At 52.1% G+C, this 285,373-nt stretch overlaps 4 protein-coding genes and 1 pseudogene across 9 annotated transcripts; 2 read left to right on the forward strand and 3 right to left on the reverse strand.

Moving 5' to 3' along the window:
• Positions 1–4,466: 4,466 nt before the first annotated feature.
• Positions 4,467–31,278, reverse strand: LOC140392801 (proproteinase E-like). Its single transcript, XM_072478449.1, has 8 exons — positions 31,204–31,278; positions 22,318–22,406; positions 18,866–18,963; positions 18,355–18,483; positions 15,487–15,623; positions 10,949–11,091; positions 7,970–8,122; positions 4,467–4,552 (listed from the first exon to the last, which is right to left on the reverse strand). The coding sequence occupies exons 1-8, from the start codon at positions 31,238–31,240 to the stop codon at positions 4,535–4,537; spliced, it is 804 nt and encodes a 267-aa protein (XP_072334550.1). The 5' UTR covers positions 31,241–31,278; the 3' UTR covers positions 4,467–4,534.
• Positions 31,279–55,472: 24,194 nt separating this feature from the next.
• Positions 55,473–75,540, reverse strand: LOC140392802 (proproteinase E-like). 2 transcript variants are annotated; one of them, XM_072478451.1, is made up of 8 exons: positions 75,428–75,540; positions 72,793–72,881; positions 69,836–69,933; positions 69,594–69,722; positions 64,153–64,289; positions 62,136–62,278; positions 58,206–58,358; positions 55,473–55,560 (listed from the first exon to the last, which is right to left on the reverse strand). In XM_072478451.1, exons 1-8 carry the CDS (start codon positions 75,465–75,467, stop codon positions 55,543–55,545), a joined length of 807 nt encoding a protein of 268 aa, XP_072334552.1. In that variant the 5' UTR covers positions 75,468–75,540; the 3' UTR covers positions 55,473–55,542. The 2 variants fall into 2 exon arrangements, with proteins under 2 accessions (XP_072334552.1, XP_072334551.1); XM_072478450.1 differs by having other exon boundaries at positions 58,206–58,391.
• Positions 75,541–86,374: 10,834 nt separating this feature from the next.
• Positions 86,375–86,611, forward strand: LOC140393414 (U2 spliceosomal RNA; annotated as a pseudogene).
• A 4,088-nt stretch (positions 86,612–90,699) lies between these two features.
• LOC140392803 (F-box only protein 6-like) lies at positions 90,700–114,129 on the forward strand. Of its 3 annotated transcripts, none has more exons than XM_072478453.1 (6): positions 90,700–91,099; positions 101,925–102,208; positions 105,756–105,882; positions 107,154–107,249; positions 108,842–108,977; positions 111,636–114,129. In XM_072478453.1, the coding sequence occupies exons 2-6, from the start codon at positions 101,950–101,952 to the stop codon at positions 111,768–111,770; spliced, it is 753 nt and encodes a 250-aa protein (XP_072334554.1). In that variant the 5' UTR covers positions 90,700–91,099; positions 101,925–101,949; the 3' UTR covers positions 111,771–114,129. The 3 variants fall into 3 exon arrangements, with proteins under 3 accessions (XP_072334554.1, XP_072334555.1, XP_072334553.1); XM_072478454.1 differs by having other exon boundaries at positions 90,700–91,095; XM_072478452.1 differs by lacking the exon at positions 90,700–91,099 and adding an exon at positions 97,112–100,772.
• Positions 114,130–122,590: 8,461 nt separating this feature from the next.
• Positions 122,591–188,827, reverse strand: LOC140392805 (F-box only protein 2-like). Of its 3 annotated transcripts, none has more exons than XM_072478455.1 (6): positions 188,669–188,827; positions 138,005–138,290; positions 135,971–136,097; positions 126,666–126,761; positions 124,556–124,691; positions 122,591–123,912 (listed from the first exon to the last, which is right to left on the reverse strand). In XM_072478455.1, exons 2-6 carry the CDS (start codon positions 138,252–138,254, stop codon positions 123,778–123,780), a joined length of 744 nt encoding a protein of 247 aa, XP_072334556.1. In that variant the 5' UTR covers positions 138,255–138,290; positions 188,669–188,827; the 3' UTR covers positions 122,591–123,777. The 3 variants fall into 3 exon arrangements, with proteins under 3 accessions (XP_072334556.1, XP_072334558.1, XP_072334557.1); XM_072478457.1 differs by lacking the exon at positions 188,669–188,827 and adding an exon at positions 187,995–188,123; XM_072478456.1 differs by lacking the exon at positions 188,669–188,827 and adding an exon at positions 187,958–188,123.
• Positions 188,828–285,373: the final 96,546 nt, after the last annotated feature.

Here is a 285,373-nt window from a genome sequence, read left to right on the forward strand (position 1 = left end):
TAACTCTGATGCACTCTCAATTACAACGAGACGAGAGTAGAGAGTAATCGAGGCTTTATTACGCAGAGATGTGTAGCCTCCTACTTCTGCTGCCGAAATGGCTGCAGCTCGGTGAGCACACACATTTATACTCCGCCTACTGGGCGGAGCCAGCAGGCAGGGATCTACCACCGTACCTGTAGTACAGGAGCCTTACCGTATTACTTCTCATATGTGTAATATATACAACAGTGGTGACTACCACATTCACCCCCTGTTAAAAAAGAGTCCAGCGGGGGTGGTGGAAAATTATTTACACGTATGCGAGCATTTTTAAAGTGTACAGTTCGGGAAAAGTTCACAAATTTAGCTGGTCGGGTGCCTTGATCCTCCGTTGTGAGCGCCGCAGTCCCGGTGGCGATGCAGGTGCCGGCTTGGTCGCCGGTGACTCCGGGAGCGTATAGTCCTCATCTTCATCCCCGGGTGGAACCAATGGGAGGACGGATCGTCCTGGAGCAGGGGCTGTGGTGAGGTGCGCTGGGGGGGGGGGGGGGGACCCAGCTGGTGCTAGGTCCCTGAGGGAGACTGTGTCTTGGCGGCCATCGGGGTATGCCACGTAGGCGTACTGCGGGTTTGCATGGAGTAGCTGTACCCTCTCGACCAACGGGTCCGCCTTGTGGAGCCGCACGTGCTTGCAGAGTAGAACGGGTCCTGGAGCTGCCAGCCACATTGGGAGCGAAACCCCGGAGGTGGACTTCCTAGGGAAGGCAAGGAGACGTTCATGGGGGGTTGCATTAGTCGCAGTGCAAAGTAGCGATCGAATGGAGTGGAGGGCATCGGGGAGGACCTCCTGCCAGTGGGAGACCGGGAGATTTTTAGACCGTAGGGCCAGCAGGACGGCCTTCCAGACCGTCCCGTTCTCCCTCTCCACCTGCCCGTTTCCCCGGGGGTTGTAGCTGGTCATCCTGCTCGAGGCAATGCCCTTGCTGAGCAGGAATTGACGCAGCTCATCACTCATAAAGGAGGATCCCCGGTCCTTGTGGACGTAAGCGGGGAAATCGAACAGAGTGAAGATGCTATTGAGGGCTTTGATGACCGTGGCGGAGGTCATATCGGGGCATGGAATGGCGAAGGGGAATCTGGAGTATTCGTCGACCATGTTAAAGAAGTAAGTGTTTCGGTCGGAGGAGGGGAGGAGCCCTTTGAAGTCCATGCTGAGGCGTTCAAATGGGCGGGAGGCCTTCACCAGGTGCGCCCAGTCTGGCCGGTAGAAGTGCGGTTTGCACTCCGTGCAGACCTGACAGTCTCTGGTGACAGCCCTGACCTCCGCAATGGAGTAAGGGAGGTTGCGGGCCTTTATGAAGTGAAAGAACCGGGTGGCCCCTGGGTGACAGAGACCAGCGAGTACATAGAACATAGAAAATACAGCACAGAACAGGCCCTTCGGCCCACGATGTTGTGCCGAACCTTTGTCCTAGATTAATCATAGATTATCATTGAATTTACAGTGCAGAAGGAGGCCATTCGGCCCTTTGAGTCTGCACCGGCTCTTGGAAAGAGCACCCTACCCAGTCGGGCCCGGAGTCGGTCCACTTGTGCGTTGCACACGTACCTCAGGATTGGGCATCGGGGGGTTCATTGAGCTTACCGGGGCGATACAAAATCTCGTAATTGTAGGTGGAGAGCTCGATCCTACCCTCAAGATTTTATCATTTTTGATCTTGCCCCGCTGCGTATTGTTAAACATGAAGGCAACCGACCATTGGTCAGGTGAGGAGAGTGAATCTCCTGCCGGCCAGGTAATGCCTCCAATGCCGCACAGCCTCAACGATGGCTTGGGCCTCCTTTTCGATGGACGAGTGCTGAATTTCGGAGGCATGGAGTGTGCGGGAAAAGAATGCCACGGGTCTGCCTGCCTGGTTGAGGGTGGCGGCCAGAGCGACGTCTGATGCATCGCATAGGTAGGGACCCACTGGGCATTGTATGGGAAGAACCCCAGGCATCGTTTGAGGGTCTTTGGGCAGTGGGGGAGGGGGAGAGGGGCGCCTGCGGTCGGGGTCGGGCCCTAGAGCTCCATTTTGCACCACATAGCCGATGGCTAAGCGGTTGGTGCTGAACACGCACTTCTCCTTGTTATACGTTAGGTTGAGGAGTTTGGCGGTGTGGAGAAATTTAAAAAGGTTAGTGTCGTGGTCCTGCTGGTTGTGGCCGCAGATGGTGACGTTATCCAGGTACGGGAAGGTGGCCCGCAGTCCGTACCGGTCAACCATTCGGTCCATCTCCCGTTGGAAGACCGAGACCCCATTAGTGACGCTGAAGGGAACCCTAAGGAAATGGTAAAGGCAGCCGTCTGCTTCGAACGCAGAGTATTGGCTGTCCGCCTTTTGGATGGGGAGCTGGTGGTAGGCAGATTTCAGGTCCACTGTAGAGAAGACCCGGTACTGCGCAATCTGATTGACCATATCAGATATGCGTGGGAGGGGGTACGCGTCGAGCTGCGTGTACCGATTGATGGTCTGACTGTCGTCAATGACCATCCTGTGTTTCTCCCCAGTCTTTACAACTACCACTTGGGCTCTCCACGGACTGTTGCTCGCCTCGATCATGCCTTCCCGCAGTAGTCGCTGGACCTCCGACCTGATGAAGGTCCTGTCCTGAGCACTGTACCATCTGCTCCTGGTGGCGATGAGTTTGAAATCTGGGGTGAGGTTTGCAAACATGGAAGGTGGGTCGACCTTAAGGGTCGTGAGGCCGCATACAGTAAGGGGTGGTAGGGGCCTGCCAAATTTCAGAGTTATGCTCTGGAGGTTGCACTGGAAGTCCAGGCCGAGTAGCAGGGCTGCGCAGAGTTTGGGGAGGATGTAGAGCCGAAAGTTGCTGAACTCTACACCCTGGATGTTGAGGGTGGCGGTGCAGTACCCCCGGATCTCCACGGAGTGGGATCCGGAGGCCAGGGAGATTCGTTGGGTAATGGGGTGTACCGGGTGGGAGCATCGCCTTACCGTATCAGGGTGGATGAAGCTCTCCGTGTTCCCGGAGTCAAGAAGGCCATCGACTTTCACCGTCGTTGTCGCGGTTGCGAGGTTGTGTGGCCGGGACTAGTCGAGCGTGATGGAGGTCCCCGGGCTGGTCGGCGACGGTTGCGGGCGATGAGTGGCCCGATGAGGTGCTCGACAAGCAGGGGTCCTGAGGCGCCGTCCGAAATGGCGCCAAAGTTGGCGGCGCCCAGAGGGCGCACGTGGCGGGTGGCGTTAAAGATGGCAGCACCCACGGGCCAAACGAGGTCTGATGGGGGGGGGGAGATGGCGTCGCCCACGGGCCACACGTGGGTTGCGGGGATGAAAATGGCGGCACCCACGGGTCGCACGTGGGGGGGGTGCAGGAACAAAGGGGCTGGTTACAGCGGCGATCGACCGGGCCTGGCACATCGCAGTGAAATGTCCTTTCTTCCCGCAGGTCTTGCAGAGTGTGCTCCACGCCGGGCAGCGCTGCCGGGGGTGCTTTTTCTGCCCGCAGAAATAGCACTTGGGCCCCCCGGGGTTGGCGGGGGGCGGTTGCTGGTGGAGTCCACGATCTCCAGGAGGGGTTCGCCGTGCAGTCGGGGGCGTACGCTTGTACATTACGGGAGGCTACCGTTAGCGAGGGCACAAGTTTCTTGATCGCCGCGAGGTCGAGCGTGCCCCCTTCTAAAAGGCGCTGGCGGATGTACGCCAACCCTATGCCCGTAACGAGGGCTTCCTTGATTTGGAGTTTGGAATGTTCAATGGCCGAAACTGCCTGGCAATCGCAGTTCCTCGCCAGGACGTGCAGGGCACGCCAGAAATCCTCCAATGACTCACCGGGGAGTTGTTGCCGCATGGACAGGAGGTGCCTGGCGTAGAGTTTGTTGATCGGCCGTGTGTAGTTCTCTTTCAGAAGCACCATGGCCTCAGTGTAGTTGGGATAAGGGGAAAAATATCGGAGCTCAACCGTGTGTACAGGATCTGTAGTTTCTGTGCTTCGGAGGGTTGTTCTGTCGCTGATCCGATGTAGGCTTCAAAGCAAGCTAGCCAGTGTTCGAAGGCCGACGTGGCGTTGCCTGCTTGAGGCTGTGGGCGCCGGCTTGGTTGCCAGTGACTCCGGGAGCGTGTAGTCCTCATCTTCATCCCCGGGTGGAAGGCGATCCGGCTTGATGCGTAGGTCCATCACTGTAAAATCTCTGCGTAATAAATTGATGCATTATCAATTACGACAAGACGAGAGTAGAGAGTTTATTACGCAGAGCTGTGTTGCCTCCTACAGCTGCTGCCGAAATGGCTGCAGCTCGGTGAGCACACACATTTTTACTCCGCCTACTGGGCGGAGCCAGCAGGCAGGGATTTACCCCCATACCTGTAGTACAGGAGCCTTACCGTATTACTTCTCATATGTGTAATATATGTTGAACGTGATTGATGCAGATGTAAAGAGGTATTTTCCAGGGATTAAATAACCACAGTGATCAAGCCTTTAGTTCTCCTCATTCAGTTTATTCAGTTCTAAATGCATGGTTGTTGAAATGCTGTTGTTCCACCTTTCAATTACTAGCCATTGTCTGAAAATAAAAAGATTCAGGAAGGGGTATTAATACAATGATGAAAGAAAGAGACATGCTCGGACTAACATATTCTGTCTTTATCACTATTTAAGTTAAATTATAAAGCAACTGAGGCTGAGAATAGACATGTAACCAGTGATGGGAACCTTTCTCCTAATCCCTCCTAGCATTGGTGGTGAAAGCTTTCAGCCTCTGCTCAGCAGCTCTCCACAGCGGTAAAGCCGGGATTGGGAATGTGACAGAGTGGATGATGCAACCCCCCTGTTCTGTCATTCGGTAACACTGTGCATTGTGATCCTCTACATAATGAAATAATCCACTGATGAGGACCAAACATAAAGCACGGCCATTTGGAATGGAGCCAACTGAAACGCTAAGCATGATTCTATGTTTTCAGGAGCAAATGAGAGAAAAGCACAGAAAACTAGAGAGAAATCCACAACTGAAAACTTTGCACCTTAGCGACTAGAATCGTCGAATCCATACAGTGCCGGGGGAGCCCATACGGCCCATCGAGTCTGCACTGATCCTCTGAAAGAGCACCCTACCTGCACCCACTCGGCCGCCCTATCCCCGTAACACCAACCAACCTGCACATCTTTGGACACTAAGGGGAAATTTAGCGTGGCCAATCCACCTAACCTGCACATCTTGGAACTGTGAGAGGAAACCGGAGCACCCGGAGGAAGCTCATGCAGAAATGGGGAGAAAGTGCAAACTCCACACACAGTCACCCAAGGCTGGAATTGGACCCGGCCCCTGGCCCTGTGAGGCAGCAGTGCTAACCACTGTGCCACCATGGTGCCCTTCGGTGGCTTACACGGTGTGGTAGTATGTATTGGGGGGTCATGTGGGACTGGAAGCCCTAATGTCATTGGCTGACAGACCCCGGGTCCTGGTTGGCCGTTGACCTCAAGCTCCGCCCTGAAGGCAGAGTATAAGAAGCCGGAGTCTTCCCCCGCAGGCCAGTTTACTATCGAGCTGTGGGGGAACAGACACGCTTAATAAAGCCTCATCGACTTCACTCTATTCGTCTCACGGAGTCTTTGTGCGCTACACACAGCTAATTCTACATCCCGATGGAAGTGTTGGTGCCTCTTTCTGGATCTTCCTATCTTTGTCAGGTTGAGTTTTTAATCTCTCATATTCTTGATCACTTGTCTTGGTGAGCTGCCCTCAAAGGTTTCCTTCACTAACATTGATAAATAGATACATTTATGATGTTATACCAAAGATAGTGAATACAATAATTATTCTGTGTTTTAGCAATCGGAATTATCCACGCCACTACAGGATCTCTCTCCCATCTTTGACAAGAGTATGACACTATCAAATTTCATTTTGGGTTTAATTAATGAAATGAATTTGTTTAATAGAGGTGAACAGGTGAATAAATAAGTGATATATAATAAATATTCCATATGGGACAGTATGGTGGCACAGTGGTTAGCACTGCTTCCTCACAGCGCCAAGGACCCGGGTTCAATCCGGGCCCCGGGTCACTGTCCATGTGGAGCTTGCACATTCTCCCTGTGTCTGGGTGGGTCTCACCCCAACAAACCGAAAGATATGCAGTTGGTGGATTGGCCATGCTAAATTGCCCCTTAATTGGAAAAAAAAGAATTGGGTAGTTTAAATAAATAAATATACCTGGGCCGGTTTCTCCGTCCCGCCGTCGGGTTTCTCTGTTTCTGGCCAATGGGGTTTCCCATTGCGGGGCAGCCCCACGCCGTTGGGCAACACCCGGGCTGCCGGCAAAATGGAGCATCCCGACGATTCTCAGCACGGTGGCACAGTGGTTAGTACTGCTGCCTTACAGCGAAAGGGACCTGGTTCAATTCCGGCCTTGGGTAACTGTCTATGTGGGGTTTACATGTCCTCCCTGTGTGTGCGTGGGTTTCCTCCGGGTACTCCGGTTTACTCCCACAGTCTGAAGATGTGCAGGTTAGGTGGATTGGTCATGCTAAAATTGCCCCTTAGTGTCCAAAGATGTGTTGGTTAGGTTGTAGGGATAGGGCGGGGGAGTGGGTCTGGGTGGGGTGCTCTTTCGGAGGGTTGGTGCAGACTCGATTGGCTGAATGGCCTCCTTCTGCACTGTACAGATTATATGATTCTGTAAAACTCAATAATTTGAGATTAGTTTTTTCGGCCAAGTGTCAACTTTTACATGGCTAATGTTTTCAACGAAATTGTTGCTAGAATTGGCAGCTGAAAGTTCTAAGCATCCCTGAGTCTGCCTTTCTTTACATGAACGGACTGGAGTAATTAATACTCATAACATGATTTTCATTCAGAATCTGATCACTTTAATAATTTGAATAACTGAAAACAAAACTTAAATGTAGAAATGTTTGAAGTATTTATTTGGCTCACTTATTTTTATGAGTATTTATGCATTTATAATGAAATTGAATCATTAACATCTCCAGGATTAAACTTTATTTCTGCAATTCCTGGTCCTTGATCCCTGAAAATCTAAAGTTGGCTTTTACATGAGGCACATGAAAAATTGTGCTTTTATAGGCCAAACGTCTTGGGGCCGACTTTTACGAGAGATCAATGTGTCCACAAATATATACTGTACGTTTTTACAGTAAACCCAGCTGTTTAAAAGGAAAACAATAAAAGTATCTCAGTATTAAACATATTTTTTTCTTAGCTTTTCTTGTTCAAGGGTGGCACGGAGGCACAGTGGGTAGCACTGGTGCCTCACAACGCCAGGGACCCGGGTTCAATTCTGACCTTGGGTGACTGTGTGAAGTTTGTACATTCCCCCCACCCTCCCTCCTCAATGACTGTGAAGGTCTCCTCCGGGTGCTCGAGTTTCCTCCCACAGTCAAAAGATGTTCAGGTTAGGTGGATTGACCAGGTTAAATTGCCCCTTAGTGTCCAATGGTTAGGTAGGATTATGGGGTGGGGGAGTGGGGTGGGGTGGTCTTTCAGATGGTCGGTGCAGACTTGATGGGCTGAATGGCCTCCTTCTGCACAGTAGGGATTCTATAATTTCTTGCCAACTCGTATTTCACTGTGGGAGTCACGCTTCTCTGAACCATAGCTCTTGGATGTTCCAACCCTAAGGTTTTAATCACCCAGTTTTTTAAATATCGTTAAACATAGTTATCTGGACTCTGACTAGCTGTCGAGCCCACTTGGAAATAACTGGCTAACCAACCCATAACTAAAAAAAGCCACGCAGGGAGCATTTGTTCAAAAGTATCTCGACTCCTCCCCCAAGCTTTGCAGACAACCATTTGACCACACAACATTTCCACTGAATGAAGATTGGGGCCGATCCTAACTGCAGCGAGGTTATGTTTAAACTCCCTTTGAATAGTGACTGAATTAAAGGAGCCTCCACAAATCCCAACAAGCCAGAATTGTACCATTTTTGTCACCGTTTAATATTCTGCTCACCGAATCTATCCAGGAATTGAAGGCAGATACTCGGGTGAAGACCGTGGGTTTCTGCAGAGTGTTGCAACCCCAACCTGACCCGAAGCTGACTACGCCATAAGCGTACCACAATCCATCAGCACCTTGGCAGTTCAAAGGACCACCGGAGTCCCCCTGAATTAAAAGAAGAATAAAGCAGGTTAACCAGCAGCAACATCATCTATGAATGTCATTATTAAACCCTTTCTAAAATGTAATCCCAACCTAGACTTAATAAGACCATACAAGTACAATACAGTTCTACCCTTTCAACTCTTCGCCCATATTTGTAATTTTTAAAATGAATTTATTCATTTATTTAGCGTGGCCAATCCACCTACCCTGCACATTTTTGGGTTGTGGGGGTGAGAAGCACGTAGACACAGGGAGAATGGGCAAACGCCACACGGACAGTGACCTGAGGCAGGGACCAAACCTGGATCCTCAGTGCCGTGAGGCAGCAGTGCTAACCACTGCGCCACCGTGCCGCCCAACCATATTTGTCATTTCAAAGATAGGGAATACTCTCCGTATCATTAGTCCAGATCCTGTGGGTGCGATTCAATGGAAAATAAATCTATGCCCGGATTTGGGTGCGTTTCGCGTGATGTTTCTCAAAGGCTACAGTGCTGAGAAACACATCGCTATTCAACTGCACTTTGCTGTTTGTTTTGGCCACGGGGATGTGACATTATACAAAATGTATAACATGTGAAGAGTTAATGTTATGCTAAACCTAGCCACTAGAGGGAGCTAAGGAACAGTACAATAAATTGCACTGGCTCTTAAACTAAGGGGAGGAGTTTAGGCTGGAGCTGAAGATAATGGGCGGGATTCTCCCAACGGGAGTCTAAGTGCCGACGCCGGAGTAAAAACCGGAGTGTTTTACTCCGGCGTCGCCGCCTGTTCCCAGACCCCTATACTCCGCCCTCCGTGGGGCTAGCAGGGACGTTGCGCGATTTACGGCGGCGGGGTCTCGGCGTGGCGTCAGAGACCTGGCGGCGCGTAAAAGACACGGCGCCTTGGGTCCCGCGCATGCGCAGTTGGGCCGGCGCCAACTAGCACTTGTGCAGTGGCGCCGATGCCAACCGACGCATGCGCCGTAACCTCGCGGAGCGCTCCGGCCCCTCACCAACATGGTGCCGTGGTTCTGGGGCCGGTCACGCCCCAGAAGTAGGCCCGGGGGGTGGGGGGAAGAGGCCAGCCCACCGATAGGTGAGCCCCGATCGCGGGCCAGACCCCATCGGAGGCCCCCCCCCCCCGGGAACGGAGCCCCCCCCCCCCCCCCACAGGCCGCCCCCCAAGCCTTTGCGATGAGTACCCACCGGCAGCGACCAGGTGTGGCCGGCGCTGGCGGGACTAGGCTGCTTACGCGCGGCCGCTCGGCCCATCTAGGCCGGAGAATCGTCGCTCGCCGTTTGCGGCGATTCTCCAAGCGGCCTGGCGCAATTCGCGTGGCGCTGGTTTCGTGGGGGGGGGGGGGGAGAATCCCGCCCAATAGTCAGTGTATTACGGAGTTAGTTAAGATATAATAGTTATAGTTAGTAGATAGAGATAGTGTTAGTGAGTGTAGTTTAATTCTTGCATGTATGTTTGCTATTCAGAATAAGTGTCAAACTCAAATTTAGTAGTGTTAGTAAAATTAGTTTAGCTCTTCAAAAGAGCTTTGTGTATCTTTTGATCACGACACCTTCCATCCTGGAAACCCCTCACAAAGATCACCACAGGGGACTGTCTCTCTGCGGAGGGTGCACTTGAGTCATTTCCTGCTGGTGAGCCCAGCAGGGAAGGCTCCTCGTGAACTGGGGCACTATTTTGTCTGGCTGCACCAATCTTTTTCCCACACCCCCTTTCATTCCCCCCTCCATTTGTGACCCCCCCCCCCCCCCCGTCAACCTCGGGAGGCCTCCGGAAACACCCCTTCACATCCCTTCCACCTGGTAAGGCCAGGGCCTAATCCCTGGCAGTGCAAACCTAGTACCTGGGCAACCTAGCACTGCCAGGATGGCATTGCCAAGGTGCCCAGGTGCTAGAAGGAGTGTCAGGGAGCCATCCTGCCTTGTCCTCGACTACTCGGGGGTGTCTAATGGGCTGGGAGACCCCCCCCCCACCCCCATTATGACTGGTCGACGTTTGTGTGGTCGAGTGCTAAATGGTGCCCTGGTGCGATCTCCCAGGTGCGGACGTTCGGTCCAGAACGCCAGGAGAATTCCACAATGAGGACGCCCAGTAAGGGTAAGATCGAGATTGCAATATCTCATGAGATTCAACGGCCTCGTCCCGTCACGAAGTGGGGCACAACAAGACCACTAAATCGCGCCCTGTGTCTGTTCGCACATGCACACAGTATATATATCTATTCATACAAGAGAGATAGATAGATGGATAAACAGATGGACGGAGGGACAGACAGACAGGCAGGTGGTTGGACGAATGTCAGGAGCTTTACAGTCCGCCCTTCAGCTCCTGGGTCTGGGCTCAGATCCAGTCGCGATGCTTGCAGAAATAGAGTGGCAGACTGTGACCCGAGTCCTAGCTCCAAAACAGTGAAGATGCAGACAGAAGAAAAATTATGTGGGATAGGAACTTAGAGGCAAAAAGAGAAATGAGTTGAGAGGAGCAATAGCCATGGTAGTAATCAGAAAATAGAGAAAAGTAGAAAAGGTTTGCATGAAAAAGAGGTTTGCTGCTGGCGCTGAGAGAGGGTTTACTTATCAAAGAACACAAAACAAAACAGTTTTAGAGGACCCCCAGTACGAAACTGGAAGATTAAGCTATACTTTCTGCATAGGTGTTTGTAGTGGGATTGCAAGCCAAGACCTTCTGATTCGGAGGCAAAAGTGCTGCCCACTGATCCACATCTTAAAAAGGTGATAGGCTTCTCAGAACTATTAGCCTTTCTTCACTCAAACCACAATTCCACACAAAGCATTTTGAACTGAATTATGTAGAAATACGTACATTACACCCAGACTTCTCATACCCTCCAGCGCATACCATGGTTGTCTTCACATTATTACCCCACCAGTCAAATTGCTGGCAGGTCTGATGGTCAACGACTGGCAGAAGTGCCTGTTGCAGCTTTGTGGCGAGTGGCCCACCAGCTGCGGAATTCCAGATAGAAATATTCATTCATTAGGAAAAATGAAACCTGCAACAAATAATGATGTGCGCAACACAGTGGTCAGAGGAATGTAATATTTACAGCCGGGTATGGGGAAAAGATTGAGATCCATGCACAGACTCACACACTCCTGATGGCGCTGCATCCTTGCATTAATTACATTCCAGTATCTCACAATAAGATTGTGTTTGCTGTCTAATATGAAAGTAGCAATCACAACGCATCAGTGATTATACTTTAGGTTTTAGTAAGAATATGGTGTTAGCATGAAGGTTACAAAGAAAACAAAGAACATTATTCTTGTGATATTATACAAATGTACATCATGTGAAGAGTTTAAAAAATTTTTTAAAAAATGTTTATTAAAGTTTTTACAAAATATCAACAGCAAAATGTAAAAGGAACCCAATAGAATTAAATACAAAACAAAACAAAACAACCCAGTGCCCCCCTCCCCCCCCATACATAAATAATATATTAACACCCGCCGAAACACATAGCAAACATATACACCCCCTCAGATCCCCCAGTATAGACAAACAAAAATAAAATAGAACCCCCCCTCTTCCCCCCGGGTTGCTGCTGCTGCTGACCCACTGCACTCCCACAAGTCAGCTGACTCCTGCTGGTCCTCCCTCTCCTTTGACTCCTCCCATTGTGGGACTTCCCCTCCCCCTCTATTACCCACCAGCAGCCTCTCCGCCTCCCCCTTCCATCCCAAGCGCGGGGAAAAACCGGCACTTCCCGGCCCAGGCCCCGCTCCCTCCAGCCTTCAGAGTGTGAAAAAGCCCACGCTTTCCACCTGCTCGGTCCCGCCTCCTCTGTCGCAGCTCCTTTTACAGGCCCAGTCCCCTCACCCCCGCGGGGGGCCCCCATCCCACGCGGGGGGCCCCCATCCCCCCTACCGGCCATTCACCCCCTGCTCCGTTTACTTGCCCCCCTCCAAAAGCCCACCCAACAGACCCAACCAAAACAGTGCCCAACCCACCCTAACCACCCACACTGAACAAGAACAAAGAACCCCCTCTCAAAATGTAACACAACAACAGCAATCCCCGACCACCCCCACGCCCGATCCCCCATCCCGACCCTCAGTTTGTGTCCAGCTTCCCGGCCTGAACAAAGGCCCACACCTCCTCCGGGGACTCAAAATAATGGTGCCAGTCCTTGTAGATGACCCACAGATGCGCCGGCTGCAGCATGCCAAACTTCACCCCCTTCCTTTGCAGCACCGCCTTCGCCCGTTTGTACCCAGCCCTCTTCTTCGCCACCTCCCCGCTCCAGTCCTGATATACTCGAACCTCCGCATTCTCCCACCTGCTGCTCCTCTCTTTCTTGGCCCACCTGAGTACGCACTCCCGATAGGCGAACCGATGAAACCGCACCAACACCACCCGTGGCGGCTCGTTAGCTTTGGGCCTCCTCGCCAGCACTCTATGAGCCCCTTCCAGCTCCAGGGGCCCCTGGAAGGACCCCGCTCCCATCAGCTAGTTTAACATGGTGACCACATATGCCCCCATGTCCGACCCCTCCAGCCCGTCCGGGAGGCCCAGGATCCGCAGATTCTTCCGTCTCGACCGATTCGCCATCTCCTCGAACCGTTCCTGCCATTTCTTTTGGAGCGCCTCGTGTGCCTCCACCTATACCGCTAGGCCCTAGATCTCGTCCTCGTTATCGGAGATCTTTTGTCGGACCTCGCCACCCCCTGGGCCATCTGGGTCTCCAGCAGCTTATCAATAGAAGCCTTCATCGGCTCCAGCAGGTCCGCTTTGAGCTCCCTGAAGCAGCGCTGGATAACCTCCTGCTGCTCCTGCGCCCACTGCATCAACGCTGCCTGGTCCCCGCCCGCCGCCATCTTGCTCTTCTTCCCTCGCACTTTCTTTGGCTTCACCACCACTTTTCTAGTCGCCCTGTTCCTGGTCCAAGACATACACCGTCGGGGGAATGTTGCAGTCTTCTTCCCACACCGTGAAATGTCGAAAAAATTCCGTTGGGGGCCCTGAAAAGAGCCCAAAAGTCCGTTCCAAGTGGGAGCTGCCGAACGTGCGACTTAGCTCTGCATAGCTGCAACCGGAAGCCTCTCATGTGAAGAGTTCATGTTATGTTAAGCCGAGCTACTAGAGGGAGCTAAGTGACAGTGGTATAAATTGCACTGGCTCTTGGGCGAGGAGATTAGATTGGAACTGAAGAAGACAAGATTCATAGTGTATTGCAGAGCTAGTTAAGATATAATAGTTATAGTTAGTAGATAGAGATAATGTTAATGAGTGTAGTTTAATTATTGCATGTTTTCTATTTAGAATAAGTGTCAAACTCAAATTTAGTAGTGAAAATAAAATGATTTTAATTCTACAAAAGTGCTTTGTGTGTCTTTGTGATCACTAAGTCTTCCATCCTGGAAACACCTCATTAAGATCACCACAATTCTGACATGATCAAGAACATAAGATCATAAGTGACAGAAGCAGAAGTAGCTATTCAGTCTTTCCAACTGGCTGCAATAAAACCATGGCTAATTTCTGCCTCAATTCCAACTTTCTGCACTATCCCAATATCCCCTAATTTCCCAAATGTCCAAAAATCTATCAATTTCTGTTTTGAATATGTTCAGTGACTGAGCACCCCCAGTTCCCTGGGGTAAAGAATGCCAAAGATTCGCAGCCCTCTGAATGATGAAAACTCTCTTTTCCTCAGATCATAATGGCCAACACCTTATACTGTGTTTGTGACACTTAGTTCTATCCTATGGAGACAAGGGAAATATTCCCCTATCAGCTACCCTGCCAAAACCTTTAGAATTTAAAATGTTTCAATGAGATCACCTCTCTTTCTGCCAACAGCCTCCTCTGCTTGAAGGAAACCTACCCTCTGTTGTTAGAGTTGTTAAAGACATGTGGGTTTTCATCAGGCATCTCTAAATTGACTTTATAGCCTGCTCTTCAATTCTTTCTTCAGCTCTAAAGATGCTGGCTCTGGGATATGGTTTCAGAGTATTGGGGCAACATACTGTAACTGAGCCAACTGACCACGTGGACTGCGATCATATCAGGAAGAAAGAAAAATATAACTTCTATTTGTAGAAGTTCTTCTAATTATCAAATAAAACTTCTATTTATGTACGCACACCACACAGACTACAGTGGTTCAAGATGGCAGATCAACTCCGCCTTCTCAAGGGCAGCTAGGGATGGGTAATAAATGCTGGCCGAGCCAGCAACACCCACATCCTGAAATGAATTTTAAAAAGGCATTTGATCAGCCCTCAGCACCTTCCCAAGCTCTTCACACCCTGTGGATCACTGTTGAACTTTTCACGTTTGTGAAATGTGAAACCAAGAGGCCCGAATAGCGGAACTCAATCCTGACCTTAAGCTTTCATCCACATACATTTGTTTTCTGACATGCGTCACCAATGGGAACCATACATGATTTTAATCCTTCCTGAACCCAAACACACTGAAGCCAGTGCATCTTTACACTACCCCAAATTAACACAGCACAGACCGAGTTTCAAACCGGGGCTTTCTTGATCTATGTAGTTCAATGGGAAGTGGCTTAACCACTAAATCATTGTGTGGTTTATGAATATTGCAGTCAGCTAAGAATTTCCTCATTTGAAGGTAAAGGAGTATCCTTTCTATAAAGCATAGACTCCTGCACCTTCAAAATATCATCCCGTGTGCACAGAAAGATCCCGCTATTATCAATGACATCATTAGATTTGACATACAACATATTTCAAAAAGAAAGTTCCTAGAATGCCATTGCTGGAGGCAAATCTTGATGCTGGACTCTCAACTAATGTGTCAAAGGAACGTTAGCCTTGACATTCATTCACATTTCTCATCACTGATTGCATTTTTTGTTTATGTGGTGTTCTCATCCTCCAAGATGTATGATATCATTGTGGGACAGGGCAAGGGAGGCAGGCAACAAGAAGTGCCTCAGCCAGTGCAGGAACTGAGCCTTTACTTTTGGTATTATCCTGCGTCACACTCTGGCCAACTAGCCGACTGAACTAACCAACCCTTGTAGTTGCTTTGGAGTTCTCAGACTAATCCGTAAGGGAGTACGAGCTGGAGAGCAGGTTGTTTAATCCCAATTGGAGGAAAACCTATTAGAAGGGGTCTGCTCTGTAGAAAGGTTCTTCCTGATGTTTGAGTGGACGGTCTCTTACCCTGAACCAGTGAATTTCAGGGCATTGGGTGAATCAGTGAGAAGACATTAATAGATAAAGGCAACCACAAAAAAAATACTCAGTGGAACCAAGTAATTCTCAGGTAAATGCGGCATCGTCATCAATTTGATTTGATGTTTACTTTCTTCCTGTTTGGATAGCACCTCAAAGATTGGAAAAGAAATGGAAGCTACTTACTATACAACCTGCCCCATCCAGTCACGTAGCAGGGATAATCATTTGCAAAGATGTCACCAGATGGAGGAATGCAGGCAGGCTTGACTTTGTCATTCAAGGTTGCAGGTTTGGAAAGTTTGATTAAAGCAATGTCATTCCTAAAATGAGAATGTTTCAGGGAGTGGTTAGGCCATCAGACTTGTTCCATATGGGCTGCTCTTAATTTAAAGAACAGTTGAATGCAGCTAATACAGCATTTGTTAATTCTTAAAATATATATTATTGGGTGGAGGGCAAGGGAAGCATTTATTGTTCATCCCAAATCTTCCTTAAAAAAGGTGGTGATGAGTATCTCCTTGAGCCACTGCAATCCATGTGGTGTAAGTAGTGCTTCGGTCTGTAGGGTTTGCTAGTCCATTTCAAAGGCCAGACAAGAGTCAATGACATTGGTGTGGATCTGGCCATGCATAGATCAGGCCAAATAAGGATCAAAGAATCCCCTTCTGAAGGGTGTTAGTGAGCGAGTGAGCTTCATGATCATTATTAATAAGACTAGTATTTAAATTCTAGATTAAATACCTGTGTGATGGGATTTGAACTCATGTCTCTGGCACATCAATCCAGTTTGCTAACCTGGTAACATTACCATCATGCTACCATCCCCATCGCTTACGTGCTCTTGAGCAAGGACTTGCAAATCAGCAGGCCGGTGATTTACAGGCCTGGAGAAGATACCAAACAAGTGGAAGAGGCTGAGGTCCTCCTGGAATCCAAGAAAGCGACAACAATATATCACCGTCCCTTCCCTGTCGCTGGGTCAAAAGCCTGGAACTCCCATCCTAACCGCTCTTCCTAACATCAGGTGGACTCCAAGCGGTTCAAGAAGGTGACTCACACCACCTTCTCAAGAACAGTTAGGGATCAGCAATCAATACTGGCTGAGCCAGCAATGCCCACATCCCAGAAAATAATAATAAAAACATTGAGTAAGGCAGGCTGCAGCTGAGGGGGTTGTGAGTGTAGTGGGGGATCAGCTGGGAAGATTAAGCAGGAAATGATTTGAGTATTGCTGAAAATAAGATTTGACAGCACATCTCTTCATCTTGCATTCATCAAGACAGATTTGCAAATCTGACCTGATGTGTGTAAGCTGAAAAGCTTTGACAGGATGCCTCTTTTTTCAATCAATACTCAAACTCTGTACTACCAAACGACTATAAGATAAAAGACTTGACTCAACTTTTGAAATAACTCAGGACTCGTTATCGATTCTTCTGCAAGTCCTTAGAACATTTCACTTTGTTAAAGGTGTTAAAGAAATGCAAGTTGTTATTTTCTGGACTTGCTGTGGCCATTGAAGTGGAAAATTGTAATCATGGCTAAAAACAGAGGTGAAAATGCTCTCCTGGTTAGGATTTATTTTCCCCTCTAAATTGGTTAATGGTCTCTTCTGTGAAAAATAACCAGTTTAGAAAGCTTGGACATTAGCCTACAATCAAACGGTCATCATAAACACACATACACACACAAAAAAGACAGATATGCAGAAAAATGGATCACAGTCACACAGAGTATTTAATCATCGCTGTCCATTTCTAATCCCCTTAATCTTCAATCTCATCCTAGTCAGCTATTTTTATTCTTTGAAAGAATGATCAAAACTGCCATTGCTGGGAGTCTATGACATATGAGAAATATCTCCAGCTTAACGTAGAAAGGGAAAGATTTAAGTCAAAACATGTTATTATAACCTTGTAAAAATGATGGTGGTGGGAATGGGGGAACACTGGGAGAATCAGGCAAGGGTATCATATTTGATTCCTGCAATCAGGAAAACTATTCTCAATTAAGTTGGGGGTGGGAAGGGTCGGGTGCAGGAATCCTGCGGGATGTCAATTAGGATCATTAATGAGCCACTGGAGAGTAATTATCCCTGAGCTCAAGGATTTAATGGGACTTGCAAGTGTCTCTTGTGCCTCCTGAAGGCTGCCCAGCAAACTCTGTCAAACTTGCCAGAGACCTTGTAAGAGCACTGAGTATCCAATCAATGGTCCTGGTATCGGAAAGTGGGTGGGGGGGGGGGGGGGGGGGGGAAGAGTTACTGAAAGCTAGCCCCTGCCCTTGCCTCCAAACCCCTTGCTCACCGTCTCTGACTAACATGACCCCCATCCCCCCTGCCACTCAGCTCCTCGGGCTAGGCCTTGACACAATTGTGTTTACCGTTAACCATCCAAAATGATGCCTCATCTCCCCCAAAGGTGTCTCGGACCAGAACCAAAAGGATACCGTCGCTATCGAAACAAATCCCCCAAGTTCAGACCAGCTCTTACCTGGTCTAATCTGCACACCCGGGTTTCACACTCCAGGCTTACCACTTCAGCGGAGGCAGCTGGCAATGTGAATGGTCAACTGCCTCTGCGAACCGCACACACGTGAACCCCGACCCTACCCCACTCCCACCATCATGAAAACAGAACATGTCGGTGTTCAGGGCAGGACTTAAGAATTTCTGGCCGTATGTGGGATTTCCACCATGATGGAGCATCTCTCTGTTGTGGCGAAAATCTGGGTCATAGTGGGAAATTGACAACCTTAACCTGTAACCTCCCATTCAAAGCTCCCCTCGTGGGAGAAAGATGATTTTCCTCAAACTTTACTCCCTGATGAGTGAGTCATCTTTGATCACCTGACCTAATATCTCCTTATGTGGCTTGTTCTATGCTTTGTTTCATAAGGGTCCTGTGAAGTGCCTTGTGATAGCTCATTACGTTAAAGATGCTGTATAAAAGATAGGTTGTTTTTGATTCACGGATTCACCCCATCACTTAAAACTGCAAGTCAGTTTGACACGAGCGTAGACAGACTGAAAGATCAAGCAGGCCATCTTACCCACAGCTCAGGCAACTGGGATTCCACTGGGGGTGAACGAAGATCTTGGCAGCAGCTATAGTCTCTTCCCCACCTTCAAGCGCAGCCCTGTCATACTCTCCGAGCACCACACGGTAGGACCTTCCTGACCTTTGAGGAGAAGATGCAATATTGGAACAGTGGAGAGAAACTCGGTGCAATGATATAACATTTCATTTTCATCTTTAGATCTCTTTGATGTAGAGCACCAGCTGTATGGTGCTGGTCACGGCCAAATTCCCAATATACCAGGAGAGTGAAAGATAAAAAATACCCTCGTAGGCTTAGAATGTAATGTTGATGATCACAGTTGCCAAACACAGAGCAATTTTATGATAATTTGCTGTTTGTACTTTTAAAAGGAAGAATTCTTCTGGGTGAATGTCTCCTGTAAAATAGTGGAGAGAAGACTGTTGCACAAATCCAGATAGCCTTCGTTGGTCTACATTGGGAATAGTACTCGGAAAGGTTTATTTTCAGACAAGGCACTCACTGGATGCAATGCCCCGCTGTTACAACCCAGTCTCTGCCAATCAGGCTTCCTCCGCAGGTATGGGAATAATACGATCCTCGACCCACTTCTAAGGAGATCTAGCAATAAATCATAACAGTAAATAATAAATATCAACAGGTCTACCATTGTCAAACAGCCAGATTCGTCGAAGATCACACCCTCAAACAGCGGCGCGAGTTCTGTTCGGTACCTGCCACCTCCTGTTTTCTCCCCACATCCTAATATGGTACATGCAAAGATTAAAGGTCAAGTGAAGTTAGGTGGATTGGCCATGATAAATTGCCCTTGATCAAAAAAGGTTAGGAGGGGTTATTGGGTTACGGGGATAGGGTGGAAGTGAGGGCTTGAGTGGGTCGGTGCAGACTCGATGGGCCGAATGACCTCCTTCTGCACTGTATTTTCTATGTTCTATGTTCTATGAACCCTATTCAGATTCAAACCCTGGGCTTCCTGAGCCAGGGTCCGGTGCTCTTTTTTAAAAATATAAATTTAGAGTACCCAATTCGTTTTTTTCCAATTTATGGGTAACTTAGCGTGGCCAATTCACCTACCCTGCTCATCTTTTGGGTTGTTGTGGGGAGACCCACACAAACATGGGAAGGCAGGGTTCGAAGCTCAACTAACTGAATTTCTCAAAAGCGTTTTGCAACCTAGAGAGAATTTTTCTTTGATTTCCTCTATCTCCACCTCCCCTCTCCTGATGAAGCTGTTTTTTTCTGGGGTCCATGGGCTGAGTAGCATAGTGGTTAGCATTGTTGCTTCACAGCGCCAGGGTCCCAGGTTCAATTCCCGGCTTGGGTCACTGTCTGCGCGGAGTCTGCTCGTTCTCCCAGAGTCTGCGTGGGTTTCCTCCGGGTGCTCCGGTTTCTTCCCACAAGTCCCGAAATACGTGCTGTTAGGTAATTTGGACATTCTGAATTCTCCCTCCGTGTACCCGAACAGGCGCCGGAATGTGGCAACTAGGGGCTTTTCACAGTAACTTCATTGCAGTGTTAATGTAAGCCTACTGGTGACAATAAAGATTATGGTATATTAAGCCGCTCTTTGACACTTCACCCAAGGATTCATTTTCTGTGGTGAACTTACATCGTGATCCTTGGAGGCTGCTTTGACTGTGGAAAGAACAAAGAACAAAGAAAAGTACAGCACAGGAACAGGCCCTTCGGCCCTCCAAGCTCGTGCCGACCATGTTGCCCGACTAAACTACAATCTCCTACACTTCCTGGGTCCGTATCCCTCTATTCCCATCCTATTCATGTATTTGTCAAGATGCCCCTTAAATGTCACTATCGTCCCTGCTTCCACCGCCTCCTCCGGTAGCGAGTTCCAGGCACCCACTACCCTCTGCGTAAAAAACTTGCCTCGTACATGTACTCTAAACCTTGCCCCTCGCACGTTAAACCTATGCCCGCTAGTAATTGACCCCTCTACCCTGGGAAAAAGCCTCTGACTATCCACTCTGTCTATGCCCCTCATAATTTTGTAGACCTCTATCAGGTCACCCCTCAACCTCCGTCGTTCCAGTGAGAACAAACCGAGTTTATTCAACTGCTCCTCATAGCTAATGCCCTCCATACCAGGCAACATTCCGGTAAATCTCTTCTGCACACTCTCTAAAGCCTCCACATCCTTCTGGTAGTGTGGCGACCAGAATTGAACACTATACTCCAAGTGTGGCCTAACTAAGGTTCTATAGCTGCAACATGACTTGCCAATTCTTATACTCAATGCCCCGGCCAATGAAGGCAAGCATGCCGTATGCCTTCTTGACTACCTTCTCCACCCGTGTTGCCCCTTTCAGTGACTGGTGGACCTGTACACCGAGATCGCGCTGACTTTCAATACTCGAGGGTTCTACCATTCACTGTATATTCCCTACCTGCATTAGACCTTCCAAAATGCATGACCTCACATTTGTCCGGATTAAACTCCATCTGCCATCTCTCCGCCCAAGTCTCCAAACAATCTAAATCCTGCTGTATCCTCTGACAGTCCTCATCACTATCCGCAATTCCACCAACCTTTGTGTCGTCTGCAAACTTACTAATCAGACCAGTTACATTTTCCTCCAAATCATTTGTATATACAAACAGCAAAGGTCCCAGCACTGATCCCTGCGGAACACCACTAGTTACAGCCCTCCAATTAGATAAACATCCTTCCATTGCTACTCTCTGCCTTCTATGACCTAGCCAGTTCTGTATCCACCTTGCCAGCTCACTCCTGATCCCGTGTGACTTCACCTTTTGTACTAGTCTACCATGAGGGACCTTGTCAAAGGCCTTACTGAAGTCCATATGGACAACATCCACTGCCCTACCTGCATCAATCATCTTTGTGACCTCCTCGAAAAACTCTATCAAGTTAGTGAGACACGACCTCCCCTTCACAAAACCATGCTGCCTCTCACTAATACGTCCATTTGCTTCCAAATGGGAGTAGATCCTGTCTCGAAGAATTCTCTCCAGTAATTTCCCTACCACTGACGTAAGGCTCATGGGCCTGTAGTTCCCTGGATTATACTTGCTACCCGTCTTAAACAAAGGAACAACATTGGCTATTCTCCAGTCCTTCGGGAAGTCACCTGAAGACAGTGAGGGTCCAAATATTTCTGTCAAGGCCTCAGCAATTTCCTCTCTAGCCTCCTTCAGTAATCTGGGGTAGATCCCATCAGGCCCTCGGGACTTATCGACCTTAATATTTTTCAAAACGCCCAACACCTCATCTTTTTGGATCTCAATGTGACCCAGGCTATCTACACACCCTTCTCCAGACTCAACATCTACCAATTCCTTCTCTTTGGTAAATACTGATGCAAAGTATTCATTTAGTACCTTGCCTCATCATCAACAACTCCAACTCACATTAGTATAGTGCCGGTCTATTTTCCCAAGGCTTCGCAGGGGTATTATCGAACATATTTTGACAACCAGCCACATAAAGGAGAACAGGAATAATGAACCTGGATCAGGAGAGGCAGCCAAAACAAGCCCATGAATGAAGACAGGACAAAGCTGCCAACCCAGGAGCCATCTTGAATTTCACCATCAACCCAAAACCTTATTGACTGTAGGATGTTTTCTGGACCCCCTGTGGTTGTGAATTATCTTTTATAAATGCTTTGAATTCTTTATTTCAATCCTTTAAACCTTTGCTCACCCAAAACACACTTGCCAGGAGTGGTTAATAGATAACTATCAACAGTGGCAACTCCAGCCGATTCTTACTCCCTTCCCTACTTTGGTGCATTATGGTCAATTGTGGCACTTTTGCTGATGTCCAGCTGAGATCAATCTATCCATCAGAGGCGTCGAATTGAACTCAATACCTTGTGGAACAATACCACACTGCGCAGCATATTTACCAACGAGGAATGAGAAAGCTAAGACCATTCCTTTTCTGTCAGCGATGGCGTTCCATCTGTAACTCACCTGCCACGGCCAGCTGTAGGGCTTAGCATCGACTCCATTGACTACTCTTGTACTAAAAGGTGGGTAGCTGGGATTTCCACAGGCATTCACTGAAAAGACAAATGTTCCGGTTCACATCAAGATCAGTAACTTGGGGCATTTTATCTTGCAGGTTGGTAATTAGACCTTAAGATCGATTAGCAGTTTAGAGAAGGTAAAATTGGAGCATTACTTCAAAAGTAGAGCAGAGCTGCAGGATAAGGGGTGCAGGTTCAGTTTGGTTGAAAGGGAAATTTCGGAGTGATGTTGGGTATGATCTCTTTACACAAAAAGTGTATTCAGTACTGGGAATAGACCATTGCGGAGGGTGGTGTGTAATAACCAGCACGGGTCATGTGCTGTGGGGATGATTGTTTTCCCCATGCTCCTTGAGGAGTCCTCAACATTGACTCTGGACCCCACAAAGTCTCATGGCTTCAGGTTAAACATGGGCAAGGAAACCTCCTGCTGATTATCAGGTACCGGCCACCCCATCAGCTGATGAATCAGTACTTCTTCATGTTGAACATCACTTAGGGGAAGCACTGGGGGCGGCAAGAGTGCAGGATATGCTCTGGGTTGGGGACTCCAATGTCCATCATGAAGAGTGGCACGATAGTACCACCGTAGACAGAGCTGGCATTGCTGCTAGACTGGGACTGCAGCAGGTGGTGAGGGAACCAACAAGAGGGAAAAACATACTTGACCTCATCCTCACCAACCTGCCTGTTACAGATGCATCTGTCCATGACCGTATTGGTAGAAGTGACAACCGCACAGTCCTTGTGGAGACAAAGTCCCATCCTCACATTGAGGATGCCCTCCATCGTGTTGTGTGGCACTACCACTGTGCTAAATGAGACAGGCTTCCAACAGATCTAGCAACTCAAGACTGGGCATCCATGAGGTGCTGTGGGTCATCATCAGCAGCAGAATTGTACTCAACCACAATCTGCAACCTCATGGCCCGGCATATCCCCCACTCTACCATTACCACCAAGCCAGGGGATCAACCCTCGTTCATTGAAGAGTGCAGGAGAGCATGCCAGGAGCAACATCAGACATACCGGAAAATGAGGTGTCAACCTGGTGAAGTTCAACACAGGACTACTTGTGCGCCAGACAACATAAGCAGCAAGTAAAAGACAGAGCTAAGTGATTCCACAACGAACACATCAGGTCTAAGCTTTGCAGTCCTGCCACATTCACATCCATGGTGGTGGGGCAAAATCCTGGAACTCCCTCCCTAACAGCACAGTGGGCTGCTTCATCAATGACCTCCCTTCCATCATAAGATCAGAAGTGGGAATGTTTGCGGATGACTGCACAATGTTCAGCACCATTCGCGACTCCTCAGATAATGAAGCAGTCCATGTAGCACAGTACGGTAGCACAGTGGTTAGCACGGTTGCTTCACAGCTCCAGGGTCCCAGGTTCGATTCCCGGCTTGGGTCACTGTGCGGAGTCTGCATGTTCTGCAGGAGTCTACGTAGGTTTCATCTGGATGCTCCGGTTTCCTCCCACAGTCTAAAGATGTGCAGGTTAGGTGGATTGGCCATGATTTAAAATTGCCCTTAGTGTCCAAAAAGGTTAGGTGGGATTACTGGGTTATGGGGATAGGATGGAGGTGTGGGCATAAGTGGGTGCTCTTTCCAAGAGCTGGTGCAGACCCAATGGGCCGAATGGGCTCCTTCTGCACTGTAAATTCTATGTCCAAATGCAGCAATACCTGGACAATATCCAGGCTTGGGATGACAAGTGGCAAGTTACATTTACACCACACAAGTGCTAGGCAATGACCATCTCTTACAAGAGAGGATCTAACCATCACCTCTTGATATTCAATGGCATTACCATCACTGAATCCCCCACAATCAACATCCTGGGGGTTACCATTGAAATGGATGAGCCATATTAATACTGTGGTTACCTGGGCAGGTCAAAGGCTAGGAATCCCACGGTGAGAAACTGACCCCCAAAGCCTGTCCACCATCTACAAGGCACAAGTCAGGAGTGTAATGGAATACTCTCCAATTGCCTGGATGAGTGCAGCTCCAACAAAACTCAAGAAGCTTGAGAACATCCAGGACAAAGCAGCCCGCTTGATTGCTCCTCCTCCCACAAACAATCAAAACCCTCCACCACCGACGAACAGTGACAGCCGTGTGTACCATGTACAAGGTGTACTGCAGTAACTCACCAAGATTCCTGAGACAGCACCTTCCAAACCCACGACCACTACCATCTAGAAGGACAAGAGCAGCAGATACCTGGGAACCCCAACCCCTGGAGGTTGCCCTCCAAGTCACTCAACACCCCGATTTGGAAATATATCACCGTTCCTTCACTGTCGCTGGGGCAAAATCCTGGAACTCCCTCCCTAACAGCACAGTGGGTGAGCCTACACCTCAAGGACTGCAGCGGTTCAAGAAGGCAACTCACCACCACCTTCTGAAGGGCAACTAGGGATAGGCAATAAATGCTGACCTAACCAGCGATGCCCACTTCCCATTATATGAATTTAAAAATATATATTTCATATTTTCCCATTCCTGCGCACACAGGGTCCTCCCAGATAAAATGTACAACAATTCGATGCAGAATGAAACTTCCTCTGTTCTGCTGCAAAGGTGACTTTTTTTTTAAAGAATATTTTATTGAAAATTTTTGGTCAACCATCTCAGTACATTGTGTATCCTTTACACAATAATATAACAGTATAAATAACAATGACCTGTTTTATAAACAAAGAATAAATAATATATAACAAAAACGAAAACTAAAACTAAATATCAACTGCCTTGTCTCAGATAAACACTCTCCAAAAATATGGTTTAACAATCCAATATACAATTATTTATATCAACGACCTATACATATTATACATATATATTAATAACCCTGAGACTCCTTCTGGTTCCTCCCCCCCTCCCCCCTGGGCTGCTGCTGCTGCCTTCTTCTTTTCCATTCCCTCTATCTTTCTGCGAGGTATTCGACGAACGGTTGCCACCGCCTGGTGAACCCTTGAGCCGATCCCCTTAGGACGAACTTAATCCGTTCCAGCTTTATAAACCCTGCCATGTCATTTATCCAGGTCTCCACCCCCGGGGGCTTGGCTTCCTTCCACATCAACAGTATCCTGCGCCGGGCTACTAGGGACGCAAAGGCCAAAACATCGGCCTCTCTCGCCTCCTGCACTCCCGGCTCTTGTGCAACTCCAAATATAGCCAACCCCCAGCTTGGTTCGACCTGGACCCCCACTACTTTCGAAAGCACCTTTGTCACCCCCACCCAGAACCCCTGTAGTGCCGGACATGACCAGAACATGTGGGTGTGATTCGCTGGGCTTCTCGGGCATCTCGCACACCTATCCTCTACCCCCAAAAATTTACTGAGCCGTGCTCCAGTCATATGCGCCCTGTGTAACACCTTAAATTGAATCAGGCTTAGCCTGGCACACGAGGACGATGAGTTTACCCTACTTAGGGCATCCGCCCACAGCCCCTCCTCAATCTCCTCCCCCAGCTCTTCTTCCCATTTCCCTTTCAGCTCGTCCACCATAATCTCCCCCTCGTCCCTCATTTCCCTATATATATCTGACACCTTACCGTCCCCCACCCATGTCTTTGAGATTACTCTGTCCTGCACCTCATGCGTCGGGAGCTGCGGGAATTCTCTCACCTGCTGCCTCGCAAAAGCCCTCAGTTGCATATACCGGAATGCATTCCCTTGGGGCAACCCATATTTCTCGGTCAGCGCTCCCAGACTTGCGAACTTCCCATCCACAAACAGATCTTTCAGTTGCGTTACTCCTGCTCTTTGCCATATTCCAAATCCCCCATCCATTCTCCCCGGGGCAAACCTATGGTTGTTTCTTATCGGGGACCCCACCAAGGCTCTCGTCTTTCCCCTATGCCGTCTCCACTGTCCCCAAATTTTCAAAGTCGCCACCACCACCGGGCTTGTGGTGTATTTCTTCGGTGAGAACGGCAATGGGGCCGTCACCATAGCTTGTAGGCTAGTCCCCCTACAGGATGCCCTCTCCAATCTCTTCCACGCCGCTCCCTCCTCTTCCCCCATCCACTTACTCACCATTGAGATATTGGCGGCCCAGTAGTACTCACTTAGGCTCAGTAGTGCCAGCCCCCCCCCTTGTCCCTACTACGCTGCAAGAATCCCCGCCTCACTCTTCCCAGTCTTCCCAGCCCACACAAAACTCATAATGCTCTTCTCAATTCTTTTGAAAAAAGCCTTCGTGATCACCACCGGGAGGCACTGAAACACAGAGGAATCTCGGGAGGACTACCATTTTAACTGCCTGCACCCTCCCTGCCAGTGACAGGGATACCATGTCCCATCTCTTGAAGTCCTCCTCCATTTGTCCCACCAATCGCGTTAAATTTAACCTATGCAATGTACCCCAATTCTTGGCTATCTGGATCCCCAAGTAACGAAAGTCCCTTGTTACCTTCCTCAGCGGAAAGTCCTCTATTTCTCTGCTCTGCTCCCCTGGATGCACCACAAACACTCACTTTTCCCCCATGTTCAGTTTATATCCTGAGAATTCTCCAAACTCCCGAAGTGTCCGCATTATCTCTGGCATCCCCTCCGCCGGGTCCGCTACATATAACAACAAATCATCCGCATACAGAGATACCCGGTGTTCTTCTCCTCCTCCAAGTACTCCCCTCCACTTCTTGGCACCCCTCAATGCTATTGCCAGGGGCTCAATCGCCAGTGCAAACAGTAATGGGGACAGAGGGCATCCCTGCCTTGTCCCTCTATGGAGCCGAAAGTATGCAGATCCCCGTCCATTCGTGACCACACTCGCCACTGGGGCCCTATACAACAGCTGCACCCATCCAACATACTTATCTCCAAAACCAAATCTCCTCAGCACCTCCCACAAATAATCCCACTCCACTCTATCAAATGCTTTCTCGGCATCCATCGCCACCACTATCTCCGCTTCCCCCTCTGGTGGGGGCATCATCATTACCCCTAGCAGCCTCCGTATATTCGTATTCAGCTGTCTCCCCTTCACAAACCCAGTTTGGTCCTCATGGACCACCCTCGGGACACAATCCTCTATCCTCATTGCCATTACCTTGGCCAGAACCTTAGCGTCTACATTTAGGAGGGAAATAGGTCTATAGGACCCGCATTGCAGCGGGTCCTTTTCCTTCTTTAGGAGAAGCGATATCGTTGCCTCAGACATAGTCGGGGGCAGCTGTCCCCTTTCCTTTGCCTCATTAAAGGTCCTCATCAGTAGCGGGGCGAGCAAGTCCACATATTTCCTGTAAAATTCAACTGGGAATCCATCCGGTCCCGGAGCCTTCCCCGCCTGCATGCTCCTAATTCCTTTCACTACTTCCTCTATTTCAATCTGTGCTCCCAGTCCCACCCTTTCCTGCTCCTCCACCTTGGGAAATTCCAGCCGGTCCAGAAAGCCCATCATTCTCTCCCTCCCACCCGGGGGTTGAGCTTCGTATAATTTTTTATAAAATGCCTTGAACACTCCATTCACTCTCTCCGCTCCCCGCTCCATCTCTCCTTCCTCATCCCTCACTCCCCCTATTTCCCTCGCTGCTCCCCTTTTCCTCAATTGGTGGGCCAGCAACCTGCTCGCCTTCTCCCCATATTCGTACTGTACACCCTGTGCCTTCCTCCACTGTGCCTCTGCAGTACCCGTTGTCAGCAAGTCAAATTCTACGTGTAGCCTTTGCCTTTCCCTGTACAGTCCCTCCTCCGGTGCCTCCACATATTGCCTGTCCACCCTCAGAAGTTCTTGCAGCAACCGCTCCCGTTCCCTACTCTCCTGCTTTCCTTTATGTGCCCTTATTGATATCAGCTCCCCTCTAACCACTGCCTTCAGCACCTCCCAGACCACTCCCACCTGGACCTCCCCATTGTCATTGAGTTCCAAGTACTTTTCAATGCACCCCCTCACCCTTAGACACACCCCCTCATCTGCCATTAGTCCCATGTCCATTCTCCAGGGTGGGCGCCCTTCTGTTTCCTCCCCTATCTCTAAGTCCACCCAATGTGGAGCGTGATCCGAAATGGCTATAGCCGTATACTCCGTTCCCCTCACCTTCGGGATCAACGCCCTTCCCAAAACAAAAAAGTCTATTCGCGAATAGACTTTGTGGACATAGGAGAAAAACGAAAACTCCTTACTCCTAGGTCTGCTAAATCTCCACGGGTCTACTCCTCCCATCTGCTCCATAAAATCTTTAAGCACCTTGGCTGCTGCCGACCTCCTTCCAGTCCTGGACCTCGACCTGTCCAGCCCTGGTTCCAACACCGTATTGAAATCTCCCCCCATTACCAACATTCCCACCTCTAGGTCCGGGATGCGTCCTAGCATACGCCTCATAAAATTGGCATCATCCCAGTTCGGGGCATATACGTTTACCAAAACCACCGTCTCCCCCTGTAGTTTGCCACTCACCATCACGTATCTGCCCCCGCTATCCGCCACTATAGTCTTTGCCTCAAACATTACCCGCTTCTCCACTAATATAGCCACCCCCCTGTTTTTCGCATCTAGCCCCGAATGGAACGCCTGCCCCACCCAACCTTTGCGTAGTCTCACCTGGTCTATCAGTTTCAAGTGCGTTTCCTGTAACATAACCACGTCTGCCTTAAGTTTCTTAAGGTGTGCGAGTACCCGTGCCCTCTTTATCGGCCCGTTCAGCCCTCTCACGTTCCACGTGATCAGCCGGGTTGGGGGGCTTTTTAACCCCCCCCCCTTGTCGATTAGCCATCCCCTTTTTCCAGCTCCTCACCCGGTTCCCACGCAGCTGTGTCCCCCCCAGGCGGTGCCCCACCGCCCATCCCACCCCATACCAGCTCCCCCCTCTCCCCAACAGCAGCAGCAGCCCAATAATTCCCCCCTCCCACCCCCCCCGCTAGATCCCCCACTAGCGTAGTTACACCCCCCATGTTGCTCCCAGAAGTCAGCAAACACTGGCCGACCTCGGCTTCCCCCCGTGACATCGGCTCGCACCGTGCGATGCCCCCTCCTTCCTGCTTCCCTATTCCCGCCATGATTATCATAGCGCGGGAACCGAGCCCGCGCTTCCCCCTTGGCCCCGCCCCCAATGGCCAATGCCCCATCTCTTCCACCTCCTTTCCTCCCCACACCACCTCCTGTGGAAGAGAGAAAAGTTACCACATCGCAGGATTAATAACATAAAACTCCTCTTTCCCCCCTTCTTCGCCCCCCATACTCGCCCCACCACTTTGTTTCAAACGTTCTTTTTTTTAATAACCCGCTCATTCCAATTTTCCTTCCACGATAAAAGTCCACGCCTCATCCGCCGTCTCAAAGTAGTGGTGCCTCCCTTGATATGTGACCCACAGTCTTGCCGGTTGCAGCATTTGAATTTTATCTTCTTTTTGTGAAGCACCGCCTTGGCCCGATTAAAGCTCGCCCTCCTTCTCGCCACCTCCGCACTCCAGTCTTGGTATACGCGGATCACCGCGTTCTCCCACTTACTGCTCCGAGTTTTCTTTGCCCATCTAAGGACCATCTCTCTGTCCTTAAACGGAGGAATCTCACCACTATGGCTCTAGGAATTTCTCCTGCTCTCGGTCCTCGCGCCATCACTCGGTATGCTCCCTCCACCTCCAGCGGACCCGCCGGGGCCTCCGCTCCCATTAACGAGTGCAGCATCGTGCTCACATATGCCCCGACGTCCGCTCCCTCCGCACCTTCAGGAAGGCCAAGAATCCTTAGGTTGTTCCTCCTCGCGTTGTTCTCCAGCGCCTCCAGCCTTTCCACACATAGTTTATGGTGTGCCTCGTGCATCTCCGTCTTCACCACCAGGCCCTGTATGTCGTCCTCATTCCTCGGCAGCCTTTGCCTTCACGACCCGAAGCTCCCGCTCCTGGGTCTTTTGCTCCTCCTTTAGCCCTTCGATCGCCTGTAATATCGGGGCCAACAGCTCCTTCTTCATTTCCTTTTTGAGTTCTTCCACGCAGCGTTTCAAAAACTCGTGTTGTTCAGGGCCCCATATTAAACTGCCACCTTCCGACGCCATCTTGGTTTTTGCTTGCCTTCCTTGCCGCTGCTCTAAAGGATCCACCGCAATCCGGCCACCTTCCTCTCCTTTTTCCATCCGTATCCAGGGGGGATTCCCTTCTGGTTCACCGCACAGTACTTTTAGCCATTAAAATTGCCGTTGGGGCTCTTATCAAGAGCCCAAAAGTCCGTTACACCGGGAGCTGCCGAAACGTGCGACTCAGCTGGTCATCGCCGCACCCGGAAGCCGCAAAGATGACTTAAAGCTTGAGGTATAGCAAAGAAACACAACCTGAAGAGAGCACCCACTGCCAGTGTGAATTTTCCCAATCCCTCAATCATTATCCCAGCTAGGAGCAAGATTTGCTGTTTGTCAGCTAGGAAATCTAACACCTGACATGGGTTGAGACTGAGGAGAATTTCTGCAATTGTCTTCAAATTACAGTTAGAATATCCATGAATTGGGCCCAACGGCATTGGTGGTATGGTGGCACAGTGGTTAGCACTGCTGCCTCACAGCGCCAGGGTCCCAGGTTCGATTCAGACCTCAGGTGACTGTCCGTGTGGAGTTTGCTCTTTCTCTCCGTGTCTGCTTGAGTTTCCTCCGGGTGCTCAGATTTCTTCCCACAGTCCAAAGAGCAGGTTAGGTGGATTGGCCATGATAAATTGCCCCAAACTATCCAACGGTTAGGTGGGGTTACGGGGATGAGTTGGGGGTTTGGGCCTAGAGAGGGTGCCCTGTTGGAGGTAGGGTGCTCTTTTGGAGGTTTAAAGGGCCGAATAGCGCCTTCTGCACTGTAGCGATTCTATGATTCTATATCAAAGAACGGTCAACTTACCACTGGCCACCAGCAGAAGAATGAGCAGGGCTTTCATTGTGGCATCGATGAAATAAATGATCAGCGTGCATTTTATATCACCTCACACAACAGAAGGTCAATCATTACCTTTCCTGAATATTAACATATACTTTTAAAATATTGAAGCACACTTTATCATACTGGATGCTGATACTCTCTCTGCAGACATGTGTCAAGGTTACACTATTCTTGTTTACTCTACGTAAACAACATGTTCGCTATCTTGTGGATGGGTTACTATAAGTCTCTAACTGAGCAACCAAGAACTGAGCTGGATGTTGGCAGCAAAAAAAGAAACTTTGTTCAAAATGGCCTAATGATTATCTTAAAAGTCACCTTTTTAAGTTTGAAAAAAGTCAGAGTGAAGACAGCTGTGACTTTTTCTTTGCATATTTCGGTGTCACTCTTTTATTGTGGACATTGCTTCGGCTTGCCATGGGGGTGGGGGTGGGGGGGGGGGGGGGAGAACCGCATACGACACCGCTATGCCAACCCCTGGATCGTTTACCCGTTCCGGGGGCAACCCTTATCTCTACCCGTCTGCCCCACCGACCGCCCATAACCCCCACCGACTGCCAAGACCTCTGGCCGTGCGGCTGAAGGCTATTGCTATTCAGGAATTGGCAATTATGGTTAAGTGAGCACTTCACACAACCCAAGTGGACTCCTGTGGGTGGGTGGACCATGTAGCTTGTGGTAGTCTAACCCTAACCCTAAAATCCCAATCATGGCTTGATGCCTGGACACTGTGCCTGAACACTGCGGGAGGCAACACCACACATGCAGCAGCCAACATCCGATCACCCAGAGAATGGGACACAGCTCCGGGGACATGTCCACAGCCGGAGGGTGGGTGCGTGCCACGTGGAGAGGGAGATGCCTGGAGAGATGGGCCAAGGGATCGGAGGTCAACCCAAATTGCGGAAGAAAGTTATAGAATGTTGTGCACAAAGGTGTTTAATGTGTTTTACAATCCCTCATTCTCCTGATGGTGCAGCCCCCCTCCAACCCCCACCCATTACCCACCCCACCTCCCCTGGTGCCCTCAGTGATCCTCAACACGTTTGGCCCTCCTAGCTCTATCGCTAGGTCCAGGTGTCCCCCCAAGATGCATATCTGAGGTGGAGGCAGCCCGCTGGCTACCTCGTCCCGTGGCCTTCAATGCCCTTGGCGGGCGTCCTCAAGGGGCTCTGATGCCGGATGGCCCCAGCTTGCTTGCCGGTGGCACATGCACAGCTATGCCACCCTATCATGTGTGCTGAGTTCAAGACGCGGCCTCATCAGAGAGGTGGAACTCTGGGGAGCTGGTGGCCACCATTGCCACTCCATGGGATGGACCCAGGTTGGCACCCAGCACCCCCTTCTCCCGGTGGATGCCCATAGGGCCCTGGGGTTCACCATGGGTTGGAGGGGCAGCTGGTTCGAGTCCTGGCTGCCCTTGCACCATCTGGCTCTGCCAGCCCTGACGGTTCCCCAATGTCTGCACTATCGTGTCGACACCCTCAGTGATGCTCTTCAGTGACTGGGACATGCTCCTCACCTCGGTCATGCCCATGTCCCGCAGAACCTCATCAAAGTCAGCCTGGTACTGGGTGAAATCCCCCAGCAAGTCGGACATTCTGCCGAAACCCTCAGCCATGGCCGTCACCAACTGCGCGACGCCTTGGACACCTTCACTCATGGTGCCGACGTGATGCATCACGCTTTCCACTGCAGTCTCCAACCTAGCAATGTTGACCTCGGTGCCATGCATTGCTGGCGACACCTCCTGCACCCGTAGCTTCTGGGACTACTAATAGGCTATGGATCTGCTGGAGTGACGCTGACATCTCCGTCTGAATGTGATGGTTTCACCCTATTGTCTCAATCAGCTCCGGGTACCTCTGGAACACATGCTCAGCATCAGACCGGGATCCAGATGGGTCCTGGGATCCAGCAGCCCTCCAATTGCTGTTACGCCCGAGGGTTCCTGCCTCCATCTGATGTGCATTATCAGCAGTGTGGTGCTCACCAGATGGTACCCCTGAAGCTCGTCCACTGACATGTCCCACCGAGATGTTGTACCTGCGCTGGCTGAGAGTGGGGATGACAGCTGTGCCGCGACTATAATGGTTGCATCCTCAGAGCTCTCCTCTGAGGTGTTCTACTGGGAGTCAGGAGAGGGCGCTGCCCGGAATGGGCCAAGCCGTCGGCTGGAGGACCTGCGGGAGAATGGACATGTGGTCAGTGGGAGGGATGGGTCAGTCAGTAAGGCAATCACTGCTCACATTTGTCAGGTCCACCTGGTGGAGTCCAGTGGTTCCCTCTGACCTTCTCCTTTTGAAGGTTGTATAATGCTCAACTGGAAGAAAGTGACTCTTATCTAAAGTATACAAGGAAATCAAATAAACATTCAGAAATGGCCCAATGTTCTCACAGCGAAAGAAAAATGTGGGATGGAAAGTAATAGGAAACATCTGTGTTCATGTAATTTATCCAAAAGAAGCAACAGCAGTTGCCAGCTACTTCCATTTATCTGAATTAAATACTTTGGATTGACCACTGACAGAGAGGAGTATTGGCAATCATAGATGTGTCAATAAATCTGTTTGATTCACATGAGCTTTCAGGGAAGATCATGGCCATTCAGTGGATTTAAGGATTCCATGACTGGGCCAGCCATGCTTGGGCTGTGGAGTGGATGAACGTGATAGGCCAAATGGCTTTTCTCAAACCCCACCGTATGTTAACATTGCATTCACATGCTTGAAATTTAAAACCAGAAGGAAAATAATGGGGGAGGGTTTAAACATCTCAGAGTCCATGCATGTCTTTATAGGCACAGCTGGAGGGACTAATCGTCGCAAAAATGTCTGGAAGGGCGCTTCAACGCACGAATGTAATTTGGTTTTGCGGCCTCATGTGTGCTAACCCGTCTGGAGAGGTTGGTTTGTGATCTGAATATATAAATCCCTGAATGGTATTGATATTTCCATAGCACCATTGAAAGGTTACGGTGCAGAAAGAGGCGATTCAGCCTATGATGACTGCGCTGGCCAAAAAGAGAAAAAAGAAACTGGTCGCTCATTTTAATCCCACTTTCCAGCACCTAGTCCATAGCCATGCAGTTACAGCACTCCAGATACCTTCTAAATGAGTTGAGCGTTTTAGCCTCAATCATCTGGGCAGTGAATTCCAGACGTCCACCACCCTCTGGGTGAAGACATCTTTCCTCATATTTCCTCCAATCCTTCTACAAATCACCTTAAATCTGTGGCCGCAGTAACTGATCCCTCAGCTCAGGGAAACAGGTCTATCCTGTCCACCTTATCTAGGCCCCTCATAATTTTGCACACCTGACCTCTTACCCACCTTTGTTCGAAGGCAAACCACCCTATGCCTATCCACTCTGCTCATAGCTGCAATTTTCAAGCCCTGGCAACATTCTTGTAAATCTCCTCTGCACTCTCTCCAGAGCAATTAAATCCTTCCTGTAATGGAGTGACCAGAACTGTCACAAAATCCCATCTATGGCCTAACCAGCATTTTATGCAGTTCCTGCTTTTCTATTTAATATCTCACCCTACAAAGGACAGCATTCCATATGCTTTCTTGACCACCTTGTCCCCCTGTCCTGCCATCTCGAAGGACCTGTGGACATGCACTACAATGTATTTCACTTCCTCAATCCCTCTCAATATCTTCCCATTTACTGAGTATTCCCTTGCTTTGTATGCCCTCCCCAAATGCATTACCTCACACTTTTCCAGATTGAATTCCATTTGCCACTTCTGTGCACACTCAACCAAAACCTTGACATCATTCTGGAGTTGCCTGCTATCCTCTTCACTTTCAACCATGTGGCCAATTTTTGTGTCATCTGCAAATTTCCCAATCATGCCTCCCACATTTAAGTCTAAAACATTAATATATACAACAAACAGCAAGGGCCCCAAGACTGAGCTGTGTGGAACACCACTGGAAACCATTTTCCATTCGCAAAATATTTACCGACCGTTACCCTTTGTTTCCTATCACAGAGCCACTTTTGCATCCAACCTGTCACCTTCCTCCATATCCCACGAGCTCCCGCTTTTCTGACCAGGCTGACATGTGGAACTTTGTCAAATGCCTTACTGAAATCCATGCAGACAACATCCACTGCAGTACCCTCATCAATCCTCCTTGTTATTTCCTCAAAATTTTTTATTAAGTTAACACACAATATTCCCCTAACAAAACCATTCTGACCCCCCATGCCTTTCTAAGTGACACATTATCCTGCCTCTCAGAATTATTTCCAATAATTTGCCCACCACCGAAGTCAGACTGACTGGCCTCTAGTTTTCTAGTCCATTCCTTGCTCTGCTCTCTTTTTAAATAATGGTGCAACATTTCAATTGGCATCTGAACTTACTGGTACTTGTCCATGTTTTCCAGGATTCCTGAAGCTTGCCATCAAAACCAAGCCAAGGTAAGAATGTCAATTCATGCGGCTCATTCAAAGCCAGGCAGACAAGAGCAATAACTATTCAGCCCTTGTAGCTATTTTCTTACCTCACACTGGGAGTACTTGTGAGGAGAGAATGATTCCTGCATTTTCGGAGGTACTAGCACGCGAGATCACGAAGGGTGCCCCATGGCTGCCATGGATCGAAATCTAGGAGTTGTTGTATCTGTCCAATTCAGATACTTCAACCAACTCCTTAATCAAAGTTTACCCAGGTGTCTTTATTTAAGAGGAGAACAAAGTACAGACACAGATATAATGCAACCCACTTTATTAAGTATAGTTAACCCATAAATTACCCACTACATATACAAGACACACCCAGGATTTGACTATATTACCCGCAAAGGTGGGCTGGTATGCTGTAGATCTGATGCCTGGGTCCCTCTGATTCCTCTTTGCAAAGGTAATTCTCGCTGGCTGTTTCTTCCTTGCTTGCTTTCTTCCTTCCTTCTGGTCTGGTCAAGGTCACCTCACACACCGTGTCTTTGCTTCGAGTCAATCTTCGGCCAATCGAGTCTCCGGAGGCACGGTCTCAGCACCCAATGATCTGGCTGATGACTTGTTGACAGGGCACCTGAGTCCGCCTTGGGAGGAATGATGATTGCTTGATGGCTTATCAGGAACTGTGGACATTAGGCCAAAGCATCTTAAGTAGGAGCTATAATCACTTGATGGGGTATCAGGAACTGTGGACAATAGGCCAATGCATCTCAAGTAGGAGCGATAATTACTAGATAGGTTATCAGGGGCTGCTCCAGCCATGCCCTGGCAGCTGCGTTCTGTCTATTTAGATATTCGGATTCTGCAGGCTTCTTGCTGGAGCGGCCTGTTGTTTTAATTTAAAGTGCCCAATTCTTTAAATTAGATCCAATTTAATCGACCTTAAAACTAGGGCCTGATTATATTACCACAGAACAAACAAGAGCAAAGTGAGAATCAGCAATAAAAACAGTCAGTGATGGAAAGCCATGCAGCCAGTCAGCAGAGAGGAGTGCAATAGTGGACATGAAGACAACAGAAGGGTCAAGGTTGCAGGAGACACTATGTTACAGGCAGAGTTGCAGCTTCATTGAGCTCTTGGAAGAGCAGTGCACCCAGAGATTGAGATCAGGTGGTGACAGATACCATGTCCCTTCATGAAGACGACCTGCTCCCTGATGGGTGAAAATGCTTTTGCTGCTGATTCTTTCAGGTCTCTGCCAGCGATGTATCTAGGATCTCGTAGTCAGCTGCACGGGAATGCATGAGGCAGGTCACTAATGGCAATTATGTGAATCCTGCCTTTGCTGACCCCAGTCAGAATGAATGACGCATAGGTGTGTTGGCATTCCTGGCTGACTTCCCACAGGGGGCAGAGCATCATCAACTGCATCCACACAGGAATCCATGCATTGGTATTGGTAAACTGTGAGGAGTTGCATTCCATCAAGTACTTGGTGCGCATTCATTAACAAAAGATTTATAGAGATGTTCATCAGATTCTCAGGGAGCTGCCATGATGCTTTCATCCTCCCCATACCCTGTAGACTGGAGGCAGCTTGATGGGGTGGCTACGAGGAGACAAGGGATAGCCACCTGAAATTTGGCTGATGATTCGGAAGCCCAACCAATAAAACCCATGGGTGAATAATGAAAGCCATATGACATTCAGATGTGTCATTGGGTGAGCCATCGGCAGGCTTATGCTGTCCTTGAGGTACCTGGACAGATTTGGGGTTTTCCTTCAGTACACAGCAGCCTGCATCTCAAGGTTGATCAGGTAGTGTTGCCCTCTGCACAACAATGAGCAAGAGCGAGGATTGAAGCTGCAAGAGGAATAAAGTGCTGAGCATGCAAGGTCTGTGGATGAATCCGGAAAGGAGAAGGAAAAGGCAAAGGAAGAGGAGGAGGAAGATGACGATCCATTGCTGCATCGGCCAATCACATTGCTGCCTGAAACTCCAGAGATACCCTGCTAGCTGTAACGTTCAGTTAGTTACCACCATTGGACCAACATAACAATCACATCCCACTGACACAAAGCAAATTATCACCATCCGACCAACCATTGCACAATCCCACCCCCATTCGTCTCAGTCGATTCATGACATGGTGAATTGCCACCCAGCAATAAAGAATGGACAACAAGGGAATGTGGTGTAACATCTTTAACAATGGAAACTTTACAGCACGTTTTCTCATCCTCTCATTCTGAGACTGCCATGATGAAATACAATGGGTGGAAGTTTTCATTCCGGGACTAAGTCTCATGGGGGGGGGGGGGGGGTAGGAACCAGGAGCGTTTTCCGCCATGGGGGCCAATGGGAATTTGCACCATATCAGGCAACACTGGTCTCTTCAATCATGCAGTGGAGGGGGAGGGGGGGGGGGGGGAGTTTGCATGGCAGAGCGGCCTGGATGGTGCCCCCCCCCCCTCCCCACCGTCATATCCCGGCTCCGTATTCAAAAAATCCCTGGCCATCAACTTGCCCACTATTCAAGATGGAGATAGTCCACAGATCAGAGGGAGCTCCAGCCCCCACATTCAGTGACGTCCCCCTGGGAGTCTTGCTGAAAGACGTGGAGGCCAGGAGGAGCACCCTCCAGGATGAATGGAGGAGACTGAGCTGACAGACTAACCCAGCAAGGGAGGAAGTCTGCAATGCTGAAACAAATGAATGACCTCGTCCACTCCACCAGGGTAAGTGAACCCTCAACTGCACACACTCACCTCACTGAATGGTGGAGGCCCTGAGTGGCAAGATGATAAGGTGATAGCCCTGTTGTCCCACTGCAATCCATCTGGTCTGTCGGTGGAGAGGCCCCTGTGGGTCCCTGACCCCCTCCACACACACAGCTCATATGCTGACTGGGAGGGATCAAAAGGTGGTGAGGCATTGGGGGCACCAGCAGCACATGCCTCTGACGGCCTTATCTACCTCTGTGTATGGGCTCACAGCTCTGGAGGATGCTGCCCCAGAACCTTTTGGATAACCTGCAGTGCATCAATCACATGGCACATAATCCAGTGAGTAATTTGTAAGACTGGAAACATGAGGAAGATACATGAAATCCAACTGCTCTCAATCCCAGGAAAGGTTAAGACACAACAGGAGAGAGAAGAGGAGGGCGGGGGGGGGCTAATCTGAATTCAAGAAACTCACATCATCGAGGAGCGGGCAGTCCAGCCGATAGGGTAGGAACTGGATCATGGCTGTGCGGAGGGAGTGGTCGGTGGGTGGTCTCCATCCAGTAAGGATCCATCCATGTCACATTGAAACCTGAGGGTCACGTGTTCCTCCATGCTGGAGGCAGATCCTCGCGCTCTCCTCTCTCACTGATAAGTTCCAGCAGGAAGAGGACAAAGGAAGAAGAGGAGATCCTGTGCAGCAGTGCCTCCAGCCCACAGAGGACTGAGGGCAGTGGGGAGGAGGAAGAAAGCGTACCTGTAGAGGTGTGACAGCAGCCACCTGTATCATCCACCATTGCAGTGGCACACACCTCGGTGGGTACTAGTTGTATTTCAGGCAGCGGCTCAAATTCTGGTGGTCACTGCACGGACAAATGCCCGCAGGAGGAGGCAGGGTCAGCCAAGCTCACTGGCACTTGGAAGACTGCTGGGGAAGTGGCATCTGCGACGTCCAGGTCCAATGACAAACCTCTGGGATCATCCATTCACAAGATGGTGGAGAATCAGCAAGAGGTAAGGGAATATCAGGCAGAAGTGACGGAGGCCCTCAACAGAGTGGCACGTGGATGGAGGAGTCTGTTTGTCTGCTCTCTGATTAAATGTTCCTGACACGTGCATGCATGATGGCCACCATGGGGAGTGTGATGGATGCAGATTCTATGGGAGATGCATGCAGACATCAACTCCATCGCTGTAGCCATGGGTGAACCTATGCAGTGGCTATGCGAGAGGGGAACGGGGCACCTCAAACTTCCTCCAGGTGCCCCTTCCCCTCAAGGTGTCAGGCAGGGGTCCTTGGACACTCAGAGGGAGGTGCGGCTCTTGGATACCCATGGAACCTCCAGTCAGGTCTTTCTGATGGTGTCCGGCCCTTTGGAATTCCCCTTGCCTGTGATCCCTTCAGATTTGTCCTGTGTGACCGGAGAGGGAGCAGCTGCCCCACAGCAGGGTAGCCAAAATAAACCAGAGCCCTTTGGTGTGTTGGGTGTTCTGGATCACAAACAGGTCACCAACACTTGAAGTGGTGCAACTCTATTTTGTTGAAAGGTTAACTATTTAAACATACTTGAACTGTGGGTAAATACGATACCAGCTTTAACTAAAGACCTCTGCCTAGTCCTAACCAGTTGATGCACTCAGCACATGGTGAATGTCTGTGTTGCAGGCTGCGAGCTCTGTGCTCCTTGCTGGCTGCTACCCCCAAGAGCGGGAACTCTGATGTCCCCTGTCTTTATGGTGCGTGTGCTCTCACAGATGATTGACTGCGGTGTTGTGTATGTTGATTGGTCCCACTGTGTGTCCATCAGTGTGTGTCTGCACCATGATATACTGGTGTATATTATGACACCCTTCAGACCTTGAGTCTTCAGAGTATGGCCGCCCATGCCATCCTAGACAACAGGGCAAACTGATCAGCTGGCTGCCTCCACCCCTACTGCAGGTGTCAGGCGGGGCACCTTGAAGAACTAGTAGGGAATGAAAAATTAAGAAGTTTTGATTTCACATGTGGTTGCATGGGTGCAGTATGATTGTTAATCTTACAACACTTTTGTAAATATAGTACACCTGCACTTTAATGAGGTCTGATGTGGTTTATTTGCGATCGTCCTTACGCCTGTGTACACCTAACTCCCCCATTTCACATGGACTCCCTCCAACACATCTTCTTCCGAGGGATACCCCTGGATGGGGCTAGGTCTTCAACAATCATGCATGCACAGGGAAGCAAAGGTATTAGTCAGGGCCCTTATGAGCCATGGGCAAGAGATCTCCCACACACGCTGAGCCTTTGCCCTTCACACACTCAGGTCCCAGTGCCCTGGCATTGTAACTGCTCCATGCTGCGGTTCCCCTCAGTTGAGCTGACCTGCATCTCCGCCACACCAGATGACCCAACTCCCAAGCAACAGCTGGAGATCGCCACCACAAGGCTCTGCATGGTTGCTTGCAGTCATGGTTGTCGTTATCTTCAAATAGCTTTTCCCCTCTCTTCCCCCCCCCCCCCATAACCCACACCCTCCCTCTACAATCATTAACACCCCCTCCCCGCAGGTATCACCTTTGACCCCCCCCCCCCCCCCACAGTTGCCCTTCAACCCTCTCTCTTCACCCATTTAAAATGACTCCTCGTCGTTTCACATTGGTGGGAAACCAATTTTCCAGCTCCCGCCACATTGTTCCGCCAGTTATTAAACCCATCACGGGGGGTGGGGGCTGGAACATTCCGTCCAAAGCTTTTATACCGTTCCTCCAGAGGGCAATCATCGCTTCAGCATAGATAGAGCCAGGCTGCTCAAAGTTGGGCTTTGACATCTGAGATTCAATTGGTCAATGGACTCTGTGCTCTGTGTTGAAGCCCCTGGGGGGGGGGTCCCACCGAATTGGCCTTTGGAAACATGACGTTACAATGCCCTGCGACATGTGGGTCACCTCCACTCTCGCTGCACCCATGGGCAGTGTGCATCCTGCTGCTCTACTGTGTCCATCTGGGCAGAGCTTGGAGAGGGCTGTGCCCCCACCCTCCCCCACTACCCTCGGCTGTTGCTGCCACTAGCGTAAACTGGGAGGTACCAGGTGAAATCCGTCCGACTGCCTCTCTGGAGCCACCAAAGTGGGAGTAACTGCACTGGTGTGTGGTAAGCATGAGGCCTGTTCTGGTACACTCCTGGAAAGAACCAGCTCCTCTGAGGATTCACTGCCCGGGAACTCCACCCACAGCTGCTGTACATGTGAAGGTCTTCATGCAGAGAAAGTGCATATGAATGAAGGCTGACAGGGTAGGAAGTTTGCAACATAGCGTCAGGAAAATGACCATATTTCACATGCCATTGAGATCAAGTCATAGAATCATAGAATTTACAGTGCAGAAGGAGGCCATTCGGCCCATTGAGTTTGCACCGGCCCTTGGAAAGAGCATCCTACTTCAGCCCACACCTCCACCCCAACCCCACCCAAACGTTTTGTACACTAAGGGCAATTTAGTATGGCTAATCCACCTAACCTGAACATCTTCGGACTGTGGGAGGAAACCGGAGCACCCGGAGGAAACCCGCGCAGACACGGGGAGAATGTGAAGACTCCGTACAGGCAGTGACCCAAGCTGGGAATCGAACCTGGGACCCTGGAGCTGTGAAGCAACTGTGCTAACCACTGTGCTACCGGGCCTCCCTAGTCAACATGGAGGTGCTGATACTTGATTCTGGGAGGTCCCCACCTCCCCATCTTAGTTAGGGTTGTTGATCTTCCGTGTTAACACTTCTGGAGTGTGATATCCATGATGGACCACTTCTGGTTCTCTCCCTCTCTCTAATGTTTTGCACTCTGCCTCCTGCAGTGGCAGAATGAGTAACTGCAATGACGCATTGAGGTGATGGGTACAGTGCATTTGGTTAGGGAGAAGATCAAATTCCATAACGATCAGTGTGATTAACAATGGCAGAGGGATAGCTGGCCATCTGTGGAAGTGCGCAGAAAGTAAACCATTGGAGCATTTGTAAGGTAAGTGAAGAATGATGTGGTAGACTAGGCAGGGACTAGAGTGAGGGCTTTGGGGGAAATGTTGATATAAACAACAGGATGTGCAACAGCATTACTCATTCGGAGAGCCTGTGCAAATACAAGCCTCCCTCTGTTCTGTAATTCTGTGCACTGCACTCACCCTTCCTGACCTGCCTACGTCATTGGAGCACTTCGCATACTGCATTCTTGAGAATGGCACTATACTCCCCCTGCTGACCTCCATGGAACACATCCAGACATGCCATTGTTCTGTCAGTGGCAACTTTCTTCCTGATGTTTGTCGGATGCTCTGTCTCCAGGTCTTCACTGCCAGTACATCAACTGGGGCAGTGCCCTGGGTCCACCTTCCCTGGGCAAAATTTTGAAACTCCTTCAACTTTCATCTTTCAATTGCCGCTTTAAATACTCCAGTTAAGACTGCACCATGCTGGCGAGTGCCATTCCCACTTCCACACACTGGGTGGCAAACCCGGCGGAATATTTGGCTATGGTAAAATGCCACAGGTGGAAGCACTGAACGTGCTTCTGGATTCCCCATCTCAACTCCAAATTTGCCTCCAAATTTTTCTGGGCCAATATATCATTGCCTAAAGATTTGAAATGAAAACAATAGTCTTTAAACGTTTGACTGCCCATTTATCGGCAGGCAGAATCTAAATGCACATTTCAGGTCAAAAGAGCACCATCATATGAGTGAAGGTGGTAGTGTTGGTGGTTAGGAGCGTCTGGAGGAATAATTATTTAGTATTAGGGTCCTGCACACTTATAGATTCCGCTTTCCTTATTCGATTAACCCCAGCACTTCCCTTGCTATGTTCTGAACAGGAGTACTCATCAATGATATTGAGAAAGTACACGTTGCGGTCAGTGGAGGGGAGGGGCCCTTTGAAGTCCATGCTGAGGTGCTCAAAGAGGCGGGAGGCCTTCACCAGGTGTGCTCTGTACGGCCGGTAGAAGTGCGGTTTGCACTCTGCGCAGACTTGGCAGTCCCTGGTCACAGTTCTGACCTCCTCGATGGAGTAGGGCAGGTTGCGGGCCTTGATAACATGGAAGAACCGGGTGACCCCTGGGTGGCAGAGGTCATTGAGGAGAGCCCGGAGTCGATCCACTTGTGCACTGGCACATGTAACACGGGATAGGGCATCTGGGGGCTCATTGGGCTTCCCCGGGCGATACAAGATCTCATAGTTATAGGTGGAGAGCTCAATCCTCCACCTCAAGATCTTGTCGTTCTTGATTTTGCCCCGCTGTGTGTTACTAAACATGAAGGCAACCGACCGTTGGTCAGTGAGGAGAGTGAATCTCCTGCCGGCCAGGTAATGCCGCCAATGTCGCACAGCTTCCACAATGGCTTGGGCCTCCTTTTTTGACAGAGGAGTGCCGAATATCGGAGGCATGGAGGGTGCGGGAAAACAAAGCCACGGGTCTGCCCGCCTGGTTGAGGGTGGCGGCCAGAGCCACGTCCGATGCATCGCTCTCCACCTGAAAGGGGAGGGACTCGTCGACTGCGTGCATCGTAGCTTTGGCGATGTCCGCCTTGATGTGGTTGAAGGCCCGGCGGGCCTCGGCCGTTAGGGGAAAAACTGTGGACTTGATGAGTGGGCGGGCTTTGTCCGCATAATTAGGGACCCACTAGGCGTAATATGAGAAGAACCCCAGGCATCGTTTTTGGGCCTTGGGAGAGTTTCAGGAGGGGGCGCAGGCGGTCGGGGTCGGGCCCTAGGACTGCATTTTCCATAACTTAGCCAAGAATGGCTGAGCGGGTAGTGCGGAAAATGCATTTCTCCTTATTGTAGGTGAGGTTAAGGAGTTTGGCGGTGTGGAGGAAATTCTGGAGGTTCGCGTCGTGGTCCTGCTGGTCATGAACGCAGATGGTGACATTATCCAGGTACGGGAATGTGGCCCGTAGCCCGTACTGGTCAACCATTCGGTCCATCTCTCACTGGAAGACCGAGACCCCATTGGTGACGCCGAAGGGAACTCCAAGGAAGTGATAGAGGTGGCCATCTGCTTCGAATGCAGTGTATTGGTGGTCCCTCCAGGCGGATTCGGAGCTGGTGATAGGCGGACTTCAAGTTGACTGTGGAGAAGACTCGATACTGCGCAATCTGATTGACCATGTCAGATATGCGTGGGAGGGAGTACGCATCGCGCTGCGTGTACCGGTTGATGGTCTGACTGTAGTCGATGACCATCCGGTGTTTCTTCCCAGTCTTAACTACCACCACTTGAGCTCTCCAGGGGCTGTTACTGGCCTCAATGACCCCCTCCCACAGAAGCCGTTGGACTTCCAACCTGATAAAGGTCCTGTCCTGTGCATTGTACCGTCTGCTCCTCATGGCGATGGGCTTACAGTCCGAGGTGAGGTTTGCGAAAAGTGAGGGCGGATCGACCTTAAGGGTCGTGAGGCCACAGACAGTGAAGGGCGGTAGGGGTCCGCCGAACTTCAGAGTAAGGCTCTCGAGGTGGCACTGAAAATCGAGACCTAGTAACAGGGCAGTGCAGAGGTGGGGGAGGACGTAGCGTCTGAAGTTGCTGTACTCCACGCCCTGTACGGAGAGGGTCGCGACGCAGTACCCCCGGATTTGTACGGAATGGGATCCGGAGGCCAGGGAGATTTTCTGGGTGACGGGGAAGACCGGGAGGGAGCAGCGCCTTACCGTAGCAGGGTGGATGAAACTCTCCGTGCTGCCGGAGTCAAAGAGGCAGATCGTCTCGTGCCCATTGATCCGTACAGTCGTCGTAACGGTCGCGAGGTTGCGGGGCCGAGACTGATCGAGGATGATGGAGGCGAGCTGCGGAAGATGTTGGGAGTCGTTGGGCTGATCGGCGGTGGCGGAGGTATCGGCGACCCGCGAACGGCCAGGCGTGCAAAGGTCCTGAGGCGTGGTCCAAGATGGCGCCGAAGATGGCGGCGCCCACGGGGCACACATGGCGGACGACATCCAAGATGGCGGCGCCCAGGGGCCGCATGTGGCAGGCGGCGGCGAAGATGGCGGCGCCCCTGGATCGCACGTGGGGGGTGCAGCGATGCTGGGCCTGGAAACGGCGGCGACTGATCGGGCCTGGCAAACGTAGACGAAGTGCCCTTCTTGCCACACCCGTTGCAGGTCGTGCTCCGCGCTGGGCAGCGTTGTCTGGGGTGCTTGTTCTGCCCACAAAAATAGCATTTGGGGCCTCCGGAATTAGCTGGCTGCCGCGCGGCGCAGACTTGCGGCGTACCCGGGTCAGACGATGGTGGGGCCCATGATGCCCACGAGGGTGCCGCGCGGTCGGAGGTGTAGGACTCTAGATTGCGGGAGGCCACTTCTAGGGAATTAGCGAGCTGTACAGTCTCTGTAAGGCCGAGCGTACCCCCTTCCAATAGTCGCTGGCGAACGTAATTGAACTTAATGTCCGTGACACAGGCGTCTCTGATCAGCAGTTCTGTGTGTTGGACTGTCGATACTGCCTGGCAATTACAGTTCCTACCACGTATCCGCAAAGCACGCAAGAAATTGTCCTGAGACTCTCCCGTGAGTTGCCGTCTCGTGGCCAGAAGGTGCCTGGCGAACACTTGATTCACAGTCTTGATGTACATGTCCATTTAGTGCTGACATCGCTTCCGTGCGAGTGGGCGCGTCCCGAATGAAGGGGAAAACTTGTGGGCTCATCCATGCGTAGAGGATCTGGAGCTTCTGCGGGTGAGAGGGCTTCTGTGGATGCTCCGAGGTATCCTTCAAAGCAGGCTAGCCAGTGCTCGAAGGTGGCTGTGGCTCCAGGCGATCCGGCTTGATTAAGACGTTCATCTCTAAAATTCTAGTGCAATAAATTGATGTACCATCAATGACCACGAGACGAAAATGGTGAAACTATTGAGGCTTTATTGCACTGGATGTTCAGCCTCCTGCAGCTGGAACCAGAATGGAGGCTGCGCAGGAGAGTATACACTTTTATACAGCGCCTGCTGGGAGGAGCCAGCACGCTGGGATTTACTGTATTAACTGTAGTACAGAGGCAGTACCGTAATATACGTAGTGTGTGACCAGTGGTGTTTACCACAAACAGAAAGCACACACGCAGGTACGGCAAGCAATTAGGAAGGCAAATGGTATGTTGGCTTTTATTGCAAGGAATGTGGCGTATCGGTATAAGGAAGTCCTGCTACAGTTATATAGGGCTTTGGTGAGACCACACCTATAATACCGTGTGCCGTTTTGGCCTCCACTTTTAAGGAAGGATATACTTGCACCGGTACAACAAGGAGAATAGTTGCTGGCATGAGGAGATTGTCCTGCGCTGTACAGCTCAGTAAATTGGGCCTGTGGGCCTATACACCCTGGAATTTAAAAGAATGCGAGGTGATCCCATTGAAACAAATAGAATTCTGACAGATGGCAAGGTGTCATTCCAAAGATGTTGAGCAGGATTTTCCAGCCTTTCCTTTCGGCAGGATCTTCGGCCCCACAAAGGTGACCGTGGGAGTCCCGGCGGTGGGTCGGGCGAGCCACACAAAATGCAGCGGACATTGGTGGAACCGCAAGATCCTGCTGGCAGCCAAAGGCAAGGCCCTCCACTGATAGAAACACACTGCAGTGGAGGAGGGGCAAAAAATCCCACCTCTCAACTTTTCACTGAGTGAACGGCGCTGGAGTGTAATAAATGGCATGGTTACCTATCCCATTGTGGTGAATGTATTCACCATAATATAAGCTGTCTGTATAGTACTGTGGCCCAATGGTAATATGATCTCCTTCTAGGTATTGTACTGGAACCTTGGTGGGCTCCGCCTCTGGCTCTGCCCCTCTCAGACGGTATATAGACCAGCCACCTGGGGGCGGCGCTCATTTGTACAGCAGTCACAGGCAGGCAAGTTCTTGGATAATAAAGCCTATGTTCGCTCGCTCTCATCGTTTTGTAGTGAATTGATGGTACATCACCCATTTATAGAAATAACTCCTTTGCCAGGATTAGGGATGGGTTCAATGCCAGGTCAGACTGGACAGCCAAGGCAGCAACAAGGTTTCTGGGGCTTTCCTGACCAGGATTTTCAATTTTGCCTCCCCTACTTTGTCTCCCATTATTCTATCTCCAAAATACTGTCCTCCTTTCTGTGGATCGTTTATCTTCGTCAAATCCTTTTAGGCTTTGCGGAAGGAGAGTGAAAGTTTTCAGTCAGAATGTTCCAGCCATCATGGGGCTATATTTACAACCCCTCACCAGGTGTGTTTGTTGGGGGAGAGGCATGAGAATTTTTTTAAAATAAATGTTTTTTATTGGGTTTTTGAACAAAGTATATTTACCGTTATGTACACAGGATAAGAAACATATATATATATATATATATATACACACACACATATATAGAAGAGAAGGGTGCACCCAAAAATACCAAAGAAGGGAAAATAAAAAATAATAAAAGATAAATAAATAAATAAAATAGAATAACTGGTAGGGTACTGTGCCCCAGCTCAACAGCAGCAACTCTGTACACCTGGCAAAATTATTTACAACACATAGGTAGGCGACTTTTTGGGGGGGGGGGGGGATGGAGACTGGAGAGGTAAATATACATTCGGGTGCTGGAGAAACAATTACAGTGGGCAATACTCGAATGGGTTTGGTGTTGTTGTCGCTTCTCCTGGACGGATCTCGCTGCCGTCTCGCGCTCACCTCCGCTTCTGCCGTTCCTCCTGTCTTTCGTCTTTATTCTCCTCGTTCCCTGCTCCTGGAGATGCCAAGTTCGTTATTGTATCCCGTGCCTTCCTTCTGGCTCTCATTTCCCTGCCTCCCCCCCCGCCCCCCCCCCCCCGCCCCCCCCCCCCCCCCCCCACCTGCCTGGTTCTCCTATCTTGTTCCCTGTCCCTTCCCTCTCCCCCCACGTCCCCCCCTCCTGTGGTTCGTCTTTCTTTCCTCTTCGGTTTAGCTGTCCCACCCCCCGCACCCCCCCTCCCGACCTATCTCTCCCTCTCACGCTTTGGCTACTTTTCCCTGATTCGTGGCTACCTGGCTATTCTTCTGCTTGTTTGTTGGCCACAAATAGGTCCCAGAACAATTGGGTGAATGGCTCCCACGTTCTGGGGAAGCCGTCGTCTGACCCTCGGATGGAGAATTTGATTTTCTCCATTTGGAGAGATTCCGAGAGGTCGGACAGCCAGTCTGCAGCTTTGGGTGGTGCTGCTGACCGCCAGCCGAACAGGATTCTACGGCGGGCGAACAGGGAGGCAAAGGCAAGGACGTCCGCCCTCCTCCCCAGGAATACGTCTGGCTGGTCTGAAATCCCGAAGACCGCCACTTTCGGGCATGGCTCCACACTCACCCCCACGGACATTGCCTCGAAGAAGGCTGTCCAGTACCCCGCAAGTCTGGGGCAAGACCAGAACATGTGGGTGTGGTTAGCCGGGCCTCCTTGGCACCGTTCACATCTATCCTCCACCTCCGGGAAGAACCTACTCATACGGGTTCTTGTTAAGTGGGCTCTATGTACCACTTTTAGCTGCGTCAGGCTGAGCCTTGCGCATGTGGAGGTGGAGTTGACCCTGTGCAGTGCTTCGCTCCAGAGTCCCCACCCTATCTCAATCCCCAGGTCCTCCTCCCATTTCTTTCTTGTTGCGTCCAGTAAGGTGTTGGCCCCTTCTACCAGTCGGTCATACATGTCGCTACAGTTTCCTTTATCTAGTATGCTTGCGTCCAGTAACTCTTCCAGTAATGTCTGTCGTGGCGGTTGTGGGTACGTCCTTGTCTCCTTTCGTAGGAAGTTTTTGAGCTGAAGATACCTTAGCTCGTTCCCCCGGCTAGCTGGAATTTCTCTGTCAGTTCGCCCAGTGTTGCGATCCTGCCGTCCGTGTATAGGTCCCTGACTGTCAGTGTCCCTCCGTCCTGCCCCCACCTTTTGAAGGTAGTGTCAGTCAGCGCTGGTGCGAACCTATGGTTGTTGCAGATGCGAGCTTTGTCCGACATTTTGGTCAGGCCAAATTGCTGCCGTAGTTGGTTCCAGGACTGGAGGGTGGCTATTACCACCGGGCTGCTGGGGTTTTTTGGGTGGGGATAGGAGTGCCGCCGTGGCGAGGGCCCGGAGGGAGGTCCCCATGCAGGAGGCCTCTTCCGCGCGCACCCACTCGGCTTCTGGCTCCTTGATCCATCCCCTTATTCGCTCGGCCGTCGCCGCCCAGTGGTAGAATTGTTGGTTTGGGAGGGCTAGCATTTTGTTTTTTGTAGGACCTTCTTTGGGATCCTAGTATTTTTCCCCCCATACGAACGCCATGATTAGTTTGCCCAGCGCTTTGAAAAAGGCCTTGGGGATGTAGATCGGAATGGATACCTGGGCAGTACGTTAATTTTGATCGTCTGGGCTCTCCCCGCGAAGGAGAGTGGGAGTGTGTTCATCTTTGCAGGTCCTTTTTTACTTCCTCCGTCAGACTGGTGAGGTTCCATTTGTGGATCCCTTTCCAGTCATGGGCTATTTGGATCCCCAGGTAGCGGAATTTGTGTTGGGCTTGTTTAAGCGGCAGTCCCGTTAGGGCTGCCCCACCTACTTGTGGGTGTACCGGGAAGATCTCGCTTTTGCTCATGTTGAGTTTGTAGCCCGAGAAGATGCCAAACTCTTTCAGGAGCGTGATGATTCCGTCCATGCTGCGCTGTGGATCCGAAATGTAGAGGAGCAGGTCATCTGCATGGAGTGAGACTCTGTGCTCTCTGCCTCCCCTTCGGATCCCCCTCCAGCTTTTTGCTGCTCTGAGCGCGATTGCTAGTGGTTCGATCGCTAGAGCGAACAGCAGCGGGGACAGTGGGCATCCTTGTCTGGTGTCCCTGTGCAGCTGGAAGTATCGGGAGTTGGTGTTGTTGGTCCGTACGCTCTCCATGGAAGCGTTGTATAGGAGCTTTACCCAGGAGGTGAACCCTGTTCCAAGCCCGAACCGCTCCAGTACCTCTATGAGGTATTTCCATTCAACTCTGTCGAAGGCCTTTTCTGCGTCTAGGGAGACAATCACCTCTGGTGTTCTCTCCCCAGAGGGGGTCATTATCACGTTCAGCAGGCGCCTGATGTTCGAGGTAAGCTGTCTACCTTTGACAAAGCCCGTCTGGTCCTCTGCGACAACCTCAGGTACACAGTCTTCGAACCTTTTGGCTAGGATTTTGGCCAGTATTTTGGCATCCGCGTTCAGCAGTGAGAGGGGTCTGTATGACCCACATTCCGTTGGGTCTTTGTCTTCCTTAGGTATCAGCGAGATTGAGGCCTGTGCTAGCGTGGACGGCAGTGTGTCCCTCGCTAGCGAGTCTGTGAACATCTCCCGCAGGTGCGGGGCCAGTGCTGTCACAAATTTTTTGTAGAAGTCCGCCGGGAACTCATCTGGTCCCGACGCCTTCTCCGCCTGCATTGGCTAATGCTGTCCATGATCTCTCCTAGTGCTAGTGGTGCTTCCAGGCCCCATTTTCTGCCCTCCCCCACGACTGGAACGGCCAGTCCACCAAGGAACTGTTTCATCCCGGACTCCCCCATTGGGGTATCTGAGGTGTACAGCCCTTGGTAGAAGGCCTTGAAGGTTTTGTTGATCTTTTCTTGTTCTGTTTCTAACGTGCCTCTGGTATCCCTGATTTGTGAAATTTCTCTGGTGGCTACCTGCTTTCTCAGCTGGTGTGCCAACAGGTGGCTGGCTTTGTCTCCCTTTCGTATAGGGTCCCACATGCCTGGCGGAGTTGGTGCACTGCTTTTCTGGTGAAGAGCAGATCAAAGTTCCTTTGTAGCTCTTTCCTCTCCGCCAGGAGCTCTACGGTTGGGGCCTCGGAGTATTTACGGTCTACCTCCAGTATGGAGTCAACCAGCTGCTGCCTAGCCACCCTTTCCTCCCTATCTCTTTGCACTTTGAAAGCGATGATTTCCCCTATTAGCACGGCCTTTAGCGCTTCCCAGAACGTGGAGGGTGAGACCTCCCCATTCTGGTTGTTCTCTGTGTACTCTGCTATGGCCCGTGATAACCTTTCGTTGAAGGCCTTTTCAGCCAGTAGGGCAATGTCCAACCTCCATGTGGGGCGTTGGGCCCTGCCCGTCTCCAGCCTCACGTCCATGTAGTGTGGAGCGTGGTCTGATATCACAATTGTGGAGTATTCCACTTTGTCTATCCCCGGAAGCACTGTTTTCCCCACCACAAAGAAGTCAATTCTGGTGTACACATTGTGTACTGGGGGGAAGGAGAATTCCTTCTCCCCTGGGTGGGCGAACCTCCAGGGGCCCACCGCTCCCATCTGCGCCATAAAGTGACCGGGTTTCCTTGCCATGCTTGAGGTTTTCCTCATTTTGGGGTTTGATCTGTCTGTCTTTGGGTCCTGTACACAGTTGAAGTCCACCCCCCATGATTAGTCGATGCGTCGCTATGTCAGGGATTTCTGCCACAATCTTCTTGATGAAGCTCGTGTCGTCCCAGTTGGGTGCGTACATGTTAACTAGTACTACCGGTGCCCCATCCAGGGCCCCGCTGACCATGACGTACCGTCCCCCTGGGTCCGTAACCGTCTTTGTCGCCCTAAACATCGTCCTCTTGCCGATCAGTATTACCACCCCCCCTGGCCCTCATCCCATAGCAGGAATGGTAGGTTTGTCCCACCCAGCCCTTTCTTACCCACAGTCGGTCCTGCTCTCTCAGGTGTGTCTCTTGGAGGAAGACTATGTCGGCCCTCATATTTCTTAGGTGGGTGAGGACTGGGCCGTTGAGTCCCCTTACGTTCCAGGTGACTATCCTGGTGGGGGGCTACTGCCCCCTCGCTCCTGTGGGATTGACCATACTTACCTGGTGGACGCGCCCCTGCCCTCCGGGGTTTCCCTTTGTTAGGGGGCCGTCCAGGATGGCCACTGTCACTGCTCTCTCCATGTGGTCGGGTCCCTGCGCTCCGGGGTTTCCCTTTGTCCCGGGGGCTCCCGACATGGCCGCCCACTGTGCGTCCGCCGTGGGTAGTCCCCTGCACTCTGGGGTCTCCCTTCGCCCAGAGACCGTACTGGGTGGGTGCTTGCAGCGATTCCTTGTTTCGAGCCCTTGGTTGTGGCACTTTGTAGCCCTATTCCTTTTCCAGCCTTGTTTGTCCCTCCTTCCCTGTGTCCCCCCCATCCCCGGTCTCTCCCTCCCTGTGTCTTCTCCCCCCCCCGGTCTCTCCTTTTCCCCCCCTCTCCCGTATACCCCTCCTTTGTCCCTCTTTCCCCTGTATAAATATGCGTGTCCTCCATTCAGCAGCCATTTCGCCAGCTGCTGTGGGAGGCCACACATCTTAGAGCAATAACGCCTCAGTTGTTTCCAACTCTAGTCTTTGTTCAATCGTGCATCAATTTAGTGCTCTAAGATTTTCTAAAAGATGGACCTCCGAATCAAGCCAGATCGCCTGCAGCTGGATCCGCAATCAAGCGATGCCAAAAAGGACTTTAATCACTGGCTAGCTTGCTACGAGGCGTATATCAACTCAGCGACCGCCCCTGTTCCGGAGGCTCAGAAGATACAGATCCTGTACTCAAGGTTGAGCTCCAACGTGTTTCCGCTGATCCAGGACGTCCCGAACTATGCCGACGCCATGGCGCTTCTCAAAGAAAACTACGCACAGAAGGCGAACACGCTCTTTGCCAGGCACGTACTCGCCACTCGCTCTCAACGTCCTGGTGAGTCCATAGAAGACTTCTGGTGGCCCTAATCCCACTCGTCCGGGACTGTGACTGCCAGGCCGTTACGGCCACTGAACATTTGAACCTCCTTATGCGGGACGCATTTGTTACGGGGATTGGGTCGGACCTCATACGCCAAAGACTGTTAGAAGGGGCCACGCTCGATCTAGCTGAGACAAAGAAGCTAGCGCTCTCTATGACGGTTGCCTTGTGCAACATTCAGGCCTACCCTCCCAGCCGCGCGGCCCACCCCTCCTACGCATCGTGGACCCCACAGATGGCCACCCCAGCAGGGCCCTTACCCAGCCAGTACTCCTGTGCCACGCGCCAGCCCGCGCAGCCCGGGGGTCCCCACTGTTACTTCTGCGGCCAACAGTAACACCCTCGCCAACGCTGTCCGGCCCGCGCGGCCCTTTGCAAGGCTTGCGGCAAAAAGGGTCTCTGGGCGAAGGGAGACCCCAGAGTGCAGGTGACTACCCGCGTTGCAGACGCACAGTGGGCGGCCATGTCGGGTGCCCCCGGTACAAAGGGAAACCCCGGAGCGCAGGGACCCGACCGCATGGAGAGAGCAGTGACAGCGGCCTTCCTGGACGGCCCCCTAACAAAAGAAAACCCCAGAGGGCAGGGGCGCGTCCACCAGGTAAGTATGGTCAATCCCTCCGTCAGGGCCTTGGCCATTGCTGCCTGCACTGCGGCCTCTATGTCTGCCCTAGCCTCTGCCTTGTTTACCTGCTGATATTCCCTCAGCGCCTCGGCAAAGGCTGCCTTCCAGTTCTAGTTCCCCCCTGGCCCAGGGGGTGAACGCACCTGTCTGCCTCGTTCTTTTTGATGCGGCGATACTTCTGTTCCGCTGCTTTGTGCGCTGAATAGCTCGTCTGAACTGGCTCGCCCATTGCCCCATCTGCCTTTGGTGCCCCATCTCCCTCTGCTTTGGCTCCCTTCTGGCATTTGTTTTCTCTCTCCCCTTCCCTTTCTTTTTTTCTTCCTTTTTTTCCCCCTTTCTGTTTTTTGTTTCTTCCCTTTTTCTTTTCCCCTCCCTTCTCTCCTTTACCACTTTATTTTTCCTCTTTTATAAAATTCATTTCAGGAGAATTTGTTTTGGGTGAGAAAAAAAAAAATCTCCCCCCCCCCCCACTCTTCAAAAGTTTTCTTTTCAGAGTTTTGTTTTTGCAAAAGTTCTTTTTTTCCTTCCTTTTCCCTCACTCACCCAGGGTCGAGAGAGAGAGAGAGAGGCTTCTGGTCGGGAGCCCCTCTTTGTTCCTGCCTCGTGGTGGTCGCCGCCTGGGGGCGGGGGGGGGTGGGGGGGGGGAGGTTGTGGACCTGTGGGAGCCTCTTTGCTGTGACCACTCCACTCACGAACGCCACCGGAAGTCAGAGGCATGAGAAATATGAGGGGTGTCAAATCCACCACCTACCCGTCCACCCTGACGTGTCCCCCTTCCAAAATTGGCAGCCAGCTCACCATTTTCAAGAAATAATTACGGCTACCTTGAGCCTGTTATCGAGCTAATTGACCTGGATAACACAATAATAGGACTGGCGTGGGCAGGCTTGCAGAGGTGGGCAAGATCTCTCTTCGGTAACTAGCCGTGGGACTGCTTACAGTCATGGCAGTGCGCATCACACAGTTTTGGTGCAGCCGGGACTGCTAGAGCTGCCAGCCAATTGGATTGGCTGGCACCTCTTGGCGGAAGGGCTTCCTTCTACCGAGCGGTGGAAGCGCCATTCCCACCTTGGTCATGCCACCTGCGGCGTGCTGCCCATCAAGGACTTGGTCATCCTTTGTATTCAGAGTAGTCAGTCGGCACAGGAGCGGCACATCAAAAGTGTCCAGACGGAGCAGGAAGGTGGCACAGTGGTTGGCACTGCTGCCTCACAGCGCCGAAGACGCAGGTTCGATCCCGGCTCACTGTCCGTGTGGGGTTTGCACATTCTCCCCGTGTCTGCGTGAGTTTCGCCCCCACAACCCAAAGATGCGCAGGGTAGGTGGATTGGCCACGCTAAATTCCCCCTTAACTGGAAAAAAAAAATTATTGGGTACTCTAAATTTATAAAACAAACTATCATCCATTTATTGTTGGTTGGGAGCCCTTAGTGTGCACAAAATGGTGCCCTTGCCTCCATGACAACAGTGTGAATTAGAACTGCCCCTTGTAAGAGAAGCACTGAGTCAGTTCTGAGGAGTGTGATACGGTGTAATGGATATTCAAGAATTCTTTATATCTTCATTCTGTTTTCCCCACTTTTCTTGCTTTTTTTGTTCCTGTCTTCCTTGCCTTCTTCAACCCTAGTTGTATCAGGCACTGAACCCTTCAGCTAGGTTTCTCAATGAGAAAAGCAGCCTTTGAACAGAGTTTGGAACTCTCCAAAGCAACATTGCCAGTCCAACGGGGACCAAAAATTTACCAGATTTTACAACAGTGACTCAGAAAAACGACTCTGACATGTTTCACTTCATTATTTACTTTATTGTTCATCACAGGACAATAATTCGATGAATGTCAGTCATTCCCTCCTTTAGTTGTAAGTCATGGTCTGGAATAGAGGAGTTAAAGAGTAGTTACAACATGTTCCTCTCAAAGAATGCATAAGTATATGTGAAGAGTCTTTAAGGTGAGACATCCTCAATCTGACCGTTCGATATTATATGATGTACTCAACATTTGTAGATGCCGTCACAGTCCCCGAGGACCTTAGGCTTCTCTGCACTTTGAGAGCTGACTGGTGGTGATTTAACCTGAGGGTCGCCATTCCTCAGGCGAGGGGCGAGGTTGAGAAGTCGGGGCCTTCATGAATAACCTCAGCTGGTTTGTGAAGTGGAGCGATGCCAATAGAACATGGAACATACAGTGCAGAAGGAGGCCATTCAGCCCATAGTGTGGGTTCAATTCCTGAATCAGCTGAGGCTATCCATGAAGGCCCCACCTTCTCAACTGGCCCCTTGCCTGAGGTGTGGTGGCCCTCAGGTATAATCACCATCAGTCAGTTCTTAAAGAGAAGAGCAGCCAATGGTCCTTGAGGACTGTGGTGATATTTACTCAACCTTTCTAGATTTTGTTTGTATAGTTCCAATATTACCGTGGTTCTCCCTGCAGCCTCACTGCCTTCAAATCAATACCTATTGAACCCTTTCTCCCCCTCAAGAAATATCCCTGCCACTTGACCTGATGCCTAAAGTGCCAGGTCCGATCTTTCAGCATTGCTGGTGCAGCATGAGTGCACCACTTCCTTGAAGGAATGCTGCAACGAGGATGGTGCCATGTACTGGCACGGGGTGTGCGGTGTTTTACCATCTATGTGACAAACTCCCGCAGCACCACCCCGATTACTGCAGTTATTAAATGTTTGCCCAAAATGTGCGTTTTCGTTGGCTTCAATTTTGCTTGTATCCTCTTGGTCTCCCACCTTTCCAACTTTGGTCAATGGATTGAGATGCCTTTTGCAGCTCTCCAAAGGCTTTCAGAATGTCTGTCACCCTATTCTGGCACTCCCACTTAATTGGCCTCGTCCCTTTAAGTTTCGCTGAGAAGTCATTCTCAGCTCCTACCAAGAGTCTCCTCCCTACAAAAGAATCAAATTAGCTCTTGGTGCCAACTGAGCTTGGCAAACTGGGTGTGCAGGGCACAAACCAATTTTGTGCTATCTAATAGCCATCAATGGAACTTTTGGTAGATTGCATCAGTGAATTCGAGCTACCCTTTTGCCAGTGTGAAGTGGATTTCTCACAACGTTCTTACAAGATGAAAAATCCATGTTAATATTGCACTTTTTCTAAGGTTATGCGATTATTCAGATCAGCTGGTTTCTCACTGCTATACACAGATTGCAGTATAACTGATGGAAAAGTCAACTCTCTTTTACTTTAAAGAAGAGTTGGAGAATGGATGGCTGTGCTCTTGCTGAACATTCATTTTAATACAGAAGTGCATATCCTTGATTTGCTTCATTTAAGCTCAGGACATGTGGGTAACATAGCTTCTTGGCAGTAGTACCACAGTACAATTAAAGAGGCCCTCTTCCCCTCTTCGGCTTTTGTGGGTATGAAGAAAAGTCCACATTTTCCAATTGCTAAACCTAAATTGTTTGCAGCAAGTCATTGAGGCTCTGTTTCCAAGATTGTATTAACAATTACTCATTGTCGGAATTCATTGCAGATACAGACTCCTGAACAGTGGATTGAAGACTTAGGGCTATCGAGCTATAATCCCATTTCAACCTATCCTTTCATCTAGCGCTAGGAGCAAAGCTTTGCCCCCTAACAATCTTGTAGGCTCTCTCTTCTACCATTGTATCTAATACCCAATAGACTCTAGAATGCACTGTCTGGAAGTGTGGCGGAGGCAGGCCCAATCGAGGCATTCAAGAGGGCATGAGCAACAATGTGCAGGGGAATGGTATTAAACCACAACGCTCGCTTGGAGACCCGCTGCACACACAATGGAGTCAAACGGCTTCCTTCTGCGATGTAACAATTCTGCGACTCTGTGATAAAGAGGGCAAAACGTGATTCTATGTTAACCGTATTGAACAGTCTGCTCAGAGGTAATGTGGTGATTTTCCCTTTAAGGGCAACCCTGGTAAGAAACAATTGAGAAATATGCACAAGATCATTGGTTAGACCACAACTGTGATGTTTTCTACAGCTTTGAGCAGCCAATTATAGAAAGGACTGTGGAGACAAGAAAAAGGCACTTGAAATGATACCAGGGATCGGAGGATAGAGTCACAATGAGAGTCTCGAAAAAACTAGTGCTGTATTCTCGACAGCAGAGAATGTTGAAGGGATCTAATAGAAGCATTTAGAAATAGGAAAGGGTTTGAGGGGATAAGCAACAAAAGATTATTTTGACTGGTGTGAAATTGGCACGAAGCGGCATAAATATAAGATTAATTGAGAAGCATAAAAGGATGATTTACTATAACTTAGCTTGTCAGGAGAATTTTTAGCACATGAAATGTATTACAAGCGACTATTGAAGAAGGAATTGGAAAAACAATTCCACATGAAACACATTAAAGGGGAAGGAAATTAGATCAGATTGGTCCTTTAGGTAACAAATGCTGGCATGGGTATAATCAATTGAGTGGCCTCTTATTGTATTCATTTTTTGGTTCTATAATTTTGAGTTTGGTGATAAAAAGAGAGATGGATTTGCGTTCTTCACTACTAGGATATTTACCTGGATAATCCAGTCATTGAAGGCGGATACCCGAGTCCAGACGGTAGGTTTCTTTACGGTGTTGCATCCCCAGGAAGACACAAAGCTGGTGACGCCATGGACATACCACAACCCATTAGAATCCTGGCAGTTCAAAGGTCCACCAGAGTCTCCCTGCAAAGAAAATGGCAAATTGTTTCCAGGAATCTGCCGAATTTGAAATGAAATGAAATGAAATGAAAATCGCTTATTGTCGCAAGTAGGCTCCAAATGAAGTTACTGTGAAAAGCCCCTAGTCGCCACATTCCGGCGCCTGGTATGGGACTTGAACCGTGCTGCTGGTCTGCCTTGGTCTGCTTTAAAAGCCAGCTACTTAGCCCTGTGCTAAACCGAATTTCATTCTTTTGTTTAATTTCCTCCTCTCCAGAAGGGGATGATGGTGTAATTGTATTGTCACTGGGCTAGTAATCCAGTGACCCAGGGTAATGATCTTGGGACTGGGTTTGAATCCCACCTAGGCAGATGGATCCCCTTTAGAACACCTAATCTGGAAGATGCACTCCCGACACACTTAAAAAAAAAGACATGTTAACATTGTCGTAAAAATCTATCTGACTAACTTATGTCTTTGAGGGAAGGAAATCTCTCGTCCTTACCTGGTCTGGCCTACGCGTGACTCCAGACCTACATCAATGCCCTCTTAAATGCTTCCGAAATTGGCTTGAAAGCAACTCAGTTCAGGGGCAATTAGGGATGGGCAATAAATTCTGGCCCAACCTGCGATGCCCACATCCAATGAACAAAAATAAACTCACATTACAGTATGGTCTACAGGGGCTGGAAGTCCTCCAAACTACCTTACTGAAATGACATCCAGTGAATGTTGGCAGGCTAATATGTCTGACAAAATAAGTATTTTGGTTTAAGATTTCATTTGATTTTGACTTTTCCAGTTGTGCAATATTACGCAACGCATCAAAAATTCAGTTTGATTCACAGCAGTCATGTCCCAATTTAATTTGTTGTAACTGTTGGATATTTTTCTTTGGATTGTGACTGTCTGGTGCCCAAAAAGAGGGGTAACATATTCAATTCAAATACAAACATCATATGGATAGAACTTGTTTCAGCGTGTGTCTGATTGACAATATTAAACATTGTTTACTGCGCTTTACTGGTTCCAGGCACATGTCAGAAGTCATTAATTAATACATCTTGTTGAAGTTGAAGAGTCTTTTTTGAATCCTTCAAATGGCTGGGCCAGATGCTGAGGTGGAAAGACAAACCATTACTAATGGTTGATTGCAGAAGTCACAAATTGTTTGTCAGTTTGCACCAACAGAAGCTTGCTAAGTTTTGTAACTATTTTTGAAAACTGCACACGACTTCTCGTTATCTCTTCTTTTCTTTTAATCCGGTTCCTTGTCATTTAAATATCTGAATGAAAGTCAGTGTAGTGTTATTCTGTTCCCTTCTGAATACGATGAGGATTACATGGGATCAGACGATAACATCAGTTGCAGAAATATACTGACAAGACCTCTCTGTTATTCCCTGAGGATTCTAAGAATCCAGCTGGATATCTGGGGACATGAAAGCATTTCTTTGCTGCCAGAAGGAGTTAGGACCCAACTATGAGAAACATAAGCTAAGAACATGTCTGGCAGCATCTGTGGAGAGAGAAACAGAGTTAACATTTCGAGTCATTTGAATCGTCATAAGGGCTCGAAATGTCCGGCGGAATCCTCCCAAGCTCCGGCCGGTGGGGTTTATAGTGGGTGTGGGAGGAGAAAATGGCGGCCTCGAAATTGGTCGAAATTTTCAGTCTCTTTCCACCAGTGGGATCTTCCTGCCCCGCTGATGGTGACCATTTCCCCAGTGCCCAAAGCACATTCCCTGGTGGCGGAGGGTGCGGGGCATGCAAATCCCCGTAGACATCAGCGAGACCAGAAGATCCTGCCACCGGTCGATGGCGGGCTGCCTCTGCTGCCGGCAAATACGCTGCGGGGGAGGGGCGGAACGTCCCGCCATTGTTTTCACGCCGGAGTGAATTTACATCGGGATCTGCTGCTGCTGCCCATCGTGGTGGGTTGAAAAATCTGCCAGAGGTTGGTGCGAACCTTATTTGCATCCCATTAATGGAATGCAGATGAAGTCCTGATCCTGACCCTGCCCCCGCCATGCCAGCTTCTCCGCCATGCCAGCGGGAAAACATGCCGCCGTGAAACGCGTTTGGAACAACGTGGCGTGCAGATGTCGGCAATCACCTGAACAATTCCAGGGGCTGCCTCCAGAGTTCAGGATGGAAGCCGCCGGCAACCCTGGACCCTGGAACACCAGAGCAGTGGGTGGGGAGGGCACCTTCAGATTCAGTGTTCTGAAGGGGCTCCTTCTTTCAGCCTCAGAATGTTCCAGAGAATCCACCCTCTTTCTCAGGACGACCATCCCCCAGTCTCAGAGTGCTCCCAAAGATCCACCTTCATTTTTCAGGTGATCCACCTCCTTTCTTCAATGGTGGGTCAGTGATTTTGGGAGCCTTTTCAACATGGCACCCGGACACAATGACTGACGAAGGGCCACCAAAGCCTGCTCCACCACTGAATACAGCGTGAAACACCCAGGTGCTAATTGATGAGGCCGGGCCTGGAAGGTGTGGTGTGTTTTCCTGCCAGCCTCCATAGCGGGAAACACTCCACTTTCCCGCACCCACTATGGCACTTAGTCACAACATGGGAGAATTGTGTCTGTTCGTTCTGTTTGTCTCTCCACAGATACCGCCAGACCTATTGGGTTTTTCCAACATTTTCCGTTTTTGGTTCAGATTTCCAGAGTCCGCAGTATTTTGATTTTATATCAGCTAAAACCTCCTTCTGTAAACAAAGCCCGCAAACGCGAGAGGTCCTTTTGATTAACCTAATGAACTGCCTATAGTCATCACAAGTGGCTCATTGATCTCCCCCGCCATCTTGGTCAGCTAACTGAGTCCGGGCCATGGGTTGAAGCTGGAACTTTTTGGTGTGGATAGGTCTGGACCACACTGCATCGTGGGGTTGAAATTCCTGATCATTGGGTGGCACGGTAGCGCAGTGGTTAGCACTGCTGCCTCGCAGCATCAAGGGCCCGGGTTCAATCCCAGAGTGGGCCACTGTACATGTGGAATTTGCACATTCTCCCCGTGTCTGCGTGGGTTTCACCCCTGCAACCCAAAGATGTGCCGGGTAGGTGTATTGGCCACGCTAAATTGCCCTTAATTGGAAAAAAAATGAATTGGGTCTTCTAAATTTATTTTAAAAAAGGAATTCCTCATCAGTTTCACCTGACTGCGGGCACAACTCCAGCAGGAGTTTGATGGAACTGTTTGGAAACATTTAGGGAGCTGAATATGCCAGGCTGGGAAATTCCAGATGGTCCTGGCTTTGGGATCTGCCTATTTCCGGGGATTCTTATGCTCTGAGGGCTTGTTGTGAGACTGGGAGGCAAAATACCCACAGTAGGTGAGGTTCACTGGCCTCCAGAGATTCATAATGGGTCCCACTGTGTCTCAGCTGCTGAATATGGGAAATATTGTTCTTGGAAAATTGGCCCCCAGGGGTAGAAATTCTGAGGGCTCCAGAGAGGAAGTGGATCTGACCACCCACTTGGCAGCCAGACACTAGAATACCCAGCAAGGCATCCAAGTTGTGCCCAAAGGGGGCCCGCGTAGACGAATTGCCCTTCAACGGTTCCTGCAAACTTTGAAAGGGTCAGTGTTGGAAGGATTACTGAGATGACAGCCCATGATCTTCAGATCTTGTGCTTTTTGGTCAATGGGCCTTTACAGCTTGCCTATTGGCCCTTCCCATTACATGTTAGGTTGTGGGTTGGCGTTGCTGGTGACCCAAATAATCAAATAGTTCCTGGCTCAATCCCGTACTTGGTGGACACACATTAATGCCTAGCGTTATTACTCACATTACATCCGGCCTTTTCAGCACCTCCGGCACAAACCATAGTCGTTTTCACAGTGCTACCCCACCAGTCTCTTTGGCTGCAGTGTTCATAGTCAATGACGGGTATGTAAGCTTGCTGCAGCTTTCCTGGAAGTGGGCCATTAGCTGTAAAGGTCACGACAGAAGGTTTTCAGTCAACCTGATAGTCAAATATTTTTAATCACCCGTAAAGATGAAATTATAAGTAAGACCCTGTAAGAAAGCTAATCTGATGTTACCGCGGGTGGGGTTATCAGGGCTTGCCCACCCCCAGTTAGTCCTGACAAAAGTCAACGATGGCTGGGCAATGCATCCTCCACGGCGGGTCCCATCACAGCGGGGGGGAAAAATCCTGGCGCATGGTGTTTTGTGGCTGTGAGATGATCGCCACCACTCCCTGTGTGGATAACATCCATCTCATCTACACTAACTGGCTTAGATATTTTCGCTTAGGGAGAAAGTGAATACTGGAGAATGAAGAAGGCTGAATTTTCCGGCCCCTCCTGTCGATGTGATCGTGCGGTCCCGCTGAAGGTGACATCCTGCAGCGAACTCCCCGGCATTGGGACAGGCGAGCCATGCAGAACACCATGGACATCGACGGGACTGGAAGATTATGGCGGCGGCCAATGGCGAGCCACCTCCGGCACTGGAAAACACGCCAAAATCCACGGCTTTACAAGCTGGGTAGAAGGCACCATCGGATGCAACAGGAAACAGGCTGTCGGTCTATCTACTCTCATCCATGCCTTGTAACCTCCAAATCTATAAACTTCAATCATCCAAACTTGGCTGCCCATACCAGGCCTTGCTCACCCTTCACTTTGTGCTCTATGACTACTTTGGCTCATGTCCCCCACCCCTTTTAATTCCATTCATGGCTTCATCACTCTCTGTCTGCGTAACCTCTATCACACTGCTACTCCCACCACCTCCACCTGCACCCAAATCTCCATTTCTTTGACTGCGGCCTATTATGCAATTCCCCTCCTACCTTTACCCCACCATTAGCTACCATATCTTCAGCACCCTGGGCCCTATAGTCTGGAAATGCCTCCCTAAACCTCTTTGCTGGTCATCCTTTAAGACCCTCTTAAAACCTAAAGCTTTCACCACACCTTTGTTTCTTCTTTGGTTTGGCCTCCATTTTCTTCTGATTGGTCCTCTCTGGTACACCATGAAGCATGTTGCGAGGTCAGAGGTGCTGTATTATTACAGATTACTGTTGTTGGATTTTTAAATGTCTGGGTTTTTTTTAGTGGGAACATCCATAAATTGCTAAAGTGGGAACCAGGGACCAGTGCAGAAGTCTATTTTGACCCTACTTATGATGTGGGCGACATTGGCTCTTGAGATTTCCCAGGAACCTCCAGCGAAACTTGAACTCTGACCTCACCCTTGCCCCAGCCATTTCATGATCGTGTTCTACTATATTTTATGGGGAGAGGGTGATGTTGTGGAAGTGTCACTGGACTAGTAATCCAGAGGCCCAGACGAATGCTCTGGAGAAAGAGGTTCAAATCATACCGTGGCAGCTGGTGGAATTTAAGTTTGATTAATTAATCAATCTGCAATTAAAAACTAGTGATGGTGACCATCATTGATTCTTGTAAAAAAACAAATCTGGTTCACTAATGCCTCTTTAGAGGGATACGGACCCCAGAAGCGTAGAAGATTTTAGTTTAGACGGGCAGCACGGTCGGCGCAGGCTTGGAGGGCCGAAGGGCCTGTTCTTGTGCTGTACTTTTCTTTGTTCTTTGTTCTTTAGGGAGAGAATCTGCCATCTCTACCTGGTCTGGTCTACATGTGACTTCAGACCCCACAGTAATGAGGTTGCCCTCAGAGCAATTAGGGATGGGGCAACAAATGTTGGCCTTGCCAGTGACACCCGTTGCCCATGAAAGAATTAAAAGAAGTTGGAACTTTCATATTCAGTCATCAACTTGGGGGAAATAATCTGCCAAGGGGCAAAAAAGTCTTCAAAGTGCACACTGACTTACTGTAGAGGCGCCCCCACCCAGTAATGTAGCAGTAAAAGTTATTGGGAAGAAGGTACCCAGCAGGGGGAATACAGGCAACTTGAACTTTATCATTCAGGAATGCAGGTGTTGAGAGCTTGATCAAAGCAATATCATTCCTGTAAGAGAGCAAAAACTCTTAATGTTTTATCACCAAATCATTTTTAAAGTCTGTTTTCCTGTTACTTAATTTTCTTTTAGCAAAGCAGTGTTAAAGGGATAGATTTTTTGCACATTTTCTGTACATTTGCTGGCATCTCTCATATTCACTCATTAAAACTTGTCAACAGGCCTGTCAAAGTCGACTGTCAAAATTGTCAAAAGCATCTGTCAGATGGACCTGTCAAAAATGTCGAGGAACTGTCAAAAGCACCTGTACATGGGAACTGTCAGGCCGTCAAGGCACTTAAAATCCCTGCCCTTTAATTTTTCTTTAAGAAAATGCCTGAAGTGTTTTTTAAAAGATCATTGCTTGCTTTTTCACTCTGTCTGTTGGCATAAGCCTGAGGGCTTCAGTTACTGGATTACTGCTGCACGACTGACTTTAGAAACATCCATTATCACAGCACCGACCATTCGAAAGAGCACTCTATCCCCGCCCCCAAACGGACATACCTTTGGACACCTGGGGAAATTTAGAATGGTCAATTCACCTAACTGGTGCATCTTTGGACTGTGGGAGGAAACCAGAGGTACCTGGAGGAAATTCAAGGGGAGAACGTGCAAACTCCACACAGGCAATCACCCAAGGTCGGAATCGAACCGGGGACCTTTGCTCTGTGAGGCAGCAGTGCTAACCACTGTACCATCATGCTACCCACTTGGGAGAATAAAAGAAAATCGTGCCTCCGATATTACTGTGCTATGCCATCAATCAAGACGGAGAACGCAGAGTGAATTAACTACGGCTTTAATTGACTTACAACAGAACTGGCAGTGTGACCCAGAATGAGGCAGTGTGAAAGGTCGGCAGCATATATACCCAGGCCCTAAGGGGAGGAGCCACAGGCAGAGCCAAAACCGTACAACACGTAATACTGTGGCAGCACAATACAGCACAGTGGTTTCACCACATTCACCCCCTGTTTAAAAAAAAGTCCAGCGGGGGTGAAGTGAACAAGTTGCGTCAGAGATTGAGCCTGACGGGGGCTTTGATTGTCTGCCGTCACAGCCTCAGTTCCGGCAGTGGTGTGGGTATTGTAGTCGGTTGAAGCGTTGAGGCCAGCGTGTCCGGGAGCAAGACAGCTTCTGTGTTCCCAGAAGGGTGGCTAGCAATGAGGGAAGGGGGTATAGGGTCGGGTCGAGTAGTAGTAGAGAGGGAGGAATAGGGTCGGGAGCGCCGGTGACAGTCGCTGGGGAACCTACGGGTGCCAAATCTCGAAGGACGGGTCGGGTAGTAGGAGAGAGGGAGGAATAGGCTCGGGAGCGCCAGTGACAGTCGCTGGGGAACCTGCGGGTGCCAAATCTCGAAGGGAGACTGTGTCCTCCCGCCCGTCATGGTGAGCCACATAGGTGTTCTGGGGATTCGCATGGAGAAGAAGAACCCTTTCGACCAGAGGATTTGAATTATGAGTCCTCACATGTCGTCGGAGGAGGACGGGCCCTGGAACCGTCAGCCAGGTCGGGAGTGAGACCCCCGAGGTGGACCTTCTGGGGAAGGCAAACATCCTCTTGTGGGGGGTCACATTAGTAGCGGTACAGAGAAGCGACCGGATGGATTGGAGTGCCTCGGGAAGGTCCTCCTGCCAGCGGGAGACTGGGAGACCTCTAGACCGTGGGGCAAGAAAGACGGCCTTCCAGACTGTCGCGTTCTCCCTCTTCACCTGTCCATTCACCCAGGGATTGTAGCTGGTAGTCCTGCTTGAGGCGATGCCCTTGCTAAGCAGGAACTGACGCAGCTCCGATCGCTATGGATGTAAGTGGGGAAACCGAACAAGGTGAAGACACTGCTCAGGGTCTTGATGACTGTGGCAGAGGTCATGTCAGGGCATGGGATGGCGAAAGGGAAGCGTGAGTACTCGTCAAGGATGTTGAGGAAGTACACGTTACGGTTAGTGGAGGGGAGGGGCCCTTTGAGATCCATGCTGAGGCATTCAAAGGGGCGTGAGGCTCTTACCTAACGTGCTCTGTCTGGCCGATAGAAGTGCGGTTTGTACTCCGCGCAGACCTGGCAGTCCCTGGTCATGGTTCTGACCTCCTCGATGGAGTAAGGCAGGTTGCGGGCCTTGATATAATGGAAAAGCCGGGTGACCCCCGGGTGAAAGAGGCCATTGTGGAGGACCCGTAGTCGGTCTACTTGTGCGTTGTCACAAGTACCGCGGGAAAGGGAATCTGGGGGCTCATTAAGCTTCCCAGGATGATACTGGATATCATAGCTGTAGGTTGAGAGTTCGATCCTCCACCTCAGTATCTTATCGTTTTTGATTTTTCCCCGTTGTGCGTTGTCAAACATAAAGGCTATCGACCGTTGGTCGGTGACGAGGGTGAACCTCCTACCAGCTAGATAGTGCCTCCAATGCCGCACAGCTTCCACGATGGCTTGTGCTTCCTTCTCGACAGAGGAGTGTCGAATCTCAGAAGCATTGAGGGTTCTGGGGAAGAAGGCTACTGGGCTGCCCGCCTGGTTGAGGGTAGCAGCCAGGGCAATGTCTGATGCATCACTCTCGACCTGGAAGGGGATGGATGGCGGCCTTAGTGATATCGGCCTTGATGCGGCCGAAGGCTGAGCGGGCCTCAGCCGTCAGGGGAAATATAGTGGTTTTAATAAGTGGGCGGGCTTTGTCCGCATAGTTGGGGACCCACTGGGCATAGTAGGAGAAAAGCCCCAGGCATCGTTTGAGGACCTTGAGCTGTGGGGAAGGGGAAGTTCTGTGAGGGGGAGCATGCGGTCGGGTCGGGCCCTAGGACTCCATTTTCCACAACATAGCCGAGGATGGCTAGCCGGGTTGTGCGGAAAACGCACTTCTCCTTGTTGTAGGTCAGGTTAAGGAGCTGGGCAGTGTGGAGGAATTTCTTGAGGTTAGCGTCGTGGTCCTGCTGATCATGGCCGCAGATGGTGACATTATCTAAGTACGGGTGTGTAGCCCGCAGCCCATACTGGTTCACCATTCGGTCTATCGCTCGCTGGAAGACCAAGACCGCATTGGTGACGCCGAAGGGAACCCAGAGAATGTGGTAGAAGTGGCCAGCTGCCTCAAAGGCAGTGTACTGGCAGTCCTCCGGGCGGATAGGGAGCGGACTTCAGGTCCACGGTGGAGAAGACCCAGTACTGCACAATCTGATTGACAATGTCAGATATGCAGGGAAGGGGTTACGCATCGAGCTGTGTGTACCAGTTGATGGTCTGACTGTAGTCGATGATCATCCGTTGCTTCTCCCCAGTCTTGACGACCACCACCTGTGCTCTCCAGGGGCTGTTACTGGCCTCTATGATCCCTTCTCTCAGGAGTCGCTGAACATCCGTCTTGATGAAGGTCATGTCCCAAGCACTGTATCGTCTGCTCTTCGTGGCGACGGGCTTACAGTCTGGGGCGAGGTTTGCGAAGAGCGAGGGAGGGGTGACCCTAAGGGTCGAGAGGCTACAGATGGTGAGAGGGAGCAGGGGTCCATCGAACTTCAGGGTGATACTCTGGAGGTTGCACTGGAAGTCAAGACCCAGAAGAATTGCCGCGCAGAGGTGTGGGAGGACAGAGCTTAAAATTTTTGAAAGATACGCCCCTAGAATACCGTGAGGGTCACGACACAGTACCCATGGATCTGCACTGTATGCAGCCCAGAGGCCAGGCAGATTTTCTGGGCTGCGGGTAAAACAGGAAGGGAGTAGCGCCGTACCGTGTCCGGGTGTATGAAGCTGTCTGGGCTCCCGGGGTCAAACAGGCAGGCTGTCTCGTGGCCATTGATCCAGACCGCCATCATAGATTTAGCAAGGCCGCGAGGCCGAGACTGGTCTAGGGTGATGGAGGCGGCCACCGGACGGCGGGCTGGCTTCGGACGGCCGGCGGGCTTCGGACAGCGGGCGGGCCGGTCAAGAGTAGCAGAGGCCAGCTGACGGACGGGTGAGCCAGAGTTCCGGGAGGCGGCGGTGGACTTCAAAAATGGCGTCGGAGTTGCAGCAATGGACTTCAAAAATGGCCTCAGAGATGGCGGCCCCCGCGGGTCGCACGTGGCGGTTTGCATCAAAGATGGAGGTGCCTGCGGGTCGCACATGGCGGGTGGCGTCGAAGATGGCGGCCCCCGCGTCCCCAAGAGTGCCGCGTGGTCGCAGGCACAGGCACCCATGTCACGGAAGGCCACCTACAGCGATTCAGCAAGCTGCATCGGTTCCCGGAGATCGAGTGTCTCCCTCCCTAGCAGGTGCTGGCGAACGCAGCGTGAGTCAATGCCGGCAACATAAGCGTCCCGGATCAGGAGTTCGGTGTGCTTAGCAGCTGACACCGCCTCGCAGTTGCAGGCCCCGCCGAGCACCCGCAAAACGCGCAGAAATTCTGCCAACGGCTCTCCAGGGCGCTGACGCCGCGTGGCAAGGAGGTGCCTGACGAACAGAGCATTAACCCGCCTCACATACTGTCCTTTCAAGAGAGTAATGGCTTCATCAAACGAGGCCCCGTCCCGGAAGATGAGAAGAGTTTGCGGGCTCACCCGGGAGATGAGGACTCGCAGCTTGTGCACCTCGGTGACGGCGATGGCGGCAGAATTGATGAAGGATTCTAGACAGCGTAGCCAGTGTGCGAAGAAGACATCGGCATCGGCTGATTGGGGGTCGACCTGCAGGAGGTCCGGTTTGAGACCCGGATCGATATTAAACAGCTCTTTGATTTAATGTAAGTCAATTAAATTGATATGCCCTAGGGGGAGGAGCCACAGGCAGAGCCAAAACCGTACAACACGTAATATAGTGGCAATACTGTACATCACGTAATACTGTGGCAGCACAATACAACACAGTGATTGCACCACATACTGCTTCGGGAAATTCTTCTGATTCTAATGGAAGATCATTGTCTTGAAACCTCAACCCGCTTTGTCTCTCCTCATGGCCTACCTGACCTGCTGATGGTTTCCAGCATTCATTTTTGAAAGTTGAAATCAGCACCTATGGCCAGTAGGAACACAACTGCAGCTTTGTTGCAGATTAGAGCCTTAAGATGTGAAAACAAAACTTGCTCTCTCGTTCAGGTTTAGCTGGTTATGGACGTTTTAAAAATACTCTATCGGTGTTCCTCCCTGAAGTTGCAATATCAGTTTTTGTTTTGAGTAATATTTCACAATTCTTATAACCTTCCAGCATTAAATTGTGTAGACTACATGGTGCACTAAAACAGGCAAGTACACATTAAAATGTTGCAGCAATAATAAGACCATAAGACATAGGAGCAGAATTAGGCCATTCGGCCCATGGTTGTTTTCGGGCCTACGGGACTCACCCACATGCAACACAGTTCATACTCCATCCTGGATGAACGACAAATTTGGAGGGACTTATAACCTGCTCTCCACCTTCATTAACATCCCTGTCGTACTCTCCCAGCACTACACGGTAAGATCGTCCCGCACTATGGACAAAGTACAGAATCAAATTTTAAATCACATTTACTTCAGGTACATAAACAATCATGGGGGAGGAGGAGGGCAGACGAAAAGGCTTGGATAGTGCCGTCGTACTCACGAGATACAGTGGCCCGCAGTCATGACCCAATCCGGGGATATGAGAGTTCCACCGCAAGTGTGAGAAAATGAACTGCCACGATTGACTTGCAGAGAAATCTAACAGTAAACAAAATTACAGGAGAGGGTTTTACTTCTCTGGAAAACATTGCCAAGTGCATTCTTCTATTACCTGATGGACAATTCTTATTGCTATACTTCCCTCACCTGTAGCTTCTAACCTCTCTCTCATAATCTTTCTTGACACTTTTCCATTCATATCGAACCAAATTTTGGCTGGAGAATGACCTGTGATAGTGTGTTTTTCTGCTCCCGTACCATTACTTTTGGGCCTGGATCCCCCCCCCCCCCCATCCCCTCCTCCCTCCCTCCTCACCGCGTGTTTTCCAATGGCCAAGGCAGCCAGCCATTTGTTGCCGGCTGGATCTTCTGGTCCTGTTGAAATCAAAGACTACTTGCGCCTCTCTCCAGCTGCGCCGTCGGGGACCCGCTGAGGGGGTTGCCTTTGGAGGGACTGGAAGATCCTGCCGGCGAGATGGGCCGGATAATCCTGGCCTTGATGTCCCACCGAGCATCTATTATTGGTCTCCTCCTACTTTCCATCTACATGTTGCCTCTCAGCACCACCATCTGAAAAACTATCAGATTTCTTATCAAATTTTTCTTCTTCTTCCGCGGGATGTGGGTGTCATTGGCGAGGCCAGCATTTGCTTAGGCCCCCACCCCAAGCTCTGATCCCTAGCCACCAACTCCACCCCTCCATGAAACTGTCTGACTCAGACCATTTGCAACCTCGGTGTCATATTTGAACCAGAAATGAGCTTCCAACCACAGTGCCATCACTTCCACCCCCTTAACATCCCCCAACTCTGCCCTACTTCAGCTCATCTGCTGCTACAAAACCTTCCCCTATGCCTTTGGAAGCTTCCCTGGATGCTCTCCCAGTCTCCACCTTTCAGGAAGCTGAGCTGATGCATAATTCTGTTGCCCTGACCCCAACTTTCACCAAGTACCATTTACCCATCTTCCTCATGCTCACAGACCTCCTGTTCTCCCATGGGACACCTCCATTGTAAAATTCTAATCCTTGTAGTCAAATCACGCTACATCCTGGCCCCTTCTCTATCTCTGCAAACTGCTCCAGTCCTACCACATAACCAGGTCCTTGTACTCATCCAATTCTATCCCCTGGTGTGTCCCTGATTTGAATCACTCCGCCATTGGTGGCCATTCAAGCTTCAGCTTTCAAGGCCCTAAGCTCTGGAATTTCCTCCTTAAACCACTCCGCAATTCTTACCTCCCTTTCTTCCTTAGGAAACTCCTTAAAACCCATCTCTTTGACCAAGCTTTTGGTGACCTTTGGTGTCTTTGGTGGTGTAAGGTAATACTACGAGGCAGAGTTACCAAACTGGCAGCTATGTGCACATACAACACAGGTCTAGTCCCACCAACTCCAGGGTTTAGTCTGAAGGTTCCTCTCTAACCTGGGTCCACCCACTAGCACCCTATAAGCCTTGGTTCACGTGTGCTGCTCCCATAGGTCCTGGGTGGGTAACGTGGCACATGAAGGATTGCCCCCCCCCTTAAAGGGGCCACATTACCACATTCATCCCCACTTGAGGTCTCTTACAATTACACAAAAAAAACTTTTATATATTCATAGTCAACAGAATTAACAGTAAGGGAACCGATGGGCGAAGTTCATAAAGTCAGTCTATCAGTGGATTTCCGGACTCTTGTGGAGCGCTGGGACTCTGCAACTGGTTCCTCCATACGTGAAGCATCAGAGTCCAAACAGTGGCAGGGCAAATTTACAGATTCCGAAGATGAGCCAGTGCCAACACCCTCCTCTGTTCCTCCTGCAGACATACAAGATTCCCCTGGGGATACCCTTGGTCCTACCACTGCTGTGTCTGTGGCTGGCACACTTGTAGTTACTACTGGGTCCATCTGCCTTGCTGTGGGAGTGGGAGATTTCTGTCTTCTCATATGATCTATATGCGTCCGCACTTTGTGGCATTGTAGGTCGACATGTCCTTGCAATAACCCTCCTGGGCAAGCTAGTCCCCCTTTGAAATTCTGGATGAAAACGAAGTCCTCCAATATAAATGACCTGTCTCCCTTAGCTGAGCCATGGAGCTCCTTCTGTGAGGCTGGCCTAGCCTCCACCCTCCCCGTCAAGTTCAGGAAAACGAGGTCACCGGCCCTCAGATGTCGACCCATCAATAACCTGGGGCACAGTAACCGCAGTGGGGTCGTGTTGAATGAGAGTAAACTTGGCCAAACGGAGTGGCAGTGGTCTGTAGCAATATTGCCTCATTGAGGCTTTAAAGGTTTGGACTGCTTCTTCCTACAACTGATTGGAAGCAGGGTGGTAGTGGGCTGTGCGTATGTGATAGATACTGTTGGATTTGATAAAGAATTGAAACTCTTAAACTGTGGAAGCGGGGCCTTTATCGCAAACAATCGCCTCTGGGATGTCGTGTGTGGCAAAAATTTGCTGCAGCTTGTTTATCTAGCATCAGAGAATTTACAGTGCAGAAGGAAGCCATTCAGCCCATCGAGTCTACACCGGCCCTTGGAAAGAGCACCCTACTTAAGCCCCATGCCTCTACCCTATCCCCTTTATCCCGGTAACCCAGTAACCCCACCTATCCATTTTGGACACTAAGGGGAATTCAGAATGGCCAATCCACCTATCCCATCATCTCACTTCAGCCTCCGCAGTGAGCACCACGAGGTGCCTACTTTCGGTTTCTCGATAAAAGGAAACCATTTAACGATTTTGCAACACCGATGTCACACGGCAGACCAGTTGGCACCTGAAAAGACAATTCTGTCCTTCCCATGGGCAGGGGCTGACCTGCCGCGCATCTTCAGCATTTTAAAATAATTGATTCCGATTTCCAGAATTTGTGCTGTTTGGGCTTCACCGGATAAAGTTTGGTGTCGACGTACCTGCCATGGCCAGCTGTAAGGCCTCGCGTCAACCCCGTTCACCACCTTTGAGGCATATGGAGGGTAGCTGGTCTGCCCACAGCCATAAGCTGGAATCACAGAAATAAGAGGCTAACTAGTCATTCGCATTGGTGAAGTAGCATGCAGATAAGTCTTTGTGTGCATAGGCAGATTAGGTATTCCAAACATCTTTCACAGAATTTACAGTGCAGAAGGAGGCCATTCGGCCCATCGAGTCTGCACTTGCTCATGGAAAGAGCACCCTACCCAAGGTCCACACCTCCACCCCATCCCCACAACCCAGTAACCCCACCCAATACTAAGGGCAATTTTGGATACTAAGGGCAACTTTCATGGCCAATCCACCTAACCTACACATCTTTGGACTGTGGGAGGAAACCGGAGCACCCGGAGGAAACCCACACACACACGGGGAGGATGTGCAGACTCCGTACAGACAGTGACCCAAGCCGGAATCGAACCTGGGACCCTGGAGCTGTGAAGCAATTGTGCTATCCACAATGCTACCGTGCTGCCCCCCATCTGCTTCACATGCACAGTGATATTACGTGATACATTACGTCACATCGAATTTACAGCACAGAAACAGACCATTCAGCCCAACTCACACATACTGATGTTTATGCTCCTATAAAAACTCTGGAGGCCGAGTAGTCAAGTAAATTGTAGTTTATTCACTGCCAAAGGAAGCGGCCAGTACAGCAGCAAATACACACAGTATAACTGCCAATTGGGACTACCAGGATGCCGGTCCCTGTCTGGGCCGTTTTTTATTCAGCTTAATTATGAGTCCCAGCAGTGTGGCCCCTGCCCATTAGCTGTGAAGCTCATATTAAACGGGTCCCACAGGGATATCGATTAGGGTATCCCAATGGGCCTCATGAGGGTTATTACAAACAAGCCCCCTTCCACCTTAATTTACTGATCATATCAGCGTACCCTTCCATTTCTTTCTCCAATGTTGATATAAACTTGAATTGTGCTTGGTTCAGAGAGGGATTGGGAAAGGATAGTGTGTCTCACGGCATCTGACAAGTCGTTCCCTCAAAAGAATGTGCCACTTGAGTGAGATACCTGAAGATTGATTGGACAGGTGGAACCATACTCCATAAAGGAAATGATTTCAATTCTGTGCAATGGTGAAAAAAACAGTGATAGCGGTATGCAGACAGTTTTCCATCACTTTTGTTTTGATTGACTGCTCTAGGGATGACAACCGTGAGAAGTAAAATGGGCTGTCCATTCACTATCACCTGTACCTCATGGCAAAAATTACCCCCAAAATTTGCATGAAGGAGGAAGATGAGAAAAGTCACAATTCAACACATTGGACACAAACACTAAACCACTAACTGGTCATCCATTTTCCTAGTCATGCGAATTAAAGTTGGATACAGCTGTAGCCTAATGTGTTGAGAATCTGCCTCAGAATTCCCTGAGGGTTCAATTACTCTGCAATCCCTATTTTTAGCAGTAAAGTGGGTATAAATATAAAGCAGTGAGCTCCCTTTTATACTTGTCCATTTGGGCATCAGTGAATAAAGCCCTCTGTATTTTTCATTACATACATCTTCAGTCATAAATGCAGCTATAATGCATAACTAGTCACAATAATAAAGTACTCAATCACTCAATGAACTGTACCAATCAGAAGACCTTGGGCGGGATTCTCCGGTCTCCGATGCTGAAATTGCGTTTAGCGATTGGCCAGAGAATCTCTGTTGGCGCCGAAAATGGGGCGCGCTGCTTTTGTGATGCTCCGCCACCTTCAAAACTACGCTGCACACTGTTGGGACGGTCTCAGGACGTTACCTGAGGCCCCCCCCCCGATGCTCCCTCCCCATTGGGCTGTGTTCCAAAGGCGTTGGTCGCATGTGGTATTTTTTTCGGGAACTCGACATGGCGGAAGCGGACTAAGTCCAGCGCCGCCACAGTTGGCTGCTGCAGGCTGCCGCCATGCACATGCGCGGCCACGGACCCGGCAATTCTCTGGCCATATCCGCAGCTAGAGCCGGGGCTCTATGCTGCCTGCCTGCTAGCCCCCCATCAGGCGGAGGATCGGTGGCCATTTTGCGCCATTTTTTTCGGTCATAAAACGTCATCGTTCCCGGCGTCAGCACCTAGTCTCAAAAGGGGAGAATCCAGCCCTTTATGTTTGATTCCTGGTCTTTGCTGAGCGGGCTGCTGTCAGTCAGGACAATGTTAGCGTTGTAATTGGCCTCAGCAACCTTGGGCTTGGGTTGGAAGGGTAGGGCGCCCCCACTATCATTTGATTGACCTACTCCATCAAGCCTTCATAACGTTGAACACTTCTATTACTCGTTAATATTCTCTGCCCAGAGGATTACAATCCCAGCATTTCCATTCACCCCACACGATTCAAGTCCCTCATTATTGATACCATTCTGGTAAATCTCCTCTGCCCCCTTTCCAAAGCCTTGGCATCCTTCCCAAAGCACGATGTCCAGAAATGGACATGATAGTCCACCTGAGGCCGAACCAATGATATATCAAGGTTTAGCAGGACTTATTTGCTTTAGTATTTGATAGCTCACATACATGCTTATGGAGTTAGATATATTGCTTGACCGGAGGGTATTTTCTGGTGACTTACCACCGGCTGCGAGCAGCACAAGGAGGAAGACTTGGTACATCTTCTTACCACGTTGCTGTGATGCTAAGAGTCCCACTGAAGGATTTGGACTTTTATATGCCCTGCCTTCTGCAGGATTTTGGATTCTGCCGATATTTTAATAACATTGCTATCTGCTAGCTTTCCCACTCTATGTAGGAAAGTAAATCATTAAATATCTTGGTATCAAGGTTGCACTATTTATGTGACCCAAAAACTTTCCATGGTGTTCGAGAGCAGCCGCCAGCTGCCACAAGAGATTCTCACACAGGGTTACTCAGTGTCAGGGGTAATTAATTGTCAAAAGAAAACTTCCCCAAATGTTTCCATTGATTAATGCAGTGCTGAGGGAGGGCTGAGCTAAACTGACCAGATGTTTCCAGGTCCGATCCCTGTTTGGTGCTCAGTTAGCTAAGCTATCTAGCGACTGCTCTAGGGAGGTATGATTTGAGATGTGGAGGGATAGATTTTTCCCTTTGGGAAATGGTGTAAAATAAATCTTAGCGAATCAGTATTCCGTTTTCCATTTGTCCCAAAGTGGATTGAAGTCAGCACATTAGGGAAAGTGGAAAAAACAGCCAGGGGTCTTGCTCCTGGACTCTCATCCAGTGATCGACTGAACAGGATCACTTGTGATGCCTGCGGTGTATTAAGATTGCATTGAACATTTTGCACTTGAGGCTGCCATACACAAATGTACCAGCGGAGGGAGGCTGTTAGGAAGAGATAATAAAAGATCGATGTTCAGCAGCTCATGCAGTTCTATTCTCAATGTCTCTGGATGAATATGTAACTATTACTGTCCCAAGAACTTCACAAAAACTTTTGAACCCCCATGACCAAATAACATAGCGACATTCCTTGCCATGACTCACGTATGAGTGTGATCAGTTGACTCGATATTCAGGAGGATGCAGCAATGCTCAGACACACTCATGCCAGATCTCTCTTGCTTAGTACTGTCCTACTGAGGTTGAACCCAGAACTTCCCTCTACATGATTCATGAACACTGTAGTGTTGTGTGTTCTGATGTACAGATGAACCAACACGGTTGTATTTGGTACAACGCTGTTTTATTTCAACTTGTTATTTACAGTTCTGTCTTGATACTCTGCACGTGGTGACTCCCTGTGTGTGATGTTAATCAGGTCCTGTCCTTGTCCTGGTCTCCAGATCTACTGGCCACCAGGTGTCGTGTTTCTTCTCTTAGACTGTCTCTGTCCTTGTCTATGATTCGTTGTCGTGTTGTGTGTGCTGATTTGTCTGTTGGTGTGTCTATCATGATATGTGTGTTTGAATATCATGACAAACACCACACTCCCCAGCACAGATCTCTACAACACAATCAAGGAATGTCAACTGCATTATTTTAAAAATGGATGTTCTGATGCAAGGTCACAGGACAGAAATGTTGGGCAGGATTCTCCGGCCCTGCTCCGGGTCGGAGAATCGGCAGGGGGGGAGGGGGGGGGGGGCGCGCACAATTAACGCGTCACCGGTCCACCGATTCTCCAGTGACCGGAGAATCGCCGCCATTGGCACCGGTGCGGTCGGTGCGGCGCCAGTCGGGGGCTCCTCCACGATGGCCTGGCCCGCGATTGGGGGCTAGCAATCGGCGGGTGGGCTTATCCTGGTGGGGGCCTATGTTCCTCCGTGCCGGGCCCATGTAGCTCTCGGCCATGTTGCGTCGGGGCCGGCGCGGAGAAGGCAACCCATGCACATGCGCGAACTCGCGCCGGCCGTAGAGCATATGCGTGGACCCGCGGCGCCTGTTCTGAGTCCCGGATCGGCAGCTGGAGCAGCTTGAGGCTCTCCAGTGCCATGTTGACCCATCGTAAGTTCTTCACATAATCCTGTTGCTTGCTCGCTGATAGCTACAAAATTAAGGAATCTCAACTCCATGACTTTGTGCCCAAAGCACGGATGCACAGAGCACGTGGCGTTAGTGTATGTGTTGGGCGCTTAACCTTCTCTCTGCCGCTGTCCCTGGCGGAAAGATTCCATTGTTCATATTTAAAGGATGGTCACGGTTGGCCTTCATTTTTTTACCTTTAAACTTTATTTCCAATACCTGATTTTTCCAGGTTTATGACTTTTTACTACTGAAAATGAAAACAATTTCAGTTGAACATGCTCATCCTTACATTTGCACACAAACTTTGTTTTGAATATATTTGCATTTCTTTAGACATTTAAGCAAGTATAGAAAAAAGTACAGTCTTGTTTTTACTTGGCAAACTATGACTTTAGACAAGATGAAGTAACACATACAATGTCACAAAATTTTTTATTGGTTTCACTGTATTGCTCTGTCCAAACATCCAGTAATCTCCTTCTCCATTCTCACCAAAAGCACTGACTACCTGGTTTCCAGAGAGTGGGGACACAAAGTGATGACTGTAGGTTTATTCCAATGTTGACATGTGTCAGCCGTATTGACTAGCCTCATTTGATCAGTATTCCTCACTGACAAACCTGGCCTGGCTTCCCCCTTACTGGCCAGTAGTTGCATCCACTCCAGTCACAGACCACGTCCCAACCAGTATGACACGTCATGGGAGTGCAAGCGAACATTGTGCCAGCTGTTGAACAGCTTGACCACGGAACTGCAGGTCACATACTGCCGATCGGCGGCGGGTAACGAGCCGAGCAGCGCGCAGAGCACAAGCACCAGAGCGGAGTTCCGAGCTGGGGCCATTACTGTCAGCATTGCACGCCCACGTGGACGCCATCAGCCCTTGTCCCCACCCCCAACCCGCGGCGCACGCGAGGTGACCAGAACAAAGCCCAGAACACGCCACCCCTTCAAAAGCTGCAAGCAATCGGGGACTGTTCGTGGCCGGCATTCTTAAAAGCCGGTTGCGGCCGTTGGGGCCTTCTTCCTGCGATCGGGAACGCCACAACTGATCGCTCCGTCGCTTACCCGACACCCGCCAACGACCCATCCATGGGTCATGACCCTGAGTTTGAAAAACCCTGATCTCCACCAGAAAGTCAAAGTTGAGTTGACACACTTGGAAGAACTGGGGATCATAACTGGTACAGTTCTCTGAATGGGTGGCCCCTCTCATCCCTGTCTTAAAACCTGACTGCTCTGTCAGGATTTGCGGTGATTTCAAGCTCACCATAAACCAAGCAGCCCAGCTCGACAAGTATCCGATTCCTCAGATAGAAGACTGCTATGCAAAGTTGGCGTGAGGCCTGGTGTATTTGAAGCTTGACTTAAGGCTTGCCTATTTACAACTTGAACTGGACGGGGACTCCAGGAAATATGCACCAATCAACATACACAAGGGAGTTTTACAGTGTACAAGGTTGCCTTTTGGTACATCGTCTTTTTGCAGAATTTTTCAACAGGCGATGGAGAATTTGCTGCAAGGAATCCCAAAAGTCATGATGTACTTAGTGACGTCTTGGTAATGGGGACTTCACTGGAGGAGCATCTGGCCAGCCTGGAGGAAGTCCTTAAAAGGTTCAGAGATGGTGGCATCAGACTAAAAAGAGAAAAGTGCGCATTTCAGGCCAGTTAGGTCGTATATTTGGGATTTAAGGTCGACACACCCTTTAGAAGCTAAGGTGAAGGCCATCAAAGAGGTCCCTGCGTCGAAGAATGTTGCAGAATTGAAATAGTTTCTGGGCATGGTAGATTACCACCGTCGATTCATCTTTACTTTGGCAACTATATTAGCGCTGGCGAACCTCCTTTTAAAGAAGCACAAAGATTGGCGTTGGAAAGGGCCACAAAAAACAGCTTTCCACCAAGTCAAACACGCCCGACAGTTGTCCAGCTTGTTGATCCTTTTCAACCCAGTCAAACTGATCATTTTGACCTGCAATGCAGGATGCTGTCCCACAAGATGGAGGACGGCACTGACAGGCCCATCGACTTCACCTCCTGAACACTCACTGATGGAGAATGAAAGAATGCACATAGCTGTGATAAATGGCATTTAAAAAATCCCATCAGTATGTATACGGCCACCATCTCACCATCGTATCCAACCACAAGCAGTTACTGAGGTTACTCGGCGAGGATAAACCAATCCTCCTTATCGCTTCGGCCAGGGTGCAGTGGTGGGTCTTGTTATTGGCAGTCCACAGCTGCGTTTTCTACCATTGACCAGGAATGCACATCTCCAATACGTTTTTTAAAGAAATCTAGGATATCCAATTTGTTTTTTCCAATTAAGGGGCAATTTAGCGTGGCCAATCCACCTACCCTGCACATCTTTTTGGGTTGTGGGGCGAAACCCAGGCAAACACGGGGAGAATGTGCAAACTCCACACGGGCAATGACCCAGAGCGGGATCGAACCTGGGACCTCGGCGCTCTGAGGCAACCATGCTAACCACTTGCGCCACTGTGCTGCCCTCACATCTCCAATACTGATGCCCTGAGTCGGCTCCCATTCCTCCAAAGGCTGGCACTGCCACCTGTGTCACAAGAGGTTGTCCTGGCGTTAAATTTTCTGCATACCTTGATGGTCTCCTCGACCCACATCAGGAACTGTATCCAATGTTACTTGGTCCACTCGAAGGTCAAGCAAATACTTCTAAGTGGATGGCACCACTAGTCAGATCAGCTCAGGCACTACCAACTGAGGAAAGATTAACTCAGTTGTGAAGATAGAGCATTGTTCTGGGGCTCCCCAGAAAAGAGTTGCACGGACGCACCCTAGCCAGACTAAGATGAACATGTTGACCAGGAACAACATATGGCGGCTGGGCATTGACAATGATAGTGAGAATCTGGTTCATCTGTGTGACTTCTGTCAGACAGAGCAAACCTTACTGTCTGTGGCCTACCTGCATCCATGGGAGTGGCCTGGCAATCGTGGACAAGTTTACACATTGATCTTGCTAGTCCCTTCCTGGGAAGATTGTTCTTGATACTGGTGGACGACCATTCCAAATGGCTGGATGTCCAGGAGATGGGGACCACAACCTCAGCGGCCACCATCAAAACCCTGAGACGCACTTTGCTATTCATGGCCTCCCAGTGGTATTGGGTTTCTGATAATGGCACAGCTTTTACGGGGGAGGAATTGCACTGTTCCATGCGGCCTAATGACATCAACCACATCCAAATGGCCCTTTATCACCCAGCCTTGAACTGCTTAGCAGAAAGAGGGGTGCAAACTTTGAAATCTGCAATGAAAAAACTAGATAGCCCTTCAGCCTCAGATTGGCTAATTTCCTCCTCTCGTACAATACCACCCCTCACATTACTACTGGGGTCACACCAGCAGAGATATTAATGGGTTGTCACCTTCGTACTTGGACCTGGTGCTCCTCAATTTGGTGGGGAGGGTGGAGGCGAGGCAAGCTACACAAAAGAAGTATCGCGACTCGGTAAAAGGCAACAGATCGTTTAAAGCCGGCGACCAAGGGTTTGTGCGGAACTTGGCATCGGGTCCATCGTGGTTACCTGGGAAAATTGTGGCAAAATCTTGTCCTGTCTCATACCTGGTGGACTTACAACAGGGACAAATGTGGAAGCAGGAAAGACCATTTAAGGAGCCGAGAGGCCGCAGCCCCAACAACTGAACAGGTGGTTCCGGTGGGCACTGCCAACGCCTCTTTGGTGGAGCTCAAAGCAAGGGAACAGCGAGGGGGGTTCGGAAGAGGCACTTGTTGAGACTTTGCAGAAACCTCCTCCTGTTGGCAAAGACACTGCTTTACTGATGGAGGAACCAGTCAGGGAACTGAGGCGTACCACCAGGCTGAAAAGGTTCCCTCATAGACAAGCACCAGAGCGGACTATACTGCATTACCCCACTTGGCGTTTCTGACCTCATTATATATAGTCAACAGTTGTTATATATGTGTTGGGAACTTAAAGGGGGTGGGATGTGATAGCGTGGCCCCTTTAAGGGGGCTATATTTTGCAGGGCACATGACCCGGTCAGGACCGATTGCGTAGGAGTGCACGGACCCTGACTAATGGTGAACATCATTTCAATGAAGTTTAATTAGCGGGTTTCCCTGTCTTATTGTTCCCCAACATTTGGTGAAGTTTGCAACTGCTTTTCAAAAATTGGAACCAGCTGAAGGGAGCCTGCAACTGGCACACAGGTAAATATTGCCCACCAGGGGTGAGCGACATGCCCGGGCACTATCCTGGCCTTGGCCCTGGCAATACCATGGGGTAGCGACAGGGGGAAATGCCAGAGGACCGTGCCAGGCAGGGCACTGCCAGAGAGATCAGCCACGGGGTTCCATCTGGGGGAGGGTTTCCCCTTGTAGGTGCGTGTGGGGGTTCACCTTGTGTGTGGGGGAGGGGTGGGTTTCCCATGTCCATAGGTGGGTGAGGGGTCTCCGAGTGCATTTGGTGGTGGTGGGGGGGGGGGGGGGGGTGTTGTGTCTTATATTAGAGATCGAGGTGCCCTTTAAAAATACCAGCGTGACAGCTTGGGCCATGCCTCCAGAGTTCTTCTGCACAGAGAGCTGGTTTATCTGGAGAGAAAACCCCGCTGTTAGGTGTGGTTGCGGGGATAGGGTAGGGGAGTGGGCAGAGGCCGAGTCTGCAAACTGTACGGTTTCCTCCCCTCAGCCAGCACTTTGTGCAGAGAATGGAAAGTTCTGCCCAGTAAGTGCTGGAAAAGTTCAGACCAAAGATGTACAGGTTAGGTGGATTGGCCGTACTAAATTGCCCAATTGGTTTTCAGGGTTAAGTATGATTTTGGGGTTGCAGGGATAGAGTGGGAGCCTTGTTAGGCTGCTCTTTCAGAGGGTCGGTGCAGATTCGATGGGCTGAATGGCCTCCTTCTGCACTGTAGAAACCCTTTGAATCCTCGTTTCCACAAAGGATTGGATTGGATTGGATTTGTTTATTGTCACGTGTACCGAGGTACAGTGAAAAGTATTTTTCTGCGAGCAGCTCAACAGATCATTAAGTACATGAGAAGAAAAGGGAATAAAAGAAAATACATAATAGGGCAACACAACATATACAATGTAACTACATAAGCACTGGCGTCGGATGAAGCATACAGGGTGTAGTGTTAATGAAATCAGTCCATAAGAGGGCCATTTAGGAGTCTGGTGACAGTGGGGAAGAAACTGTTTTTGAGTCTGTTCGTGCATGTTCTCAGACTTCTGTATCTCCTGCCCAATGGAAGAAGTTGGAAGAGTGAGTAAGCCGGGTGGGAGGGATCTTTGATTATACTGCCCGCTTTCCCCAGGCAGCGGGAGGTGTAGATGGAGTCAATGGATGGGAGGCAGGTTCGTGTGATGGACTGGGCGGTGTTCACGACGCTCTGAAGTTTCTTGCGGTCCCGGGTCGAGCAGTTGCCATACCAGGCTGTGATGCAGCCTGATAGGATGCTTTCTATGGTGCATCTGTAAAAGTTGGTAAGAGTCAATGTGGACATGTCTTCCTTTTACCGTCCATTGTTCATTTTCTTCATCCAATGCCAGTTATGGCAGCATGTTCGCACAGTGGTTAACAGTGCTGCCTCCCTGCCGCAGTGACCCAGTTTCAATTCCAGCCTTGGGTCACTGTCTGTGTGGAGTATACACGTTCTCCCCATGTCTGCGTGGGTTTCCTCCAGGTTCTCCGGTTTCCTCCCACAGTCCAAAGATGTGCAGGTTAGGCAAATTGACCATGCTAAATTTTCCCTTAGTGTCCAGGGATGTGCAGGTTAGGTGGAGTTGTGGGGATAGGGTAGAGGAGTGGCCCGAGGTAGGTTACTCTTTCAGAGGGTCGGTGCAGACTCGATGGGCCGAACGGCCTCCTTCTGCACTGTAGGGATTTTATGAATCTATAAACTCCTTGCTCCTGTGCCTGCCATCACAAGCCCTCACCCCATCCTCTTTCATGCATTGCCCTTCCTGCACATTGCTCCCCTCGTCTTCATCAGGCCAACAAAACAGCCCTGACGGGTTTCCTTTCTGACCTCTGTTATTCAATAAAACTGACAACATCTTGCATTTATCTAGCCCCCCAAAACATAATAAAATGTCACAATGTGCTTCACAGCATCATGATCAAGTAAAAATAGACACCGAGTCAAAGAAGGAATTCTAGGAACAGCTGACCACAAACCTAGTTAAAGAGCTTTAGGGAAGGATTGCTGATGGTGGGATGAAGTGGGAGTGCGATGCGGACAAGAAACAACATATTGAGGAGCGCAGAGCTCTTGTGGCGCTTTATGTTGTGTTCAGTGACTCTGACTGTTAATTATTTGCTTGGTAACCTCATCTATATAACTACATATTTGTTAACTGTTTGCATATTCAATATTAACAGTTGAGTAGTAATAATTGTAATTTTGTAGTTTACATATCTTTGTTCTTAAATGACGTGTTGCCTGGCCTCTGATAAACCACTGTTGCAAGCAACTTATATCTAACCTAATTGAGGTAGTTGGAATGGCGGACTTAAATTTGATTCAAACTATGTGATCTAAGGCAGTTTACTGAGCCAAACCTAGACACCATTCTCACCTCTGCTGGAACTAAGCAATTACATTGCTATGCTCTTGCCATTATGTACCTCGGTACCAGAGTCCAGTTTGAATGGGTTGCAGATGTTGATCAATCTGCGCACAGCAGATCTGAGCAGAAGAAAGTGACATGGAAACATAGAAAATAGAAGCATGAGTGGGCCATTCGGCCCTTTGTACCTGCTGTGCCCGCCATTCATTATGATCAATTTAGTAACCTGTTCCTGTTTTCCCCCAATATCCTTTGATCCCTTTAGCCTCAAGAGCTACATTGAACTCCTTCTTGAAAACATACAGTGTTTTGGCCTCAAATTGCTTTCTGAGGTAGCATATTCCACAGGCTCAGCCCTCACTGTGTGAAGAACCTCTTTCTCATCTCAGTCCTAAATGGTCCATCCCGTATCCTTAGACTGTGACCCCTGGTTCTGGACTCCCCCACCATCGGGAACATCCTTCTTGCATCTATCCTATCAAGTCTCCTTAGAATTTTATAGGTTACTGTGAGATCCCCCCCTCATTCTTCTGTTATATTCTTCGAAATGTCATCAATGTACAGGGAGGCTTTGAACTGAGTACCTCCACTGCCTTGGGTCATCACTCCTCTTACACCTGAATCCTTCGTGCTGAACTCAGCAAAGGGTTCTATACAACACACAAACAGAATGGGACAGAGAGGGCTGCCCTGCCTGACTCCAGATTGGAAAGCTTTCTGTTTTCCACCAGTTGACTGAAACTGCACGACTGCTGTTCACATAGAGCAGTTGGAACTAATTGTGGATTCCCTCCCCTAACTCTATATTGGAGAGCACATCCATCATGTAGGTGTGCGATAGTCTGTCAAATACCTTCTCCTGGTCCATTCTAATGAGGCAGGTATAGGAACATAGGAACATCACACCCCTGCCCTACACATAGGCAATTGTATAAAAGCAAATTACTGCGGATGCTGGAATCTGAAACGAAAGAGAAAATGCTGGAAAATCTCAGCAGGTCTGGCAGCATCTGTACGGAGAGAAAGAGCTAACGTTTCGAGTCCGATGACTCTTTGTCAAGGCAATTGTATCCCTGAGTAGTGCAAGGCTATCAGGGATCTTCCTGCTGGATACAGTGCAGGTCTGGTTAGGGTTGAATACCGGCTCCAGAGCAGACTGGACCCGATTGGTTATGGCCTTGGACAGAATTTTATAATCCATATTCAGCAGTGAAATGGGTTGTCAATTTCTAATTTCTTCACTTTCCCCCTTCTATTTGTAGATTAGGGTAATGATGCCTTTCCTCATGGATTCTGATGTGCTCCCAGCCAGAAGCATACTGTCATATACTTCCAGCAGGTCTGGGCCGATCCAATCCCAAAGAGCCGAATACAACTCAGCCGGTAAGCCAGTACTTCCGGGATTTCAAAGGATTCAAGGGCCTTAGTCAACTCATCGAGAGTTAGGTTTGTCCAGGCTTTCCTGCTCAATGTCGTCTAAGACCTCCATGATAGACAACATGAAGGACTGAGAGGCAGTGCCGATTTTCCGATCCTCAGAATGACAGACTGCAATGACTTTCATCAAGATGTCATTTTCCTTCAGGCTGCTGATCACAGAGTCTCTCGTATCTTTTGGAAGAAGAAACCTGAGCATGTCTCACCCTATTCCATGGTGGTGACTCTGGACTGGAAGATGATCTTGGAGGCATCTAAGGCAAAGAACGAGGCTTGCTGGCTCTTCACCTCCTGGAGACCCTCCTCGACATCAACCCCCGTCGTCTGCAGTCATGGCAGATTTTGCATGTTTTTCAGGAGTTGGGACATTCCGCAGCCCCCCCCCAGTCTTTCTGTCTTGTCTGCTAAATGCCTTTTGAGGTAGAAAAACCTCTTGGTGTTCTCCTTGATTGCTTCCCACCAGTCTGTCAGGGGCTCAAAAAGGGTTTTCACGGTTCTCCAACCTTTGTAATCGCTCTTGAGTTCCTCCATATTCTCTGAGGTCAATAATTTCACATTCAACTTCCATGCGGCCGCAGCCCCCACCCGCCTCCTCCAACTCCCTGGTCCTCTATCGGTGACAATCAGCCAGTGGCTAGAGAAGAACACCGGTTTGACATCGGTGGATCTGACCATGAAAGCTCTGGACACAAACAGGAAGTCCATCCTGGAGTGGGTAGACCAGGCACTCCGTCTGCAGGGCTGCTGAAGATGCTGTGCTGCTTGGCATCTTTTACCATCCCATCATGTATCTGGATGGAGGGCGGCACATGGTGCAGTGGTTCGCACTGGGACTGCGGCGCTGAGGACCCGGGTTCGAATCCTGGCTCAGGGCCACTGTCCGTGTGGAGTTTGCACATTCTCCCTATGTCTGTGTGGGATTCACCCCCACAGCCCAAAAGATGTGCAGGTTAGGTGGATTGGTCACGCTAAATTACCCCTTAATTGGAAAAGAAAATAATTGGGTAGTCTAAATTTAAAAAAAATGGAGAAAAAAAATGTATCTGGATGGGGATCGCTTCTCGGCCCTTTGGCTCAGATCAAGTGTCGTATCGCTTCTCGGCTTTTTGGCCAAGATGAGCGGGAGGTCAGGTGTAATGCCTGGATCTGGTATATCTCTCTTGTGGGGACTATGAATTGGATTCAATTTGAATTGGTTTTTGGAGCAGGCGGGGAGCTGGATTAGGGGTTTGCCCCTGTCCACACTCTGAGCTCTGGCTTTGTAACTCTGATAAAGTCATTTAAAAAAAATCTGGATGGAGCATCCAGGGCTGTTGGCCCTGCCAGATTGTCCAGGCGTATCGATGATGCAGTTGAATTCACCGGCCTGGAAGTCACCATCAGCAGTGGGAGCTGCTGAAGGACAGTCAGTCGCTCATTGTTTTGAGACAGGACATACACGTCAATTAACCAGAGTGGATTATTCTTGTACAATACCTCTGCTATTAGGAAGTATGATCTGGGTGTGACTTGTCTTAAAACTTTAGCTATGTGTTGCCATCCACCTTCAGGATTTTGTATACATGCATAGTCTCCTTCTTTTAATTTTGATAAAGGTTTTGTGTGCTTGTCATAATACTCTTTTTGTTTGTTTTCATGATCTTAGGCGGTTATGTATTTCTTGATGATCCATATTTTGAACAGTAACCTCTGGTAACCTGGTGCAAATTTTTCTACCCATCAACTTCTGAGCTGGATAAGCCTGATGACAATGGGATTGCTCTGTATGACAACAGTGTCAAAGATAAATCTTTGTTGTCATCGCTTGCCTTATTGAATAATTTTTTGACTATTCCTACGCCTTTCTCTGCTTTGCCATTTGATTGAGGATGCAATGGATTTGATGTGATGTGATTAAAATTGTACCTTTCTGCAAATTGTGTCCACTCCAGCTGGTGAAGCAAGGACCATTGTCAGAGACAACTTTTAATGGTATTCCATGGCGAGCAAAAATGGATTTTGCTGTTCGTATTACAGATCTTTCATTCAGCATAATCACCTCGGGATAGTTGGAATAATAGTCGATGATGACTAGCCACGACCTTTAAAGTAGAACAGATCCATACCAACTTGATCCATGGATTGTTCCATACTTACATTGTATAGATTGATGCATTTGGCAAATGCTGCATTCCTGCACGATTGTCCACATCCTTATTAATTCCCGACCAGTGCACAGATTGTCTTGTTCGTCTACGACATTTTTCAATACCTTTATGACCCTCGTGTGTCTGTTCCAAGATACCCTGTCGGAGGCATGAAGGAATAACTATCCTGTCTCCTTTGAGTAGGAATTTGTTAATTACTGTGAGGTGATACTGTGAAAAGCTGAGCAATATCCATTGGCCAACCTTCTTTGAGGTATTTGATTAACTTCTGGAGTGTCAAGTCCTTTTCTGTTTCTTCTTTGATTATTTGTAGCTTTCTGTCAGACATCAGTATCATCCCAGCAACAAATGAGGCTTGTGCTTCTACAGCGCGTACAATATCTGAAACCGTGGCATCAGTATCATTTGTGGCTCTGAATAGGGAATCAGTAACAACTAAGTCTTGTCCTGTGTCTTTATGCTGGCCATTCAAAATCTTGGTTCTGTGTATCCTTTCAACTAGGTTTAATTTATCACAAGCATCCACCCCAATTAGCAACGATTTACCATCTTCTACTATCTCAAATTCAATTGGTATTACGATGTCACCATTTCTGACAATGAGACAGCAGGAAACTCTTGTGGCAATGGTATTCCCATTATAATCAGTTAATCTACAGGTAGATTTCTATATTTGCGGTGTACGGTATGCTTGTCTTAAGTACTTCTCGGATATTACATTTGTGCGTGCTCCTGTATCAATCTTAAATGGAATTTCTGAGCCATTTATTTCTAGTAGCACAGTTCACTCTTTAATTATCTTTGAGAGCTGTTGTACTGGTTTGTTATTACAGTCCAGTGCATTTATCCTAGTAACTGCATCAACCATGAAAGTATCCTTTAGCATGTACCAGGAGTAATCTTCGTTATCAGTTAAAATATTTTGTCCTTTTTCTTCACTTTGAACACTTTGGATCTTTCTGTAGACATGGTAGGATTTTTAAAATGTCTTTACTGGAGAAGCTGTTGAGAAACGATTGATTGAAACAATGTGGTTGAATTTGCAACAATTGGAACATTGTTTGCCTTTTGCCAGACAATTTTTTAAACTGTTGGGGTGGCCACTGCGCATGCACGTCATCACGCTCGTGATGTCACTCTCAAAATGGCTGCCAACCGTTGTACACAGTTTTCTGGGCTGCGACACAGCATGAATGGCGTCAGCCACGTTTACCGACTTCGCGCCTTTTTCGTTTGCCATGAACTCCGCCTATTCAGAGGATGCTTGTTCACTGGCTTTACACATATTAATCGCTTCATCAAGCAGCAAAATCGGTCGTCTTAGCATTTATTCTCGCAAACATTCATAATTTATCCCAAATACAACTTGATCGTGAAGCATTGAATCAGCAACAGAGGAAAAATTACACGACTGCGCTCTTAACTTTAAAGCAGTAATGAAAGAATCTTCCGATTCTCCATTCATCTGCAGCCTTTTTCTGAACATGTAGCGCTCATAGGTCTTGTTCACCTGCTTTTTGCAGTGTGCATCGAATTTCATTAGCACTATGTTATACTTTGTTTTAGCCTCATCTGCAGCAAATCCAAAGGAGTTATAAAGCTCTATTACTTGCGTTCCAGCCAAATTAAGAAGAACGCTATTTTTCTCTGATCGGAAGCATTTTTTAGCACGGAGGCAGATAAGAAAACTTCAAACTGTTGTTTGAAGAAAGCCCAGTTTTGACATAGTTTACCATTTGTTCTGAAGTTGTCAGGCTTCTTGAGACTCTCTATCTTACGATTTGTCTTCTGTGTAGATTTTCTGATCGACATAGAGGCATGATTGTTTTCTTCAATCTTCTTAAAGCTAACCTGTCTAATCTAACAGCTTATTATTTGTACAAATATGCCCCTGGTACCATGTGGTGTTTTTGTGTTACTAAATTTAGGATGGTTGGCATAATGTTTACAAAGACCCCAAAATAGCTTTTAATGGAACAAAGCTATAAATGTATTAACACTACTAATTTGGATTTGACACTTACTCCTAGATAATACACATAGAACATAGAACAGTACAGCACAGTACAAGCCCTTCGGCCCATGATGTTGTGCCGACCATTTATCCAAATCTAAGATCAACCTAATCTACAGCCCTTCAATTTATTGCTGTCCATATGCCTGTCCAAAAGTCACTTAAATGTCCCGAATGACTCTAGCTCCACCACCTCCGCTTGCAGTGCATTCCTCGCCCCACCACTCTGTATAACCTACCTCTGATATCTCCCCTATACCTTCCTCCAATTACCTTAAAATTATGTCCCCTCGTTTCAGCCAGTTCCGCCCTGGGGAAAAGTCTCTGGTTATCCATCCTATCCATGCCTCTCATCACCTTGTACACCTCTATCATGTTGCCTCTCTTCCTTCTTCGCTCCAGTGAGTAAAGCCCTACCTCCCTAAACCTTTCTTCATAAGACATGCCCTCTAGTCCAGGCCGCATCCTAGTAAATCTCCTCTGCATCCTCTCCAAAGCATCCACATCCTTCCTATAATGAGGCGACCAGAACTGGACACAATATTCCAAGTGTGGTCTAACCAGGGTTTTATAGTTGATAATAAACACGTAATCTACATTTATCTACGACTAATCTCTACACTATAACATTAACTATGATCTGCTCTCACTTACACTATCTTTCCTTCAGTCTGTCTTTACCCTTCTCCTCAACCTCTCTCCCATAATGTCTTATATACTTGTACATCTAGCTCCCTCTAGTGGTTGAGTTAGACATTTCAACAACCAAAGAACAATACAGCACAGGAACACGCACTTCGGCCCTCCATGCCTGTATGTCATGATACCAACCTTTGCCAAAACCCTCAGCACATCCTTCTGCCGTATCCCTCTAGACCCAAAGAACAAAAGAACCCTTGCAGTTCTTACATTTATGATAATGTCACAAGCACTGCTGCCTCACAGCACCAGAGAATCAGGTTCAATTCCAGCCCTGGATGACTGGCTGGAGATTGCACAATCTCCTCTGCATTTCTTCCAGGTGCTCTGGTTACTCCCACAACCCAAAGATGTGCGGGTTGTGTGGGATTATGGGGATCGGATGGGGCGGGGGATGGGCCTGGGTAGGGGGTCTTTCAGAGACTGAATGGCCTCCGCCTCTATGGAGAGCCCAGTCAAGCAGCAGGGAATCTCCTCCAATTAGCACAGCCCAGTGAAATGAGGCAGCCTGGTGTCTGAACAGTTCACCGTGCACCAAATAACAAAGTGTCATTTTAATAAAGCAAGTTGTTTATTTTAGGAGACTCTAGCCCAATCCCTGGAAATGATAATCGCAGATTAAAAATCCTGAACTTTCTTGGGTCGAATTTTTAAAGCCTCTATTCCAATCTCACATTTGCACCAGATGCAGTTCAAAATACATTTACTGTTTTGTTCACTGGGTTTGCAAACTATTTCCCTGTTGACTCAGTTTGTTTTGCATTGAGTGCATTACGGAAAGAAGCCGCGGACGTGCAGGAACCTGGAGACTCTGAGAGCGAAAGGAGACCCAGAAGTGATCTGGATGCAGCATCACTGGGAGGTCAAGAGGAAACGGAGTCAGCGGCGAGACTGAGCGAGTGGATCCGGCAGCGGTGGGTAAGGAGCTGGGAGAGGGGTAGGGAGAGACAGGGAGGAGGGGTAGGGAGAGACAGGGAGGAGGGGTAGGGAGAGACAGGGAGGAGGGGTAGGGAGAGACAGGAATAGCAGTCGTCCCAGCGCAAATCCTCCGCCCAGAGCTCCGGGGATTGCGGGCGGTTCCCGAAGGGAGCGACCAGGCACAGAACAGAGACCCTCGTAGGAGAGAGTGATTCTTTGGGGGGGGGGGAGAGGGAGAGAGTGAGTCTGGGGGGGGGAGAGAGTGAGTCTGGGGGGGGGAGGGAGAGAGTAAGTCTGGGGGGGGGGGGGGAGAGAGTAAGTCTGGGGGGGGGAGGGAGAGAGTGAGTCTGGGGGGTGAGGGAGAGAATGAGTCTGGGGGGGGAGGGAGAGAGTGAGTCTGGGGGGGGAGGGAGAGAGTGAGTCTGGGGAGGGGGAGGGAGAGAGTGAGTCTGTGTGGGAGGGGGACGGGGAGGGAGAGAGTGAGTCTGGGGGGGGGGAGGGAGAGAGTGAGTCTGGGGGGGGGGAGGGAGAGAGTGAGTCTGGGGGGGGGGGGGAAGGGAGAGAGTGAGTCTGGGGGGGGGGGAAGGGAGAGAGTGAGTCTGGGGGGGGGGGGGAAGGGAGAGAGTGAGTCTGGGGGGGGGGAAGGGAGAGAGTGAGTCTGGGGGGGGGGGGAAGGGAGAGAGTGAGTCTGGGGGGGGGAGGGAGAGAGTGAGTCTGGGGGGGGGGGGAAGGGAGAGAGTGAGTCTGGGGGGGGGAGGGAGAGAGTGAGTCTGGGGGGGGGGGAAGGGAGAGAGTGAGTCTGGGGGGGGGGAAGGGAGAGAGTGAGTCTGGGGGGGGGGGGGGAAGGGAGAGAGTGAGTCTGGGGGGGGGGAAGGGAGAGAGTGAGTCTGGGGGGGGGAGGGAGAGAGTGAGTCTGGGGGGGGGGGGGAAGGGAGAGAGTGAGTCTGGGGGGGGGGGAAGGGAGAGAGTGAGTCTGGGGGGGGGAAGGGAGAGAGTGAGTCTGGGGGGGGGAAGGGAGAGAGTTCGGGGGGGAGGGAGAGAGTGAGTCTGGGGGGGGAGGGAGAGAGTGAGTCTGGGGGGGGAGGGAGAGAGTGAGTCTGGGGGGGAGGGAGAGAGTGAGTCTGGGGGGGGAGGGAGAGAGTGTGTCTGGGGAGGGAGGGAGAGAGTGAGTCTGGGGGGGGGGGGAGGGAGAGTGAGTCTGGGGGGGGGGAAGGGAGAGAGTGAGTCTGGGGGGGGGGAAGGGAGAGAGTGAGTCTGGGGGGGGGGAAAGGGAGAGAGTTCGGGGGGGGGAAGGAAGAGAGTTCGGGGGGGGAGGGAGAGAGTGAGTCTGGGGGGGGGGGAAGGGAGAGAGTGAGTCTGGGGGGGGGGGAAGGGAGAGAGTGAGTCTGGGGGGGGGAAGGGAGAGAGTGAGTCTGGGGGGGGGAAGGGAGAGAGTGAGTCTGGGGGGGGGAAGGGAGAGAGTGAGTCTGGGGAGGGGGAGGGAGAGAGTGTGTCTGTGTGGGAGGGGGACGTGGGGAGGGAGAGAGTGAGTCTGGGGGGGGGGAGGGAGTGAGTCTGGGGGGGGAGGGAGAGAGTGAGTCTGGGGGGGAGGGAGAGAGTGAGTCTGGGGGGGGGAGGGAGAGAGTGAGTCTGGGGGGGGAAGGGAGAGAGTGAGTCTGGGAAGGGGGAGGGAGAGAGTGAGTCTGTGTGGGAGGGGGACGGGGGGAGGGAGAGAGTGAGTCTGGGGGGGGGGGAGAGAGTGAGTCTGGGGGGGAGGGGAGAGAGTGAGTCTGTGGGGGGGTGGAGGGAGAGAGTGAGTCTGGGGGGGGAGGGAGAGAGTGAGTCTGGGGGGGGAGGGGAGAGAGTGAGTCTGGGGGGGAGGGGAGAGAGTGAGTCTGGGGGGGAGGGAGAGAGTGAGTCTGGGGGGGAGGGAGAGTGAATGGGGGGGGGAGAGAGTGAGTCTGGGGGGGAGGGAGAGAGTGAGTCTGGGGGGTTGGAGGGAGAGAGTGAGTCTGGGGAGGGAGAGAGTGAGTCTGCGGGCGGGAGAGGGAGGGAGTCTGCGGGCGGGAGAGGGAGGGAGGTCTGGGGGGGGGGGAGAGGGGAGGTCTGGGGGGGGAGAGAGGGAGTCTGGGGGGGGGGAGGGGAGAGAGTGAGTCTGTGGGGGGAGGGAGAGAGTGAGTCTGGGGGGGAGCGGAGAGAGTGAGTCTGGGGGGGAGGGAGAGAGTGAGTCTGGGGAGGGAGAGAGTGAGTCTGGGGGGGGGAGGGAGTCTGCGGGCGGGAGAGGGAGGGAGGTCTGGGGGGTGAGAGGGGATGTCTGGGGGGGAGAGAGGGAGTCTGGGGGGGGAGGGAGGGAGTCTGGGGGGGGAGGTGGGAGTCTGCGGGGGGAGGGAGGGAGTCTGGGGGGGGGCTTTGAGGGAGTTTGGGGGGGGAGGGAGGGAGTCTAGGGGGGAGGGAGGGAGTCTTGGGGGGGAGGGAGGGAGGGAGTCTTGGGGGGGGAGGGAGGGAGTCTTGGGGGGGGGGAGGGAGGGAGTCTTGGGGGAGGAGGGAGGGAGTCTTGGGGGGGAGGGAGGGAGTCTTGGGGGGGGAGGGAGGGAGTCTTGGGGGGGGGAGGGAGGGAGTCTTGGGGGGGGGGAGGGAGGGAGACTTGGGGCGGGGAGGGAGGGAGTCTTGGGGGGGGGAGGGAGGGAGTCTTGGGGGGGGGGGAGGGAGGGAGTCTTGGGGGGGGGGGAGGGAGGGAGTCTTGGGGGGGGGAGGGAGGGAGTCTTGGGGGGGGGGGGAGGGAGGGAGTCTTGGGGGGGGGGGGAGGGAGGGAGTCTTGGGGGGGGGGGAGGGAGGGAGTCTTGGGGGGGGGGGGGGGAGGGAGTCTTGGGGGGGGGAGGGAGGGAGTCTTGGGGGGGGGGGAGGGAGGGAGTCTTGGGGGGGGGGAGGGAGGGAGTCTTGGGGGGGGAGGGAGGGAGTCTTGGGGGGGGGGGGAGGGAGGGAGTCTTGGGGGGGGGGGAGGGAGGGAGTCTTGGGGGGGGGGGAGGGAGGGAGTCTTGGGGGGGGGGGAGGGAGGGAGTCTTGGGGGGGGGGGAGGGAGGGAGTCTTGGGGGGGGGGAGGGAGGGAGTCTTGGGGGGGGGGGGGAGGGAGGGAGTCTTGGGGGGGGGGGGAGGGAGGGAGTCTTGGGGGGGGGGGAGGGAGGGAGTCTTGGGGGGGGGGGAGGGAGGGAGTCTTGGGGGGGGGAGGGAGGGAGTCTTGGGGGGGGGGGAGGGAGGGAGTCTTGGGGGGGGGAGGGAGGGAGTCTTGGGGGGGGGGAGGGAGGGAGTCTTGGGGGGGGGGGAGGGAGGGAGTCTTGGGGGGGGAGGGAGGGAGTCTTGGGGGGGGGGAGGGAGTCTGGGGGGAAGAGGGAGTGAGTCTGGGGGGGAGAGGTGGGAGAGAGAGTGAGTCTGGGGGGGTGAGGGAGTGAGTCTGGGGGAGAGGGGGAGAGAGAGTGAGTCTGGGGGGGGAGAGAGTGAGTCTGTGGGGAGAGGGAGGGAGAGAGTCTGGGTGGAGAGGGAGGGAGAGAGTGAGTCTGGGGGGCAGGGGGGAGAGAGTGAGTGTGGGGGGCAGGGGGGAGAGAGTGAGTCGGGGGGAGGGGGGGAAGAGAATGAGTCGAGGGGGGAGAGTGAGTCTCGGGGAGGGGGGAGAGAGTGAGTCTGGGGGGAGAGAGAGAGAGAGAGTCTGGGGGGGAGGGGGGAGAGAGTGAGTCTGGGGGGGGAGGGAGGAGAGAGTGAGTCTGGGAGGGAGGGAGCGGGGAGAGAGTGAGTCTGGGGGGAGAGAGAGTCTGCGGGGCAGGGGGGAGAGAGTGAGTCTGGGGGGTGGGAAGGGGGGAGAGAGTGAGTCTGGGGGGGGAGGGGGAGGGGGAGAGAGACAGTCCGGGTGGGGGCGGAGAGGAGGGGGGAGAGAGAGGGGAGGGGGGAGAGAGAGGGTCGGGGGGGGACGAGGGGGGAGAGAGAGAGTGAGACTGGGGGGGGGGGGGGGGGAGACTGGGGGATAGCACAGTCTCCAAATGCATGGTTAATACAAACTAAACTTTGATTTACATTTCGGTTTGTGATTGCCAGAGAGTTGGAAAACAATTGTGATAATCTGTATCAGCAGCATTTCTGTCATTGTTTGGTGTGTTTAGGTTTGTGTTGTTTGTAAGCAGCAATTTCTGACCCTTTGCTCCCTCCCCAGGAGCTGAGCACAGCTATAGAGTTTGACCCCAGGGCGGCTGGATACGGAGTTCTTCTTTGTCCTGTTATCTGCAGATTATCTTCAATATTGTGTGATGATCTATCATCATAAGTTGGAGAGAATTGCTCAGGTTTATGGGGGGGGGGGGTTGTCCACAACCTCGGAATGTCCCAGAAAACCTTACCAGGACACCTGGGAGACTTCCCTACTCTTCAAAGTATTTGCTGTGTGGAGTGTTGTGTTATGCTTCTTCATGTAGCATAAACTGCTTTCTTGATGTATACCCTGACAAAGGAAGGTTCAGACTTGGAGATAGATTTAACACATTTATTGAACAGTTAACAATTCTCCTACTTGGGTTCGACTCTCCTGCTAATCTAACTATAGTAACTCGATCTAACTAACCAGTCTGCTCTAATCCATGCGGTGAGTGTGATACTTCCTGATCTGCCACTGTGTCTCTGAGTGTCGCCTATGGAAAGAGAAAGAGCATGTGTGCCCTGTCCTTTTATATGGGTAGCCCCCTTGTGGTAGTGTCACCTCTGGGTGTGTCTTGACTGCCCACTGGTCGTGTCCTATCTTACTGACCTATTGGTTGAATGTCTGTGTGTCATGATGTCTCTGGTGCTCCCTCTAGTGTTTATTTAGTCCCAGTGTATTTACATTAACCCCTTGTGTATTTACAGTGATGCATATCACCACATGGAGTTTAGTTGGTGGATTCTAAAACGCACAGGACAGAATCAGTCAATAATATCCAGATTTAGTTAGGGATGTTTTTAATACTGTGAAGAGGTTTGCCTGAGGATTCGGTGAATAATGCAGAGCTGTGTAGAGCAAGGTGACCCAGAGATCGCCCCTTGGCCTGTTCTCGTGGATGGTAACATTACGATTAGCCTCAGTGCTCCATCAGAGATATTGGTGGTGCGAGGGTTGGGTGGCGGCCGAGGAAATCAGCTGTTCGTCATCCAGTGAACTCTGGACAAAGATAACACCGTTGCTCGCTTGGGCTCTCACTGCAGAAACTGGCACATAAAATGGTGGCACTGGGTTTGGGGAGGGGGGAGCAGGTAGAGGTTGAGCATTATTCAAGGAAATATACTCAACATGTGTCAATATCTTGGAGAAAAGGGGGAAGGGCAACCGGTCATCTTAAAGGACCTCTGTGTTCATGAAAAGAAACATTTGAAGTGAACAGAGGAATATCATAAATGCATAACTGCAGCATTTCTGTTTGCCCCAGCAGGGCAGCAATTATCGATGCGTATCTTTTACCTGCCTGCCCCACCCTAAAGTAAAATGTCTGCCAAGTATTTTTTTGTGCAGACGCCACCTGTTTAAACTTGTATATTGTAGGCCGGATCACGGGATTGGCTGTATCCTCTAGATTGTGTGAATTTTTGATTAGTTTCTGCTTTCTAAATCTGAAGAAGGAGGTCTTGTGGCCCAGTGGGTAGCGTCCTTCCCTGAGGGCCAAACGTTGCTGGTTCAAGTCCCACTCCCAGGACTTGACGGCCGTGGAAAGTGCATTCAGAATGTGGCCAAACAGGGTGATTGTTAGCCTGGTCATAGATAGAAGCTTCAGGGATGTAGTTACTCCGAAGAATCAAGATAGATGGGTGACGGTGAGAGGGGCTGGGAGGAAGCAGTCAGTACAGGGATCCCCTGTGGTTGTTCCCCTTAGTAACAAGTATACCGCTTTGGATACTGTTGTGGGGGGGTGGGGGGGACTTACCAGGGGTAAGCCATGGGGTACAGGTCCCTGGCACAGAGTCTGTCCCTGTTGCTCAGAAGGGAAGGGGGGAGAGGAGTAGAGCATTAGTCATTGGAGACACCATAGTTAAGGGGATAGATAGGAGATTCTGTGGGAACGAGAGAGACTCGCGGTTGGTGTGTTGCCTCCCAGGTGCCAGGGTGCGTGATGTCGCGAATCGTGTTTTTGGGATCCTTAAGGGGGAGGGGGAGCAGCCCCAAATCGTGGTCCACATAGGTACCAACGACATAGGTAGGAAAAGGGATGGGGATGTAAGGCAGGAATTCAGGGAGCTAGGGTGGAAACTCAGATCTAGGACAAACAGAGTTATTGTCTCTGGGTTGTTACCCGTGCCATGTGATAGCGAGACGAGGAATAGGGATAGAGAGGAGTTGAAAACGTGGCTACAGGGATGGTGGAGGAGGGAGGGTTTCAGATTTCTGGATAATTGGGGCTCATTCTGGGGTTGGTAGGACCTCTGCAAACGGGATGGTCTACACCTGGACCAGATGGGTACCAATATCCTGGGGGAAAATTTGCTAATGCTCTTCGGGAGGGTTTAAACTAGTTCAGCAGGGGCTTGGGCACCTGAATTTTAGCTCCAGTATACAGGAGGTTGAGAGGAGTGAGGTCATGAGTAAGGTTTCAAAGTTGCAGGAGTGTACCGGCAGGCAGGAAGATGGTTTAAAGTGTGTCTTCTTCAATGCCAGGAGCATCCGGAATAAGGTGGGTCAACTTGCGGCATGGTTTGGTACCTGGGACTTCGATGTTGTGGCCATTTCGGACACATGGATAGAACAGGGACAGGAATGGTTGTTGCAGGTGCCGGGGTTTAGAAATCTCAGGGAAGGTGGTAAAAGAGGGGGAGTGGTGGCATTGTTAGTCAAGGACAGTATTACGGTGGCAGAAAGGACGTTTGATGAGGACTCGTCTACTGAGGTAGTATGGGCTGAGGCTAGAAACAGGAAAGGAGAGGTCACCCTGTTAGGCGTTTTCTATAGGCCTCCGAAAAGTTCCAGAGATGTAGAGGAAAGGATTGCAAAGATGATTCTGGATAGGAGCGAAAGCAACAGGGTAGTTGTTATGGGGGATTTTAACTTTCCAAATATTGACTGGAAACGCTATAGTTCGAGTACTTTAGATGGGTCCGTTTTTGTCCAGTGTGTGCAGCAGGGTTTCCTGACACAGTATGTAGATAGGCCAACGAGAGGCGAGGCCATATTGGATTTGGTACTGGGTAATGAACCAGGACAGGTGTTAGATTTGGAGGTAGGCAAGCACTTTGGTGATAGTGTCCACAATTCGATTACGTTTACTTTAGTGATGGAAAGGGATAGGTGTATGCCGCAGGGCGAAAGGCAATTATGATGCAATGAGGCAAGACTTAGGATGCATCGGATGGAGAGGAAAACTGCAGGGGATGGGCACAATGGAAATGTGGAGCTTGTTCAATGAACAGCTACTGCGTGTCCTTGATAAGTATGTACCTGTCAGGCAGGGAGGAAGTGGTCGAGCAAGGGAACCGTGGTTTGCTAAAGCAGTCGAAACACTTGTCAAGAGGAAGAAGGAGGCTTATGTAAAGATGAGACATGAAGGTTCAGTTAGGGCGCTCGAGAGTTACAAGTCATCTAGGAAGGACCTAAAGAGAGAGCTAAGAAGAGCCAGGAGGGGACATGAGAAGTCTTTGGCAGGTAGGATCAAGGATAACCCTAAAGCTTTCTATAGCTTTCAGGAATAAAAGAATGACTAGGGTAAGAGTAGGGCCAGTCAAGGACAGTAGTGAGAAGTTGTGCTTGGAGTCCGAGGAGATAGGAGAGGTGCTCAATGAATATTTTTCGTCAGTATTCACACAGGTAAAAGACAATGTTGCCGAGGAGAATACCGAGATTCAGGCTACTAGACTAGAAGGGCTTGAGGTTCATAAGGAAGATGTGTTAGCAATTCTGGAAAGTGTGAAAATAGATAAGTCCCCTGGGCCGGATGGGATTTATCTTGGGATTCTCTGGGACGCTAGGGAGGAGATTGCTGAGCCTTTGGTTTTGATCTTTAAGTCATCTTTGTCTACAGGAATAGTGCCAGAAGACTGGAGGATAGCAAATGTTGTCCCCTTGTTCAAGAAGGGGAGTAGACAACCCTGGTAACTATAGACCAGTGAGCCTTACTTCTGTTGTGGGCAAAATCTTGGAAAGGCTTATAAGAGATAGGATGTATAATCATCTGGAAAGGAATAATTTGATTAGAGATAGTCAACACGGTTTTGTGAAGGGTAGGTCGTGCCTCACAAACCTGATTGAGTTCTTTGAGAAGGTGACCAAACAGGTGGATGAGGGTAAAGCAGTTGATGTGGTGTATATGGATTTCAGTAAAGCATTTGATAAGGTTCCCCACGGTAGGCCACTGCAGAAAATACGGAGGCATGTGATTCAGGGTGATTTAGGAGTTTGGATCAGAAATTGGCTAGCTGGAAGAAGGCAAAGGGTGGTGGTTGATGGGAAATGTTCAGACTGGAGTCCAGTTACTAGTGGTGTACCACAAGGATCTGTTTTGGGGCCACTGCTATTTGTCATTGTTATAAATGACCTGGAGGAGGGCGTAGAAGGATGGGTGAGTAAATTTGCAGATGACACTAAAGTCGGTGGAGTTGTGGACAGTGCGGAAGGATGTTATAAGTTCCAGAGGGACATAGATAAGCTGCAGCGCTGGGCTGAGAGGTGGCAAATGGAGTTTAATGCAGAAAAGTGTGAGGTGATTCATTTTGGAAGGAATAACAGGAAGACTGATTACTGGGCTAATGGTAAGATTCTTGGCAGTGTGGGTGAGCAGAGATATCTCGGTGTCCATGTACATAGATCCCTGAAAGTTGCCACCCAGGTTGAGAGGGTTGTTAAGAAGGCGTACGGTGTGTTAGCTTTTATTGGTAGAGGGATTGAGTTTCGGAGCCATGTTGCAGCTGTACAAAACTCTGGTGCGGCCGCATTTGGAGTATTGCGTGCAATTCTGGTCACCGCGTTATAGGAAGGATGTGGAAGCATTGGAAAGGGTGCAGAGGAGATTTACAAGAATGTTGCCTGGTATGGAGGGAAGATCTTATGAGGAAAGGCTAAGGGACTTGAGGCTGTTTTCGTTAGAGAGAAGAAGGTTAAGAGGTGACTTAATTGAGGCATACATGATGATCAGAGGATTGGATAGGGTGGCCAGTGAGAGCCTTTTTCCTCAGATGGTGATGTCTAGCACGAGGGGACATAGCTTTAAATTGAGGGGAGATAGATATAGGACAGATGTCAGAGGTAGGTTCTTTACTCAGAGAGTAGTAAGGGCGTGGAATGCCCTGCCTGCAACAGCAGTGGACTCGCCAACACTAAGGGCATTCAAATGGTCACTGGATAGACATATGGGCTTTAGAGTGGTTTCACAGGTCAGCGCAACATCGAGGGCCGAAGGGCCTGTACTGTGCTGTAATGTTCTATGTTCTATAAGCAATAGGAGCAGAATTAGGTCATTCGCCTCAATGAGTCGGCTGATAGCAGGCGGCGAGAGCAAGAGTTTCCTGGTCAGCTTTCTTGTAGAAGGGAATGGCAAACCACTGTCACCTTGTCAAGCCTAATCATGGATCAATCAGGAGAAGTCTTCAGTTGCCAATACCCCTTTTATCGTGATATCTGAAGGAGGAGGAAATCTAAACGTCACAATACAAAATGATACCAGCCGGATGGCTGGGGGAGCTACACTGCGTGTCAGATCAGGTGGGTTTTACAGGGAGGAGAAAAATTGAGCGTTTCCACCTCGTGATTGGTGTCCAGTGGCTTAATTGAAGAGAGGATTGGGTCTTGTTGGTACTGGCCTTTGTCGGTCTTGGAACCCGCCACAAACTCCACTCCCTAACCCATCAACTCCAGGCCTAATCTACATTGGCTCCTGGTCTCCTCACACGTTTTGTTTTAAAATTCTCATTCTTGTTTTAAATTGTTCCATAACCTTGTCCTTCCCTATATCAGTAACCTCCTCTTACAACCCTCTTAAATCCCTGTGCTTCTTCAGTACTGGCCTCTTGTGCATTTCTCATTTCTTATCGCTCATTGATGGTCCCGTCTTCAGCTGCATGGACCCTAAGCTCTGGAATTCTCTCCCAAAACTCCTCCATCATTTCTTTCTCCTCCTGTAAGATACTCTTTTAAACCTCCCTCTTTGACCAAACTCCCCTGTCCCAATAGCCCTGTATGTTTTGAAACCGAATGTAAAGGTCTGTTTGATAACGGGCCTCCGAAGCGGCTTGAGATGTTTGACCATGTCCAAATAAATACAATAAGTGCAGGAAAAAACCTCAGCAGGTTTGGCAGCACCTGTGAGAGAGAGAAACCGAGCTAGTGGCCGGGATCTACCGGTCCCTCCAGAACCTCCCGCTGGAGGCCAATGAACCCCGCGGCAACCACAAAATCATTTATTTCCCAATTGTTACATTTGCTAAATGTCTTTCACATCCTTGGGGCGTCTCGGCGAGCTTCCCAGCCAGGGAACTGTAATAACCATTGTAATGTTAGAGGCACAGCAGCTGATCTTGTGCATGGTAAGGTTCTGCAAACAGGAGCGACCAGATGATCTGTTTTTAGTTGCTGCTTGAGGAGCTCCCTGAACTTTGAAATAGAGGATTGGGAGCTTTCACTTTCACCTGAGAGGGCAGTCGGGTCCGCGGTTTAAAGTTTCAACTGAGCAGGGGTACCTCTGGCAGTGCAGAGCTCCCTCAGCACACGCTGCAGTGTCGGCCTAGATTGGGTTGCGGACGAGTTTGAAATGTTGGGCTTGAGGCCAGTACCTGCTGGCTGGAGAGGTGGAAGGAAAGGACAAAAACACTTCTACAGCCAATGACCCTTTTCTAACCCCTTACATTTGGTTCGCAGCCCCCCCCCCCGCCCTTCTCAAAGAATGGCCACTCTGGAAGACTTGCATGAGGATGTCCTGGCAGAGATCTTGTGTCACGTTCCCGGAAAGGATTTGATTTTAAACTGCCGCCTGGTCTGCCGGTTGTGGAGGGAGCTGGTGGATAGAACGCACATCTGGAAGGAGAAGTGTATTCGCGAGAGAGCTTTCAAAAGGAATTTTCACTTTACTACTCCAAATGACTGGATGAAATTGTATTTCATTCCACTGGCAGTGAATTTGATTAAAAACCCGAGTGCAGAAGGTGGGTGCAGTGTTTCAATTTCTGTGTAGTGCTAATGTTGTACTCTAGGTTGCATTCATTCTTTCTGAATCCACCTAAACGTCATTGACCAAAGTGACTTGGCCTCTGTAATCAGTTATGAATCCAATGCATGGGTTTGTGTCTGTAAAGAGGCAAGAGGTGAAAGGGCATCTCACAAACGGGGCTTCAACAAGATGGCCCAGATTTCTGGGCAATGGGACGTGATTTTAAATCATTTTAAAAATTCCGCTGCCTTGGAGTAGTGGCCTCATTCTGATCATTCTCTATTATTGATACTATTGTGCCCCTCTAAACCTCCCTCTCTTCCTCCTCCGAATATCCTCCCCTACCCTCCTCGCCAACCGCACTATGCTGAGGTTAGGATTCATCGCACCTTCTCCTGTTTTAACTCGTTGACCTTAAGATGAACCACCAAATGATGGACGGGAGACTGTTGACATTTCAAAATGAAATGTGTGGAACACAGCCCCAACGCACCATGCACACACTCGTTCCCATTTGGATGGTGGTAAATACCCGGGTGTCCAAGGTGGGACACTTAATGCCAGTGAAGTTGACTCTGTGATTGGGAGCCCGATCCCTATTTGAACTTAACCACTGCTGCGCCAGTTACCAGGGGTCCAGTGCTGGCAGCTTCAGGTAGTGAGTGGCAGGAGTGCAGCCACGAATCCCTCCAGGTGACTTGCCGAAATCCCCATCTCAATCCTGCGATCAAGGAGCCATGTCACCCCAACACCAGGGATGTTTTAGTTTTAGGATTTGTCATTTACTTCAAATAAAAAAAGGTTGGATGTCCCCGGCTGTGGTCCAACGCTGCTCCTTGTCCTGTCTGCTGGTTAGACAGACTCCGTGGCAATGGCCTTGTCACTTCCCTCAGCCATTTGTGGACTCTTTCCACACCCACACAAACCAAACGCACCCGAACACAACACGTCCCCCCGAAGGTGCACCTCCCCCTGAAAGTGCACCCCCCCCCCACCCCACCGAATGTGCACCTCCCCCTCCTCTTCTCCCCCCCCCCCCCCTGTACGTGCCCCCCCACCCTCCGAATGTGCACCTCCACCACCCCGAAAGTGCACCTTCCCCCCTACCTCCCTGAACGTGAACTTGGGGTCGCAGCAGGACATTCTATAGAGGGCCAAGGTGAATAGCCAGTGGGCGTGGTACACATTCGTACAAATGACATATGTTAAGTAAAGGGATGCGGACCTAAAAACAGAATATAGGGAGTTAGGAAGTAAGTTGAACAGTAAGACCTCAAATGTGATCTTGGGATTACTATCAGTGCCACGTGCTGAAACAGCAGGGTATATCAGACAAATACGTGGCTGAAGAGATGATGCGAGGATGAGGGTTTCAGATTCCTGGGAAATTGGGACTGGGTCTGGAGGAGCTGAGACGAGTAGAGATTATGTAGGACCGGGACCGATGTCCATGGGGGAATATTTGCTAGAGTAGTTAGGGAGGGTTTAAACTATAATGGCAGGGTGATGGGAACCAATGCAAAGAGTCAGAGGAAGGGGAAACAAGGATTAGAAGAAGAAATAGTAAGGGGAATAAGAAATGTGTTAGGCAGAGAAATTAAGGGCCAGGATCAAATAGGGCCAGAGTGAAAAATAATGGGACAAGTAATGTTAAAAAGACAAGCCTTAAGGCTTTGTTTGTGCCTTAATGCGTGGAGCATTCAGAATAAAGTGGCTGAATCCATTGTGTAAATAGTTGTAAATGGGTGTGATATAGTCAGTATTATGCATTAATGGCTGCAGAGTGACCAGGGATGGGAACTAACATTCGGGGATGTTCAGTATTTTGGAAGGCCAGACAAAAAGGAAAAGGTGGTGGAGTTGCATTGCTGGTCAAAGAGGAAATTAACGCAATAATGAGGAAATATATTATCTCCGACAATGTGGAATCTGTATGGGGAGAGTTCAGAAACAAGGGGCAAAATACATTAGTGGGGGTTATATATAGACCGCCCGACTGCAGTGGTGATGTTGGGGATGACATTAAACATGTTCCTGTAGATTGGAGGGTAGCTAATGTAACTCCACTATTTTAAAAAGGAAGGTAGAGAGGAAACGGGGAATTATAGACCGGTAAGCTTGACGTCGGTAGTGGGGAAAATTCTAGAATCAAAGATTTTATATCTGAGCACTTCGAAAACAGTGGCAGGATTTGACAGAGTCAGCATGGATTTATGAAACAGGAAATCATGCCTGACAAATCTACTGGAATTCTTCGAGGATGTAACTGGTAGAGAAGAGGAGGAGGAAGCCAGGGGATGTTGTTCATTTGGACTTTCAGAAGGCCTTCAATAAAGTCCCAAGTCCGTGATTAGTGTGTAAAATTAAAGCGTTTACCTTCCTTTGTCATTTTGGCCATCACATCTCTATCAATCTCTCCCTAGTCTCTACCTATCATTGGCCTTCTGTCCACCACAATGCTCCCCACCCCCCCTCACCACACACACACAAATCTCATCCTATTTCCAGTTCTCTCCATCCAGCTCTGGCAAAGAGTCATCCAAACTCAAAACGTTAGCTCCTCTCCACAGGTACTGTCAGACCTGCTGAGATTGTCCAGCATTTTCTGTTCTTGTTTCAGCATCCGCAGTCATTTTCTTTTATTTTGGGAGTTCGACAATCATAGAATCATACAATTTACAGTGCAAATGGAGGCCATTCAGCCCATCAAGTCTGCACAAGCCCTTGGAAAGAGCACCCCACTTTACACCTCTACCGTATCCCAGTAACACCACCTAACCCATTTTGGACACTAAGGGCAATTTAGCATGGCCAATCCACCTAACCTGCACATCTTTGGACTGTGGGAGGAAACTGGAGCACCCGGAGGAAACCCATGCAGACACGGGGAGAACGTGCAGGCTCCGCACAGCGGTAATCAAACCCGGGGCCTGGAGCTGCGAAGCAACAGTGTGAACCACTATGCTACTGTGCCACCCACAATGTTCCAGAGGTGGGATAGACAGTTTTCTTGATGGTGTCGATAAATGGTCAGTAACATAAAAAATAACAACAAGCTTGCGAACAGTCAGAGACACGTTTCGGGGAGTGTTGGAGTCAGCAGCTAGGGAACAGCATTTGTGGCGGTGACGAAGCCATGGCTTTTGATCGCCCCAATATTTATTTGATGGTAATTTCCACTCCCCCAGTGCTGGATGTACTCCCTGAAGTAACACCTTGCAATCGATTGCCATATCACTGGACCTTGGTAGCATTGATTTCTTCCTACAGCCTGAGCTTGTATCTCACAGCTTTATTTTTTAAACAGGTAGCTCTGTCCCAGACATCAGAACAGACTTTGTGAAATAGCTCCATTTCTTACACAAAGACCAATCTTAAATCCAGGGAGCCCGATCGCAAGATTACTGTAAAATATCTTTCATCATTTTGCATCAATAAAATTCTGAATTTGTTGTGGACATGCTTTAGCTATTTAATAAGGTGCAAGGTGAATGGAAGTACTTCCTACTGACTTTATTTCATTTTATTTTCTATTCTAATAGAAGATTTTCGGTTTTGGAGCATTGACGAGAGTGGTGGAGATGACTGGAAAGTAGAAACCTTACCAGGAGGACATGGACAAAACCATCCCAACAAAATTTTAAACAAATATTTTGTGACATCGTATCAGTAAGAATTCCATTGCAATGATGGAGCGAACTGATTCCGACTCCTCCCTTCCTATTACTAGACAGAACATCATGAAACCCCGCACTTCAGTTACCTTCGGAAGCTCAAACATTTGTTCATTTCTGGGCAAATAACTCGTCTGAGTCCTGAATATTGCTCCCACAGCTGGCTAGCACCCTTTCCCACTGTCCTTGCATTTCTATATCAAATTTAAGAAATCTTAACATCGATTTCCCAGGTCGAGCATCTGTATCTTGATTTATTTTCTTGCTCATTAATTCCCTCCCTCCCTCGTGCCCTCCCAGGCGCCTTCCGTCCCTCCCTCCCGCACTCCTTCCGTTCCGCCATCCCTCCCTCCCGTACATCTTCTGTCCCTCCCTCCCACGCGCATTCCATCCCTCCCTCCCATGTGCCTTCCATACCTCCTGCACTACCGCCCACCCTTGTTCTCTCTCCTCCTTCCACTCAACGCTCTGCCCACCTCTTGCATGGCTAAGTCTAATTGAAGTCTCCTTTCCTGTTCCTGCAAAGCTGTTAATATCCTGACCAATATGTTCAACATTATCCCACATTTGACTCCGTGCACCATGTCCCACTGAAACGCAGTAATCGCTTCTCTTAGCCTTCCTTTCCTCGCACCATCATATTTTAAACTGGAGCGTGTGAACTCCTGACTACGATTTCTCCATTTCCTTGCACTTCCCTGCATTCTTTTGTTACCTGTTTCAGAGTGTCAACCTGCAATTCGGGCCTCTGCCCTTCATTACTCATCTGGTTTGGGAATCAGTGCATAAGCGAACTCGGCACGGGTTGAGGGCCGTACCTGGTACCACCCCTTCGATGATGCTTGGCTCCACTCTCGGTGTGCATCTCCCAGTTACGTTGCATGGAAACTTGCTCTTCTACTTGTTTTGCAAGGTCAGCTGTGGCTTTGTTGGCGCACTCTGACTTTTCGGTCAAAAGGGTTGCGGGTTTGTGTCCCATTCAAAGAACTTGCAACCACAGAATCCCTACGGTGCAGAAGGAGGCCATTCGGCCAATCAAGTCTGTACTGACCATGGATTTTTTGTTGAAGAGCAGGGGACCAATTTTTAATCGATAAGCCAGCATCACTCTAAAACATGCCACATTACCTAGGTTACCTATCATTTTCCTACCATTCAAAAGTATTTCATTGGCGACAAATCACCTAGGTCGTGCTGTGGGCTATGGGGGATGTTTTATGAATGTAAAGTATTCCTTTTCTCATTTTCCATGTTTCGCACTGACAGATTATGCCGAAAATCCCAGATAATTGATCTGTCGACGCATGGACTTTGGAGCAGCCTACTTGATTTCATTCAGCCCAAAATTGTGGTCAGTGATTGGTAAGTATTAGGCGTTCCATCCAGTAATATTTGGTTGGGTGTCAGCAGTGTGGGAAAGTGACCAATAATATTTAAGTAGAAATTAAATGACAGACCAGTGCAGAAAAATTCAACTGGTGGTGGGTTGAGAGTATTATTCTGGATTTATAATTGTGTAATAACGGGGACGAGGGGTAACCCATAGACTGAACACTAATTGGGGAAGTTGCTAATATTTATAATAATGAATAGCCAGAAGTAATGAAGGATGTTCAGTGAGGGCTAAACCAGGATAAGCAAAATACTGCGGAATCTGGAATCTGAAACCAAAGGTTAAAGCAGGTTGTCTAAGACAAAAGCTCGGCACAACATCATGGGCCGAAGGGCCTGTTCTGTGCTCAATTTTTCTATGTTCTGTGTTCAGGCTTGTCCAATCTTTTCACCTGTGGGGGTGGGGGGTCATGTTTCAATTTTTACTCGTTCAAGGGGCCAATATACTCAAAGATAAGTTTGGCACGATGTTAAACATGAACTTGAAAAGAAAAATCAATGTCAAATCATTTAAAAATGAGAGTGATTATTAAAAATGCTCATTAAAAAGCGTCAAGCTGCAAAGTTAAACGATTAAAACCTTTTAGTTTTGTTTTTGCTTTGCCTTTTCACTTAAGAGACCGAGCTGGAGAGGGACACAGAGTAGGCCCCAGTTCCTGCTCACTAGGGATGGGGTAGGTATCTGAACCATGCTAGGGAGTTAGGTCTAAGTGACAATGACCTTTCATTCGCCTCTGGTGGCTCCTACTCTGTGCTGGCTTCGGTGGAATGCAGGGTGTGAAAAGCAGGTTGCATTTCAACCTGGACTTTCCTCCTCTCTGGCCTGCTTTGTGGATGGGTTTTTGGGGAGGGGGTAAGAGGAAAGCAGGGTGTGGTGTGTGTCCGGCTCGCTCCCAATCTCTCAGTTTCACATTCGCTCGTTCACTCACCAGGCTCGCTTCTCATCCTGGCACAGGAGGCTAGGACATCTTGCCGAGGAGGTATTCCGAACACTGGGAAAGGGATGCACCTCTTCAGTTTGCCCTGTCTGGGACTCCAGGTGCCCCAGGTGGGCACTGTTGCTGCAACTCTGCTGTTCCTTGTGGCCTTCCTGACCCACTCTGCCATCTTGACCACTGCTTCTTCAGAGGCCCGGTGCTTGTTTGCGATGGTAAAAGAGAGAGCACAGCCAAAGATGGAGAGAATGCACACTGTGGAACGAACGTGAAACCATTCAGCCTCCTGTTCACTGCTACTCCATTCAGAGACTGAATCTCTTCCAAATTGGCGTAGGTGCACTGGTTAGAAATACCCTTTGATTGGAGGTGTAGTTCCATACAGAATCTTTCATTGTACTTACCCCTAGTTTGAACACTGCGGAGGAGGGCTTGTGGCCTGTGGGCCATGGGTTAGACAAGTCCAGGTTAAACGATTTAGAGTGGGTGCAGAATAAACACTGGACTAGATGGGCAGAATGGTCTGTTACTGTGCTGAACACTGCTGGACGGGATTATGCAGGACTTGCTATGGCTGTGCACTGACCTGAGCTGCAATATTGAAATACCATTCTACATGGGTGGCAGGTATGCAGCGAGACATGACTGCGGCTGTGTGTATGCCTTGGAGGTGGAGCTGCTGTCTAAAGATAGAACCGCTATCTGCAGTTACAAGTCAGAGGAGATCACAATCCCACAATGGAGTGATGCCAAATGGAACCAGGTATCTCATTATATTTTCATTTTACTCAATTTTCTCTATCTAGACTTGTGTCTTCTCCAATTTCTCCAGGTAGTTACCTTTTCGTCAGTGTGTGACTGTCAGTACTGTTTCTGCTCTGTGTTCAGCCAGCGATGCTGTCCAAAACGGCTCCTGTGATTCATCATCTCGTCTTCCAATCTCCCATGGCCCCTGCCTTTCCTCCACATCCTTCCTCACTTCCTTTCTTGCTCTTCTTGCTTCCTCTTTCCAGCTTCCCTTCCCTCTTCTTGATCATTCCCATTGAAAATATTTCCTCACTTATGAGTCTCCACTCTCAGCATAGACCAGCTATTTGATTGTAGAAGGCATTATGAATTAGAAACGTAGAAAATAGGAGCAGGAGGAGGTCATTCGGCCCTTCAAGCCTGTATTGTCATTCATTATGATCATGGCCTATTATGCTTCAATAGCCTAATCTCATTTTCCCCATATCCTTTGATCCCCTTCGCCCTCAGTGCTATGTCTAACTGCTTCTTGAAAACATACAATGTTTTGGCCTCAATAGCCTCCTGTGGTAACGAATGCCACAGGCTCACCATTCTCTGGGTGAAGACATTTCTCCTCATCTCTGTCCTAAATGGTCTACCCCGTATCCTCAGACTATGCCCCCTGGTTCTGGACAATGGCACTACAGGAACCTCCTTCCTGCACCTACCCTATTAGAATTTTACAGGTTTCTATGATATTCCACCGTGATTCTTCTGAACTCCAGCGAATACAATCCTAACTGATTCAATTTCTCATCATACATCAGTCCCGTCATCCCAGGAATCAGTTTGATAAACCTTTGCTGCACTCCCTCTAGAGCAAGAATATCATTCCTCAGATAAGGAAACCAAAACTGCACATAATATTCCAGGTATGGCCTCACCAAGGCCTTGTATAATTGCAGCAAGACATCCCTGCTCCTGTCTCTAATCCTCTCGCAGTGGAGGCCAGAATACCATTTGCCTTCTTTACCGCCTGCTGTACCTGCATGCTTACGTTCAGTGACTGGTATACAAGGACACTCCGGTTTCGTTGCACATTCCCCTCTCCTAATTTATGGCCATTTCGATAATAGTCTGTCTTCGCAAAGTGGATAATCTCGCATTTGTCCAAATTATACTGTATATGTCATTCATTTGCACTCACTCAGCTTGTTCAAATCACACTGAAGGATCTTTGCATACTCCTCACAGCTCACCCTCCCACCTAACTTGGTGCCATCTGCAATTTTGGAGAGTTTTACATTTTGTTCCCTCATTTGAATCATTAATATATATTGTGAATAGCCGGGGTCCTAGTACCAATCCCTGCGGTACCCCAATAGTCACTGCCTGCCAATTTGAAAAAGATCCATTAATTCCTACTCTTTGTTTCCTGTCTCCTAATCAGTTTTCTATCCATCTCAGGACAGTACCTCCAATCCCATGCTCTTTAATTTTACACTCTAATTTCTTATGTGGCACTTTGTCAAAAGTATTCTGAAAGTCCAAATAAACTACAGGCTCCCCCTCATCAACTCTATTAGTTACGGGCAGTACGTGGCACAGTGGTTAGCACTGCTGTCTACAGTGCTAAGGACCCGGGTTCGAATCCTGGCACAGGTTCTCTGTCCGTGTGGAGTTTGCACATTCTCCCTGTGCCTGCGTGGGTTTCACCCCCACAGCCCAAAGATGTGCAGGTTAGGTGGATTGGCCTCGCTAAATTGCCCCTTAATTAGAAGAAAAAAATTGGGTACTCTAAATTTATTTTAAAAAAACTCTACTAGTTAGATCCTCGAAGAATTCCAGTAGATTTGTCAGGCATGATTTCCCCTTTCATAAATCCATGCTGACTGTCCGATCCTGCCACCGTTTTCTAAGTGCTCAGTTATAAAATCTTTGATAATGGATTCTAGAATTTTCCCCTCTACCGACGTCAAGCTTACTGGTCTATAGTTCCCTGTTTCATGGTAGCACTGTGGTTAGCACTGTTGCTTCATAGCGCATGGATTCCAGGTTCGCTTCCCAGCTTGGGTCACTGGCTGTGCGGAGTCTGCACATTCTTCCCGTGTCTGCGTGAGTTTTCTCCAGATGCTCCGGTTTCCTCCCACAAGTCCCGAAAGACGTGTTTCGTAGTTAATTTGGACATTCTGAATTCTCCCTCCGTGTACCCGAACAGGCATCGGAATGTGTTGACGAGGGGCTTTTCACGTTAACTTCATTGCGGCATTAATGTAAGCCTACTTGTGACAATAAAGATTATTATTATAATATTATTTTAAGTAGTGGAGTTACATTAGCTACACTCCAATCTGCAGGAACTGTTCCAGAGCCTCTAGAATCCTGGAAGATGGATTGGTTTCTTTCCAACTCCATTGTTTACACAAGCGTAGATGCGTTTACATGAGATAGAGACCCAGACTTTTTTTTCCTCTCCTTGGATATGAGGCGGTGGGCATTAGTGCCCGAGCTGCTGGGTGTAGATCAGCTCACTTTAGAATAGACAGGGAGCCGAGCCTGGGGTCTTTTTGCTCTGCGTGCTGCAGCTTTGCATTACGTGAGCTTGATATACACGCACCCTGTGAAGTCAGAAGGAAAATTAGAATCGCTCATTCACACCCTGTTCTAACTGGTCGCACCTCTTACGTTGCAGATAACTCATGTTTTCGAAAATTATGGGCCTGGTGTTCGGTATGTTCATTTTTCACACGAGGGGAGAGACACGCAGTTCTGGGCAGGATGGTACGGAGTGCGAGTCACCAACAGCAGCGTTACCGTGGAACTATGAGTGTTCTGGGACCAGGATTGGACTAGATGAATGAGACCAAATATTTTCTTAAACTGCAAAACGAAAACTATATGCCCCAGATGCTGGAACTCTGAAATAAAAACTTGGGAAAGCCCAAAAACGCTTAACAGGTCCGAAAGCAGCTGTGAGGAGAGAAGCGGTTAACGTTCAAGGTCGACGAACTTTTAAGGGGAGTTCTGATGAAAAGTAATCGACCTGAATGGTTAGCCCTCTTTCTCTCTCCACAGATGCAACCCTGACCTGCTGAGTGTTTTCTGGCACTTTTGGCTTCATCAAAGAGAATTCTCAAATGGTTTGGTTGAATCCGATTTGTGTTTTGTCACTGGGACATGGGAAGACTTTTGAATTCACTTTATACTTTCATTGTCTGCGAATAACATCCAACGGAACTGATCCTGTCACGACAGTTGTTTTCTTCAACCAGGTTTTGAAATGGATTAATATATGGACTGAGAGATGTGTGGGGGAAAAAAAGGCACTGGCATGTTTGTTGCATGGCAATCCCATAGATTTATCAACAGTCTAGCCTTAATTGCAGTGAACCAGATAACTGCAAAATCCTGGTCGAAAGAAGATATGGACCTGGCCTTTTCCGGCATAAAGGGGAAAAACTTTAGAAAATTATTCATCATGCTTCCCCAATGCTTACAGTAAGGTACTGATCTGTGAGTGGGTTGCACTGGATGGTCTCCCAGCTGAGTGCAAAATCACTGTGATGGAGTGCAGTCTCTTTAGGACCCTGATGGCTCCATCCTTATTAAAGGAGCTCAGAGGATAAAACACCCTACAATCGGTTTGGGAGGATTGGGGTGTGGGGGAGCTCATTGGAGCAGGTGGCCATTTCTCAGAACTGCGATGACTACTTTTAGAATTCTCTCTTTTTCACTGACAGTATTATTTTGAAGAATAATACTGTTGAATATACTGGGTTGGACATAATTACAGGCAGATTGCTGTTGAATCTATAGGACTGACATTGAGATGTTGGATATTAGTAATTAATGTGCCAGCACCTTTTTATTTTGTTGCCATCTCTCTTTTAATTTAACAAATGTGTTGGTAGATGTTACCTGCTGGATGGAAGACACCCATAAAGATTGATATTGTGGCACAATTTCAGCCCAATTCTGTCTGAATTCATTTACTTGGGATGCCAACAAACTATCCCAAACAACTGTCCCAGAGTGTGGAATCTATTGCATTCTTGACCAAATATCTTTCATGTTCTTCTCATCTGTCTGGCCCAAATGTCTTGAAGAGGCAAATACTTCACTGATCACAAAGCGGCAAACCTGCTTTAGTTTCTGTCGAGTTTACCTGATGAAAATGCCATTTGAACTGCATCGATCATTTGTGTGTGACGCCATTTTGGAAGAAGGGACATATCGATTTGCAGTCTCTCTCGCTGCCTCCCTGCAGCCCCCCCCCCAAACCAAATAAAAAAAGAAACACTTTTTCCAAACATTTTTTTCATGCACAAAGACCCCCTTTTTCATTTTGTGACATTTTCTGAGGTGCAGGTTCTCAGTGTTGTTTGTAATAAATTGGTGTCACGCATTTGTGTTCTGTTTGCTGCTCTTTTAAACCAGTATACTAATGAAAGCAGTTAAAATGGAACACTGGAGGGAGCTGCAGTGAAGCATTCGGCAGAAATATCACAGAGAGCAATTTTAAATAGCTTACTTACCATGGTCGAGATAGGTCTGCGTTAGCTGAACTGTGGGCCTCCATGATGCCTTCCAGATCAACTGAGCAATGTTACTCAGCAAGACACCGAGAGATGTTTGCTGTGGTTGTGAAATATAGATCTGTTCATTTCTGAGATTACTTTGCTCTGCAATTGGCTGGCTGGAGGCAAACATGACAACCGTCCTTGTCCACCAAGACAAGCAAATTTGCTAGAATCAGCAGGATTGTCCCTAGTTTAAAGAGACGGGACGAGAAAATGAACGTGTGTCTTCCTTGTTATCCATAATGCATTTATATCATGTTACGGATTGGGGAGGACGAGCTCTCTCGGTCTTTTAGACTCTTCGTGGGCAATGATACAAATTTGTAAAAAATTATCCTATTTTCATTATATGAGGAGCGTGAAATTCCTTAAACCACTTCAAAGACCAAGGTGAATGAGAGTTTTTTGCACTGATGATGCCTCACTCTCTGGGGGTATTTATTGTCAGGACATGCTTTTGATAATGCTGAGAACCATTAACCCTTGTTTAATCCCCAAAGCATCATTCCAAAAGTAACGTGTCTTTTTTTTCTTGTTTTGTGTAATTGCCTTCTGTAAAATGCTATGACTGAGACTACGCAATAAAATGTTCCTTTACACTCATAAGTGGTTCAGCCGAAGTGTTTTATTGCGAGTCCGTCGGACTAACAATGGCATCAATGTGGCAGTATTACAAAAACAATGTCTGTGCCTTAAGACAAATTGTTAGCCAATTAAGACATTCTGCTTCTCATGTCCAGCAAACATGACAAACTATCACATTTCTCCCCACCTTTTAACTGAAGTCCTTCGGTTGCCAGGCAATACATACAAATCCAGAGCAGGAGTGGGCCAGTCAGGCATTTCAAGCCCACTCTGCCATTTAGTGTGATCATGGCTGAATCATGGATTGTGGCCTGAACTGCACTGTCTTGTATATAAATGGTCAGAGCAGTAATGCCCAAAGCTGTCGGTCATGTGACATCAGTGAACATTGTTAAAATGAAACCTGATGTCGAACACCAAAGACCAACAGGAATGTTCCAGAATACATAGTACAACACCAGATGCAGAGAAATCCACACTTCAGAAGAGGTCAAAAATAAGCCGCTCAGGTACTTGTAATGAGGATACCAAAGCAGATTTCAGGTGGGTAGGATCGTCAAGTGTGCGGTAATTCCTACATAAGCCCAAAATCTGGCACCATCGTGCATTTCCAAATCACTTCTCCAGAATCGTTCTGCCATGAAAGGAAGCTGCTGTATCTCGTAGAAGAAAATGCGCATTACCATATGGTACCCATCTGGTATTCATCACAAGAATATCATACTAGCTAGTTGCCACATTCATGCTGGTTCACAAGTGTATTGTCATCTTGGAGGCAGAAAAAGTAAGACCGTCAGCTGAGTAGAAAGATAATACCCACCTTTTACTGGGACTGTGTACAGGACTCACCACATCCTTCAGATAACAACTTGGGATCATTTTCCAGTCGAAAATCTCACCTGAAAGTGCCTCTGACAGTGCAGCACTCCTTCTGTATTACACTAAAGTGTCAGCATAGATTATGTGGTTAACACAGAATCTTCAGAATGAGACTCAACAGTGCAAATTATATAAGGGGGGAATGAGTGTTTGGCTCAAGATAGAATCGGAGCTAGATGGGAAATAGAATGTCAAATCAAGATAGAATAGAGCTTGATGGGAAATGGAGTGTCAAATAGAGCTTGATGGGAAATGGAATGTCAAAGTTTTGTGTAAACTACGTGACTTTCGAGATGAATCGCTTCTGCTTTTGCACTAGACAGTCTGCAATAACAGGTCGCAGTTGGGAATGAGTTCCTCATTTAAAGATAATAACTTAGCTGAGAGCAACAGAATGTGTCCCTAACTTGGACCTCTAAGGGGCCGTCCTCAGAATAGGGACAGTGTCATACTGTATATAAGCTACTGTCGAATGTACTAATATTGGCTTGCTGCTGTGCTCCCCCGAAGTTCAGTGGTGCAGCCCCGGCCGTGAATAAAAGTACGTTGAAGTGACTTGGTGTTCGATTGATCATTTCATCCGGACTGACAATAGCGAATTCACACTACCACCAAAACAAGGTTGGCACCCATTACAATGTCAGTCAAGAGTCACAGAATGGTTGTTTGTGAGATTTGGAGTGATCAATTGGTACTCAGTATCTACAATTCTGAGGCTGGGTCTGAGGCACATTGGGGAGAGGGGGAGATTTACTCAACATTTAATGGCATAGTTGGCCTGACAATGTTTGATGTGGACAAGAGGTATCTAACATGGATAAGGCTCCATTCCCAATATCCCTCCTTTAGGTACCATCCCCTAAGAGGGCATTGGCAACCATAGACGTCTGTTCTATAGGCCCATGATTATGTTTGGCCAAGTGGTTTTCATAGAAACCTTATAGTGTGGGCAGCACAGTGGGTAGCAGGTTTGGTTCCTGGCTTGGGTCACTGTCTGTGTGGAGTCTGCACGTTCTCCCCGTGCCTGCGTGGGTTTCCTCTGGGTGCTCCGGTTTCCTCCCACAAGTCCCGAAAGACGTGCTGTCAGGTGAATTGGACATTCTGAATTCTCCCTCTGTGTACTCGAACAGGCACCAGACTGTGGCGACTAGGGGCTTCCCACAGTAACTTCATTGCAGTGTTAATGTAAGCCTACTTGTGACAATAAAGATTATTATAAGATTACAGTGCAGAAGGAGGCCATTTAATCTATCGAGTCTGCACTGACTCTCCGAAAGTGCACACCACCTAGACCACCTGCCATATCCCCGTAATTTAGCATAGCCAATCCACCTGACCTGCACATCTTGAAACTGTGCAGGGAAACCGGAGCACCCAGAGGAAACCCATGCACACACAGTGAGAACGTATAACCTCCACACAGACAGTGACCCAAGGTCAGAATCAAACCTGGTTCGCTGGCACTGTGAGGCAGCAATGGTAACCACTGTGCCACTGTTGCCTTCTCTAGTGTGGCTGACCAGGAAGCTCTCCTGCCCTCACCACCTGCTATGAGCATTTTTGAAAGATCAACTGGCTGATAACCTGTTTAACCACATTTTGAATACACCTTTTCTTACCATCAAGTCCTGGAGTGAGACTTGAACCCAATACTTCTGGGCGATTAATAGAGGCAGTACCACCGTGCCACAAGACCTCCTTTTCCCAATGCTAATTAAGCAAAGTGACTGATAACCATCTCAACATGAAAACAGTTGGTCTTACATATGCTGTGCGCACAGAAACACTCATGTATTTGTCTGAGCTAAACATTACCAATGGAAAGAAAAGCAGAGCCTGGGGAAGGTAAAAAATAACAATAATTTGGGATCCACCAGGGAAGCCTGACACCCTGTGGGTGAGGGAACACAGGCGTGTACTGTTAAAAGGAGCATGGTAACCACTCAGCCATATTGGCTCAGCCACTCCAGTTTTGCTCATATACCAATGCAGTCTATTTGATTTAACAATGCAAACAGCTGTTCTGGTAGCATGCGTTGTCCACGGGGAACCCCTGAGGCCTTTCAAGCCTGTTGGGCACCGCAGGGGGTGGGGTGCCTTATTGACCCCATTCATCATATTTTGGTTTAATGTCTTAAGGTTCATTTGTGATCTGCTTTTTTGTTGAAAGCAGTTTCCCTTTAATTCGTCCCTCAGTTCATTTGGTTTTATTTACTTAGTTCTTTGTGTTAAAGTAGTTGGAATGGGATGGGAGGTTACAGCGTGAGGTGATCAGTGGAACACAATGGCACTGCTCAGGTGCCAGCAAGAGGGTGAGGAGACAGGGCGATTACCCTGGATGTTTGTTCGATTGATTTTGGTGATCAGGAATTATTGATGCAGGATGTCCCTCAGAAATTAAATGGGCAGGAAACCATTCCTGATGGATCAAAGTGATGGCAGAATTGATGGATTTTCCTTCCCAGCCTTCTTTGTACATTCCTGTGAGATGGATGGAATCTTATGAATGAGTGGGGATTTCAGAATGGTACATGTTATTCCAAATATGGCTTCACCTGAGCCTTGAGGGGGTCCATCAGGAATAATGTGTTTAGCTTTAGTCACCGACTCCATGCCCTCCCCCCACGAAGGATGCACTGACCTTCTGAGGGGGCAGAGAGCAGCTTAGTCAGGTCGCCACACTACCAGAAGGATGTGGAGGCTTTAGAGAGCGTGCAGAAGAGATTTACCAGGATGTTGCCTGGTATGGAGGGCATTAGCTATGAGGAGTGGTTGGATAAATTCGGTTTGTTCTCACTGGAACGACAGAGGTTGAGGGGTGACCTGATAGAGGTCTACAAAATTATGAGGGGCATAGACAGAGTGGATAGCAAAATTGGGGCATCACGGTAGCATTGTGGATAGCACAATTGCTTCACAGCTCCAGGGTCCCAGGTTCGATTCCGCTTGGATCACTGTCTGTGCGGAGTCTGCACATCCTCCCCGTGTGTGCGTGGGTTTCCTCCGGGTGCTCCGGTTTCCTCCCATGTGCAGGTTAGGTGGATTGGCCATGATAAATTGCCCTTAGTGTCCAAAATTGCCCTTCGTGTTGGGTGGAGTTACTGGGTTATGGGGATAGGGTGGAGGTGTGGACCTTGGGTAGGGTGCTCTTTCCAAGAGCCGGTGCAGACTCGATGGGCCGAATGGCCTCCTTCTGCACTGTAAATTCTATGATAATCTATGATAGTCAGAGGCTTTTCCCTGGGGTAGAGGGGTCAATTACTAGGGGGCATAGGTTTAAGGTGCGAGGGGCAAGGTTTAGAGGAGATGTACGAGACACGTTTTTTACACAGAGGGTAGTGGGTGCCTGGAACTCGCTACCGGAGGAGGTGGTGGAAGCAGGGACGTTAGTGACATTTAAGGGGCATCTTGACAAATACATGAATAGGATGGGAATAGAGGGATATGGACCCAGGAAGTGTCGAAGATTTTAGTTTAGGCGGGCAGCATGGTCGGCACAGGCTTGGAGGGCCGAAGGGCCTGTTCCTGTGCTGTACATTTCTTTGCTCTTTCGATGACCTTAGAGGGTTAAATAATGAAGATACAGTGCATAAATGTGGCTTATACTCCCTCATGTTCAGGAATCTGAAATATGATCTGTTTGAAGTGTTTAAGATGTTAAAAAGGATCTGATAGGGAAGATACAGAGGAACTATTTAGTGGGAGCATCAAGAACTCGTGGAGAGAAATTCGAGTCCGGCTGTTCAAAACAGAGATCAGGAAACACTTCTTCGCACGAAAGCTGGGGGAAATTTGGATCTGGCTTCTCAAAAGGCTGTTGATGCCGGAATAATTGGAGATTTTGAAGGTTAAAGATATCAAAGGACATGGTTCAAAAGCAGGCAATGGAGTTGAACTGCAGGTCAGCCGTGATCTAATACAATGGCAAGGGCAGGTCCAAGGGAGTTAATCGCCTATTGCTGCTCCTGATGTTCCTATCATGATGCTTGACTGACAACTCTTTATTCGCCCCATTTTCAATATTTTGATATCTGGTTCAATAAAAATGACAAGAAAACAACAGTGATTGTTCTCTGGGATTGTCCGCAGCGTTGTCCTGGAGATAAATCTTCAATTCCTGGAGTCTCCAGGACAATCCTGGAGGGTTGGCAACACTAGTCACCATCTATGGGTTTTTTGGTTGGGGATGGGTTTTTGGAGACTGCGTGTGTGCAGTGGTGCTGAGCCTGTAAAATGTCCCGCTTCTGGCCTCCTGTCTGAATGGCACAAATGGGAGGCGGAAACAACAGCAGAGGAGAATGATGGTGGAGGTGATACTTGAAGGGCGGGATTCTCTGGTCCAACAGCCCCATTTTCTAGTGTGGAACATCCCCACTGGCAGGGGATTCTCCGTTACTTCAGCCGGCCAATGGGGTTCCCCACTGTGACCACCCCACACCGTCGGAAACCCGCGGGCATGGGTGCGCTGCCGGTTGACCAGAGTATCCCACCGAAGGAGAATTCCACTGGAGATTGCATTGTACCTTCTGATTAATGAGTGTTTCCTTAGCGCCTTGAGCAGTTGTCACTGAGAGAGTTCCTTTCACTTCCAAGGTCTGAATACCTCTGCCCAGTTCTCTCAGAAAGCATCATGCAGGAACCAATCACTAACCGTTGTCAGACAGAACACTGTCCTTGGCCAACCCACCAGTTGCTAGTTAACCAATCGAAAAAACTCCCTTGAAAGCTGGTTCCTAAGATCCACTCGGTGCCAAAGAGTCTGGCTTCTTCTTTCCAAAATACAAAACCTGGGAACACAGTGTCCTGACAAGCAGCCAGGTTCAACAGCGTCTTCTGCTTAAAGGCACACTCTGATTATGGGTCTAGGGACCAAAGAAACCCAACATTGAATAAAATTAATGGGAACAAAGAAAATAACAGGAAGGACTCTTATAGCAGACTATGTTCTATGTTGCATGATATGTTTCCTAACAGACAGTTCTGGGCATAGGTATTGAAGGGAAAGTTAATGAATACTGTTCAATTTGGATTTATTTCATAGTTGGGTCACCTTAAGAGTCATATTCTTTATCTTCCTCTTTGGTTCTCTGCCCAAAGGCAGGTCCAACCACAGTGCCACAATCTACATCACAGGCAAGGCAAGGAGGCAGTTCCCCAGGCTGGGTTGAAGGAATTTAGTTATAAATATAGAGGCATAAGATTTCAAATGGTGATTCTCCCATGAGGTAGGGATTAAAAATTAGAAGTGGAGTTCATCTGTTAGACAAGGGTTCAGAAATTTACAAACAAGCCTGAGCCTAATTGTGTGCTTGAGGTCCCTAACATCCTGTGGCATGGGATATGGTGTATCCTCTGAAGGAGTATCTGAAAACAAAAACAGGAACTGGCCTCTACATCACCTGGAAACTGAGTGTAGCAAGAAAGTGATTACCATCAGCAGCTCTCGGAGTACTGTTTACTCGCAGGATAATGATGAAACCAAAGGATGTTGACTAAAACAGAAGATGTTGCCCAGTATCTGTGCTCAGATTCAGCTCTTTTATGGTGGAAATGTTGGAACCACACATAAGAATTTTTTAATTTGTTGGATACACTCCAGCATCTCTCAAGGTAAAGTGTAATGTAGTGACAATATTTCTCCCCTTAATTGGGATAGAGGTACCTCATTGAACTCTGTAGCCTTCTACTCGGGGGGGGTTTAATGTAAATACTATAAATATTGATTGATATCTTAAACATCTCTCTGTAACATTATAATGGCTTGGATTCTTTAAGAGAATCAACTGTCTTTTCCTAGAAGTTTTAATGTTGCTGGTTTAGCACAATGGCTTGTAATGCAGAACAAGGCCAGCAGCGCGGGTATAATTCCCGTACCAGCCTCCCCGAACAGGCGCCGGAATGTGGCGACTAGGGGCTTTCCACAGTAACCTCATTGAAGCCTACTTGTGACAACAAGCATTTATTATGTTGCGATCAACCTCCCATCAAATGTAAATTGCATGCTCTTCTTTAAAGAACCTTTAAGTAATTTAGAAAATATGTTCTCTCATATAGTCTTCTGTATCTGAACTTGAGAATCCATCTCTGTACACTCTTGAGTGGAGAGGTATATTATTGTGGAAAGATGCTCGGACCCTTATAATGTCTGGATTGTTTTAATCTGGTTTAATTTTGTTAAAAAGGCTAGCTGGAGGATGGTAACATTCTCTGGTGGTATTTTCCTTCACTGGACTCACTGACATGCCTATGAGGCCAGTCTTTCTCAATCTTAAATTAGACTGATCATCTGAGGGGTGGGGCCAATCCCGAATCATCCCAAAAGGGGGATAGGATTAAAATCTACTTCACTGGAGCAGGAAATCAATCTGCACGGTATTCGCATAAATTTGATCCACATTGGCTGCCCATCCAACTGATCCCCCAAGGAGTGCGTGTTGCTGTGGCAACGTATATTTTTACATGCATGTTGTCGCCTGGCGCTGTGGATAGTAAAGGTGGAGGCTCCAATTCCTTTCCATCACATGGATGACCAGGCATCTCTTCCACTCTTACCACCTATTATTGGTGGGTGTTTGAAGGATTTACAAGTAGATATTCCATCTGTGTGGCAGTATTATGAAGGCACCTTCCTTAGCCATCATGTCATAGTATCATAGAATCTATACAGTGCAGAAGGGGGCCATTTGGCCCATCGAGTCTGCACTGACCCTTCAAAAGAGCACCCTACCTTGGCCCACTTTTCCACCCTATCCACGGAATCCCAACTAACCTGCACATTCCTGGACAATTTTAGGGGAAATTCACCTAACCTGCACATCTTTTGGACTGTGGGAGGAAACCGGAGCACCCGAAGGAAACTCACGCAGACACGGGGAGAAAGAGCAAACTTCACACAGACAGTCACTCAAAGCTGGAATTGGATCCGGGTCCCTGGCACTAAACACTGTGCCACTGTGCCTCCCTGGAGTGAGACTAGAACCTGGAGCTTACGGTGCAGAGGCAGGGAATGCTACCCAATGCGCCACAAGACCTCCTCACATTCTTTATACCAGAGTAACTATCAGCTAGGCATGGGACAAGAACAACAGTGCGCTGGGAATCCACAAGCTTCTGTGGGCTACAGAAATGACTGTGTCCCACCAAAACAAATAACTTCAAAGTTCAGGATGACCCGACTCCTTCATCTCTCCATGAAAAGGGTGCTGGAAGTATGAACTCCCTCCTACAAGCCCAATTAAATCTGAGACTGAGATTTCTGCTGGCCAAAGGATTAAGGGATAGGGAGCCATGACAGGTGGATGGTGTCACAATACAGATCAGTCATTATCTCATTTAATGGTTGAACAGACTTGAGGGGCTGAATGGCCTATTCCTGATACAATGTTCTTCCTTCACCTTCAAACTTGCAACCTGTTTTAATTGGGAGCATGAAAAGCAGATGCAAAACAGGAAAGGAGCAGAATATCTTAATGGTTTATGTGATTGTGATTGACGTAGCTTATTACTTACAGCCTTCTTTGTATATTTAGCCTCAGGTGCACAACTCATGGCTGAAGATTTCACCAGGATTCGTCTGAATTTGACTGGGACAGATCGCCGTACAATCGATTAAATATTGATTTTATTCACATGATATACATGATCTTAAATTTCAATGTAGCAGCTCCTATTTACTGTGAATAACATTTATCCGTGGGCCCAATCATTGGTTTCATGGCAATACCTCTTCACCCCAAAATGCATTGCTTTTCATTGCGAAAGCTTGCAATTAGTTCCTCCAGACACTGGAAGCCCTTGCTCCACGTAAAAAAGGATTTTGCAAAATGCTACATCAAAGCAAGCCTTTTGCCGTTTTTCTCCAGCCATTTGTGTTTCCTGTAGCTCTTCAAATGCAGCAAAAACATGCAGTTTTTCAAGGATGATGGTTCGGGGAGGTTCGGAGATTGGAAGGGATGTGTTTTTTCGGAGAATACAAATTTTGTGAAGAACTAAGGGACTCGGAAAAGTACCTTTGGTGATTAAGCCATTCTGCACATCATAATTATTTGCCAATCTCAGTTAACAGGATCACTGACGAAATCAGAACATGTATGGCCAATAACAGTGCGTCAAATCCAATTAACACATTGCGCGACTCACCACCGCCCATAACACAGCACAGGTATAAGTGAGGGCTCAGGAGAAAAATAAGAATTGTTCATTCATTGGAATTCCAGTCACAGAGTTATCGGTGAGTGGTTGTGTGGATTCGTCAGCTGGTTTGGAACTTTTACTCGCAACCGAACAGGCTGTGTAAGGCAAGGCAGTGTTGTGTAGTGCATGCATCCATAGGGGCCGCGATCAGGTGGAATAAAATGAAGCACAGTATCTGCCTCAGCTATTTTGCTAGTTGGCACTTAATGCAGCACAATAGGAATTAATTTGCCAGAGGCCAAAAGAAGAATTGAAGGTGGGAGGAAGGAGGGGAGAGAGGATTTTCTTTGGTATTCCTGAACTTAACTCCTCTGCCCTGCGGTTACTCCTGCTAGGTTGGTATTTATTTTCTTTGGTGTAAACAGTATTGATAGAACACCACCTCTGTCCGATGACTCAAGTCGTTTGTACAGTGACCTGCTGGGGAAATGCGGATCATGCCACGCTAAATAGGGATTCACCCGAGGAAGGAGCAGTGCTCCGAAAGCTATTGATTCGAAACAAACCCGTTGGACTTTAACCTGGTGTTGTGAGAGTTCTTACTACGCTGAATAAAAATAGCGCAAGAAGCATGGGAAGATCCGTTTAGGGGCAACGTTATTGCTCGACGGTGACGGCACTGTTGGTGATCCGTGCTCCGTACCACCCCGCCCAACGCTGTGAATCCTTTCCTCCATGTGTAAACTTGACATATCGGACACCAGGCCCATAGTTGGTGAAAATGTTTGATATCTGCAAATAAAGCAAAGTGAATCATTCATTAGGGGAGACAATAACATAGCGGGAATATCATTGGACCAATAATCCAGGGGCTCAGCCTAATGCTTTGGGAATTCCCAGCATGGCAGCTGGTGGAATTAAAATTCAATTCATAAAATGTGGAATTGAAAGGTAGCCTCAGTAATGGTGACTGCAAAACTATCATTGGCTGGTGGTAAAAACCCATGATACCCTTCAAGGAAGGAAATCTGTAATTCTTACACCCCCACAGCAATGTGGTTAGCTCTTAACTGCCCTCTGAAAGGCCTAATAAGCCACTCATTTCAAGGGCAATTCGGAATGGGAAACAAATGTTAGTCTTGACATTGATGCCCATATAATAATAAAAAAAATTAGAAATATAGTCACAATCGACAACAACTTAGATTAAGGTCGCACTTTTTAACAAAGTAAAACTTCCCGAGGCAATAGAAATATCGGAATCGGGTATTGTAATTCATATCGCCAACCGGAGTTGTCAATGTCTGCCAAATCGTAGGTATTAAAGACTGCAGTATGAACAAACATTCCCCTTTGACCTCCCTTCCCCTTTAACCACAACTTTCCACAAGAGTAAAAGAGGGATCGGCTCATTTTCTATTGCTGCCTGACTTACCTCCTTCCACTCTGCGTCACCCCACTGCGGCTCATGAATTTTGTCAGTTTGATACTCCTGGATCATGCTCATGTCTTCGGACAGAAGCTCGACATGTAGCTCATAGTCAAAACCAGAGTCGTGCCTCCCTGCATACCTAGGGATGAAGAAGCACAATAAATTGCAGACAGGTATCTTTCAGGGAGACCCAGCCGCTATACGGAGACATCATGTGGTGTGTTCATCAATGCAGACATTGCAATTCAAGAGTTATTGGAAAGAACAGGCATGGGGGACTTCAAAAGTAGGGGGCAATAAATGTAAGATGAATCAAATAAGGTATTCAGCAGGAACTGCATTACCAAGAGGGTGTGGAACTCGCTAGCACAGACAACAGTTGAGGTGACTTGTTTAGGTGCATTTGAGTGGAATATATTCACACGAGAGAGAAAATAGAAGACTATGTTGATGGGGTGTATGGAGCAGGATGGGAGGAAGTTTGCATGTACACCAGTGTGGACCAGCTGGGTCTGCTTGTGTGCATTCTATTTAACTCTGTGGTAACCTTTGACTGGGGTCTGCAGCACAGTAGTTTTATTTTTGTTGCTAAGCTCAGGGAGAGCTATCTTTATTCTCACCTGTCCCTTTAAGCCTGCTGCCTAAGGAATGGGGAAGTGTTCTGAGTAAATACACCCTGAGCTCCAATAGAGGCTTGACTTTGCCGCAGATGGACAGTTGTTTGTAAATCTTCAGCTGCCCCCTTAAGAGAAGGCACGTTACCAAAGTGAAGGAAAGGATCAAAAGTAACTTTGCTTCCTCGCCGTAGCCCCACCATTCCCATCCCAAGTCCTCGCCTCAGCCCTCCCTTTCCTGTGAGACCTGCTCCACTCCCTCTCCCTCTCTTCTCTCCCTGCCCTCATCTCCCACCACCTCTTCCCCATCTTCTCTCCTCCACCCGCATCAATAGAACAAAAGAATAGAATAGCATCCTCCGCTCTACAGCCCTCTTTTTACCAACTTTCTTCCCCCTAACTTCCTCTCTTCACCCACTTCTCCTCTACCCTCCTCTCACCTCCTCCTCGCTACCCACCTCTCTGTCCTTCCCTCTCTCCCCTCCCAACCCCCCCCCCCCCCCCCCCCCCTCCCCCACCCCACCTCCCTCTCACCTCTCCTCTCACAGCCACCTCTTCCCCATCCTCTTCTCTCCTCATCATCTTCAGCCTCTGGAAGGCAACCATGGACTAAACAGACTCCCCTCCTTTATCTGCACTTAAACAACAATGAACTCAAATACATTTGGTGAGAATGAAGGCAATTCAGATTGCATAATAAATACGAGGATGAATAAATAATTGATAAGTATCCAAACTCTCTTTGTGCAGTATCACAAACGTATGGTTTATTTTGGAAAAACGAGTGTCTGGCAGAGCATGACTTATCAATGTAACATTAAATGTGCCGACAATGCAGAAATGTTTGGGTGTAGAAATGGAATTTTGTTTCTCTTCCTAATTTCCTTTCTCCACGTGTACAACAGCGCTCAGTCAGACTGGGGTACAGCACGATGGAGTGTCTGCAATTCTCAGGCCTTCTTGTCGATATGACCGAGGGTTATTGTGCTGGATGGCAAGTGTTGCCAAGTTGGTCATCTGTGGAAGGTATGTCAGTCAAATCCAATCTTTTCCTGACATCATGTCTGTGCAATCACTTATCTCAGGCAACCCCTGGTCGATTTTCCGTGCCAATTCGAGCCATTCAGGCTTAAATTTGTTGACTCGGAACAGCCCAAGAAGCAAACTTGGAATGTTATTGGTCTGGGCAATCGGTGTGATTGCGCACAAAGCATTTGCCCAATGAGCTATAACTTTGCAAAGTGCATTAGGAGACAGATATCTCCCGTTGATCTCCCACTCAGATGTGGGAACCATTGTGAATTACAACCTGTTTTGATCAGCAAGGGAGTCAAGGGTTATTGGGGTGATGAAGTAGAGCTGAGCCCGCAACCAGTTTAACCATGAACTTATTGAAAGGCGGATCAGGCTTGAGGGGCCAAATGGCCTACTGTTGCTCCTAGTTCTTGGGCTTTTGTGTTCTTGTGACTGAATGAGATTGTGCTTTCCAGCATGCTTACCAGTCCCTCACTGTGATTGGAGGTTGGGCATTGTCCAGTGTCTCTGCCTCGAATCCTTCCGAGACCAGGTTAATTAGCTGAGATTTTTGGCACCACCTAATTAAGAGAAAAATGGAACAAACAAATTCAGCTATTGCCAACTCTCCGTTGAGCTGCTGCACATTGCTGTTGGTGGGCAGCTGCTTAAGTCTGACCTTGAAGATTTCTGTTCGATTGTAAAAGGTGCACCAAATCCAGAGAGTGAACAGGTGGGCAAACTGGACATCAGTCTCACATTTGGCACCTGACTAGATATCTTTCCCATCTGTTGGCCATAAGGGTTCAAGTATGATGTAATCTTAAAGCTCAGAAGGAGACCATTCGTCCCACCGTTCCTATATAGGGTCTTTGAAAGAGCTACCCAATTAATCGCACTCCCTCACTCTTCCTCCATACTTTCACCATTCACAGATATATCCAATTCCCCATCAAAAGTTACTATCGAACCTGCCTCCCCCACTCCTTCCATCGTTGCATTCCAGATGGTGGTAACTTGCGTCGTAAAGGAATTTCTCATCTCTTCACATGCTTCTTTTACCAGTTGTAATGATTTGTAGACAGACATGTAACTAAGGGGTTAATCACAACACCCAGCTGTGGCATCACCACTAGAGAGCATTACACGGCACGAATGTGCGCATGCGCAGTAGCTACCTACTCCGCGCTGGCCCCGATGCAACATGGCGCAGGGCTACAGGGGACGGCGCGGAGCAAAAGAGGCCCCCACCACGAGAGTCCGGCCCGCCGATCGGTAGGCCCCGATCGCAGGCCAGGCCATGGTGGAGGCCCCCTCCGGGGTCGGACCCCCGCCCACCAGGCGGGATCCATCCTGCAGGATGGATGCCGAGGTCCCGCCGAGTAAGACCAGATGTGAATGGCGCCGGCGGGACTCGGGCTTTTTTGGGAAGCCACTTGGCCCATCCGGGGCGGAGAATCGCCGGGGAGGCCGCGTAGAGCGGCTGCGACTGGTGCCGCGCCGATCCCGCCAGCTCCACTCACCGGAGAATCGGCAGACTGGCGTCGGGCGGTGTCGCGCGATTCGTGCCTGGCCCGGCGATTCTCCGACCTGGCATGAGCTGAGAGAATCTCGCCTCTTGTGTGATTAGCGGTTTTATAGTGGGACGTGTAATGCCCTCCAGTAATTATGCCACAGCTGGCTTTTGTGATTAACCCCTTAGTTACATATCTGTCTACATATCATTACACCAGTGACCTTAAATCTGGGTCATTTGGTTCCTGACTTTCCCGCCAACGGAAAGTTTCTCCCAACCTACTTTATCAGAACCCTTCATAATTATGTAATTAAACCTCACCTTAACTCCGTCCGCACAAAGGAGAACAATCCAAGCTTCTCCAGTCTTTCCAAGTAAGTTCCTCATGCCTGGTACCACTCCAGTAAATCTGCATTCTCTAAAATCCTACGCTTATCTCTGAGGGATTAATAAGGGTGAAACTGGGTTGCCCTCTTGTCACGGACAGAAAAACAATTATTCAAGTGCCACTCTCATGTCCAAAGGGATTATTTAAATACAAAGTTTCATTTGAACCCAAAAAGGAAAGTTCTAATCTAAAACACATTCATAGAATCATAGAATTTACAGTGCAGAAGGAGGCCATTTGGCCCATCGAGTCTGCACTGGCCCTTGGAAAGAGCACCCTACCCAAGCCCACACCTCCACCCTATCCCCTCACCTCCACCCTGTCCCCGGAACCCCACCTAGCCGTTTTTTTTGGACACTAAGGGCAATTTAGCATAGCCAATCCACCTAACCTGTACATCTTTGGGCTGTGGGAGGAAACCGGAGCACTCGGAGGAAACTCACGCAGACACGGGGAGAACGTGCAGACTCCGCACAGACAGTGACCCAAGTTGGGAATCGAACCTGGGACCCTGAAGCTGTGAAGCAACTGTGCTAACCACTGTGCTACCGTGCTGCCCATATTGTTTTCTGTGTCAACCAGGCACTCTGTTCCTGTGTTACCCACTGGCCACAGACTAGAAGGATCATCTGTGAATTACATGCAAACCAGTTCATCCCAGTCAAGGGTAAAGGCATGCAGTTATTCAGCATTAAGTGGTAACCTCAGTCAGCATGGGCAATGCAAAATGCCCCAGTTTATAGTTGACACTCAGGCACATTCCAGGGAGCCAGAGAGGATGAAGCTTTACTCAGTATCTAACCCGCAGCAGCTGTTCCGGACGTGCTCCCAGGTGACCTGAAATTGGAAAAGGCGCTCCAATCCCTGGAACAAAGTTCCACAACTCGACCAAAGGGTAGGTAACAACAAGTTAACTTGTTGGGACAGGGATTATTTCTGTTTCAACAACTTTGCCAAATTCTCAGAAGGGGTGTTCAAGCTTCTGTTTCCGTGGGGATGAGGCACGATCAATTTGACTAAAGACGAAAGTTGAATCCAAACTAAGGCTTTATTGCTATCAGGTGGGTGGCCTCCCACAGCAGCTGGAGAAATGGCTGCGAACTGGAGGACACGCATATTTCTACCCCGCCTGCTGGGCGGAGCCAGCAGGCAGAGGCCACAGGTGAACCTGTAGTGCAGGTTCTACCGTATATCCTCTAATATAAGTACAGCATTGGTTTACCACATTCACCTCCTGTTAAAATAGAGTCCGGCGGAGGGGGTGGATAACTGTATTCAATCATGATTTTAATATTTACAGAGCAAAACAAATGTTTCTAGGCGTCCGGTGGACCGGTCAGAGGTTCAGCCAGTCCGGGGCCTTGATGGTCCTTTGAGAGCAACGAAGTGGTGACGGCGATGTTGGTGCTGACCTGGTCGAAGGTGACTCCGGGAGCGTGCTGCAATCCTCTTCATCGATGGGTGTGGGCAGAGGGGGAGACGGACGGTCCTGGGGGGGGTGGTGCTGTGAGCGACGGGGGAGGGGAGGGTGGCGCCGGGGGCGACGGGGGTGGTGTGGGGGTGGAACCTGCTGGTGGCAGGTCCCTGAGGGAGACAGTATCCTGGTGGCCGTCGGGGAACGCCATGTAGGTGTACTGGGGGTTTGCGTGGAGCAAGTGCACCCCCTCCACCAACGGGTCCGCCTTGTGGAGCCGCACATGTTTACGGAGAAGCACGGTTCCCGAAGCTGTGAGCCAAGTCGGGAGCGACACCCCGGATGTGGACTTCCTGGGGAAGGCAAAAAGACGTTCATGCGGTGTATTGTTAGTGGCAGTGCAGAGTAACGAGCAAATGGAATGTAGTGCATCAGGGAGGACCTCTTGCCAGCGGGAGGCCGGGAGGTTTCTGGACCGTCGGGCCAGCTGGACGGCCCTCCATACCGTCCCATTCTCCCTTTCTACCTGTCCGTTTCCCCGGGGGTTGTAGCTTGTCGTTCTGCTGGACGCGATACCCCTGCTGAGCAGGAACTGACGCAGCTCATCACTCATGAATGAGGATCCCCTGTCACTGTGGATGTAGGCGGGGAAACCGAACAGAGTGAAGATCGAATTGAGGGCTTTAATGACGGTGGCAGACGTCATGTCGGGGCAAGGGATGGCGAAGGGGAACCGGGAGTATTCATCGATCACACTGAGGAAATATGTGTGACAATCGGTGGAGGGGAGGGGGCCTTTGAAATCCATGCTGAGGCATTCAAAGGGGCGGGAGGCCTTCACCAGACGTGCGCGGTCTGGCCGGTAGAAGTGCGGCTTGCACTCCGCACAGACCTGTCAGTCCCTGGTGATTGTCCTTACTTCCTCGATGGAGTAGGTCAAATTTTGTGCCTTAATGAAGCGGTACAACCGTGTGACCCCTGGGTGACAAAGGCTGTCGTGCAGGGTCCGGAGTGGTCTACCTGTGCGCTGGCACATGTACCTCCGAATAGGGCATCTGGGGGCTCGTTGATTTTGCCAGGGCGATACTTAATCTCGTAATTATAAGTGGAGAGCTCGATTCTCCACTGCAAGATTTTATCATTTTTGATCTTGCCCCGCTGTGTGTTGTTGAACATAAAGGCTACCGACCGTTGGTCAGTGAGGAGAGTGAATCTCCTGTCGGCCAGGTAATGCCTCCAATGCCGCACAGCTTCAACAATAGCTTGGGCCTCTTTTTCGACGGATGAGTGCCGAATTTCGGAGGCATGAAGGGTGTGGGAAAAGAATGCCACAGGCCTGCCTGCCTGATTGAGGATGGCGGCAAAGGCGACGTCTGATGCGTCGCTGTCTACTTGGAAGGGCAGCGTTTCATCTACAGCGTGCATTGTGGCCTTGGCAACATCAGCTCTGATCCGGGCGAATGCCTGTTGGGCCTCGGCCGTCAAGGGAAACTGGGTGGACTGTATGAGTGGGCGGGCCTTGTCCGCATAGTTTGGGACCCACTGCGCATAATATGAAAAGAACCCCAGGCAGCGTTTGAGGGCCTTGGGGCAATGGGGGAGGGGGAGCTCCATGAGTGGGCGCATGCAGTCGGGATCGGGCCCCAGAACTCCGCTCTGGACCACATAGCCGAGGATGGCTAAGCGGTTCGTGCTGAACACACACTTCCCCTTGTTGTAAGTGAGGTTTAGGAGAGTAGCGGTGTGGAGAAATTTAGCAAGGTTGGCGTCTTGGTCCTGCTGATCATGGCCGCAGATGGTGACATTGTCTAGGTACGGAAACGTGGCCCGCAGACCGTACCGGTCAACCATTTGGTCCATCTCCCTTTGGAAGACCGAGACCCCGTTAGTGACGCCGAAGGGGACCCTAAGGAAGTGATATAGATGGCCGTCTGCCTCGAAGGCGGTGTATGGACGGTCCGATTTACGGATGGGGAGCTGGTGGTAGGCGGATTTCAGGTCCACCGTTGAGAAGATCCAGTACTGTGCAATCTGGTTAACCATGTCAGATATGCGTGGGAGGGGGTACGCGTTGAGCTGCGTGTACCTGTTGATGGTCTGGCTGTAGTCCACGACCATTCAGTGTTTCTCTCCAGATTTAACCACTACCACTCGAGCTCTCCAGGGGCTGTTGCTGGCCTCGATGATGCCTTCCCGAAGCAACCGCTGGACTTCGGACCTGATGAAGGTCTTATCCTGGGTGCTGTACCGTCTGCTCCTGGTGGCAACGGGTTTGCAATCTGGAGTTAGATTAGCAAAGAGGGAAGGTGGGTTGACCTTTAGGGTCGCGAGACCGCACACAGTAAGGGGTGGTAAGGGTCCGCCGAATTTAAAGGTTAGGCCCTGGAGGTTGCACTGGAAATCCAGGCCGAGGATAAGTGCAGCGCAGAGGTTAGGGAGAACGTAGAGGCGGAAGCCGTGGAATTCTACGCCCTGGACCGTGAGCGTGACCGTACAGTACCCTCGGATCACTACGCAATGGGATCCGGAGGCCAGGGAGATTTTTTGATTGGCGGGGTGTATTGTGAGGGAGCAATGCCTTACCATATCCGGGTGTATAAAGCTCTCGGTGCACCCGGAGTCCAGCAGGCAAGAGGTCACATGGCCGTCGACTTTCATGCTGGTGGATGCGTTGGTCAGGTTATGCGGGCGTAACTGGTCGGGTGACATGGAGGCAAGCCTTGGTTGGTCGTCGGGTAATGGGGCGGCCGTTGAGTTCAGATCTTGAAACACTGGTGGTGTCCATGTGCTGAGGGGGAGACAAAATGGTGGCTCCCCGAGATCTTGGCGATTACAAAATGGCGGAGCCCATGGAACGCACGTTGCGGGGGTGGAGCAAGATGGCAGCGCCCATGAAACGCACGTGTTACGCGGAGGGGAAGATGGCGGTGCCCACTGATCGCACATGGTCTGGGGGGGTGGAGAAGATGGCAGCGCCCATTATCCGTGACTGGGGGGGGTGGGGGCGATCGCGGCCACTGAGCGGGCCTGGCACACCGCGGCGAAATGGCCCTTCTTCCCGCAGGCTTTACAAAGGGCCGCGCGGGCCGGGCAGCGTTGGTGGGGGTGCTTTTGCTGGCCGCAAAAGTAGCATCGGGGACCCCCCGGGGTTTGCTGGCTGGCGTATAGCGCAGGTGTATTGGGTGGGTAGTGCCCCCGCTGGGGCGGCTGCCTGTGAGGTCCATGAAGCGTAGGAGGGGTGGGCCGCACGGCTGGGGGCGTAGGACTGGACGTTGCGCAGAGCGACCGTCATGGAGAGCGCTGGCGTTTTAGTATCTGCGAGGTCGCGCATGGCCCCTTCTAGGAGCCGCTGATGTATGATATCTGACCCAATTCCAGTCATAAAGGCGTCCCTCATAAGGAGGTCTGAGTGTTCCTTAGCTGTAACGTCCTGGCAGTCACAGTCCCGGACTAGTGGGATTAGGGCCCTCCAGAAGTCTTCAATGGACTCACCCGGTAGTTGAGAACGAGTTGCGAGCGCGTGCCTGGCGAAGAGTGTGTTTGTCTACTGCTCGTAATTGTCCTTGAGTTGAGTCATGGCTTTGGCGTAGTTTGGTGCATGCTGGATCAGCGGGAAGACTTTGGAGCTCAGCCTGGAATATAAGATCTGGATCTTCTGAGCCTCTGGAACAGGGGTCGGCGCCGCGTTGATATACGCTTCAAAACAAGCTAGCCAGTGCTGGAAGTCCTTTCTGGCGTCGCTTGAGTGCGGATCCAGCTGCAGGCGATCTGGTTTAATACGGAGGTCCATCCTTCGAAAACTGATAGCAATAAATTGAGGCACAATCCATTTGACTAAAGACGAAAGTTGAATCCAAACTGAGGCGTTATTGGTATCAGATGTGTGGCCTCCCACAGCAGCTGGCGAAATGGCTGCGAGCTGGAGGACACGCATATTTATACCCCGTCTCCTGGGCGGAGCCAGCAGGCAGGGGCCACAGGCGAACCTGTAGTGCAGGTTCTACTGTACATCCTCTAATAAAAGTACAACAGTGGTTTACCACAGGCCACACTGATGGGAAATGTATCCCACCCCTGGGGATGTGGTGGGAGCAGGTACGACAGCGGCATTTAAGGGGCACTTAGACAAATATATGAATTGGGTGGGAATGGCAGGATACGAACTCTATGTAAGTGCACACGGTTTTAGTTTAGGCAGGTACCATGGTCGGCGCAAGCTTGGAGGGCTGGAGGGCCTGATCCTGTGCTGTTTTGTTCTTTGTAAGTCTGACAGTGTCATGGTCATATTCCATTGGTGCTCTGCCTAAAGGCAGTTCCTTGGCCCATTGCCTGCTGTTGCTTCACCCGGAGCCATTGTTCCTGGATGTTTTTGTCAATGGCGGTTTGCCATTTCCTTCAGGGGTGTGGAGCCAGGACCCAAGCTGGAATGGGAATCGAACCCATGCTGTTGGCAATATTCTGAGCAACATGCTAGCCATCTGAGCTCACCAACCTCCAACAGTTAGATCACCGGGCAATCCAGAATAGCAATACAAATCGCACTGTGGCCATTTTAGAATTTAAAATCAGGTAAAATCAATGCTGAAGTAGTGTGGGAAAAAATAATCATGAAGCTCTAGTCATTGGATTGTCGTAAAAATCCAACTGGTTCACTAATGCCTTTTAGAAGTGGAACAGTTTTCCCCCTAACTGCCCTCTGAACTGGCCTAGCAAGCGACTGAGTTGTATTACATTGGTATAAATAATAATAAGAATTTGCCGGAGTTCAGGCAAAAGGACCATCACCAGCTTCTTAGGGCAAGCAGGAATGGATGAGAAACACCAACCTTGCTTGTGATGGCAACAAATGAACAATTGAATTGGGTCCAATGCTGACCACAATCTGTATGTTAGCTGTGACATTACGCAGTTATCAGTTTGTATCAGGCTTCATTTCAATGAGCGTTCACCCAGCCCACCCTTCGAGAGATTGAAGAATGAGTGGCATACATGACATGGTGCAACTCCCAAAGGACTGTTACTGTTGCAGCCCCAATGCTAGTACATACAGGGCTGTGTGAACCAATGCCAATAAGATAAGACACATGTATCACTGAGGGAGTGATTGGTACCACTGAACGCCAGAAAGTGCCCATAGGTAAGGTCAGACTTTGTAACATATGAGAAAACAAGTCGAGATTTATCTGGATAATGGTGGCAGTTGAGGTGGAGCTGAACAGTGTTGCAGAAGTACATTATAGGATGTGAGGTTGGCAGCTCGGGTCTGGGTTAAGCAGGATGTCAAGGTTTCACCCGAGTGTCTGGCAGGGAGGGGGATGAAGTTGAGTAGCAAACGAGCATGGTTTACAGTCCGGATATCTGAATGCTCAGCTAGAGGATATAATGACTCATCCAGATGTGAAGTTGGATGGTTGGCCTGACAGCATGGAGGTAGTGGGGGTGGCAAGTGAGGCTGGTCCACGCCAGTGGCTGATAGGCAGTATAGATTTAAGGACGAGGAGTAACTTATGGATAGATCAGCATTCCGCAGGGACCACAACTGCCGAGACACCCTGGCCCACTCCTCCATTGCCCCGGACCCTTCATCCCCCTTCCCACGCCATCTTCCCCTGCAACTGCAGAAGGTGCAACACCTGCCCCATTACCTCCCGCTTTCCCCAAGGATCCAAACATTCCATTCAGGTAAAGCAGCATTTCACCTGCACCTCCTTCAACTTGGTCGACTGTATTCGCTGCTCCCAATGTGGTCTCCTCTATATTGGCAAGACTAAATGCAGACTGGGTGACCGCTTTGCAGAACACATTCGCTCAGATCACAAGCATGAACTCAACCTTCCGGTCGTTTGCTATTTCAACTCAGCATCTTGCTTTCATGCCCACTTGTCCGCCCAGGCCTGCTGCAATGCTCCAGTGATGCCCAACACAAACTGGAAGAACAACACCTCGTCTCCTGAATAGGATCACTGCAGCCTTCTCGACTCAACATTGAGTTCAGCAACTTTAGACAGCAAAGATCCCCCCTCCATCTTAAACCACAGCCCGAACCCCGGCTTTGTAGTTTGTTGTCAGTTGTCTTCAACTCACTCGCCTGCTCCAGCGCAACCCTACCACCATCAACATCCCCCCCCCCACGCCCCGAAAGGCCATCTGTCCCTGGATGCTCAGTTGCTCCCATTAACACCTCCCATTAACCCATTTTGCAATCTTACCTTTTGCCTCTATTAACACTATTAAACTCTTAATGGCAGCATTAAAATTCCCCTTTGTCTTATGCCAATGCCAAATTTAACCGTTGACTCGGTTTCTCTCCACCAATGCTGCCAGGCCTGCTGAGGTTATCCAGCATTTTCTGTTTTTATTTTATATAAAAGAGGAACCAAGTGAGGGCAGACCCACAGCGCTGGCTAAAGCAAACTAAACACGCTATGGTAATGCAGTAACTCCAGTGACCTTATATTCTTGGAATTCTTACTCGAAAGATGTAACAAAATATTTTTGGATGTGTTCATTCGGAAAGGGCTTCCCATTGTCTCCTGGAAGATCTTCTATCTTCCACCCATCGCCATCATTATTTGTGAGTTCCCAGAAGGAGAATTCCTCTGTCAAAAATGGAAAAGGTGAGTTGTTACTCCAAACATCACTTGGAGAATTGACCACCTGTGACTTTCATAAATATTTAAATGTCGAGAAGGTTATGTGTTCCCAATAAGTTTATCTATTTCCTTTACAGGAGATGCAAATATCCCTCCCCTGATTTTCCTTCCTTCAAATCTTTCAAATTCAGTACCTCTCCTGAGTTTGTGCTGTCAGTTGGTCCCAGGCCTTTGGCGCTTCTCTCAGTGGCCATTTTGTCAGCAAGGGCAGTGAGGTCCGAGGGACTGATAGGCTCAGACGTGTGGCAAAGCCAAAACTCCACTTTACCCTCAGCCAACATTCACACGTAAGCAGTTCCAGCGGAGGATGTTGATAACAATTGGTGTCCTGCCTCATTTTCCTCAGCCAGGGCTGAATGGGAAGCATTCTCACCTCTCAGTCGGAACGTTATAAGTTCAAGGTGCACTCCAGAGACGTGGAGCACACACAACTGAAGCTGACACACTAATACAGAACAGAGGGAGTGCCGCACTGTCAGAGGTGCTGTCTTTTAGATGAGACGTTAAGCCGAGGGCCCATTTTCACTCTTGGGGTTAAAGGATGTGGGGAATGACTTATGTGGGAGGGAATACCTCTGATGGGCCCACAAGGACCCCAAAGGAGGTTGATGCCCCCAAAGGAGGTCTGACTCACCCATGCCCGACGCCAGCCAGTGCAGCTAAAGCTGGCGGCTTTCCGCATGGCGTGGGCCTTACTCACGCCGCGGTAAAATACGGGTGACGGCAGGATGAGGCCCTCAAGTGAATATTAATTGTTCACTTCAGGGCCTCAATAGGCCCAAAGCAGATGGGCAGCCCAGCACTTACCCTGTAAAATTTTAGACAGGTTGCCAGGGGAGGGGGGCTGGGCATGATAAAGTGACGGGAAGGCAACCCACTGGATCTTATATGCCCCCCACATTCAAACCAACCAGAAGGGCAGGGTAAAACCTAGCCCCTGGTGTCCCGAGCAATATTTATCCCACAACCAACATCCCCACATAGATTATCTGGCCATGTATCACAATGATGTCTTTGGGAGCTTGCCATGAATAGTTTGGACCAGTATTCTTATTTCCCCGTTTTACTGTTCTTTTTCCTTCTGGGAGGTAACACTTCAAAAGTAGCTTAGTTGCATGCAAGGTCATGAGAGGTGCTATAGAAAAGCAAGTTCTTTATTACTTTTTTCCCCTCCCTGCAACAGGGGTGGGGTGTAGCTAAGGCCGACTTTACCATGCTGATCAGATTGAATAGCTGAGTATAAGTAAGGGACCAATCTGATGGAGGTGTTAAAATGCTCAAAGGATTCCAGAGGGTTGATGCACAGAAACCCTAGCAAGGAAATCGACAGCGAGAAGGACTCAATCTCAAAATTAGTGCCAGGCTACTTCAGAGGGAAACCAAGAAGAATGTTTTCACACAAATGGTCATGAAATTCCACAGATATAACCTCTACAGTGCAGAAGGAGGCCATTCAGCCCATCGAGTCTGCACCGATCCTCCAAAAGAGCACTCTACCTAGACTCAATCGCCCGTCTGATCCCTGTAACCCCGCGCATTGATCATGGACAATCCACCTAACCTGCTCTCTTTGGACTTGTGGAATTCTCAAATGGTTGTGGAGTTGGGACAGGTGGAACTTGTTGAAAGTTTAATAGATTTTTGATGTGTAAGAGTACCAATGGATCTTCAGGAGGGCAATTGGAGTTGAGGGTCAGAGCAGGGGGTGGGGGAGAAGCACAAGAGGCTGAATTGCCTGCTCCTGTTCTAATGCATCCCTTTACATTTCAATGACATGACCATTTATCGCAAAAGCAGACATAAACAAGCTTGCTTCAGCCTAACATGCATAACCGTATGTTTATGGGACAAACCTTCTCCACATGGATTCTTGATTAGATTATTTTTTACAGATGTACAAAAATAAAATGCATCCCAGTCTTCTGCCTTTCCACCTTGATTTTGTTTTGGCAAACCTTCATCTGGAAATTGTAGGTTTAGTCCATCCACAAGCTCTTTCCACTGTTGGCAGACTAGTCTACAGATCAACACCAATTCTTTCTGAGGGATGTAGGACAGGATTTTGAGCAACACCTGCTCAGGTAAATATTCCATGGCAGCCATCTTTCAAATTGGCTTCCAGTCGCAATTCGGTTTCAGCTGTAAAGAATATTTCAAAGGGATTGATTTAGATTTTGATAAAAGGTAGGCATCGTAGTATAAGACTTCAGCAGAACTCTTTGACTTAACATGTTTGGTTAAACAATATGATATTGTTCTGCATACAGTCCAGACAGATCATTCCATACCTGAAAAAAAAACATAGGACATACATAAATACACAATGTATATACATAGACACAGGCATCGGGTGAAGCTTACAGGAGTGCAGTAATACTCTGTAGAGAAGATGTGTGACGAGATCAGTTCAGTCTATAAGAGGGTTATTCAGGAGACTGGTAACAGCGGGGAAGAAGCTGTTTTGAATCTCTTAGTGCGTGTTCTCAGACTTCTGTATCTCCTGCCCGATTATAGAATTATACACATGAAAAGCAAATAAACAGGACATTCAGTCCAACATGCCCAGTACAGTCAGCGAAAGGCCTTCTCCAATCCATTTTCACCCTATTGGCAAATCATTCATGCAGGGCGTTGCCAGAGTCACTGCCGCCAGAACGGCGGCCAGGCTAATGGGCACCGTCCCCGGGCGCCATCCGCCCGCACGGCCCCGGGCCTTGGCCATGGGTGCGGCCCCCCCCCCCCCCCCCCCCACACAGGGGCAGACCACCCAGCAGCCGGCAACCATCGGCGGCAAGGGGCGGGTCCGCACCCTGGCATCCCCCAGTGAGGGCATAGCCATCCAACGATGGCGCTATCACGAGGGATGGGCAGTACTGGGCGGAGGACGGAGGGTGTGGCCAGGGGTCTGGGTGCATGCGAGGCTGTGGCGCATTCAGCAAGCCGGGGCAGACATGTACCCCAGTGCACCTGGCTGTAGAGGGAACCATGCACCATCCTTAAACATGTTGTATACCCCCACCCCCGGCAGTTCACAATATTTAGGCACCAGCCAGCGATGTTGGCCGCCGTGACGGGAGGCACTGCCCTGCATGTGGCCCTGTGGCAGCATCGGCGCATGCGGCTCAGAGTGGTTGCGGCAGCAGTGGCTGCAGCAGAGGGACAGGCTACAGCAGGCCAGGTGGGTCCCGCTGAGGCTGCAGGGCCGCCTGCCCGACGGGCGCAGGAGGAGGCCGAGGCGGACGTCGAGCAGAACAACGAGGGAGATGCACAGGATGACGACACCGATGTGGATGAGCAGCAGGGGGAGCAGGAGGAGGAGCAGGTGGTGGTGGGGCCATGGTGCCGGAGGCGCCCCATGAGGCCACGTGTCTACCGACGCCGTATGTCCTTCGAGGACCTGCCGGACAGGACATGCAGGAGGAAACGCAGGATGAGTCGGAAAACTGTCGCACATATCTGCCACCTTATGGCACACCTGGCACCGCGTAGCGCTGGGGAGGACATGCTCTCCCGGTGGCCGTCAAGGTAACGGTGGCCCTTAACGTCTATGCGACAGGGTCATTCCAGTTGCCGATTGGTGACCGCGCCGGCATCTCCCAGCCATCGGTGCACAGGTGCATCCGCGCAGTGACTGACACCCTGTACGACATCGCGGACCGGTACATCCAGTTCCCTGTGGACCCCGCCCACCAGGATGCCTGGGCAGCGGGATTTGCTGCCGTGGCTGGGATACCCGTGGTACAGGGGGCGATCGATGGGGTGCATGTCACCATGTGGCCTACAGCGGAGAACAGGGACGTCTTCATGAACAGGAAGGGGACCTACTCCATGACCTGTGACCACCAGCTGAAGATCCTGCACGTCTGTGCACAGTACCCGGGCAGTGTGCATGATGCGTTTATCATAGCACAATCGTTCATCCCCGCATGTTCGATGGACGCCCCCCCGGCTGAAGGGCTGGTTGCTGGGTGACAAGGGTTACCCGTTGCGGTCATGGCTGATGACACCTATACGGAGGCCACAGACCGCCGCGGAGACCTGCTACAATGAGGCCCATGCAGCAACCTAGCGGGTGATCGAGAGGTGCTTCGGCCTGTTGATGATGCGCTTCAGGTGCTTGGACTGCTCTGTAGGGGCTCTCCAGTACCATTCGGAACGGCCACATCGTCGTCTGCTGTGTCCTCCACAATATTGCCCAGCAGAGGGGCGATGTGCTGGAGGAGGAGGCAGAGGGGGAGGCCGCGGGAGGGGATGCCTCTCCAGGTGAGGAGGATGGGGACGAGGGGGGTAACAGATGCGACATGGGGGCGGGTTTATGGACGAGAGGCTGCATGACGCCACCGGTTTGGCCAGCGCGCACACGAGGCGTTAATCGCCGCATATTTCACCAACTAGGAGGGTAGGGGCTCTCTGAGCAGGGGCACTGGCACCGCCAGACAGCCCCACCTCACCACCCAGCACCCTCCCCTCCCACACCACCCGACTACCTTACCTGCCACACCACCACATGCACAGCACCCTCCAACTGCGACACAACAGGCTGGTCTCACACGATGGCCTGTGGCAGCGGGTGTGTTCAATGCCATGCAGGATGATGACAAGCTGCGATGAGCGGTGAGCTCCAAGTCGTTCGCCAATGTCTGACTCATAGCCACAGCTACACCCTCTACGTGGGTGGTCCCTGTACGTGTAACGGACACTCCCATGGCCATGTTGGGCAGCTGGCGGTGGGGTGCCGAGTACGACGGGGGGAATCTTTACACCCACCTGGGCTCACCGTTCCACCGACCTTCGAACACAGTGCCAATCAGTTCCGTTCACGACCACGCGGCCACCGGACATAGGACAGAGGCACCTTGCATTGGTGTAACAGTGAGTCCATTTGTAACAGCAACATACAAGTGCCCTAGCCCCAAAACTATACTGTGCCCTGCACCCGTGCCAACTTACTAGGTGTCAAACTTCTTGGCCTTACGGGCCCTACCATGACGTCTAGGTGTTTCCCCAGACGGTACAGCAGGAGTGGAGGCGGACTGCTGAGACTCCGGCCCTGCGACTTGGCTCCCCGTTTGCGTGTGTTTCCTTGGGCGGCCCAGCTTGGATGGACCAGGCTGCGCCGCGGGAGTGCTGAACGGCTTGATGCCACCCTGTTCTGCCCACTGCCCACCAGATGCGCCAGGGACAGGACGGGGGGAGTCCGAAGATCCGCGGTGTTCCGGGACCTCCATTGCAGCAGTCACCGGGACGGGCCCCGGAATCTCCTCCTCCCTCGGGGTGCCCGGTGGCCACCTGGCCTCTCGATGGGACGGAGGTGCGAGCTGAGACAGGCCCCGAGGCACCCCCGACACCTGGCACTGCCAGTCCTGGAGGCCCGCTGCGGTATCGACCAGGGTCTGAACGTTAGCAGCGATGCAGCTCAGGGAGTGGGCCATTCCAGTCTGGGACTGCGCCACCTCCCTCTGTGCTTGAACGACGCCATCCAGCATCTGGACAAGGCTGAGACTGAGCCATCACCTGGGTACTGCCGCTGATGCTCTCAGCGATGCTCTGCTGAGACTCAGCCAGACTGCGGAGCGCAGCTGCAATGTCCAGTTGGCTCTGGCACATGGCTGCCTGTGAGAGGGCAGCCCTGTCCTGAGCCACAGATGACGCGTGCACATGAAGCCCCACGCCTTGCATAACCTGACCCTTGGCCGAAACCTTTGCACCCATTGCCTCCACCGCGGACGCCACCCGTGCGGTGTCGGCCTGGGTGGCAGCCATGACCGTCACCACTCCCTGCTCCTGGACACGGATGGACTTCTCCACCTGCGTCTGCAGTTGCTGGAAGCTGGCATCTTGTTGTCTAGTCCCTGGGTTTCTAACTGCTTCGGGTCTATGGGTGGGACTGGAAAGTCCAGGAACACGGGTACCATCTGGGCGGCAGCTGGATGCTGGGGCTGGCCTGCCCTCCGGCCGTCCGGCCCCTCGGCTGTTCCTACCTCCACCTGCTGTACCGGTACGGCTGTGTTCTGCGCACCAGTCTGTGTCCCAGAAGCTTCATCACTAAAGTGTCCATCGAAGGTGCGGGTCTCTGAGATGGTGGGGGGTGTGGGTGAGTGCAGTGACGCCAAGTCTGGGTCGTCATCGGACCCAAAGTCTGGGGGCTCCTGCGTCGAGCCCGGGGCCGGTGTTCTTTCTTTCGTTCCCATCTGAGGGGCACTGTCCGGTCTGTCCGTCATCTGTGTGTCAGTTTCCTGGCATGACGTACTCTGTGCATCACTGTCCTGACTGTCGTCCGCTTCAGTGTTCATCGTCCCCATTTCGGGGCTGTCGCTGTCCGGGGTGTCCGTCCACTTTCATCACTGTCCTGGGTCTCAGACCTCTGTGTGTCCGACTGCTGTCTCACAGTGACAGAGGAAGGCCTTCGTTGCCGTCTGCCCTCCCCGCAGGGGCGTCCGTCCCTGGGGGCATCTGGACCTGGCACTTGTAGGGTCCGAGCCGCGCCAGGCGGTCCGAGACGATTGGCGGCAGGCCCTGCAACACACAATGCAGCATGTATCGTTACATATGCGGACTGGGGTGAGGATGCGTGCTGGGGGGGATTGGGGTGAGGGTGTGTGCTGGGGGGGGGGGGGGCGGATTGGGGTGAGGGTGTGTTCTGGGGGGATTGGGGTGAGGGTGTGTTCTGGGGGATTGGGGTGAGGGTGTGTGCTGGGGGGGATTGGGGTGAGGGTGTGTGCTGGGGGATTGGGGTGAGGGTGGGTGCTGGGGGGGGATTGAGGTGAGGGTGTGTGCTGGGGGGGATTGGGGTGAGGGTGTGTGCTGGGGGGGATTGGGGTGAGGGTGTGTGCTGGGGGGGATTGGGGTGAGGGTGTGTTCTGGGGGGATTGGGGTGAGGGTGTGTGCTGGGGGGAGATTGGGGTGAGGGTGTGTGCTGGGGGGCATTGGGGTGAGGGTGTGTGCTGGGGGGGATTGGGGTGAGGGTGTGTGCTGGGGGATTGGGGTGAGGGTGGGTGCTGGGGGGGATTGGGGTGAGGGTGTGTGCTGGGGGGGATTGGGGTGAGGGTGTGTGCTGGGGGGGATTGGGGTGAGGGTGTGTTCTGGGGGGATTGGGGTGAGGGTGAGTTCTGGGGGGATTGGGGTGAGGGTCTGTGCTGGGGGGGATTGGGGTGAGGGTGTGTGCTGGGGGATTGGGGTGAGGGTGGGTGCTGGGGGGGATTGGGGTGAGGGTGTGTGCTGGGGGGAGATTGGGGTGAGGGTGTGTGCTGGGGGGGATTGGGGTGAGGGTGTGTTCTGGGGGGATTGGGGTGAGGGTGAGTTCTGGGGGGATTGGGGTGAGGGTCTGTGCTGGGGGGGATTGGGGTGAGGGTGTGTGCTGGGGGGGATTGGGGTGAGGGTGTGTGCTGGGGGGAGATTGGGGTGAGGGTGTGTGCTGGGGGGCATTGGGGTGAGGGTGTGTGCTGGGGGGATTGGGGTGAGGGTGTGTGCTGGGGGGATTGGGATGACGGTGTGTTCTGGGGGGATTGGGGTGAGGGTGTGTTCTGGGGGGATTGCGGTGAGAGTGTGTGCTGGGGGGTATTGGGGTGAGGGTGTGTTCTAAGGGGGATTGCGGTGAGAGTGTGTGCTGGGGGGTATTGGGGTGAGGGTGTGTGCTGGGGGGGGATTGGGGTGAGGGTGTGTGCTGGGGGGGATTGGGGTGAGGGTCTGTGCTGGGGGGATTGGGGTGAGGGTGTGTGCTGGGGGTGGATTGGGGTGAGGGTGTGTTCTGGGGGGATTGGGGTGAGGGTGTGTGCTGGGGGGGATTGGGGTGAGGGTGTGTGCTGGGGGGGATTGGGGTGAGGGTGTGTGCTGGGGGGATTGGGGTGAGGGTGTGTGCTGGGGGGGATTGGGGTGAGTGTCTGTGCTGGGGGGATTGGGGTGAGGGTGTGTGCTGGGGGTGGATTGGGGTGAGGGTGTGTTCTGGGGGGATTGGGGTGAGGGAGTGTGCTGGGGGATTGGGGTGAGGGTGTGTGCTGGGGGGATTGGGGTGAGGGTGTGTGCTGGGGGGCATTGGGGTGAGGGTGTGTGCTGGGGGGATTGGGGTGAGGGTGTGTGCTGGGGGGGATTGGGGTGAGGGTGTGTTCTAAGGGGGATTGGGGTGAGGGTGTGTGCTGGGGGGATTGGGGTGAGGGTGTGTGCTGGGGGGGGATTGGGTGAGGGTCTGTACTGGGGGGATTGGGGTGAGGGTGTGTGCTGGGGGGGATTGGGGTGAGGGTGTGTGCTGGGGGGATTGGGGTGAGGGTGTGTGCTGGGCGGGATTGGGGTGAGGGTGTGTGCTGGGGGATTGGGGTGAGGGTGTGTGCTGGGGGGATTGGGGTGAGGGTGTGTGCTCGGGGGATTGGGGTGAGGGTGTGTGCTGGGGGGGATTGGGGTGAGGGTGTGTGCTGGGGGGGATTGGGGTGAGGGTGTGTGCTGGGGGGGATTGGGGTGAGGGTCTGTGCTGGGGGGATTGGGGTGAGGGTCTGTGCTGGGGGGATTGGGGTGAGGGTGTGTGCTGGGGGGATTGGGGTGAGGGTGTGTGCTGGGGGCGGATTGGGGGGAGGGTGTGTGCTGGGGGGATTGGGGTGAGGGTGTGTGCTGGGGGTGGATTGGGGTGAGGGTGTGTTCTGGGGGGATTGGGGTGAGGGTGTGTGCTGGGGGGGATTGGGGTGAGGGTGTGTGCTGGGGGCGGATTGGGGGGAGGGTGTGTGCTGGGGGCGGATTGGGGGGAGGGTGTGTGCTGGGGGCGGATTGGGGGGGGGTGTGTGCTGGGGGGGATTGGGGTGAGGGTGTGTGCTGGGGGGTATTGGGGTGAGGGTGTGTGCTGGGGGGGATTGGGGTGATGGTGTGTGCTGGGGGGATTGGGGTGAGGGTGTGTGCTGGGGGGGATTGGGGTGAGGGTGTGTGCTGGGGGGATTGGGGTGAGGGTGTGTTCTGGGGGGATTGGGGTGAGATTGTGTGCTGGGGGGATTGTGGTGAGGGTGTGTTCTGGGGGGGGATTGGGGTGAGGGTGTGTGCTGGGGGGGATTGGGGTGAGGGTGTGTGCTGGGGGGATTGGGGTGAGGGTGTGTTCTGGGGGGATTGGGGTGAGGGTGTGTTCTGGGGGGATTCGGGTGAGGGTGTGTTCTGGGGGGGATTGGGGTGAGGGTGTGTGCTGGGGGGATTGGGGGTGAGGGTGTGTTCTAAGGGGGATTGGGGTGAGGGTGTGTGCTAGGGAGTATTGGGGTGAGGGTGTGTGCTGGGGGGATTGGGGTGAGGGTGTGTGCTGGGGGGGATTGGGGTGAGGGTGTGTGCTGGGGGGGATTGGGGAGAGGGTGTGTGCTGGGGGGGATTGGGGAGAGGGTGTGTGCTGGGGGAAAATGGGGTGAGGGTGGTTGCCGGGGGGGATTGGGGTGAGGGTGTGTGCTGGGGGGGGAAATGGGGTGAGGGTGTGTGCTGGGGGGGGGTGATTGGGGTGAGCGTGTGCGCTGAGGGGGGGATTGGGGTGAGGGTGTGTGCTGGGGTTGGATTGGGGTGAGGGTGTGTGCTGGGGGGGGATTGGGGTGAGGGTGTGTGCTGGGGGGGATTGGGGTGAGGGTGTGTGCTGGGGGGGGATTGGGGTGAGGGTGTGTGCTGGGGGGGATTGGGGTGAGCGTGTGTGCTGGGTTTGGATTGGGGGAAGGGTGTGTGCTGGGGGGGGTTTGGGGTGAGGGTGTGTGCTGGGGGGGATTGGGGTGAGGGTGTGTGCTGGGGGGGATTCGGGTGAGGGTGTGTGTTCGGGGGGCAATGGGGTGAGGGTCTGTGCTGGGGGGATTGGGGTGAGGGTGTGTGATCGGGGGGCAATGGGGTGAGGGTGTGTGCTGGGGGGGATTGGGGTGCGGGTGTGTGCTGGGGTGGGATTGGGATGAGGGTGTGTGCTGGGGGGGATTTGGGTGAGGGTGTGTGCTGGGGGGATTGGGGTGAGGGTGTGTGCTGGGGGGGAGTGGGGTGAGGGTGTGTGCTGGGGGGGGATTGGGGTGAGGGTGTGTGCTGGGGGGGGATTGGGGTGAAGGTGTGTGCTGGGGGGGGAGTGGGGTGAGGGTGTGTGCTGGGGGGGGATTGGGGTGAGGGTGTGTGCTTGGGGGGATTGGGGGGAGGGTGTGTACTGGGGGGGGATTGAGGTGAGGGTGTGTGCTGGGGGGGAGTGGGGTGAGGGTGTGTGCTGGGGGGATTGGGGTGAGGGTGTGTGCTGGGGGGGAGTGGGGTGAGGGTGTGTGCTGGGGGGGGATTGGGGTGCGGGTGTGTGCTGGGGGGGATTGGGGTGAGGGTGTGTGCTTGGGGGGATTGGGGTGAGGGTGTGTGCTGGGGGGGGGATTGGGGTGAAGGTGTGTGCTGGGGGGGGAGTGGGGTGAGGGTGTGTGCTGGGGGGGGATTGGGGTGAGGGTGTGTGCTGGGGGGGATTGGGGTGAGGGTGTGTGCTGGGGGGGATTGGGTTGAGGGTGCGTGCTGGGGCGGATTGGGGTGAGGGTGTGTGCTGGGGGGGGGGATTGGGATGAGCGTGTGTGCTGGGTTTGGATTGGGAGAAGGGTGTGTGCTGGGGGGGGCGGGGGTTTGGGGTGAATGTGTGTGCTGGGGGGGATTGGGGTGAGGGTGTGTGTTCGGGGGGCAATGGGGTGAGGGTCTGTGCTGGGGGATTGGGGTGAGGGTGTATGCTGGGGGGATTAGGGTGAGGGTGTGTGCTGGGGGGGATTGGGGTGAGGGTGTGTGCTGGGGGGGATTGGGGTGAGGGTGTGTGCTTTGGGGGGGATTGGGGTGAGGGTGTGTGATCGGGGGGCAATGGGGTGAGGGTGTGTGCTGGGGGGGATTGGGGTGAGGGTGTGTGCTGGGGGGGATTGAGGTGAGGGTGTGTGTTCGGGGGGCAATGGGGTGAGGGTCTGTGCTGGGGCGATTAGGGTGAGGGTGTGTGCTGGGGGGATTGGGGTGAGGGTGTGTTCTAAGGGGGATTAGGGGAAGGGTGTGTGCTGGGGGGGGATTGGGGTGAGGGTGTGTGCTGGGGGGGATTGGGGTGAGGGTGTGTGCTGGGGGGGATTGGGGTGAGGGTGTGTTCTGGGGGGATTGGGGTGAGGGTGTGTGCTGGGGGGGATTGGGGTGAGGGTGTGTTCTGGGGGGATTGGGGTGAGGGTGTGTTCTGGGGGCGATTGGGGTGAGGGTGTGTGCTGGGGGGGGATTGGGGTGAGGGTGTGTGCTGGGGGGGAAATGGAGTGAGGGTGTGTGCTGGGGGGGATTGAGGTGAGGGTGTGTGTTCGGGGGGCAATGGGGTGAGGGTCTGTGCTGGGGCGATTAGGGTGAGGGTGTGTTCTGGGGGGATTGGGGTGAGGGTGTGTTCTAAGGGGGATTGGGATGAGGGTGTGTGCTGGGGGGATTGGGGTGAGGGTGTGTGCTGGGGGTTTGGGGGAGGGTGTGTGCTGGGGGGGATTGGGGTGAGGGTGTGTGCTGGGGGATTGGGGTGAGGGTGTGTTCTGGGGGGATTGGGTTGAGGGTGTGTTCTAAGGGGGATTGGGGTGAGGGTGTGTTCTAAGGGGGATTGGGGTGAGGGTGTGTGCTGGGGGGGATTGGGGTGAGGGTGTGTGCTGGGGGGATTGGGGTGAGGGTGTGTTCTAAGGGGGATTAGGGTGAGGGTGTGTGCTGGGGGGGGGTGGTTGGGGCGAGGGTGTGTGCTGGGGGAGTGGGGTGAGGGTGTGTGCTGGGGGAGTGGGGTGAGGGTGTGTGCTGGGGGGTATTGGGGTGAGGGTGTGTGCTGTGGGGGATTGGGGTGAGGGTGTGTGCTGGGGGGGATTGGGGTGAGGGTGTGTGCTGGGGGGGGGATTGGGGTGAGGGTGTGTGCTGGGGGGGATTGGGGGGAGGGTGTGTGCTGGGGGGATTGGGGTGAGATTGTGTGGTGGGGGGGATTGGGGTGAGGGTGTGTGCTGGTGGGGATTGGGGTGAGGGTGTGTGCTGGGGGGGATTGGGGTGAGATTGTGTGGTGGGGGGGATTGGGGTGAGGGTGTGTGGTGGGGGGGATTGGGGTGAGGGTGTGTGCTGGGGGGGATTGGGGTGAGGGTGTGTGCTGGGGGGGATTGGGGTGAGATTGTGTGGTGGGGGGGATTGGGGTGAGGGTGTGTGCTGGGGGGGATTGGGTTGAGGGTCTGTGCTGGGGGATTGGGGTGAGGGTGTGTGCTGGGGGGGGGATTGGGGGGAGGGTGTTTGCTGTGGGGGATTGGGGTGAGGGTGTGTGCTGGGGGGATTGGGGGGAGGGTGTGTGCTGTGGGGGATTGGGGTGAGATTGTGTGGTGGGGGGGATTGGGGTGAGGGTGTGTGGTGGGGGGGATTGGGGTGAGGGTGTGTGCTGGGGGGGATTGGGGTGAGGGTGTGTGCTGGGGGGGATTGGGGTGAGGGTGTGTGCTGGGGGGGATTGGGGTGAGGGTGTGTGCTGGGGGGGATTGGGGTGAGGGTGTGTGCTGGGGGGGATTGGGGTGAGGGTGTGTGCTGGGGGGGATTGGGGTGAGGGTGTGTGCTGGGGGGGATTGGGGTGAGGGTGTGTGCTGGGGGGGATTGGGGAGAGGGTGTGTGCTGGGGGAAAATGGGGTGAGGGTGGTTGCCGGGGGGGATTGGGGTGAGGGTGTGTGCTGGGGGGGGAAATGGGGTGAGGGTGTGTGCTGGGGGGGGTGATTGGGGTGAGCGTGTGCGCTGAGGGGGGGATTGGGGTGAGGGTGTGTGCTGGGGTTGGATTGGGGTGAGGGTGTGTGCTGGGGCGGATTGGGGTGAGGGTGTGTGCTGGGGGGGATTGGGGTGAGCGTGTGTGCTGGGTTTGGATTGGGGGAAGGGTGTGTGCTGGGGGGGGTTTGGGGTGAGGGTGTGTGCTGGGGGGGATTGGGGTGAGGGTGTGTGCTGGGGGGGATTCGGGTGAGGGTGTGTGTTCGGGGGGCAATGGGGTGAGGGTCTGTGCTGGGGGGATTGGGGTGAGGGTGTGTGATCGGGGGGCAATGGGGTGAGGGTGTGTGCTGGGGGGGATTGGGGTGCGGGTGTGTGCAGGGGTGGGATTGGGATGAGGGTGTGTGCTGGGGGGGATTTGGGTGAGGGTGTGTGCTGCGGGGGATTGGGGTGAGGGTGTGTGCTGGGGGGATTGGGGTGAGGGTGTGTTCTGGGGGGGATTGGGGGGAGGTTGTGTACTGGGGGGGGATTGGGGTGAGGGTGTGTGCTGGGGGGGAGTGGGGTGAGGGTGTGTGCTGGGGGGATTGGGGTGAGGGTGTGTGCTGGGGGATTGGGGTGAGGGTGTGTGCTGGGGGGGAGTGGGGTGAGGGTGTGTGCTTGGGGGGATTGGGGTGAGGGTGTGTTCTGGGGGGGGATTGGGGTGAAGGTGTGTGCTGGGGGGGGAGTGGGGTGAGGGTGTGTGCTGGGGGGGAGTGGGGTGAGGGTGTGTGCTTGGGGGGATTGGGGTGAGGGTGTGTTCTGGGGGGGGATTGGGGTGAAGGTGTGTGCTGGTGGGGAGTGGGGTGAGGGTGTGTGCTGGGGGGGATTGGGTTGAGGGTGCGTGCTGGGGCGGATTGGGGTGAGGGTGTGTGCTGGGGGGGGGGATTGGGATGAGGGTGTGTGTTCGGGGGGCAATGGGGTGAGGGTCTGTGCTGGGGGGATTGGGGTGAGGGTGTATGCTGGGGGGATTAGGGTGAGGGTGTGTGCTGGGGGGGATTGGGGTGAGGGTGTGTGCTGGGGGGGATTGGGGTGAGGGTGTGTGCTTTGGGGGGGATTGGGGTGAGGGTGTGTGATCGGGGGGCAATGGGGTGAGGGTGTGTGCTGGGGGGGATTGGGGTGAGGGTGTGTGCTGGGGGGGAAATGGAGTGAGGGTGTGTGCTGGGGGGGATTGAGGTGAGGGTGTGTGCTGGTTTTGGATTGGCGGAAGGGTGTGTGCTGGGGGGGGATTGGGGTGAGGGTGTGTGCTGGGGGGGATTGGGGTGAGGGTGTGTGCTGGGGGGGATTGGGGTGAGGGTGTGTGCTGGGGGGGATTGGGGGGAGGGTGTGTGCTGGGGGGGATTGGGGTGAGGGTGTGTGCTGGGGGGGATTGGGGTGAGGGTGTGTGCTGGGGGGGATTGGGGGGAGGGTGTGTGCTGGGGGGGATTGGGGTGAGATTGTGTGCTGGGGGGGATTGGGGTGAGATTGTGTGGAGGGGGGATTGGGGTGAGGGTGTGTGCTGGGGGGTGATTGGGGTGAGGGTGTGTGCTGGGGGGGATTGGGGGGAGGGTGTGTGCTGCGGGGGATTGGGGGGGGGGTGTGTGCTGCGGGGGATTGGGGTGAGTGTGTGTGCTGGGGGGGATTGGGGTGAGATTGTGTGGAGGGGGGGATTGGGGTGAGGGTGTGTGCTGGGGGGTGATTGGGGTGAGGGTGTGTGGTGGGGGGGGATTGGTGTGAGGGTGTGTGCTGGGGCGGATTGGGGTGAGGTGTGTGCTGGGGGGATTGGGGTGAGGGTGTGTGCTGGGGGGGATTGGGGTGAGGGTGTGTGCTGGGGGGGATTGGGGTGAGGGTGTGTGCTGGGGGGGATTGGGGTGAGGGTGTGTGCTGGGGGGGATTGGGGGGAGGGTGTGTGCTGCGGGGGATTGGGGTGAGTGTGTGTGCTGGGGGGGATTGGGGTGAGATTGTGTGGAGGGGGGGATTGGGGTGAGGGTGTGTGCTGGGGGGTGATTGGGGTGAGGGTGTGTGCTGGGGGGGATTGGGGTGAGATTGTGTGGTGGGGGGGGATTGGGGTGAGGGTGTGTGCTGGGGCAGATTGGGGTGAGGTGTGTGCTGGGGGGATTGGGGTGAGGGTGTGTGCTGGGGCGGATTGGGGTGAGGTGTGTGCTGGGGGGAATTGGGGTGAGATTGTGTGGTGGGGGGGATTGGGGTGAGGGTGTGTGCTGGGGGGGATTGGGGTGAGGTGTGTGCTGGGGGGATTGGGGTGAGGGTGTGTGCTGGGGGGGAGATTGGGGTGAGGGTGTGTGCTGGGGGGGATAGGGGTGAGGGTGTGTGCTGGGGGGGGTGTTTGGGGTGAGGGTGTGTGCTGGGGTTGGATTGGGGTGAGGGTGTTTGCTGGGGGGGATTGGGGTGAGGGTGTGTGCTGGGGGGGATTGGGGTGAGGGTGTGTGCTGGGGGGGATTGGGGTGAGGGTGTGTGCTGGGGGGGATTGGGGTGAGGGTGTGTGCTGGGGGGGATAGGGGTGAGGGTGTGTGCTGGGGGGATTGGGGGGAGGGTGTGTGTTGGGGGGATTGGGGTAAGGGTGTGTGCTGGGGGGGTTTTGGGGTGAGGGTGTGTGCTGGGGGGGATTGGGGTGAGGGTGTGTGCTGGGGGGGATTGAGGTGAGGGTGTGTGCTGGGGGGATTGGGGTGAGGGTGTGTGCTGGGGGGGATTGGGGTGAGGGTGTGTGCTGGGGGATTGGGGTGAGGGTGTGTGCTGGGGGGGATTGGGGTGAGGGTGTGTGCTGAGGGGGATTGGGATGAGCGTGTGTGCTGGGGGGGATTGGGGTGAGGGTGTGTGCTGGGGGGGATTGGGGTGAGGGTGTGTGCTGGGGGGGATTGGGGGGAGGGTGTGTACTGGGGGGGGATTGGGGTGAGGGTGTGTGCTGGGGGGATTGGGGTGAGGGTGTGTGCTGGGGGGGAGTGGGGTGAGGGTGTGTGCTGGGGGGGATTGGGGTGAGGGTGTGTGCTGGGGGGGTTGGGGTGAGGGTGTGTGCTGGGGGGGATTGGGGTGAGGGTGTGTGCTGGGGGGATTGGGGTGAGGGTGTGTGCTGGGGGGGGATTGGGGTGAAGGTGTGTGCTCGGGGGATTGGGGTGAGGGTGTGTGCTCGGGGGATTGGGGTGAGGGTGGGTGCTGGGGGGGATTGGGGTGAGGGTGTGTGCTGGGGGGATTGGGGTGAGGGTGTGTGCTGGGGGGGATTGGGGTGAGGGTGTGTGCTGGGGGGGGATTGGGGTGAGGGTGTGTGCTGGGGGGGATTGGGGTGAGGGTGTGTGCTGGGGGGGGTTGGGGTGAGGGTGTGTGCTGGGGGGGGGGTTGGGGTGAGGGTGTGTGCTGGGGGGGATTGGGGTGAGGGTGTGTGCTGGGGGGGAGTGGGGTGAGGGTGTGTGCTGGGGGGGGGATTGGGATGAGCGTGTGTGCTGGGTTTGGATTGGGAGAAGGGTGTGTGCTGGGGGGGCGGGGGTTTGGGGTGAGTGTGTGTGCTGGGGGGGATTGGGGTGAGGGTGTGTGTTCGGGGGGCAATGGGGTGAGGGTCTGTGCTGGGGGGATTGGGGTGAGGGTGTATGCTGGGGGGATTAGGGTGAGGGTGTGTGCTGGGGGGGATTGGGGTGAGGGTGTGTGCTGGGGGGGATTGGGGTGAGGGTGTGTGCTTTGGGGGGGATTGGGGTGAGGGTGTGTGATCGGGGGGCAATGGGGTGAGGGTGTGTGCTGGGGGGGATTGGGGTGAGGGTGTGTGCTGGGGGGGAAATGGAGTGAGGGTGTGTGCTGGGGGGGATTGGGGTGAGGGTGTGTGCTGGGGGGGATTGGGGTGAGGGTGTGTGCTGGTGGGGATTGGGGTGAGGGTGTGTGCTGGGGGGGATTGGGGTGAGGGTGTGTGCTGGGGGGGATAGGGGTGAGGGTGTGTGCTGGGGGGATTGGGGGGAGGGTGTGTGCTGGGGGGATTGGGGTAAGGGTGTGTGCTGGGGGGGTTTTGGGGTGAGGGTGTGTGCTGGGGGGGGATTGGGGTGAGGGTGTGTGCTGGGGGGGATTGGGGTGAGGGTGTGTGCTGGGGGGGATTGGGGTGAGGGTGTGTGCTGGGGGGGATTGGGGTGAGGGTGTGTGCTGAGGGGGATTGGGGTGAGGGTGTGTTCTGGGGGGATTGGGGTGAGGGTGTGTTCTGGGGGATTGGGGTGAGGGTGTGTTCTGGGGGGGATTGGGGTGAGGGTGTGTGCTGGGGGGTCTTGGGGTGAGGGTATGTGCTGGGGGGGATTGGGGTGAGGGTGTGTTCTGGGGGGATTGGGGTGAGGGTGTGTTCTGGGGGATTGGGGTGAGGGTGTGTTCTGGGGGGGATTGGGGTGAGGGTGTGTGCTGGGGGGTCTTGGGGTGAGGGTGTGTGCTGGGGGGGATTGGGGTGAGGGTGTGTGCTGGGGGGGATTGGGGTGAGGGTATGTGCTGGGGGGGATTGGGGTGAGGGTCTGTGCTGGGGGGATTGGGGTGAGGGTGTGTGCTGGGGGTTTGGGGGAGGGTGTGTGCTGGGGGGGATTGGGGTGAGGGTGTGTGCTGGGGGATTGGGTGAGGGTGTGTTCTGGGGGGATTGGGGTGAGGGTGTGTGCTGGGGGGGATTGGGGTGAGGGTGTGTGCTGAGGGGGATTGGGGTGAGGGTGTGTTCTAAGGGGGATTAGGGTGAGGGCGTGTGCTGGAGGGGGTGGTTGGGGTGAGGTTGTGTGCTGGGGGATTGGGGTGAGGGTGTGTGCTGGGGGGATTGGGGTGAGGGTGTGTGCTGGGGGGATTGGGGTGAGGGTGTGTTCTAAGGGGGATTAGGGTGAGGGTGTGTGCTGGGGGGGGTGGTTGGGGTGAGGTTGTGTGCTGGGGGATTGGGGTGAGGGTGTGTGCTGGGGGGAGTGGGGTGAGGGTGTGTGCTGGGGGGGATTGGGGTGAGGGTGTGTGCTGGGGGGTATTGGGGTGAGGGTGTGTGCTGGGGGGGATTGGGGTGAGGGTGTGTGCTGGGGGGGATTGGGGTGAGGGTGTGTGCTGGGGGGGATTGGGGTGAGGGTGTGTGCTGGGGGGGATTGGGGTGAGGGTGTGTGCTGGGGGTGATTGGGGTGAAGGTGTGTGCTGGGGGGGAGTGGGGTGAGGGTGTGTGCTGGGGGGTATTGGGGTGACGGTGTGTGCTGGGGGGGATTGGGGTGAGGGTGTGTGCTGGGGGGGGGATTGGGGTGAGGGTGTGTGCTGGGGGGATTGGGGGGAGGGTGTGTGCTGGGGGGGATTGAGGTGAGGGTGTGTGCTGGGGGATTGGGGTGAGATTGTGTGGTGGGGGGGATTGGGGTGAGGGTGTGTGCGGGGGGGGATTGGGGTGAGGGTGTGTGCTGGGGGATTGGGGTGAGGGTCTGTGCTGGGGGGTATTGGGGTGACGGTGTGTGCTGGGGGGGATTGGGGTGAGGGTGTGTGCTGGGGGGGGGATTGGGGTGAGGGTGTGTGCTGGGGGGATTGGGGGGAGGGTGTGTGCTGGGGGGGATTGAGGTGAGGGTGTGTGCTGGGGGATTGGGGTGAGATTGTGTGGTGGGGGGGATTGGGGTGAGGGTGTGTGCGGGGGGGGATTGGGGTGAGGGTGTGTGCTGGGGGGTTTGGGGTGAGATTGTGTGGTGGGGGGGATTGGGGTGAGATTGTGTGGTGGGGGGGATTGGGGTGAGGGTGTGTGCTGTGGGGGATTGGGGTGAGGGTGTGTGCTGGGGGGGGTGGTTGGGGTGAAGGTGTGTTCTGGGGGGGATTGGGGTGAGGGTGTGTGCTGGGGGTGGATTGGGGTGAGGGTGTGTTCTGGGGGGATTGGGGTGAGGGTGTGTGCTGTGGGGGATTGGGGTGAGGGTGTGTGCTGGGGGGGATTGGGGTGAGGGTGTGTGCTGGGGGGGATTGGGGTGAGGGTGTGTGCTGTGGGGGATTGGGGTGAGGGTGTGTGCTGGGGGGATTGGGGTGAGGGTGTTTTCTGGGGGGATTGGGGTGAGGGTGTGTGCTGGGGGGGATTGGGGTGAGGGTGTGTGCTGGGGGGGATTGGGGAGAGGGTGTGTGCTGGGGGGAAATGGGGTGAGGGTGGTTGCCGGGGGGGATTGGGGTGAGGGTGTGTGCTGGGGGGGAAATGGTGTGAGGGAGTGTGCTGGGGGGGGGGTGATTGGGGTGAGCGTGTGCGCTGAGGGGGGGGATTGGGGTGAGGGTGTGTGCTGGGGGGGTTTGGGGTGAGGGTGTGTGCTGGGGGGATTGGGGTGAGGGTGTGTGCTGGGGGGGATTGGGGTGAGCGTGTGTGCTGGGTTTTGATTGGGGGAAGGGTGTGTGCTGGGGGGGGGGTTTGGGGTGAGGGTGTGTGCTGGGGGGGATTGGGGCGAGGGTGTGTGCTGGGGGGGATTGGGGGGAGGGTGTGTGCTGGGGGGATTGGGGTAAGGGTGTGTGCTGGGGGGGTTTTGGGGTGAGGGTGTGTGCTGGGGGGGATTGGGGTGAGGGTGTGTGCTGGGGGGGATTGAGGTGAGGGTGTGTGCTGGGGGGATTGGGGTGAGGGTGTGTTCTGGGGGGATTGGGGTGAGGGTGTGTTCTGGGGGGATTGGGGTGAGGGTGTGTGCTGGGGGGGATTGGGGTGAGGGTCTGTGCTGGGGGGATTGGGGTGAGGGTGTGTGCTGGGGGTGGATTGGGGTGAGGGTGTGTTCTGGGGGGATTGGGGTGAGGGAGTGTGCTGGGGGGCATTGGGGTGAGGGTGTGTGCTGGGGGGATTGGGGTGAGGGTGTGTGCTGGGGGGCATTAGGGTGAGGGTGTGTGCTGGGGGGATTGGGGTGAGGGTGTGTGCCGGGGGGGATAGGGGTGAGGGTGTGTGCTGGGGGGCATTGGGGTGAGGGTGTGTGCTGGGGGGATTGGGGTGAGGGTGTGTTCTAAGGGGGATTGGGGTGAGAGTGTGTGCTGGGGGGTATTGGGGTGAGGGTGTGTGCTGGGGGGATTGGGGTGAGGGTGTGTGCTTGGGGGATTGGGGTGAGGGTGTGTGCTGGGGGGGATTGGGGTGAGGGTGTGTGCTGGGGGGATTGGGGTGAGGGTGTGTGCTGGGGGGGGATTTGGGTGAGGGTCTGTGCTGGGGGGATTGGGGTGAGGGTCTGTGCTGGGGGGATTGGGGTGAGGGTGTGTTATGGGGGGATTGGGGTGAGGGTGTGTGCTGGGGGGGGATTGGGGTGAGGGTGTGTGCTGGGGGGGATTGGGGTGAGGGTGTGTGCTGGGGGCGGATTGGGGGGAGGGTGTGTGCTGGGGGCGGATTGGGGGGAGGGTGTGTGCTGGGGGCGGATTGGGGGGGGGTGTGCTGGGGGTTATTGGGGTGAGGGTGTGTGCTGGGGGGTATTGGGGTGAGGGTGTGTGCTGGGGGGGATTGGGGTGATGGTGTGTGCTGGGGGGATTGGGGTGAGGGTGTGTGCTGGGGGATTGGGGTGAGATTGTGTGCTGGGGGGATTGTGGTGAGGGTGTATTCTGGGGGGGGATTGGGGTGAGGGTGTGTGCTGGGGGGGATTGGGGTGAGGGTGTGTGCTGGGGGGGATTGGGGTGAGGGTGTGTGCTGGGGGGATTTGGGTGAGGGTTTGTGCTGGGGGGATTGGGGTGATGGTGTGTGCTGGGGGGATTGGGGTGATGGTGTGTGCTGGGGGGATTGGGGTGAGGGTGTGTGCTGGGGGGGATTGGGGTGAGGGTGTGTGCTGGGGGATTGGGGTGAGGGTGTGTTCTGGGGGGATTGGGGTGAGGGTGTGTTCTAAGGGGGATTGGGGTGAGGGTGTGTTCTAAGGGGGATTGGGGTGAGGGTGTGTGCTGGGGGGGATTGGGGTGAGGGTGTGTGCTGGGGGGATTGGGGTGAGGGTGTGTTCTAAGGGGGATTGGGGTGAGGGTGTGTGCTGGGAGGGATTGGGGTGAGGGTGTGTGCTGGGGGGATTGGGGTGAGGGTGTGTGCTGGGGGGGGGGGTGGTTGGGGCGAGGGTGTGTGCTGGGGGGGAGTGGGGTGAGGGTGTGTGCTGGGGGTGATTGGGGTGAGGGTGTGTGCTGGGGGGGGATTGGGATGAGGGTGTGTGCTGGGGGGGAGTGGGGTGAGGGTGTGTGCTGGGGGGTATTGGGGTGAGGGTGTGTGCTGGGGGGTATTGGGGTGAGGGTGTGTGCTGGGGGGTATTGGGGTGAGGGTGTGTGCTGGGGGTGATTGGGGTGAGGGTGTGTGCTGGGGGGGGATTGGGATGAGGGTGTGTGCTGGGGGGGAGTGGGGTGAGGGTGTGTGCTGGGGGGTATTGGGGTGAGGGTGTGTGCTGGGGGGTATTGGGGTGAGGTTGTGTGCTGGGGGGATTGGGGTGAGGGTGTGTGCTGGGGGGGGGATTGGGGTGAGGGTGTGTGCTTGGGGGGATTGGGGGGAGGGTGTGTGCTGGGGGGATTGAGGTGAGGGTGTGTGCTGGGGGGATTGGGGTGAGATTGTGTGGTGGGGGGGATTGGGGTGAGGGTGTGTGGTGGGGGGGATTGGGGTGAGGGTGTGTGCTGGGGGGGATTGGGGTGAGGGTGTGTGCTGGGGGGGATTGGGGTGAGGGTGTGTGCTGGGGGGATTGGGGAGAGGGTGTGTGCTGGGGGAAAATGGGGTGAGGGTGGTTGCCGGGGGGGATTGGGGGGAGGGTGTGTGCTGGGGGGATTGGGGGGAGGGTGTGTGCTGTGGGGGATTGGGGTGAGATTGTGTGGTGGGGGGGATTGGGGTGAGGGTGTGTGGTGGGGGGGATTGGGGTGAGGGTGTGTGCTGGGGGGGATTGGGGAGAGGGTGTGTGCTGGGGGAAAATGGGGTGAGGGTGTGTGCTGGGGGGATTGGGGGGAGGGTGTGTGCTGTGGGGGATTGGGGTGAGATTGTGTGGTGGGGGGGATTGGGGTGAGGGTGTGTGCTGGGGGGGATTGGGGTGAGGGTGTGTGCTGGGGGGGGAAATGGGGTGAGGGTGTGTGCTGGAGGGGGGTGATTGGGGTGAGCGTGTGCGCTGAGGGCGGATTGGGGTGAGGGTGTGTGCTGGGGGGGATTGGGGGAAGGGTGTGTGCTGGGGGGGGGTTTGGGGTGAGGGTGTGTGCTGGGGGGGATTGGGGTGAGGGTGTGTGCTGGGGGGGATTGGGGTGAGGGTGTGTGTTCGGGGGGCAATGGGGTGAGGGTCTGTGCTGGGGGGATTGGGGTGAGGGTGTGTGATCGGGGGGCAATGGGGTGAGGGTGTGTGCTGGGGGGGATTGGGGTGCGGGTGTGTGCTGGGGTGGGATTGGGGTGAGGGTGTGTGCTGGGGGGGATTGGGGTGAGGGTGTGTGCTGGGGGGGATTGGGGTGAGGGTGTGTGCTGGGGGGGATTGGGTTGAGGGTGCGTGCTGGGGCGGATTGGGGTGAGGGTGTGTGCTGGGGGGGGGATTGGGATGAGCGTGTGTGCTGGGTTTGGATTGGGAGAAGGGTGTGTGCTGGGGGGGCGGGGGTTTGGGGTGAGTGTGTGTGCTGGGGGGGATTGGGGTGAGGGTGTGTGTTCGGGGGGCAATGGGGTGAGGGTCTGTGCTGGGGGGATTGGGATGAGGGTGTATGCTGGGGGGATTAGGGTGAGGGTGTGTGCTGGGGGGGATTGGGGTGAGGGTGTGTGCTGGGGGGGATTGGGGTGAGGGTGTGTGCTTTGGGGGGGATTGGGGTGAGGGTGTGTGCTTTGGGGGGGATTGGGGTGAGGGTGTGTGATCGGGGGGCAATGGGGTGAGGGTGTGTGCTGGGGGGGATTGGGGTGAGGGTGTGTGCTGGGGGGGAAATGGAGTGAGGGTGTGTGCTGGGGGGGATTGGGGTGAGGGTGTGTGCTGGGGGGGGATTGGGATGAGGGTGTGTGCTGGGGGGGGATTGGGATGAGCGTGTGTGCTGGGGGGGATTGGGGTGAGGGTGTGTGCTGGGGGGGATTGGGGGGAGGGTGTGTGCTGGGGGGGGTTTGGGGTGAGGGTGTGTGTTCGGGGGGCAATGGGGTGAGGGTCTGTGCTGGGGCGATTAGGGTGAGGGTGTGTGCTGGGGGGATTGGAGTGAGGGTGTGTTCTAAGGGGGATTAGGGGAAGGGTGTGTGCTGGGGGGGATTGGGGTGAGGGTGTGTGCTGGGGGGGGATTGGGGTAAGGGTGTGTGCTGGGGGGATTGGGGTGAGGGTGTGTGCTGGGGGGGCAATGGGGTGAGGGTGTGTGCTGGGGGGGATTGGGGTGAGGGTGTGTTCTGGGGGGATTGGGGTGAGGGTGTGTTCTGGGGGCGATTGGGGTGAGGGTGTGTGCTGGGGGGGGATTGGGGTGAGGGTGTGTGCTGGGGGGGGCAATGGGGTGAGGGTGTGTGCTGGGGGAGATTGGGGTGAGGGTGTGTGCTGGGGGGGATTGGGGTGAGGGTGTGTGCTGGGGGGGATTGGGGTGAGGGTGTGTGCTGGGGGGGATTGGGGGGAGGGTGTGTGCTGGGGGGGATTGGGGTGAGTGTGTGTGCTGGGGGGGATTGGGGTGAGATTGTGTGGTGGGGGAGATTGGGGTGAGGGTGTGTGCTGGGGGGATTGGGGTGAGGGTCTGTGCTGGGGGGGATTGGGGTGAGGGTGAGTGCTGTGGGGGGGTTTGGGGTGAGGGTGTGTGCTGGGGGGTGATTGGGGTGAGGGTGTGTGCTGGGGGGGATTGGGGTGAGATTGTGTGGTGGGGGGGGGATTGGGGTGAGGGTGTGTGCTGGGGGGATTGGGGTGAGGTGTGTGCTGGGGGGATTGGGGTGAGGGTCTGTGCTGGGGGGGATTGGGGTGAGGGTGTTTGCTGGGGGGATTGGGGTGAGGGTGTGTGCTGGGGGGGATAGGGGTGAGGGTGTGTGCTGGGGGGGATTGGGGTGAGGGTGTGTGCTGGGGGGATTGGGGTGAGGGTGTGAGCTGGGGGGGATTGGGGTGAGGGTGTGTGCTGGGGGGGATTGGGGTGAGGGTGTGTGCTGGGGGGGAGATTGGGGTGAGGGTGTTTGCTGGGGGGATTGGGGTGAGGGTGTGTGCTGGGGGGGATAGGGGTGAGGGTGTGTGCTGGGGGGGATTGGGGTGAGGGTGTGTGCTGGGGGGGATTGGGGTGAGGGTGTGTGCTGGGGGGGATTGGGGTGAGGGTGTGTGCTGGGGGGGATTGGGGTGAGGGTGTGTGCTGGGGGGGATTGGGGTGAGGGTGTGTGCTGGGGGGGATAGGGGTGAGGGTGTGTGCTGGGGGGGATTGGGGGGAGGGTGTGTGCTGGGGGGATTGGGGTAAGGGTGTGTGCTGGGGGGGTTTTGGGGTGAGGGTGTGTGCTGGGGGGGGATTGGGGTGAGGGTGTGTGCTGGGGGGGATTGGGGTGAGGGTGTGTGCTGGGGGGGATTGGGGTGAGGGTGTGTGCTGGGGGGATTGAGGTGAGGGTGTGTGCTGGGGGGGATTGGGGTGAGGGTGTGTGCTGAGGGGGATTGGGATGAGGGTGTGTGCTGGGGGGGATTGGGGTGAGGGTGTGTGCTGGGGGGGATTGGGGTGAGGGTGTGTGCTGGGGGCATTGGGGTGAGGGTGTGTGCTGGGGGGGATTGGGGTGAGGGTGTGTGCTGGGGGGGATTGGGGTGAGGGTGTGTTCTGGGGGATTGGGGTGAGGGTGTGTTCTGGGGGGGATTGGGGTGAGGGTGTGTGCTGGGGAGTCTTGGGGTGACGGTGTGTGCTGGGGGGGATTGGGGTGAGGGTATGTGCTGGGGGGGATTGGGGTGAGGGTCTGTGCTGGGGGGATTGGGGTGAGGGTGTGTGCTGGGGGGATTGGGGTGAGGGTGTGTTCTAAGGGGGATTGGGGTGAGGGTGTGTGCTGGCGAGGGGTGGTTGGGGTGAGGATGTGTGCTGGGGGATTGGGGTGAGGGTGTGTGCTGTGGGGAGTGGGGTGAGGGTGTGTGCTGGGGGGTATTGGGGTGAGGGTGTGTGCTGGGGGGGATTGGGGTGAGGGTGTGTGCTGGGGGGGATTGGGGTGAGGGTGTGTGCTGGGGGATTGGGGTGAGGGTGTGTTCTGGGGGGATTGGGGTGAGGGTGTGTTCTAAGGGGGATTGGGGTGAGGGTGTGTGCTGGGGGGGGGTGGTTGGGGTGAGGTTGTGTGCTGGGGGGAGTGGGGTGAGGGTGTGTGCTGGGGGGAGTGTGGTGAGGGTGTGTGCTGGGGGGGGGTGGTTGGGGTGAGGTTGTGTGCTGGGGGGTATTGGGGTGAGGGTGTGTGCTGGGGGGAGTGGGGTGAGGGTGTGTGCTGGGGGGGGGATTGGGGTGAGGGTGTGTGCTGGGGGGGATTGGGGTGAGGGTGTGTGCTGGGGGTGATTGGGGTGAGGGTGTGTGCTGGGGGGGGATTGGGATGAGGGTGTGTGGTGGGGGGGATTGGGGGGAGGGTGTGTGCTGGGGGGGATTGAGGTGAGGGTGTGTGCTGGGGGATTGGGGTGAGATTGTGTGGTGGGGGGGATTGGGGTGAGGGTGTGTGCTGGGGGGTTTGGGGTGAGATTGTGTGGTGGGGGGGATTGGGGTGAGGGTGTGTGCTGGGGGGGGTGGTTGGGGTGAAGGTGTGTTCTGGGGGGGATTGGGGTGAGGGTGTGTGGTGGGGGGGATTGGGGTGAGGGTGTGTGCTGGGGGGGGGATTGGGGTGAGGGTCTGTGCTGGCGGATTGGGGTGAGGGTCTGTGCTGGCGGATTGGGGTGAGGGTGTGTGCTGGGGGGGGATTGGGGGGAGGGTGTGTGCTGTGGGGGATTGGGGTGAGGGTGTGTGCTGGGGGGGATTGGGGTGAGGGTGTGTGCTGGGGGGGATTGGGGAGAGGGTGTGTGCTGGGGGGAAATGGGGTGAGGGTGGTTGCCGGGGGGGATTGGGGTGAGGGTGTGTGCAGGGGGGTTGGGGTGAGGGTGTGTGCAGGGGGGGGATTGGGGTGAGGGTGTGTGCAGGGGGGGTTGGGGTGAGGGTGTGTGCAGGGGGGGGATTGGGGTGAGGGTGTGTGCTAGGGGGGATTGGGGTGAGGGTGTGTGCTGGGGCGGATTGGGGTGAGGGTGTGTGCTGGGGGGGGGATTGGGGGGAGGGTGTGTGCTGTGGGGGATTGGGGTGAGGGTGTGTGCTGGGGGGGATTGGGGTGAGGGTGTGTGCTGGGGGGGATTGGGGTGAGGGTGTGTGCTGGGGGGGATTGGGGAGAGGGTGTGTGCTGGGGGGAAATGGGGTGAGGGTGGTTGCCGGGGGGGATTGGGGTGAGGGTGTGTGCTGGGGGGGAAATGGTGTGAGGGTGTGTGCTGGGGGGGGGGGTGATTGGGGTGAGCGTGTGCGCTGAGGGGGGGGATTGGGGTGAGGGTGTGTGCAGGGGGGGTTGGGGTGAGGGTGTGTGCAGGGGGGGGATTGGGGTGAGGGTGTGTGCTAGGGGGGATTGGGGTGAGGGTGTGTGCTGGGGCGGATTGGGGTGAGGGTGTGTGCTGGGGGGGAAATGGAGTGAGGGTGTGTGCTGGGTTTGGATTGGGGGAAGGGTGTGTGCTGGGTGGGGGGTTTGGGGTGAGGGTGTGTGCTGGGGGGGATTGGGGTGAGGGTGTGTGCTGGGGGGGATTGGGGTGAGGGTGTGTGTTCGGGGGCCAATGGGGTGAGGGTCTGTGCTGGGGGGATTGGGGTGAGGGTGTGTGCTGGGGGGGATTGGGGTGAGGGTGTGTGCTGGGGGGGGATTGGGATGAGGGTGTGTGCTGGGGGGGATTGGGGTGAGGGTGTGTGCTGGGGGGGCAATGGGGTGAGGGTGTGTGCTGGGGCGATTAGGGTGAGGGTGTGTGCTGGGGGGATTGGGGTGAGGGTGTGTTCTGGGGGGATTAGGGTGAGGGTGTGTTCTAAGGGGGATTAGGGGAAGGATGTGTGCTGGGGGGGGATTGGGGTGAGGGTGTGTGCTGGGGGGGATTGGGGTGAGGGTGTGTGCTGGGGGGATTGGGGGGAGGGTGTGTGCTGGGGGGGATTGGGGTGAGGGTGTGTGCTGGGGGGGGATTGGGGTGAGGGTGTGTGCTGGGGGGGGGATTGGGGTGAAGGTGTGTGCTGGGGGGGAGTGGGGTGAGGGTGTGTGCTGGGGGGGGATTGGGGGGAGGGTGTGTGCTGGGGGGGGGATTATTGGGGTGAGGGTGTGTGCTGGGGGGGATTGGGGTGAGGGTGTGTGCTGGGGGGGATTGGGTTGAGGGTGCGTGCTGGGGCGGATTGGGGTGAGGGTGTGTGCTGGGGGGGGGGGTTTGGGGTGAGTGTGTGTGCTGGGGGGGATTGGGGTGAGGGTGTGTGTTCGGGGGGCAATGGGGTGAGGGTCTGTGCTGGAGGGATTGGGGTGAGGGTGTATGCTGGGGGGATTAGTGTGAGGGTGTGTGCTGGGGGGGATTGGGGTGAGGGTGTGTGCTGGGGGGGATTGGGGTGAGGGTGTGTGATCGGGGGGCAATGGGGTGAGGGTGTGTGCTCGGGGGGATTGGGGTGAGGGTGTGTGCTGGGGGGGATTGGGGTGAGGGTGTGTGATCGGGGGGCGATTGGGGTGAGGGTGTGTGCTGGGGGGGTAAATGGAGTGAGGGTGTGTGCTGGGGGGATTGGGGTGAGGGTGTGTGCTGGGGGGGATTGGGGTGAGGGTGTGTGCTGGGGGGGGATTGGGATGAGCGTGTGTGCTGGGTTTGGAGTGGGGGAAGGGTGTGTGCTGGGGGGGGTTTGGGGTGAGGGTGTGTGTTCGGGGGGCAATGGGGTGAGGGTCTGTGCTGGGGCGATTAGGGTGAGGGTGTGTGCTGGGGGGGATTGGGGTAAGGGTGTGTGCTGGGGGGGATTGGGGTAAGGGTGTGTGCTGGGGGGGATTGGGGTAAGGGTGTGTTCTGGGGGATTGGGGTGAGGGTGTGTGCTGGGGGGGCAATGGGGTGAGGGTGTGTGCTGGGGGGGATTGGGGTGACGGTGTGTGCTGTGGGGGGATAGGGGTGAGGGTGTGTGCTGGGGGGGATTGGGGTGAGGGTGTGTGCTGGGGGGGATAGGGGTGAGGGTGTGTGCTGGGGGGGGGATTGGGCGGAGGGTGTGTGCTGGGGGGGGATTGGGGTGAGTGTGTCTGCTGGGGGGGATTGGGGTGAGATTGTGTGGTGGGGGGGATTGGGGTGAGGGTGTGTGCTGTGGGGGGGTTTGGGGTGAGGGTGTGTGCTGGTGGGTGATTGGGGTGAGGGTGTGTGCTGGGGGGGATTGGGGTGAGATTGTGTGGTGGGGGGGATTGGGGTGAGGGTGTGTGCTGGGGGGGATTGGGGTGAGGGTGTGTGCTGGGGGGATTGGGGTGAGGGTGTGTGCTGGGGGGGATTGGGGTGAGATTGTGTGGTGGGGGGGGGATTGGGGTGAGGGTGTGTGCTGGGGCGGATTGGGGTGAGGTGTGTGCTGTGGGGGGGTTTGGGGTGAGGGTGTGTGCTGGGGGGGATTGGGGTGAGGGTGTGTGCTGGGGGGGATTGGGGTGCGGGTGTGTGCTGGGGGGGGATTGGGGTGAGGGTGTGTGCTGGGGGGGATTGGGGGTGCGGGTGTGTGCTGGGGGGATTGGGGTAAGGGTGTGTGCTGGGGGGGTTTTGGGGTGAGGGTGTGTGCTGGGGGGGGATTGAGGTGAGGGTGTGTGCTGGGGGGGATTGGGGTGCGGGTGTGTGCTTGGGGGGATTGAGGTGAGGGTGTGTGGTGGGGGGGATTGGGGTGAGGGTGTGTGCTGGGGGGGATTGGGGTGCGGGTGTGTGCTGGGGGGGATTGAGGTGAGGGTGTGTGCTGGGGGGGATTGGGGTGAGGGTGTGTGCTGGGGGGGATTGAGGTGAGGGTGTGTGCTGGGGGGGATTGGGGTGCGGGTGTGTGCTGGGGGGGATTGGGGTGCGGGTGTGTGCTGGGGGGGATTGAGGTGAGGGTGTGTGCTGGGGGGGATTGGGGTGAGGGTGTGTTCTGGGGGATTGGGGTGAGGGTGTGTGCTGGGGGGGATTGAGGTGAGGGTGTGTGCTGGGGGGGATTGGGGTGCGGGTGTGTGCTGGGGGGGATTGGGGTGCGGGTGTGTGCTGGGGGGGGATTGAGGTGAGGGTGTGTGCTGGGGGGGATTGGGGTGAGGGTGTGTGCTGGGGGGATTGGGGTGAGGGTCTGTGCTGGGGGGATTGGGGTGAGGGTGTGTGCTGAGGGGGATTGGGATGAGGGTGTGTTCTGGGGGGGATTGGGGTGAGGGTGTGTGCTGGGGGGGATTGGGGTGAGGGTGTGTGCTGGGGGGGATTATTGGGGTGAGGGTGTGTGCTGGGGCGAGATTGGGGTGAGGGTGTGTGCTGGGGGGGATTATTGGGGTGAGGGTGTGTGCTGGGGGGGATTATTGGGGTGAGGGTGTGTGCTGGGGGGGTTTTGGGGTGAGGGTGTGGGCTGGGGGGGGGATTGGGGTGAGGGTGTGTGCTGGGGGGGGATTGGGGTGAGGGTGTGTGCTGGGGGGAGATTGGGGTGAGGGTGTGTGCTGGGGGGAGATTGGGGTGAGGGTGTGTGCTGGGGTGGATTGGGGTTGAGGGTGTGTGCTGGGGGGGATTGGGGTGAGGGTGTGTGCTGGGGTGGATTGGGGTTGAGGGTGTGTGCTGGGGGGGATTGGGGTGAGGGTGTGTGCTGGGGGTGGATTGGGGTGAGGGTGTGTGCTGGGGTGGATTGGGGTGAGGGTGTGTGCTGGGGGTGGATTATTGGGGTGAGGGTGTGTGCTGGGGGGGATTGGGGTGAGGGTGTGTGCTGGGGGGGGGTTGGGGTGAGGGTGTGTGCTGGGGGGGATTGGGGTGAGGGTGTGTGGTGGGGGGGATTGGGGGGAGGGTGTGTGCTGGGGGGGGATTGGGGTGAGATTGTGTGGTGGGGGGGATTGGAGTGAGGGTGTGTGCTGGGGGGGTTTGGGGTGAGGGTGTGTGCTGGTGGGTGATTGGGGTGAGGGTGTGTGCTGGGGGGGATTTGGGTGAGATTGTGTGGTGGGGGGGATTGGGGTGAGGGTGTGTGGTGGGGGGGATTGGGGTGAGGGTGTGTGCTGGGGGGGATTGGGGTGAGGGTGTGTGCTGGGGGGGATTGGGGTGAGGGTGTGTGCTGGGGGGGATTGGGGTGAGGTGTGTGCTGGGGGGATTGGGGTGAGGGTGTGTGCTGGGGGGGATTGGGGTGAGATTGTGTGGTGGGGGGGGGATTGGGGTGAGGGTGTGTGCTGGGGGGGATTGGGGTGAGGGTGTGTGCTGGGGGGGATTGGGGTGAGGGTGTGTGCTGGGGGGGATTGGGGTGAGGGTGTGTGCTGGGGGGATTGGGGTAAGGGTGTGTGCTGGGGGGGTTTTGGGGTGAGGGTGTGTGCTGGGGGGGGATTGAGGTGAGGGTGTGTGCTGGGGGGGATTGGGGTGCGGGTGTGTGCTGGGGGGGGATTGAGGTGAGGGTGTGTGCTGGGGGGGATTGGGGTGAGGGTGTGTTCTGGGGGATTGGGGTGAGGGTGTGTGCTGGGGGGGATTGGGGTGAGGGTGTATGCTGGGGGGGGATTGGGGTGAGGGTGTGTGCTGGGGGGGATTGAGGTGAGGGTGTGTGCTGGGGGCGATTGGGGTGCGGGTGTGTGCTGGGGGGGGATTGAGGTGAGGGTGTGTGCTGGGGGGGGATTGGGGTGAGGGTGTGTGCTGGGGGGATTGGGGTGAGGGTGTGTGCTGGGGGGGATTGGGGTGAGGGTGTGTGCTGGGGGGGATTGGGGTGAGGGTGTGTGCTGGGGGGATTGGGGTGAGGGTGTGTGCTGGGGGGGTTTGGGGTGAGGGTGTGTGCTGGGGGTGATTGGGGTGAGGGTGTGTGCTGAGGGGGTTTTGGGGTGAGGGTCTGTGCTGAGGGGGATTGGGATGAGGGTGTGTTCTGGGGGGGATTGGGGTGAGGGTGTGTGCTGGGGGGGATTGGGGTGAGGGTGTGTGCTGGGGGGGGATTATTGGGGTGAGGGTGTGTGCTGGGCGGGTTTTGGGGTGAGGGTGTGGGCTGGGGGGGTTTTGGGGTGAAGGTGTGTGCTGGGGGGGGGATTGAGGTGAGGGTGTGTGCTGGGGGGGGGGGTTGGGGTGAGGGTGTGTGCTGGGGGGGGGATTGAGGTGAGGGTGTGTGCTGGGGGGGATTGGGGTGAGGGTGTGTGCTGGGGGGGATTGGGGTGAGGGTGTGTGCTGGGGGGGATTGGGGTGAGGGTGTGTGTTCGGGGGGCAATGGGGTGAGGGTCTGTGCTGGGGGGATTAGGGTGAGGGTGTGTGCTGGGGGGGATTGGGGTGAGGGTGTGTGCTGGGGGGGATTGGGGTGAGGGTGTGTGCTGGGGGGGATTGGGATGAGGGTGTGTTCTGGGGGGATTGGGGTGAGGGTGTGTGCTGGGGGGGATTAGGGTGAGGGTGTGTGCTGAGGGGGATTGGGATGAGGGTGTGTTCTGGGGGGATTGGGGTGAGGGTGTGTGCTGGGGGGGATTATTGGGGTGAGGGTGTGGGCTGGGGGGGTTTTGGGGTGAAGGTGTGTGCTGGGGGGGGGATTGAGGTGAGGGTGTGTGCTGGGGGGGGGATTGAGGTGAGGGTGTGTGCTGGGGGGGATTGGGGTGAGGGTGTGTGCTGGGGGGGATTGGGGTGAGGGTGTGTGCTGGGGGGGATTATTGGGGTGAGGGTGTGTGCTGGGGGGGGGTTGGGGTGAGGGTGTGTTCTGGCGGGGATTGGGGTGAGGGTGTGTGCTGGGGGGGATTGGGGTGAGGGTGTGTGCTGGGGGGGATTGGGGTGAGGGTGTGTGCTGGGGGGGATTGGGGTGAGGGTGTGTGCTGGGGGGGATTGGGGTGAGGGTGTGTGCTGGCGGGGATTGGGGTGAGGGTGTGTGCTGGGGGGGATTGGGGTGAGGGTGTGTGCTGGGGGGGGTTTGGGGTGAGGGTGTGTGCTGGGGGGAGATTGGGGTGAGGGTGTGTGCTGGGGGGGATTGGGGTGAGGGTGTGTGCTGGGGGGGATTGGGGAGAGGGTGTGTGCTGGGGGAAAATGGGGTGAGGGTGGTTGCCGGGGGGGATTGGGGTGAGGGTGTGTGCTGGGGGGGGAATGGGGTGAGGGTGTGCGCTGAGGGCGGATTGGGGTGAGGGTGTGTGCTGGGGTTGGATTGGGGTGAGGGTGTGTGCTGGGGGGGAAATGGAGTGAGGGTGTGTGCTGGGGGGGATTGGGGGAAGCGTGTGTGCTGGGGGGGGGGTTTGGGGTGAGGGTGTGTGCTGGGGGGGATTGGGGTGAGGGTGTGTGCTGGGGGGGATTGGGGTGAGGGTGTGTGTTCGGGGGGCAATGGGGTGAGGGTCTGTGCTGGGGGGATTGGGGTGAGGGTGTGTGATCGGGGGGCAATGGGGTGAGGGTGTGTGCTGGGGGGGATTGGGGTGCGGGTGTGTGCTGGGGTGGGATTGGGGTGAGGGTGTGTGCTGGGGGGGATTGGGGTGAGGGTGTGTGCTGGGGGGGGGATTGGGGTGAAGGTGTGTGCTGGGGGGGAGTGGGGTGAGGGTGTGTGCTGGGGGGGATTGGGGTGAGGGTGTGTGCTGGGGTGGGATTGGGGTGAGGGTGTGTGCTGGGGGGGATTGGGGTGAGGGTGTGTGCTGGGGGGGATTGGGGTGAGGGTGTGTGCTGGGGGGGATTGGGGTGAGGGTGTGTGCTGGGGGGGGGATTGGGGTGAAGGTGTGTGCTGGGGGGGAGTGGGGTGAGGGTGTGTGCTGGGGGGGATTGGGGTGAGGGTGTGTGCTGGGGGGGATTGGGTTGAGGGTGCGTGCTGGGGCGGATTGGGGTGAGGGTGTGTGCTGGGGGGGGGATTGGGATGAGCGTGTGTGCTGGGTTTGGATTGGGAGAAGGGTGTGTGCTGGGGGGGCGGGGGTTTGGGGTGAGTGTGTGTGCTGGGGGGGATTGGGGTGAGGGTGTGTGTTCGGGGGGCAATGGGGTGAGGGTCTGTGCTGGGGGGATTGGGATGAGGGTGTATGCTGGGGGGATTAGGGTGAGGGTGTGTGCTGGGGGGGATTGGGGTGAGGGTGTGTGCTGGGGGGGATTGGGGTGAGGGTGTGTGCTGGGGGGGATTGGGGTGAGGGTGTGTGCTGGGGGGGGATTGGGATGAGGGTGTGTGCTGGGTTTGGATTGGCGGAAGGGTGTGTGCTGGGGGGGGTTTGGGGTGAGGGTGTGTGTTCGGGGGGCAATGGGGTGAGGGTCTGTGCTGGGGCGATTAGGGTGAGAGTGTGTGCTGGGGGGATTGGGGTGAGGGTGTGTTCTAAGGGGGATTAGGGGAAGGGTGTGTGCTGGGGGGGGATTGGGGTGAGGGTGTGTGCTGGGGGGGGATTGGGGTGAGGGTGTGTGCTGGGGGCGATTGGGGTGAGGGTGTGTTCTGGGGGCGATTGGGGTGAGGGTGTGTGCTGGGGGGGGGCAATGGGGTGAGGGTGTGTGCTGGGGGCGATTGGGGTGAGGGTGTGTGCTGGGGGCGATTGGGGTGAGGGTGTGTGCTGGGGCGATTGGGGTGAGGGTGTGTGCTGGGGGGGGGCAATGGGGTGAGGGTGTGTGCTGGGGGCGATTGGGGTGAGGGTGTGTGCTGGGGGCGATTGGGGTGAGGGTGTGTGCTGGGGCGATTGGGGTGAGGGTGTGTGCTGGGGGCGATTGGGGTGAGGGTGTGTTCTGGGGGGATTGGGGTGAGGGTGTGTGCTGGGGGGGATTGGGGTGAGGGTGTGTGCTGGGGGAGATTGGGGTGAGGGTGTGTGCTGGGGGGGATTGGGGTGAGGGTGTGTGCTGGGGGGGATTGGGGTGCGGGTGTGTGCTTGGGGGGATTGAGGTGAGGGTGTGTGGTGGGGGGGATTGGGGTGAGGGTGTGTGCTGGGGGGGATTGGGGTGCGGGTGTGTGCTGGGGGGGATTGAGGTGAGGGTGTGTGCTGGGGGGGATTGGGGTGAGGGTGTGTGCTGGGGGGGATTGAGGTGAGGGTGTGTGCTGGGGGGGATTGGGGTGCGGGTGTGTGCTGGGGGGGATTGGGGTGCGGGTGTGTGCTGGGGGGGATTGAGGTGAGGGTGTGTGCTGGGGGGGATTGGGGTGAGGGTGTGTTCTGGGGGATTGGGGTGAGGGTGTGTGCTGGGGGGGATTGAGGTGAGGGTGTGTGCTGGGGGGGATTGGGGTGCGGGTGTGTGCTGGGGGGGATTGGGGTGCGGGTGTGTGCTGGGGGGGGATTGAGGTGAGGGTGTGTGCTGGGGGGGATTGGGGTGAGGGTGTGTGCTGGGGGGATTGGGGTGAGGGTCTGTGCTGGGGGGATTGGGGTGAGGGTGTGTGCTGAGGGGGATTGGGATGAGGGTGTGTTCTGGGGGGGATTGGGGTGAGGGTGTGTGCTGGGGGGGATTGGGGTGAGGGTGTGTGCTGGGGGGGATTATTGGGGTGAGGGTGTGTGCTGGGGCGAGATTGGGGTGAGGGTGTGTGCTGGGGGGGATTATTGGGGTGAGGGTGTGTGCTGGGGGGGATTATTGGGGTGAGGGTGTGTGCTGGGGGGGTTTTGGGGTGAGGGTGTGGGCTGGGGGGGGGATTGGGGTGAGGGTGTGTGCTGGGGGGGGATTGGGGTGAGGGGTGTGTGCTGGGGGGAGATTGGGGTGAGGGTGTGTGCTGGGGGGAGATTGGGGTGAGGGTGTGTGCTGGGGTGGATTGGGGTTGAGGGTGTGTGCTGGGGGGGATTGGGGTGAGGGTGTGTGCTGGGGTGGATTGGGGTTGAGGGTGTGTGCTGGGGGGGATTGGGGTGAGGGTGTGTGCTGGGGGTGGATTGGGGTGAGGGTGTGTGCTGGGGTGGATTGGGGTGAGGGTGTGTGCTGGGGGTGGATTATTGGGGTGAGGGTGTGTGCTGGGGGGGATTGGGGTGAGGGTGTGTGTGCTGGGGGGGGTTGGGGTGAGGGTGTGTGCTGGGGGGGATTGGGGTGAGGGTGTGTGGTGGGGGGGATTGGGGGGAGGGTGTGTGCTGGGGGGGGATTGGGGTGAGATTGTGTGGTGGGGGGGATTGGAGTGAGGGTGTGTGCTGGGGGGGTTTGGGGTGAGGGTGTGTGCTGGTGGGTGATTGGGGTGAGGGTGTGTGCTGGGGGGGATTTGGGTGAGATTGTGTGGTGGGGGGGATTGGGGTGAGGGTGTGTGGTGGGGGGGATTGGGGTGAGGGTGTGTGCTGGGGGGGGATTGGGGTGAGGGTGTGTGCTGGGGGGGATTGGGGTGAGGGTGTGTGCTGGGGGGGATTGGGGTGAGGTGTGTGCTGGGGGGATTGGGGTGAGGGTGTGTGCTGGGGGGGATTGGGGTGAGATTGTGTGGTGGGGGGGGGGATTGGGGTGAGGGTGTGTGCTGGGGGGGATTGGGGTGAGGGTGTGTGCTGGGGGGGATTGGGGTGAGGGTGTGTGCTGGGGGGGATTGGGGTGAGGGTGTGTGCTGGGGGGATTGGGGTAAGGGTGTGTGCTGGGGGGGTTTTGGGGTGAGGGTGTGTGCTGGGGGGGGATTGAGGTGAGGGTGTGTGCTGGGGGGGATTGGGGTGCGGGTGTGTGCTGGGGGGGGGATTGAGGTGAGGGTGTGTGCTGGGGGGGATTGGGGGTGAGGGTGTGTTCTGGGGGATTGGGGTGAGGGTGTGTGCTGGGGGGGATTGGGGTGAGGGTGTATGCTGGGGGGGGATTGGGGTGAGGGTGTGTGCTGGGGGGGATTGAGGTGAGGGTGTGTGCTGGGGGGGATTGGGGTGCGGGTGTGTGCTGGGGGGGGATTGAGGTGAGGGTGTGTGCTGGGGGGGGATTGGGGTGAGGGTGTGTGCTGGGGGGATTGGGGTGAGGGTGTGTGCTGGGGGGGATTGGGGTGAGGGTGTGTGCTGGGGGGGATTGGGGTGAGGGTGTGTGCTGGGGGGATTGGGGTGAGGGTGTGTGCTGGGGGGGATTGGGGTGAGGGTGTGTGCTGGGGGTGATTGGGGTGAGGGTGTGTGCTGAGGGGGTTTTGGGGTGAGGGTCTGTGCTGAGGGGGATTGGGATGAGGGTGTGTTCTGGGGGGGATTGGGGTGAGGGTGTGTGCTGGAGGGGATTGGGGTGAGGGTGTGTGCTGGGGGGGATTATTGGGGTGAGGGTGTGTGCTGGGGGGGTTTTGGGGTGAGGGTGTGGGCTGGGGGGGTTTTGGGGTGAAGGTGTGTGCTGGGGGGGGGGATTGAGGTGAGGGTGTGTGCTGGGGGGGGGGGGGTTGGGGTGAGGGTGTGTGCTGGGGGGGGGATTGAGGTGAGGGTGTGTGCTGGGGGGGGATTGGGGTGAGGGTGTGTGCTGGGGGGGATTGGGGTGAGGGTGTGTGCTGGGGGGGATTGGGGTGAGGGTGTGTGTTCGGGGGGCAATGGGGTGAGGGTCTGTGCTGGGGGGATTAGGGTGAGGGTGTGTGCTGGGGGGGGATTGGGGTGAGGGTGTGTGCTGGGGGGGATTGGGGTGAGGGTGTGTGCTGGGGGGGATTGGGATGAGGGTGTGTTCTGGGGGGATTGGGGTGAGGGTGTGTGCTGGGGGGGATTAGGGTGAGGGTGTGTGCTGAGGGGGATTGGGATGAGGGTGTGTTCTGGGGGGGATTGGGGTGAGGGTGTGTGCTGGGGGGGATTATTGGGGTGAGGGTGTGGGCTGGGGGGGTTTTGGGGTGAAGGTGTGTGCTGGGGGGGGGATTGAGGTGAGGGTGTGTGCTGGGGGGGGGATTGAGGTGAGGGTGTGTGCTGGGGGTGATTGGGGTGAGGGTGTGTGCTGGGGGGGATTGGGGTGAGGGTGTGTGCTGGGGGGGATTATTGGGGTGAGGGTGTGTGCTGGGGGGGGGTTGGGGTGAGGGTGTGTTCTGGCGGGGATTGGGGTGAGGGTGTGTGCTGGGGGGGATTGGGGTGAGGGTGTGTGCTGGGGGGGATTGGGGTGAGGGTGTGTGCTGGGGGGGATTGGGCTGAGGGTGTGTGCTGGGGGGGATTGGGGTGAGGGTGTGTGCTGGCGGGGATTGGGGTGAGGGTGTGTGCTGGGGGGGATTGGGGTGAGGGTGTGTGCTGGGGGGGGTTTGGGGTGAGGGTGTGTGCTGGGGGGAGATTGGGGTGAGGGTGTGTGCTGGGGGGGATTGGGGTGAGGGTGTGTGCTGGGGGGGATTGGGGAGAGGGTGTGTGCTGGGGGAAAATGGGGTGAGGGTGGTTGCCGGGGGGGATTGGGGTGAGGGTGTGTGCTGGGGGGGGAAATGGGGTGAGGGTGTGCGCTGAGGGCGGATTGGGGTGAGGGTGTGTGCTGGGGTTGGATTGGGGTAAGGGTGTGTGCTGTGGGGGAAATGGAGTGAGGGTGTGTGCTGGGGGGGATTGGGGGAAGGGTGTGTGCTGGGGGGGGGGTTTGGGGTGAGGGTGTGTGCTGGGGGGGATTGGGGTGAGGGTGTGTGCTGGGGGGGATTGGGGTGAGGGTGTGTGTTCGGGGGGCAATGGGGTGAGGGTCTGTGCTGGGGGGATTGGGGTGAGGGTGTGTGATCGGGGGGCAATGGGGTGAGGGTGTGTGCTGGGGGGGATTGGGGTGCGGGTGTGTGCTGGGGTGGGATTGGGGTGAGGGTGTGTGCTGGGGGGGATTGGGGTGAGGGTGTGTGCTGGGGGGGGGATTGGGGTGAAGGTGTGTGCTGGGGGGGAGTGGGGTGAGGGTGTGTGCTGGGGGGGATTGGGGTGAGGGTGTGTGCTGGGGTGGGATTGGGGTGAGGGTGTGTGCTGGGGGGGATTGGGGTGAGGGTGTGTGCTGGGGGGGATTGGGGTGAGGGTGTGTGCTGGGGGGGATTGGGGTGAGGGTGTGTGCTGGGGGGGGGATTGGGGTGAAGGTGTGTGCTGGGGGGGAGTGGGGTGAGGGTGTGTGCTGGGGGGGATTGGGGTGAGGGTGTGTGCTGGGGGGGATTGGGTTGAGGGTGCGTGCTGGGGCGGATTGGGGTGAGGGTGTGTGCTGGGGGGGGGATTGGGATGAGCGTGTGTGCTGGGTTTGGATTGGGAGAAGGGTGTGTGCTGGGGGGGCGGGGGTTTGGGGTGAGTGTGTGTGCTGGGGGGGATTGGGGTGAGGGTGTGTGTTCGGGGGGCAATGGGGTGAGGGTCTGTGCTGGGGGGATTGGGATGAGGGTGTATGCTGGGGGGATTAGGGTGAGGGTGTGTGCTGGGGGGGATTGGGGTGAGGGTGTGTGCTGGGGGGGATTGGGGTGAGGGTGTGTGCTGGGGGGGATTGGGGTGAGGGTGTGTGCTGGGGGGGGATTGGGATGAGGGTGTGTGCTGGGTTTGGATTGGCGGAAGGGTGTGTGCTGGGGGGGGTTTGGGGTGAGGGTGTGTGTTCGGGGGGCAATGGGGTGAGGGTCTGTGCTGGGGCGATTAGGGTGAGAGTGTGTGCTGGGGGGATTGGGGTGAGGGTGTGTTCTAAGGGGGATTAGGGGAAGGGTGTGTGCTGGGGGGGATTGGGGTGAGGGTGTGTGCTGGGGGGGGATTGGGGTGAGGGTGTGTGCTGGGGGCGATTGGGGTGAGGGTGTGTTCTGGGGGCGATTGGGGTGAGGGTGTGTGCTGGGGGGGGGCAATGGGGTGAGGGTGTGTGCTGGGGGCGATTGGGGTGAGGGTGTGTGCTGGTGGCGATTGGGGTGAGGGTGTGTGCTGGGGCGATTGGGGTGAGGGTGTGTGCTGGGGGCGATTGGGGTGAGGGTGTGTTCTGGGGGGATTGGGGTGAGGGTGTGTGCTGGGGGGGATTGGGGTGAGGGTGTGTGCTGGGGGAGATTGGGGTGAGGGTGTGTGCTGGGGGGGATTGGGGTGAGGGTGTGTGCTGGGGGGGATTGGGGTGAGGGTGTGTGCTGGGGGGGATTGGGGGGAGGGTGTGTGCTGGGGGGGATTGGGGTGAGGGTGTGTGCTGGGGGGATTGGGGTGAGGGTGTGTGCTGGGGGGATTGGGGTGAGGGTCTGTGCTGGGGGGGATTGGGGTGAGGGTGAGTGCTGTGGGGGGGTTTGGGGTGAGGGTGTGTGCTGGGGGGTGATTGGGGTGAGGGTGTGTGCTGGGGGGGATTGGGGTGAGGTGTGTGGTGGGGGGGGATTGGGGTGAGGGTGTGTGCTGGGGGGGATTGGGGTGAGATTGTGTGGTGGGGGGGGATTGGGGTGAGGGTGTGTGCTGGGGGGGATTGGGGTGAGGTGTGTGCTGGGGGGATTGGGGTGAGGGTCTGTGCTGGGGGGGATTGGGGTGAGGGTGTTTGCTGGGGGGGATTGGGGTGAGGGTGTGTGCTGGGGGGGGATTGGGGTGAGATTGTGTGGTGGGGGGGGATTGGGGTGAGGGTGTGTGCTGGGGCGGATTGGGGTGAGGTGTGTGCTGGGGGGATTGGGGTGAGGGTGTGTGCTGGGGGGATTGGGGTGAGGGTGTGTGCTGGGGGGGGGATTGGGGTGAGGGTGTGTGCTGGGGGGGGGATTGGGGTGAGGGTGTGTGCTGGGGTGGGTTTGGGTGAGTGTGTGTGCTGGGGGGGATTGGGGTGAGGGTGTGTGCTGGGGGATTAGGGTGAGGGTGGGTGCTGGGGGGGGATTGGGGTGAGGGTGTGTGCTGGGGGGGATTGGGGTGAGGGTGTGTGCTGGGGGGGGGATTGGGGTGAGGGTGTGTGCTGGGGGGGGATTGGGGTGAGGGTGTGTGTTGGGGGGGGGATTGGGGTGAGGGTGTGTGCTGGGGGGATTGGGGTGAGGGTGTGTGCTGGGGGGGGGATTGGGGTGAGGGTGTGTGCTGGGGGGATTGGGGGAAGGGTGTGTGCTGGGGTGGGTTTGGGTGAGTGTGTGTGCTGGGGGGGATTGGGGTGAGGGTGTGTGCTGGGGGATTAGGGTGAGGGTGGGTGCTGGGGGGGGGATTGGGGTGAGGGTGTGTGCTGGGGGAGATTGGGGTGAGGGTGTGTGCTGGGGGGATTGGGGTGAGGGTGTGTTCTGGGGGGATTGGGGTGAGGGTGTGTTCTGGGGGGATTGGGGTGAGGGTGTGTGCTGGGGGGGGATTGGGGTGAGGGTGTGTGCTGGGGGGATTGGGGTGAGGGTGTGTTCTGGGGGGATTGGGGTGAGGGTGTGTGCTGGGGGGATTGGGGTGAGGGTGTGTGCTGGGGGGATTGGGGTGAGGGTGTGTTCTAAGGGGGATTGGGGTGAGGGTGTGTTCTGGGGGGATTGGGGTTAGGGTGTGTGCTGGGGGGTATTGGGGTGAGGGAGTGTGCTGGGGGGTATTGGGTTGAGGGTGTGTGCTGGGGGGGATTGGGGTGAGGGTGTGTGCTGGGGGGGGGATTGGAGTGAGGGTGTGTGCTGGGGGGGATTGGGGTGAGGGTGTGTGCTGGGGGGGGGGGATTGGGGTGAGGGTGTGTGCTGGGGGGGATTGGGGTGAGGGAGTGTGCTGGGGGGGGGGATTGGGGTGAGGGTGTGTGCTGAGGGGAGATTGGGGTGAGGGTGTGTGCTGGGGGTGGATTGGGGTGAGGGTGTGTGCTGGGGGGGGGATTGGGGTGAGGGTGTGTGCTGGGGGGGGATAGGGTTGAGGGTGGGTGCTGGGGGGGGATTGGGGTGAGGGTGTGTGCTGGGGGGGATTGGGATGAGGGTGTGTGCTGGGGGGGATTGGGGTGAGGGAGTGTGCTGGGGGGGATTGGGATGAGGGTGTGTGCTGGGGGGGATTGGGGTGAGGGTGTGTGCTGGGGGGGGATTGGAGTGAGGGTGTGTGCTGGGGGGGATTGGGGTGAGGGTGTGTGCAGGGGGGGGGATTGGGGTGAGGGTGTGTGCTGGGGGGGGGGATTGGGGGAGGGTGTGTGCTGGGGGGGGATTGGGGTGAGGGTGTGTGCTGGGGGGGTGATTGGGGTGAGGGTGTGTGCTGGGGGGGGTGATTGGGGTGAGGGTGTGTGCTGGGGGGGGTGATTGGGGTGAGGGTGTGTGCTGGGGGGGGTGATTGGGGTGAGGGTGTGTGCTGGGGGGGGATTGGTGTGAGGGTGTGTGCTGGGGGGGGGTGACTGGGGTGAGGGTGTGTGCTGGGGGGGGGGATTGGGGTGAGGGTGTGTGCTGGGGGGATTGGGGGAGGGTGTGTGCTGGGGGGGGGGATTGGGGGAGGGTGTGTGCTGGGGGGGATTGGGGTGAGGGTGTGTGCTGGGGGGGGTGATTGGGGTGAGGGTGTGTGTTGGGGGGGGGATTGGAAGTGAGGGGTGTGTGCTGGGGGGAGATGGGGGTGAGGGTGTGTGCTGGGGGGGGGATTGGAGTGAGGGTGTGTGCTGGGGGGAGATGGGGGTGAGGGTGTGTGCTGGGGGGAGATGGGGGTGAGGGTGTGTGCTGGGGGGGGATTGGAGTGAGGGTGTGTGCTGGGGGGGGGTGATTGGGGTGAGGGGTGTGTGATCGGGGGGATTGGGGTGAGTGTGTGTGCTGGGGGGGGTTTGGGGTGAGGGGTGTGTGCTGGGGGGGATTGGGGGAAGGGTGTGTGCTGGGGGGGGATTGGGGTGAGGGTGTGTGCTGGGGGGGGGATTGGAGTGAGGGTGTGTGCTGGGGGGGATTGGGGTGAGGGTGTGTGCTGGGGGGGATTGGGGTGAGGGTGTGTGCTGGGGGGGGGATTGGAGTGAGGGTGTGTGATCGGGGGGATTGGGGTGAGTGTGTGTGCTGGGGGGGGGATTGGGGTGAGGGTGTGTGCTGGGGGGGATTGGGGTGAGGGTGTGTGCTGGGGGGGGGATTGGGGTGAGGGTGTGTGCTGGGGGGGGATTGGGGTGAGGGTGTGTGCTGGGGGGGGGGGATTGGGGTGAGGGTGTGTGCTGGGGGGGGGGATTGGAGTGAGGGTGTGTGATCGGGGGGATTGGGGTGAGGGTGTGTGCTGGGGGTGATTGGGGTGAGGGGTGTGTGATCGGGGGGGCAATGGGGTGAGGGTGTGTGCTGGGGGGGGATTGGGGTGAGGGTGTGTGATCGGGGGGGCAATGGGGTGAGGGTGTGTGCTGGGGGGGGATTGGGGTGAGGGGTGTGTGCTGGGGGGGATTGGGGTGAGGGTGTGTGCTGGGGGGATTGGGGTGAGGGTGTGTGCTGGGGGGGGATTGGGGTGAGGGTGTGTGCTGGGGGGGGGGGATTAGAGTGAGGGTGTGTGCTGGGGGGGGGGATTGGGGTGAGGGTGTGTGCTGGGGGGGGGATTGGGGTGAGGGTGTGTGCTGGGGGGGGGATTGGAGTGAGGGTGTGTGCTGGGGGGGATTGGGGTGAGGGTGTGTGATCGGGGGGCAATGGGGTGAGGGTGTGTGCTGGGGGGGATTGGGGTGAGGGTGTGTGATCGGGGGGCAATGGGGTGAGGGTGTGTGCTGGGTTTGGATTGGGGGAAGGGTGTGTGCTGGGGGGGTTTGGGGTGAGGGTGTGTGCTGGGGGGGATTGGGGTGAGGGTGTGTGATCGGGGGGCAATGGGGTGAGGGTGTGTGCTGGGGGGGATTGGGGGTGAGGGTGTGTGATCGGGGGGCAATGGGGTGAGGGTGTGTGCTGGGGGGGGATTGGGTGTGAGGGTGTGTGCTGGGGGTGATTGGGGTGAGGGGTGTGTGCTGGGGGGGAGTGGGGTGAGGGTGTGTGCTGGGGGGTGATTGGGGTGAGGGTGTGTGCTGGGGGGGAGTGGGGTGAGGGTGTGTGCTGGGGGGATTGGGGTGAGGGTGTGTGCTGGGGGGGTTTGGGGTGATGGTGTGTGCTGGGGGGGGGGATTGGGGGTGAGGGGTGCGTGCTGGGGGGGGATTGGGGTGAGGGTGTGTGCTGGCGGGGGGATTGGAGTGAGGGTGTGTGCTGGGGGGGGGATTGGGGTGAGGGTGTGTGCTGGGGGGGGGATTGGGGTGAGGGTGCGTGCTGGGGGGGGATTGGGGTGAGGGTGTGTGCTGGGGGGGGATTGGGGTGAGGGTGTGTGCTGGGGGGGGGATTGGGGTGAGGGTGTGTGCTGGGGGGGATTGGGGTGAGGGTGTGTGCTGGGGGGGAGTGGGGTGAGGGTGTGTGCTGGGGGGGGATTGGGGTGAGGGTGTGTGCTGGGGGGGAGTGGGGTGAGGGTGTGTGCTGGGGGGGAGTGGGGTGAGGGTGTGTGCTGGGGGGGGATTGGGGTGAGGGTGTGTGCTGGGGGGGAGTGGGGTGAGGGTGTGTGCTGGGGGGATTGGGGTGAGGGTGTGTGCTGGGGGGGTTTGGGGTGAGGGTGTGTGCTGGGGGGGGATTGGGGTGAGGGTGTGTGCTGGGGGATTGGGGTGAGGGTGTGTGCTGGGGGGGGGATTGGGGTGAGGGTGCGTGCTGGGGGGGGATTGGGGTGAGGGTGTGTGCTGGGGGGGGGATTGGAGTGAGGGTGTGTGCTGGGGGGGGGATTGGGGTGAGGGTGTGTGCTGGGGGGGGGATTGGGGTGAGGGTGCGTGCTGGGGGGGGATTGGGGTGAGGGTGTGTGCTGGGGGGGGGGATTGGGGTGAGGGTGTGTGCTGGGGGGGGATTGGGGTGAGGGTGTGTGCTGGGGGGGGATTGGGGTGAGGGTGTGTGCTGGGGGGGAGTGGGGTGAGGGTGTGTGCTGGGGGGGGGATTGGAGTGAGGGTGTGTGCTGGGGGGGGGGATTGGGGTGAGGGTGTGTGCTGGGGGGGAGTGGGGTGAGGGTGTGTGCTGGGGGGGGAGTGGGGTGAGGGTGTGTGCTGGGGGGGGGATTGGAGTGAGGGTGTGTGCTGGGGGGGGGATTGGGGTGAGGGTGTGTGCTGGGGGGGAGTGGGGTGAGGGTGTGTGCTGGGGGGGGGATTGGGGTGAGGGTGTGAGGTGGGGGGGGATTGGGGTGAGGGTGTGTGCTGGGGGGGGGATTGGGGTGAGGGTGTGTGCTGGGGGGGGGATTGGGGTGAGGGTGTGTGCTGGGGGGGGATTGGGGTGAGGGTGTGTGTTGGGGGGATTGGGGTGAGGGTGTGTGCTGGGGGGGATTGGGGTGAGGGTGTGTGCTGGGGGGGAGTGGGGTGAGGGTGTGTGCTGGGGGTGGATTGGGGTGAGGGTGTGTGCTGGGGGGGATTGGGGTGAGGGTGTGTGCTGGGGGGGATTGGGGTGAGGGTGTGTGCTGGGGGGGATTGGGGTGAGGGTGTGTGCTGGGGGGGATTGGGGTGAGGGTGTGTGCTGGGGGGGAGTGGGGTGAGGGTGTGTGCCGGGGGGGAGTGGGGTGAGGGTGTGTGCTGGGGGGATTGGGGTGAGGGTGTGTGCTGGGGGGGGGGGAATTGGGGTGAGGGTGTGTGCTGGGTTTGGATTGGGGGAAGGGTGTGTGCTGGGGTGGGTTTGGGTGAGTGTGTGTGCTGGGGGATTAGGGTGAGGGTGGGTGCTGGGGGGGGATTGGGGTGAGGGTGTGTTCTGGGGGGATTGGGGTGAGGGTGTGTGCTGGGGGGGATTGGGGGGAGGGTGTGAGCTGGGGGGGATTGGGGGAAGGGTGTGTGCTGGGGGGGATTGGGGTGAGGGAGTGTGCTGGGGGGGGATTGGGGGAAGGGTGTGTCCTGGGGGGGATTGGGGTGAGGGTGTGTGCTGGGGGGGGATTGGGGTGAGGGTGTGTTCTGGGGGGATTGGGGTGAGGGTGTGTGCTGGGGGGGATTGGGGTGAGGGTGTGTGCTGGGGGGGGATTGGGGGAAGGGTGTGTGCTGGGGGGGATTGGGGGAAGGGTGTGTGCTGGGGGGGATTGGGGTGAGGGTGTGTGCTGGGGGGGATTGGGGGAAGGGTGTGTGCTGGGGGGGGTTTGGGGTGAGGGTGTGTGCTGGGGGGGGATTGGGGTGAGGGTGTGTGCTGGGGGGGATTGGGGTGAGGGTGTGTGCTGGGGGGGGGATTGGGGTGAGGGTGTGTGCTGGGGGGGGTTGGGGTGAGGGTGTGTGCTGGGGGGATTGGGGTGAGGGTGTGTGCTGGGGGGATTGGGGTGAGGGTGTGTGCTGGGGGGATTGGGGTGAGGGTGTGAGCTGGGGGGGGGTTGGGGTGAGGGTGTGTGCTGGGGGGGGTTTATTGGGGTGAGGGTGTGTGCTGGGGGGAGATTGGGGTGAGGGTGTGTGCTGGGGGTGGATTGGGGTGAGGGTGTGTGCTGGGGGGGGTTGGGGTGAGGGTGTGTGCTGGGGGGGGTTGGGGTGAGGGTGTGTGCTGGGGGGGGGTTGGGGTGAGGGTGTGTGCTGGGGGGATTGGGGTGAGGGTGTGTGCTGGGGGGATTGGGGTGAGGGTGTGAGCTGGGGGGGGATTGGGGTGAGGGTGTGTGCTGGGGGGAGATTGGGGTGAGGGTGTGTGCTGGGGGGGATTGGGGTGAGGGTGTGTGCTGGGGGTGGATTGGGGTGAGGGTGTGTGCTGGGGGTGGATTGGGGTGAGGGTGTGTGCTGGGGGGAGATTGGGGTGAGGGTGTGTGCTGGGGTCCAGTGCCCTATGCTCATGCACTGTGAGGGGGTGCAGTACAGGTGACTCCCCTCCAGTTCTCGCACACTCCCTGTGGTTGTGGGCGGTCTTCTCCAGCAGGGGGGGTGGCTCTCAGGGGTGTTCAGCCGATGAGGGTCAAGTGGGGGGTTTGGCACCCCTCCTGGGGGAGGGGGGGTCACATGTGCGGCTGATAGGGGTTGGGTGGAGCCAGGGGCACGTATCGCTCTTCTCACCCTGGCTGCCCTCGTGAGGTCATGCATCTTCTTCTGGCAGTGCTCGGCAGTCCGTGGGGTTTGCCCCACCGCGCTTACCGCAACGCCCACCTCACGCCAATTCCTCCGCACTGTGCTGGCAGGGTGCCGGTGGCCATGTTGACGGCACAGGATTGCTCTCCTATCTTCGACCACGCCCAGCAGAGTCTCTAGGTCGTGGTCACGGAACCTCAGGGCGGCACGGCGGAGGGCGTCCAACTCGCCGGTCCCGTGAGTTTGTGGCGCTCGCAGATTTTAAGTGACGTGGCGCCGCGTCATCGGGGCGTCACACGAATGACGGCGGAATGGCGCCATGCCTCTCGCGCTTCACGAGGTGCCCGTGCTTGCCCCTTTTGCGGGCCAGAATACGTCATCGGATCGGGCCCTTGACGCCGTCATAAAACCCGACAGTGTTTACAACGGCGTGGGGATTCTGCAGCAGGATGGGAGAATCCCGCCCCCACATTCCAGGAATGATTTTTTTTTAAATTGCATGAAGAAGTTTCCCTTGAATTCCCTATTGGATTTAATTTGTGGTGACTATCTGATATCAATGGCTCACCGGCCAGATTTCTACAACCTCTCCCATTCAACGGGATATTACAGATTACAGACCCACCATAGTAAGCAGCAATTTAAATAGCTTGGCACATCTGCTGGGAGGAGGAGGGGGGGCAGAGAGAGACACTGCGGCAGTAAAATCCTGGCCCCAGTTTTAATTCTGCCCACGGGTGGGGAGCTTTTCTCTTTGTCTTCGTTCACAGAACCTTACACGCTCTGAAAGATCTCTAGCCTGTTACCCCTCAGCTCTGCAGGGAAGAGATCCAACGAGTTTAACTTAGAGTGTGAAATGAAACTCCAATTTCAGTTGAAGCCTAAAAAAAACATCGGGACTGAAGAACGGGGTAAATTTTCAGCATGCCACCCAGGCCTGGGACTGGAAGCATGAAATTAAAAAGAGGCATTTTAATGGTTTAAAGCGAGCAGAAATGTAGCAAGCGGTTTTCAATATAAGCAAGTGTGTGATCAGTCAACATGAGTCAGCTTTAAACATCCTGCAGGTTACCATTGACCAGAAACTCAACTGGACTAGCCATATAAATAGTGTGGCTACAACCAGAGCAGGTCAAAGGCTAGGAATCCTGCAGCGAGTGACTCACCTCCTGACTCCCCTAAAGCTGTCCACCATCTAAAATGTGGAGATGTGGAGACACGGAGGAATTCATCAGGCGAATGAGGCTCCGGGAATTCTTCCACAGACCCCAAGAGGCCAACAGCGAACCCAAGCAGACTACCAATGAACCGGAACAGCAGACCGAGAGATCTGCGGTGCGGCAACCGAAGAGGAAAGAGTCGAATTGGACCCCTCCGGAAGGCCGCTGCCTTAGACTCGACATGTATGCTCAAGCCGTCAGGAGTCGCGTCAATGCCAGATTCATCAGTCGCATTCACAAGACAGCCCCGAACGTCACCCAAGCACAACGCAATGCCATCCGCGCTGTCAAGACCAACCGCAGCATCGTCATCAAACTAGCAGACAAAGGGGGGGCCACTGTCGTACTGAACAGAACGGACTACTGCAAAGAAGTATACCGACAACTGAAGAACCAAGAACACTACAGACAGTTACCCGCAGATCCGACCAAGGAACACATCCGCCAACTTAACAGGCTGATCAAGACCTTGGATCCAGATCTTCAGAGCACCCTACGTGCTCTCATCCCACGTACTCCCCGCATTGGAGATCTCTACTGCCTCACGAAAATACATAAGGCCAACACACCAGGCCGCCCTATCGTTTCAGGCAATGGGACCCTGTGTGAGAACCTCTCTGGCTACATCGAGGGCATCTTGAAACCCATCGTACAAGGTACACCCAGCTTCTGTCGCGACACGACGGACTTCCTACAGAAACTCAGCACCCATGGACAAGTTGAACCAGGAACATTCCTCGTCACAATGGACGTCTCGGCACTCTACACCAGCATCCCCCATGACGACGGCATTGCTGCAACAGCCTCAGTACTCAACACCGACAACTGCCAATCTCCAGACGCAATTCTGCAACTCATCAGATTCATTCTGGATCACAACGTCTTCACCTTCGACAACAAGTTCTTCATCCAGATGCACGGAACAGCCATGGGGACCAAATTCGCACCCCAATACGCCAACATCTTCATGCACAAGTTTGAACAGGACCTACTCACCGCACAGGACCTTCAACCGACGTTATACACCAGATACATCGATGACATTTTTTTCCTTTGGACCCACGACGAAGAATCACTGAAACGACTACACAATGACATTAATAAGTTCCATCCAACCATCAGACTCACCATGGACTACTCTCCAAAATCAGTTGCATTCTTGGACACACTCGTCTCCATCAAGGACGGTCACCTCAGCACTTCGCTTTACCGCAAACCCACGGATAACCTCATGATGCTCCACTTCTCCAGCTTCCACCCTAAACACATTAAAGAAGCCATCCCCTATGGACAAGCGCTCCGTATACACAGGATCTGCTCAGACGAGGAGGAGCGTAACAGACATCTACAGACGTTGAAAGATGCCCTCATACGAACGGGCTATGGCACTCGACTCATCGATCGACAGTTCCAACGCGCCACAGCGAAAAACCGGACCGACCTCCTCAGAAGACAAACATGGGACACAACCGACAGAATACCCTTCGTCGTCCAGTACTTCCCCGGAGCGGAGAAACTACGTCATCTTCTTCACAGCCTTCAACACGTCATTGATGACGATGAACATCTTGCCAAGGTCATCCCCACACCCCCACTACTTGCCTTCAAACAACCGCGCAACCTCAAACGAACCATTGTTTGCAGCAAACTACCCAGTCTTCAGAACAGTGACCACGACACCACACAACCCTGTCATGGCAATCTCTGCAAGTCGTGCCAGATCATCGACATGGATACCACTATTACACGTGAGAACACCACCCACCAGGTACGCGGTACATACTCGTGCGACTCGGCCAACGTTGTCTACCTCATACGCTGCAGGAAAGGATGTCCCGAAGCGTGGTACATTGGCGAGACCATGCAGATGCTGCGACAACGAATGAACGGACATCGCGCAACAATCACCAGGCAGGAATGTTCCCTTCCAGTCGGGGAACACTTCAGCAGTCAAGGGCATTCAGCCTCTGATCTCCGGGTAAGCGTTCTCCAAGGCGGCCTTCAGGATCCGCGACAACGCAGAATCGCCGAGCAGAAACTTATAGCCAAGTTCCGCACACATGAGTGCGGCCTCAACCGGGACCTGGGATTCATGTCGCATTACATTCATCCCCCACCATCTGGCCTGCGAAATCCTACCAACTGTCCTGGCTTGATACAATTCACACCTCTTTAACCTGGGGTTACCCCATCTCTGGATCTGTAAGGATTTAATCACCTGCTAATGGTCGCATTCCTAACATTGTTTGGCATCTTTGAATTTGTCTATATATGTGTTCCTGGAACAGACCTCTTCATTCACCTGAGGAAGGAGCAACGCTCCGAAAGCTAGTGACATCGAAACAAACCTGTTGGACTTTAACCTGGTGTTGTAAGACTTCATACTGTGCGCACCATCTAAAAGACACAAATGAGGAATACTTTCCACTTGCCTGGTTGAGTGCAGCTCCAACAACACTCAAGAAGCTCAACACCATCCAGGATAAAGCAGCCCACTTGATTGCTCCTCCTTTCACAAACATACAATCCCTCCATCACTGACGAGCAGTGGCAGCCGTGTGTATCATTTACAAGATGCACTGCAGGAACTCACCAAGGTTCCTTCGACAGCATCTTTCAAACCCACAACCATGACCATCTAGAAGGACAAGAGCAGCAGATACCTGGGAACACCACCACCTGGGGGTTCCCCTCCAAGTCACTCACCACCCTGACTTGAAAATATATCGCCGTTCCTTCACTGTCGGTGAGTCAAAATCCTGGAACTCCCTCCCTAGCAGCACTGTGGGTGTACCTACAGCCGTTAATGAAGGCAGCGCAGCGGCACCTTCTCAAGGGCAATTATTATGGGCTATACATGCTGGCCGAGCCAGCGATGCCCACATCCTGTAAATCAATAAACAAAGTCACTGGACAAGGGAACCAGAGAAAATGGAGGTCCAAAGAAATTTGGGGTGTCCTTATTTACAGATTGTTAAGCCTCATGGACAAGTACAGAAACAAATGCAACGTAAGGGTCCTAATGCCCCCAGGTGTAATTCGACTCTCACTTTCACCCACTGCCTTGGGAATTCCAGCTCCTTCAAAAAGCTCAACTGTACTGCAACATTATGCTGCAACTTATATTAGTCTGTCTCACACAATAAGATGGCAGTGCAAGTTTCATGATTCTTAACATCACTGCGGAGAAAGCAAAAGGGTCAAAAGTCCATAATCGGGTTACAACACTGTCAGAACAATTTGTGAATTACGTTTTTCTGGATTATTTTGTTCTGGGTCATGGGGCATCATTGGTGAGGCTGGCATTGTTGTTCCTTCCTAGGAACACTGAGACGGTGGTGGTGAGCGTTCTCCTTGACACGTAGCCCGTAATCCGAGGGAGGAAATTCCAGGATATTTACCCAGCAACAATACAGAATAGTGACCATGAAGGCATGGCGATATCTGTCCATGTCAGGGTGGTGGGATAAGTTCTCTAATCTACCTCACAACGTTGTAATCATATACTGAGCTGTGATCCCATTGGGTGCAGCTCCCTGTGGGAGTTTAGGATCAGCAAACGTACCCTCGAATTATATTAGCCCAGATCTTCTGATCTCCAGATAGTAGGAGACAAGACATACCCCAGAAGTTATGCCAAGGACTCCTTGGAAGTCCCAACGAACTGAATCCATGGAAATTGCCTGGAATGTTTAAACTTCTTTTTGAAAAATATTTTATTGAGGCATTTATACATTTACACATCAAACACAACCATAAAGCAAAACAAGCAAACAGGGCTGCAAATAATTAAACCAACTAAAATATCTAACACCCCACCATCCCGCCTCATGCTCCCCTACCTCCTTTATTGCCCCCTCCTCCCCTGCCACCCCCAACTCTTGCTGACATCTTAACTGTTCTCAATGAAGTCGATGGGCGACTGCCATCTCCGGCAAACCCCAGGAAAACCCACCCACCTCAGCCATATCCCACCCTACCCACTTCCCACGCTCCCACCTATCACCATACCCACTTGCCATCCTACACACCTATCTCTCTACCACCCTATTCACCTTCCATCCTACTCACCTTCCACCCTACCACTTCACCACTTCCACCCTACCACTTCACCACTTCCACCTGCCACCCTACCTACCTTACCCATCTACCTACCTCAGATACATCCTACCCCACCCTCCTGTAACCCTACGCGCCTGGCACCTTGCCAACTCACTGTCTGCCATCATCACCTGCCGCCCTGCCATCCAGACCACCTGCCACCCTACTTATCATCTCTCCATAGCTTTTTAAAGAGTTTTGGGACAGTTAAACTCCTTTCAGCATACGGGAGCGGGTTCTGTAAAATGGGGGCATGGCTTGTCTTCCATGACAACCCAGCGCCGCAAAGAGGCTGCTCCATTTCAGGCAGGCTCCGTATTTCTGGCGAAGCCGGGATCGGAAGTCGCAGTCGGAGGTTCGGAGCACTGGTGTGGCACAGAAAAGCAGGAACGGGGCGACAATCCGCCTGTGCCTGCCACTTCCTGGAGGATTGGGGCCAATCACATGATACAGATCACTGTGATACATCAGAGTGTAACGTTGCAGTGGCTACGACATTGCAGCACAATACAATGTCATGGGGGAACCATGAGGAGGTGCTGGACCGGGGTCTCTGTGCCATTTTTGCTCTTACACCTAAATGAATGTTTCAGGAGACATTCCAGTTTGGTCCCATGATTGAAGGTGATGACACTCTCATCATACTGCTCCTGTTACCCTTACATTATATTCAAACATTTAAATCATTATCCTGCAATTATTACAGTATCGCTCTCATGCCATATTATCTTTTTTTAAAATACATTTAGAGTACCCAATTTATTTTTTCCAATTAAGGTGCAATTTAGCGTGGCCAATCTACCTACCCTGCACATCTTTGGGTTGTGGGAGCGAAACACACACAAACACGGGGAGAATGTACAAACTCCACACGGTCAGTGACCCAGGTCGGGACCGAACCTGGGACCTCGGTGCCCTGAGGCAGCAGTGGTAACCACTGCGCCACCGTGCTGCCCGTCATGTCATATTATCAAAGTGCAGAAGGAGACCATTCGACCCATCGAGTCTGCAGTGACCCTCCCAAAGAGCACCTTACCTGGGCTCAATCCCCACCCTATCCCGGTAACCCCACCTAACCTGCACATCTTTGGACTGTGGGAGGAAACCTGAGCAGGGAGAAAGTGCAAACTCCACACATGCAGTCACCCAAAGTCGGAATCAAACCCAGGTCACCGCGATGCAGCAGTGCTAACCGCCACCGTGCCGCCCTACGCATTATGTCCAGTTTGATTTGACATGACATCAAATCAATTACACATTCAGTTCCCTAAATTGACACCCGTAGCTTTATCAAATATACCTCTTGAAATAGTGGTCTTCCTGGTCATTGAACTTACTGCACAGAGACAGCCGACTGAGTCTAACTCCGCGGCTGGCGATTATGCTCCACATCAATCTGCTCCCACCCAACTTCATCTCACTCCATCACCCCGTTTATCTGCACTTTGCGATGAGAAAACAAAAACGCTGCACTCAGGGTAGAATTGGTCCTACGTTTAAACTGAGGTTGAAAAAAGGCTTGAGTCTGTCACGGCATCTGAGGTGCTGTACCATTGGCAGGACTCCAGCCCAATCTGCATTGCAGGGTTTAAACACAGCCCAATGTATAAATCCATGGCATGACTCAGATCAGTTCACTGCTACATTTTCTATTCCTGGAGATGCTGTCACCTTGTCTGCAGAAAGCCTTCAGCTTTTTATTTCCGATTGCAATGAATTAATTCAAAGCAATGAAAAACAAATGTTAAGTTGTCCCTCATCTCAAATCCGTCCCGGCAGAAACTTACGTTTTTGAGCCAATTATGTCACTTCCTCCCCTCTGTAAGTAAAACCCAAACTCACCGTCACCAAATCACGACACCTTTGCTCCTGTCCCCTCATATTCTTTTTAATCCTGGTGGTGTCCTGTGCTACCACCCTCCGTTCTCTACCTCCACTTCTCAATTTAAAGATGATAAATTGCCCTTACTTTTAATTACATCCTCATCAGCCCTTGTATTCTGCTACTTACGGCCTCTTGTTGTGGAGACTCACTTGCGGCCTCTTGAGCTGGCTGAAGCCTCAGTCTGTGCCGCTGTCACACCCAGCAGCAGTCAGCCTGCACATGCTCTGTGAAAGCTGGAGCTCAGCTCAGTCAGCAACCTTAACATATGGGAAGCAAGCAAAAGGCCAGCAGTGTGCACGCTGCCCGGTGTGTAATGGAATTGGAGTTCAGCCCATTTTGGTGCCTGTTGCTCTTCCCTTGCATCTATTTTCAGAGGCTTTGTTACTGGAACAATACTGCACAATCCGCACACATTACTTCATTAAGCCACTGAAAGTGAGGTGTAAGCTGGTCTGTCATTTCTCAGCGTTGCACTTTTACAGATTATGTATTCCATTTCTATCCTGCAAAGGTTTTATCGACTTTTTTTAATTGAGATTTCAGATTGTTCTCTTGCGGGAGGGGAGGGGGGGGTGTTGGTTTCATTTTGTGTGGTTGTTTTGTGCTCAGAATGTTGGGATGTGGGCTGGGGTAGGGGTGCGTGAGGGAGTGGGGTGGGTAGGGGGGGGAGTGAGGGGGAGGTTGTTGTGGAGGGGGGGGGGGGAGTGGCTATTTCAGGTACCCCAGAGGAAATCTTCTGACTGGTGCGATTGGCTTTGGCATACAATCTTCCAGCGACGACGGCTACAAAGGCACTTCCAATTGGGTGGCGCAGTGGTTAGCACTTCTGCCTCACGGCGCCGAGGACCAGGTTCGATCCCAGCCCTGGGTCTCTGTCCTTGTGGAATTTGCATATTCTCCCCGTGTCTGCATGGGTCTCATTCCCACAACCTAAAGCTGCGCAGAGTAGATGGATTGACCACGCTAAATTGCCCCTTAATTGGAATTTGTTTTTAAAAGGGTGGTAAAGGATGTGGGGGTTAAAAAGGAGAGAGAAGGACCAGGTAGATCTTCATGTTGTACTGATAGTGACTCTAATTTTGAAGCAGAGCATACGGGTCTGTGATTTTCCCACTGGCTCCTATCATGAAGTTGAAAGCACCGTTTCACGGAAGCGTGCAAACTATCTGCGTAGAACTGGCTTTAAGAAAGGCACTGTTGTCACGGTGATACCATCAATACTGCCTGAATCTGGAGACAAGGCTCAGCCCAATACTGGGAGAAAACTGAGTGAGACTTCCCTCAGGGCATTAACCACTGGTTCGATCTCCACTCTTTCAGCTTCAGGTTAATACCAAACCTATAAAATAGAAGCATAGAATTGTTAATGTACAGAAGGAGGCCATTTAGCCCATCATTTGTGCGTGTCAGCTCGATCTGCAAGAGCAACCCAACTTGTCCCCGATCCATCCCCCGACCACACTTCGGAAAATCGGACCATCAGGCGGTGCTCCTTCTCCCGGCATACAAGCAGAAACTTAAGTATGAGAATCCGGTTAAGAAGGTCGTGCAGTGCTGGTCTGAGGCAACAGAAGAGCTCCTACGTGACTGCTTGGAGTCAGTACACTTGTCCATATTCAAGGACTCAGCGACCAACCGATACAAGTATGCCACCACCATCACAGAATTCATCAGCAAGTGTCTAGAAGACTGCGTGCCAAATAAGGTAGTACGTACGTTCCCTAATCGGAAATCATGGTTTAATCGGGAGATTCACTCCCCACTGAAGGCCAGGTCTGAGGTGTTCAAGACAGGCGACCCTGTCGTATCAGGGATGCCAAGAGACAATAGGCGACTAAACTAGAGCCACAAACAACGTCACGGTTGTGGCAAGGCTTAAACAACAGACTACAAAGCAAAGCCGAATAGAATCTCTGGCAACAGCGTACCCCTCCCCGATGAACTCAATACATTCGATGCTCATTTCGAGCAGGAAACCATCCAACATTGCCAACTGCCCCAGCAGTCCCGGACACACCCATACCCACCGTCACAGCTTCCGAAGGCAGACCGGCCTTCTTGAAAGTGAACCCTCGGAAAGCAACTGGTCCCTGGTTGTGCACTCAGATCTTGTATTCGAGAGGATGGTCATGAGACACATCAACTTCATAGTCCCAGAATGCCTTGATCCACTGTAATTCGTATATCGCCACAACCGGTCCACAGCAGAAGCCATCTCCCTGGCCCTACACCCACCCCTGGAGCATCTCGACAACAAGGACTCCTACGTCAGACTCCTATTCATTGACTACAGCTCCGCCTTCAACACCAAATTCCAAGCCAAGCTCATGTCAAAGCTCCAAAACCTAGGACTTGACTCCTCCCTCTGCAACTGGATCCTTGACTTCCTGACCCATAGATCACAATCAGCAAGGATAAACAACTACACCTCCTCCATGATAGTCCTCAACACCAGGGCCCCACAAGGCTGCGTACTTAGCCCCCTACTATATTCTCTATACACAAAATTTGACTCCATCTCCATCTACAAGTTTGCTGATGACACGACCGTAGTGGGTCGGATCTCGACCAACGATGAGTCAGAATACAGGCGGGAGATAGAGAACCTAGTGGCATGGTGTAATGACAACAATTTCTCCCTCAATGTTAGCAAAACTATAGAGCTGGTCATTGACTTCAGGAAGTGAAGTATCGTACCCATTCCTGTCTGCATCAATGGTGCCAAGGTGAAGATGGTTGACAGCTACAAATTCCTAGGTGTGCATATCACCAACAATCTGTCCTGATCGACCCACATCGACACTGCGACCAAGGAAGCACAACAGCGCCTGTACTTCCTCAAGAAACTAAGGAAATTTGGCATGTCCACATTGACTCTTACCAATCTTTACAGATGTACCATAGAAAACATCCTATCTGGTTGCATCACAGCTTGGTATGGCAACTGCTTGGCCCAAGACCATAAGAAACTCCAGAGAGTCATGAACATAGCCCAGTCCATCATACAAACCCGCCAACCATCCATTGAGTCACCCCTCCCACCCGGGTAATTCATTCTTCCAACTTCTTCCATCGGGCAGGAGATGCTAAGTCTGAGAACATGCACTAACACATTCAAAAACAGCTTCTTCTCTGCTGTTACCAGACTCCTGAATGACCCTCTAATGGACTGAACTGATCTCTTCACACATCTCCTCTACTGAGTAGAACTGCACTCCTGTATGCTTCACCCGATGCCTGTGTCTATGTATTTACATTGCGTATTTATGTATGTCCTATGTTTATTTTGAATCACCTGTCTGGACTGTATGCAAAACAATATTTTTCACTGTACCTCAGTACACGTGACAATAAAACAAATCCAAATCCAAAGCCTTTGCCTTTTTCCTTGGGTAGCCCTGCAAATCTTTCCTCTTTGGACTAAACCTGAATCCATCTCTTGTGCTCCTGATAATCCTCTGGGTCGGGGTGTGTGATATTGTGACGAAGCATCACTGTTATGTGGGACAGGCTGGATGGAAGTACAGATCTTTTCCTGCCATTCACTATTGGTAATAGATTGCGGTGCAGTTGAGGATCTCCACCTGGCCTGTTCTGGACCAGAACTGAACCATTTTTGTGAACGATTTGGAACATTGAGAGAACTCTTGACTATTCTCCCTTGGTAGCATGAGACATTTGAGAGTCGCTTCAGTTTGATGCCTCACTCCTTAAGTGTTGGAAGTCTGAAGTAAAATATTGAAGGCAGAAGATCAGTCTACTTTATCATCTCTGAAAACATTTCCCGTCTGAACTACCAACTACTGATCCTATCCAATGGGATTCCAGAGCCGCATTTGGAAACAGAGCTTTCATTCACCTGATCCACCCACTAGATTTTGCTCAACCCAATGCCAAATGCCATTTTATATCACCAAACAGAAACAACTCCAGCTTTTTGTCTCCTTCCTGGCAAACTATTCGACCATCGTGGGCAAACTGGTTCCTGATTTTCCCATCAAACCAGCTTTCCGGCCCAAATCACTGGAGAGCTCACTAGGACCAGGAACTCTGGCGGGCTCCTCCGCTCTAGTAGTTCAGGGATGCTGAGGTTATTTGAATTGGTCTCCAAATATGAACACCCTGAACCCCAACTTGCCTCCTCCAATCTGGCCAGTAGGATCAGTCAATTCAGCGGAAGTGAGGTGTTTAGTTTAGACCTTCCAGACATGCGTGCCTCAGTACTGCACCAGTTTGTATATTTATACAGGTACCGAATCCTAGGGGACCAAGCAGATGCATCAGAAACAAAACTGAACCCGAGATCGAGGATTTGCTTTCTGAGCTGCCGTAAGAGGCCAGTCCTCTAGGTGGGGCTGCACACCAAAAATTGGATAATTCGACTCAGGCGAATGGAAAAAAAGGCTTGCATTCATACAGTGCCTTTTTTGTCCTCTCAGGTTATCCCTCACAGCCAACAAAGCACTTCTCACCTGGTGTCACAGTTGTAATGTAGGAATTGCGGCAGCTAATTTGTGCACAATCAGCTCCCACAGACAGCAATCTGATAATTGACCAGATAATCTGATTTAGATGTTAGCTGAGAGATAAATATTGGACACGACACTGGGAAGAATCCCTATTCTCTTCAAATGGCACTACGGGGTTTATTATGTCCAACCGAGTGCTGAATAACTTTGCAGTTTTCAACAATTAGGGCTTGTGGGTGAACTGAGGCCAATTAGGTAAGGTATCAGAGAGTGGGAATAGGGTCTGGAAGACCAGAGGCAGGAAGGGGAGGGAGAAAAGTGCAGTGAAGATCATTGGCATAAACATCAGTGAAGGTAGTTCTAGTTGATGCTAATTCATCTGAAAATACATAGCTAATGGGAAGGCAGAAGAACATATAGTTTATCAGGCCTGCAGCACACCTTTGTAATGATATGCGTAAGCAATTCGGTAAGTTAATACGTTAGACCTCCAACCAGCAGATGGCAGTAGAACTATACCACTTGACACGACAACCTCGAGGACTGGGTGAGGTGTCGTCATATATAGTCGTGTTTTGTATTAGCTCTCATATTCTAGTTGTTAACAGTTTACAGTTAGTTAGTAGTATTAGTATTGTTTTCTACGCACTGTGGGCGGGCCTTGTCCGCATAATTGGGGACCTACTGGGCGTAATAGGAAAAGCAGCCCAGGCAATGTTTCAGGGCCTTGGGGCAGTGGGGGAGAGGAAAGTCTATGAGGGGGCGCATGCATTCGGGATCTGGGCCTATGACTCCATCATGCACTACGTAGCCAAGGATGGCCAGGTGATCAAAGCTAAATACGCATTTGTCCTTGTTATAGGTTAAGTTAAGGATTTTTGCGGTATGGAGGAATTTGCGGAGGTTGGTGTTTTGGCCGCAGATGGTGACATTGTCGAGGTACGGGAACGTGGCCTGCAGACCCTACCGGTCAACCATTCGGTCCATCTCCTGTTGGAAGACCGAGACCCCATTTGTGACACCAAAGGGAACACTTAGGAAGTGGTAGAGCCGCCTATCTGCTTCGAATGCAGTGTACCTGCGGTCGTCCGGGCGAATGGGGAGCTGGCGGTAGGCTGATTTAAGGTCTACTGTGGAGAAAACCTTGTATTGCGCTATCTGGTTGACCATTTCAGATATGCGGGGGAAAGGGTACACGTCGAGCTGCGAATACCTGTTGATGGTTTGACTGTAGTCTATGACCATCCTATGTTTCTCCCTGGTCTTTACAACCACCACCTGAGCTCTCCAGGGGCTGTTGCTGGCCTCGATAATGCCTTCCTTTAGTAACCGTTGGACTTCCGACCTGGGCACTGTACCGTCTGCTTCTGGTGGCGACGGGTTTGCAATCGGGGGTAAGGTTTGCAAACAGGAAAGGTGGGTCGACCTTGAGGGTCGCAAGGCCGCAGACAGTGAGGGGGGGGTTTGGGGCCGCCGAATTTGAACGTTAAACTTTGCAGGTTACACTGGAAGTCCAGTCCCAGGAGTGTGGCACTGCAGAGATGGGGGAGGACATAGAGTCGGAAGTTATTGAACTCCACGCCCTGGACCGTGAGGTTGGCTATGCAGTACCCCCGGATCTCCACAGAGTGGGACCCAGAGGCCAAGGAGATCTTTTGTTTAATCGGGTGTACAGCGAGGGAGCAGTGTCTTACCGTATTGGGATGGATGAAGCTCTCCGTGCTCCCAGAGTCGATCAAGCAGGGTGTCTTGTGCCCGTTGATGACTACCGACGTCGTAGCGGTTGAAAGCGTTCGGGGCCGAGACTGGTCCAGTGTCACTCGGGCAAGTTGTGGCAGAAGCTGAGAGATCTCGTCGGGCGATACACAGCCACCTGAGTCGGGGTCCTGAGACGTCATCCAAGATGGCTGCCCCCATGAATCGCACATGGCCGGCTGGAAGATTTCATCAGGCGATACATGGCCAGCCGAGTTGGGGTCCTGATACGTCATCCAAGATGGCTGCACCCATGAATCGCACATGGCCTGTGAGGAGAAGAATGGCAGTGGGCCCGGTTCGCCTGTGGAGACAGCGGTGGCTGACCAGGCCTGGCATACTTCCACGAGGTGCCCCTTCTTCCCGCAGCCCTTGCAGATTGCGGATCGGGCCGGGCAGCGTTGCCGAGGGTGTTTGTTTTGCCCGCAAAAATAGCATCGGGCCCCTCCCCGGGGTTTCCTGGTTGCCGCACTGTACAAGCTTGTGGGAAATTTAGGGGTGCTTTGGAATCGGCCGCGGGTGGGGTCCACCCTGTCCATGCGGGTACCGCGCGGTTGGGAACGTAGGCCTGGGCGTTGTGGGAGGCTACATCTAGGGAGTGTGCAAGTTTCTGTGCCTCTTTAAGCCCTAGCGTGTCATTTTCCAGCAGTCGCTGGCGGATTTTAGAGGACAGTATGCCCGCAACAAAAGCATCCCGTATTAAGAGTTCGGTGTGGTCATTGGCTGAGACTTGTGGACTGTTACAATTTCTACCTAACACTAACAATGCGCGGTAAAAATCGTCCAGTGATTCCCCTGGGATCTGCCGTCTGGTAGCTAAAAGATGCTGAGTGTATACCTGATTCACAGTGCGGACGTAGTGCTCTTTTAACAAAGTAATTGCGACCTCGAAACCGTCCGCGCCTTCGATAAGCGTGTAGATTTCTGGGTTCACCCTTGAGTGGGGGACTTGCATTTTCTGTTCCTCCATGGGGGTAGTCGGGGCCATCCTGATGTACCCGTTGAAACATGCCAGCCAATATTTAAAAGTTGCTGCTGCATTTGCCGCGTAGGGGTTGATTTGTAGACACTCTGGCTTGATGTGGAGAGCAGTCATTCTTCAGTTTTTGTTCATTAAATTGATGCACGATCAATCACTACTGAAGCAAGATTGTAGTCCAATTGAAGGCTTTAATGAACAAGTAGTTACCCAGCAGCTCCGGTACAGAATGACTGCTGTGGGTGAAACACAGACTCTTATGCTCCGCCTGCTGGGTGGAACCAGCAGGCAGGTTCTACCACTCATACTACAGTATAAGGTACATCCCACCTAGGTACCGTGATACCCCTAATATAGCCTACCACACCCACGTTAATGTAATTTAATAAATCTTAACTAGTCACGGTCTAGATGTTCTTTAGTGCATTGACTCAATCATTGCAACGCACTAGAACTTAACTACCTAATGTACTGCGTTTCACTCCTTCCACAGCTAGGAGAGGCAAAACAGGGAAAACCCAGGGAAATAAAGGAAGAAATACTCTGGATTCCTTTCCAATCCCATCAGGCAATCAGAGCCAGTCCATGTGTTACCTGCAGATATCTAATACTTATTAGTACACAATGCGATCGCTGGCCCAGGAATGATCCTTCGGATTTTGCTCATCACAATAGTGTGGCAGACATAACAAAAATGACACTGTCCCAGTTAGTCAAAATTCAGGGGCTGTTCATGAGTTAAAATGTCGGAGTTGCATTTATTTTGAACTTTGTCATATCTCAGAAATATGCTTTACTGACAATATGCATTTCCAGCGGCCATTTTGTAAGCACAGCCGTTTTGTGTGCAGCAATGAGGTGAATCATCAATTGAATTGTTAATGGGGATGTTTTGTCCAGGACCCCTTGCTTCATTTCATGTGCTGTTATGGGATGTTTACCATCGACTCAAACAACTTGAAAAATATTCTTATTTTCTCGTTTTACTGTTTTTTCCTTCTCATTCAAAGAATAGGATTCCTCCAGTGCAGTGCTTGTTGTATGTTGGTTGTAACTGGCGAAGGAATTATTGCGGAGACTGAATAATAACTGGTTTATTGTATGAAAGTAACTATTTACAGATAGACTGCAGGCATTACTCAGTCTAAGTCATGAGGTTTCTCCTTCTTCCAGACTATGTGCCTCTCCCTCAAGTCATCACGAGCCCGCTACTGTTTCTCCAGTCCCACACATTAACCCTTTCAGCCCTGAACACCCTAATACCACAGTACTCCTTGTGGTAAACCACTGTTACACCTGTATTAGGTGATGTAAGGTAGGACCTGTACTACAGGTTCGCCAGTAGCCCCTGCCTGCTGGCTCCGCCCAGTAGGAGGAGTATAAATATGCATGTCCTCTATTAATCAGCCATTTCGCCAGCTGCTGTGGGAGACCACACATCTGACTGCAATAAAGCCACAGTTGTATCCAACCTGAGTCTTTGTACAATTGATCGTGCATCACTCCTTATGTAACACTGCCTCCATTCTGACTCACTCGATAGTGTGGCACTTTGTCACTGCTGCACCTCTTGACAGTGCAACATTGCTTAGTAGTATCCCTTCATTAGTGAGGACTAATCAGTACCACCCCAGTAAACATGCATCGCTCCCTCTCACTACTGCCCGATGTGTACTGTTCCCTCAGTCCTGCCAGTTTGACACTGCAGTGCTCTCTCAGTACTGTCCCTTTCATAGTGCAGTGCTCCCTCAGTACTGCCCCTTTCACAGTGCAGTGCTCCCTCAGTACTATTCCCTTCACAGTGCAGTGCTCCCTCAGTACTGCCCCTTTCACAGTGCAGTGCTCCCTCAGTACTATTCCCTTCGCAGTGCTCCCTCAGTACTGCCCCTTTCACAGTGCAGTGCTCCCTCAGTCCTTTTCACAACACTGTTCTCTCAGTACTGCCCCTTTTACAGTGCACTGCTCCCTCAGCACTGTCCCTTTTACAGTGCAGTGCTCCCTCAGTACTATTCCCTTCACAGTGCAGTGCTCCCTCAGTACTGCCCCTTTCACAGTGCAGTGCTCCCTCAGTCCTTTTCACAGCACTGTTCTCTCAGTACTGCCCCTTTTACAGTGCAGTGCTCCCTCAGCACTGTCCCTTTTACGGTGCAGTGCTCCCTCAGTACTATCCCCTTCACAGTGCAGTGCTCCCTCAGTTCTGCCCCTTTCACAGTGCAGTACCCCCTCAGCACTGCCCCATCACAGTGCAGTGTTTCCTCAGCATTGCCCCTTTCACAGCATAGCTCTTTGACAGTGCAGTGCTCCCTCAGTACTGTGCTTTTTATTGAGGTATTTTAGGCATATAGAAAAAGTGACATTGTACAGTCCAAAAAAAAGAAGTCAAGACACAAATTAAACATAGCGCAAACCACGGCTCTGTTCACGCAAGGACCTGCCTCAATATCCCCCTATTCTACTCTACCCTAGCCCCCCCCCCACCACCCTGCTGACGCTTACTCCTCTGCGAAGAAGTCAATAAATGGCTGCCATCATCAGGCGAACCCGAGTAGCGAACCTCTCAAGGCAAACCTGACTTTCTCTAGGCCAAGAAAGCTCACCATGTCCGATAGCCATACCTCAGCCCTCGGGGGCTTTGAGTCCCTCCATGCTAACAGTATTCGTTGCCGGGCTACCAGGGAAGCAAAGGCTAGAACATCGGTCTCTCTCTCTTCCTGGACTCCCGGGGCCTCCGAAACCCCAAAGATTGCCACCTCAGGGCTAATTACCACCCCAGTTTACAATACCCAGGACATGTCATCTGTGAATCCCTGCCAATACCCCCTGAGTTTAGGGCACAACCAGAACATGTGTACATGGTTAGCTGGCCCTCCGGCACATCTAGCACACTTGTCCTCCAGCCCGAAGAATCTGCTCATCCGGGCCACCGTCATGTGGGCCCGGTGCACGACATTAAACTGGTTCAGGCTGAGCCTGGCGCATGTTGCGGTCGTGTTTACTCTGCTCAGGGCTTCTGCCCAGATACCGTCCTCCATCTCCCCCCCGAGCTCCTCTTCCCACTTAAGCTTCAGGTCCTCGGTCTGCGTATCCTCAGCTCCCATTAGTTTCTTGTAGACGTCTGAGGCTCTACCCTCTCCCACCTCTCCCCTAGAAACTACCCTGTCCTGCCGCCCCTTCGGCGGGAGATGTGGGCACCAGTCTGCGTACACAATCCCGCACCTGTAAGTATCTAAAGCCGTTCCCTCTCTCCAGCCCCAACGTCTCCTCCAGCGCCCTCATGCTCGGAAAGCTCCCTTCCAGGAACAGATCCCGCCCTCCTCCACAATCGATACCCCCCGTCCATGTTCCCTGGGGCAAATCGGTGGTTGCTGCAGATTGGGGTCCACACCAATGCTCTAAACCCCCCCTACATGCCTCCTCCACTGGCCCCAGATCCGAAGAGCCGCCACCACTATCGGGCTTGTGGAGTACCGTGCCGGCGGAAGCGGCAGAGGTGCCGTGACCAGGGCTGCCAAGCTAGTGCCCCTGCACGAAGCAGCCTCCATCCGCTCTCAAACCGACCCCGCACCCACCATCCATTTCCTTATCATTGCTATGTTGGCCGCCCAGTAATAGTTGCTGAAGGTCGGCAACGCCAGCCCCCCTTCTCCTCTGTTCCTTTCAAGCATCACCCTCTTCACCCGCGGGGACTTCCCTGCCCATACAAATCCCAGAATAATTTTATTCAGCCTCTTAAAGAAGGACCGCGGGATAAAGATGGGGAGACACTGAAAAATAAACAAGAACCGCGGGAGAATCTTCACCTTAACAGTCTGCACCCACCCACCAATGACAGTGGGAGCGCATCCCACCTCCGGACCTCCTCCCTCACTCTTTCCACCAGTCGGGACAGGTTGAGCTTATGCAACCTGCCCCAGTCCCGTGCCACCTGAATACCCAAATATCGGAAACTCTCCCCCACCAGCCTGAACGGCAACCCCTTTGGCCTACTCTCCTGCCCCTCACCTGAATTACAAACAACTCGCTCTTAGCCATGTTCAGTTTATATCCGGAGAACCGGCCAAATTCCCTCAGGGATGCCATAATGCCGTCCATCCCCACCATTGGGTCCAATACATATAACAGCAGATAGTCTCGATATACGCAGACAATGTTCCACTCCTCCCCGGACCAGCCCTTTCCAGCGCCCAGAAGCTCTCAGTGCAATTGCCAGCGGCTCTATGGCCAGCGCAAGCAGCAGTGGGGAGAGAGGGCAGCCCTGTCTTGACCCACAGTGCAGTCTAAAGTAGTCCGATGTCATCCTGTTCATCCTTACACTCGCCTCCGGGGCCTGATATAATAGCCTAACCCAGTCGATGAACCCCGCCCCGATCCCAAACCGTCCTAGTACCTCCCACAGGTAATCCCAACACGACCGGGTCAAAAGCCTTTTCAGCATCCATGGCTACCACTATCTCTACTTCCCTACTCTCCGGGGGCATCATAATCACGTTGAGCAGCCTTCTTAGGTTGGCCACCAGCTGCCTCCCGTTTACAAACCCGGTTTGGTCCTGGTCCTCCACAATTACATCCGGGACACAATCCTCAATTCTGGTCACCAAAATCTTGGCCAGTAACTTGCCGTCTACGTTGATCAAAGAGATCGGCCTGTATGACCCACAGGCCTCCGGGTCCTGATCCCGTTTCAGAATGAGCGAGATGGTGGCCTGCGACATCGTCGGGGGTAAACTCCCTCTGTCTCTTGCCTCGTTAAAGACCCTGACCAGCACCGGCCCCACTATCCCGGCAAATGTTTTGTAAAACTCCACCGGATACCCGTCCGGCCCCGGGGCTTTACCCGACTGCAAGACCTTCAGGCCCCCCCAATACTTCTTCGATCCTGACCAGGGCTCCCAGACATCCACCAACCCCCTCCCCACTCTTGGGAAGGTCAGTCCGTCCAGGAATCGCCTCATCCCACCCGGTCCCCCGGGGGGTTCCGAAGTGTACAGCTTCCTATGAAAGTCCCTAAAGACCTTGTTTAGCCCTGCCGGGTCACCCATTAGATTACCCTCCCCATCCACTACCCTCCCTATTTCCCTAGCCGCTTCCCTCTTCCTTAGTTGTTGCGCAAGCATTCTACTGGCCTTCTCCCCATGCTCATAAATCGCGCCTTTTACCTTTCTAAGCTGCTCTACAGCCTTGCCTGTAGTCAGCACCCCAAATTCGTCCGGCAGCCTCTGTCGTTTCCTGAGTAACTCTGGCCTTGGGGATTCCGCATAACTCCTGTCCGTCCGTAGAATTTCCTTAATCAGTCGGTCTGTCTCTACCCTGTCTGTCCTGTCCCTGTACGCCGGATTGAAATCAGCTCCCCTCTCACCACTGCCTTCAGTGCCTCCCAGAGCACCGCTGCCGAGACTTCTCCTGTATCATTCACCTGCAGGTAATTCTGCATGCATTTCCTCAGCCTCTCACACATTGCCTCGTCTGCGAGTAATCCAACTTCCAGCCTCCATGGTGGGTGCTGAAATCTGTCCTTACAAAACTGCAGGTCTACCCAGTGCGGAGCATGGTCCGATATGGCAATTGCCGAATATTCTGCCCCCACCATTCCGGCCAGCAGGTCCCTACTCACAATAAAGTAGTCAATTTGGGAATACACCTTGTGGACGTGGGAGTAGTACGAGAACTCCCTCGCCATCGGCCGGCTAAATCTCCACCGATCTGCTCCCTCCGTTTGCTCCATGAACCCTCTCAGTTCCTTTGCCATCGCTGGCAACCTGCCCGTTCTTGAACATGACCGGTCCAGGCTCGGGTCCAGGACTGTATTAAAGTCCCCACCCATGATCAGCTTACGTGAGTCCAAGTTGGGGGATCTTCTCTAGCATCCTCCTAATAAAATCCACATCGTCCCAATTAGGGGCATACACACTGACCAGGACTACTCTCACCCCTTCAAGCTTACCCCTCACCATAACAAACCTGCCACCCCCATCCACGACTGTGCCCTCCGCCTAAAATTGTACCCTTTTATTAATCAGGATCGTAACTCCCCTCGTCTTATAATCCAGCCCTGAATGAAAGACCTGACTGACCCAGCCCTTCCTTAACCTAACCTGGTCTGCCACTTTCAGGTGCGTCTCCTGCAGCATGACTATGTCCGCCTTCAGAACATGCAGATGCGCACACTTCACTGGCCCGTTTAACCCTCTAACATTCCAGGTGATCTGCCTGGTTGGGGGGCACTTCGCCCCCCTCCCCTTTGCCAATCAGCCAACCCCTTTCCTTGGCCAGTCCCCCAGCCATGTGTCGCGCTTCATCTGGCCCGCCTCCTGACCGGCTCCACCCATGGCCTCCTCACTGTTGCCATGCCCAGTTTCCATCCCCGTCAGCCGAATGACTCCCCCTAGCAACACCATCCTATCACCTAACCCCTGCTCTAATCTAACTATATGCACCCCCCCACCTTGGCTTCCGTTGACTAGCTGCACTCAGCTAGCCTGGGGCTCCCAGCCTCGGCGCCAGCACATCTCCCACCCATTGTTCCCAGTCACCCCTCCCCCGACCCATCCATACCACTTCCCCAGATCAGCCCTACTTAAGCAAACACTCTATACAAGTCATAAACAACCCCTACAATAGCCACAATTCAAGTTAAACAAAAAACAAAAGAGATAAGAAATAACAGGCACTCTCAGTCCTTCCCAGACAGACACAGAAAAAAATTGCACAAAGTTCCCCTGAAGCATCCATCTTAACCCAACCCTTTTAACTGTTTTCTTTATTATTTTCCCCCCAGCCAAACTCCAACTAATCAAAGAGCCCAAAAAGGAAACATTCAGGTAAACCACGCAAAGAGCACGCAACAAAAACACATCCCTACCACCTTCCAACCCCTTAAAAAGGTCAAAAAAAGAAACGACAAAAACGGACCCAAACATGCAGACACTTTTCAAAACGGGAGAGACACCACATATACTTAAAAGCTCTATCATGAGTCCAAACGTCCTCAGCTCAGGGCCAGCCCTTGCTTCTTAACAAAGTCCATCACCCCTTTGGGTTCCTCATACGTAACCTACAGTCGCGCCGGACAAAGCAGCCCGAATTTCACCTTGTTTTTATACAGTATCTCCTTCACCTGCCTGTAGCCTCCCCTCCTCCTGGCCACCTCAGCGCTCAAATCCTGGAAAACATGCAGGGTGGTGTTGTCCCAAATACAGCTTTGTGTGCTCTTTGCCCATTGCAGCACCCGTTCCTAGTCCAGGTACCTGTGAAAGCGAACCACCATCGCTCGTGGGGGACCCCCTCGTCGCGGCTGCCTCACCTGCACTCTGTGTGCCCTGTCCACCACCGGCGGGCGCGGGAACACCTCGTTCCCCAGCAACTTCTGAAACATACCCTCCACACACGTGGCAGCGTCTAGCCCCGCTGCCCCCTCCGGGAGGCCCACGATTCTCACGTTCTGCCGGTGAGATCTGTTGTCCAGGTCCTCCAGCCTTTCCAGAAGCACTTTTTGCTGGTCCCTCACTCTCCGAATCTCCACATCCACCACCGTTTGAAAGTCAGCCTGCTCTTCCACTGACTTCTCCAACTGCTGGAGCTTCTCAGCCTGATCATCCAGCCTTTTTTCCATCCGGTCAAGCGACTTCTGAAGCAGCTCCAAGTTGTCATGCTTCAGAGCCAAAATGCCCTCCTGCATAGCCTGCAGCAGCTGCTCCAATGTGGGCTGGGCTGTCGGCTCCTTACTCTGAACACCAGCCATGCTGGTTTCTCTCACAGCCTCCACTGTGCCCTTACTCAACCACTTCTTCTGCTGTTTACGGTCCTTCCGGCTTCTTGGGTCCATACAATTCTGTATGAGTCCTGTGCCTGAGTTCCATTGCTTTCCAGTTCCGCGTTCAAAAGCACAAAAAAGTCGGGGGGGAAGGTCCAAAAGTCCGACCGAAACGGGAGCCACCAAATGTGCGACCTACTCCCTCATAGCCACCACCGGAAGTCCTCAGTACTGTGCTTTTGACAGTGCAACACTCCCTCAGCACTGCCCCTTTAACAGTGCAGTGCTCCATCAGCATTGCCTCTTTGACAATGTAGTGCTCCCTCAGCACTGCCTCTTTGACAGTGCAGTGTTCCGTCAGCACTGCCTCTTTTGCAGTACACAGCTCCCTCAGCACTGCCCATTTTGACATTGCAGTGCTCCCTCAGCATTGCTTCTTTTGCAGTGCACAGCTCCCTCAGCACTGCTCTTTTGACAGTGCAGTGCTCCCTCAGCACTGCCTCTTTCACAGTACAGTGCTCCCTCAGTACTGGCCCTTTGACAGTGCAGTGCTCCCTTAGCACTGCCTGTTTGACAGTACAGCGCCCCCCAGTACTGCCCCTTTGACAGTGCTGTGCTTCCTCAGTGCTGCCCCTTTGACAGTGCTGTGCTTCCTCAGTGCTGCCCCTTTGACAGTGCAGTGCTTTGTCAGTACTGTCCCTTTGACAGTGCAGTGCTCTGTCAGTACTGCCCCTTTGACAGTGCAGTACTCCGTCAGTACTGTCCCTTTGACAGTACAGTGCTCTGTCAGTACTGCCCCTTTGACAGTGCAGTGCTCTGTCAGTACTGCCCCTTTGACAGTGCAGTGCTCTGTCAGTACTGCCCCTTTGACAGTGCAGTGCTCTGTCAGTACTGCCCCTTTGACAGTGCAGTGCTCTGTCAGTACTGCCCCTTTGACAGTGCAGTACTCCGTCAGTACTGTCCCTTTGACAGTGCAATGCTCTGTCAGTACTGTCCCTTTGACAGTGCAGTGCTCTGTCAGTACTGCGCCTTTGACAGTGCAGTGCTCTGTCAGTACTGCCCCTTTGACAGTGCAGTGCTCTGTCAGTACTGCCCCTTTGACAGTGCAGTGCTCTGTCAGTACTGCCCCTTTGACAGTGCAGTGCTCTGTCAGTACTGCCCCTTTGACAGTGCAGTGCTCTGTCAGTACTGCCCCTTTGACAGTGCAGTACTCCGTCAGTACTGTCCCTTTGACAGTGCAGTGCTCTGTCAGTACTGTCCCTTTGACAGTGCAGTGCTCTGTCAGTACTGCCCCTTTGACAGTGCAGTGCTCTGTCAGTACTGCCCCTTTGACAGTGCAGTACTCCGTCAGTACTGCCCCTTTGACAGTGCAGTGCTCTGTCAGTACTGCCCCTTTGACAGTGCAGTGCTCTGTCAGTACTGCCCCTTTGACAGTGCAGTGCGTCATTTAACTGACAGTTTGGATCAAAATCAAGGCCATGGCTGGGCCTCAAACCCACAGCAATGTGACTTAAATGAGGCACTTCCCCATTGGGATTCATGTTGATTCTCATTCTTGGGACATATTAGCATTTTTGTCAAGTAGACAGCTTGAGGAAAGAAGCCTGGGTTGCTTTCGAAGGGTTCAGTGAATGACTGATGATTTTCTTCACACCATAAATATTTTAAATGCTTTCACTAAAAATAATCCTTCACCTTGAACTCGTAGAGAAATCTTCGGAAGTGACTAAAACCTTGGCGATCCTTTGGTGCAGCAAATATTAGCGAAGAGAATTTGAACAGATTGACCTCCCTGTTTAAAGATCAAATGCAACGCTTTTCACAGAGAGATTTACCTCAGCCCTAAGTTATTGGCTCAGCATACATTGATATCAGTCTATTTACTGTCAGTTATTCAGCGAATATAAATTGGTCAAAGTGTAAGGGTCCATCTGTTTATTCCCTTTGTTCCCATTTAAAAAAATTATTTTGGTCCGTGGACCCCTAATCAGGATTTGCCTTTAAACAGAAGACTCAAAGTTTTTTTTATTATTCATTTTTACTGGACGGTTCGGCCAGCATTTACTGCCCATTCCTTGCGAAGGTGGTGGTGAGTTGCCTTCTTGAACCGCTGCAGTCCATGAGTTGCAGGTACACCCACTGTGTTGTTAGGGAGGGTGTTCCAAGATTTTGACCCAGCGACAGTGAAGGAATGGCGATATACTTCCAAGTCAGGATGTTGACTTGGAGGGAAACCTCCAGGTGGTGGGGTTCCCAGGTATCTGCTGCTCTTGTCCTTCTCGATGGTAGCAGTCGTGGGTTTGCAAGGTGCTGCCCAAGGAGCCTTGGTGAGTTCCTGCACCATGGGCGTCGCTATCTTTGACGCCGCCCGCCATGTGTGCCCCGTGGGCGCCGCCATCTTCGGCGCCATTTTGGACCGCGCCTCAGGACTCCTGCTCGTCGGGCCGTTCGCTGCCCGCTGATACCTCCGCCACCGCTGATCAGCCCAGGACCTCCCAACACCTTCCACAGCTCACCTCCATCACCCTGGATCGGTCTCGGCCCCGCAACCTCGCGTCCGCTACGACGACGATAAAGATCAACGGGCATGAGACGACCTGCCTCTTTGACTCCGGGAGCACAGAGAGTTTCATCCACCCTGCTCCGGTAAGGCGCTGTCACCCAGACAATCTCCTTGGCATCCGGATCCCATTCCGTGGGAATCCGGGGGTACTGTGTCGAGACCCTCACCGTTCAGGGTGTAGAGTTCAGCAACTTCAGGCTCTACGTCCTCTCCCATCTCTGCGCTGCCCTGTTACTAGGTCTTGACTTTCAATGCCACCTCCAAAGCCTATGTTATTCTCTCAGTCTGAATAAAAATTGTAGACTTCCAGTTAACACAAATACTTTATTCAATGGGTTCATTCTGTTTCCAGAGCTTAACTAGATATAATAGTCAAGAGGTATGACGAGTGAAGCTAAGGTAAACTGCCTATACTGAGCTGTCTCTGTCTGCTGCTGCTCACTAGCCCTGTGCTTCTGAAATAGGTGGATTCTCCCTTGGATTGGACCCTTTATACCCGTCTCTGATGCTGCCCTCTAGTGATGCTGTGGCTGTTACATCTATCTGTAGTCCCTGGTGTATGTGCAGATGTATGTACAGATGTACAGATCACTACATCCCCCCCTTTTATTGGACATGTTTTCTAGACTGGCCTCGAGAAAACTGTACATAACAAGTGGTGAGAATATGCAAATCTGCACACTGTGAAGATGATAAAAGTAATATAGAAACAATTAACTGTGTTGTGAGTCCATCGTGAGAAATGTCCATATTCATCTTGTGCATGTGTTGAAGTGTCGTCACAAATCTAGCTGGTCGGGTGCCTTACGGCTTCTGCTGGAGCGTCTTAACGGTGGTAGTAGGGATGATGGTTTGATGTCATCAAGAGTACTGTCTGCCGTTGTGTGGCGAGGAACGTCCTGTGGACACATGGACTCGGTCAAATCCAGTGTTGGAAATACTGGCATTGTAGGTCGAATCTCTAATATATCCTGGCGGTTATGGCGAAAAAGTACTCCCGCAGACGATTTGACAATGTAGGACCGCGGTGCCTCCTGTCTGATCATCGTGGCTGACTCAGACCATCCGCCTTCTGGGTCCCTGATTCTGATGGTGCCACCTATTGTCAGTGGCTTGAGTGGGATCGCATGTTAGAACAAAGAACAAAGAAATGTACAGCACAGGAACAGGCCCTTCGGCCCTCCAAGCCTGTGCCGACCGTGCTGCCCGACTAAACGACAATCTTCTACACTTGCTGGGTCCGTATCCCTCTATTCCCATCCTATTCATGTATTTGTCAAGATGCCCCTTAAATGTCACTATCGTCCCTGCTTCCACCACCTCCTCCGGTAGCGAGTTCCAGGCACCCACTACCCTCTGTGTAAAAAACTTGCCTCGTACATCTACTCTAAACCTTGCCCCTCTCACCTTAAACCTATACCCCCTAGTAATTGACCCCTCTACCCTGGGGAAAAGCCTCTGACTATCCACTCTGTCTATGCCCCTCATAATTTTGTAGACCTCTATCAGGTCGCCCCTCAACCTCTGTCGTTCCAGTGAGAACAAACCGAGTTTATTCAACCGCTCCTCATAGCTAATGCCCTCCATACCAGGCAACATTCTGGTAAATCTCTTCTGCACCCTCTCTAAAGCCTCCACATCTTTCTGGTAGTGTGGCGACCAGAATTGAACACTATACTCCAAGTGTGGCCTAACTAAGGTTCTATACAGCTGCAACATGACTTGCCAATTCTTATACTCAATGCCCCGGCCAATGAAGGCAAGCATGCTGTATGCCTTCTTGACTACCTTCTCCACCTGTGTTGCCCCTTTCAGTGACCTGTGGACCTGCACTCCTAGATCTCTCTGACTTCCAAACTCTTGAGGGTTCTACCATTCACTGTATATTCCCTACCTGCATTAGACCTTCCAAAATGCATTTCCTCACATTTGACTGGATTAAACTCCATCTGCCATCTCTCCGCCCAAGTCTCCAAACAATCTAAATCCTGCTGTATCCTCTGACAGTCCTCATCGCTATCCGCAATTCCACTAACTTTTGTGTCGTCTGCAAACTTACTAATCAGACCAGTTACATTTTCCTCCAAATCATTTTCTATACTACAAACAGCAAAGGTCCCAGCACTGATCCCTGCGGAACACCACTGGTCACAGCCCTCCAATTAGAAAAGCATCCTTCCATTGACCCCTCTACCCTGGGGAAAAGTATAGTTTTTGTTTGTAGCATAGTGCCCACATGTTGTCTAGAACCGGTGTTGCCAGGGTCTTGGAATTGCTTTGCCGGTAGGGTTGTCCGGATGTCTCTGCCGAAGAGCATTTGCACTGGCGACAGTCCTAAGCTCAATGGGGTTGCTCGGGACGATAACAGAGCTAGGTTGATGTCGGAACGTGACTCGGCTGCTTTGCTGATGAGTCGTTTAATGATGTGGACACCTTTTTCCCCTGTTCCATTTGATTGCGGGTAGCGATTCTGTGTCGCACCGTTGTCTGACCTCAACTTTTTCCTGTGTTTGGTATTGATTCTGTATGTCATCGTTCGTGAAAGCTGTTTTGCTTGTTTGTTCTGGAGTAGATGTGAATTCGTGAGATTCTTTATCACGCCATGGCATGTTTGTAGTCTTGTCATTGTTTCGCAGTGTGCTGTGGCATTGCCCTTCACGTGCAGAGTTGTACCATGTTGTACAGGTCGTTGTTTCATTGTTGTTGTTTCTGTCATTTCTGTCTTTGTTGTTTTCGTTGGCATTCTTGTTGTTCTTTTTGTCGTGCTTGTTGATTCTGTTTTCGTTGTTTTCACTTTTATTCTTGTTCTTTTTCTTGTCATGCTTGTTGTTTCTGGGATGTTCTTGTTCCTTTTGACATTCTTGTTGCGCTGCATGTTGTTTTTGTTGTTGCTGGTGTTGTTCTTGTTTCTGCTGTGCTTCTTGTGATTTTTGTTGTTCTTGTTGCTCTCAATGAGTGTGCCATGTGGATGATTTTGCGTCATTGTCACAGTTATTGGTGTCAGTGTCCTTTATGGTATCTGCTACATTGAGCTGATCTTGAGAATTGTGAGAATGATCTGATGTTGCATTGATGTTGGTGACATCAGTCATTTCGATTCGATTCCTCTTCTTTGCTTCCTTGGTACTCCTCTTCTAGAGTCATTTCTGGTTCACTTGAATCATCATTGAGTTCTTGGTGCTCCTCTTTTGGAGTCAAAATCTTCAAGATTTCTATTGACGTGGTCTCTCTGGACTCATGGGTGGCCGTCCTCTGATTATTGAGTGCTTCTGTGCAGACGAGCTGAGATATGTCAGTCTCGCTGTGATCCTGCACATCCTGTCTGGGAATTGTGATTTCTTCGTCACTTGTCTCACATACACTGGGTAGACATTCAGTATCTTCTTCTGGTGGCTCAAATAAGCTTGATAGATCTTCATGGTCTTGTACATGCATGGCGTTCACAATGGAGTGTTTGCTTGCTTCCATTTTTGAGTCTGTCACTGAGCTGTCTGTGGAGGCTTGCGTCACTCTCTTTGTGGAGGCTTGCATCGCTCTCTCTGTGGAGTCCTTCATCGCTCTCTCTGTGGAGTTTGTCATCGCTCTCTCTGTGGAGTCTGTCATCGCTCTCCCTGTGGAGTCTGTCATCGCTCTCCCTGTGGAGTCTGTCATCGCTCTCTCTGTGGAGCCTGTCATTGCTCTCTTTGTGGAGTCTGTCATCGCTCTCTTTGTGGAGTCATGCAGTTGTGCAGTGTTCTTGCTGTAGCGTCGATCTGTGCTCTCTCAAGGGAGTCGATCTGTGCTCTCTCAAGGGAGTCGTTCTGTGCTCTCTCAACCGAGTCGTTCTGTGGTCTCTGTGTGGCGTCGTCTTCGTCTTGGGTATTGCTGTCATCCAATGTACCGACGATCTGCCGTGGCACCATGGTATTGGATTCATTTACCATGAGAAGAATCGTATTGCGCTTTTCAACCGTGTTGCTGATGCTGTGATCAGGATCTCCGAATAACTCAGCCATGTCTGAGCAGTATTGTGTGTATTGTTCGTTGGACAAATCATCGCTTTTTGTTTCAGAGTTGTGATCATTCTCTTCATGTTCAATGAACAAATCATCTCCTTGTATGGAGGCTGGGACCCTTCGTGGTGCCTGGACCACTCTCTGTTTCTTGGCGTCAGGCCGCAGCATAATCCTGCACTCACGAGTCGGGATGTCATATATGCTGGGCTGCAGATTCCCCATTCCGAAGAAATCATTTTTGGGGTCTTCATGGTACAACACCTCTAGTTGTGGTTCGGATTTGGTACTGGGGTAGCCATCTCCCAAGATGAAATCTTCGTCTGAGTCGTAGTCTACAAGGACCATATCATCTTCTCGAGCGGCGCTAACTGTCTGTTCCAGGGTGTTGTGAAAGTTATTTTCAACTGCTGGTGTAAGTTCGGGCATTGTTCTGTCTTTTGAGGCAAGGAAATTGGGGTTTGCAGCTTTAAATTTCTTTCTGTTCATTTTCGTGCATTTCCCTTTTAAGTGGGCATGGTCCTGGCCCTCTGATGTCATGACGCTCGTGACGTCATGCGTAGGACTCGATTGAACATGCGCACACCGAGTTTCCTGTACTGTGCCCTCTTTTCGCAACTGAGCATGTGCGGCTCCTTTCTCAAGATGGCTGCCACTCAGAACCTCCGTCTTTCTCCCACTCAACCCTGCCTCTGCCTCGTGGTGAGTGTTCATGCCATTTTTACCGATTTTGTTTTCTAAATGATGATTCTGTGTTTGTAGAGACTCAAAGTACTGATTTTGTTTTTGTTCATAAGCAAGGCATTTTTGTATAGCGATTTCTAGAGTTAGATACTTATTTTGTGACAGTTCTTCCCTTAAATGTTTATCAGATAGTCCAGAAATTAATTGATGCATTATCACAGTGTCTCTGAAATTAGCATAATCACAGCCTTGTGGTATTAACTTGAGATTTGTAATAAAATCAGAGATGGGCTCTCCGTTTCTCTGACAAGAGTTAAATCTTTCCAGCATCTCACCGGACTGACTATTACAGCGTTCAACAAATGTTTTGAGGAAAACGTCTACTTTGGTGTTGTCCTCACCTTCTGAGTAATTGAAGCAATTCTAGATTTCTCGAGGTTCATGCCCTCCTGTTGAGGGCTATTTTCGCTATGTCAGAGGCAGTGCTTAAATTATTAGCTGTGATAAATATTTGGAACAGCTGTTCAAACATTTTCCAGTTATAACTTAAATTACCGGTTGTTTCCAGCTGCCATGGAGTTCCAACAAGTTCCATCGAATCAGTTAGTCGTTGAGGATCCATTGCTGCGAAGTCTTCCACAGTCGAATATCTGGTTTAAGTTTTTCTTCTCTTGCTGGTGTCTAGCTAGCTTTCTGAAATCACTCCTGGTATCATATGTTATTCTCTAAGTCTGAGTAATGATTGTAGACTTCCAGTTAACACAAATACTTTATTCAATGGGTTTGTTCTGTTTCCAGAGCTTAACTAGATATAATACAATCAAGAGGTATGACCAGTGAAGCTAAGGTAAACTGCCTATGCTGAGCTGCCTCTGTCTGCTGCTGCTCACTAGCCCTGTGCTTCTGAAAGAGGCTGATCCTCCCTTGGGTTGGACCCTTTATACCCGTCTCTGATGCTGCCCTCTAGTGATGCTGTGGCTGTTACATCTGTCTGTAGTCCCTGGTGTATGTGCAGATGTATGTACAGATGTACAGATCACTACAAGCCTTACTTTGAAATTCGGCAGACGCCTGCCCCCCCTCACCGTCTGCGGCCTCCCAACCCTTAAGGTCGATCCACCTTCACTGTTTGCAAACCTCACCCCGGACTGCAAGCCCGTCGCCACTAGGGGCAGACGGTACAGTGCGCAGGACAGGGCCTTTATCAAGTCGGAGGTCCAACGGCCTCTGCGGGAGGAGATCATTGAGCCCAGTAACAGCCTCTGGAGAGCTCAAGCAGTGGTAGTAAAGACTGGGGAGAGGCACAGGATGGTCACTGACTACAGTCACACCATCAACCGGTACACGCAGCTCAACGCGTACCCCCTCCCAAGCATATCTGACATGGTCAATCAGATTGCACAGTATCGAGTCTTCTCCACAGTAGACTTGAAGTCCGCCTTCCACCAGCTCCCCATCCGCCCGGAGGACAGCCAATACACTGCATTCGAAGCAGATGGCCGCCTCTATCATTTCCTTGGAGTCCCCTTCGGCGTCATCAATGGGGTCTCGGTTTTCCAGCAAGAGATGGACCGAATGGTTGACCAGTACGTGCTGCGGGCCACGTTCCCGTACCTAGATAATGTCACCATCTGCGGCCATGATCAGAAGGACCACGACGTTAACCTCCAAAAATTCCTCCATATCGCCAAATTACTTAACCTCACCTACAATAAGGAGAAATGCGTGTTCCGCACCAACCGCTTAGCCATCCTTGGCTACGTAGTGGAAAATGGAGTCCTAGGGCCTGACCCCCGACCGCATGTGCCCCCTCCTGGAACTCCCTCTTCCCCACTGCCCCAAGGCCCTGAAACGATGCCTGGGGTTTTTCTCGTATTACACCCAGTGGATCCCTAATTATGCGGACAAGGCCCTCCCACTTATCAAGTCCAGTTTTCCCCTGACGGCTGAGGCCCGCCAGGCCTTCAACCACATCAAGGCGGACATCGCCAAAGCCACGATGCATGCAGTCGACGAGACCCTCCCCTTTCAGGTGGAGAGCGATGCATCAGACGTAGCTCTGGCCGCCACCCTCAACCAGGCGGGCAGACCCGTGGCTTTGTTTTCCCGCACCCTCCATGCCTCCGAAATTCGGCACTCCTCTGTCGAAAAGGAGGCCCAAGCCATTGTGGAAGCTGTGCGACATTGGCGGCATTACCTGGTCGGCAGGAGATTCACTCTCCTCACTGACCAACGGTCGGTTGCCTTCATGTTTAACAATACACAACGGGGTAAGATCAAGAATGACAAGGTCTTGAGGTGGAGGATCGAGCTCTCCACCTATAACTATGAGATCTTGTATCGCCCGAGGAAGCTCAATGAGCCCCCTGATGCCCTATCCCACGGTACATGTGCCAGCGCACAAGTGGACCGACTCCGGGCTCTCCACTATGACCTCTGCCACCCGGGGGTCACCCAGTTGTTCCATTTTGTCAAGGCCCGCAACCTGCCCTAATCCATTGAGGAGGTCAGGACCTTAACCAGAGACTGCCAAGTCTGCGCAGAATGCAAGCCGCACTTCCACCGGCCAGATAGTGCGCACCTGGTGAAGGCCTCCCGCCCCTTTGAGCGCCTCAGCATGGACTTCAAAGGGCCTCTCCCCTTCACCGACCGCAATGGGTACTTCCTCAGCGTAGTTGATGAGTACTCCCGCTTCCCTTTCGCCATCCCATGCCCCGACATGCTTACGCCACGGTCCTCAAAGCCCTGCACAGTATCTTCACTCTGTTCGGTTTCCCCACCTACATCCACAGTGATCAGGGATCCTCCTTCATGAGTGATGAGCTGCGTCAGTTCCTGCTCAGCAAGGGCATCACCTCGAGCAGGATGACCAGCTACAACCCCCGGTGAAACGGGCAGGTGGAGAGGGAGAACGGGACGGTTTGGAAGGCTGTCCTGCTGGCCCTTCGGTCTAGAAATCTCCCGGTCTCCCGCTGACAGGAGGTCCTCCCGACACGCTCCACTCCATCCGGTCGCTCCTGTGCACCGCTACGAATGAGATCTCTCACGAACGTGTGTTTGCCTTCCCGAGGAAGTCCACCTCCGGGGTCTCGTTCCCAACATAGCTGACGGTTCCTGGACCCGTCCTCCTCTGGAAGTATGTGCGGAGCCATAAATTGGTTCCCTTGGTTGAGAAAGTCCGTCTCTTCCATGCAAACCCGCAGTACGCCTACATGGCACACCCCGACAGGCGACAGGACACGGTCTCCCTCCGGGACCTGGCACCCACTGGGTCCCTACCCACAACCCCCGACCTGATACCGCTCCTCCCTCCCCGGTTGCCTCATTCACCCCTGCGCCACCCACCCTCCCACCAGCGAACCTCACCGCAGCCCCCACCCCAGCAGAATCCGTCCCCTCACTGGATCCACTAAGGGGTGACGAAGAAGAGGACAACATGCTCCCGGAATCGCAGGTCACCATGTCGACACCCACATCACCACCAGGACTGAGACGATCATAGCGGAGGGTCAAGGCCCCCGACAGACTCAATCTGTAATGTTTTTCTTCACCCCCGCTGGACTCTTTTTTAAACAGGGGGTGAATGTGGTAAACACCACGAGTAACACATTGCATGTATTACAGTTGATAGTCACCACTAATGTCTATATTAGGTGCTTTGTGGTAAGGCTCTGTACTCCCGGTACGGGGGTAGTTCCCTGCCTGCTGGCTCCGCCCAGTAGGCGGAGTATAAATATGTGTGCTCCTCGCACAGCAGCCATTTCGCCAGCTGCTGTAGGAGGCCACACATGTTAGTGTAATAAAGCCTCAATTGCATCCAACTCTCGTCTTTGTGTAATTGATCGTGCATCAATTTATTACACTAAAGTTTTCAGAAGGTGGACCTCCGCATCAAGCCGGATCGCCTGCAGCTGGATCCGCAATCAGGCAACGCCAAAAAGGACTTTGAACATTGGATAGCCTGTTTCGAAGCTTACATCAGGTCTGCACCAAACCTAATTCCGGAAGCTCAGAAGATTCAGATCCTCTACACGCGGCTGAGCTCCAACGTCTTTCCACTTATCCAGGAAGCGCCGACCTACGAAGACGCCATGGCGCTACTGAAGGAAAACTACGCTCAGCGGACTAACACGTTCTACACCAAGCACCTCCTCTCCACTTGTAGTCAACTTCCTGGTGAGTCACTGGAAGATTTCTGGTATGCCCTGATTCCCCTGGTTAGTGCCTGTGACTGTCAGGCCATCATGGCCACGGAACACTCGAACTTGCTCATGAGAGACGCTTTTGTTACGGGGATATGGTCCGATTACATCCGCCAGCGCATCTTAGAAGGGGCCACGCTCGACCTCGCGGAAACCAAAAAGCTAGCGCTCTCCTGACGGTCGCTTCGCACAACATCCAGGCCTACACCCCCAGCCGCGCGGCCCACCCCTCCTATGCATCGTGGACTCCGCAAACGGCCGCCCCATCGAGGACCCCACTCAGCCAACCCCATGCCTGTGCTGCACAGCAGCCAACCAACCCTGGGGGCCCCAAATGTTACTTCTGTGGGCAGCCAAAACACCCCCGACAATGCTGCCCGGCCCGGAGCGCCCTTTTGCAAGACCTGCGGCAAGAAGGGACACTTCGCTGCGGTGGGCCAGGCCTGCGCAGTCGCCGCTATTGTTCCGCCACCCCCCCCACGTGCGGCACATGGGCGCCGCCATCTTGTTTGACCCCCGCCACGTGCGGCCCGTGGGCGCCGCCATCTTATCCTCCCCAGGATCATTAGACGCCTCCATCTTGTTTCCCCCACGACAGGTGCGGCCCATGGGCGGCGCCTTCGTACGAGGACCCATGCCCCCCGGGCACCCCATTGTCTGCCACCATTGACGACCAGCTGCGTCTCGCCTCGGTCACGATTGACCAGTTCCACCCACGCATCCTAGCAACGGCCTCTACCAACGTGAAAATCGATGGGCATGAGATCTCCTGCCTGCTGGACTCCGGGAGCACCGAGAACTTCATTCATCCCGATACGGTAAGGCGCTGCTCCCTTGCAGTACACCCCGCCAACCACAGAATCTCCTTGGCCTCCGGGTCCCACTCCGTGGTGATCCGGGGGTACTGCATAGCCACTCTCACTGTCCAGGGCATGGAGTTCAGCGGCGTCCGCCTCTACATCCTCCCCAACCTCTGTGCTACCTTGCTACTCGGCCTAGACTTCCAGTGCAACCTCCAGAGCCTAACATTGACATTCGGTGGGCCCCTACCACCCCTTACTGTGTGCGGCCTCGCGACCCTAAAGGTCGACCCACCTTCCCTATTTGCAAACTTAACCCCAGATTGCAAACCCGTCGCCACCAGGAGCAGACGGTACAGCGCCCAGAATAGGACCTTCATCAGGTCCGAAGTCCAGCGACTGCTTCAGGAAGGCATCATCGAGGCCAGCAACAGCCCCTGGAGAGCCCAAGTGATAGTTGTGAAAACTGGGGAGAAACACAGAATGGTCATGGACTACAGCCAGACCATCAGTAGGTACACGCAGCTCAATGCGTACCCCCTCCCACGCATATCTGATATGGTCAATCAGATTGCGCAGTACCGGGTCTTCTCAACTGTCGACCTAAAATCCGCCTACCACCAGCTCCCCATCCGTAAGGCGGACTGTCCATTCACTGTCTTCGACGCCGCCTTTACCACTTTCTTAGGGTTCCCTTTGGCGTCACTTGATTTTCCAACGGGAAATGAACCGAATGGTTGACCAGTACGGGCTGCGGGCCACTTTCCCGTACCAAGACAATGTCACCATCTGCGGCCACGATCAGCAGGACCATGACGCCCACCTTGCCAAATTTCTCCACACCGCCACTCTCCTCAACCTCACTTATAACAAGGAAAAGTGTGTGTTCAGCACGAACCGCTAAGCCATCCTCGGCTAAGTGGTCCAGAACGGAGTTCTGGGGCCCGAACCCTACCGCATGCGCCCCCTCATGGATCTCCCCCTCCCCCACTGCCCCAAGGCCCTCAAACGTTGCCTGGGGTTCTTTTCTTACTACGCCCACTGGGTCCCAAATTATGCGGACAAGGCCCGCCCACTCGTTCAATACACTCTTTTTCCCCTAACGGCCGAGGCTCACCAGGCCTTCAACCGTATTAAGGCTGACATCGCCAAGGCCGCGATGCATGCAGTCGACGCGACGTTACCATTTCAAGTCGAGAGCGATGCATCAGATGTTGCTCTAGCCGCCACCCTCAACCAGGCAGGCAGGCACGTGACATTCTTTTCACGAACCCTTCATGCCTCCGAATTTCGGCATTCCTCCGTCAAAAAAGAGGCCCAAGCCATCGTTGAAGCTGTGCGACATTAGAGGCATTACCTGGCCGGCAGGAGATTCACTCGCCTCACTGACCAACGGTCGGTAGCTTTCATGTTTAACACCACACAGCGGGGCAAGATCAAGAACGATAAAATCTTGAGGTGGAGGATCGAGCTCTCCACCTACAACTACAAGATTTTGTATCGCCCCGGTAAGCTCAACGAGCCCCCCGATGCCCTATCACAAGGTACATGTGCCAGCGCACAGATGGACCGACTCCAGACTCTGCACGACAGCCTTTGTCACCCGGGAGCCATCCCATGCCCCGACATGACGTCTGCCATTGTCATCAAAGCTCTCAACACCATCTTCGCTCTGTTCGGCTTCCCCGCCTATGTCCACAGCAACAGGGGATCCTCATTCATGACCGATGAGCTGCGTCAGTTCCTGCTCAACAAGGGTATCGCCTCGAGCAGAATGACCAACTATAACCCCCGGGGAAACGGGCAGGTGGAGAGGGAGAATGGGACGGTCTGGAGGGCCGTCCAGCTGGCCCTACGGTCCAGAAATCTCCTGGTCTTCCGCTGGCAGGATGTCCTCCCCAACGCACTGCACTCCATTCGGTCACTCCTATGCACGGCGACTAATGACACACCCCATGAACATCTCTTTGCCTTCCCCAGGAAGTCCACCTCCGGGGTGTCGCTCCCGACTTGGCTTGCAGCTCCAGGACCCGTACTCCTCCGTAAGCACGTACGACTCCACAAGGCGGACCCGTTGGTTGAGAGAGTACAGCTACTCCACGCCAACCCACAGTACACCTACGTAGCATATCCCGACGGCCGCCAAGCTACCGTCTCCCTCAGGAACCTGGTACCAGCTGGTTCCGCACACACACACCCCTCCGGCATGGCGCCACCCTCCCCACCCTCGGTGCACCCAGCCACAACCCCGCCCAGGACAATCCGTCCTCCCCCTGCCCACGCCTGACGATGAAGAGGATTTCGGCATGCTCCTGGAGTCACCGGACATCAGACCGACACCAGAATTGCCGCCATCACTGCAGCGCTCCCAACGGCAGATCAAGGCTCCGGACCGACTGAACCTGTAACTTGATCGGGACTCTTAAAAAAAAAACACATCATCCTTCTGTATAACTCTCCTCCACCCCCGCTGGACTCAATTTTTTTTCCAGTACTTTAAAACATCTACTTGTATATAGTTCTCCACCACCCACGCCGGACTCAATTTAACAGGGGGTGAATGTGGTAATCACCACTGATGTATATATTAGGTGCTTTGTGGTAAGGCCCTGTACTCCAGGTACGGGGGTAGTTCGCTGCCTGCTGGCTCCGCCCAGTAGGCAGAGTATAAATATGTGTGCTCCTCGTACAGCAGTAGGAGGCCACACATCTTCCCTCAATTGCATCCAACTCTCGTCTTTGTGTAATTGATCGTGCATCATACGGTACTGCCCCTGTATTACAGTACCACAGTAAATCCCAGCCTGCTGGCTCCTCCCAGCAAGCGGCGTATAAAAGTGTATGCTCTCCTGCGCTGCTCCCATTCTGGTTCCAGCTGCAGGAGGCACAACATCTTATGCAATAAAGCCTCGATTGTTTCACCATTCTCGTCTCGTGGTAATTGACGGTACATCACTACTGCCACTGTCTGTTGGTGGTGGAGCAATTGAATGTCTCCTTTGTCCTAGATTATGTTGAACTTCTTGAGTGTTGTTGGAGCTGCAAGTGGGGAATATTGCATCACCCTACTGACTTGTGCCTTGTAGCTGGTGGACAGGCTTTGGGGAGTCAATAGGTGAGTTACTCACGACAGAATTCCTAGCCTTTGACCTGCTCTTCTAGCCACAGTATTTATACGGCTAGTCCAGTTCATTTTCTGGTCAATGATAACCCCCAGGATGTTGATAGTGGGGGATTGGATAGTCTTAAAAATACAGGCTCGCCAGTCTTTTTAATTTGTTCCTGTATTGAGCGCGTCACCAACAAGGCCATCCCAAGTTGCCCTGTTACAGTTGTGCATTTTGCTAGATTACTCCAGAGCACAGGTAATGGTCAACTAGGTTGGTGTTGGACTGGAGTCACCTTTAGGCCAGTCTGGCCTGGGATGCCACATTTCTTTTCTGTCACAACTCCCACGAGGACCATGGGGGAATCCATCATTGACCTCCCCGTGCGACCTGTGGAGTACGAGCTTTCCAGGTAGGGACTGGAAGCCAACCACCTGGGGCTTGATATGAGCTAACATAAAAGCAGGCCCAAAAACAGGGCCTGCTGTGCTTAATTTTCCCAGCTCGGATTGCACTGGGAGCGATGTGCTGTGTTGTGTTAGTCGTGTAAATAAATCTATGTTCGTTTTACCGCCAGCCTTATCTGAGCCATCAAACTTCCCTAAAGGACATTAGTGAATCAGTTGGGTTTTACTGAAAATTTGACATTTTCAATTCTGTAAAGCATCATTTTTATTTACAAATTATTCGAAATGAAATTTCAAACTCCCAAAGCGCCACAGTGGGACTTGAACCCGAGTTTTTCAGGGTACTGTAGGTGCTACACTACATCCTTTGGGTTTATGCTAATGAAAGGTAAACTGAAAATGTTGAAAATTACTTATTGACTAATGCCGACTGCTTAATCTTGAACTTTAAGTATTTCCCATTTCTGTTTCTAGTTTGTGTCCATTGGGAAATTCATTTTCCCAGTAGTTGAACTGATGGAGTGCAGCTTTCTAACCTGTCCCTCCTGTATGTGCCAGAATATCCATGCAGTACAGCCAAATCCTCACCTGATATTTCCTGGTTGATTGCCGCTCGTCATTAAGCAGAAAGCTGTCTGCGTCAGAAAGTCTCTCAGGACCAGCAGCCCCCTGCTCCGTTTGGTACTGGGCCTATTGACACATGTTGATCGTAGGTATGCCCTTCATTGTGCTGTCAGAATTATTCTGCAGTTTCACAAAGCCTTTGTCAGTTTGCTTTGACAAGGTCGTGACAGGTTCATCGACTTAGTTTTATCAGTAAGGGACAGGAATGATAGAGGTAGATCATGACATATTGTCCCTTTTCTGTCACATCCACATTTACATCCAGTGTTTATGAAATTCCTTTTCAATTGAAATGTTGATTATTTTACCCTGGACAAGATATAGAGAAATCCTTGCTGTCTAATTGGCTGTCCCCTTTCTCTCACCTTCAGCCTCCAACCTCTCCCAACCTCATCCACTGACTTCTCTCAACCTTCAGGCTCTGACCTCTCTCACCTTCAGCCTCTGACCTCTCTCATCTTCAGCCTCTGACCTCTCTCACCTTCTGCTTCCGACCTCTCTCACCTTTACCCCCTGACTTCTCTCACCTCCACCCTCTGCCTTCTCTCACCTTCAGACACCGACTTCCCTCGCCTTCAGCCTCCGTTCTCTTTCCAGTACAACTGTTCTCATTTCTCTGCATGCTGCTGATAAAACAATGGGTTATTTGTTCTTTGATCTTCACACCCTTGTTCTTTCTAAGCTTTAAATTCTTCATTCTCCCCTTTCCTTGCATTTTTATTGTGTCCCAAGGCTCCAAACTGTGAAATTTTTTAATATCACTCAATCTCCCTTTCCTCCTTATTTCTTCTCTGCAAACAACGTAATGATCAGCCGAGGGCTATCAGAAATCTAATCTCGCTTTTTCTTATCCTTTAGAAAGCGTTCAGTGAAAATGCTTGTTTTAATAACTCCATGTTGACATGTTGGGTATAGTCTTATATCAGTCTCCGACCTGCTTTCCAATTGGTTTTGTAATTTAATTTGATGTTCAAGATTTTAAATGAGAACATGTTAAAACATTTATTGATCCGCCACAAGGGAAACGATCTTCCACGGTTGGTAAATTAACTTGGCAGGATGTGCATTTGGCAAAATTAAAATGGTTCTTTACTGCATTGTCTGATGTGCTAAACAGATTTAATTTGCCCGCTCAGACTCGCTGCTGTTCGTTCTAAACCTTGTTGAAGGCCAAGGTGTTGGAACAAACTGAGCTTGTAAAAAAAGCAGGGCCAAGAATGCTGTGTCCAGCACACACTCATATCACTCTCTCCAACCTCACCTGTCTTCACCAGACTGTGCAGGATGTCAGCAACCCAAAGGCTAAAGGCCTCAAGAGGATGCCTATTCCTCGATTCAGCTACCCTCCCTCCGAGCCCACCTACGAGGCGCCCATGCCCCACTTGAACCTCCACCTATTGCCTCTAGAGTTTTCATCCATCCCCTTCCAGTAAATGGTGTGGTATCTCTTTGACCTCGGTGTTTTTCAGATTTTCATGCAGCCTTGTCGGTGTCCATCCTCCCTCTTCTCAGTCTCCCTCCTGCTTTCCATTGTTCGTCTTTGATATGCCATCAATGAACACACGACGAGTAGTGAACGTAACTGAGGCTTTAATAAATTAAACTGAAAGCCTCCTGGCCTCTGATCCCGAACTGGATCAGAGGCGGAGACCAGCCACCTTTATATCGGGCCCGAGGGGAGGGGGAGCCATCAGGCAGTGGTTTACCACATTACATATAATACAGTGACCATTTACCACAATACACATATTATACACTACAGTGGTTTACCATAGTCTTCTTCGCCGAACCCCCACCCCTCCTTGCACAGCCCTCTTCCACATTGCTGCTTTTTCTAGCTCCCTTATCATCACTTCCTGTGCCTCCAACCATTGCCCACTCGATTGCGACCCACACGTTTTACTTTGTGTGCTCACTGCCTTGTTCTTTCTCTACAAACTGTTGCTAATTCTTGCTTATTGGGTTGTTCGCAGGCATCTCTCTGTATCAGTGGTGACCGTGGAGGGGGGGGGGGGGGGGTAGTTTTCAGGCTTAGTGGCATATTTTAGGTCTAAACATACCAAAATCCAAACCTCCAGGAGAAGAGCTACCTTTCCTGCCAACATTGAGCACATCCCCGCCACCGGAAGTGAGACTGGAGAATTAATAATGGAATATAAGGTGATGCCAGTTGAATTGAACCAGTATTTTGCCACATGCACACATGGCGAATGTAACTCCTTTATTCAAAAAGGGCGGGAGACAGAAAGCAGAAAACGACATGCCCGCTAGCTTAATATTTGTCTAGGGAAAATGTTAGAAGCTATTATTAAAGAAATTAGGGCAGAGCACTTCGAAAAATTCAAGGTAATCGGGCAGAGTCAACTTGGTTTTGTGAAAGGGAAATCATGTTTCATCAATTTATTGGAGTTCTTTGAAGAAGTAACATGTGTTGTGGATAGAGGGGAACCGGTGAATGTATTATACTTAGATTTCCAGAAAAATGCCACATCAAAGTTTATTGCGGAAGAGAAAGCTCATGACGGCATGGATGAATGATTGGCTAGAAAACAAACAGTAGGAATAAATGTTTATTTTTCTGGTTGGCAAGATGTGATGAGTGGTGTGCCACATGGATCACTGCAGGGGCCTCAACTTTTGACAATTTATATAAATAACTTGGATAGTGGATCAAAATAATGGTTGCTAAATTTGCCGATCACACAAAGGTAGAGTCATAGAGGTTTACAGCATGGAAACAGGCCCTTTGGCCCAACTTGTCCATGCCGTCCAGTTTTTACCACCACGCTAGTCCCAATTGCCCGCATTTGGCCCATACCCCTCTATACCCATCTTACCCATGTAACTGTCTAAATGCTTTTTAAAAAACAAAATTGTACCCACCTCTACTATTGCCTCTGGAAGTTCGTTCCAGACACTCACCACCCTCTATGTGAAAAAATTGCCCTCTGGACCCTTTTGTATCTCTCACCTTCAACCTATGCCCTCTAGTTTTAGGCGCCCCTACCTCCGGGGAAAGATGTTGATGATCTGCCTTATCTATGCTCCGCATTATTTTAAAGACCTCTATAAGATCACTCCTAAGCCTCCCAAGGAACAAAGTCCCAGTCTATTCAGCCTCTCTTTATAACTCAAACCATCAAGTCCCGGTAGCATTCTAGTGAATCTTTTCTGCACTCTTTCTAGTTTAATAATATCCTTTCTATAATAGGGTGGCCAGAACTGTACATAGTACAGGTAGTACAGGTAGGGAGGAAAGTAAGTTGTGAAGAGGACATAAGGAGGCTAGAAAGGGAAATAGATGGGTTAAGTGAGTAGGCAAAGATCAGGAAAATGGAGAATAATGTGGGGAAAATGTGAAACGGTCCATTTTGGCAGAAAGAATAAAAGGCAGCATATTATCTAAATAGTGAGAGATTGCAGAGCTCTGAGATGCAGACGGTGTATGATAAAATGGTCGATTAAAAAGATGCTGAATTGAAATGCTGGAAGGAGAAGAAATGTTATCACACGATCTAAGTGCCTGTGTGATAGATTGGATTATAAGTATTTGGTGAAGTAAGGGTTAAAAACCTGCGTTAGTGTGTTTGACTGCTGCAGTCCTGTTTTAAAAATGATCTGGGTATGAAAGACAACAAAGTTTTTAAGACCCGGAGATGCAATTAGCCATTGTAAAACGCTTGGGCTAATGCAATTTTGTTTTGATTGCGGGGATTCGCTGGAGAGTTTATTGGTATCCAGCTTGGCGAGATGATGTAATTGCTGGGTGTAGCTAAGGCATCAGGTTTTTTTGAGAAAGCATTTTTTAGTTCCAGTTCTGATCTGGCTGAAGATGTGCACAGTGAAACAGTTCTGCTCTCACTGTGAGTTAATTAAAAGACTAACTGTATTTAAAACAGTGCAGACTTGACTGAGGACAAGGGGGAGCTGAAACAAGCCAGTTGAAACAGCTTTTGAAGACATTCAGCTAGGGTTTCTGCAGAAGTTCGGAGTCAGATCTGTTCTATAAAGCAGTGTCAAGAGATCTCTTTCTCAGAGAATGACTCTGTGAAGCAAATATTATGTTATGCCATTGGTATTTAGGGTGGATAGAGATCTGAGATCATCTATTTTCTTGTTGTTTAAGTGGGAATAAAGATAACAAGTAAGGGTATTATATTCACTGCGTTGAGTAGTATTGTCTAAGGTGTAATTGTAAGCTATTTTCTGGTGTGATCGTAAAGATTTTAATGCTGTGGTAATGATAAAGTTTTGTTTTAAAATACCATATCCCTATTTCTTTGTCCAATCACTCCTGGAGTGAAATATTCTTTCCTCACAGTCTTCCGAAATTAAAATAAAATATCGGGGTTTCGGTCCAGTATCCTAATCACTGTTGGGGTTGATCTGGGATTGTAATACCAGATACATTGTACTGCGACCATTCATTCGCACATGGCAGACCAAGATTGTGAAAGAACTGTCAAGCCATAAAACTTTGTTGTATTGTGACGGTATGTGCCTGCATGCATTATACTGTAGGGTGCTCGGCAGAGGAGGAAACAACATTGGACTAGAGAGTCCAGCATTTTAATTCACCACCCATGAAGTGATGTATGTAGTCACATGGTCAAAGAACAATCTCGAACAGAGCTCCCTAAGCCAGGGCTTTACAAAGGGCGGGTCGTGGGCGGGTGTCAGGGGGGCCATGGAGCGATTACCGTGCCGTTCCCGTGGTGGTTGTGATTGCGGGAGAAGCACCCAACGACCACTACCAGCATTTCTATCGAAAATGGCGGCCACTGCCGTCTTTTAAATAGAACAAAATTAGGCTGTGTGCAGTTTTCCAGCCAGAAGCGACAGCAGTGAGTCGGTCACTCACCCTGAACATACATTTGATGTCCATCAAAAAGCAAGTACGTGCTTTTTGCACCAAATCATGGAGGAGAGCTTCTTCCATTTTCTAGCTGCTGGCAAGCAAGGCAAGAGGACTGTGAAAATGAATCATTTTGTTACAAGAAAGAGACAACCAGAGACACGAATAGGCAGTGTATCTACTGGACAGAATCTCACATCTGAATGTGCTAGCGAGAGCTGCTCAGGAGAGTCCAGGGCTGGATAGAACAGTGCTAGTGTTAGCCCTGTGCAAAGCTCCAGGACCTCTGGTTCACAGCCTACAAGAAGAAACTTAATTTGGGAACAAAGCAGTATGAAGATAATATTTTGAGGTATGATTTTGTCAATTGTGCTAGTGCAAATAAGAATGCAAAGTCCATGTGTGTTAGATGCAGTGAAGTACTGGCAAATTAGAGAAGAACATTCAGATTTTGAAAAAGAAGAGGTAGGTGAAAAATCCCTTTTGAGGTTGAGACCCCAGAGTCAGTTATTAACTTGTCGCTGACACCAAATGAAAAGACTACACTTCTGTACCTGACCCATGACAGCACATTAAAAACACGCTAAAAGTTGTCAGCATTCTGGAGTAGCATCTCCCAGGAGTATCTAGTGCTGAGTAAAACAAGCATTTTGTTGCTGTGGCCCTTCACGATGACCTACATGCGCGAGATTAGATTTTCCGTTCTCATGAAGATGAAAATGACACAGAGGAATTGGCTGACCGCTGCACCTAATAATAATAATAGTCTTTATTAGTGTCACAAGTAGTCTTACATTAACGCTGCAAAGAAGATTAATGTGAAAATCCCCTTGTTGCCACACCACTGCACCTGTTCGGGTACACTGTGGGAGAATTCAGAATATCCAATTCATCTAACAAGCATGTCTTTCGGGACTTATGGGAGGAAACTGGAGCACTGGGAGGAAACCCACGCAGACACGGGGAGAAAGTGCAGATTCCGCACAGACAGTGACCCAAGCTGCGAATTGAACCCAGGTCCTTGGCTGTGAAGCAATAGTGCTAACCACTGTGCTACCATGCTGCCCCCCTGATATGCACATTGCCCTCTCCTGCTGTGAACCTGATTGGAATGAGATCGTGAGGTCCAAGAAAGCTCCCCATTTGCATTAAAGATAAGTGAACGAGGCGTGGGTCCCGAAGTACGGCTGGTTGGTAAAAGTAGGTCCCGGGAAAAAAAGTTTGAAGAACACTGCCCTAAGCAGAAAGCCTGCCCCAAGCAAGATCATTCTTGGGACTGGACATAGTTAAAGCGTAATAATACAAATATTTATGTTTAAGCACACAAGCCTCAAGATCTCATCAGTGAGCAATCACCACTGAAATATTTAAAAAAACCATTAAATACAAAATATAAAACTTCAGTAGTGGATCAAGTTAGATCCCTGGAATTACTACCGTCAGACGGGACATCTGTCGTTCCAAGTGGACGTGGAGGGACGGATCATCCGTAAACACGTGGACCACTTGAGGAGCAGAGAGATGTTCCAGCAGTCAATGCTGCCATCAAGCAATGTTTCCAAACCCCCAAGTACCAATGTTATTAATCGACCAGTTATAGACATAACTGATGTCTCCATGGAAGTAATAGTAATTAACCGCCTGTGCCAAAAGAGGTATCTGTTATTGCAGCTCCTGCTAATGTCAATCCTGTTGAAGCATCTCAGACAACAGAATTACACCTCTCTACAAGAAACAGAAACCCCCCTCAAAGATTTGACTTATAATTGTCTACCTCATGTACAAGATATTTGGTTTGTATTTAGGACTGAGTAACTTAGTTATTGGAGATTGTGTAAAGGAGTTAAAGGGGAAGGGATGTGGTGATTGTCCGTTTAAGGGCAACACAGCAGAGTAAGGGTCACCTGGCCTGGGTGACCAATAGAGACTCAGAGTGCTGAATCATCCGGATGTCTGGGGGGGGGGGGGGTTGGACATTGGACTCCTCTTAAACAAAGAGACATGTAGGGAGCTAGTTGCAGCTATGTGGCTGCTGAATAATTCTTATTAGTAAATTAGTTATGTGTTCATTAATGAATTCTGTGAAAGTGCATCTTTGCAAGGGGGAATTGGTGAGATCACATCTGAAGTATTGCATACAGTATAGTTCTCCTTATTTAAGGTATGGTGTAAATGTGTTGAAAGCAGTTCAGAGAAGGTAATTGGATTAATACCTGGAACGGGTGTTGTGGTAATGCGACGCTTTTAAGGGGCATTCCCTCGCAGTCCACATGACCGGCTCGAGGTCTATCACTCAGAAGAGCGCAAACCCCGGCCAATGGGGGAAAAGCGCAGGGCCCTGGGGGTGGGGACCCAGGCAGAGTGGAACCTGGAGCCAGAGAGTGAAGACCTGTTTGGAGACTCTGTGCCTGTGGATAGTTTACCTTTACTTGTTACCAATAAACCCTTATTCCATTACTCTGGAAGTCTCCCTAGTATTGCCTCGATTCACCACATTAGCGACGAGTGTAAACTGGATCTATCGCAAATTCGCAGTAGTTAAAATTTGAGGGAGAAGCCTCCAAAATGAACAGAGAAATTGAAAAGCATCAAGGGCATCATAAAACAGTGAATGAAAAATGGCAAAGATTGGGAAGCTTGACCCATCCGACCAGGGGGTCGAAGACTGGAGCCAGTATCTTGGGCGGCTCCGTGACTGCTTTGCAGCAAACAAAATAACAGGGGAGAATAAACAGAAGGTTATCCTATTAACGGTTTGTGGGCCAGTAACCTACAACCTTATAATAAATTTAACATCCCCGGAGGCTCCTGACACAAAGTCACTTGACCAGTTGGTGGCACTGGCCAGTGAACTTTTCAGCCCCAAACCCTCAATCATACTGCAGCAATACAAGTTCAATACAGCTATCAGGGTCCCAGAGAGACGATCTCCACCTTTGTTGCCAGACTCCATAAAATGGCCGAGCATTATTGGTTTTCTACAGCGCCCGGTGACATGCTGCATGATTGTTTAATAACAATAACTAGTATGTGGTATTAATAGTATAACTGTGCAAAACAAGCTTCTAGCTCAAACAAAGATTACTCTGGGCAGGGGGCCCGAGATTGCTCAGGCAACCGAGTGCGTCAACAGGGCACGTCAGAGTTTCAAAGTGTGCATGAGGTCGAGGTGAACCAAGTGTGGGGTGGTATGGCTGCAAGGCGTAGCCAGGTCGACAGTGTGGTGATATGCATGCACACATAAATGTAAACAGTTGTATAAATGTATAAAGTTGCATATCAGTAAATGTAATGATTGGTATGACCTTCGATCGGCGGGTGACGTTAGACATCCATCATGTGACTGGAGCGACCCGGCAGTTGGTAGCAGGACGTACAACACGATAGTCAAATTTAGAGTAGCTCCTTAGGATTTTGAGTAACTTCGTCTGTATATAAATCTGTTAGTTATCTTTCCACGTACTTGACAATAAATCCTCGTTCTAGTTGAACACATATATGTTCTGTGTGTATTGGAACCACAGAACACAACAGACAGGCACAGAGGAAATTCAGCCACGACCCCACAAACAGGATTGTAGTCAGTAGCCAGAAAATAAATTGGATTGTCACCCCAGAAGTCAGGACAACTGCTGTCTATGTGGGGGAGACCAGCCCCAGGAGCCGTGCTTCTGCAGAGAGTTCATTTGTTTTTGGTGCAATAGGTAAGATCCAAATCCAGGCACGTTGCTGTGCCCGTCAGAATGCGGCAGTCAAAAATTAAATCCAGAAGTCATGATTCCAGTGAATAAAGTGAAGAGGAATTCAGGTGAAGAGCCTGAAAAACACAGGTTAAACATGATGAAAGTGACCAGAACAGCCCCAAGTGAGATAGTCCTCACAGGAAATGGAAGACGACTAAAAATGGCGGGTTAACACCAGGGCGTTTGCCACAGTCAAAGGTGAACAGATGTTTAAATATCTTTGCGGAGGAATTCAGTCTTTGAACTTGAGTAACACAATGGCCAAGTTAGCGACATATACGGGGAAGAGTCTGAACGTTTTGGAGACAACTGTGATGGCAGTGTCATATCAGCAATAGGATGCCCAACTACCTATGATCATTGCCAATGGACATCGACCAAGTCTTATGGGATGGGATTGGGTGTGCCAAATCAAGCTGAACTGGATGGAAATTTTCAAAATCTAGGACAGTGTCTTCCAGGAAGTCTTGTGCAAATGCAAAGGCATATTCCAGAATGAGTTGGGTCGAATAAAGAGAGTAAATGCCAAGATTTATGCCCACCCTGACTCAACACCAAAAACCTGTTTCAATACACCAGATAACCCATTGACATCTCCACAGCCTGTGCGATATTCCAGCACACATTAGAGAATCTGCTCCAGAGCATCCCGAAGGTTGTGGTCTACCTGGCTGATGTTCTTGTAACAGGAACATCAAATAAAGAGAACATAGCAAGGCTAGAGGAGGTGCTGAGAAGATTTAGAGATGCGAGAATCTGACTAAAACATGAGAAGTCCACTATTCAATCTAGTGAGGGCACTTCTCTAGGATTCAAAGTGGACCCAAAAGGCCTCCATCCATTCGAAGACAAGGTGAGAGTCATAAGAAAAGTCCTGACACCTAAGAATGTGGCAAAATTAAAGTCCTTCTTAGGAGTGGTAAACTACTATGGCTGTTTTATTCCCTGCCTCGCAATGACATTGGTGCTACTACACTTGTTATTAAAAAAACACCTCCATTGGCATTGGAAGGAGCCACAGGAGCAGGCCTTCCAGCAGGTCAAGCGGATCTTACAGTCATTGAGCCCATTGGTTCTCTTTGATCCAGGTAAGTCCATCACTTACTTACGATGCATCACCATATGGGATAGGGCCGGTCCTATCCCAGGAAATGGCAGATGGTTCAGAAAGGCCAATTGCCTTCTCTTCATGAACGCTTTCTGATGCCGAGTGAAAATGGGCACAGATCGAGAAGGAAGGCCTTGACATAATCTACGGCGACAAGAAATTTTGCCAGTATGTTTATGGGTAACTTTTCACCATAATAACGGACCGCAAGTCTATTTTTGGGCTCCTTCGTGAAGAGAAGCTGATATCTCCAATTGCCTCCACCAGAGTACATTGGTGGGGCTTGTTGCTGGCGGCCGACAGTTACATCTTTCAGTGTAGGTCAGGCACACAAACTTCAAACACTGATGCGCTGAGTCAGCTCCCACTTCCAAAGAACCTGGAACCATGGCCAGTGCCTCCAGAAATTGTCCTGGCACTGGATTTTCTTGACACTTTGCCAGTATCATCAGGTCGTATAAAGAATTGGACGCAGTGGGACACAGTCCCGCACTAAGTGAAACGCATGATCTTAACCGGGTGGCATCATGATAAATCTGACTAGTTAAGATCTTACCTCACTTGTAAGTTGTGATTCGCACCATTCTTGCATCATTCCACCATGGATGGATTTTGTGAAGGTTTGTGGCGGGGCGAAGGGGGGGGGGGTGTTTGTGTGTGTGTGGGGGGGGGGGGGGGGGGTGTTGGTGGGAGGTTATGATTCTGGCCTATGGGCTCAGTAATGGGATGCAAATGGATTATAATGAGCTTCCTGTGGTGATACACCACAGGACTTCCCTACCATTGTACATAGTATATAATAGTTGTGTGTAACGTGGCCCTGTAATACTGTGTATTGTACTGTAGCTCTGTAGAGGTTCGGTCACTGGTAAGTAACCCGACCTGGCCACGGAGAGCTCCGCCTTAGCCACTCCCCCGGGAGTTACATATAAGAACCCTCTTCTGGGACCGGCCCCATTCTGTCTGGGGTTGTCTGTGTCGGGTAAGCCTCCCATGTAGTATATTAAAGCCTTAGTTAAAGTCTCACATGACTTTGTGGTTCTTGACGCTTAGTGCATCACTTCCCAACATTGAACAGCGGGAAACGTGGCCCGCTACTGACATGGGGAGAGGACGGACGAGGCACGTTTTCACACCAACGTAAAATGCTAATTTGCCCTTCTCGCGGTATTTCCCGCTCCTGCCGCCTGACCCACCTGACGCTAACGGCGGCTGATAACCTGGACCTGAATGTCACCCGACAGGTTCTTACTTGGGGTCAGCAGGTATGAGTCAATTGCTGTTCACTTTGCCCTGCACTCGGGCCATTTAAAGCTGAGCTCTGCTTTTTCCAAACAAAAGCTGGTGAGATTTTATGCTCACCATGGGGTAGTAGCCATGGGGACACTTAGCTCTCTGTTACCAGTAATCATCAACTAACCGTTATAACCCACACGAGACCCACGGGGATGGGACCAATTAGCCTCCCCATGAGCCTCATAGAGTACGAACTTCTCCGTTGAGAGGTGGGGGGGCTCTCAGTGGGGTAAACAAACTCCAGCATAAAAGCCGTCCCAGATGGGGGACGAGCACAGTCCCGGTTGGGACCTAATATCGTTTACTTTACAATAAAACAGTTTTCTTTACGCCTCTTGTTTGGACTCCTCTGTGGCCACTTAACTAACTAGTTATCAACTTCCAGTTATACGACAGGTGCCAAAATGCAAAACCATCTCCAGGAAAAAAATAAGGATGCTTGGAAAAGTAACGGCTATCCGTCCCACTGAATCCGAGCTTTCCACCTTCAATGAAAGACTCCCTCCCCCACCCAAAAGTTCCATTATCCCTCTCTTATTGCCCTAGTTATTCAGAAAGATTCAATCGCATATCTCTCAGTTCCAATCCCCTTTCCTGACTGGCATTGATTGCAATTCCTTTTCAAAGGCGACATTGAGTAGCATTGGCTATTTTTTTTCTGCAAATCTGTTCCACATTCACTGCCCTGAGGCAGAGGATACTCATCCAATGTGTAATCCGGTGTGAGGCCTGGGTATTCTGTAACTCTGCCCCTGAGTTATGTCTTTCTTGTCCAAGGTAAGCAGCCAGATTATCTCATCCACATCTGCAGCACTGCAGGATGTCTCCCCTTGGCTTTTATATCCCCAGATAATGGAAAGTGTCTATGCTCCCAAGCGCTGATGGAAAAGGTAAGACCTCTGCGAGCTTTCAAGGGTGGATAATATTCTTCTTCTGATCAGGCAAACAGCAGTGTGGCGAGTGCAGGAAGAGGATGAGAGGTCTTATTTGCACAGACTGATCCAACCAATATTTGCAGTGTACGATCAACACTGAATGAACTCTGCTGAGACCCTTTCTGTAGTATAATAAAGTAGAAAATGTAGAAATAGGTCATGATATGAAATGATATCAAGGTGGAAGAATCATGGGAAATAACAGCAAAGAAATAGACTGCAGCTGAAAGCTAAAGGGCCCATAATTTGCTTGTGTAAACAAAATGGCATTTGGATATTCATTGGTTTGTTGTATATTTTATAAATCTCAGAGCTATGCAGCAGTGACACAAATTTCTCACAGGCTTATTTGCAGGAGTTTTAAAATATCTCTGTAGACACAAAGTATTTGCACTCTTGCTTCCAGCTCAGCTTCCAGCAGTTACTGTGGTGTCTGTTTACTTTGCTCTGAGTCCACACCCAGGCTTAACCAATCGAGCACAGGTCGGCTATCAGACTCACATAATCAAAAACAGAACAACTGAACAATTCAAATACAAGGGCCTAATTGTTCGTGATAAGGAGTCACCTAAAGTAGCAACCTTGAGGTAAAAGAAACAACAATGGTAAATATGAAGAGCACTTCATAATTACCTGAAGCTAGTGTCGCCCGCATGAACTACACTTGATTGGTTAAGAAAAGCATGCCCAGGGCATGGTCACCATGGTGATGAGCGGGATTGGAAACAGGGAGGTGTTAAGAGCCAGGATAGAAGAGACACTCCAGGCCAAGGCTGTGCAGTGGAGATAAAACAGAAACCATTAATCAAGAGGAGAGAGAGAAAAAATAGTGAACCAAGGAAAACAGAAGGCCAAAGCTGCAAGAGAAGAACTATTCTGCCCAGATTTGATATGTACAATATAACTTGTGTTAAGCCTTAAACCAGTCCCCGAGTTTATCACAGCAGTTTGCATGAAACTTGATAAACTTGGCCTGACTTTGCCTGAATTTAGCAGTTTCACAACTGACCCTTGTTGCTAGGGTTGTCCCTGCCAGTAAGAAGGGAATTAAACCTCTCTTCCCCATCCCCCCCGCCTCAAAACTACATCAGGGAGAATGGAGTCACATGGATATGACAGAATAGTGAAATCTCAATCAGATAGTTATTAAATCTGTACAAACCCCCTTAAAGGGTGACGTCTACGTGGAGGTCGATGAGAATTGGAGGTAGAAGTGGTTTTCAATCGGTGTGGGGTGGGGGGGTGGGGGGTGGGAGCAATTTATGCAGTGTGAAGCTCAATACCCTTAATTTGGTTGCAGATAAAAAGAATAATCCTTTTACATCTCCTGCCAGCTAATCATCGCGAGCTTCAAGGCATGCTCTCCTCAATCCTACAGTGAGTTAAATCACCGAATAAGGTGAGGACTAGTTCTGAGACTAGCATGGTCTCTCAGTAGTTATGTATGAAAGAACTGGCCTTTCAATGCCTCAGGACATCCCAAGTGACTGCCAATTAGGTACTCTTGAAGGGTAGTCACTGCTCTAATGAATAAAACAAAATTGACTGGCACGAGGAGACAGTTATCTTTAATCATCGTAAGTCATAACTATTTCTTACATTGTGGTTCTCTGATCAGAGGGGACAATGAAGGACAGAACAGTCACCACCTTGAAGGTCATATCCAATCCGACAATTATACTGTATTGTTCCCTTTCTCCTCCTGAAGGTGTTGTCAGAGATTAATTGGACAGAGGTCTGTGACAGAAGACACCATTGTATACTCTCACATAGGGAAACACTGAGCTGGACAACATTGAGCACAAATGCACTTAGCAGCAGTGTTGATGGAGCAGTTGTGGAATTGGTTGCGAAAGTTAGCTGGAATCTCCTGCTGTTACTTGCAAGGAATCTGAAGTTGAGGAGTTCAAGGCTGTGGTGAACTTTACAACCAATGGCTACTTTTCCAGCACAGCTGAAGTTATAGCTGGAGGATCATCAGCGAAACAGATGGGCCTGATTCTCCGTTTCAGACACGAAGTGCTGATGCCGGGACTGAATCGGTGGTGTTCTATGCCGGTCTCAGTGCAATTCAAGACAGGTTAATAGGCTAGCACCGGCGCTATGTGGAACTAGAGTAATTCCAATGAAAAACGGTGTCCGATTCGCTGGGGTTGGAATTGGCACTCGAGAGGTTGACAAGCTGCAGCCGCATATAAGCACTCCACTCCCCACAGTCACTCATTCCAGCCAACAAGATGGCCGCACGGAGAGCGGCACCCCGGTTCACAGATGTGGAGCTCAAGACACTGCTGGATATCAGGGAGAAAAGGCGGGGCATCCTGTTCCCTGGGTGGGAAGGGGACTGCCGTCCGGTGCTGTACACCGGGCCAGGGCGCAGATGGCAGAGGCCGTGAGTCCCACCACATGGACCGACCAACGATGCAGGAAACAACTGCACAACCTCCTCAGGGCAGCCAGGGTGAGTAGCCAGCACCATGCCCCTGGCACCAAATCCACCCCACACACCCATAACCCTCCCCACCTGGAGGGCGATAGGACCCCACCTTCCAGCAGTCTGGTCACATCCCACACTGCACCACATACCAGCACCCATATCGCCTGCCATGACCGGGTGCCCTGTTCTCAAAGGCCACCAGCTGCCCACTCCCTGTGCTGGCCACATCCGACTGCCTAAAACTGTGCAACTAAAATGATGACCATGAAACCATTGTCGATGGTCATAAAAATCCACCTGGCTCACTAATGTCCTTTAGAGTAGGAAATCTTCCATCCTTACCTGGTCTTATCCTTACCTACATGTGACTCCAGACCCATAGCAATGTTGTTGACTATTAAATGCCCTCAGGGACAGGCAATAAATGCTGACCTAGCCAGCAACACCCACATCCCATGAACAAATAAAAATAAACCCTTTTAAGGGAGCAGTCTCCAGACAGCTTTCAAAGAGCCTTCAGCACAATGGCTGTTGAAATGCGGGAGAACTTTCAGTGTTTGCAGCGTATTCCTGGCGGATCTGAAGCTAACAAATCAATCACAATAAAGTCCAGTTCTCAATTAGGATGTTACCTCCCCCCCCCCAACACCCCACCACTGATCCCCACAGTCTGACTGAAGAATAGCACTCTCTGCTAATTGGCTGAGGCACAGGCCTAATAAATGCTCATCTGATCATTGGCTTACTGCTACCTGGTCCGATGAATTGAATTTTTCAACTATCCCTGCTGGCTGTAAGGTGGCCATTGAACCTTGATGGAAATTTTTGGATCTGTGTAGCTGTAATGCTGGTGGTAGAAGTGCCTAACTCAACTCTGCAATCCCAGAAACATTGATCCTGTCTTTCCTCTTCTGGGATCTGGCCTCCAGTTGCTTCTGGTACCACAGACAGTATTTAGGAGCTTATGTTGTGGAGAACAATCTGACTCGACGTACATCCTACTGTCCTATGGCAGAATGGTCCTCGGGAAACACAGTGGGCGGAATCCTGAGGCTGCACTAGCCCCCCCACCCCCGTGAATAAGCGGCAAGGGCGGAAAATCACGCAAGAATTGGGCGATGCAATTCTCGCCAGAGAGATCACGTTTCCTGATTTTCCCCTGTCACCTCGTCAGCGCTATCACGAGATTCACATCCACAGAGGGGCGCGAAGCTCATTTTAATACATGTCAATACATTTCCATGTACTTAGCAGCTCCCCACGCCGAATGATCCACCCCCACTAAATAGCCATGTGGGTGAGGTTTACAACGGGTTGGGCCAAGCATGAAGTCGTTGATGGGATCAACCTGGCAGTGCGCTGTGCCGGGGGCAGCGCCAGGGGAAGATTTGTTTGAAGTCGGGTCTCGGTTCTAATACCAGAGTGGCGGCATAAACTTTGCCCAATAACTTTTGTTTTGGCAAAGAGGCTTGAGAGAAAACTGGCGTGTGGAGCTGAAGAGTTACACAGCAGATTTTTGTGTGAGCCGGACACTTTGCTAGATTTACGGATTGTGGCCCATTTCAAGAATGGATAAAAGACACCACGATGCACGTTGACAGTAAGAACATCACCGACTCTCCTCCTGGTAAGGGCATCTGGGAGCAGGAGATCATGTCAGGAAGACAATCAAGGGGTAAGGGGAGAGGCTGGGGAAGTGGAGTTGGGGGTCTGAGGTCAGCCATGATGGTATGGAATGGGGGAGCATGGCCCAAGGAGCCAAAGGGCCACCCCCTTCTTCCTACTTCCTTTTTTAATGAAGCCTTCAGGAAAACTTCCAACAAAAGTCAGCGACCCTAATGTGCCTAATTACCCTCAGTAACAACAGCCAGATGCTGAAAAAATCCATAAGGTCGTCGGTCTGGTAAGTATGCGATATGGCCTGATGCAAATCCTGAATGAATTCTGAAACCATTGCTGTCTGACGGATTAAGATAATATTTTACTTCCCATACTATCAACATGTCACCTCCACTTGCGAATGAAAAGTCACCAGCAATGTGACATCTGTGAAATGTTTCTTAGCATTACCCCCACTTGACTGAAATGTTGACCCCGGGACAGTGAGATCATGTCAGAGTTATGTAAAATAGATTACCTTTGCATGCTCTGATAGGGTAGTAACGGGACACTGATTCCTGAATGGTTCTGGTGCCGTGACAACACGGAGAGCAGACTGTGTCATTATTAACCGGTGACCTTATCTCACTGAATGCTGTGCAGTAACTCCAGGGGCTGGATTCTCCGCTCCGTGTCTTTCCCGACGGCGCACCGTTCGTCAGAGGTGGAACTCACTACTCCCGCCGCTTGCCAATGGGATTTCCTATTAAAGCCACACCACACCATCAGGAAACCCACGGGCAGGGGTGTGTTGCTGGCCAAGTGCTGGAGAATTCCGGCCTAAATTTAGGGTAGCCTAAACCACTATACCAGGCAGTGGGCTTTAGTTGTACTGATAAGGTAGACCAACTAACCACGACAGGCAATGATGATCATAAAACTCGCATCCCTATAGGAAAGGAAATATGCAGTCCATGTTTGGGCAGATCTACATGAACCTCCCACCTGAAATGGCCAAGCAAGCCTTTCAGGTCTAACATTACCCCCACCCCCATTATCTTTTCAAAGGGCTAGTAGGGATGGGCCAGTGACACTCACATCCCAATGCTGTAAGAATCATAGAATCCCGATAGTACAGAAGGAGGCCATTCGGCCCATCGGGTCTGCACTGACCCTCTGAAAGAGCACTCCTCCTGGTCCCACTCCCCAGAACCCCACCTAACCTTTTGGACATTTAGGGGCAATTTAGCATAGCCAATCCACCTAGCCTGCACGTCTTTGGACTGTGGGAGGAAACCGGAGCACCCGGAAGAAATCCACGCCGACATGGGGAGAACATGCAAACTCCACATAGACCATCACACAAGGTCAGGATCGAAGCTGGGTCCCTGGTGCTGTGAGGGAGCAGTGCTAACCACTGTGCCACCATGCCGCTCCATAAGGTTGGATGTAGCCTCAGGATGAGGTTTAGCAACTTGTATGATTGAACAATAACTGTTTATTAATAAAATAGACTACACCCAAGAATGAATTATTAAAGAGCAGCTCACATGGTCTTCAATATCTGTCTGGTTGTCTGTCTGTGTGATGGTCCATGTGTTGAACTGTCCATCCATTCATTTGTCTGTCCACTGCCCGTCCATCTATCTGCCTATCCAGCTATATCGACAAACTTGCTATAGTACTACCTCATGTGGGGAGCTGTCCACACTGGAGAAGCTTGCCTGTTGGAGGTCACAACTGAGGAAATGTGGAATGAAAGTACCAAAACCCCAATCCCACATCTCTCTGACTCACTCCAATGCACTGAAGGAAACAAATTCCAACATCTCTGAGATCTCGGGTGGAATCTTTCAATTTCTGCACAGAGTGCTGGGTGAGGCAAGAGACCTGGCGTCTGGCTCGCCGGCTACACAGCTGTCTTTTCTCACCACATTGTGCAGCACTCTGTACAAAGGAAAATGGTCCACGCCCTTACGCTGGCAGGGGGGGACCTGGAAAGAGTTGAAGCGCAGGAATCCTGAGACCAGGGCAATCTCTGATGAAATGAAAACCAGGAAACCCTCTCTCCACACATACAGAGACCGCTCCCATTTGCACATGAGCCACCCCCAGAAACATCCCCCAACCACGGCAACACCCCCCGACACAGAGACCCCCAAATGGATAAGGGAAACCCCCCACCGCTAATGGAGAGGAAAGCCCCCTCTAGTACTGCTTACTGCTCCTTGGAGTGCCAGGTGACAGTGCCAAGGGGCCATGTTCCACCCAAAGCACTTTGCTGCCACTGAAGTACTATTGCAGTGTAGTCACTGTGACAAATGCAGCAGACAATTTGCACATAGCATCATCCCCCAAAAAGCAATTAAATAATGTTCAGGTCATCTGTTTTCATCCTATTGGTTGTAGGTAAATATTGGCCAGGACATTGACGAGCACTCTCCTGCTCCTCTTTGAAATAGCGCCACCTTCTCTGTCCACAAAGCAGATGGGGGCGCCTTGGGTTTCAGAGTACTTCCAGATGACAGCATCTCTGACAGCACTCCCTCAGTACCTTATTGGAGAATCAGCCTGTAGGTTCTGTGCTCAAATCTCTGGAGGGGGGGGTGGGATCTTGAGCCCACGAGGTTTGGAGTCAGGAGCAAGAATGCGACCGACTGAGACAAAGTGGAGTCTCCTCAAATAACGCATTTCTGTTCACTTCTCCTCAGAAAGGAATTTCAGAGCGTTGACACCGAGTGTTCAGCCATCTGTGGGGACAACGGATGAGGTGGAGGACTTTGCAGTAGACATTCGAAGCTCTTGATCTTCTGTCAAACCGCTCAGCAGGAAAACATTCACTGAGCATTAGTGAGAACTTCCTCCTCCAGATGGCAGGGTAATACCTGTCACTATCAGTGATTTATTCTCAGACAGGACTTCACATATTAATTTCTGCATTTTACTCCAGTCCAAGTGCAGTGAAGGAGCAGCTGCTGCAATCGACAATTCAGTTCAGCTTCCCGTTGGTTTGGGGAAGTTGAAGATTTAAGCAATAGTAAAATGGCGCTTATTCCTACTTCAGGTGCCCAGTGTCAGGATCAAGCAGTTCTGGGTCACACGCAGCAAGGTTACAGGTGAAGGAAAGTCCCCTTCTGCCCGCACTTGTGCCTTAGGTCCAATCTCAAAAGGTTGGAAATGGAGCTAGAGGAAAAGCTTGGAATGGTGAGAGCCAATCAGCAGTAAAATGGAGAATTTCCATTTTTTTGGGTCACTCCTGCACCCTCACCCCGGCATGAGGTTGGGCGAATCTCTTGGTGGAATGTGCGGTTTGGTTTTCTTTCCGAGTTGATAAACCCCAGTGAAAAGCCAAGGCCCACACGGTGGGGGAAACATCAAGGCTGACAACGGAAGAGGGAAGGCTCAATTGGCAAAGAAATGTCTGATACCGAGCTTGGAGCCTCAAGAGTACCAGCGGCTAACGTGCATTATAGGGCTGGCAGTGCCAGTGTGAGAATGGGCGGCTGTGCTCTGATGTTCACTACCGCCGCCCTCCTTTCAGGAATGCTGCAACGCTGGCTGGCGAGGGCGGCAAGAATGCCCTGAAGTGGCAAATGTACTAATGTCGCCTCATGCGGCAGCGGAGCCACATCACAGCCATCAAAGTTCCAGTATTTCATGTATATGCTACTCTTGAAAAAAGGCGCACACTGGGAATTTCCTTTGTGATCCTCCTAATCCCTTCTCGATGGACTCCACCTTAACATGATTGGAAGGCGTGCTTGCTTCCAAAACCTTGATAGCTATGCTGGTGGGAGTTTAACTCCTGGTCGGGCCATTCAGACCAGGCAGGTGGGAAGATCCGAGTGAGACAATGCACCATGTAGGGGGTGCTGAATCAGGCTAAGGACCTGTCCATATCAAATGCTGCTGTTAGGGAGACAGTCCAGAGACAAGATGAGTTTGTTACATGCTTGCAAATTGTGGTAGTATGTATTGGGGGTCATGTGGGACTGGAAGCCCTAATGGCATTGGCTGACAGACCCCGGGTCCTGGTTGGCCGTTGACCTCAAGCTCCGCCCTGAAGGCGGGGTATAAGAAGCCGGAGTCTTCCCCCGCAGGCCAGTTTGCTGTCGAGCTGCGGGGGAACAGACACGCTTAATAAAGCCTCATCGACTTCACTCTATTCGTCTCACGGAGTCTTTGTGCGCTACAATTTATTAAGCGTGCCTAAAAAAAAAAAGGACTATGGAGCTCAGGATCATTCCGGACTGCCTGAGGATCAGCCCCCACGCAGTGAACGCGGCAGCAGCCTTCAAGCACTGGCAGACTTGCTTCGAGGCCTACCTCAGAACGACCACCGGCCGAGTCTCAGAAGACCAAAAACTGCAGGTCCTGCACTCGAGGGTGAGCACGGAGATTTTCTCCCTCATCGAAGACTCGGACGATTTCCAGACGGCGTTCGCAGCACTGAAAAGTCTCTATGTCCGCCCTGTTAACCAAATCTACGCTCGCTACCAGCTCGCGACGAGACGGCAAGCTCCCGGAGAATCGACGGACGAGTTCTACGCCGCGCTGCTGATTTTGGGACGAGCCTGCAGCTGCCCGTCGGTGAACGCAAACGAACACACGGACATGTTAATGCGCGATGCTTTTGTGGCAGGTATGCAATCCTCCCAAATCCGCCAAAGACTTCTAGAAAAAGAGTCGCTAGGACTCTCAGAGGCACGGGCCCTAGCAGCCTCCCTAGACGTGGCTGCGCGTAAAACCCGCGCCTACGGCCCCTACCGCGCGGCAACCCATTGGGCCCCGTACGTACCCGTCGCGGCAAACCCCCTATCCCCCCCCCCGGACACCCCACAGGCTTGCGCGGTCCAAACGCCGAGTCGCACCTGGGTCCCGGCCAACACTCTCCACGGAGAGGAGGGAGTTTTCCACGTCCCTAACGCCCGCTGTTATTTCTGCGGCCAGGCGAAACACCCCCGACAGCGCTGCCCGGCCCGCGCAGCTATCTGCAAAAGCTGCGGGAAAAAGGGCCATTATGCGGTTGTGTGCCGGTCCCGCGAGGTCGCCGCCGTCCCGGGAGCACAGGGAGCCCTGCAAGCAGTTTACGCGCCCCAACCCCCCCAGCACGCCATGTACGACCCGCAGGCGCAGCCGCTCTGGGTCCCGACCACCGCGGTCCCAGGAGAACTGGGAGCCCTGCACGCCGCCTACGCTCCCCAACCCCCTTCCCCGCAGCCCATGTATGACCCGCCGCCGGCGCTGCCGCTTTGGGTCCCGGCCAACACTCTCCACGGAGAGGAGGGAGTTTTCCACGTCCCTAACGCCACCCTAACCCCCACCCCGCGCCCCACGCCTGACCCGCCGGCACCACCTACTTGGGCCCCGACCACCGTTGTCCCCGGTGAGGGAGCTCCGCGCGGTCCTAGCGCTCGCGGTCCTAGCGCTCGCGGTCCTAGCGCTCCCCAGCCCCCCCAGCACACCATGTGCGACCCGCAGACGCCGCCATTTTGGGTCCCGGCCACCACGAGGGGAGGTGGGGCGCCGCCATCTTGGACCGCCCCAGACCTGTACGACGCATGGGGGCGGCCATTTTGTCCACCCCCGCCGCCATCTTGTGACCCCCCAGCCACGTGCGATGTATGTGGCGGCCATTTTGTTCATCCCCGACGCCATCTTGGACGGCAACAACGGACCCCACTCCACTACTACAACCACGGCTCGCTTCGATTATGCTCGATCAAGCTCGGCCCCGGACACTCCAGACGACGACGACAACGGTACTAATAAACGGCCACGAGACGCCATGCCTAGTCGACTCCGGGAGCACGGAAAGCTTTATACACCCCGACACGGTAAGACGCTGTTCCTTGACCACCTATCCCAGCGCACAAAAGATTTGCCTAGCTGCAGGATCCTACTCCGTACAGATCCAGGGATTCTGCATAGTTACCCTAACGGTGCAGGGGAGGGAGTTCAAAAACTACAAACTAAACGTCCTTCCCCAACTCTGTGCCCCCACCTTGCTGGGATTAGATTTCCAATGCAATCTACAGAGCCTTACGTTCAAATTCGGCGGCCCCATACCCCCACTCACTATCTGCGGCCTCGCAACCCTCAAGGTGCAACCCCCGTCCTTGTTTGCGAACCTCACCCCGGATTGCAAACCCGTTGCCACTAGGAGCAGACGGTACAGCGCCCAGGACCGGACCTTCATTCGGTCCGAAGTCCAGCGGCTACTAAAGGAGGGCATAATCCAAGCCAGCAATAGTCCCTGGAGAGCGCAGGTGGTAGTAGTGAAGACAGGGGAGAAACAAATGATGGTCATTGACTATAGCCAGACCATCAACAGGTACACACAACTAGACGCGTACCCTCTCCCCCGCATATCCGACATGGTCAATCGGATTGCCCAATATAAAGTCTTCTCCACCGTGGACCTCAAGTCCGCCTACCATCAGCTCCCCATCCGCCCAAGTGACCGCACATACACAGCCTTCGAGGCAGACGGGCGATTATACCATTTCCTACGGGTCCCTTTTGGTGTCACAAACGGGGTCTCGGTCTTCCAACGGGAGATGGACCGAATGGTTGATCAACATGGGTTGCGGGCCACGTTCCCGTATCTCGACAATGTAACCATCTGTGGCCACGATCAGCAGGACCACGACGCCAACCTCCAAAAATTCCTCCAGACCGCCAAAGCCTTGAACCTCACGTACAACGAGGACAAGTGCGTTTTTAGCACCGACCGGCTAGCCATTCTGGGCTAGGTAGTGCGCAATGGGATAATAGGCCCCGACCCTGAACGTATGCACGCACTCATGGAATTTCCCCTCCTGCACTGCCCAAATGCCCTGAAACGCTGCTTGGGGTTCTTTTCGTACTCCGCCCAGTGGGTCCCCCAGTACGCAGACAAGGCCCGCCCCCTAATACAGACCACGACCTTCCCTCTGTCGACAGAGGCTTGCCAGGCCTTCAGCCGCATCAAAGCGGATATCGCAAAGGCCACGATACGCGCCATCGACGAGTCCCTCCCCTTCCAGGTCGAGAGCGACGCCTCCGACGTAGCTCTAGCGGCCACCCTTAACCAAGCGGGCAGACCCGTGGCCTTTTTCTCCCGGACCCTCCACGCCTCAGAAATCCGCCACTCTTCAGTAGAAAAGGAAGCCCAAGCCATAGTGGAAGCTATGCGACATTGGAGGCATTACCTGGCCAGCAGGAGATTCACTCTCCTCACGGACCAACGGTCGGTAGCCTTCATGTTCGATAGTGCACAGCGGGGCAAAATCAAAAACGACAAAATCTTAAGGTGGAGGATCGAGCTCTCCACCTTCAACTATGAGATTTTGTATCGTCCCGGAAAGCTGAACGAGCCGTCCGATGCCCTATCCCGCGGCACATGTGCCAACGCACAAATTAACCGCCTCCAAACCCTCCACGAGGACCTCTGCCACCCGGGGGTCACTCGGTTTTACCACTTCATCAAGTCCCGCAATCTCCCATACTCTTTAGAGGAGGTCTGTACAGTCACAAGGGACTGCCACATCTGCGCGGAATGCAAGCCGCATTTTTTCAGGCCAGATGGAGCGCACCTGATTAAGGCTTCCCGCCCCTTTGAACGCCTCAGTCTCGATTTCAAAGGGCCCCTCCCCTCCACCGACCGCAACGCATCTTTTCTTAATGTAGTGGACGAATACTCCCGCTTCCCTTTTGCCATTCCCTGTTCTGACATGACCGCGGCCACAGTCATTAAAGCCCTGAACAGCATCTTCACACTGTTCGGTTACCCCGCATACGTCCACAGCGACAGGGGGTCCTCTTTCATGAGTGACGAGCTGCGCCAGTTCCTGCTCAGCAAGGGCATAGCCTCAAGCAGGACGACCAGCTACAACCCCCGGGGGAACGGGCATGTAGAAAGGGAGAACGGCACGGTCTGGAAGGCCGTCCTACTGGCCCTACGGTCCAGGGACCTCCCAGTTTCACGGTGGCAGGAGGTCCTCCCGGACGCCCTCCATTCCATCCGGTCGTTATTATGTACGAGCACTAATCAAACGCCTCATGAGCGTCTCCTTGTCTTCCCTAGGAGGTCCTCCTCTGGAACGTCGCTGCCGACCTGGCTGGCGGCCCCAGGACCCATCCTGCTCTGAAAGCATGTGCGGGCACATAAGGCGGACCCGTTGGTCGAAAGGGTTCATCTCCTCCATGCGAACCCCCAGTACGCCTACGTGGAGTACCCCGACGGCCGACAGGACACGGTCTCCCTGCGGGATCTGGCGCCCGCCGGCAACACGCAACCCCCCCCGACACCATCAACCCAACCTCCCCCCTTCCTGCCACCGCCGCACCCCGCGACCGCCCCCTTCCCAGGAGGATCGGTTCCCCTCCCCTCAGCACCGACCAAGAATCAAGCCCGAGCTGAAACCGTACGGCTCCTGGAGGCGACAACACTGGTACAAGCACCACCACCACCGCCGGGGCCGAGGTGATCGACACGGACGACCAGACCGCCCGACCGACTCGTGGCGTCGATGTAAAACAAATATGGACTGTTCACAAGAACATTTTGCTTTTCTTCCTATACCCTCTGTAAATAGTTGCAACAGGACAAAATTGTCCAATACTGTATTGCCATGTGAATGTTTTGTCCTCCCAGGACCAGCCCTGTAAACCCTTACCACCATACGAAGCATCACCCCGCCGGGTTCATTTTTGACAAGGGGTGAATGTGGTAGTATGTATTGGGGGTCATGTGGGACTGGAAGCCCTAATGTCATTGGCTGACAGATCCCGGGTCCTGGTTGGCCGTTGACCTCAAGCTCCGCCCTGAAGGCGGAGTATAAGAAGCCGGAGTCTTCCCCCGCAGGCCAGTTTGCTGTCGAGCTGCGGGGGAACAGACACGCTTAATAAAGCCTCATCGACTTCACTCTATTCGTCTCACGGAGTCTTTGTGCGCTACACAAATATAGAAGTCAACCATGGGGAACTGCTGGATCCAGGCAAGCCTTTATTCCGCAGGGAGCCTTGCCCTGGGCTGACAGCGATGGAAGAAGTGGTTCTTTGGTGTGCCACTAGGCCGAGGAGACTCTAACTAACTGATGGTCAGCCACAGAGGAAAGTCAGCAGAAACATAAACAGATGTGCAAACCCCAAAGAGTCCTCACTTACCTTGATCTGTCCTCCCGCAGAAGTTGATCGTGGGACAAAGATCAAGTGACTGCTGAAAGAAAGAATTTCACACGTTCCAAAGAACCTCACAGCCAATAACATCCTTTGCAAATCTAGTCATCGTTTCTTCATACAGCTGGGGTAGCGTGCCCCTTTAAGAGAGCAGGTTCCCGGAGGGTCATGTGACCCAATCGGCCAATGGGATCAGAGCGCGCGAACCCTGGCGGGAGCGGTGTGCAGTTTTCCCAGTTAGTTAGGAGTTTGGAGTCTGGGATCATGGTAGCCTTTGATCCCACTCTCTGTGTGTAGTTTCTTACTTTAATAAACAGTTACTCATCAATCGACTTGATGGTGGCCCCTCTGTCAGGGTACTACAACAGCTGAAGCCAAGTTGTGCAGAACAAGGTGCCACCATCAGCAGTGGCCAGTTAATGTGCTGCGGTGGCATTGTTTGGGTGATCAAAGTTGGGAAAAAAGGGGGTTTTAATTTAACATCTCCAAGGAGTCTGGAGTCTCAGCCTAGATTGCGTGCTAAATTCAAGAGCAGGTCTTGAGTTGACCTCCTCATTGCAATGGATAATAGTCACCTGAAGCTCACCAAAAAGTACACATTGGCAGTATCCTGCACCACCCACAGTATAGACACTTATCCATGCCCATCGAAATGTTGTCTCACCAGTAGGAGATTCAGGGCAGACACATGCGTCATAATTAACAAACAGTGGCTTGAGCTGCCCCACTGAGTGATACTGGAATTTTGGAGTCAGGCCGGTTCCACAAAGGATGCTTCAAAATCATCGGACCTTGGCAAGCACAGAAGAAATCTTGATTTTTACTTGACCTTCAATAGAATATAATCACAAACTGGACTTCCTCAACTGGCCACACGATGGCGGTGCATACCCATTACCCTTCCAACAGCAGCCCATCGTTTGCATAGTTCATTAATTTAGCTGAACTTTGTCAAAATTAAAAGGCCGTGGCTGTCTATCTGTTCAGAACCCGTAATACTTCCACTTGTGTTTATCTATATTTACTTTCTTTCAAGTACATATCTCTGACATACATTAAACAAGACAGAAAAGATCCAGAGGTAATGAGATTTTACCCTCCTCGATAAACGCCCGACAAGGTATCTGATTGTTGTATTGTGTGCTATAAATTAACACTTCCCATGTGTTTGAAATCCATTATAAGCAAGAATGATTCATAAATGAAACAAGATGAAACAGCACAGAGAGAGAAGCTCGAGAACAATTTTAATATCTAGTTTAGTATCAAACATCAGCCATTCTGAAGATGGAGGTTGTGAGTTTGTCAATTTCTCAGGCACAAGGACATAATCGAAACGGACACTTTTGTGTGGGACAGAGGGAATGCTGTGCTGTCAGTGGCGATGTTATTAAAGGCGTCAGATGCTGATAGCTGTGGTTGAGTTGTTAGCATTCTCACCTCTGACAGGTCATGAGTTCAAGTCCAATATTCTAGGGCAGGATTTTTCAAATTGGGGGTTGCAGCCCTGCGGGTGGGTTGAGGGCAGGTGTCGGGAAGGCCACTGTGCGATCGGTTGCGGCGTTTCCGCGGTGGTCCCAATCGCAGGAGAAGCGCCTAGAGACTGCTACTGCCATTTTTAGTGAAAAAGGCAGCCACTGCTGAGAGTCTAGGGCAGGATAGTGTTACTATCACTAGAACACTAGTGTTAGCTCTGTAGAGAGCTCCTGGGCCTCTGGTTAACAGCCTTTAAAGAAGAAACTTAACTTGGGAACAAAACTGTACAAAGATAATTTCTTGTCAATTGTGCCAATGCAAATAAGGATGCAAAGCCCATGTGTGTCATATGTGGGGAAGCACTGGCAAATGAGAGAAGTTTCAGAATTTGAAAGAGAATGGTGGGTATCATGTGAGAGAACCTTTAAGAACTGGGTGTTTATTAAATAGCTGTAGTGGATGTACCTTTTAAGAAATGGGTGTTTATCGAATAGCTGCAGTGATGTCAGAGTGTGGGTGGAGTTGGGTTGTCTGTCTTTCACTTTCGTTTTTGAGCAGGCAGCTACAGGGTGTTTTTAGTTTTGTTTTGAGAGCTGGATAGCTGTAGGAAAAGCAATCAGCTGTATAAGGATCTCTGCAATCTAAAGACTGTCTCCAGATCATTTGGGTGATTTCAAATTGATAACTGCTCTCAGTAGAGAATTTAAACCTGATCTCTGTGTTTAAAAGGGTCTTTTATCTTATGGATGTTGCAAGGAAAGATTAAGGGTTACTTATAGAATATTGTATCTGTGGGGATGATTGGTGTTGATAGTTGTTAAGATGTTTACTGTGGGTTTATAAAGTGTTAACTGGTTTCATAAATAAACATTGTTTTCATTTAAAAGTGCTTTAATTCTCTGTGGTACCACACCTGTAAAGTAGGCCCGTGTGCTCCCCGTACCACAATCTATTAAAGGTTATGGGTCAGGTGAACTCCATGATACACTTTGGGGTTCTCTAAACCCTGGCCCATAACATGGCTGAAACATTCCTTTTGTGGTTGAGACTTCAGAGTCAGTTATTAACTTATAGCTGACTCCAAATGAAAAGACTACGCTGTTGTACCTGACCTGTGTGAGCATGTTCAATACAGGCCAAAAGCACACAACTCTGTCAGCATTCTGGAGTAGCATCTCCCAGGAATATCCAGTGCTGAGTAAAACAAGCGTTTTATTGCTATTGTCCTTCATGACAACCTATATGTGCGAGGTTAGATTTTCCCACAAAGACGACGATGGTACAACGACACTACTTGAAGTCTGCACACGATATGCGCATTGCCCTCTCCTCCTGTGAACCTGATTGGAGTGAGATTGTGAGGACCAAGCAGACTCTCCTTTCGCATTAAAGGTAAGCGAACGTAGCATTTGTCACAAAGGTCGGCCGGCTGGCAAAAGTAGGTCCCGGGAAAAAAAGTTTGAAAAACACTGTTCTCGGAGACTTAAGTGTACAAGCCAAGTCTGGAAACTCCATTGCAGCGCAGCGGGAGTGCTGTGCTGTTGGAGATGGTGTCTTTCAGATGAGAAGTTGAATGGAAGCCTGTCAGATTTCTGAAGTGAATGGAGATCTCATGGGCCCATTCAAAGACAGCAGATGGGAGTGTACCTACATTCCTGGCCAATATTCAGAACACCTAAATAAGATTCTCTGGTTGTTACCACATTGCTGTTTGTTGGGGTTTGCAGTATGCAACTTGGCAAAACCCCTCCAGATGTTTCCCGGCAGCGTGGGGTGGATTCAATGGAAAATTGCATTGACAGCAGCGGGATTGGAAGTTCCCACACTGGCCAATGGTGAGCCCCCTCCCACCGCCAAGAAACATGCAGGGGGAGGGGGTGCGTGTGTAAAATCCCCTCCTGTGTCTACACTTCACAGCAGGTTAGATGGATAGGTCATGCTAAAATTGTCCCTTAGTGTCCAGAGATGCACAGGTTAGGTGGGATTACGAGTTTAGACCGGGGGAGTGGGCCTAGGTAGAATGCTCTCTGGGAGGGTCAGTGCAGACAGTGTTGATGGGCTGAATGGCCTCCTTCTGCCTTGTAGGGATTCTACGATTCAAGTATTTCACTGACTGAAAGATGCTTTATAACTTCCTGAGGTTATGAAAGGCCGGAGAGAAACATAAGCCTTCTTCCTTTATATACACCGGCTGTCAGACAGGTTGTTCATGGGCAGCAATCCCCCATCCTACCTCACCTCCTGGAAGAGGCAAGAAAGGCTGAGAGCTGCAAGCTCTTCAGGAGCCTCCGCACTCTTCTCCCACTCCAAAAGGGTTTGCCTCAAAAGGCCTCAAGCCTACTTGCAATGCTGCAAAAGGTTACAAATATTAAAAAGAGTATTAGATTAAAAGAAGCGGCTTTTAATGTTGTTCAGAAGAGTACTAAATGGAAGAGCAGTAAGTAGACAATTGGGAAAGCTTTAGAAACCAGCAAAAGATGACCAAAGAATTGATAAAATTAGGAGGCAAGAGTAAACTGCAAGAAATATAAAAACAGATTATAAAAGCTTCAACTAGGGTGGTACAGCGTCACAGTGGTTAGCACTGCTGCCTCACAGCGCCAAGGACCGGGTTCAATTCCGGCTTCGGGTGACTGTCTGTGTGGAGTTTGCACATTCTACCCATATCTGTGTGGGTTTCCTCCGGGTGCTCCAGTTTCCTCTCACAGTCCAAATGTGTGCAGGTTCGGTGGGGTTATGGGCAACGGGGAAAGGGTGGGAGAGTAGGTCTAGGTAGGGAGCTCTTTCAGAGGGTCGGTGCCGACATGATGGGCTGAATGGCTGAATGGCCTCCTTCTGCACTGTAGGAATTCTTTGATTCTATGGTTCTATCGTATGTAAAAAGGCCGAGAGCAGTAAACATTAACCATGGGGAGTACCTTTGTTTCATGGGTTGTACCAGCTCAGGAAGACAGCCGACAACTCAAGGGCAATTAGGAATGGGTAATAAATGCTGACCTTTTCAAAGATGCCCACGTCCCGCAGATTGGAAGGTAGCAAATATTATTTAAGAAAGAAACGAAAGCGAAAATAGGCAACCACAGGCCAGTTAGCTGGCAACATTCATCGCAAAATACAGGAATCTGTTGTTGAGGAAATGTTAACAGGGCACTTAGATATGTCTATGCAAAAAGGAAAGTTGTGTTTGACAAATCTGTTAAGAGTGTTTTGAGGATGTGGGGTAGATAAGGGGGAATTGGTGGGAATGGTGTACTTATATTTTCAGGGCCCATTTGACAATGTGCCCCGTAAAGGTTATTACAGAAGATAAGGCCTCACGGGGTTGGGGGTCATAACATGGGTTGGTTAAAGACAGAGAAGAGCATTTTCTGGTTGGCTGGCTGTCACAAGTGGAAGAGTGAATGCTGGGGCCTCAGCTGTTTACAATCTATGTTAATGACTTGGATGGAAGCACTGAGAGTAACGTATCCAATGCTTTGCTAACGATTCAAAACTAGGTGGGAAGGAAAGCTGCGAGGAGGACACAAAAGGTTTCCAAAGGGATATAGACAGGCTAAATGAATGGGCAAGAAGATGTCAGGCGGAGTATAATGTGGAGAATTGTGAAGTTATAGAAGAATAAAAATGCAGAATGTTTTTTAAATGGTGAGAAACAATTAAATGTTGGTGTTCAGAGGGAATTGGGTAGGCGTGCACACTAAACACAGAATGTTAATATGATACAGCTAGGAAAGAGAATGCTACCTTAGCTTTATATAGCAAAGGACTTGGAGAATAAGGCTTAGGATGTCTTGTTGAGATGTACGATATTTGGCTTTGGTCACATCGCATCTGGAGCACTGGACACAGTTTTGGTTCCTGTGCCTCAGGGAAGATATTCTTGCCTTAAAGGCAAGGTAATGAAGACTTGCTAGATTGATGCCTGAGATGAGACAGTTTTCCAATGTGGAGAGTGAAGTGTTGGGTACTCTGAGACACAGACGAACCAACACGGTTGCGATTGGTACAACGCAGTTTTATTTCTTTTAACTATTATCATAACAAACTTGGTACTCAGCACATGGTAACTGTCTGAGTGGCTGGCTTGGAGGTCCTTGCCCTGTGCCGTCTCCTGATGGACTGCCCAGGAAGTGTTGTGTTCCTTGTTTTGTACTGTGTATGCTCTTGTCTGTGATTGGCTGTCGTGTTGTGTGTGCTAATTGGTCCGTTGATCTGTCCATCATTACGTATGTGTTGTAATGTTCACTTGAATATCATGACAGAGAGGTGATGTAGAATGGATGTATTAAGGAAAGGTAGTCAGGTTGAGCATCCCATATCCAAAATGCTTGGGGTATCGGATTTCGGAATTTTTCGGATTTCGGAAAAACTTACCAAAAAACATTTTCAACACAATAATCACAGTGAGTAATATAATTTAATGCACTGATGTTTGACTATGATGAGGATTTGACTGCAAAACAGCCCCACCTAGGGCTTGTAACCCCCTGCGGTGCGTTGGGTCCTGCGCATCGCCCGGGAACCTTCCCAGAGCCTTGTGGGATTTCCCACTCTTGACGTCACGTCAACGCTTGGGTGAAAGTGTGGATTGCGGAGCTTTTCGAATTTCGGATAAGGGGGGCTCAACCTGTATTTACATTGGGAACAGTTCAGAGAAGGTTCACTACACTGATTCCTGGGATGGCTAGATTGTCTTTTGAAGAAAGGTTGAGCAAGTTGGGTCTACTAGCGTTGGAGCTTAGAAGAAAGAGGGTGATCTTATTGAAACATCAAAGATTTTGAGGGGACTTGACAGAGTAGTCACTAAGAAGCTGTTTACCTTCATATAATGTATATAGTTAGGTATATGACCACGGACCAGCAGGTGGCGACAGGGATCCATCATGTGACTCCAGAGATCGTCAGTTAGAACATACAGTACAGAAGGAGACCATTCGGCCCATCGAGTCTGCACCGACCCACCCAAACCCTCACTTCCACCCTATCCCCATAACCCAATAACCCCTCCTAACCTCTTTAGTCACTAAGGGCAATTTATCATGGCCAATCCACCTAACCTGCACATCTTTGGACTGTGGGAGGAAACCGGAGCACCCGGAGGAAACCTACGCACACACGGGGAGAATGTGCAGGCTCCACACAGACAGGGACCCAGCGGGGAATTGAAAATGGGACCCTGGCGCTGTGAAGCCACAGTGCTATCCACTTGTGCTACTATGCTGCCCTGGTAGTAAGTTGGTAGTAAGTTGGTAGTAAGTCATATCAGAGGACAGTCGCATTAGAAGTAGCTCCAGGAGAATTCACTGACGGTTACCATTTGTATTCTAGTTTTTTTAGTTATCTTTCCACGTTTTCATTTGTTAATAAACAATCTTACTTATCAAGAACCAGGTATTCTATGTGCATCTTTACCATGGCCACAATCCAGAACATAAGAAATTGAAAAATTCTCCCATTTAAGATGGAGGCGAGGAGAAATTTATTTTTCAGAGAGCAGTGGAGGTTGGGTCAGTGACTATATCAGAGTTAGACAGATTTTTGATTGACTGGGTGTCAAGGTTATGCGGGGTGGGAGTGGGGGTGGTGGGTATTGAGTACAGGCAGGTGTGGAGTTATGGTCACAGACACATCAGCCCTGATGTTAGTGAGTGGCAAATCAGCCTCGATGGGCTGAATGGCCTACTCCTCCTCCTATTTCTTATGTTCTTGTCCAAGGTGGTCAGAAAGAAAGACGTGCATTTAATCACGGCCGGCGGACGTGTCGAAGAACTTTACGGTCTTCGCATCAGCCAATTTGCGCACAGCAAGCTTCCAGGATCAGCCAGCTAGACTAGCTGTTTTTGTGATGGTGACTGAGGGGTAAATATTGGCCAGGGAACAAGAGACAATACCCCTGGTCTTTTGCAAAATCTTTTAGGGCATCATTTCCAACCACGAGACCTCAGTTTAATGTTGTATCTGAAAGAGGGCAGAAACCTGGCCTGGAGGATTGGAAGGTGGTGAGGCGGAACAGGAAAGTCCTAAGCTATGATGGCAGGTTTGCACTGAGCAGCTTTGCTAACACTGTGTTTAAAAAATATATATTTTTAAATTGACCTTCAACTGCAGCAAACGAGAAGGGCAGCCCCACAAAACAAGATGAAAATATATTCCCACAGGCACAAAAGGCGCAGAGTGAGCAAAGAAATGCGAAAAAGAGACACATCAGCAAAGCAAAGGCAGTAGATTTTAATCTGTTACTGTCTTGTCCTAGCATTAAAGCAATTTATTGTCCTCTATGGTCAGGGAGACCCTATCCCTCAGACTAGCCCTATTCTCTCAAATAACTTCTTTATCCACTTTTGGCAGGGAATACAGAAATTCAGAATGGGAGCATGGGAAGTGTTGATGTCCTAAGCTACCTGGATGTCCTTGTTCATGAGTCATTGGAAGCTATCATGCGGGTGGGTGGCACAGTGGCACAATAGGTAACACTGCTGCCTCACAGCGCCAGGGACCTGGGTTTAATTCCGGCCTTGGGTGACTGTGTGGAGTTTGCACTTTCTCCCATGTGGCTGCGTGGGTTTCCTTCAGGTACTCCGGTTTCCTCCCACCATCCAAAGATGTGCAGGTTTAAGGGGATTGGCTGTGCTAAATTGCCCCTTAGTGTTGAAAGATGTGCAGGTTAGGTCGGGTTACAGGGAATGAGCGGGGGAGTGGGCCTAGGTAGAGTGTTCTTTCAGCGGGCCGGTGCTCGATGGGCCAAGTGGCCTCCTTCTGCACTGTAGGCATTCCATGGATTCTGTGGAGGTGCAGAAAGCAATTAGGAAAGCAAATGATATGTTGGCCTTGATTGCAAGAGAATTTGAATACAGGATTGCTGCAATTGTATAAAGTCTTGGTGAGGCTGCATCTGAAATATTTTGTACAGTTTTGGTCTCCTTATCTGAGGAAGGATATACTTGCCATAGAGGATGCGCAGCAAAGGTTCACCAGACTGCTTCTTGGGATGGTGGGATTGTACTATGAGGAGAGATTGAGCAGACTAGGCCTGTACACTCCAGAGTTCAAAAGAATGAGAGATGATCACATACAAAATATGCAAAACAGGGCTCAACACAGTAGATGCAGGGAGGATGTTTCCTCTGGCTGGGAGGAGCGGGCAAGTCGAGAACCAGGGGGGCACAATCCAGAATCAGGGGTTGTCCATTTAGGACTTAGATGAGGAATTACTTCACTCTGGAGATGTTGTGAATCTTTGGAATTCTTCGCCCCAGAGGATTGTGGCGTCTCCGCTATTGAGTATGTGCAAGACTGAGGTTGATAGAGTTTTAGATAGTGAAGATATGAAGGGATTTGGGGATAGTGTGGGAAAATAGCTTTTAGATTAGTCAAGATCTCATTGAATGGCAGAGCAGGCTCGAGGAGCCGAGTGGCCTACACCTGCTCCTATTCCCTATGTTCTGATGTTCACATGAACATCAAGTGGTATCTATATTCTATCAGACATCTTCCCATTGCCAATCTCTAGGCCAACATCTGCTACCCAGCTAGCATGCCCAGAGCGAATGCCATTGCCAATCTACTGGAGGGCTGGTGATCTAACACTGTTATCGCACTGATCAGTGTTGGTAAACACAGAGGTGTGGAGTGCAAGTAGGTTTACATCCACCTTCAGGCTGACTTCATTTACTGCTGTTTAACTTCCAGAAATATTGTAAAGTCAGCTGCCCCCTTCTGTGTCCACGCAGTTTAGTTTGCTCGCAGGCCAACGCTTTAACCAGCAGAAGGTAGAAACTACTTTCACCCCTCTTCTCAGGCCCTCGGACATGGTTTCAACAACACTTCACTACCTCAGCCAGCTGCCTGCTTGCCATGGGGTGGGTAGGCTTTTGGTCCTGTTGGCAGACAGTTTGGCATCTGGGGACATCACAGACATCATGTGGTGTCCACATGTGCACTTATGACAGCAGCTGTTGACCGATTGACAATCAGGTACAGGAAGCCAGGCTGATTTCTTCCTTGTCCCAGAGTAGGGGCAGTGAGACTGAAGGATGTCTCTCTCAGGAAAGACTAAATGGCTTGCAGCTCTTTTCTCTCGCCAAGAGAAAGTTTTAGGGTTGAATCAAAAGAGGTCAGTAAAATGATAAAGGGTATTGAAAGGGGTAGATGTGGAGTATGCTTTAAAATGCGTATATTTTAGGGGCAGCACAGTGATTAGCACAGTTGCTTCACAGCTCCAGGGTCCCAGGTTCGATTCCCGGCTTGGGTCACTGTCTGTGCGGAGTCTGCACGTTCTCCCCGTGTCTGCGTGGGTTTCCTCCGGGTGCTCCGGTTTCCTCCCACAGTCCAAAGATGTGCAGGTTAGGTGGATTGGCCATGATCCTTAGTGTCCAGAAAGGTTAGGTGGGATTACTGGGTTATGGGGATAGGGTGAAGGTGTGGGGCTTAAGTGGGTGCTCTTTCCAAGGGTCGGTGCAGACGTGATAGGTCGAATGGCCTCCTTCTGCACTGTAAATTCTATGAACTCTATCTATGTATATATTGTGGGCTGTATTTTCTGGCCATTCACGCTGGTGAGATCTTACGGTCCTGTCATGGGTTTCGTGACAGCGAGGTGTGCGTCAATGGGAAAACATGCTGACAATGGTGGGATCAGAGGATCCCATTGCCTGCTGCAGATCCCACCGTAGAAGGGGAGAAAAGCCTCGCCCATAATATATACTTTAATCTTTAAGTAGTACATTACATAAGTGTTTGACTTTGACATTGCACAAAGTACGATACGCTTCCATTTCTCTCCATGCACTATGTGACATTCCGAGGAGCTGCAGTGCACTGACGGACTGGGATTTTACCCTTGGGAAAATGGACGGCGATGGAGCTGGCAATGAGCCATAAAATTGCGGGAGGTGGGATCGGGTCAGGCCCCAAGTGTATGACGATGGGACAAATCTGCGCAGGATGGGCGGCAAGTCGTGTGGGGACTCCAGTCACTACATCAAGCTGAGCAATTGAGAGGGAAGGAAGATGGTTGATGAGGCAATTGGAAGTGATGTTAAGAGCTGCTCAGAACTTTGCGAATAAGGGCTACACAAGGGGCTAAAACCACGGCAGCCTTTAAAAGGCTGCACCCGATAGAAGTGTTTCTGCAATCGGAAACCGGTCACTGAGGCAATTTCCTTTAAAAGAAAAGAAAGATAAAGGAAGCACTTGTTCAAGCTTGAGGCTCCCTTCAGCAGGTAGTCTTCCTGGCAGGGGGCTCATCGGAGACGAGTCTGATAGTGGGAGGGGTGGTGAACTGAGTAGTGTTTCAGCAATGGCTGAAAGCCACCCTTGTTATAATGGGGATGCCCAGTTGGCATGGGCATCTTGCATTCTTTTAAAAAAAAATTTTAGAGTACCCAATTATTTTTTTTACTATTAAGGGGCAATTTAGCATGGCCAATCCACCTAACCTGCACATCTTTTGGTTATGGGGGTGAAACCCACACGGACACAGGAGAATGTGCAAACTCCACACGGACAGTGACCCAGGGCCGGGATTCGAACCCGGGTCTTCAGCCCCGTAATCCCAGTGCTAACCACTGCGCCACATGCCGCCCACGGGCATCATGCATTCTTGAGCAGGTCCCTTTGGCACGGAGGAGAACATGAGAGAGAGGGAGGAGCATGCAAACAGAAACAGGCCACAACAGTCTCCTCTCCACCTGCAGGAGCAGATGTGTAATGGGGAAGTGGCAGAAGGCCGCAGAGGGAAGCGGGCACAGAGATTGGTGCAAAGGAGCCAGTGCACAGAGAATGAGCCATCTCCAGATGTTGGACAGGCAGTGTTGCGGAAGACTGTTCCTACCCCAAGAGTCCGTTCCTACCCCAAGAGGGTGGGGGGGGGGGGTACTCAGGCAGCTGAAGATATAGTAGAGCATAAGCTTTTCTCAGACATCAAGGAAGCCAAAGAGGGGATGCCCCATGACAGACATGGGGTGGGGGGGGGTTGCTGCTCAGATGGCACTCAGTTATAGATAGAAGAGAGACTTGGGATGGCACTCACACTCACATTTTTCGCCTAACTTCTGCCACTTCAGCCATCCAGATGAATAAAGATCCACCCTCCAAGTGTCCAGGAAAGCACTCACCTTTGCTGGACTCCCAGACTCCCTCATCCACCTGCATCTGTTTCTTTCACAAAGGACATCGGCATGTTTGAGCCTGGCTGGCCTCTTACTCATTACTTGACACTCCTGCATGGTTGGATGGTCACCAATGCAGCAGAGAGACTTTCATGAACCAAATTAAACACAATAATTGTGGCACGCACACAGGGAAGCATATTTTTTATGAGCTTACATGAGGTGCAAGGGCATCAAGTGTGTTTCCTTAAATCTCTTGGGCCTGCTCATATGTGGTGCTCTCCCTTCACTGCTAGCTGGAGGCAGGATGCTGATCTTGCTGCACCATGGCCTGGGATGACCTTGGTGGCAGGCGTCTGGCTGCCTGAGGAGCTCCTGCACAAGATAATTAAAGCTCACCAGTATATCTCTGTCATTCTTGCACCTTTGTGTAATTTCCTTGCATATTTGTTCCTCGATATGTTCCCAACTAGTTGCTGGCTTGTAGAATACACCCAGAAGTGTAATGGCACCTCTATTGTTTCTTATCCCTAACCAAGTAGATTCTTACCTTGATCCCTCGAGGGATCGATATATCTAGCACTGCAATGGTTTCATGAATAAAAATGCTGGGCCTCCTCCTTTCTTTCTTTCCCTATCTTTCCTGAACACCTTGTATCCAGGAATATTTAGCACCCAGTCCTTTTTTGAAGCAGGTTTCCATTACCATCACCATGTTTCATACGCTTTCGCCGTTGGGTGATGACACTTACAAACATGCTATCCACAAAATGCACAGGCTCACGGGTGAGCTGCAGTGCTGCCAGCCACTGCTCATGCTCCAAAACCTGGAAATCAAGCGGCTGCAAAAGACAACAACTTCCTGAACATGTGAGAGTCTTGGAGTCCCACGTGGAACAGGATGCACATTCCGTGGGTCTGAGTTGCCATGCCGCTATTCATTAAATAGTTATCTTTCTGGTTAAATAAATAAAGACTCACCAATCAGCTACTTCTCCTGTCCATTTCATGTGAAACAGTCTCTGCTGTTTACAGCCCAAAGGGATTTACATGGAGTTCAATCCCTCAGTGTACATGTAGCCTGGGGTGGGAAAAGAAAGAGCAGTTTTAAGAGTGGAGGGAAATAAAAATGAAAGGGAGAGAAATGAAACAACAGACAAATAAAGTGAGAAGAAACAAAATTACCTTATGAGTTCTTATGATATGGAATGCACTGCTTGAAAAGATGGCGCAAAAAGATTAAATAGTAATTTTCAAAAATAATTTAGAAGAACATTTAGACCATTACAGCGCAGAACAGGCCCTTCGGCCCTTGATGTTGCGCCGACCTGTGAAACCACTCTAAAGCCCATTTACACTATTCCCTTATCGTCCATACATCTATCCAATGACCATTTGAATGCCCTTAGTGTTGGTGAGTCCACTACTGTTGCAGGCAGGGCATTCCACGCCCTTACTACTCTCTGAGTAAAGAACCTACCTCTGACATCTGTCCTATATCTATCTCCCCTCAGTTTAAAGCTATGTCCCCTCGTGCTAGACATCACCATCCGAGGAAAAAGGCTCTCACTGTCCACCCTATCTAATCTTCTGATCATCTTGTATGCCTCAATTAAGTGACCTCTTAACCTTCTTCTTTCTAACAAAACAGCCTCAAGTCCCTCAGCCTTTCCTCATAAGATCTTCCCTCCATACCAGGCAACATTCTGGTAAATCTCCTCTGCACCCTTGCCAATGCTTCCACATCCTTCCTATAATGTGGCGACCAGAATTGCACGCAATACTCCAAATGCGGCAGCACCAGAGTTTGGCACAGCTGCAACATGACCTCATGGCTCCGAAACTCAATCCCTCTACCAATAAAAGCTAACACACCGTACGCCTTCTTAACAACCCTTTCAACCTGGGTGGCAACTTTCAGGGATCTATGTACATGGACCCCGAGATCTCTCTTCTCATCCACACTACCAAGAATCTTACCATTAGCCCAGTACTCTGTCTTCCTGTTATTCCTTCCAAAATGAATCACCTCACACTTTTCTGCATTAAACTCCATTTGCCACCTCTCAGCCCAGCACTGCAGCTTATCTATGTCCCTCTGTAACTTGTAACATCCTTCTGCACTGTCCACAACTCCACCGACTTTAGTGTCATCTGCAAATTTACTCACCCATCCTTCTACGCCCTCCTCCAGGTCATTTATAAAAATGACAAACAGCAGTGGCCCCAAAACAGATCCTTGTGGTACACCACCAGTAACTGGACTCCAGTTTGAACATTTCCCATCAACCACCACCCTTTGTCTTCTTCCAGCTAGCCAATTTCTGATCCAAACTGCTAAATCACCCTGAATCCCATGTCTCCGTATTTTCTGCAGTAGCCTACCATGGGGAACCTTATCAAACGCTTTACTGAAATCTATATACACCACATCAACTGCATTACCCTCATCCACCTGTTTGGTCACCTTCTCAAAGAACTCAATAAGGTTTGTGAGGCACGACCTACCCTTCACAAAACCGTGTTGATTATCTCTAATCAAATTATTCCTTTCCAGATGATTATACATCCTATCTCTTATAAATCTTTCCAAGACTTTGCCCACAACAGAAGTAAGGCTCACTGGTCTATAGTTACCGGGGTTGTCTCTACTCCCCTTCTTGAACAAGGGGACAACATTTGCTATCCTCCAGTCTTCTGGCACTATTCCTGTAGACAAAGATGACTTAAAGATCAAAGGCTCAGCAATCTCCTCCCTAGCTTCCCAGAGAATCCTAGGATAAATCCCATCCGGCCCAGGGGACTTATCTATTTTCACACTTTCCAAAATTGCTAACACCTCCTCCTTACGAACCTCAAGCCCTTCTAGTCTAGTAGCCTGAATCTCAGTATTCTCCTTGACAACATTGTCTTTTTCCTGTGTGAATACTGACGAAAAATATTCATTTAGCACCTCTCCGATCTCCTAGGACTTCCCACTACTGTCCTTGACTGGCCCTACTCTTACCCTAGTCATTCTTTTATTCCTGACATATCTAAAGAAAGCTTTAGGGTTATCCTTGATGCTACCTGCCAAAGACTTCTCATGTCCCCTCCTGGCTCTTCTTAGCTCTCTCTTTAGGTCCTTCCTAGCTAACTTGTAGCCCTCGAGCGTCCTAACTGAACCTTCATGTCTCATCTTTACATAAGCCTCCTTTTTCCTCTTGACAAGTGTTTTGACTGCTTTAGTAAACCATGGTTCCCTCGCTCAACCTCTTTCTCCCTGCCTGACAGGTACATACTTATCAAGGACACGCAGTAGCTGTTCCTTGAACAAGCTCCACATTTCCATTGTGCCCATCCCCTGCAGTTTTCCTCTCCATCCGATGCATCCTCAGTCTTGTCTCAGCGCATCATTATTGCCTTAACCCCAGATATAACTCTTGCCCTGCGGTATATACATATCCCTTTCCATCACTAAAGTAAACGTAATCGAATTGTGGTCACTATCACCAAAGTGCTCACCTACCTCCAAATCTAACACCTGTCCTGATTCATTACCCAGTACCAAATCCAATATGGCCTCGCCTCTCATTGGCCTATCTACATACTGTGTCAGGAAACCCTCCTGCACACATTGGACAAAAACGGACCCATCTAAAGTACTCAAACTATAGCGTTTCCAGGCAATATTTGGAAAGTTAAAGTCCCCCATAACAACTACATTCTTGCTTTCGCTCCTATCCAGAATCACCTTTGCAATCCTTTCTTCTACATCTCTGGAACTTTTCGGAGGCCGATAGAAAACCCCTAACAGGGTGACCTCTCCTTTCCTGTTTCTAACCTCAGCCCATACTACCTCAGTAGACGAGTCCTCATCAAACGTCCTTTCTGCCACAGTAATACTGTCCTTGACTAACAATGCCATCCCTCTCCCTCTTTTACCACCTTCCCTGAGCTTACTGAAATATCTAAACCCCGGCACCTGCAACAACCATTCCTGTCCCTGCTCTATCCATGTCTCCGAAATGGCCACATTAGCGAAGTCCCAGGTACTAACCCATGCCGCAAGTTCACCCACCTTATTCCGGATGCTCCTGGCATTGAAGAAGACACACTTTAAACCACCTTCTTGCCTGCCGGTACACTCCTGCAACTTTGAAACCTTACTCATGACCTCATTAATCTCAACCTCCTGTGGACTGGAGCTACAATTCAGGTTCCCAATCCCCTGCTGAACTAGTTTACATCCTCCCGAAGAGAATTAGCAAATTTCCCCCCCCAGGATATTGGTACCCCTCTGGTCCAGGTGTAGACCATCCCGTTTGTAGAGCTCCCACCGACCCCAGAATGAGCCCCATTTATCCAGAAATCTGAAACCCTCCCTCCTGCACCATCCCTGTAGCCACGTGTTGAACTCCTCTCTCTCCCTATTCCTCGTATCGCTAGCACGTGGCACGGGTAACAACCCAGAGATAATATCTCTGTTTGTCCTAGGTCTAAGTTTCCACCCTAGCTCCCTGAATTCATGCCTTACATCCCTATCCCTTTTCCTACCTATGTCGTTGGTACCTATGTGGACCACGACTTGGGGCTGCTCCCCCTCCCCCTTAAGGATCCCAAAAACACGATTCAAGACATCACGGACCATGGCACCTGGGAGCCAACATACCAACTGCGAGTCTCTCTTGTTCCCACAGAATCTCCTATCTATCCCCCTAACTATGGAGTCTCCAATGACTAATGCTCTACTCCTCTTCCCCCTTCCATTCTGAGCAACAGGGACAGACTCTGTGCCAGAGAACTGTACCCCTTGGCTTACCCCTGGTAAGTCCCCCCCCCCCAACAGTATCCAAAGCGGTATACTTGTTACTAAGGGGAACGACCACAGGGGATCCCTGTACTGACTGCTTCCTCCCAGCCCCTCTCACCGTCACCCATCTATCTTTATTCTTCAGAGTAACTACATCTCTGAAGCTTCTATCTATCTATAACCACCTCTGCCTCCCGAATGATCTGAAGTTCATCCAGCTCCAGCTCCAGTTCCCTAACGCGGTTTCTGAGGAGCTGGAGATGGGTGCACTTCCCACAGATGAAATCAGCAGGGACACTGACGGCGTCCCTCACCTCAAACATTCTGCAGGAGGAACATTGTACTGCCTTCCTTGCCATCCCCTCTAGATAAAAAAAAAGAAAAAGAAAGAGCTTACCTGTTATTCACTCTACCCCTTAGGTTAAAGGAGGTGGAAGGGTGGGGGACTCTACAAGTGTAGTGTCTAGGGTTTAGAAACTGCCCAACTTAAATACAGGTAAAAATAAAACACTTAACCAGCACCCACTGCGCCCCACACGAAAACAGCAATCAGCTGTTATGGGCCTGCGCAAACAATTTAAATCTTTACTACTTACCCAGCAGTCACTCTGTCCTCACTCCATGTCACTTGACAACAGCTCCTCCACAAACCACCTTCAAGTTACGGTGACGACAATGTACGTATGCATATTTCCCCCACAACAGCCAATCAGCAGCTCCCCTCTACTGCCCTTTGCTGGGTGCTTGTCTTCACTTGAACAGGTAGGGACTCTTGCACAGGTACACCTTCAAGTTACGGTGACCTCAATGCATGTATGCAAATTTCCCCCGCAACAGCCAATCAGCAACTCCGCTCTTTGGACACTAGGAAGTATTTACAGGGCCATGTGGAAGGAGAAGGGAGTGGGACTAATTGGATAGGCTTTCCCTGAGCTAATACAGGTACAATGGGTAAATGGACATCCTCCTATTGTATCCTTTTGCATACTGGCTGAGGTTATTCATGAAGGCCCCACCTTCTCAACTTTGCCCCTCGTCTGAGGTGTGACGATTCTCAGGTTAAATCACCACCAGTCAGCTCTCCCCCTCAAAGGGGAAAGCAGCCTATGGTCATCTGGGACTATGGCGACTATACTTTACCTGACCTATCATTCTGCGATTCTGGGGGCTGAACCTTCTGGCCCTTCCTGCCGACGGGATCCTCTGGTCCCAACAATGGTAACCTCCCATGGCGGATTCCCCGGCGGAGCGGCCGGTGCACAATGCAAAACTCCGTTAACATTGGCAGGACTGGAAGACGCCACTGCTGGCCAATGACGAGCCGCTCTCCACCATCAGAAAACACCGTGGGTGGGTGGGGTGGGGTGGGTGGGGTGGGGTGGGGGGGTGGAATCCCACCTTTTTACCTGATGCAGAATAAAGAATACAACAACTCACAGTCCTGGGAATGTGCAGAATGCAAGGTAATATTTTGGCTCCATTTTGGACCTACATCCGAGCCTGAACTCCGAGAGATCAGATGCAGCAAGCTGACTCGAATCAGAGTCTCTGACTGAGCAGGGGATCACTTCCTGCCTGATCACACAGCAAACCTGTGATTCTTCACCTGGAATTCAAAAGGATCACAATTTTAATGAAAGGTGCATTATTGCTGAGGCTTTGAACGGCTTCAGTGAGCGTCGCCTCACTGGAGTGTGGAGCGACTGTCTTAAGGTTGGATTCATACTGGGCTCAGTATATGAAGACTGTCACCTGGCATTCTCCCATGAGTATTTCAATACATTTTCTGTCACTTCAAAAGGGTTTTATGTGAAATGTCTTATTGGAAACAAGAGTCTCCTAGCAGCAAAGCTGCAGAGACCCAACCCTCCTAACGCACAACCATAGCAGTTGGCTTGCTTTATTTGTGCTATTCATTCCTGATATAATTTCATACCCTTTCTCCTATTTCCTCATCCAAGGTTGCCATGACGGCGAGCATGAAATTTTACTTGCCAAGGTCTATGAAGAAGTTTAAAGACTGAACCTTTCTAGTGAGAGTTGATGTGGGCAGAGATGAGAACAGGGTAGTCTGAAAATTGTGAAAATGTAGAAACCGTGGAGGTTCAAAGAGACTCGGGGTCTGAGTACATAAATTATTAAAATGCCGTGAACAGGTACAGAACAAAATCAGAAAGGTTCATGAATGCTGAGCCTTGGCGAGGATTTGAATACAAGGAGGTAGAAATCATGTTTCATACCTGGAATACAGTGAGCAGTTCAGGGCGCCACACACCTGAGGGAGGATGTCTGGGCCTTGGATGAAATGCAGCATAGATTTTCTGCAAACTATCCTGGACTCCAAGAAATAAATTATGAGGAGGTTAAGTTACACAAAAGAGGGTTGCGTTCCTTGGAATTTTGTGGGGGTATTTGTTTGAAGTCTTCAAATATTAAGGTGAACAGGTAGGGTAGATATAGAAAAACTATGTCTTCTGCGTGGCAAATCCAGAACTAGGGCAGCAGAGTCTAAAAATTCGAGCCAGACTTTTCAGGACTGGAATTAGGAAACCCTACGACACACAAAGGCCCGATCTTCCAGCCTCGTGTAACGAGACCGGTGAATAGCGGGAGAGGCCAAAACCAAGATCCGCGCCGGGCGCCAAACAGTTTGCAATGCAATCGGCCTGCTTCCGTAGGCGAAATCGGGATCTCGCCGTAGCATGGCAAGAATCCAATTAACACCATTTAAGCCCCATTTCCATACAATGAACGAGAGCCACCCATATCCAATGACCTCCTGTCATTCAGCAGCCTCCCCAGCAAATGCTCAGTCTGGCGCCAATTAGTAATCCTTTTGAAAAACGTGAACCTGGCGGAAGGGCTTCTGTTGGGAGCCAAGGAGGTGAGCAGAAATCTTTGCTCACAGTCAAAGAGCCCGGGGGCGCTGGGCTTGCCACCCCAGTTCTTGGTGGGAGGTGGGGGCCCTCCGCAGGGGTGGGCTGCATTGGGAGGGTGGTGGGGGAGGAGCTGGGGGGGGGGGCAAACCTTTTGTGGCATCACCATGCCAATCCTTGGATCCCAAACCCATTCCGGGGGCAACCTTTGACTCTGCCCGGCTGCTCCACCGATCACCCATAACCCCCTCCGACTGTTGAGGACTCTGGCTTTGCAGCTGAAGGTTATCGCTAATAGGGAATTGGCAATTGTGGGTAAGTGAGCACTTGACACATGCCAAGTGGATTTGTGTGGATTGGCGGGCAATGTAGCATGTGGGAGTCATTGCCCAGCATTCCAACCAGACCGCGATGCCTGGACACTGTGCTTGAACACTGCAGGAGGCAACACCACACACGCAGCAGCCAACATCCGAACACCCAGGGGATGGGACACAGCTCAAGGGCCCTGTGCACGGCCGAAGGGTGGGTGGACGTCACGAGAAAAGGGTCCGGGGATCAACCCGCATTCCGGAAGAAAGTGACAGAAGCATCATAATGGTTGTGCAAAATGTTGCTTAATGTGCTGTAAGGTATGTGAAGATGGTGGGTTGCGAAGTTCGGCTGGCGCGGATCACGAATTATGGCCGGTTGGTAAAAATGAGTCCCGGGCAAAAAAGTTTGAAAAACACTGCCCTGGGGAATCCCTAGTAATCCTTGCCATGCATAAATTTGCATGGCTAAAGATTGGGATTGCTTCCTGATTTGCACTCCCAGCGTGTGCACAAATCAGGTGCGATTCAGGTCTGGCGGGATTCACCATTGCTCGACGCCAATATCGTAATCAGTGATCAGGCGGAGAATCCCTTCCGATGCCCAAATCGGGTGCGGTGCCGGTTTGATGCCAGTTTTCCATTCTCCGACCCCTTCGAAATGGTGTCACCACGTCACACGCTGCATGCCGTTGGAACACCTGAAGGCCTTCCCCTGATGCTCCGCCCCCTATGGGCCAAGTTCCCGACTGCGCGGGGGACGTGTGGTCTCAGAGGTCGGGAACCCGGCGTGGCAGCTGCGGACTGTCCAGCGCCGACACAGTCGGTCGGGACCCATGCTGCTGGCCGGGTGGGCTTCCGCGAGGGCTGGGGGGACTGGTGTGGGATGGCCAGGGGTTGGCCAGAGGGGCACTATTTGGCAGGTCGGTTCCGCGTACGGCCAGTACCACGTTTTATGGCGTGTCCACTGCAGGTCATCGCTGTGCATGCCGTGGGGGGTGGCCAGTCTCCAGCCATTTATATCGTGGGAGCTTTGGGTTTTACGCGGTGCGGCTGCCAGTCCATCACCGGTCGCAGGATCGGTGAGAGTTCAACGCCGATTTTGGCGTCGTAAAATGCTAGTTCCCACGCCGGCGTCGGCACTTAGCCTGAAAAAACGGTGAATCCAGCCCATGGTCTCCCAAACGGAGAATCCCAGCCAGTATCTATCTTGACAAGTCCCTGCATAATCTTGAATGTTTCAGTGAAATCACCTCCTTTTTCTAAACTCCAGAGAATATGGACCCAATTTACTTTGTGCCTCAGCATAGTTCAACTCTCTCATCACAGGTACCAACCTAGTGAAACTTCATTGTACTGACTCCTATACAAGTATATCCTTTTGTAAATACGGAGACCAAAATTGTGCACTGTATTCCAGATGCGGTTTCACCAATGCCCTGTGCAATTGTAGCAATACTCCTTTATTCTTGTACTCCAATCTCCATGAAATCTTTACTGTGCCTGTGTCTGCAGTTTTGAGTAATTAATAAATACCATCTGTATCTTAATAGGACCTATCAGCTGCATTCCTCCAGTGTCAAAATATTCAGAGATTTAATCCCATTTGCCAGTTTTGATAGCTCAGGATGAAGACTCGCTGCCTCACCCAGCCTTGCTTTTATTTCCAGTTGTGCAGCAGTTGCAGTCCTGTCAAGAAAATCAATTCCTATTTTTGACAGGTATTTCCTAACTGCTGCACGCACAAACTTCAATGACTTAATCACAAAATTAATAGCTGGCAAATTGCGAGCAAACCCTTTACATTGTTCCCTAGTCAGCTGCACAAATAAAAAAATTCATTTTTATGAAGAATACTTTTTGAAAACGTATCAGGGAATTGGATCAGCATTGTCAGTGTTCCTTATTATCCCGGTGTTTTCATGAAGTAAAGGTGGTATTATAATACCTTTGTACTCTCCCTTTATTCTATTACATTGGTGTAGCTCCAATGACATTGCTCACTGAATCGGAGGATATAGTCTGGTAAAGTAAGTAAAGTCGCTCTGGTCCCAGCTGCCCAGAGGCTGCTGCCCCCTTTGAGGGGGGACAGCTGACTGGTTGGTGATTTAACCTGAGGATCACCACACCTCAGGTGAGGGGCAAGGTTGAGAAGGTCATGAATAACCTCAGCTGGTACGGGAATTGACTCCGCATCTCAAAGCAGCTGTCCAACCCATTGAGCTAAACTGGCCCCTGGAGCGTGGTGGTATGGGGGTAGAAATTATCTATTTATGTCCTTTAATTTGATTTAAATCAATTAAAGGGGAAAGAAAGACTTGTGTTTACAAAGAGTCTTCCACAAAATTCCGAAACAGACAGCATTTGAAGTGTAGTTACCATTGTAATGTGGAGAAAGTAGTAGCTAATTTGAAGACAACAGACCCTTACAACAACCAAAGCGATTAATATCCAGATAGTTTTGTTCCAGTGATGCGGACTGAATGATAATTATTTACAAGGAGACCACGGAGAACTCAATTGCTCCTCTTCAGTGCCATGGGATCTTTGACATGTATCTGAGAGGGCAGGCAAGGAAGGCCTCAGTATAACATTCACAAACATTGAGATGGTAGCTTCGTTTTCGTCCTCGAGTCACTGGAGTGGGACTTAGACCCACAAATCTTGGGCGGGATTCTCTCAGCCCGGAGCTGGGTCGGAGAATCCCCGTGACTGGCGCGAATCGCACCACGCCGTCCCGACAGAATGGAGAATCGGTGCCATTGGCGCTGGCATGGTTGGTGCGGCGCTGGTCGCGGTCCGGGATGGGCCGAGCAGCCATCGTAAAAATCCCGAGTCCCGCCGGCGCCGTTCACAACTGCTCTCAGTCGGCGGGACCTCGGAGTGGAAGGGTCCACAGACGGCCTGTGGGGGGGGATGGGGGGTCCGACCCCGGGGGGGGGGGGGGGGGGGTGCCTCCGATGTGGCCTGGTCTGCGATCGGGGCCCACCGATCGGTGGGCTGGCCTCTCTGGCTGGGGGCCCCCTTTCTTCCGCGCCGGCCCCCTGTAGCCCCGCGCCATGTTGAGTCGGGGCTGGCGCGGAGAAGGGAGCCACTGCACCTGCACGCGTTGGCGCTGGTGCCACTGCCCATGCGCGCATTGGCGCCGGTGCCACTGCGAATGCGCGGACCCCGCTGCGCCCAGTTCATGCCAGGATCAGCAGCTGGAGTGGCGTGGATCACTCCAGTGCTGGACTGGCCCCCTGTAGGGGTCAAAATTGCTGATCCTGAGGCGAAGTGTTGACACTGTCAGAAAAAGCGTCGTTTTCTCGACGGCGTTTCTGACGGCGTCAACACTTAGTCTCAGGATCACAGAATCCCGCCCCTTGACTCAGAAGGAAGTGTGCTGCCCACTGAGCCAGCTCATTAAGAACAACAAGGTCCCCAGCTTCCTATTAATCCTATATGTTTCCAAGAAACGTTTTCATTTATTTACTTATTTGTAATACATTTTATTCGTTGTCAGATTCAGGTCAGATATCCAATACTGAAATGATTCCGGGGAGAGATTTTCTCAATTTTGTTTATGGTCTGGATTTATTGATGAGCATAAAATGAAGACAGAGTGCAGATGGAAGATGTTGTAAAGGACTGTTACAGAAAAACAAATCTATTGTCACCGGGGAGAGAAAGCAATATTGTGTGAATTGCAATAGAAACATCCTGGACTTTATGCAAAGTGCGGATTTACATGGAAGGAAAAGGGAAAGAATGGGGAAGTGGAGCCGGAGCAAAGTGAAACATAGGAACAAGAGACAATCATTCAGTGTCGTCAGCCTGTTTCATTAATGAATTAAATCACGGCATGAAAACATATGGGACTAGGAAGCTTGGGATAAGAAATAATTTGTATTGTTGACAATGGACATTTCTCATTCTAACGGAAGAATCAGACCAATTCATATCAAAGCATCTTTTAAAATTTGTTGAAATCCATTTTTGATTGGCCGAACCATTTGAACTACTGAGATATTTTAATTCACCGTTTGAAGGTGTACATTGAGCTATATTTTCCAAATAGAAATTCTGTGTTGAGGGACACAGTGGACAGAGGCAGATTAAAATAAATCACGTGCACTAACAATCATAGAACCTTTCCAAGTTTATCCAAGAGCGCCACAGTGGCACAGTGGTTAGCACTGCTGCCTCACAGCGCCAGGGACCCGGGATCGTTTCCCGGCTTGGGTCACTGTCTGTGTAGAGTTTGCACGTTCTCCCCGTGTCTGCGTGGGTTTCCTCCGGGTGCTTCGGTTTCCTCCCACAGCCCAAAGATGTACAGGTTATGTGGATTGGCCATGCTAAAATTGCCCCTGAGTATCCAAAGATGTGCAGGTTAGGTGGAGGAATAGGCCTAAGTAGGGCGCAGACTAGATGGGCCGAGTGGCATCCTTCTGCATTATAAGAAATCTATACTTCTAAGTTCTGGATAGGAGCACTCAGAATGCAATTATTTAATGAGAAATTAAAATACAGACACAGATCTGGATCGTGGATTTTATTCATTGATTTCATAATGGATCTTCCAACCCCTCTATTTATCTTAACCTTGACCTATACCGTATGCCCTCCATTCCCCCCTGCCTTCATTCTCTGTCATTGCCTTTGACTATTTTCATTACCGACCTCCTCCCCTGATCCCACCCCTTACCCTTTCCCCTGCCTCAGACTTGCAGCTAAAGTCCTGAAGACTTTAGTCGAAAGTCTAAAGACCAAAGTCTAAAGATGAAAGTCTAAGGATGAAAGTCTAAAGAACTAAAGTCTAAAGAACTAAAGTCCTGTTTTGTAGCCTCAACTTTCAAATCATTTGTCAAGTTAAGACTGTTTTAGGTACACAATGCGTGTTATTGAGGGTGACTGTTCTGTCTGGTCCTTCTAATCAGCCTATGCGAGGCTGTCCGCATCACCCATGATCTAGATCAGTGTCTGTATTTTGCTATCCCATTGTATTCAGTGTATGGTATTGGCTGCCCCTGTGACCTGGGGCGTCATTCTCCGACCCCCCGCCGGGTCGGGGAATGGCCGTTGGCCGCCGTGAATCCCGCCCCCGCCCCCGCCGAAGTCTCCGAAGGGAGAAAAGTCGGCGGGGCGTTAATGGCGCCGCTGCCGCGGAGAATGTCACGGGTCTGCGCAAGGCAGCCGATTTTCGGCCTGCCGATATTCTCCCTTCCGGATGGGCCGAAGTCCCGTCGACGTGATGACCGTTCACGTCGACGTGAATCAAACCTCTTTTTCATCGGCGTGACCCGGTGCTCCAGGCTCACGCCGACCAGCGAGGAGGTGAGTGACGGCCTGGGGGGTTGGCTCTGGGCAGGAAATGGCGTGGCCGCAGACTGATTGCGTGAGGAGAGGTGTGTCTCGGCTTGTGTGTGTGTGTGTGCAGCGGGGGCGGGGGTGGTTAGAGTAGGCTGGGCTCCGGGGGAGTGCCGGGAGGGGGTCCGTGCTGGTGTGGAGGTTGGGGGTTGGAGGGGGTCCGTGCTGGGGTGGAGGTTGGGGGTTGGAGGGGGTCCGTGCTGGGGTGGAGGTTGGGGGGGGGGTCCGTGCTGGGGTGGAGGTTGGGGAGGGGGTCCATGCTGGGGTGGAGGTTGGGGGGGGGTCCGTGCTGGGGTGGAGGTTGGGGGTTGGGCGGGGTCCGTGCTGGGGTGGAGGTTGGGGGTTGGGGGGGGTCCGTGCTGGGGTGGAGGTTGGGGAGGGGGTCCGTGCCGGGGTGGAGGTTGGGGGTTGGGGGGGGGTCCGTGCTGGGGTGGAGGTTGGGGGTTGGGGGGGGTCCGTGCTGGGGTGGAGGTTGGGGAGGGGGTCCATGCCGGGGTGGAGGTTGGGGGTTGGGGGGGGTCCGTGCTGGGGTGGAGGTTGGGGGTTGGGGAGGGGGTCCGTGCCGGGGTGGAGGTTGGGGGGGGGGTCTGTGCCGGGGTGGAGGTTGGGGCGGGGGTCCGTGCTGGGGTGGAGGTTGGGGGTTGGGGGGGGGGTCCGTGCTGGGGTGGAGGTTGGGGAGGGGGTCCGTGCCGGGGTGGAGGTTGGGGGTTGGGGTGGGTCGGTGCTGGGGTGGAGGTTGGGGAGGGGGTCCGTGCCGGGGTGGGTGATGGGAGGGCAAATGAGTTGGTCCACCTGGCCAGGTGCCAGCCTCCAACAGTTGGACCCATGCGGTCCATGCCACCTGGCTGGGGGGAGGAGGGGATATGGGCAATGATGACATGTCGTCGTTCCCCTCCCCCCCACCAGGCCGTCATGTTTTCAGACCATCCAGCGATGTTGGCCGCCGTGGTGGCAGCCGCTCATGTCTATGTTGCCCTGGATGAGGAGGAGGAGGAGGAGGAGGAGGAGCGTGCCAGAGAGGCGGCGCAGGCTGCCGCAGAGGGGCAGGCGGCAGCCGCCCAGGCTGGAGGGACACCTGACCGACAGGACGAGGAGGGGGAGGAGGACGTCGCGGCCCCACGGCAACGGAGGCACCCGAGGGCGCCCCGTGTGTACCGGCCCCGGCAGTCATACCAGGACCTCACGGACCGGGAATGCAGGAGGAGACTCCGGATGAGCCGGGAAACCGTGGCACACATCTGCCAGCTGCTGGCACACCTGTCACCGCGTGGCACTGGCGGGGGACACCCTCTCCCCGTGTCCGTCAAGGTTACGGTGGCCCTGAACTTTTATGCAATGGGGTCATTCCAGGCACCGAGTGGGGACCTGTCAGGCATATCGCAGACATCGGTGCATCGGTGCATCCGGGCAGTGACAGATGCCCTTTATGCCATGGCGCACCGCTACATCCGCTTCCCCGTGGACCGGGCCAGCCAAGATGCCCGGGCCGTGGGCTTCTCTGCCGTTGCCGGGTTCCCCATGGTCCAGGGCGCGATCGATGGGATGCACGTCGCCGTGCGGCCACCTGCAGATAACAGGGCCGTGTTCACTAATAGGAACGGGACCTATTCGATGAACGTACAGGTGGTCTGCGACCACCGCATGATGATCCTGCACGTCTGCACCCGTCACCCAGGCAGTGTACACGACTCATTCGTGTTGTCGCGGTCATCCATCCCCGGCATGTACGAGGGACGCCATCCCCGGCTGAGGGGCTGGTTGCTGGGCGACAGGGGCTACCCATTGCGATCGTGGCTGATGACGCCTATACGGAGGCCACGCAATGAGGCGGAGAACCGCTACAATGATGCCCATGTAGCGACAAGGGGAGTGATCGAGAGGTGCTTTGGCGTGCTGAAGATGCGTTTCAGGTGCCTGGACCTCTCTGGGGGCGCCCTCCAGTATCGGTCAGATAGGGTCGGCCGCATCATTGTGGTGTGCTGCGTCCTGCACAACATAGCCCAGCAGAGGGGCGATGTGCCGCAGGCAGAGGAGGGCGGAGTGGAGGAGCAGCAGGAAGAGGCGCAGTCCTCCCCAGATGAGGGGGATGGGGGCAATGGTCAGGGCAGACGGGGTAGACACAGGCGGGTGGCTGTCCACCGTTACCGGCTGGCCCAGCGGGCACGGGACAGACTGATAGCCGCCCGCTTCACTGACTAGATGGGCGTGGGAATCGGGTAGTATGGCCACAGACCGCACACCATGGCAACAGCCGACCACCCACACCCCCCACCCATCCACCCACCCAGCACCCTCACCCCCCTCCCCAACCCCACCCACCCCACCCGCATGCACACCACCCCCCCCCCCCAATTGCCGATCCACCGGCGGCACAACGGGCCGGGCTCACCCAGTTGCGGGTGGACGCATGTCTATCGCAGGCCATGGAGGATGATGACAACCCGCCCTGCGATGAGCTCCTGGCTCTACATCGTTGGACTATGTCTGACCCATGGCCACAGTACCACCATCCACCCGGACCATCCCTGCATGCGGCTGTGACACTGCAGCGCACGGTCCCGTCCTCTGCCCGGGGGATGTTGATGGCGGCCCAGGGGGAAGGGGGCAGACTCACCTGGGGCTGAGGTAAGACCACCCGTCATACACACACTTGCGCTCAACGTACATGACACGCCCGCACACTTTGGACAGAGCACAAAGGCAGCTTCGGTAGGTGTAACATTGACTTTAATAACCAAAGGAGTTCATGCACGTGCCCTAGCCCCTAAAACTCATCTGTGCCCTGCACCCGTGCCAACTTACTCAGTGTCGAATTGTTTGGCCTTACGGGCCCTTTGACTACGTCTACGTGGTTCCCCAGACGGTACAGCAGAACTGGAGGTGGACTCCTGTGATTCCTGCCCTCTGACACTGGATCCCTTTGGCGGCCGTTTCCTGGGGCGTCCTGGCCTAGATGGGCCAGGCTGCGGCCCGGGCGACTGGGATGGCGAGCTGCCAGCCTGTCCTGCCCGTTGCCCACCCGATGCACCTGGGACGGAAGGGGGGGAGTCCGAGGTGTCGCGGTGTACCGGGACCTCCCCTACAGAGGGAGCCGGGATGGACCACACCACCTCCTCCTCCCTCGGGGTGCCCGATGGCCCCCAGGCCTCTACATGGGTGGGGGATCCGAACGGACTGGCCATCCGACGCGCCCCCGACATCTGGCGCTGCCAGTCCTGGAGGCCCGTGCTGGTATCGACAGGGGTCTGCAGGTTTGCAGCCATGGAGCCCAGGGGGTTGTCAAACCCTGTCTGTGACAGTGCGACGCCGGCTTGCACATGGCCACTGGCGCCGATGCCCTCAGCGATGGCCTGCTGAGACTGGGCCATGGCCTGCAGAGACTGGGCCATGGCCTGCAGAGACTGGGCCATGGTCTGCAGAGACTGGGCTATGGCCTGCTGAGACTGGGCCATGGCCTGCTGAGACTGGGCTATGGCCTGCTGAGACTGGGCTATGGCGTTGAGCGCCTCTGCCATCTGGCGCTGGCACTGGCTCATGGCCTCCTGTGAGAGGGCAGCCATTTCCTGGGCCACAGACGCCGCCTGCACGGAAGGCCCCAGGCCTCGCAAACCGTTCCCCATGTCTGACACCGTCGCACCCATTGCCTCCACCGCGGACGCCACCCGTGCGGTGTCAGCCTGGGTGGCACGCATGACCGGGACCACTCCCAGCTCCTGGACGCGGGTGGACTCCTCCACCTGCGACCGCAGCCGCCGCAAGCCACCCGTCACCCTATTCGCTCGTCTCCGTGTCGGTGGTTGCATCGGATCTATGTGTGGGTGTGGTAACTGCAGGAACCCGGGATCCATCTGGGCGGCAGATGTTCGCTTGGCCTGGGCTGCCCTCCGACCGCCCGGTCCCTCTGCTGCTCCTACCTCCACCTGCTGTACTGGGACGGCTGTGTTGTGCGCACCAGTGAGTGTACCAGACGCCTCATCACTAAAGTGCCCAACCGTGGTGAGTGTTTCTGCGATGGTGGAGGGTGTTGGTGACAGCAGTGGCGTTGTGTCGTGCTCTTCATCCCACTCTGACTCCATGGCACTTTGGGGTGGGGGTTCGTCTCCACCCATCCACTCTGAGTCACTGTCCGGTATTTCGTCTTCCCGGGTAGGGGTGTCCTGGGTTGTTCTGTCCCGGGTAGTGCTGTCCCGGGTAGTGCTGTTCCGGGTAGGGGTGTCCTGGGTAGTGGTGTCCCGGGCAGTGCTGTCCCGGGTAGGGGTGTCCTGGGTAGTGGTGTCCCGGGTAGGGGTGTCCTGGGTAGTGGTGTCCCGGGTAGGGGTGTCCTGGATAGTGGTGTCCTGGGTAGTGGTGTCCTGGCTCGGATGTGACGGGGGCCTGTGGCTGCCACCCTCATCGCTGGGTGGTCGCTCCCGCACGTGACGGGGGTGTCGTCTCCCTGTTGCTCCAGGTCTCTCCGTCTCCCGTGGTGTGCGAGGGGCATCCTGCGGGCATCACATGCTGGAGGGTCCGGGTCTCTCCGTCTCCCGTGGTCTCCGAGGGGCATCCTGCGGGCGTCGCATGCTGGAGGGTCCGGGTCTCTCCGTCTCCCGTGGTCTCCGAGGGGCATTCTGCGGGCATCGCATGCTGGAGGGTGCGGGTCTCTCCGTCTGCTGTGGTCTCCGAGGGGCATCCTGCGGGCGGTGTGCATCTGCGGGGATGGGTGCCTGGACGTTTGGTCCTGCGATACACAATGAAGCATGCATGGTTAGACATCAGGCAGTGATCAGGTGATACGGGGGAGGGGGATATAGGGGAGGGGGGATATGGGGACGGGCTGTTGGTGGCTCACTTGCTCGCGGGCCCCCGACCTCTGCATCAGCAACCTCCCGGTCCTCAGGTCCGCCAGACAGTTCCAGGGCCCTTTCCTCGTGTACGGTCAGTGGCCTCTCATCAGCGGGCCCTCCTCCAGTCCTCACATGCTCCCTATTGTTGTGTGCGCGCTTCTCCTGTGGGGGGGGGGGGGGGTGGTGGCAGGGGTAAAAGGCAACAGTGTTAGGCAGGTATATGAATGCACGCCATCGGTTGCGCGTGCATTGCAGAGGTTAAGGTTAGGGCTGGATTCACTTGGGGATATGGGGGATATGGGGGAGGGGGGATATGGGGGAGGGGGGATATGGGGGAGGGGGGATATGGGGGAGGGGGGGATATGGGGGAGGGGGGGATATGGGGGAGGGGGGATATGGGGTAGGGGGGTTATGGGGGATATGGGGGAGGGGGGATATGGGGGAGGGGGGGATATGGGGGATATGGGGGAGGGGGGATATGGGGGAGGGGGGGATATGGGGGGGATATGGGGGAGGGGGGATATGGGGGAGGGGGGATATGGGGGAGGCTCACCCTGCCTGCTCTTACGAGGTTGTTCACCTTCTTGTGGCACTGGGTGCCTGTCCGTGGTGTCAGGGCCACAGTGGTGACGGCCTCTGCCACTTCCCTCCACAGACGCCCGCTGTGGCGTAGGGCAACTGCGGCCGTGCCCGGGATACAGTGCGTCCCTCCTCTGCTCCACCGCGTCCAGGAGCGCCTCCACATCGCGTGACTCGAACCTCGGGGCTGAGCGACGGCCAGCCACCCAGTCGGGTGTTGCGGTCGGGTGTTCCGGTCGGGTGGGGGGGAGCTGCGCGGCCTTATGAGCCGTCACGCCGTGCAGCGCGTATGACGCTGCACGGCGTGCACCACTGCGCAAGCGCGGATCCCGTTACGTCGCTGCTAGCCCATTTCGGGCCGGAGACTATCGTCCCATTTTTATGACGCGACGCAAGTGGGATTTGCGCCGTTTTTTGCGCCGATCGGCGGTAACGGAGAATTTCGCCCCTGGTGTCCATTCCCTCACCCTCAGTGCATTTCATTCCAGTTCCACCCTCCCCCCCCTCACTTATGCACTTTTCTCACTCCACCAGTGCCCTCATGGAGGTTGTAGCTTTAGAAAACACGTGTGATGTAGCACATGGATATGTTCTTCTGTGCACTTGTCAGGAAGTTTGCTGTTTTCAAGAAGATTGCATTTTGGAGACATTCCCTGACCAAAGTGAAACACTATGGGCGGAATCCTCCAGTCCGCCAGCCACGATTTCCTGCACGGTGCGGCTCCGCTGGCAGCGGGATTCTGTGTTCCCGCAGCCGACCAACAGGGTTTCCCATTGTGGCCCACCCCACGACGCTGGAAACACGCGGGCGTGGGTACGCTGCTGACGGACCGGAGGATCCGCCGATGGAGAATTCCACAGTATGATTCTGGGTGCCACTGGTGTTCCTGGCTGTGAGATCATATTTGCGAGGCGACCTAGTAACTTGAGGTTGTTATGGAAATGAAAGCTCGGTAACCCAAAAAGGCAAATAGAAGTATCAGGTATCAGCCTGTTGAACTGCGAAACTCATGCAGAACTCCTGGTGATCATGAGAAGCAAGCCCATCTCTCTCTGAAAATGGTCAGTTTTTCTGTTTGGCTATAAAGGGAATGCATAGAACTCCTGGAACTCTTGGCAAAACAAAGTGCAAGCTAACGAAACTTTAGCTGTTCCCCCCCCCCCTACCCACACACACAAGACAGACAAACACATAGGGGTGGAAAAGGGTTAAAAAAAAATAAGTGAAAGGGAAAAACGTCTTTGCTTCAGATGATGGCTCCTAGCACGCTTTGTTCACAGTGAGCTTGTAAATCTCAGTCTTTGAGTCGCAGCCCGCAACGGTTTTCCTGCAGTTTTCAAAAGCACCATAATCACACCTTTCCTGGAGAGGCAGGGACTTTGCTTCCTCAACCTTTGCTTTCAGTGTGTGGTTCATCTCCAGGCCTCTGTAGTGTAGAAAAGGTAGTACACACAGCAGCAGGCCTTCTGGAGAAAGATAGTCAACTCACATCAGCTATTCTGGGCAGAGTTAGCAGACTCTGAAATTTTCCTGCGCAGTCTGTAATGGTTCTCCTGAAAACGGCTTCAAACAGGCTTTCTCCCAGTTCAGAACTACGGCCTTCCTGGAGAAAAACAGAGAGGAGAGAGAAAGTGTGACTTCTCTCTAAGCTGCCAGGAGTCAAACTGAAAACCTCCTCATTTTGTAAACATTCAAGTGGGGGGTCAGATACAATCACCACCTGTTACCGGGCATTACACAACCCTTTGGGCCAGTTCATTGGCCATCATCCAAACTGTGACCCAGCAAATCCCTGTCACTGGTGCTGGTCAGTCTGCACTCCAGTCCAAATCAGCATAGGCTGCTGCTTGAATTAAACTCACAGGCCACACATCCTTCTGCTTGAATTAAAGACAAAGGTCACTTGCCTTAAAGTCACAGGTCCATTAATCGCCTATGGATCAAAAATATAACAGCAAAATAAAAGAAAGGGAAAATAAGGGAACAAACAAGAAGGGCCCTTACAACTGTCATGACCTTAGGAAGAAAGGATTTGTAGAAATATGTGTTGATTATATCCGGAAAAACCGCCTGGAATAAAGCTGCCGGTGAAAGCAACTCGAGGGCCAAATGCAGGGAATGTGAGAGATTCTACATCCAGGAGATTGTAGAGTTTGAAGAGATTTGAGGTTACACATGGTGCCACATTCGCCAGGAGTGATGTTATGAATTACATGATGATTATCCTTATTGTATCGGCTAATTAAAGTGAAATTAGGATACACTACAACAGTAAAAGTTTTAAAAACTTAAATCTTGTCCATTGGTTCCTATCTTTGGAAACATTTGGCGATTCCATTTTATTTCAATTTTTTGACTTATACAGGAATCATCACATCCTGCTGATGTTTTTTCAAACACTTTGGCCGGAATTCTCCGGCTGTCCGCTGGCGGCGGGATTCTCCGACCCCCCTGACAGCGCACTATCGTCCTCTCTGGGTTTCCCGGTGGCATGGGTTGGCTTCCCATTGACAGCGGTGGGACCAGAGTATCACGCCACCAACGAATGGTGTGTTGCTTCCTGCTGCTGGAAAGCACGCGACTTGGAGACTGAAGAAGTCCGCCTTTGGAATATGTAAGCAGGACAAATTTGACATCATAGATGGACGTTGATTCCCCCTCCTCCATCTCGGGCAATATGTAAGAATAACTGGCCACAACTGACCGTGCTCCCAGTACATAGCAAGGGTTTCAGCTACCCTTTAAAAAGAAGCCAGTCAAATGTAACCATTGCGTTAGATCAGGCTGTATTTATTGTCCTTAGCTCCTGCAGTGCAAAACCTTTGCAAGCTCATTTCCCTTTGCTACCGCCTCTGCATAGAGTGCTATATTTCACTGGGGAAAAGTTCCGCCAAACTTTTTATTCTCCTTGCACAAGGTCAAACACTGAGCGTTAGCAAGCCATCAGACTGTTGTACAGGTGAGACACCAGTGATTACATTTCAAAATACCACATTGTCTGCAAAGTGCTTTAAGGTGCCCTGACATTGTGAAAGGCTATAATACAGGCAAGCTTTGCTGTCAGAGAAATCCTCCCAGGCCTGGTTGTGAACAAGACACTGAGATGCTTTGGTAGAGACAGTTTATTGCTTATCACAACTTACTTCTCTGCTTTAACACCGCACACCCGCTGCTGGCTGATTCTTCTTTATATGTACATTTGAGTGTAAGTAGCTAATCAATACCTGTTCACCTTTTACCTTCAACAAAACTTATTAGATACTAACACTTGTTTCCTTCCTTTGCATCACAAACAACCCCTCACATTATATCAGTATGCCCACATTTATTAGCTAGCAATACGCCACTGCATTCCCACCATGTTTAGTCCAAACACATTTAATTCTATTGACCTCCTACCTCGGTTGTGATCATATCACTCTTTGACCTGGCAAGCTCTTATTCAGTCCTACACAAGACCAACCATTTACAAACTGTCTCTCAGAGTAGTTATTCCATATTGGCGTAGGTTGTCCATATACCCTTCCCCTTGACTGAAGCACTTAACAACCAGGTAGGAGCCCTTCCCGTCCTGGAGATGCTCCTGACTGCTGTGGTGTTTCTAGTCCAGGGTTACTCACATTGCGAGGGAGGTTCCCCAGCTTTAGCTGGCATGTCACATCAGTATTTACATAGAATTTACAGTGCAGAAGGAGGCTATTTAGCCCATCGTGTCTACACCGGCCCTTGGAAAGAGCACCCTACCCAAGCCCAAACCCCCACTCTATCCCCGTAACCCCACCTAACCTTTTTGGACACTAAGGGCAATTTAGCCTGGCCAATCCACCTAACCTGCATATTTTTGGACTGTGGGAGGAAACCGGAGCACCCGGAGGAAACCCGCGCAGACACGGCGAGCAAGTGCAAACTCCACACAGTCAGTGACCCAAGCCGGGAATCAAACCTGGGACCCTGGAGCTGTGAAGCAACTGTGCTATCACTGTGCTACCGTCTGGCGAGATGATGCGGTAGGCCTTGGGAAGCAGGTCACAATTAAAGAAAAAGGAGCCAGTGAGAAAGAAAAACTTTTCCACACAAAAATATATCTTTCGATGCTGGAGCCTTTGCAATGCACAATATCACACTGTAGGAGCATTTTCAAGGACTGAGTATTGAGCAGGCCTTTACATGGCATTCCTTCCTCTTAATTACAGCTCAGCTAAACACAAAAACCTGCGGTCACATTTACTCTGGTAAGGCGGCTTTATTTTTCCAAGCTTGGTCAACGTACGAGGGAGAGTGATTTGAATAAATATCACAACCACCCGATTTTACACTGGTTCAGGTGAAATAGTTATATAATTTTCCAAAATACAATAGCCCACCACAGTTGGACTCGATCCAATCCTTGTATCTGCCAATTTTATCTTGACCAATGAAGTTTACTTTAGGCAGCATGATGATCAGCTCATGACTTAACCCCATCCTGCCACCTGTTGTTCTCCAGGACTCTTGTATCCGCTATGCCTCGCTCCCTCCTGTTCCTATGTTGCTTATCTCAGCCAGTTCCTGCCCACCTCTTTGTTTGTCTGGGTGCAGGATGTTGACACTGGTTCCTCTTTTTACCATACTGTCTGAGACAGGATGTTGGGGCACTGATAAGAATTGCTTGCTGGCTATATTATTGCTGACGACATTATTTCTGTCTGATTATGTTTGTCTTACGAACATGGGCCAGTTAGCTAGCTCAAATCCCATCATGCATTGCGGCCACTGCTTTTAGCAAGAGTTTAAATGCTTGTTACTGCTTTATTCTAAAATTACATCTTCAACAGTTAATGATGATTACTGGGTATGCTTTCTAAGATTAGTCTCAACCCTCAATAAACTAACTTATGTAGAATTTTTCTAGTGCTTTCCCAGCTATCGGGTTTTAAGGGGCCTCATCTCAGGACACCCCCCCTTCACCTGGGCCTCTGTTCTATTCTTACTCTAAGACCCGCTAGGCTTACAATTTAACACAGGACCTAAGAAGTGACATCCAGCATTCATAGAGTACAGGTCGCAGGAACACAGCGGAGGTTGTGGTTCCCTCATGTGCATGTAGTTAACATACACCTGGTACAGGTCATTTGGGCCTCTGGAAAATGTATAGAGTGGACTGGTACCTGGCAAATTTCCCTCTGCCTGTCCTGGATCCTCCAAATAATGGGGTTGGGAACAGGTGGAAATCCTAGGCTACTTCATGTTGTACTATCATGGTATAGGGGTATTAGACTCTGGTTTTAACACTGGCAAGAATGCCCAGAGATCTGTGAGTGATGATACATGGAGAAAGAAAGAAAGAACTTGAACCTTATTGCAAAAATTTGACAACCAGTGTGTCAAACCACCAACGACAACTTTTAAGGCTGAATGTGGCAGCCATGTTGCATGCAAGAAGGTCCCACAAGCAGGAGATAAACAAATGAGTAGCAAGTGTGATTTTTGCTGGTGTTTATAGGAGGGTGGTTGCCATGACACCAGGAAGGAGGTTGGCCATGACCCCAGGAGGGAGGTTGGCCATGACACCAGGAGGGAGATTGGCCATGACCCAAGGAGGGAGGTTGCCATGACACTGGAAGGGAGGTTGCCATGACAATGGGAGGGAGGTTGCCATGACACCAGGACGAAGGTTGCCATGATACCAGCAGGGCGATTGGCCATGATCCCAGGAGGGATGTTGTCATGACACCAGGAGGAATGTTGCCATGACACCAGGCGGGATGTTGCCATGACACCAGCAGATGCCATGTTAAAATAGGACCAAAGCATTTTGTTTAAACCAACTGAGCAAGCGGGCAGCCATCCACCTGATTGGAAGGCCAATGGTTTGATTTAACCTCTCATCTGAAAGATGGCACTTTCAGCAATGCAACTCTCCTTTTGCACTGAAGTATCATTGCCAATAATAGCTCAAGTCCATAGTGGGGTTCCAAGTCAGCACCTACTGACTCCGCTATCAAGTGATCCAGGCTGACACACACAGTTGTATGTGGATGCTTTTTGCTAGTGATGTTTTCTACCATTCAATAGTGTCATTGAGTACAAATCCCTATAGGGATTTAGCTTTACACACATTCATAGCAAAAGCTTTATTCCTGCTGACAGCAAGATCAGAGTTTAATCTGTATATTATCGACCATGAAAGGGTTTTATAGCTTGTCAGTTTGCCGTTGGAAGTATCAACTATCTTGGTTTCTCTCCATTATATTTTACTGTCTTGCACACACCAGTGACAGTTGTGTTAATCGGCTGAGAATAAGTGTTATTTGAGGAACATGCATACACAAACAAGAGTGTCTAAAGTAGGCCGCATTCACAAAATTATTCCAAACTGGCCCAATTTGATCCACTTCACTTAAAGAACTGAAGGTTGATGCTGCTGAATGGAAGAGTACAGTCCAGAATGTATTGCTGGCGTTACCAGACAAAAAAAATTATATATTTTTTCTGTGCCCAGGATTTTTTGAATGGTGGGATTTCCTGTCCCCTCCAGCTGAAGAATCGATGGGATGCATCCTTCAATGACACTATTGAATGGTCGAAAACATCACCAGTAAAAAACATCCACATACAACTGTGTGTATCCTGCAAGTGTTTAGTGCTTCACAGGCCATTAATTGCCTCAGGTCAAGATTCCTGGCCCCACCTGGAGAGGAAGCCCGAGTGCACTGCCGGCTAACCCGTTTGGCCAACAGCTCTGTAGTCCCAGCAGCACCAAATTCCAGAGGTGGTCACTGCTGGGACTACAGGTAATCCCCAAGAACGAGGTAGTTATGGAGCCGGACTTCAGGTGAGTCTGGGGAGTCGGCAGAGCCTGATTGGTAGACCCCAGCAAGGGGGAGGGACGTAGGTTGGGGGGGAGGGACGTGGGTTGGGGGGGCGGGGGGCGGGCTTCAGGTTTGAGAGAGCAAGTAGAGTGATTAAGGGATATCTGACCTTAAGGGGGTGTCATCTGCAGCACAGGGGACAGAAAATGAGGTCCCCCCAGTTGTCCAATACCAATCCATAGAGTAAATGTTGTCAGGCTACTCACCTGGCATGGGCACCCCTCTGCTGCAGGTAATATCCACTTTTTACTTAACTTATACTCGTTCTAATCTTTTAAAAATTAATTCTAAAACTAACATTATTACTAACCTTTCTCTTTTATCTTCTCTTGCAGGCTTGAACATCCTCCAAGGCCCTTGGAGACCTTTTGACCCGATCCGACCTGACCTCCGCGACCTGGAAGAAGATCGGGCCCAAACCGGAAGTGAAGCCCCAACCTCGATTTGGAGCCGACCCGGACCTCGGAGCTCCCAACCCGGCCTAACTACCGACGCCAGCCCCCTGATCGCCTTGCCTAGTCATTGACTTCAGGAAGCAAAGTACTGTACGCACCCCTGTCAGCATCAATGGGGCCGAGGTGGCGATGGTTAGCAGTTTCAAATTCCTAGGGGTGCACATCTCCAAAAATCTGTCCTGGTCCACCCACGTCAACGCTACCACCAAGAAAGCACAACAGCGCCTATACTTCCTCAGGAAACTAAGGAAATTCGGGATGTCCACATTAACCCTTACCAACTTTTACAGATGCACCATAGAAAGCATCCTATCTGGCTGCATCACAGCCTGGTATGACAACGGCTCGGCCCAGGACCGCAAGAAATTTCAGAGAGTCGTGAACACCGCCCAGTCCATCACACAAACCTGCCTCCCATCCATTAACTCCATCTACACCTCCCACTGCCTGGGGAAAGCGGGCAGCATAATCAAAGATCCCTCCCACCCGGCTTACTCACTCTTCCAACTTCTTCCATCGGGCAGGAGATACAAAAGTCTGAGAACACGCACAAACAGACTCAAAAACAGCTTCTTCCCCACTGTTACCAGACTCCTAAATGACCCTCTTATGGACTGACCTCATTAACACTACACCCTGTATGCTTCATCCGATGCCAGTGCTTATGTAGTTACATTGTATATGTTGTGTTGCCCTATTATGTATTTTCTTTTATTCCCTTTTCTTCCCATGTACTTAATGATCTGTTGAGCTGCTCGCAGAAAAATACTTTTCACTGTACCTCGATACACGTGACAATAAACAAATCCAATCCAATCCAATATGGAGGAGAGGCAGGCTGAGGTACCTAAGGCCCTCAGTAGACCAAGGGTAGGTGGACCAGCTGATGCTCCCACGCCTGCTGTAAGACAGGTCAGAGCAGGTAGGTAGGCAGCAGGAAGGCCATCTACTGCATTGGATGCCGACCTCACAAGGCTTCTCGACGTTGTGGGTGAGAGGCGGGCCACCCTGTTCCCTGAGGGGGTTAGAGCAGCAGGGTCAGCAATGCCGCCTCGAAGCCAGTGGCAGCAGCTGTCAGTTTGGGCAGATTGACCAGGGGGCCACCGTGGAAGAAGACCAACTGAGCTGCAAGTTACCACCACGCTCCTGGCATCAGTTCTGCCTGCCACCCATCAAATTCCCAACCTCACCTCCCCCCTGCCCCCCCCACAAATCACTGGCTGACACCTTACAACCTCTCCACATCCGATCTTCGTGCTTGTTCCTCAGAACCCCCAGGCACCCACCAGCACAACCCTTCATGTCCAGGTGCGGTACCCACACATGCCACCTGCTATAGGTCCCCCTGACCCATCGAGTGTGTGTCTCACAATGTCCTGTCTCTGTCTCCGCAGGAGAAGATAGCCCATAATAAATGGGAAAGGACCAGAACTTGGGGGGGGGGGGGGGGGGGGGGCGACCCGGGGGGGGGGGGGGGCGACCCCAGAGCCTCGAGTCCTCACCCCATATGAGGAACAGGCCCGGGAAATCGCACGGTTTCCCAAGGAGCGAGCAGTCACCAGCAGAGAGGTTGGCCTGCACCCAGAGGTGAGGATCCGTTGCTCCTTCACCCAGTTGACCTGTCTCAATGAGTAGTTCATATTGGGTAATGATCCTTCTCTTTCACTGATCACATCTTCATGTTCTCACAGGATCTCCACCTGTGCCATCCAGAATCATCCCCCCCCCCACTCCACTACCCAAAAGACCACCTCAGATAAGAGCTCCGAGGAGACCACCGTCCCAGCTTTCATCCGCACCTTCCACCAGCGGAGACACTTACCTTGGTTGACAACATTAGTGGTCAGGCTTCTGGGGCACAACCTGGTGAACACCATGCAGTTGCAGATGCACATCAGGTGGAAGCAAGAACAACCAAGGGAGGCAGCAGTCGGAGGTCTGCTGGACCCCAGGACACTGCTGGGTCCCTGCCAGATGCCGAGTCTCTGGACAAGGGTCCTCAGAGCTGATGTAGTAGATAGGACAAAGCCGTGACACTCAGGAGGGGGTATCAGTGACACTCCAGTGACTGCATAGATGATTGAAGAAATCCTAAAGCCTTCAGGTGCAGGGCATGGTGCCGACAATGCGTGGCACGAGGCCAATACTACTAGGGTGGTGCCCTGAGTAGAAAACTTGGATCGTGCGTCCGCGTTTGAGTGCTGGTGCCCAAGGCATGGCTCAGTCTGTGACAGCCGTGGCTAAGGGCATAAACATCATATCCCAGTCGCTGAGGGACATTGCCGAGGCACTGCAAAGCATGCCCCAGTCACTGAGGAGCATCACTTAGGGCCTCGACACCGTGGTGCAGACAATGGGGAGCTCCAGGACTGGCAGCTCACGATGATTCAGAGGCACCTGGAGCTCACTCCAGCTGCTCCTCCATCCAATGGTGTCCCCCAGGGCCCTACATGCACTGGCAGGGATGAGGAAGCGGTGAAGGCCAACCGGGGCCTGCCACCAATGATATGGCGGTAGTCTCCATTGCAGCGGACAGAACACACGGCGACACCAGTGACACCAGTAAGTCATGATGTGGAGATGCCGGCGTTGGACTGGGGTGAGCACAGTACGAAGTCTTACAACACCAGGTTAAAGTCCAACAGGTTTGTTTCGATGTCACTAGCTTTCGGAGCGCTGCTCCTTCCTCAGGTGAATGAAGAGGTATGTTCCAGAAACACATATATAGACAGATTCAAAGAT

The sequence above is a fragment of the Scyliorhinus torazame genome, chromosome 16, assembly GCF_047496885.1.
Source record: "Scyliorhinus torazame isolate Kashiwa2021f chromosome 16, sScyTor2.1, whole genome shotgun sequence".
Classification (NCBI taxonomy): Eukaryota; Metazoa; Chordata; class Chondrichthyes; order Carcharhiniformes; family Scyliorhinidae; genus Scyliorhinus; species Scyliorhinus torazame.

Bases quoted from the DNA above. Each gene is read 5' to 3' on its own strand.
- LOC140392803 (XM_072478453.1), top strand. From the start codon at position 101,950: ATGGCCACTCTGGAAGACTTGCATGAGGATGTCCTGGCAGAGATCTTG. The intron at 102,209-105,755 runs GTGGGTGCAGTG...CTATTCTAATAG, and splicing joins TAAAAACCCGAGTGCAGAAG to AAGATTTTCGGTTTTGGAGC. The intron at 108,978-111,635 runs GTATCTCATTAT...CTTACGTTGCAG, and splicing joins GTGATGCCAAATGGAACCAG to ATAACTCATGTTTTCGAAAA.
- LOC140392802 (XM_072478450.1), bottom strand. From the start codon at position 75,467: ATGTACCAAGTCTTCCTCCTTGTGCTGCTCGCAGCCGGTG. The intron at 72,882-75,427 runs GTAAGTCACCAG...CTGTGATTCCAG, and splicing joins TGTGCTGCTCGCAGCCGGTG to CTTATGGCTGTGGGCAGACC. The intron at 58,392-62,135 runs GTGAGTAATAAC...CAAATTCGGCAG, and splicing joins CTGAAAAGGCCGGATGTAAT to ATTCCTGGAAACAATTTGCC.
- LOC140392801 (XM_072478449.1), bottom strand. From the start codon at position 31,240: ATGAAAGCCCTGCTCATTCTTCTGCTGGTGGCCAGTG. The intron at 11,092-15,486 runs GTAAGTAGCTTC...GGAATTCCGCAG, and splicing joins TGGATGGGGCAGGTTGTATA to CTGGTGGGCCACTCGCCACA. The intron at 8,123-10,948 runs GTACGTATTTCT...CTTTTAATTCAG, and splicing joins ATGAGAAGTCTGGGTGTAAT to GGGGACTCCGGTGGTCCTTT.
- LOC140392805 (XM_072478455.1), bottom strand. From the start codon at position 138,254: ATGGCTGCCATGGAATATTTACCTGAGCAGGTGTTGCTCAAAATCCTG. The intron at 124,692-126,665 runs GTAAGCATGCTG...CTTCATCCCTAG, and splicing joins CCAATCACAGTGAGGGACTG to GTATGCAGGGAGGCACGACT. The intron at 123,913-124,555 runs GTAAGTCAGGCA...CTTTATTTGCAG, and splicing joins GTGACGCAGAGTGGAAGGAG to ATATCAAACATTTTCACCAA.